This window comes from Oryctolagus cuniculus, chromosome 13 (genome assembly GCF_964237555.1).
Source record: "Oryctolagus cuniculus chromosome 13, mOryCun1.1, whole genome shotgun sequence".
Taxonomy (NCBI): domain Eukaryota; kingdom Metazoa; phylum Chordata; class Mammalia; order Lagomorpha; family Leporidae; genus Oryctolagus; species Oryctolagus cuniculus.
In genome coordinates this window covers 81,516,626-81,804,983 of record NC_091444.1, presented here as the reverse complement: position 1 = coordinate 81,804,983, position 288,358 = coordinate 81,516,626, and the positions used below count along the sequence as shown (strand labels likewise).

General features: G+C 41.6%; 1 pseudogene; it reads right to left on the bottom strand.

Moving 5' to 3' along the window:
- Positions 1-167,299: 167,299 nt before the first annotated feature.
- Positions 167,300-167,367, bottom strand: LOC127485176 (U6 spliceosomal RNA; annotated as a pseudogene).
- Positions 167,368-288,358: the final 120,991 nt, after the last annotated feature.

Here is a 288,358-nt window from a genome sequence, read left to right as displayed (position 1 = left end):
CGGGGAAGGTCTGCAAGAGCAATTCTCTAATGAGTTGTGCTCAGAGCAGTTCCCCTCCCAGCTCAGCAGTGAGCTCTTCAGATTGCAAACACAGGAATCTCAACTTACTTGATGAAAGCTTGCTACCTGCTTTTCTTGCCAATTGTGGCCTTCCCAGGAATGGTGGAGTTTTGCCATAGGTAGCTCAACCCAGTCTTCAATACTCTTATTCTTACAAAAAAAAAAAAAAAAAGACAATTAACTAAGTGGTCATCCTTGAATACACTACTGAGCCTGAATGCATTTTTACCAAATAAAGTTGCCCAATAGCTATAAACCAAAAGCCAACAACAGGCTTGCCCACCTAATATTACACTCAGCCCTGAAGTACTGAGCAGTTTCATCAGTTCCTCAGAATGTAACTACGCTGTGAGGACTACAGATAGGGATACCCAAATTTTAATTATCAATACACTGCACAGCTAATAAAGCAGATGCTGTCTCTTGCCCACAAAAGGAGACAGTTTCTCTGCAAGGTTAACCGCAATCGGGAGACATTTTGCACCTGATGGAACCCGCAGCGGGACTGCTTTGAGCCAGCTCCTCTCCTTCCCTTTCCACCTTCGGTCCAGGATGGGACAGAGACCATGCACAGGAGGTGCCACCAGTCACCTGTTTCCCCCTGTCCACCTGCAATGCTCCTGGGAGGCAGATGCCACAAAACAGTGATTTGTTCCATGATTGTCACTGTGTGAGATCAGCCCATCATGAGAAAATGACCATGGATTCCAATGAGATATGAACCGCAGAAGCACTGTCCCCAGCATCAGTACAGGAGGGTGGATGATGGAAGGCACAGCATGGCCAGGATCTCTAGGGACCCCGCAGGACTCTGCTGCCCTGGATGCCTACAGCAGGCAGCAGCACAAAGGCCCAGTGCACCTCCAGCACCCTTCTACCAAACCCTTCCCCCTGTCTGCCCATGCAGACCACACAGATGCTGTGTCAGTGAGTAAATCAGCACCACACACTTGGTTTTCCTGATGAGACTTGGCCTTCATTGCTTCCCCAAGTGCAGCACGTGCTGCAAGCCTCAGCCAGCAGGGCTGGCAGGAGAGGTGGGCAGTCGCACTCACCAGGTCTGTCTCTTCTTCTCCTGCCCCTCCTGACTCAGGGGCCACCGCCGGCATTTTAGCCCCAAGGCATGAAACGGGACGGCCAAGAACCTAACACCACCCATGTCATGCGCACACACTGCAAATACCAGCTGCCCACCAATGTCCACCAACTTTATAGCCAGCCTAGCATGGGGCGGGTCTGGCAGCACTGGTCCTGCCTCAGGGCAGCAACGATTGTCCTGTGGCCCCCTGCTGGACTGAGCCTGAACTGCCCTGCAGCAGATTCTGGAAGCAAGAGAGCTGCTGATGGCTGAGGCCCTGGCTCAGAGTACACTTAGAGAGACCCTATTCCTGGCAAGGGCACTGGGGCCCTGGACTTTCCCAGGCTGCAGTCCTAGGGTGGAGGCTGGCTTGGCCTTTCCTCCCCCAGCCCTGCCGCAGGTGGAGCGGGGTTCTCACGGGGGCATCTTCCTTCGAGGGAGAGCCGGTGAACCCCAAATGCCATGACTCCCAGGGCCGGGTGCTGGCCTGCAGCCTTCCGGGAGGGAGTAGGTGACAATGACTTTGTGGGGAGGTGACACTTAAGCTGGGCCTGTATTTTGGGTTAGTTCTGGATGCACATCCCAGTGCACCTGGACCTGCGGGTCTGCTGCAGGCCTCCTGGAGGCTCTGGGAGCTGGGCATCCTGGTGGCAAGGGCAGGAGGGTGGGAGTTCGAGGTGCTGAGCTCCCGCTGGGTGCACCAGACACTTTGGAGCTGTTCAGAGTAAGGAGTCGAGGTCACCTCCTGAACCACTCCTGGTCCCAAACTCCTGGTTTGGGATTTGCCAGAACCCTGAAGTAGGGGTGTGGTGGGGGTGGTAGTGGTTGGCTTCAATGCACTGTATTTGTGAATTCTTCAAACACAGCTTCTCCCTACTCCTGCAGGCTTTCAAGTGATTGACGAGGACAGAGTCCCTCAGCTGCAAAGTGACTGAAGTTTGGAAACTACGTCCAGAACTTCACAATGTGTATTCAGGTGGTCATCCTTGAGGCCTGCAGGTGGACACCAAGAGCCACAGTAAGATATTAATTACTGTAGATACTCTCCTTTCTTTCCGGTAGACCCACCAAAAGAGAATGGGAGATGAGTACTTGAACATTGGAACCAGTCAGCATGCTGGGTGAGCTGCCAGTACTTGGAGCTCAGGAGTGGACATGGAGAGCAAAACATGCATTGTTACTAAAGAGGACAGTTAGGCATTTTACTGTGAAAAGGGAAATCATTTAGATGTGAACAAGACACCTTAAGAAAAGGTCTGTATAGTTATTTTTGTTTATTTGCAAGGCAGAGAGAGCCCTTCCATTTACTGCTCATTCCTCAAATGTCTGTACCAACCAGAGCTGGGTCAGGCTGAAGCCAGGAACTCAATGTGGGTCTCCCACACAGGTGGCAGGGACTCAAGTACTTGAGCCATCAGCTGCTGCCTCCCAGGGTTCTGTTAGCAGGAAGCCAGAAGCAGAAGCAGGGCTAGGGCTTGAGGCCTGGGCATTCTGACTGGGATGTGGAAGGCTTTACCACTATGCCAAACACATGCTCCAGTAAGCTGTTTCAACACATTTGCAAAATGTAAGAATGTGGTTTTAAATATATGCTCTTCATCTTAAAAATTTGCATAATCTTATATTCAGTTTCATATGATTCAATACTTATTATTAAATACAAGTAACATTTAGACACATGCTTTCCTCACCAATACAAACCTCAGTAATTTTTTCACTTAGAACCTTGAATATTAGCATTCATTCAGACTGAAGTTCACTCATAGGCTGGGAATTCTGACAAAGAGACAGTAGGGAAAAAAATCTAGATGTGTATCTGATACCTAATAAGATTCTGAACCTGACTGATAGAATCTCAGTAACTGTTCAGAGAGTCACTTCATACCTCTCCCCTCTGTAATGAGAAGACTGTGTCCTTTGGCCACTTTCACATGATGTTATGTAAATCTAACCTGAAAAGCCTTTTATAAATTCTGAAGTACCATACAGAAGCATATTATGCATTTCCATATGTGTGAAAAAAGGCAATGTCAAAGGCATAGCTATTCCAGAGAGAAGTTAGGAGGATTAGCTCAGTTTGTAAATGTGTAAGTACCATTAAATATCTACATATTTGAAATAGATTTATAGAGTGTGGAGTTCAAGATAGATATTGAATAAATGCACTCTGGATAATAAGCAAATATCAGAAATAATGCCACACCCATCAGTGTTTAAACTCTTCAGACAGCTCCATGCCAGGGAAGTGCAGTGATCCCTGTAAATTAACAAAAATCAATCTGTGTATACCCATGGAAGCCACTGGTTTATATGCAGTCTATACTAGAGGTTTTTGTGCTTAGTAAAATTACTTGATTTTTTAATGAATGCTTTCAGACTGATACCTGATGCTGAGTGGCAGACAATTTTTTTCTGAAAAGTATGTGGTTGAGAAATATAAATATAAATCAGTTTATAATTTTTGTGTCTGAATATTTTTCTGCATTGAAACAAAACCTGCAATAATCAGAAGACTTTTCCTCAACAAGTTGCTATATTGATGCATCTTCATTTATGTATGTAATGTATGCTTAGGTAAAAGGAATAGAGAGAGAGATCTCTATCTTCCATCTGCTGGCTCACTTCCAGATGGCCACAAAAGCTGGGGCTGAGCCAGGCTGAAGCCAGGACCCTGGAACTCTGTCCCAGTCCCCCATGTGGGTGCAGGAACCCAAACTCTTGGGCAATCTTTGCTGCTTTCCCAAGCAAAGAGCTGGATGAGAAGTGAAGGTGGTGAGTCTCAAAGCAGTGCCATAAGGCGTGCTGCTGTTGCAGTTGGCAACTTACCTCTTTGTACCACAATGCTGTCCCTGGATTGATGACATATTGAAGTGCTGCCACTGGCTTTTGGCTAAATAGGATGACTTAACATGTTTTCCACTCTGTGGAAGAGGAACAAATAAGGCAGTTGGTTGTAAAAGTTGCCCATGGAAACCACAGCCTGAGAAAGATGAATCAACTCACCTTGCATTTTCCACCTTGCATCTACACCACCCTTTTCTGGACAAACATCTGATGGTATGCCCTTGTGATGGAGGTTCTCAGGGTGCTGGAACATTTTGTAATTTTTTAAAAATATAGATTAAGAAGAAGGCAAATAAACAAAAAATTACAAACTGCTGCCAATACCAAGAAGAGATTATTGAGAGTAAAAGGTCACCTGTTGGAGCCAGCACTGTGGCACATCAGGTTAAAGCCCTGGCCTGAAATACAGGCATCCCATATGAGTGCTGGTAGAGTTCCGGCTGCACCACTTCCAGTCCAGCCTTCTGCTAATGCACCTGGGAAAGCAGTAGAGGATGGCCCAAGTCCTTGAGACCTTTTGCACATGTGGGAGACCCAGAAGAAACTCCTGGCTCCTGGCTTCAGTTCAGCTCAGCTCTGTCCATTGTAGCCATTTGGGCAGTGAACCAGCAGATAGAAGATTCTCTCTCTCTCTCTCTCTCTCTCTCTCTCTCTCTCTCTCTCTCCCTATCTATATAACTTTTTCAAATAAATAAAATAATTTTTCTAAAAAAAGGTATCCTGCCATACTTCTTTCTTCCCTGTTAATTACTAGGAATTATAAATTGTTATGGGGCCAGCACTGTGGCAAAATGGGTTATACCAACAACTGCAGCACTAGCATCCTCTATGGGCACCAATTGCATGTTCTACTTCTGATCCAGCTCCCTGCTAACATACCTGGGAAAGCAGCAGAATATGGTACAAATCCTTGGGTCCTGCACCCAAGCTGGGACCTGGATGAAATTTCCCTGACTCCTGGCTTTTTTTTCAAAGATTTGTTTATTTATTTGAAAGAGTTACACACACAGAGAGAGAGAGAGAGAAAGAGAGAGAGAGGGAGGGAAGACTTCCATCTGATGGTTTACTCCCCAACTGGTTGTAATGGCTGGAGCTGCACTGATCTGAAGCCAGGAACGAGGAACTTCTTCCACGTCTCCCACTTAGGCTTGGGCCCAAGGACTTGGGCCTTCTCCTACTGCTTTCCCAGGCCATAAGCTGAAAGCTTGATCAGAAGTTGAGCAGCCCGGTCTTGAACCAGCGCCCTTATGGGATGCCAGTGCTTCAGGCCAGGGTGTTAATCTGCTGGGCCATAGCTCTGGCCTCCCATGCATGTGCATGGGCCCAAGCACTTGGGGCATTTTCTACTGCTTTACCAGGCCATAGCAAGTAGCTGGATCAGAAGTGGAGCAGCAAGGAGCAAGGACTCAAACCAGTTCCCAAATGGGATGCCCATAATGTTTTCTTTAATTGGAGAAATGTTCCTTTGATAGAATGAGCATATGACCCCACAATATTCTCTACTTACTCATAATAGGGTCTGAGATGTAAAAGTCATGATTAATTTCTTAGAAGAAAATTTACATACCCAGAAGCAAAGAGTGAAAATTAACCTTTTGTTTTTCTCATGATTGAATCAGAGTTTCAAAACTAATACTTAACTTGTATTTTAGAGGAGTTAATGACTTAACCATCTCTTCTATTAGAAATACTATGTTGTGGCCAGTGCTGTGGCACAGTAGGTTAAAGCACTGGCCTGAATGCCAGCATCCCATATGGGCTCCGGTTCTAGTCCCGGCTGCTCCTCTTCTGATCCAGCTCTCTGCTATGGCCTGGGAAAGCAGTAGAAGATGGCCCAAGTCTTTGGGCTGTTCTGAGGCTCTTAGCGTAGTGAAGATATCTTAGATTCTCATCAGTGAAATCTTTAGAAATGTCAGAAAGCATGTAACTTTCTTTAACGATCTGAAACAGAGATGAGATCCATAAGGGCAGAACTGCTCAGCAGCCACAATGCAGGAATATGTATCTTTCTGACGATATCTTCATCTGCTTCTTGCAGTTGCAGCCAATCTGTGAGCTTTGGTCTGTTTTCTGCCCTTGGGAGGACCTAGGGTGCTCTATATTATCTGTAAGGATTCAAAATTTGTTGTATATTAGTGTCTAATCATAAAATTTCCAAAGTGACAAGCTGCATGTAATAAAATATGCAGGACTACAAAAAAAATACACACATGGTGTACTCTCTATAAATTACAGCGGTAAATCTCTATTATAGAGATACACATCTCTACACAATTCTCTCTTTCTTTCCCTCTGAAAGTCTACATTCAGCTCTCGATGGTGTGATTACTTAGGAATAGATTTCATATACTTACTTTCATAATCAGTGAACTCGGAATTATTATTGTAGTATTGAGGATTGTACTGACTAAAACACTATGTTTATTCCATGTTAAATAACATCATCCTATCTTTGGATTCCATTTGTCCTGCTACTGATGTATTCACAGGAGAGGGGAGGTGGGAGGAAAACCCAAGATCCATCAGGGTAGAGGAGGAATGTCAGAGGCTGTGGTTCTATTGTACTGCAGCTTGGGTTCTGGAAGAACACATGAATGGACCCAGATGGTTTGAAGCTAACTGAGGGCCTATGTTCTGTACACTTGTCTGTGGTACTGCATTTTCATTTATGTAAAATTTATTTTCTTCAAGCAATATATTAATTTGGATGAAAATGAAGATGTTAAGGAATTTTCAGAATGGGTCTGTTTAACCCTCATTGGCTTTGTTTTTAGGCACTTAACTCAGAAAAGAAAAGATAGAAAAATACATTTTGGGTTCTCTTCATCTATACCACGGCACTCTTTGGTTAAGATTTATCATTTTGTCATATTTGATTCTCTAGACTCCCTGAAAAATCCCCTACTTCATTAGATGGCGTCCGTGTCTCACCATGGCAGTGAAAAGTTTAAAATGTTCCAGCTGTGCATTTAGCTAGGCCATGGACACCTGCCATGGCACTTGCCAGCCAATTGTGTCAGGGGCATCATCTGAATCAGAATTACTTGCATGAAAACAAGGAGTTGCAGATTCTTGCAGTGAAAGTGGAGAGGAGCAGGAGCTGCAGAACATTGCCAGGGGTGAGTGTGCCATGGGATGCCATGTGGTGGCTGGTGTCTGGGGTGCTGGTTCTGCAGAAGATAGGGCTTATGGGGGCTGGTGCTGTGGTGTAGCAGGTAAGTCTGCCGCCTGCAGTGCCAGCATCCCATATGGTCACTGGTTCAAGTCCCGCTGCTCCATTTCTGATCCAGCTCTACTATGGCCTGAGACAGCATTAGAAGATTGCCCACATCCTTGGACTCCTGAACCCACATGGGAGACCTGGAAGAAGCTCCTAACTCCTGGGTTTGGATCAGCTCAGCTCTGGCCATTGCATCCAATTGGGGAGTAAACCAGCAGATGGAAGATCCTCTCTCTCTCTCTCTCTCTCTCTCTCTCTCTGCCTCTCTTCTCTCTGTGTAACTCTGACTTTCAAATAAATAAATCTTTCTTTTTTTAAAAATAGCTTATGCTGATGGGTAGTGGTCATGGAAAATGTATGGGACATTTTGCAGCAAGATTTTGGATGAATTTTCCAACCCCTGAACCTCCTAGAGATTGGAATAGACTTCTAATGCGTAACTTCCTCTTATGCTTAATTAGGTTTTTGTTTTGAATTGTTTTTGATGAAACAGCAAGGAATTCTGAGTTATAGACTTCCTATTTCAGAGAGGAAAACACTGATGCCTGCATTATAATTAAATAATGCCTATCACCCTTTCTTAAGCAACAAATGATCACAGATTCTCTCTTTGCTGCTAAGTAATGAGCATGGTGATTCTTCCCTCCGTAACCACCTTCCCACCTACACTCCCTCCCCTCTTCCTCCTTCCTCTCCTATTGACATGGAATGCCTTACATTGCTAGGGTGAACATTTAACCCGCTGGCCCTAGGTGTTCATACACTTCAACTGTGTGTAATTATTCATATTCCCTTTTTATGACCAAGCTTATGTCAGAACGACAAATTATATATTCACCTAATACTGAGAGTCATCAAATTGATTTCTATTTTCTTCTCTCTTAGGCAGTTCTTGAGGGGCAGAAATATTTATTTTGTATATCATGTATTTATTCAACTAAAAGACTGACTGTCAAGATGCTGAGTTTTAGTGTCAAAGCAAATATGTTTCTAGACCCCATGAAGTTTACAGTCTGGCAAGAAAGAGCCATCTACCCAAAGAATATTGTTTAACATAGTAAATGCTGGTGTGAAGCCAGTGGATAAAGATTGAAGCATTCTTAATCTAGCACCAACTCTAATCCCATGATCTCTAATTGAGAGAAGTAATCAGAAACACAGAACTCCATGTTACCCAGTTATCTCTTTGAATTTCTGATTAAAAAATAAAACATATCCAACAACACACAAATACCCAGGAGTGCATAATATTTATATACTATCTTGATATTAAAAATAAGAAAAACTAACCATTAAATAATAGCAACTTTGAATCTCCTTTGTTTTCTAGACAAGTTATAATCCTATGTGGTTCTTTACAGTAAATTATTACAGTAAATTACAGTACATATTACAGTAAATTATTACAGTAAATAACTATAGTAAATTATTTTTGTAGGTACACTTCATCTCTCTCACATTTTTCCATTTGATAAATCAGATTATAAAAACTGAGACCCAAGAGAAAAGAAAGATTTTTAAGCTAGTGTTATATGTTGATTGGCTCTCTAAAAAAGATTTATTTATTTATTTGAAAGTCAGAGTTACACAGAGTAGAAGGCGAGAGAGAGATATCTTCCATCTTTTGGCTCACTCAGCAGTTGGTCACAATGGCTGGAGCTGTACTGCTGCAATGCCAGCAGCCAGGAGCTTCTTCTGGGTCTCCCACACAGGTGCAGCTTCCCAAGGACTTCGGCCATCTTCCACCACTTTCCCTGGCCATAGCAGAGAGTTGGATCAAAAGCAGAGTAGCCCGGACTCAACCTCCACCCATATGGAATGTCCATGCTGGCAGTAGCTTTACCTGCTATTTCATAGTGCTGGCCCCTTGATTAGACTTTATCTTAGACTTTTTAATGATATTAAAAAACACCATGCTTTTCTAAGCTCTTTCCATTCAGTTTCTACTTTGTAAATTCCAGATAATACTGTCCCCAGAATTAATCTAAGGTATAAATGCTATGATATGAGGCATTTAACCCCTTAACCTGTCTCCTTGAATACTCAGCTATGTTAGCTCTGTGTCCATTCTTCTGTCTCTGTACTAGATGAATAAAAAGACAGTGTAAAATGATTTGAAAAGAACTATAAGGGGTCAGCGCTGTGGTGCTGCTGCCAATTGGGGAGTGAACCAGCAGATGGAAAACACCTCTCTCTCTCTCTCTCTCTGTCTCTGCCTCTCCTTCTCTGTAACTCTGACTTCCAAATAAATCAATAAATCTTAAAAGAACTATAAACATCAATAAAACACAAATGAAATTGTATTCTCAAAACTGGATATTAAACCATGCCTTCTACACCTCTGTTAAAAGTTACATTCTATCATAGTCATTTATGATTTCTAGGGCCAAAGTAGTAAATAAGATTTTTCTGGAAGAGACAGAGGTTATGAGGGAGCCAGGGTTTGGGGTCAGTTAGCAGCAGTGAGTGTCACTCTTTCAGATTTGATTCAGGAAAGGAAGAACAGCAACTGATCCCTGAGATTTTGGGTTGGGAAGGAAAGGAAGGAGGGACTGAATAAAAGCAAAGGCCCTCTGGTTGTGGGCACCCACCCCCGACTGCAGCCTTTGGGGAGGCCCAGCTGGTGTCTCTAGGGATGCTGCGGACTGGACTCCATTTCCCAGAGTTCCCAGGAGCTCCAACATATTCTGCTTCCCGAATGCCTGTGCACATGTGTGTAAAACTGCCAGTCCCTGGGGCTCTGAGTTGGACCAGAGGGAGTTCATTCCCTGATCAGGGTCAGCCCTGGGGGCTGTGGTGCTCCTTCTCTCTCATTTACTGCATCACCTGCTCTGCACGTGCAATCCCAGGCAGTTTCCAAGTGCTCACCCGAGCCTGCCTCCTGCTGCTTCTTCCCTCTTCATTGTCCACCTGTGGGACCCAGTTACCAGGGACTCTGTTCCCCACACTCCCTGCTTTGCTCCCCGTGTTTCTGGAAGAAAGCGTACCTGCTCTGGGACTTTCTGCTGCAGGTTTGGCATGCAGGAAGGGGTGGGGACATGTGTGGGAGAAGGGTGGGTGCCAGGGCACCAGCGATCCTGGCAGTTTCCCCCGAGGTCAGGGCTGGGACCTGGGCTGTTCTGTCTCCCACCTCTGCTTCTCAGGCTCCCAGTGCCTGGACTCTCTCCTGCAGAACCTCACCCAAACTGTCCCTAATGTGCTTAATTTAGTGGTTACAGGAGAGAGAGGGCAGCGTTCTGGGAACCTGCACACGCAGAGAAGGAAGGCGGAAAGACTCCCACTCTCCACAGTTAAATAAGCTGGGTTCCCACTGTGGGTGGTCTCAGAATACAGTCGGGCTGGGCCTCTTGATGTTTCCTGGGCTCGTTTCTGCAGGGTGGGGCTGGATGGCCTTCAGCAGGGAGCCTGGGGCAGCAGAGGGGTGGGAAGAAGGATCTGACAAGGATCTGCCCCACTGCTCTCATCCTGCATCTCATCTTCCTGGTGGGGAGCAGTGTGAAGCGTGAATAGTTGCTTTGTGTGTTTATCCCTCTCATATTAATTATCAGATTTTTCCAATGTGGAATTTGAAGCTGTTCCAGAAACCTGGGGTGGGAAAACTCTCTTCTTTCAAACAGGCACAGAGACAGTGGAGGATCCAAGGAGTTTCTATTAATGGCCCTAGGCTCAGCTGGAATGATTTCCTGAGAACTGAGCATCAAATTCAAGTTTCTTAGCTGTTACAGCATTGGTGGGTTTAAATGGCAGCCTACATGACTTAGGACCACAATTTCCAATGGTCAGTGGGTCCAGTATGTTTGTAAAAGAGATGCTGGGGACAGATTTATTAGGACAGATTTATGACTGGAGTTTACAGAAGCAGAACTTAGGACATCTTCCCTCCCTAGATAAGATTTCAGTGGGCAGCTGTTTCACTCGTCAATTGTGAGCATCCACTTTTAAAGGTTTGTGTTGGATGAGGTCCACTTCTCTTTCTTTGATGATGTATTTGGCTGCTTTTCATTTTCTGTCTTCAGCTATCTCTTCTCCTGTTAGCAAGGCTGTCAACTGTTTTGACCTGCCACTGATCCCTTTGCAAAGTGAGAAGGGAACTAAAATTAATGCAAGTCTACTGTGTTGTCAATAACTGGAGCTACTATTTTAAAGATTTATTTATTCATTTGAAAGAGTTACACAGAGAGAGGAGAGAGACAGAGAGAGAGAGAGAGAGAGAGAGAGAGGGAGACATCTTCCATCCGATTGTTCCCTCCCCAATTGGTAGCAACAGCTGGAGCTGTGCCAGTCTGAAGCCTGTAGCCAGGAGCTTCTTCTGGGATGAAGCTGTTTTTTGAAATAATTATTTATTTATTTGAAAGGCAGAGTTACAGAGTTTCAGAAACAGAGATCAATGGCTGGAGCTGTTTGGATCCAAAACCAGAAGCCAGGAGCTTTGTCCAGGTCTCATAGGTGGGTGCAGGAGATGAGGGATTTGTGCCATCTTCTACTGTTTTCCCAGGCCACAGCAGAGAGCTGGATGGGAAGTGCAGCAGCCAGGATCATAACCGGCACCCATATAGGATGCTGACACTGCAGGCAGTAGCTTTACCCACTAAGCAACAGTGCTGCCCACTAACGGGAGCTCATTTAATCTGAGTATGCATAAAGTGGAGAATTACAGCATCATAAATACAGATAAGTTACAGTTTTTCTCTGCGCAGTACTTTACAGTTACCCAGTGATCCACTGAGAATCTTACTTTCCACACTGTGTAAATAAGAAGGTCAGTTACTTGTCTTATTTTGGGTTCTGTGTTTAAACCCATGACATTTTTGACATGGGAGGATATTAGTTCTACAATTTCATAGAGACTGGTCTGTGGAAGCATCGATAGAAGTTATAACTGTGAGAGTGGTAAGAAAGAAGAAGGGAAGAAATAAGTGCCCCTTACGCCACACAGAGGTGTCCACAAATGGAGTAGAAGACGTGCCCTTGAAAACTATGGCTGACTTTCTGGGACAAACTGTGTTTGAGTGCTTCACATGTTCTGATAGAAAGGTGTTGCCACCAGGTTTTTAGTATATTTATTTAGTTAGTTCTTAAAGATTTATTTATTTATTTGAAAATCAGAGCTACACAGAGAGAGAAGGAGAGGCAGAGAGAGAGAGAGAGAGAGAGAGGTCTTCCATCAGGTTCATTTCCCCAATGGCTTCATCATTGTGAACTTTGCTCAGTTCCTGACCTATACCTTTCCTTTAACCTAGTACTTTGCCATGTAGTAGCCCATGAAAACTGCAGACTGCATAAATGAATGAATACTTGGAGGGTTGTGATTTCTTAGAGGAACATCATGAGACAGAAGGAATAAAACAAAACAAAAGTATCCTCCGTATATAGAAGGTATACTGTTTTTGCAAGCCACAGCGAAGAGGAAGAAGCAGGAAAGTAGTGAGACTGGAAAGTTTGTGGCAAAGGTAATAGGCACTGGTCAAGAATTTAACAAGCCCATTAGGAAAACATTAAGGTTTCCTTACTTCCATGTAGACTCTGCCCTCTTATGGTGAACAGGGTCCTCTAAACCCACTTGTTGCACAAATGAAAACCCAAGCATTGTCTTCTCCCACAGATGGAGTCTGCTATTGGTTTTGATTTACATTTCCCTAATGGCTAGTGATATTGGGCATGTTCATCTATGTCTTGACCATTGAGATTTCTTCTTCTGAGAAACATCTATTCTGATCATTGCCCATTTCTTAGCTGTACATTTTGCTTCTTATTTGGAGATTTTCCAGTTCTATATATGTATGTTCTGGCTATCAATCTTTTGTCATAGTCAGAGTTTTCAATGTTTCCTGCCATTCTGTCCATTGTATCTTCACTCTGTTGAATACTTTGTTGTGAAGATGTATCTTAATTTGATATGCTCAAATTTGTATATTTTATTTTGTTACTTGTGCTTTTGGAATCTGACCCAAAACTGTTGTCTATGCTAATATTTTACAGTTTCTCATATGTTTACTTAGTTTTTGGTTTTATATTTAGACTTTTAATTCAACTTGAGTTGCTTTTATATAGTGTATAAGGTGTTGGGGTATCTTTTCAGGCTTCTACATATGGATAATCACTTTCCTTTAAACCATTTGCTAAAGGGATTCTTCTTTCTCCTGTTTGTTTTCTTTCCATTGTTAAATAGGAGTTACCTGTAGAAAAGTCGGTTTATTTCAGCTGCCTATTCTTTACCATTGAACTATGTGTCTGTTTTTGCAACAGGGCTAACACTGCTTCTATTTTTTTAAGATTTATTTATTTATTGGAAAGGCCAGATGCTTCTTCCAAGTCTCTCATGTGGGTGCCAGCACCGTAGAACACAGTCCATCTTCCACCAATTTCCCAGGTGCATTAGTAGGGAGCTGGAATGGAAGTGGAGCACCTGGTCTCCTAGCAGCAACATATGGGATGCATGCACAGCAGGTCAAGGCTTTAACCCACTACACCACAGCACCAAACCCTTCCTTATTTACTTCTGCTGTGATCTTTCATTATTCACTTTTTTCTACTGCCCTGCATCTTGACTCATTCCTGTTTCTTTCTGGGTCCTGGAGGATGGTAGTAGGTTGCTTCTGGGATATCTTTTTTGTGTTAGTAGATACTTGGTAATCTAAAATCACAGTTTTTAGTTTCTATATTTCTCTGCTATCACAAGGACCTTCTAGATGACAGCAGAAAATGCTGGCAGAAATGAGGATATATTAATTTGCTAAGAAAATACCACAGAGAATATGATGTAAATCATGGAATTTTACTTCTCAGAGTTGTAGAGGTTGAAAATGTGGATCAAGGGGCTTAAATAGGCTCGATTCTTCCAGAAGCCTTTCTCCGATGTGACAGACACATCTATCATTTTATCTACTTAAAAGCACTTTCTTCAGGTAGAGTCATGTTGGTGGTTAGCACTTCAGTGTTTGAGTTTTAGGGAGGCACATTTCAGTTCACAACAGCAAAAGGGTCCCTGTGGTCTACTTCAGTGACAGCCATCTCTGCGGAGGACAGAAAGTTTAAAATCAGCGTTAGGAATTCTCACAGTATTAATGTCTGCTATCTCCATCAAATGTGCATTCATGTACACACAAACAAAACTACCTGTACACATAAACACATTCAACAGTGGAAATGCCTGATGGTTGTGTACAGGTAACATCAATATAATAATCCATAAGATGGCCTATTAGCAGACATTAAAAAGAGAATTAGAAAGAATGACAACAAAATCTGCAGTTACCTATATTTATGTCTATATGTATGATATTCAGTATTTATAGTTGCTAAAAGATGAATACTGATGTGTGGGAATAAAAGCTAAACCTTACCTTGCAATATTGCAGCCTAGTCTATATGAAAGATGTCTTCCTAAAACCTTTCACTGGGCCCACTTTGTGGCATAGTAGATTAAGCATCCACCTGCAGCACCAGCATCCCACATGGGCACCAGTTTGAGTCCCTGCTCCTGCACTTCCAATCCAGCTCTTTGCTAATGGCCTAGGAAAACAGTGGAATATGCCCTGAGTGCTTGGGCCCCTGCACCCATGTGAGAGACCTGGAGGAAGCTGCTGACTCCTGGCTTCTGGCACCTGGCTTCAGATCAGCCCAGCTCCAGCCATTCTGGCCATTTAGGGGTGAACCAGTCGATAGAAGACCTCTTGTTCTCTTCCTCTCTATATCTGTAACTCTAACTCACAATAAAGAAATACATTTTTTAAAAACCTTTCACATTTTAAATTTCTTAATTGTTTTAAAGTTTCATTTATTTATTTATTTACAAGTCAAGTTACAGACAGAGAGGAGAGCCAGAGAGAAAGAGAGAGGTCTTCCATCTGATGTTCACTCCCTAATTGATTGCAACTGCCAGAGCTGTGCTGATCTGAAGCCAGGAGCCAGGAGCTAGTTCCAGGTCTCCCAGATGGGTACAGGGGCCCAAGGCCCAAGGCCATGTTCTACTACTTTGCCAGGCAATAGCAGAGAGCAGGATCAGAAGTGGAGCAGCTGAGTATTGAACCGGCCCCCATATGGGATGCTGGCACTTCAGTCCAGGGTGTTAACCTGCTCCACCACAGCACCAGTCCAACATTTTAAATTTCTGATACTCTAAAATAGCACAGGACTGCATTATATCTAGGAAAGATGCATTTAAAAATTATAAATCTAGTGCATTTTAGCAGAAGTTTTAACAAATACTTCTGATTTTCTCAGCATTATGTACTAAATAAATGACATAATGAGTCATTGTCAGATTTTTAGCTTTTGACAGCCACTTATAATATTTCACAGCTTTTTGGAATGTATTGCTAGTGTGTTTTTCTCAACACATGCACTGGATTTTACCTATAAGGTTGCCTCTTATAGGATTTGCATTTTAATGGGTTTTCATGGCACATGTAATCAACATCTGCAAAGCCTCTAAAACACATAAATAATAACATGAATCAGGCTTTTTTCTTAAAGATTTATTTATTTATTTGAAAGTGCTGCACAAATAGAGGAGAGGTAGAGAGAGAGACAGACAGACAGACAGCGACAGAGAGGTCTTCCATCTGCTGGTTTACTTCCAGTTAGCCGCAATGGCTGGTCTGTGTCAATCCTTAGCCAGGAGCTACTTCCGGATCTCTCATGTGTGCAAGACCCCAAGGACTTGGGCCACCTTCTACTGCTTTCCCAGGCCATAGCAGAGAGCTGGTTCAGAAGTGGAGCAGCCACAACTTGAACTGGCACCCATATGGCTTGCCAGCACTGCAGGCAGCAACTTTATCTGCTATGCCACAGCGCCTGCCCCACATTGCATCTCTTTAAGATGATATGGATTTAAGTTCATGAGAAATTATTAGCATCGTGGGAACTGATAGATATGGATGAAGCAGGATGGACTTGTTAGGAAGGGTGATGTTAATTTTCTTATAAAATAAATAAATAAGAAATTAAATATGGTCAGACATAAATGAAGACTAAATTTTATTAGTGGTGATCCAGAAAACACAGATCTCAGGTCTTTTTCTTCCAGTGTTAAGTTTACATTTTTAAATGCATATTAAGTGATCAAATTTCATGTAATTTATATATACAGTTTGAAGAGCAAACTGATAACATCCTATCCTATCTTCCCTTGGTCTCATATTTCCAACTTGCTCCTTCTCGTTTTATTTTCTTTTAATTTTGACAGCTGCATGCTTTGATTTTATTTTAGAATCACAAGCTTTAACCCTCTACAAAATAAAGAATTCAGCAAGTAGTAGAAGAAATATCAATGAGTATATGTTGTTTACTCTATCAAAGAGTACAGAAAAGTGCTATGAACAATACTCAAATCTCAAAATGTCATATTAACTCATGCTACTTTTCGTTGTCTATATATTAATTACCACCAGTCAGAGAAAACATATGGTATTTGTCTTTTGGGGGCTAGCTTTTTTCATGAAGCATACTTGTTTCCAGTTCATCCATTTAGTTACAAAAGATAGGATTTCATTCACAATTATGGCTGAATAGTATTTTACACTGTATTTATAGCTCATATTCTTTTTCCAGTCACCAGTTGATGGACTTCTGGGTTGATTCCATGTTAGCTATTGTGAATTGAGTTGTAATAAACATGAGGTACAGATAACTCATGCCTATGCATATTCTATTTCATTTCATGTGGATAAATTCCTAGGAGTCAGATGGCAGGATCATATGGTATGTTTGTTTTCAGATTTCTGAGGAACTTTGATACTGCCTTCCATAATGGCTGTACTAGCTTCATTCCCACCAACAGTGGGTTAGGGTACCTTTTTCTCTCCCTCTCCACCAGCCTTTATTGTTTGTTGACTTTTTCCAAAGAATTATTTATTTGAAAGGTGGAGTTAATTATAGGGAGAGGCAGTGGCAGAGAGACAGAAGTATTTTATCTGCCTGTTTATTCTCCATATGGCACAACAGGTGGTGCTGGTCCAATCGGAAGCCAGAGTTAGGAGCATCTCCCTTGTCACCCAAGTGGGTGCAGGGACCCAGGCACTTGGGCCATCCTCTACTGCCCTCCCAGTCCAGTGCATAAAGCTGGACTGGAAGAGGAGCAACCGGGACCAGAACTGGCACCCATATGGGATGCCGGCTCCATGGGTGGAGGATCAACCCAGTGTGCCACGGCACTGGCCCCCATCAGGGATATTTTTCTATAGTACTCTCTATCCACTGTATCTTTTTCTAGTTGAAGAATTAAGGTGATGCAGGATTAATCGAAGGAGTTTGAGAGGATTGTCTCTCTTTCAATTCTTTTGAATAGTTTGAGAAGTATTGGAATTAGTTCTTTAAAAGTCCTGTAGAATTCAATAGTGAGGCTGTCTGATCCTGGACTTTTCCTTGTTGGGAGGGTCTTTATTACTCATCCAATCTCTGTCTTGGTTTTGGTTTGTTTAGCTTTTCTATGTGTCTTCATGACTCAATTTTGATATATTGTGTATGTCCAGGAATCTGTTGATTTTTCCTCTAGGATTTCCAATTTGTTAGCCATCACAACCGATGCCCACATCCTATATTGCAGTGCTAATCTGAGTTTTGGGTACTCCACTTCCAAACCAATTTCATGTTAATACCCCTAGGAAGCAACGGATAATACCTCAAATTCTTTCCTTCTTGTCATCTAATTTGGAGAACTGTAACCTCAATGGGGACTTGAGAACCTGGTCTTGCACAGTTGTAGCCATATAGAAAGTGAACCAGCAGATGGGAGACCTCTCTGCTTCTCTTTCCTTCTCTCTTTGTCTCTGTGTCTCTCTGCCTTTTTTATCATATTAAAATATTTAATTACTTACTTGAAAGAGTTACAGAGAGAGGGAGAGACAGAAATCTTCCACCACCTAATTCATTTTTGAGATGACTTTAATAGCCAGAGTGTGGCCAGGTTGAAGCCAGGAGCTTTTCCTCCGATGTGTGTGGCAGCATCCCAGGCACTTGGGCCATCTTTCCCTGCTTTTTCAGTCCATTGGTAAGGAGCTGGATCAGAAATGGAATAGCTGGTACTTGAACTGGTGCACATACAGGATGGCAATGTAACAGATAGCAACTTTGTCCACTGCACCACAACCACCAGCTCCTCTTTCTGCCTTTCCAATAAATAAATCTTTTGAAAAAGAACTTAAGGTAGTAAAAGTCATCATGACTGAGCAATGGCAAATTTATTGAAGTGATCTATTTTCTTAAAGATCTATTTATGAATTTGAAAGGCAGCACTAGAAAGAGAGAGTGGGAGAGATGGATCTTCCTCCTGGTTTGTTCACTCCTCAAATGGCTGCAATGACTGTGGCTAGGCAAGACTGATATCAGGAGCCGGGGGCTTCTTCCAGGTCTCTCACATGGGTGCAGGAGCCCCAATATTTGAGTCACCCTGTGCTGCTTTTCCAGACACATTAGCAGGGAACTGGATCCATTTGGAGATTAATGTCTATGATACTCTCCTTGCAGTTGAAGGATTTAGAATCCGTTTCAATTATGGGTGGGCCAAGTACAACAGCTTCCAATTGTCCAAGGTTTGGATTAGATGGGATCTGAGAAATTTTGTTAAAATAGTTATTAATCATAAATCTGAGCTTAAGCATTTCTTACCAAATTTTCGTGTTTGCTGATGTTTATATCTATGGGAAAATTGGGTCTCTGGATTGCAACCAATGAAAGCATCCAGACTAACAGTAATAAGGTCAACAGTCAGCAGAATGATGTCCAGCTGAACTGAAATAGCTTTTCTTATTTGGTAGAGGGGTTACCTCCTGCATTATGCTGACATACTGACATAGACAGTAGATGTTGGAGCCTGTCCCTTCTGCCAAATGGAGAATACTACATTTTGGTCCATCATATATATATTTATATATTATAATATATATTATATTATATATTTCTATACATAATATAGAATTACATATAATTATTATAAATATATAATTATATATGAATTTATTATTTATATATAAATCTATAATTATTTCTGATCCAGCTCCTTACCAATGGATTGAAAAAGCCGTGAAAGATGGTTCAAGTGTCTGGGTTGCTGTGACAAAGAGCGGAGGAGAAGCTCCTGGTTTCAAACTGGCCACACGCTGGCTTTTGAAGTCATCTCAATAATATATATGTATATTATATATAATATTAATAATAAATTATATAATATCTGTTTATAATTATTATATATTATATAATATATTGTATGTTAAACTATAATATATTTTATATTGAATATATTTATATACATAAATATATAAATAAATGTATATATATAAATTATTTATTTATGTATTTGACAGGTGTACTTACAGACAGTGAGAGGAAGAGACAGAGAAAGGTCTTCCATATGCTCATTTACTCCCCTAATGACTGCTGGGAGCACAAGGACAGTGCCTAGAGTTTATTTTGATGGATTTTAGCCCCTTTCATTGGAGGGAGGCCCAATGAAGCTGGACTGATTTGTAAACCTCAGAAGTGTCTTTTCAAGGTGAAGGCAAACTGAGACTGAGGGGTTTTTGGAAAAACTTGGAACAAAATGCATTTGCCACACTTGGTTAAGACACATCATTTATTTATTGATTTCATCAGATCTGTTAACATTGAGTATAAGGTACAGGGGACATGGTGGATGGCATATAGCAATATGATTTTAGTAATATATCATGAGGTGCTTTTTCTTTTAATGGATTTAGCAGGTAAAATTGGGCTACCTAATGGGATATAGCTGGAATAATCACCTTTTTACTAAATAAATCTGAGGTAATAAATATTAGTATATGATGACATTGAGTTTTCTTTTATTGGGCCTTCTTGGTTATTTTAATCTGGGATTTGTGAATTCTCATTTTCTCTAGGCAAGTTTTAACTGAAAAATTTTATTTTATTCTTCATCATGTTGGACCAACTCTGCTGCTTCTGGGATTTTTTTTAGTACATCTGACAATTGGAAATTTAGACAATAGTATAGTTAAAAAGAGATGTACCAAGTAAAGTACTTATTTTTATTCAGATACATATTTTCTAAAATTCCTATTGAGTATCCTTGTTAAATTTAGTTGCATCCCAGGTTAAGACTTATTGGAGACAGGTGCCATGGCTCAATAGGCTAATCCTCCACCTGCGGCGCAGGCACACTGAGTTCTAGTCCTGCTGGGAGAGCCAGATTCTGTCCCAGTTGCTCCTCTTCCAGTCCAGCTCTCTGCTATGGCCCAGGAGTGCAGTGGAGGATGCACAAGTGCTTGGGCCCTGCACCTGCATGGGAGATCAGGAGGAAGCACCTGGCTCCTGCTTTTGGATCAGCGCAGTGTGCCAGCCGCAGCACACTGGCCGCAGCGGCCACTGGGGGTAAACCAACAGAAAAAGGAAGACCTTTCTCTCTGTCTCTCTCTCTCACTGTCCACTCTGCCTGTCAAAATAAAAAATAATTTTTATAAAAAAGACTTATTGGAGCCACTCTAGTGATTATACCCATGAAACTTTGTTAATTAATGCAAATAGAACCTGGGAAAATTGATGTATATCTTATGCTGTAGAGACTTAAGATTGAACATCTTTTTTTTAATCTTTTTTAATTATATAATTTAAAAACAAATTTTAGATTTTTTTTGACTTTACTAAGCCACAGCTCTGGCCCCATTAATATGTCTTAACAATGTTTTTTCCTCTCAGACTTATCTCTATTGGTTCAGTTAACTGCATGTCTTTTCTTTAGATTCAGATTCTCTCAGCTGTCAAAGCTTATTCATCTTAATTCTGTTGTTCCTATTTCCCTCCCTTTTATTCTGTCCCTAGGCTAATTGAGGTCATGATTCTCCATTCCTTCTGTGTGGTGTCACAGTAGGCTTGAAGTGTTCTTTTTCTCTTCTGATTTCTAAAGAAAGAAATCATGTATTCCCCCAGTTTAGATATTTTAATAATTCATTCTAAAACAAAGGTTAAATGTTCTTAATTTGACAAGAATTTTCAGGGCCAGTGGTGTGGCATAGTGGGTAGAGCCACCACTTGTAGTGCTGGCAGCTCATATGGATCCAGATCTCTGCTAAAGCCTGGGAAAGCAGTAGAAGATGGCCCAAGTCCTGGGCCCCTGCACCCATGTGGGAGACCTGGAAGAAGCTCCTTGCTCCTGGCTTTGGATTGGCACAACTCTGGCCATTGCAGCCAACTGGGGAGTGAACCAGTCGATGGAAGACCCCTCTCTCTTCTCTGCCTCTCTCTGTGTAACTCTGACTTTCAAATAAATAAATAAATCTTTAAAAAAAGAATTTTTTCTAATTTTAGAATTGTTCTCCTTCATTGTCACTTCAGGGTGTGTGTAAAGAGTGCATATCCAGTTTTTCTATTTTGGATTTTTGGGATTTTGTATTAGCTCTGCTGTGTATTCATTTTTCTCGAGCATTGGTGATATCTTCTCCTTAGTTGTATTAAGAGAGAGAGCAATAGCCCTCATGTCTTTTTAGGTAAGTAAGACATATTAAAAACAGAGCATTCAGTATACATTCATAGTAGTTTGACTTGTTCAATTGATTTTCCTGAACTCCCTTGGACATTCTTGGTCTCTGCTGTACAACTTTCTATACTCATTAATTCTTTGATATTCCCAAATCCAGAAAATGAATGACTCAACAGCTGTGTTCCTGTATTTGCTGGGACTCAGGGTAAGAAGCAAAGTGGAGGTGTTCAGGAATCTAAAGGTACATGCTACATAGCAAAGCACATCATTTCCTATACAAAGTGACTGGGAAATCCAGAATCTTTTGCACACATATTGGATCCTGAACTATTACTGGACTATTCAGTAAGATTTTAATGTATTTATTTTCTGTGTGTGTGTTTGTATTTCTAAATAAACTCTGCTGGGCTACTTAACATTAACATGTATTGCAGAATTCTTTCATCAGTTTTTACTTTTAAAAAATTTCTCTTTCAGTTTTATGGGAGAGGGTAGAAGCTTTCTGCTATGTAACTGAAAATTCATTGATTCATTAAAGTTAAAAATATTTGTTGGAAATGGGTGGAATACTATTAATTCTTGTGTGATTTTCATGAAACTAAATACATTCTCTATTTTGTTTTGCTTAAAATTTCTGCATGTGTGGACTTCTTTTTTCCTTCTTGCCCCAAATCCCTTTGTGTATTGGGATGGCAAATGGGTTTTACACTGGAGAAAACATGTTATTTTGGCAAAGAAGTACTTAGCCTTCCTGCTTCAAGTATTCAAATATTGCATTAGAAATCAGTATATTTGTTTACTGTACAAATGTCCTTCATACAATTTTGTAATCTTCTGGGATGGGAGAGGGAGCAGGAAATAGGAGGGTTATGGGTGGGTGGGGGAAGTTATGATTGTCAGTATAAATTATTGCCCTACACTTTTTATAGACACTCTTCAAAGCATATCCTCAAACTAATTCAATTAATTTAAAGGATTTATTAAATGATAGACTACATGAAATTTATCGATGTATTTTATCAAGCAATCATCCAATGTAAATGATTACCATATGTTTGCACTTCAGGGAATCATTCTATTGTGAATATTTTGGCATCAATATAATTTTGTTTAAAATTTCTTTATGAAAAAATATCTGGACTGGAATTCAATTGAATGCATTGCATGGTTTTGTTACCTAATGACAAATTGCCTTCACTGAGGTTTATAATTATTTATTCTTTCAACACTAATGTTATGTGTTTACCAAATACAGTAATATTAATATGCATTTGGGGTTGGCACTGTGGCATAGCGGGTAAAGCTGCAGCCTGGCAGTGCTAGCATCCCAAATGGATGCCGGTTTGAGTCCCGGCTGCTCCATTTCTAAGCCACCTCTCTGCTAAGGCCTGGGAAAGCAATGGAAGATGGTCTAAGTCCATGAGCCCCAGAACTCACATGGGGGACCCAGAAGATGCTCCTGGCTCCTGGCTTTGGGTCAGTGCAGCTCTAGTCATTGCAGCCAATTGGGGAGTGAACCAGCAGATGGAAGACCTATCTCTCTTCTTTCTGCCTCTTCTTCTCTCTCTGTGTAACTCTGGCTTTCAAATAAATAAGTAAATAGATAAATAATTTTTAAAAAGATACATTTGTTTGCAAACAATATGTGACATCAATACAACTACTTAAATTTTCTCATACAAGTAGTTTAATTTGGAGGCCTGAATTATGGCTGATTGGTTCTGTAGTCTAATGATATCTTTGAACCCAACTATTTTCCCCTTCTTTATGAATTTCAGTGTTGTATATTACTAGAATTCTGAAAAAAATTCACAGAAACTTTAGGCATCATCTAAACATCATAATCTCCAAAGAGCAAAAATCTTTGCAAACTATGATTTTCTAGAATTATTTCTTTGGATAATGCTACAATTTTATTGTAGCTTTAAATTGAGCACACACACACACACACACACACCCATGTACCATACATACATTCACAAATGTACATACACAATCAGCAAGTCTCCAATGCATTTACCAAAGTGCATCAATGTGCTAGTTTAAGATTACTGCCAAAGAATAGTCCCTTTCTTTAAATACCAATTTACTCTATTGATTTATTTTTGACCAAAAATGATGCAGTTTAGTTACTGTTTTGACAAAGAGGCAGGTATCATCGCAAAGCACAAATGAGTGAATAAGTTACATTATCCAGATAAGAAATGGCTCACTCATCAAATTAAAAGGAATTGAATCTAGTTTGAGTTACCATGTCAAGCAAAATATGAAGTTTTACAAAACTTGAATGTATATAATTTCAAATAAATTTTGAGTTGTATCTAAATGTGTACACTACAACATTAAGCATAAAGGCACAGATATTTAAATACCTTTATTTAGGAAAATGTGAATAGATAATAATAATAATTGCTAACATTTATTTTATACCAGGTGATGTTTCCTGAATTTTATGTTTCCAGAAAAATGGAGGTAGCTCCTGTTATTTTAACTTTAAAGAAAATGCAACTGAGGCATGAAGAGGTAAGTAACTGGTTTGCCCAAGGATATATAATCATGAAGTGGCAAAGCCTTAGACTTGGCATGATCTGAATGGCAGCCATTTTTTTTTCACAAATTCAATGTTTGATCTATTTCATATATTCACTAAAAGGATTTACTATCAAATGATACTTTCTGATAAAACCTATGAAAACTGCAGATGAGTATTGCTCCAAAGCAAATACTTGAGGCTAGCATTATGTGTAGCAGGTAAAGCCATTGTCTTTAAATTTAGCAAAGATATGCCTTGTTAGATGAGTGTACTTTGTGTAATTCTTCTTGTCAGTGTATACACTTTAGAAATTGATTACAGGGGCCAGTGCTGTGGCACAGCATGTTAAAACCCCAACCTAGGGTGCCAGCATCCCATATGGGTGCTGGTTTGAGTTCCAGTTGCTCCACTTCTGATCTGGCTCCTTGCTAATGCACCTGGGAAAGCATCAGAGGATGGCTCAAGTCCTTGGGCTCCTGCACCTGTGTGGGAGACCTGAGAAAAGCTCCTGGCTCCGGGCTTCAGATCAGCTCAGCTCCGGCTTTTGCAGCCAATTGGGAAGTGAACCAGCAGATTGAAGACTTTTCTCTCTGTCTCTACCTCTCTATATAACTCTGTCTTTCAAATAAATAAAAATAAATCTAGAAAAAAAGAAATTGATTACATCAGGCAACACATATGAACTTTTTTATAGAAAGATTGACCTTTAGAAAAATTTTAGACCTACAGAAAAAAAAATGTGGTACAAATGTGAACTTTTGAATAAAAATCTATTTTTCATGAAAGCATGGTGTTATAAAACAGAGCAATACCTCACTGAGAACCAAAAATAAATTGGACTATCTCATTCTGTGATTTGAAATCTAGGGACAAATGTCCTTTATTTTTCTTACAGAGAATGTAAATAGTGTTGTGATATCAAACTCATTCTAAGTTTAGGTACCCCATGGAAAGTTTGATCTAATGAAAACAAATCTGTTGGATCATTTACCTCATACATTCCACTACCATGAAAATAATATATCTGTCATGATACATCAAGAAGAAAACATATTTATGCCTAAAAATACAAATTCAACTATTACAAGCTGTTCAGCAAAATTTAAATTGTATGTTTTCAATATTCTAAAATGGAACATTTTTCTTTGCTTCTCAATAAAAATGTGATACACTTTAACATCTTCAGAATAAGAACTGAGAGTGTACAAGGCAAAATTTATTTATTTATTTATTTATTTTTTGCCAGGCAGAGTTAGACAGTGAGAGAGACAGAGAGAAAGGTCTTCCTTCCATTGGTTCACCCACCAAATGGCCACCATGGCCTCCCGATCTCCCATGTGGGTGCAGGGCCCAAGCACTTGGGCCATCCTCCATTGCTCTCCTGGGCCACAGCAGAGAGATGGACTGGAAGAGGAGCAACCGGGACTAGAACCTGGGGTGCCAGCACTGCAGGCGGAGGATTAGCCTTGTGAGCCACGTACCCGGTGAAATATAGTTTAAGGAGAGAATTTATAACGTTCATTTTTAAAGTAACAAAAACATTTTTCACTTCTTGGTTTGCATTTTAAATTTGTACATATATATATATATATATATATATATATATATTAGCCATCCTTACTGGTTATTGCAAATTACCACATCCCAAAATTAATTGCTTCTCAACATTTACAATTTGTTTCTTCACTTTAAAGAAAAATATTTGTGTCTCTTGAGTAAACAAGTAAATATAATGATTTGGCATCATTTTATAAAACTCAAATCTGTAAGAACTCAAAAACCACTGCAGAAATATTCTATAAGAATGTACTCATGCATATTGTTCTTACAATAGATTCACCCATGTCATAGGAGAGCAACTCCTTGCTCAACATTCAAAATGTTCACAGTCTTCGAAATATTCCTTTTAGCATAGTGACCACAGTTGGACACAAGAGAGTCTTTAAAATTAAAAGAAACAATTTGGGTATGCTGACTTTCCTAGTCTTCTTGTTTTCCTGGGACAGAGTATCTTTTTTGAATGTAGGCTGACAAGGATACAACCCCCACCACAAAGTAAAATGCCTAAACATTAGAGCACTGCTCCTGACCCCTGCTCACTTGTTCCTCTATGTGGGATTTATGAATGACTTGCAAGAATGGAGAGATGAAAGAGGCAATGAGCTACCAACCCCCCTTTTCTTTATTTAGCACTTTTCTAGGATGCCTATGAGAACATGGGTTCTTGTCTGCCCTTTTTTATACTGTAAATTTAGCAAAAAACCTGTGCTCTGTAAGTGACTAGGTAAGGATGCAATGTAATGTACTAGGGCAATGGAAAGGAATTTTTGTTGCTAAGCACCAAGACCAACAACTCTGTGGGCTAGAAAGCTTACATTTTGACTTCTTTCCATGTCCAGCTTGAACCATTCAGAATTCAGAGAAAGTAGGAATGTAAGTTATGAACACACTTCACTGCCACAAATGTTATGATACTCATCAGTTTGTAATCAGGAATGACTTAAAATTTAACCAAAAATACCACAGTAAACTATGGCAGATTCATCAACACCTACACTTATAACTAACATCCACATTTATAATTGTATCTTTCTATGAAGGATCTGACAGGAATTATTATCTGGGATGGATAATTAACAACTCCTTATACAATTTTTATAATGTACCAAAAAAGTGAACTTTGAATCCTTTGGGAATTGGATAAGCTAAATATATTTGTATTTGATGAATTCAGGCTGAGAACTTGTAAGTATAATACCAACCATAATACCTACGAAAAATTAAATACCTTGGAATAAATTTAAGAATTTGAAAGATCTTCACAATGAAAATTACAAAATATTAAAGGAAGAAATAGAAGAACACACACAAAAATGGAAAAATATTTCATGTTTGTGCACTGGAAAAAATAATATCATCAAAATGTTCATACTACCCAAAGCGATTTATAGATTCAATGAGACCCCAATCAAAACTCCAAGAACATTCTTCTCAGATCTAGAAAAAAAGAATGCTTAAATTTGTGTAGAAACACAAGAGACCCCCAAATAACTAAAGCAACATTAAACAAGAAAAAGTTGGAAGTATCAGAAGACCAGATTTCAAGACATACTACAGGGCAGTTACAAACAAAACAGCCTGGGACTGGAACAGAAAAAGACATGTATACCAATGAAACAAAATATAAACCAAAAAAATTAATCCATGCAGCTACAACCAACTAGTCTTTGACAAATGAGCTAAAATCAATCCCTGGAGAAAGGACAGTCTCTTCAACAAATAGTGTTGGGAAAATTGGATCTCAACATGCAGACATATGAAACAAAACCTATACTTACACCCATACAAAAATCAACTCACAACTGATCATGACTCTAAATCTATGGCCTGATATCAACAAATTACTAGAGGAAAATATTGGGAAAACTGCAAGACATTAGCATAGGAAAGACTTCTTGGTAAAGACCCCAGAAGCACAGGCAATGAAAGCAGAAAGAGACAAAAGGGATTACATCAAGCTTAGAAGATTTGTGCTGCAAAGGAAACACTAAGCAAAGTGAAGAGTGGTAGAAAATATTTGCAAACTATATAACTGATAAAGGGTTAATATCTTGAAGTAACACCTTGACAGTAGGGACTCCACACCATGAGACTCTGGTCTGAGACTATGATCTAAAACAGTTGAATAATAGCAGTCCACTACATCACACTTGGCAGAGCACAGAAACCCCATAGTATGATCGCTCAAGCTTGGAAGTGAATAGACTACACCTGGGTTAATGATAAAAATGTAATTTGTCTATGTCCTATGTATGATTAAAACCAATACCTGGATTAATGTCAACATTATAATTGGAATTGTTAAGATTGTAACTGGTATTGTCAATATTATAATTGATACTAGCTTATTGATACTAGCTTATTGATACTAGATTATAATTGATACTAGTTTCACACAGGTTTTAGGTCAGTAACCAGTAACCAGTAACCATGTATTCCCCCCTATTCCTAGCAACCATGAATTCCCCTCCCAATTTTGTGGTTTTTGCCTTTATAAACCCTGTTGCTTTCGGCTTCAGGGTCGAGAGTTCTTTAGGGCATGAGCACACTCTCCACCACCTGCAATAAAGGACCACCAAATTTTATCAATCTGTGGAGCTCTTTTGTTCGCACTCACTCAGGTACAAACAGCAATCTGATGTTTATAAAGATCTTAAGAGACTCAACTTCAACAAAATAATGCAGTTAAGAAATGGGCAAAGGACATGCACAGAAAATTTTCAAAGGATGCAATCAATACAAATGGCCTACAGACAAATGAAAACATACTCAGCATCACTAACCATCAGGGAAATGCAAAAACACCATAAAGTTTCATCTCATCCCAGTTAGAATGTCTATCATCCAAAAATGAAAAAAATAATAAATGCTGGTAAGGATGTTGGAGAAAAGGCACACTTATACGCTATTCATAGGAATGTAAAGTAGTACAACCATTATGGAAGACAGTAAGGATATTCCTCAGAAATCTGAAAATAGATCTACTATATGACCCAGCCATCCCACCCATGGGAATTTACCCAAACAAGATGAAATCAAGCTTTGAAAGAGTTACTTATAACCCCCATGTTTACTGCACCTCAATTGGCAATAATTAAGATAAGCAATCAAATCAGATTCCCATTAACTGATGTCTGGAAAAAGAAAATGAGTAGTATGGAATACTGCTCAGTCATAAAAAAGAATGAAACCCTGTCTTTGCAATACATGAATGCAACTGCAAACCATTATGCTTATTGAAATGAGCAATTCAAGAAAGATAAATGTCATTTCTTCCCTGATAAGTTCTGATTAATATAGGATACAAGAGTAGATAAGAATGAAATGGACTTATGATTTGATTATTGTTTTAAGCCCTTGTGGATACTCTAGTCAAACTGTGGTTTTGGATTTTTTTTATTTGTTGAATAGTATGGTTAGTGGTGCACTAAACCCAAGGTTCAAAAGAAAATTGTGAAATTATGTTTTTTTGAATTTATGTTTTTTGCAAAAATTATAGAGAAAAAGGAAAGGTGAATGGGGATTGATGGAGGGAGTGAGGGGACTATGGATATCTTCTTAGCATTGTATTTATAAAATACATGATATCTGTTCTCTTTATATTAATAAAAAAATTTTGGAGAGCCTAAAGGTAAACATCTCCTACAAGCTGATCTTCAACAGAAATGCTAAGAATATTCACTGCAGAAAGGACAGTCTTTTCAATGAATGGTGCTTTGAATATTGAATATTCACACATAGAAGATTTAAACTTTATCTCTCATCATATACAAAACTGAACTCAAAGGTGTTCATTTACCCTAGGCATTAAGATGTCAGTTAAGATGCTAGTGTCTCATATAAAAGTACCTAGTAGATACCCAGCTCTGACTCCTGACTCCAGTTTCCTGCTAATGCAGATACTGGGAGGGAGTAGGGATAACTCAAGTACTGGGTTCCTTCCACCATGCAGGAAAGCTGGGTTGAATTCCACACTATTGGCTTCTGTTTGGCCCAGTCCTGTCGTTTGTGGGCATTTGTGGAGTCAATCAACATGAGAGCTCTCTCTTTTTGTTTATCTGCTCTCAAATAAATAATTTTACACTCAATTCAAAATTATTTAAAGACTTAAATGTAAGACCTGAAACTACTGGAAAAAAAATGCTTCAGGACATTGGATTGAGTAAGTATTTGAAGGATACGACGACAAAGCACTAGAAGAAAAAAAGCAAAAATAGTCAAATGGACTTTTTTTATTTATTTAACAGGTAGAGTTATAGACAGTGAGAGACAGAGACAAAGAGAAAGGTCTCCCTTCCATTGGTTCACTCCAGAAATGGCCACTATGGCTGGCGCTGTGCCGATGCAAAGCCAGGAGCAAGGTGCTTCCTTGTGGTCTCCCATATGGGTGCAGGGCCCAAGCACTTGGGCCATCCTCCACTGCCATTCTGGGATGCAGCAGAGAGCTGGACTGGAAGAGGAGCCACTGGGACTAGAACCCAGCGCCCATATGGAATGCTGGCACTGCAGCAAGTGAGCCATGGCACTGGCCCTGGAATTTTACCAAATTAAAAAACTTCTGCAAAGAAACAAAATAATCAACATAACAAAGAGACAATATGAAATTGGAGAAAATACTTAGAAAATATACACCTACTAAGGTGTATACACCCTTTAAGACATTTTAAAAACTCAATGAAAAATGAACAGATTTTAAAATTGGCATTAGATCTAAATGCTCATTTTTTAAAGAAAGGCATACAAATGGCCAAGAAGTACATGAAAAATGTTCAGCATCACTAATTAACAGGGAAATACAAATACAAATCAAAACCACAATTAGACACCAAGTTACTCCAGTTAGAATGCTTATTATCAAAGACAAAACAGTGGCTGGCATTGTCACACAGCAGGTTAAGCCATGCTCTGTGACACTGGCATCCCATATGAGCACTAGTTCAACTCCACATCCCATCCAGCTCCCTGCTAATGTGTCTGGGGAAGCAGCAGAAGGTGACCCAAGTGCTTGGGCCCCTGTCATCCACATGGGAGACCCAGATGGAGTTCCAGGCTTCTGGCTTCAGTCTGGCACAGACCAGCCATTGTGGTCATTTGTAGAGTGAACCAGTGATGAAAAATCTGTCTCTGTCTCACTATGTGTCTCTCTCTTTGTAACTGTTCCTTTCAAATAAATAAATTAATCTTATAAAAAAGAAAAATACACACTAGAAGGAATTGTATGCAAATTTAACAAAAACTTGGAGAACTCAGTAACAGGAAAATAAATGCCTTCAAATTTAACTACTGCCAGAATACATAGAGACACACGTAAAATGCATAATAAAATAAACATATACGGGGCTGGCACCATGGCTCACTTGGTTAATCCTCCACTTGTAGTGCTGGCATCCCATATGGGCACAGGGTTCTAGTCCCAGTTGCTCCTCTTCCAGTCCAGCTCTCTGTTGTGGCCTGGGAGTGCAGTGGAGGATGGCCCAAGTGCTTGGGCTCTGCACCCACGTCAGAGACCAGGAGGAAGCACCTGGCTCCTGGCTTCGGATCAGCATAGTTCCAGCCATAGTGGCCATTGGGGGGTGCACCAATGGAAGGAAGACCTTTCTCTCTGTCCCTCTCTTTCTTTCTCATTGTCTAACTCTATCTGTCAAATAAATAAAAAAGCATATAAACCAATCTGAATATTAGAGAATTCTGAGAAAAAGAAATGTACTGTACATAAAGGAAGCGCACATTTAGACAGCAACAAGATGGATACACTGTGTATCAGGATGGTTACACTTAAAAACACACATTACAAATGCTTTCAGGATAGAGTAGCAGAACATCTCATTCATTCCTGGTGAGAATGCATCATGGGGCAGATGCTTTATCAGACATCTTGGCATGTTATTAGGAATCCAACACCGTGTCATACACCATACATGTTCTAATATATTTACAGAGCTGGTGTGAAAATGTATGGCTTGATAAAAACTGACATGAAAATATATATAGCAGCTTTATTCACAATGGCTAAAGCTCATAGAAAACCACATTGTTCCTCAACAGTTAACCACATAACCAAACCTTCAAAGTGCGTGGAGACCCTGGGAAGAGAACAGGAGATGAAGACACATGTGATGCTTAGGGTATAGGCATTTAGCATGGGGACACAAGAGAAAAGCCGAGGCTGAAGTCATAGGGGATCTAGAAGCCTAAGGAAGACAACAACTTCAAGCAAAGGGCAGAGAGGTATCTGAAGACTGCCATGAGCTGAAGTCACAGGCAATGAAGTCACTCTAGGGTAGCAGGATAATACTCCAGAGTAGAGATGCAGATAACTGATGGGAGATCACGGCTTCATGCAGTGGGGCTGGAGGACCTGACAGCTGGCTTGGGATGCAGGCACAGATGGACACTCAAGGAAAGATGTGATGGAGGGTCTGGCATTGTGGTGCAGTGGGTTACACCACTGCCTATAATGTTGGCATTCCATATGGGTGCTGGTTTGTATGCTGGCTGTTCCCGTTCAGATCCAGCTCCCTGCCAAAGACCTGGGAAAGCAGTGGAAGATGGCCTTACTGTTTTGTCCTCTGCCACCCACGTAGGAGACCCAGAAGAAGCTCCAAAGGCCTGGCTCCTGGCTTCAGATGGGCCCAACCCTGGCCATTGCAACCAATTGGGGAGTGAGCCAGAGGATGGAAGCTCTTTCTGTCTCTCTATGCCTCTGTCTCTCCCTCTATGTGATAAGGAAATAACTTGAGATATTAAATTTCATGGGTTTTTTTTTGGACAGAGTTAGGCAATGAGAGAGAGATAAAGATCTTCCTTCCATTGATTCACACCCCAAATGGTTACCATGGCCAGTGCATAGTGGCAATCCAAAGCCAGGAGCCAGGTGTTCCCTCCTGGTCTCCATGCGGGTGCAGGGTCCAAGTAGTTGAACCATCCTCCACTGCCTTCCCGGGCCACAGCAGAGAACTGGACTGGAAGAGGAGCAACCAGGACTAGAACCTAGTGTGCCAGTGCCACAGCCAGAGGATTAGCCTAGTGAGCCATGGCACTGGCCCTCTATATAATTTTCAAATAAATCTTTTTTAAAAAGAGGTGCTGGAGACACAGGGGATGGAGACTTATGAAGGCACATGGAATAAGACTGTGTCTAGGGAGGCCGTTCATGCATCAGAATTCTGCTTCTCCACTGTCTGTCATGATAAAGCCTCCATTGAGCAACCACCATTTAAAGATGCCACGTGACAGACTCCTTGTCTCTGAGGCTAATATGTGTCTGTAAAGCCTACTTTAGAAGTAAGAAGTACAGATAATCATAACAAAAATTTGTGACTGCCTCTGGAAGACTGAGGGACAAGGGGGTGTGGAAAAACACAAAATTGGGGCCAGTGCCGTGGCTCACTTGGTTAATCCTCCACATGTAGTGCCAGCATCCTATATGGGTACTGGGTTCTAGTCCTGGCTACTCCTCTTGCAGTCCAGCTCTCCGCTGTGGCCCAGGAAGGCAGTGGAAGATGGCCCAACTGCTTGGGCCCTGCACCCACATGGGAGGCCATGAGGAGGTACCTGGCAGCTGGATTTGGATCAGTGCTGCACACCGGCCGTAGCAGCCATTTGGGTGGTGAACCAATGGAAGGAAGATTTTTCTCTATATCTCTCTCTCACCGTCTAACTTTGCCAAAAAATAAAAATAAAAAACACAAAATTTAATATCTCAATTTATTTCCTATGAATTCTTTTTTTAAAAATTTTCACAGCAATGTCTTGCAATCACTTGGAAACAGGTAACAACATAGGGACCTAACATATAGACTGAAAGGATTGCAGACTCAAAACGCAAACCTGGTTATTCACATCGAATGCACCTTTGCTCTAGAGTGACACTGACTGCTGACTGTGAGTTTCCAGCAGTTCTTAGGATGCCAAGTCTTCTGAAAACACTTTGAAACCTGTCTTCCCAGACTGAGAACCCATGGATAACAGGACTGGAGAGAGCAGTGCTCTAAGACTAGCTCAGTATCTGCTTCCACCCTTGGCAGTGAAGTGTCAGGGTCACCCCACACTGAGGGGGAGTAGCTGCATTCTCTGTGCCCTCCAGCAGGCGTGTGTACCAGGGTTCACTCCCAGCCCTGGGGCCTCCAGAAACCCTGCAGCCAGCCTTCCTCCACAGCCATGTGGTGGGGTCGTGGGTGGGCTCCCACAGGGTGTACGGGGCACCTGGTGGCCCTTACCCCCCACCATTCCCTGACCTCTGGTCTGGTGCCCCCACCTCCGGGTTGGAAAAATCCCAGAATCAGTTGAGAGCCACAGATAAGAAGGGAGGATTGGCACAGCACTGGCTGGGAGAGACCCAGAGGGGCCCAGTGGCACCCACGGGGTTGGCCTCAAGGTCCCAGGGTGGCTGCAGCAGGGCCTGCACAGGTCACCCCTGCACTCTCCCCAGACCCAGCTATCTGGAGTTCACAAGTACAGAGATCCTGCATCCTTCAGTGCTGGGAGCACACTTCCTCAGGGTCTCCCACAGCCAGAAGTTCACAAAGGGCCACCACTTCCTCCTGTGCATCCATTTCCTCACTCCTGAGTCAGCACCATCCATTTATGCTGAGTCATCATGAAATTTCTGCTGACTCATCATTACCACCTACCTGGTCCCCACATGTTCTCTTTAGAGACCTGAGCCCTGTCAAGGGGTCCTGAGAGATAGGGTGGTCCCCAGCAACTCCATCCTGGTCTCTAGCAGGTATACATTGCCCCATCTGGGTCCCCAGGGCTCCATTCAGTCTCTAGGGCCTTCATACAGATCTGGTCTCCATCTGGGTCTCCAGGCCTCCAGCCAGGTCCCCAGGTCCTCCATCCAGGCACCGGCGCCTCCATCCAGGTCTCTAGGGCTCCATCCGGGTCTCTAGCAGGTGCACAGGGATCCATACAGTCTCTAGGAGCCTCATCTGGGTTTCCATGGCTCCATCTGGTTCTCCAGTGCTCCATCTGGGTCTCCAGAGCTCAATTTGGGTCCCCAGGGGCTCCATCCTGGTTTCCAGCAGGTGCATGGGGTCCTCAGGACCTCCATCCAGTCCCAGCAGGTGCAAGGGGCCCCTCCTTCCTTCCTTGCAACCTTGGGTTAGATTTAGGGGTAGAAGCATGACTCAGCTGGCCTGGTGCCATGACTCAGCAGGTTAGGTTTGATGTCAAGGTTAGGGTGGGGATGGGATTCAGGTTAGGGTTCATGTTTGAAGCATGACTCACCAAGTTTAGAAGCACGACTCAGGAGGTCTGGAAGCATGATTCGGCAATTTTAGAAGTGCGACTCACTGGCCTAAGAGTATGACTTGGCAGGTGTAGTTGTCTACCTTTGTGGGTAAGGATGCCTGGTAGGTAATGATGACTCAGCAGGTATAAAATGGTGACTCAGCAGAAGTTTCTCAATGACTCACCAGGTCTGGGATAATGAGGATTAAGTGGGTATGTATAATGATGGCTCACGAGGTGTGTGCTAGTGATGATTCAGCAGAATTTCCTGATGACTCAGCAGGAGTCTCAGCATGACTCATCCCTTCCTTCCTTCCCTCCCCTCTTTGCATTCATTTCTGGTCCACTTTCAATTTCCTAAACCCACTTCTGGTCATTCTAGACCCACTTCCAGTCCACTTCTGCATTCCCAGAGTCAATTCCAGTCAACTTCCCGATTCCTACAGTCACTAACTTCCAGCTAATTTATGTCACTTCGGGGTTCTCAGACTCACTTTAGTCTACTTCTGGGTTCCTAAGTCACTTCCGGTCCACTTCCGGCCATTGTATACCCATTTTCAGTCACTTTGGTTCTGTTTATACCCATTTTTGGGTACTTCTGGTGTACTTCCAGGTTCTTATAGTCACTTCCCAGAGGGTCTCTGTTGGTCCCTGGGGGTCTCTGTGGGTCCCAGTTGTCTCTCGGGTTCTCTCAGTGTCTTTCAGCATCTCTGGGGGTCTCTGAGGGTCTCTGGGGTCTCAGGTTTTCTGGGGGTTCTGGGGTTCTCTGACTATCTCTGGGGGTCCCAGGGCTCTTGGTGGGGACACCTGTCCATCACCCATCACCCTTGTCCTTCACTAAGATACCTGTCCATCACTCAGAATAGACTTGTCACTCAGGAAAACATTTTAATTCTCATACAAGTTTCTGTCAGGAAATTGGTCCTGGGTCCAAAAGACACCTTTTCTTACAGGGACTCCCTTGAGGTTTTGTCAGAGAAATTTTGTCAGGATCCAATATGGCTATAGCTCCTGTCAAAACAATTGCCAGAATCCAAGATGGCCACCACTGACATCAGAAAACACACTGCCAGACTCCAACATGGCTGCCACTCCTGTCAGAAAAATTTACCAGCCTCCAAGATGCCTGTCATTCCTGTCATAATGAGAATTTGCCAGGATCCAACATTCTGCTGCTGACATCAGAACGAGAATTTGCCAGACTCCAATATGGCTGCCATCAGAAAATCTAAAAATACATTTCTTAAAAATTTCATTTAAAAATTTATTAAAAATTCATTAAAATTAAAAATTAATCCCATCCCATATGGCCACTGTTTGTGTCTCAGCTGCTGTACTTCCCATCTAGCTCTCTGCCAATACATCTGAGAAAGCAGCAGACAACACAAGTTCTTGAGTCCTTGCTGTCGCTCCCCCTCTTCATGGAGGAACGACACTGAACCCTGCCTAGGCTTCATATCCGAGTCACGGCACCATTATGTCGCTCCCCCTCTTCGTGGAGGAACGACACTGAACCCTGCCTAGGCTTCATATCCGAGTCACGGCACCATTATGTCGCTCCCCCTCTTCGTGGAGGAACGACACAGGACCCTGCGCTGTTCTTTGGTCTGCTCAGCCCTCCCCGGGTTTGCTGCTGGTTCTTCCCAGGTTGGCTACTGTCCCTTCCACCTCCGTGGAAGGGCAGTTCCCCCTGCCACCTTCCCCACTTCCGTGGGGGAGCGGCACACCGCCGGCCGGCTCTCTCGGGGGCTGCACAGGTGTTCCCCTTAGATGTTCCCCTTAGATGTTCCTGGTGCATGCCGTCTCTCTCCTCCTTTATAGTCCTCCTCTGCCAATCCCAACTCGGCTGCCCACACGCCGAGTACGCTGCTCTCCTCCAATCAGGAGCAAGTCCTGCTGTTTATTGGTTGAACTGGAGGCAGCTGGGTAGAAGCTGTTTTCTCCTCTCCCAGCGCCTTATTGTGGGAGAGCAGATGCATAGAATAAGTCTTAATTCCAGTAACTTAGTCTAGTCCGAGCTGCTCCCCACACTTGCCACCCATGAGGGAGACTTGGGTGGAGTTCCAGATCCTGGCTTTGATCTGACCCAGACCCAGCCATTGTGAGCATTTGGTGGGTTGACCTGCAGATGGAAGATCTCTCCCTCCCCCTCCCTGTCTCTCCTTCTTTATAACTCTGCCTTCTAGATAAATAAATCCTTTTCCCATATTTATTTTTCAACAATTTTTCTACTTACTTGCTAGTATAGCTTTCTCCCTTGGTGCTGCTGCTCCCTGTGGACTTGTCCTCCTCAGCCTCTGACTAGAGCACAGCCACCTCTCCAATGCTGACATCCTCTGACACATATTTCACTCTTCTGTTCTCTCTAAACTGCAGACTCTTGGGAAACATAAGTAACTATCATGGATAAACGTGCATAGATACACACACCTGAGGACTCCAGAGTCTTGGATTTCAGGTTGTAATTAACTTTCCTTTTCAGAGGACTGGTGAAAAAACAAGTCTGGAAGCCAGGGTGTAGCCTTGTGGTTCAGATGCCTGTGTCCCACATGGGAGATTTTGGGTTTGGTTCCAGTCCCTGCCTCCAACTTCCTGATAATGCAGACCATGGAGCTAGTAACTGATGGCTCAGATGATTGGGTTCCCTACTCCTGGGACAGCCCTGACCACTGTGGATATTTCAGCAGTGAACTAGAGGGTGAATACCACTTCTCTGTCTCCTTGTTCATTTCTTTGCATCTCCAATTAAAAAACAAATCAAGTATGTTTGTATCATCCATTAAAATAACTTCCTCAGTGGAAAAAAGTAGTTTCATTGTTAAATTTGGGGAAAAATAATGCTTCTTGGTTGTAAATGATATATGAATAATGCATAACTGTACATCAGACTTCCATTGTGGACAAGGAAGAGAAAGATGGAAGCAATAATTTTTACTTCTGGCTTTGGTACTTGTCATGTAACCTTGAAAAATTCATTTAAACTCATGGGGCCTGAGTGTCCTTAAAATTACAGGCTCATCTAGTTGAGGCAGGTGGTGTAAGGGGAGGTGGCAGGAAGCTGAGAGCTTTCCTTGTTTCTGTGCTCACAGAGCTAAGTGACCATAGCAAGTCATTTGACCCCTCTGGATCTTCCTCCCTTGTGAGATAAGATTGTCTTTATAGTTAAAGGATTTATTCTACACAGTCCTATCTTATGGTAAGGTTCACATGACTGTGAAGTGTTTTATAAACTGGCAGTGCAATAATCAAGTTGGCACTGAAGATGAAATGCTAAACAGCATAGAACTTCTAAGGCTTGTAGTTCTATGAGGAGCTACACAGAAACATTCAAGTTCAGGGGCATTTTTAAATTTAAAAACAGAAACATTGAATCACTGTTCAGAATCAGTATAGTTGCTAAAATTCTTATTTATAATCACTGAGATTGGTAGTATAATTACTGATAGTATACTCCTAGTGTTGTATATTTTAGTTTATACAATACTTAGACTATATAAAATATAGGTAGCATGGGAAGTGCGATACACAGCAGTCTTGTAGAATGGCAGATGTCCTAAACAGAACTCTGGCCTCAGAATCAGCCCTTAAGGCCCTCAGATCTGGCTGAAGAGCCCATGAGAGTATTTTCGGTATGGAAAGCCACTCTGGCAAAAAAGAAAAAAAAAAGGACCTAAATAAAAGATCTCTGTAAGTGAGATCCCAGTAGAAAGAACGGGCCATCAAAGAAGGAGGTACCTTTCTCTGAAGGGAGGAGAGAACTTCCCCTTTGACTATGACCTTATCTAAGTAAGATCGAACTCAGTGAACTCAAGAGGCTTCCATAGCCTTGGCAACTCATGACTAGAGCCCAGGGATATTTCTGATGCCATAAACAAGAGTGTCAGATTGTTCAGTCAACAACAGGAATCACTGTGTGCTTACTCCTTATGTGGGATCTCTGTCCTTAATATGTTTTCCAATGTGAAGTAATGCTATAACTAGTACTCAAACAGTATTTTACACTTTATGTTCTGTGTGCTGCAAACTGATGAAATCTTTACTTAATATATACTAAATCAATCTTCTGTGTATAAAGATAATTGAAAATTAATCTTGATGTGAATGGAGTGGGAGAGGGAGTGGGAGATGGGAGGGGTGCTGGTGGGAGGGAAGTTAAGGGGGGAAGCCTTTGTAATCCATAAACTGTACTTTGGAAAATTATATTTACTAAATAAAAGTTTAAAAAAATTAAAACATAAAAAATAAATAATAATATAGGTAGTAATATTTAGTACTTCTCTTACTTTTACTGGATTGGATTATAGCATACATTAATAAACCTTTTTTAAAGATTTATTTATTTATTTGAAAGACAGAATTATAGAGAGAGACACATAAATAAACAGAGATGTTCTGTCTGCTGTTTTACTCCCCACGTGGCTGCAAGCAGCTGGAGTTGGGCTAATCCAAAGCCAGGTGCTTCTTCCAGGTCTCCCACATGGATTCAGGCACCCAAGTATTTGGGCCATCTCCTGCTGCTTTCCCAGGCACATTAGCAGGGAGTTAGATTAGAAGCAGTGCAGCTGGGACATGAACCAGTGCCCATAATGTTTGCCAGCACTACATGTGGTGGCTTTACCTTATATGCAACAGCACCAGCTACAGCCTATTCATTTTAAATTAATAACTAAAGATTATCTGCTGTTCAGCCTCAAGGCTTTGGCTTGGCCCAGCCTCTGCTGTTGTGGACATTTGGGGAGTGAACCAGAGGTTGAAAGATCTCTCTTCTTATGTCTCTCCCTCTCTAACCTTGCCTTTCAAATAAATAAATGTGTCTTTGCAATAAAAATACATACATACACAGACACACGCACAAACACGGTACCAACACAGTGGGTAAAGCCATGGCCTGCTGTGCCAGCATCCCATATGGGTGCTGATTCAAGTCCCAGCTGCTCCACTTCCAATCTAGCTCCCTGCTAATGTGCCTGGGAAAGCATCAGAAGGTGGCCCAAGTGCTTGAACCACTGCATTCATGTGGGAGGCCTGGAAGAAGCGCCTGGCTTTAGATTGGCTCAGCTGAGGCCAATTTGGGAAGTGAACCAGCAGATGCAAGATCTGTCTCTACCCCTTCTCTATAACTCTGCCTTTCAAATAAATAATAGATTTTTAAAATGGGGGAAAAGGGCAGTTTTGTTGCCTTCCCTTTACCTAGAGCAACATAATCAAAATCTGTTAGGCAAATGAATAAGGGAAATTCTGAGACCATGTATTGACCACAGCAGAGATTGTATTCCCTGTACATTTTCTGGAAGCCCATGCTAGTTGGAACCAAGGGTAGGATAACAAAAAAGGGGAGGCCTATATCCCTCTTATTTGTCTTCTTTGTTCATTGGAGCAGTGGAGAGTTGAGTAATGTAATATTGGTGTTTGTCTCCATACAGTTCACTTGTATTTAGCTGACTCTTTTTTTTTTTTGGCATTTCTTTTTTATTTATTTTAAGAGATTTATTTGAAAGGCATAGAGTCCTCCATCTGCTGGTTTGATCCCCCAATGTTTGGTGCATGTGCGGTTCCATTATGAGAGCAGCTGAGGCCCTGCGGGTGCCTGGGGGCCAACAGAAACACCTGCAGCCTTGGCCCACAGGTCCTGGGCATCTCCCATCTGCTTGTGCCCCGCCCGCATCCCAGCCCAGGCCCCAGTGGCACCTCTGGGATTTCTGCCTCGAACTGGTCACTTTAGGTCACTTTGTGATCCCTGACCTCTGCCCAAGGAAGGAAGCAGGAAGCGGTCTTTCCCTCTCTTTTTCTCTCTGTAACTCTGCCTTGCAAATAAATACAACTTCAAAAAGTTATTCTCCATCAAGCAATACACCATTTTCCAGGCAAGTGTAAAGCTGGGAGTCATGGCTTCTTGTATATTTTGGATAATAAGAGTTTTGGTTTGAAAGCATGTTCATCTGAAACAAAGATCACTCATTATCCTTTGTTAGAGAAGGGAGCTCTGCTCTTGGAAAGTGAAAATCAGAAGTGGTAATGTGTGATGAGCTCCACCTGCCAGGTCTGGGGAGACTTATTTGAAAGACAGGACACCAGGAGAGGAAGCTTTTCAGATTCCCTGGCCCTTGCTTTAGTCTTATGTCTTTACTTCTTTTGTTGCTTCTTGATGTCAAGAGTGTACACTTTATGCTGAAATGAGGAATTGTGTCTAACCTCTTTTGGGCCTTTTTCTAAGAAGAGTGCATATATTTATCTTGGATATAAGGATAGCTTCTGGGGTGGGTCGATTTTTTTTTTGGAAGTTTTCACAAGCCATCCAGTAGCCTGTATTTTCTTCTTCACAGAATTCAGTTTTTAGAAAAGCCTCCAATACAGCCAGAGCATCTGTAGGTAGGGAAGAGAAGGTAGAAAAATAAAAAGAAACATGAGGAATATGAGGAAGCTAATGATCAAATAATCCCTTGTGCTTTTCTAGTACTAGGATTAGCTATTCTCGTTTTTACTCAATCCTGTAATCCTGCGGATTTAGCTCTTTAAAGACAAAGATGCCTGTAGGCAAAATACTTAAGTTGGTTCCATACTACTAAAACAGAAACACTTCAGTTTGTTTTAATGCCAAAAATGTATTTACAGGAGAGGCATAAATCCTCAGGGAACTAAGTCTCTTGCAAACACTGCATGCAATGAAAAGCATCCTCAGCCTCAACCAAGAGCACTGCCATTACAGAGCTTAAGGCTGATTTATCTTCCCCACCTGGTGTGAATATGCTGAGAAATAAACAGAGATAAACAGACCTTCTAGGTTAAGTCAAATTCTCCTTGGTGAGCTGCTCATTTGAGGACACAGCCTTTCTGCACTCTTGTGATACTTGCAATGGATTCAATTCAAGCCTAATTCACAATTGCTGGCCAGCAGCTCCTGGAATGCTTCTGACCACAACAGTGCTTCCTTCGGGGAAGGTCTGCAAGAGCAGTTCTCTAATGAGTTGTGCTCAGAGCAGTTCCCCTCCCAGCTCAGCAGTGAGCTCTTCAGATTGCAAACACAGGAATCTCAACTTACTTGATGAAAGCTTGCTACCTGCTTTTCTTGCCAATTGTGGCCTTCCCAGGAATGGTGGAGTTTTGCCATAGGTAGCTCAACCCAGTCTTCAATACTCTTATTCTTACAAAAAAAAAAAAAAAAAAGACAATTCACTAAGTGGTCATCCTTGAATACACTACTGAGCCTGAATGCATTTTTACCAAATAAAGTTGCCCAATAGCTATAAACCAAAAGCCAACAACAGGCTTGCCCACCTAATATTACACTCAGCCCCGAAGTACTGAGCAGTTTCATCAGTTCCTCAGAATGTAACTATGCTGTGAGGACTATAGAGAGGGATGCCCAAATTTTAATTATCAATACACTGCACAGCTAATAAAGCAGATGCTGTCTCTTGCCCACAAAAGGAGACAGTTTCTCTGCAAGGTTAACTGCAATCGGGAGACATTTTGCACCTGATGGAACCCGCAGCGGGACTGCTTTGAGCCAGCTCCTCTCCTTCCCTTTCCACCTTCGGTCCAGGATGGGACAGAGACCATGCACAGGAGGTGCCACCAGTCACCCGTTTCCCCCTGTCCACCTGCAATGCTCCTGGGAGGCAGATGCCACAGAACAGTGATTTGTTCCATGATTGTCACTGTGTGAGATCAGCCCATCATGAGAAAATGACCATGGATTCCAATGAGATATGAACCGCAGAAGCACTGTCCCCAGCATCAGTGCAGGAGGGTGGATGATGGAGGCACAGCATGGCCAGGATCTCTAGGGACCCCGCAGGACTCTGCTGCCCTGGATGCCTACAGCAGGCAGCTGCATGAGGGCCCAGTGCATCTCCAGCACCCTCCTACCAAACCCTTCCTTCTGACTGCCAATGCAGACCACATAGATGCTGTGTCAGTGAGCAAATAAGCACTGTGCACTAGGTTGTCCTGCTGAGACTCGGCCTTCATTGCTTCCCCAATTGCAGCACGTGCTGCAAGCCTCAGCTGGCGCGAGAGGTGGAAGGTCGCACTCACCAGGTCTGTCTCTTCTTCTCCTGCCCCTCCTGACTCTCGGGCCATCACCTGCATTCTAGCCCCAAGGTACAAAATGGACAAGAACCTAACAGCACACACGTCAACCGCACACACTGCAACTACAAGCTGCCCACCAATGACCACCACCTTTATAATCAGCCCAGCGTTTGGTGTTCTGGCAGCGCTGGTCCTGCCCCAGGGAAGCGAGGATTGGCCCGAAGCCCTCCAATTGGCTGAGCCTGAGCTGCCCTGCAGCAGATTCTGGAAGCAAGGGAGCTGCTGACGGCTGAGGCCCTGGCTCAGAGCACACTTAGGGAGACTCCATGCTCGGCAAGGGTGCTGGGGCCCTGGACTTTCCCAGGCTGCAGTCCTAGGGTGGAGGCTGGCTCAGCCTTCTTCCCCAGCCCTGCTCACAGGTGGAGTGGGGTTCCCACAGGGGCACCTTCCTTCATGGGAGAGCAGGTTTACTGCAAATGCGGTGATTCCCAGTGCCAGGTGCTGGCCTGCTCCCTTCTGGGAGGGAGTAGGAGACAGAGACTTTGTGGGGAGGTGACACTTGAGCTGGGCCTGTATTTTGGGTTAGCTCTGGATGCACAACCCAGTGCGCCTGAACCTGCGGGTCTGCTGCAGGCCTCCTGGAGGCTCTGGGAGCTGGGCATCCTGGTGGCAAGGGCAGGAGGATGGGAGGTCAAGGCGCTGAGCTCCCGCTGGGTGCACCAGGCACTTTGGAGCTGTTCAGAGTAAGGAGTCGAGGTCACCTCCTGAACCACTCCTGGTCCCAAACTCCTGGTTTGGGATTTCCCAGAACCCTGAAGTAGGGGTGTGGTGGGGGTGGTAGTGGTTGGCTTCAATGCACTGTATTTGTGAATTCTTCAAACACAGCTTCTCCCTACTCCTGCAGGCTTTCAGGTGATTGACGAGGACAGAGTCCCTCCGCTGCAAAGTGACTGAAGTTTGGAAACTACGTCCAGAACATCACAGTGTGTATTCAGGTGGTCATCCTTGAGGCCTGCAGGTGGACAGCAAGAGCAACAGTAAGATATTAATTACTGTAGATACTCTCCTTTCTTTCCAGTAGACCCACCAAAAGAATATGGGAGATGAGTACTTGAACTTGGAACCAGTCAGTTTACTAGGGTGAGCTGCCAGTACTTGGAGCTCAGGAGTGAACATGGAGAGCAAAACATGCACTGTTACTAAAGAGGACAGTTAGGTATTTTACTGTGAAAAGGGAAATTATTTAGAAGTGAGCAAGACACCTTAAGAAAAGGTCTGTATAGTTATTTTTGTTTATTTGCAAGGCAGAGAGAGCCCTTCCATTTATTGCTCATTCCTCAAATGTCTGCACCAACCAGAGCTGGGTCAGGCTGAAGCCAGGAACTCAGCATGGGTCTCCACACAGGTGGCAGGGACTCAAGTACTTGAACCATCAGCTGCTGCCTCCCAGGGTTCTGTTAGCAGGAAGCCAGAAGCAGAAGCAGGGCTAGGGCTTGAGCCCTGGGCATTCTGACTGGGATGTGGAAGGCTTTACCACTATGCCAAACGCATGCTGCAGTAAGGTGTTTCAACACATTTGCAAAATGTAAGAATGCGGTTTTAAATATATGCTCTTCATCTTAAAAATTTGCATAATCTTATATTCAGTTTCATGTGATTCAATACTTATTATTAAATACAAGTAATGTTTAGACACATGCTTTCCTCACCAATACAAACCTCAGTAATTTTTTCACTTAGAACCTTGAATATTAGCATTCATTCAGACTGAAGTTCACTCATAGGCTGGGAATTCTGACAAAGAGACAGTAGGGAAAAAAATCTAGATGTGTATCTGATACCTAATAAGATTCTGAACCTGACTGACAGAATCTGAGTAACTGTTCAGAGAGTCACTTCATACCTCTCCCCTCTGTAATGAGAAGACTGTGTCCTTGGACACTTTCACATGATGCTATGTAAATCTTACCTGAAAAGCCTTTTATAAATTCTGAAGTACCACACAGAAGCATATTATGCATTTCCATATGTGTGAAAAAAGGCAATGTCAAAGGCATAGCTTTTCCAGAGAGAAGTTAGGAGGATTAGCTCAGTTAGTAAGTGTGTAAGTACCATAAATATCAACATATTTGAAATAGATTTATATAGAGAGTGTGGAGTTCATGATAGATATTTAATAAATGCACTCTGGATAATAAGCAAATATCAGAAATAATGCCACAACCATCAGTGTTTAAACTCTTCAGACAGCTCCATGCCAGGGAAGTGCAGTGATCCCTGTAAATTAACAAAAATCAATCTGTGTATACCCATGGAAGCCATTGGTTTATATGCAGTCTATACTAGAGGTTTTTGTGTTTAGTAAAATAACTTGATTTTTTAATGAATGCTTTCAGACTCATACCTGATGCTGAGTGGCAGACAATTTTTTCTGAAAAGTATGTGGTTGAGAAATATAAATATAAACCAGTTTATAATTTTTGTGTCTGAATATTTTTATACATTGAGACAATACCTGCAATAATTGGAAGACTTTTCCTCAACAAGTTGCTATATTGATGCATTTTCATTTATGTATGTAATGTATGTTTAGGTAAAAGGAAGAGAGAGAGAGAGAGAGAGAGAGAGAGAGAGATCTATCTTTCATCTGCTGGCTCACTTCCAGATGGCCACAATAGCTGGGGCTGAGCCAGGCTGAAGCCAGTCCCCCATGTGGGTGCAGGAACCCAAACTCTTGGGCAATCTTTGCTCCTTTCCCAAGCAAAGAGCTGGATGAGAAGTGAAGGTAGTGAGTCTCAAAGCAGTGCCATAAGGCATCCTGCTGTTGCAGTTGGCAACTTACTCCTTTGTGCCACAATGCTGGCCCTGGATTGATGACATATTTGAGTGCTGCCACTGACTTTTGGCTAAATAGGATGACTTAACATGTGTTCCACTCTGTGGAAGAGGAACAAATAAGGCAGTTGGTTGTAAAAGTTGCCCATGGAAACCACAGCCTGAGAAAGATGAATCAACTCACCTTGCATTTTCCACCTTGCATCTACACCACCCTTTTCTGGACAAACATCTGATTGTATGCCCTTGTGATGGAGGTTCTCAGGGTGCTGGAACATTTTGTAATTTTTTAAAAATATAGATTAAGAAGAAGGCAAATAAACAAAAAATTACAAACTGCTGCCAATACCAAGAAGAGATTATTGAGAGTAAAAGGTCACCTGTTGGAGCCAGCACTGTGGCACATCAGGTTAAAGCCCTGGCCTGAAATACAGGCATCCCATATGAGTGCTGGTAGAGTTCCAGCTGCTCCACCTCCAGTCCAGCCTCTTGCTAATGCACCTGGGAAAACAGTAGAGGATGGCCCAAGGACCATTTTGCTCATGTGGGAGACCCAGAAGAAGCTCCTGGCTCCTGGCTTCAGATCAGCTCAGCTCTGTCCATTGTAGCCATTTGGGCAGTGAACCAGCAGACAGAAGATTCTCTCTCTCTCTCTCTCTCTCTCTCTCTCTCTCTCTCTCCCTACCTCACTCTCTACCTCTCTATATAACTTTTTCAAATAAATAAAATAATTTTTTTTAAAAAAAAGGTATCCTGCCATACTTCTTTCTTTGCTGTTAATTCCTAGGAATTAAAAATTGTCAGGGCCAGCACTGTGGCAAAGTGGGTTATACCAACATCTGCAGCACTAGCATCCTCTATGGGAACCAATTGCATGTTCTACTTCTGATCCAGCTCCCTGCTAACATACCTGGGAAAGCAGCAGAATATGGTACAAATCCTTGGGTCCTGCACCCAAGCGAGAGAACTGGATGATACTTCCCTGACCCCTGGCTTTTTTTAAAAGATTTGTTTATTTATTTGAAAGAGTTACACACACACACACAGAGAGAGAGAGAGAGAGGGAGGTCTTCCATCTGACGGTCTACTCCCCAACTTGTTGCAATGGCAGGAGCTGTGCTGATCTGAGGCCAGGAACCAGGAGCTTCTTCCAGGTCTCCCACTTAGGTGCAGGGGTACAAGGACTTGGGCCATCTCCTACTGCTTTCCCAGTCCATAAGCTGAAAGCTTGATCAGCAGTGGAGCAGCCGGGACTTGAACCAGCGCCCTTATGGGATGCCAGTGCTTCAGGCCAGGGTGTTAATCTGCTGTGCATTGCACTGGTCCCTACTCCTTGCTTTACCCTGGCCCAGCCCCAGGTTTTCAGTAATTTGGGGAGTGAACCAGCAGATGGAAGAACTTTCTCATGTAAATGAACAAATCTTAAAAATATATAAATATATTTATGTAATAATCATGTTCATGGTTTAGAAATTTAGGGACCAAAATACATGCTTTTAAAAACCCACTCAGTATCATTCTTTGCTTTGCTGTTTTCTATCATGAAGATGTTTTAGATCTTGAATTTATCAGTCCTGTAAGCTTTTTTATTCTATACCTTTGACAGATTAAGTGGTTTTTATTTTTATTTTGTAAAGGAAGGTTGATGCATGTATTTGAAAATGTAGCAGAGTGGAAGAGACAGATTATCTATCTGCTGGTGTACTCCTCAGGTGGCTGCAGTGGCCTGGGCTGGGCCAGACTGAAGACAGGAACTTCATCTGGGTGTCCCATTGGGTGGCAGGGCCCCAGTTATCTTCTGTTGCTTTTCTGGGACCATTAGCAGGAAGCCGGATTGGAAGGGGAGCTGCTGGGACTCAGCTAGCACCCATATGGGATACCCACATTGCAGGCAGTGTCTTACCTCATGCTACAGCACTGGCACCAAGTGGTCACATTTTACCTAGGGAAAAGAAAAATTAAAACCTAGGAAATTAAATGCCATGGGCAAAGGATGTGGTGAGTGGAAAAACTGAAAACTTTTAGTACCTAGTTGTTGGTCATATGAAAGAAGTGGGACACTTACCTATATTATTTCCTTTAGTCCAGTTGGTGTTTCTTTAATTTTTTTTTACTTAATTTGGAGGCAGAGGGAGAGAGAATGAAAATGCACTCTGATTTACTTTATTCCCCAAAATGCCTGCAACAGCCAGAACTGGGTCAGGCTGAAGCCAGGAGTGTGAACTTAATTTTTTTTTAATTATTTGACAGGTAGAGATAAAGATAGTGAGAAAAACAGAAAGAAAGGTCTTCCATCTGCTGGTTCATTCCCCAAATGGCCACTACAGCTGGCACTATGCCAATTCAAAGCCCGGAGCCAGGTGCTTCTTCCTGGTCTCCCATGAAGTTGCAGGAGCCCAAGCACTTGGGCCATCCTCCACTGCCCTTCCGGGCCACAGCAGTGAGCTGGACTGGAAGAAGAATAACCAGGACTAGAACACGGCACCCAAATGGGATGCTGGTGCTACAGGCAGAGGATTAACCAAGTGAGCCATGGCACCAGCCCATGAACTCAATCTTAATCTTCCATGTGTGGGCAGAAACCTGAATACTTGAGCCATCAGTGCTGCCTTATAGGATCGGTATTTGCAGGAAGCTGGAGTTAGGAACCAGAGCTAGGCACTGAACCCCAGTACTCTGATGTAAGACTTGGACATCTTTTTTTTTTTTTTTTCAAAGATTTATTTATTTATTTGAAAGGCAGAGTTGCATAGAGAGAGAGAAGTCTTCCATCTGCTAGTTCACTTTCCAGTTGGCTGCAACAGCTGGAGCTGGGCTCATCCGAAGCCAAGAGCCAGGAGCTTCAAGGTCTCCCATGCATGTGCATGGGCCCAAGCACTTCGGCCATTTTCTACTGCTTTCCCAGGCCATAGCCAGGACCTAGATAAGAAGTGGAGCAGCAAGACTCAAACCAGTGCCCATATGGGATGCCCATAATGTTTTCTTTAATTGGAGAAATGTTCCTTTGATAGAATGAGCGTATGACCCCACAATATTCTCTACTTACTCATAATAGGGTCTGAGATGTAAAAGTCATGATTAATTTCTTAGAAGAAAATTTACATACCCACAAGCAAAGAGAGAAAATTTTGTTGTTCTAATGAATGAATCAGAGTTTCAAAACTAATACTTAACTTGTATTTTAGAGGAGTTAATGACTTAACCAACTCTTCTATTGGAAATACTATGTTGTGGCCAGTGCTGTGGCACAGTGGGTTAAAGCACTGGCCTGAAGTGCCAGCATCCCATATGGGTTCCGGTTCTAGTCCCAGCTGCTCCTCTTCTGATCCAGCTCTCTGCTATGGCCTGGGAAAGCAGTAGAAGATGGCCCAAGTCTTTGGGCTGCTCTGAGGCTCTTAGCATAGTGAAGATATCTTAGATACTCATTAGTGAAATCTTTAGAAGTGTCAGAAAGCATGTAACTTTCTTTAACGATCTGAAACAGAGATGAGATCCATAAGGGCAGAACTGCTCAGCAGCCACAATGCAGGAATATGTATCTTTCTGACGATATCTTCATCTGCTTCTTGCAGTTGCAACAATCTGTGAGCTCTTGGTCTGTTTTCTGCCCTTGGGAGGGCCTAGGGTGCTCTATATTGTCTGTAAGGATTCAAAATTTGTTGTATATTAGTGTCTAATCATAAAATTTCCAAAGTGAAAAGCTGGATGTAATAAACTATGCCAGACTGCAAAAAAAAAAAAATACAAACATGGTGTACTGTCTATAAAGTACAGCGGTAAATCTGTATTATAGAGATACACATCTCTACACAATTCTCTCTTTCTTTCACTCTGAAAGTCTACATTCAGCTCTCGATGGTGTGATTACTTAGGAATAGATTTTATATACTTACTTTCATAATCAGTGAACTCGGAATTATTATTGTAGTATTGAGGATTGTACTGACTAAAACACTATGTTTATTCCATGTTAAATAACATCATCCTATCTTTGGATTCCATTTGTCCTGCTACTGATGTATTCACAGGAGAGGGGAGGTGGGAGGAAAACCCAAGATCCATCAGGGTGGAGGAGGAATGTCAGAGGCTGTGGTTCTATTGTACTGCAGCTTGGGTTCTGGAAGAACACATTAATGGACCCAGATGGTTTGAAGCTAACTGATGGCCTATGTTCTGTACATTTGTCTGTGGTACTGCATTTTCATTTATGTAAAATTTATTTTCTTCAAGCAATATATTAATTTGGATGAAAATGAAGATGTTAAGGAATTTTCAGAATGGGTCTGTTTAACCCTCATTGGCTTTGTTTTTAGGCACTTAACTCAGAAAAGAAAAGATAGAAAAATACGAGCCGGCGCCGTGGCTCACTAGGCTAATCCTCCACCTTGCGGCGCCGGCACACCGGGTTCTAGTCCCGGTTGGGGCGCCGGATTCTGTCCCGGTTGCCCCTCTTCCAGGCCAGCTCTCTGCTATGGCCAGGGAGTGCAGTGGAGGATGGCCCAGGTGCTTGGGCCCTGCACCCCATGGGAGACCAGGAAAAGCACCTGGCTCCTGGCTCCTGCCAGGATCAGTGCGGTGCGCCGGCTGCAGCGGCGGCCATTGGAGGGTGAACCAACGGCAAAGGAAGACCTTTCTCTCTCTGTCTCTCTCTCTCACTGTCCACTCTGCCTGTCAAAAAAAAAAAAAAAAATACATTTTGGGTTCTCTTCATCTGTACCACGGCACTCTTTGGTTAAGATTTGTCATTTTGTCATATTTGATTCTCTGGACTCCCTGAAAAATCCCCTACTTTATTAGATGGAGTCCGTGTCTCACCATGGCAGTGAAAAGTTTAAAATGTCCCAGCTGTGCATTTAGCTAGGTCATGGACACATGCCATGGCACTTGCCAGCCAATTGTGTCAGGGGCATCATCTGAATCAGAATTACTTGCATGAAAACAAGGAGTTGCAGATTCTTGCAGTGAAAGTGGAGAGGAGCAGGAGCTGCAGAACATTGCCAGGGGTGAGTGTGCCATGGGATGCCATGTGGTGGCTGGTGTCTGGGGTGCTGGTTCTGCAGAAGATAGGGCTTATGGGGGCTGGTGCTGTGGTGTAGCAGGTAAGCTGCCTCCTGCAGTGCCAGCATCCCATATGGTCACCGGTTCGATTCCCGGCTGCTCCATTTCCGATCCAGCTGTGCTATGGCCTGAGAAAGCAGTAGAAGATGGCCCATATCCTTGAACCCCTGAAACCACATGGGAGACCTGGAAGAAGCTCCTAGCTCCTGGCTTTGGATCAGCTCACTCTGCCCATTGCATCCAATTGGGGAGTAAACCAGCAGATGGAAGATTCTCTCTCTCTCTCTCTCTCTCTCTGTGCCTCTCCTCTCTCTCTGTAACTCTGACTTTCAAATAAATAAATCTTTTTTTAAAGAGCTTATGCTGATGGGTAGTGGTCATGGAAAATGTATGGGACATTTTGCAGCAAGATTTTGGATGAATTTTCCAACCCCTGAACCTCCTAGAGATTAGAATAGACTTCTAATGCGTAACTTCCTCTTATGCTTAATTAGGTTTTTGTTTTGAATTGTTTTTGATGAAACAGCAAGGAATTCTGAGTTATAGACTTCCTATTTCAGAGATAGGAGAACACTGATGCCTGCATTATAATTAAATAATGCCTATCACCCTTTCTTAAACAACAAATGATCACAGATTCTCTCTTTGCTGCTAAGTAATGAGCATGGTGATTCTTCCCACCGTAACCACCTTCCCACCTACACTCCCTCCCCTCTTTCTCCTTCCTCTCCTATTGACATGGAATGCCTTACATAGCTAGGGTGAACATTTATCCCGCTTGGGCCTAGGTGTTCATACACTTCAACTCTGTGTAATTATTCATATGCCCTTTTTATGACCAAGCTTATGTCAGAATGACAAATTATATATTCACCTAATACTGAGAGTCATCAAATTGATTTCTATTTTCTTCTCTCTTAGGCAGTTCTTGAGGGGCAGAAATATTTATTTTGTGTATCATGTATTTATTCAACTAAAAGACTGACTGTCAAGATGCTGAGTTTTAGTGTCAAAGCAAATATGTTTCTAGACCCCATGAAGTTTACAGTCTGGCAAGAAAGAGCCATCTACCCCAAGAATATTGTTTAACATAGTAAATGCTGGTGTGAAGCCAGTGGATAAAGATTGAAGCATTCTTAATCTAGCACCACCTCTAATCCCATGATCTCTAATTGAGAGAAGTAATCAGAAACACAGAACTCCATGTTACTCAGTTATCTCTTTGAATTTCTGATTAAAAATAAAACATATCAAACAACACACAAATACCTAGGAGTGCATAATATTTATATACTATCTTGATATTAAAAATAAGAACAAATAACCATGAAAAATAAAAACTTTGAATCTCCTTTGTTTTCTAGACAAGTTATAATCCTATGTGGTTCTTTACAGTACATTATTACCGTAAATTACAGTACATCATTACAGTAAATTATTACAGTAAATAATTACAGTAAATTATTTTTGTAGGTACTCTTCATCTCTCTCACATTTTTCCATTTGATAAATCAGATTTTAAAAACTGAGACACAAGACAAAAGAAATATCTTTAAGCAGGTATTATATATTGATTGACATTCTAAAAAACAGTTATTTATTTATTTGAAAGTCACAGTTACACAGAGAGGAAGGGGAGAGAGAGAGAGAGAGAGAAACATCTTCCATCTTTTGGTTCACCCACCAATTGGTCACAATTGCTGGAGCTGTACAGCTCCAATGCCAGCAGCCAGGAGCTTCTTCTGGGTCTCCCACACAGATGCAGCTGCCCAAGGACTTGGGCCATCTTCCACCACTTTCCCTGGCCATAGCAGAGAGTTGAATTGAAAGCAGAGTAGCCAGGACTCAACCTCCACCCATATGGAATGTCAAAGCTGGTGGTACCTTTACCTGCTATGCCACAGTGCTGGCCCCTTTATTGGCCTTTAACTTAGACTTTTTAATGATATTAAAAAACACCATGCTTTTCTATGCTCTTTCCATTCTGTTTCTACTTTGTAAACTCCAGATAATACTGTCCCCAGAATTAATCTAAGGTATAAATGCTATGATATAAGGCATTTAACCCCTTAACCTGTCTCCTTGAATACTCAGCTATGTTAGCTCTGTGTCCATTCTTCTGTCTCTGTACTAGATGAATAAAAAGACAGTGTAAAATGATTTGAAAAGAACTATAAGGAGTCGGTGCCGTGGTGCTGCTGCCAATTGGGGACTGAACCATCAAATGGAAAACCTCTCTCTCTCTCTCTGTCTCTGCCTCTCCTTCTCTGTAACTCTGACTTCCAAATAAATCAATAAATCTTAAAAGAACTATAAACATCAATAAAACACAAATGAAAATTGTATTCTCAAAACTGGATATTAAACCATGCCTTCTACACCTCTGTTAAAAGTTACATTCTATCATAGTCATTTATGATTTCTAGGGCCAAAGTAGTAAATAAGATTTTTCTGGAAGAGACCGAGGTTATGAGGGAGCCAGGATTTGGGGTCAGTTAGCAGGAGTGAGTGTCACTCATTCAGATTTGATGCAGGAAAGGAACAGCAACTGATCCCTGAGATTTTGGTGTGAGAAGGAAAGGAAGGAGGGACTTAACAAAAGCAAATGCCCTCTGGTTGTGGGCACCCACCCCTGACTGCAGCCTTTGCGAGGGCCAGCTGGTGTCTCTAGGATTGCTGCGGCCTGGACTCCATTTCCCAAAGTTCCCAGGAGCTCTGACATATTCTGCCTTCCAAATGCCTGTGAGCATGCTCATGCCACTGCCAGTCCCTGGGGGTCTGAGTTGGACCAGAGGGAGTTCATTCCCTGATCAGGGTCAGCCCTGAGGGCTGTCCTGCTCCTACTCTGGCATTTACTGCATCTCCTGCTCTGCACGTGCAATCCCAGGCTCACCCTGAGCCTGCCTCCTGCTGCTTCTTCCCTCTTCATTGTCCTCCTGTGGGTCCCATGTGCCAGGGACTCTCTTCCCCGCACTCCCCGCTTCACTCACTGTGTGTCCGGAAGAATGGGTACCTATTCCAGGGACTTTCTGCTACAGGTTTGGCATGCAGGAAGGGGCAGGGACATGTGTGGGAGAAGGGTGAGTGCCAGGGCACCAGTGATCATGGCAGCTTCCCCTGAAGTCAGGACTGGGACCCGGTCTGTTCTGTCTCCCACCTCCGCTTCCCAGGCTCCCAGTGCCTGGACTCTCTCCTGCAGAACCTCACCCAAACTGTCCCTAATGTGCTTTATTTAGTGGTTACAGGAGAGAGGGGGCAGCGTTCTGGGAACATGCACACACAGGGAAAGAAGGCAGAAAGACCCCTGCTCTCCACAGTTAAATAAGCTGGGTTCCCACTGTGGGTGGTTTCAGAATGCAGTCTGGCCTGGTCTCTTGATGTTTTCTGGGCTGTTGGTTCCTGCAGGGTGGGGCTGTATGGCCTTCAGCAGGGAGCCTGTGGCAGCAGAGGGGTGGGAAGAAGGATCTGACAAGGATCTGCCCCACTGCTCTCATCCTGCACCTCATCTTCCTGGTGGGGAGCAGTGTGAAGCGTGAATAGCTGCTTTGCGCATTGATCCCTCTCAAGTATTAATTATCAGACTTTTACAATGCGGAATTTGAAGCTGTTCCAGAAACCTGGGGTGGGAAAACTCCCTTCTTTCAAACAGGCACAGAGACAGTGGAGGATCCAAGGAGTTTCTATTAATGGCCCTAGGCTCAGCTGGAATGATTTCCTGAGAACTGAGCATCAAATTCAAGTTTCTTAGCTGTTACAGCATTGGTGGGTTTAAATGGCAGCCTACATGACTTAGGGCCACTTTTCCAATGGTCAGTGGGTCCAGTATGTTTGTAAAAGAGATGCTGGGGACAGATTTATTAGGACAGATTTATGACAGGAGTTTACAGAAACAGAACTTAGGACATCTTCCCTCCCTAGATAAGATTTCAGTGGGCAGCTGTTTCACTCGTCAATTGTGAGCATCCACTTTTAAAGGTTTGTGTTGGATGAGGTCCACTTCTCTTTCTTTGATGATGTATTTGGCTGCTTTTCATTTTCTGTCTTCAGCTATTTCTTCTCCTGTTAGCAAGGCTCTCTAATGTTTTTAACTGCCACTGATCCCTTTGCAAAGTGAGAAGGGAACTAAAATTAATGCAAGTCTACTGTGTTGTCAATAACTGGAACTACTTTTTTAAAGATTTATTTATTCATTTGAAAGAGTTACACAGAGAGAGGAGAGAGAGAGAAAGAGAGAGACACCTTCCATCAGATGGTTCACTCCCCAAATGGTAGCAACAGGTGTAGCTGTGCCAGTCTGAAGCAAGTAGCCAGGAGCTTCTTCTGGGATGAAGCTGTTTTTTTAAATAATTATTTATTTATTTTAAAGGCAGAGTTACAGAGTGGCAGAAACAGAGATAGATGGCTGGAGCTGTTTGGATCCACAACCAGAAGCCAGGAGCTTTGTCCAGGTCTCATAGGTGGGTGCAGGAGATGAGGGATTTGGGCCATCTTCTACTGTTTTCCCAGGCCACAGCAGAGAGCTGGATGGGAAGTGCAGCAGCCAGGATCCCAACCGGCACCCATATAGGATGCTGACACTGCAGGCAGTAGCTTTACCCACTATGCAACAGTGCTGCCCACTAACTGGAGCTCTTTTAATCTGAGTTTGCATAAAGTGGAGAATTACAGCATCATAAATACAGATAAGTAACATCTTTTTCTCTGCCCAGTACTTTACAGTTACCCAGTGATCCACTGAGAATCTAACATTCCACACTGTGAAATTAAGAAGGCCAGTTACTTGTCTTATTTTGGGTTCTATGTTTAAACCCATGACATTTTTGAAATGGGAGGATATTAGCTCTACAATTTGATAGAGACTGGTCTGTGGAAGCATCGATAGAAGTTATAACTGTGAGAGTGGTAAGAAAGAAGAGGGGAAGAAATAAGTGCCCCTTACCCCACACAGAGATGTCCACAAATGGAGTAGATGTGCATTTGAAAACTATGGCTGACTTTCTGGGACAAACTGTGTTTGAGTGCTTCACATGTTCTGATAGAAAGGTGTTGCCACCAGGTTATTAGTATATTTATTTAGTTAGTTTTTAAAGATTTATTTATTTATTTGAAAATCAGAGCTACACAGAGAGAGAAGGAGAGGCAGAGAGAGAGAGAGAGAGAGAGAGAGAGAGAGAGAGGGAGGTCTTCCATCAGGTTCATTTCCCCAATGGCTTCATCATTGTGAACTTTGCTCAGTTCCTGACCTATACCTTTCCTTTAACCTAGTACTTTGCCATGTAGTAGCCCATGAAAACTGCAGACTGCATAAATAAATGAATACTTGGAGGGTTGTGACTCCTTAGAGGAACATCAGGAGACAGGAGGAATAAAACAAAACAAAAATATCCTCCGTGTATAGAAGGTACACTGTTTTTGAAAGCCACAGAGAAGAGGAAGAAGAAGGAAAGTAGTGAGACTGGAAAGTTTGTGGCAAAGGTAATAGGCACTAGTCAAGAATTCAACAAGCCCATTAGGAAAGTATTAAGGATTCTTTACTTCCATGTAGACTCTGCCCTCTTATGGTGAACAGGGTCCTCTAAACCCACTTGTTGCACAAATGAAAACCCAATCATTGTCTTCTCCCACAGATGGAGTCTGCTATTGGTTTTGATTTGCATTTCCCTAATGGCTAGTGATATTGGGCATGTTCATTTATGTCTTGACCATTGAGATTTCCTCTTCTGAGAAACCTCTATTCTGATCATTGCCCATTTCTTACGTGTACATTTTGCTTCTTGTTTGGAGTTTTTCCAGTTCTATATATGTATGTTCTGGCTATCAATCTTTAGTCATAGTCGGAGTTTTCAATGTTTCCTGCCATTCTGTCCATTGTATCTTCACTCTGTTGATTACTTTGTTGTGAAGATGTATCTTAATTTGATATGCTCAAATTTCTATATTTTATTTTTGTTACTTGTGCTTTTGTAATCTTACGCAAACTGTTGTCTCTGCTAATGTTTTACAGTTTCTCATATGTTTACTTAGTTTTTGGTTTTATATTTAGACTTTTAATTCACCTTGAGTTGCTTTTACATATTGTATGAGGTGTTGGGTATATTTTCAGGCTTATACATATGGATAATCACTTTCCTTTAAAACATTTGCGAAAGGGATTCTTCTTTCTCCTGTTTGTTTTCTTTCCTTTGTTAAATAGGAGTTGCCTGTAGAAAAGTCGGTAAATTTCAGCTGCCTATTCTTTTCCATTGAACTATGTGTCTGTTTTCCTACAGTGCTAACACTGCTTCTATTTTTTTAAGATTTATTTATTTATTTGCAAGGCCAGATGCTTCTTCCAAGTTTCTCATGTGGGTGCCAGCACCCTAGAACACGGTCCATCTTTCACCAATTTCCCAGGTGCATTAGTAGGGAGCTGGATTGGAAGTGGAGTACCTGGTCTTCTAGCAATAACATATGGGATGCATGCACAGCAGGTCAAGGCTTTAACCCACTACACCACAGAACCAAACCCTTCCTTATTTACTTCTGCTGTGATCTTTCATTATTCACTTTTTTCTACTGCCCTGTAACTTGAATCATTCCTGTTTTTTTCTGGGTTCTGGAGGATGCCAGTAGGTTGTTTCTGGGATATCTTTTTTGTGTTAGTAGATACTTGGTAATCTAAAATCACAGATTTGGTTTCTATATTTCTCTGCTAATCCTGAGGACCTTCTAGATGACAGCAGAAAATGCTGGCAGAAATGAGGATATATTAATTTGCTAAGAAAATACCACAGAGAATATGATGTAAATCATGGAATTTTACTTCTCATAGTTGTAGAGGTTGAAAATATCAGATCAAGGTCCTAATAGGCTTGATTTTTCCAGAAGCCCTTCTCTGATGTGACAGAATAATCTATCATTTGATCTACTTAAAACTACTTTCTTCAGGTAGAGTCATGTTGGTGGTTAGCACTTCAGTGTTTGAGTTTTAGGGAGGCACATTTCAGTCCACAACAGCAAAGGGGACCTGTGGTCTACTTCAAATACAGCCATCTCTGCGGAGGACAGAAAGTTTGAAATCAGCATTAGGAGTTCTCACAGTATTACTGTCAGTGCTATCTCCATCAAATGTGCATTCATGTACACACAAACAAAACTACCTGTACACATAAACACATTCAACAGTGGAAATGCCTGATGGTTGTGTACAGGTAACATCAATATAATAATCCATAAGATGGCCTATTAGCAGACATTAAAAAGAGAATTAGAAAGAATGACAACAAAATCTGCAGTTACCTATATTTATGTCTATATGTATGATATTCAGTATTTATAGTTGCTAAAAGATGAATACTGATGTGTGGGAATAAAAGCTAAACCTTACCTTGCAATATTGCAGCCTAGTCTATATGAAAGATGTCTTCCTAAAACCTTTCACTGGGCCCACTTTGTGGCATAGTAGATTAAGCATCCACCTGCAGCACCAGCATCCCACATGGGCACCAGTTTGAGTCCCTGCTCCTGCACTTCCAATCCAGCTCTTTGCTAATGGCCTAGGAAAACAGTGGAATATGCCCTGAGTGCTTGGGCCCCTGCACCCATGTGAGAGACCTGGAGGAAGCTGCTGACTCCTGGCTTCTGGCACCTGGCTTCAGATCAGCCCAGCTCCAGCCATTCTGGCCATTTAGGGGTGAACCAGTCGATAGAAGACCTCTCTTTCTCTTCCTCTCTATATCTGTAACTCTGCCTCACAATAAAGAAATACATTTTTTAAAAACCTTTCACATTTTAAATTTCTTAATTGTTTTAAAGATTTATTTATTTATTTATTTACAAGTCGAGTTACAGACAGAGAGGAGAGCCAGAGAGAAAGAGAGAGGTCTTCCATCTGATGTTCACTCCCTAATTGCAACTGCTAGAGCTGTGCTGATCTGAAGCCAGGAGCCAGGAGCCAGTTCCAGGTCTCCCAGATGGGTACAGGGGCCCAAGGGCTTGGGCCATCTTTTACTACTTTACCAGGTCATAGTGGAGAGCAGGATCAGAAGTGGAGCAGCTGAGTATTGAACTGGCCCCCATATGGGATGCTGGAGCTTCAGGCCAGGGTGTTAACCTGCTCCACCACAGCACCAGTCCAACATTTTAAATTTCTGATACTCTAAGGTAGCACAGGACTACATTACATCTAGGAAAGATGCATTTAAAAATTATAAATCTAGTGCATTTCAGCAGTTTTAACAAATACTTCTGATTTTCTCAGCATTATGTATAAATAAATGAGATAATGAGTCATTGTCAGATTTTTAGCTTTTGACAGCCACTTATAATATTTCACAGCTTTTTGAAATTTATTGCTAGTGTGTTTTTCTCAACACATGCACTGGATTTTACCAGTTTAGGGCACAGTGTGTTGCCTCTTATAGGATTTGTATTTTGATGGGTTTTCATGGCACATGTAATCAACATCTGCAAAGCCTCAAAAACACATAAATAATAACATGAATCAGGCTTTTTTCTTAAAGATTCATTTATTTATTTGAAAGAGTTGCACAAATAGAGGAGAGGTAGAGAAAGAGAGACAGACAGACAGAGAGGTCTTCCATCTGCTGGTTTACTCCCAGTTGGCTGCAATGGGTGGTCTGTGTTGATCAGAAGCTAGGAGCTTCTTCCGGTCTCTCACATGTGTGCAAGGCCCCAAGGACTTGGGCCACCTTCTACTGCTTTCTCAGGCCACAGCAGAGAGCTGGTTCAGAAGTGGAGCAGCCACGACTTGAACTGGCACCCATATGGCTTGCCAGCACTGCAGGCAGCAACTTTATCTGCTATGCCACAGCGCCTGCCCCACATTGCATCTCTTTAAGATGATATGGATTTAAGTTCATGAGAAATTATTAGCATCGTGGGAACTGATAGATATGGATGAAGCAGGATGGACTTGTTAGGAAGGGTGATGTTAATTTTCTTATAAAATAAATAAATAAGAAATTAAATATGGTCAGACATAAATGAAGACTAAATTTTATTAGTGGTGATCCAGAAAACACTGATCTCAGGTCTTTTTCTTCCAGTGTTAAGTTTATATTTTTAAAGGCATATAAAGTGAACAAATTTCATGTAATTTATATATACAGTTTGAAGAGCAAACTGATAACATCCTATCCTATCTTCCCTTGGTCTCATATTTCCAACTCGCTCCTTCTCATTTTATTTTCTTTTAATTTTGACAGCTGCATGCTTTGATTTTATTTTAGAATCACGAGCTTTAACCCTCTACAAAATAAAGAATTCAGCAAGTAGTAGTAGAAATATCAATGAGTATATGTTGTATACTCTATCAAAGAGTACAGAAAAGTGCTATGAACAATACTCAAATCTCAAAATGTCCATTTAACTCATATGCTGCTTTTCGTTGTCTATATATTAATTACCACCAGTCAGAGAAAACATATGGTATTTGTCTTTTGGGGGCTAGCTTTTTTCATGAAGCATACTTGTTTCCAGTTCATCCATTTAGTTACAGAAGATGGGATTTCATTCTTAAGTATGGCTGAATAGTATTTTACACTGTATATATAGCTCATATTTTTTTTCTAGTCACCAGTTGATGGATATCTGGGTTGATTCCATGTTATCTATTGTGAATTGAGCTGTAATAAACATAAGGGTACAGATAACTCATGCCTATGCATATTCTATTTCATTTAATGTGGATAAATTCTCAGGAGTCAGATGACAGGATCATATGGTATGTTTGTTTTCAGATTTCTGAGGAACTTTGATACTGCCTTCCATAATGGTTGTACTAGCTTCATTCCCACCAACAGTGGGTTAGGGTACCTTTTTCTCTCCCTCTCCACCAGCCTTTATTGTTTGTTGACATTTTCAAAAGAATTATTTTTTTGAAAGGTGGAGTTACAGAGAGGGAGAGACAGAGGCAGAGGCAGAGAGACATAAGTATTTTATCTGCTTGTTTATTCTCCATATGGCACAACAGGTGGTGCTGGTCCAATCGGAAGCCAGAGTTAGGAGCATCTCCCTTGTCACCCAAGTGGGTGCAGGGACCCAGGCACTTGGGCCATCCTCTACTGCCCTCCCAGTCCAGTGCATAAAGCTGGACTGGAAGAGGAGCAACTGGGACTGGAACTGGCACCCATATGGGATGCCGGCTCCATGGGTGGAGGATCAACCCAGTGTGCCACGGCACTGGCCCCCATCAGGGATATTTTTCTATAGTACTCTCTATCCACTGTATCTTTTTCTAGTTGAAGAATTAAGGTGATGCAGGATTAATCGAATGAGTTTGAGAGGATTGTCTCTCTTTCAATTCTTTTGAATAGTTTGAGAAGTATTGGAATTAGTTCTTTAAAAGTCCTGTAGAATTCAATAGTGAGGCTGTCTGATCCTGGACTTTTCCTTGTTGGGAGGGTCTTTATTACTCATCCAATCTCTGTCTTGGTTTTGGTTTGTTTAGCTTTTCTATGTGTCTTCATGACTCAATTTTGGTATATTGTGTATGTCCAGGAATCTGTTGATTTTTCCTCTAGGATTTCCAATTTGTTAGCCATCACAACCGATGCCCACATCCTATATTGCAGTGCTAATCTGAGTTTTGGGTACTCCACTTCCAAACCAATTTCATGTTAATACCCCTAGGAAGCAACGGATAATACCTCAAATTCTTTCCTTCTTGTCATCTAATTTGGAGAACTGTAACCTCAATGGGGACTTGAGAACCTGGTCTTGCACATTTGTAGCCATATAGAAAGTGAACCAGCAGATGGGAGACCTCTCTGCTTCTCTTTCCTTCTCTCTTTGTCTCTGTGTCTCTCTGCCTTTTTTATCATATTAAAATATTTAATTACTTACTTGAAAGAGTTACAGAGAGAGGGAGAGACAGAAATCTTCCACCACCTAATTCATTTTTGAGATGACTTTAATAGCCAGAGTGTGGCCAGGTTGAAGCCAGGAGCTTTTCCTCCGATGTGCGTGGCAGCATCCCAGCCACTTGGGCCATCTTTCCCTGCTTTTTCAGTCCATTGGTAAGGAGCTGGATCAGAAATGGAATAGCTGGTACTTGAACTGGTGCACATACAGGATGCCAATGTAACAGATAGCAGCTTTGTCCACTGCACTACAACCACCAGCTCTTCCATCTGCCTTTCCAATAAATAAATCTTTTGAAAAAGAACTGAAGGTAGTAAAAGTCATCATGACTGAGCAATGGCAAATTTATTGAAGTGATCTATTTTCTTAAAGATCTATTTATGAATTTGAAAGGCAGCACTAGAAAGAGAGAGTGGGAGAGATGGATCTTCCTCCTGGTTTGTTCACTCCTCAAATGGCTGCAATGACTGTGGCTAGGCCAGACTGATACCAGGAGCCAGGGGCTTCTTCCAGGTCTCTCACATGGGTGCAGGAGCCCCAATATTTGAGTCACCCTGTGCTGCTTTTCCAGACACATTAGCAGAGAACTGGATCCGTTTGGAGCATTAATGTCTATGATACTCTCCTTGCAGTTGAAGGATTTAGAATCCATTTCGATTATGGGTGGGCCAAGTACAACAGCTTCCAATTGTCCAAGGTTTGGATTAGATGGGTTCTGAGAAATTTTGTTAAAATAGTTATTAATCATAACTCTCAGTTTAAGCTTTTCTTACCAAATTTTCGTGTTTGCTGATGTTTATATCTATGGGAAAATTGGGTCTCTGGATTGCAACCAATGAAAGCATCCAGACTAACAGTAATAAGGTCAACAGTCAGCAGAATGATGTCCAGCTGAACTGAAATAGCTTTTCTTATTTGGTAGAGGGGTTACCTCCTGCATTATACTGACATACTGACATAGACAGTAGATATTGGAGCCTGTCCCTTCTGCCAAATTGAGAATACCATATTTTGGTTCATCATATATATATTTATATATTATAATATATTATATTATATATTTCTATACATAATATAGAATTACATATAATTATTATAAATATATAATTATATAATTATTATATATGAATTTATTATTTATATAAAATATATAATTATTTCTGATCCAGCTCCTTACCAATGGATTGAAAAAGCAGTGAAAGATGCACCAAGTACCTGGGTTGCTGGGACACACATCAGAGGAGAAGCTCCTGGCTTCAACCTGGACACACTCTGGCTATTGAAGTCATCTCAATAATATATATATATATATATAATATATAATACAATAAATTACATAATATTATCTGTTTATAATTATTATATTTATATACATAAATATATAAATAAATGTAAATATATATATAAAGAATTTATTTATGTAGTTGACAGGTTTACTTACAGAGAGTGAGAAGAAGAGACACAGAAAGGTCTTCCATATGCTCATTTACTCCCCTAATGACTGCAATGTCTGCAGCTGGGCCAATCTGAGCTAGGAGCTTCCAGGTCTCCCACATTTTGGCAGGGACAGAAGCACTTGGAACAGCTTCTACTGCTTTCCCAGGCTATTGCAGAGAGCTGGATGGGAAAAGGAGAAATGGGGACCAGAACTGGTACTCATATGGGGTGCCAGCACTGCAGGTAAAGGATTACACCACTGCACCACAGTGCTGGCCCCAGTCTATCCTTTATTAAGGAGATCTCAGTAATCATGTTCAGGTATTGCTGTCCTATATTCATGGCCAAAGTCCTAGCAGACAACATGGTTTGGAGAATCGTAAGCACAAGGTGTGTAGCAGAATTCATTTCTCATACAGCACAGTTAATAACAAGGTTCCAAGAGGGGAAATTACTTGCATCTTAGTCTTTGAGAACTATTGGACATCACAGGTGATCTAAAGAATTTAGAAGGTTTGTGAGCCCCTAGAGTGAAAAAGTCACTGGGAGCACAAGGACAGTGCCTAGAGTTTATTTTGATGGATTTTAGCCCCTTTCATTGGAGGGAGGCCTGAAGAAGCTGGACTGATTTGTAAACCTCAGAAGTGTCTTTTCAAGGTGAAGGCAAACTTATACTGAGGGGTTTTTGGAAAAACTGAACAAAATGCATTAGCCACACTTGGTTAAGATACATCATTTATCTATTGATTTTCATCAGATCAGTTAGCATTAGGTATAAGGTACAGTGGACATGGTGGTTGGCATATAACAATATGATTTTAGTAATATATCATGAGGTGCTTTTATTTTTAGTGGATTTAGCAGGTAAAATTGGGCTACCTAATGGGATATAGCTGGAATAATCACCTTTTTGTTAAATAAATCTGAGGTAACAAATGTTAGTTAATTAAGACATTGAGTTTTCTTTTATTGGGCCTTCTTGGTTATTTTAATCTGGGATCTGCGAATTCTCATTTTCTCTAGGCAATTTGCAACTGAAAAATTTTATTTTATTCCTCATCATTTCAGACCAACTCTGCTGCTTCTGGGATTTTTAGTACATCTGACAATTGGAAATTTAGACAATAGTATAGTTAAAAAGAGATGTACCAATTAAGTATTTATATTTATTCTGATACATATTTTGGAATTCTTCTAAAATTCCTATTGAGTATCCTTGTTAAATTTAGTTGCATCCCAGGTTAAGACTTATTGGAGGCAGGCGCCATGGCTCAATAGGCTAATCCTCCACCAGCGGTGCAGGCACACCGAGTTCTAGTCCTGCTGAGAGAGCCAGATTCTGTCCCAGTTGCTCCTCTTCCAGTCCAGCTCTCTGCTATGGTCCAGGAGTGCAGTGGAGGATGGCCCAAGTGCTTGGGCCCTGCACCTCCATGGGAGACCTGGAGGAAGAACCTGGCTCCTGCTTTGGATCAGCGCAGTGTACCGGCCGAAGCACACTGGCCACAGCAGCCACTGGGGGGTAAACCAATAGAAAAAGGAAGACTTTTCTGTCTGTCTCTCTCTCTCACTGTCCACTCTGCCTGTCAAAATAAAAAATAATTTTTATAAAAAGACTTATTGGAGCCACTCTAGTGATTATACCCATGAAACTTTGTTAATAAATGCAAATAGCACCTGGGAAAATTGATGTATATCTTATGCTGTAGAGACTTAAGATTGAACATCTTTTTTTTAATCTTTTTTAATTATATAATTTAAAAACAAATTTTAGATTTTTTTTCACTTTACTAAGCCACAGCTCTGGCCCCATTAATATGTCTTAACAATGTTTTTTCCTCTCAGACTCATCTCTATTGGTTCAGTTAACTGCATGTCTTTTCTTTACATTCAGATTCTCTCAGCTGTCAAAGCTTATTCATCTTAATTCTGTTGTTCCTATTTCCCTCCATTTTATTCTGTCCCTAGGCTAATTGAGGTCATGATTCTCCATTCCTTCTGTGTGGTGTCACAGTAGGCTTGAAGTGTTCTTTTTCTCTTCTGATTTCTAAAGAAAGAAATTATGTATTCCCCCAGTTTAGATATTTTAATAATTCATTCTAAAACAAAGGTTAAATGTTCTTAATTTGACAAGAATTTTCAGGGCCAGTGGTGTAGCATAGTGGGTAGAGCCACCACTTGCAGTGCTGGCAGCTCATATGGATCCAGATCTCTGCTAAAGCCTGAGAAAGCAGTAGAAGATGGCCCAAGTCCTGGGCCCCTGCACCCATGTGGGAGACCTGGAAGAAGCTCCTTGCTCCTGGCTTTGGATTGGCACAACTCTGGCCATTGCAGCCAACTGGGGAGTGAACCAGTGGATGGAAGACCCCTCTCTCTTCTCTGCCTCTCTCTGTGTAACTCTGACTTTCAAATAAATAAATCTTTAAAAAAAGAATTTTTTCTAATTTTAGAATTGTTCTCCTTCATTGTCACTTCAGGGTGTGTGTAAAGAGTGCATATCCAGTTTTTCTATTTTGGAATTTTGGGATTTTGTATTAGCTCTGCTGTGTATTCATTTTTCTCGAGCATTGGTGATATCTTCTCCTTAGTTGTATTAAGAGAGAGAGCAATAGCCCTCATGTCTTTTTAGGTAAGTAAGACATATTAAAAACAGAGCATTCAGTATACATTCATAGTAGTTTGACTTGTTCAATTGATTTTCCTGAACTCCCTTGGACATTCTTGGTCTCTGCTGTACAACTTTCTATACTCATTAATTCTTTGATATTCCCAAATCCAGAAAATGAATGACTCAACAGCTGTGTTCCTGTATTTGCTGGGACTCAGGGTAAGAAGCAAAGTGGAGGTGTTCAGGAATCTAAAGGTACATGCTACATAGCAAAGCACATCATTTCCTATACAAAGTGACTGGGAAATCCAGAATCTTTTGCACACATATTGGATCCTGAACTATTACTGGACTATTCAGTAAGATTTTAATGTATTTATTTTCTGTGTGTGTGTTTGTATTTCTAAATAAACTCTGCTGCGCTACTTAACATTAACATGTATTGCAGAATTCTTTCATCAGTTTTTACTTTTAAAAAATTTCTCTTTCAGTTTTATGGGAGAGGGTAGAAGTTTTCTGCTATGTAACTGAAAATTCATTCATTCATTAAACTTAAAATATTTGTTTGAAATGGGTGGAATACTATTAATTCTTGTGTGATTTACATGAAACTAAATACATTCTCTATTTTGTTTTGCTTAAAATTTCTGCATGTGTGGACTTCTTTTTTCCTTCTTGCCCCAAATCCCTTTGTGTATTGGGATGGCAAATGGGTTTTACACTGGAGAAAACATGTTATTTTGGCTAAGAAGTACTTAGCCTTCTGGCTTCAAGTATTCAAATATTACATGAGAAATCAGTAAATTTGTTTACTGTACAAATGTCCTTCATACAATTTTGTAATATTCTGGAATGTGAGAGGAAGCAGGAAATAGGAGTTTTATGGGTGGGAAGGAAGTTTGGGGGGAGAGGAAACCACTGTAATCCAAAAGCTGTACTTTGGAAATTTATAGTTATTAAATAAAAGTTAAACAATTTTGTAATCTCCATCTTCCTTTTTATTTTTTCCTTTTTTAAAAAAGATTCATTTATTTTTCTTTAAAGTCAGAGTTACATGCACAGAGAAGGAGAGAGAGAGAGGGAGAGCAGTCTTCCAACCACTGGTTCACTCCCCATTTGGCCACAATGGCTGGAGCTCTGCCAATACAAAGCCAGGAGCCAGCAGCTTCTTTTGGGTCTCCTATGCAGGTGCAGGAGCCCAAGGGCTGGGCCATCCTCTACTGCTGGATACTTGCCTAAAAAGCTGGATAATAATTTGAGTAGCCAGGACTTGAACTGGCACCCTTGTGGAAAGTCAGCACTGCAAGCCACAGCTCTACTTGCTACTCCACAGCATCAGCCCCCTAAATACTTATGACTATTGCTACGCTATTGGAATTTATAATTGATAATGCTGAACAATTGAAACTGTCTTATTTACAATTGTAGGACTGGATATGGCAGTTTTACTTGAAGTACAGTATGTAGCCTGCTTATTGTATGATTTTTGGAAAAGCATGTATTTATATACAACAGCAGACCTGTAATCATTTAAAAGTGAATTATCATGATTACCCAGATGTAAAGAATGCAATATGTGCTAATGAGTTAGCAGTCACAGACATTTAGAATTAGAGGGATTTTGGAACCTTTTCAATACTGCAGTTTTTATGAAAAACTAATAATTTTTTTATTTGACAGGCAGAGTTATAGACAGTGAGAAAGACAGAAAGGTCTTCCTTCCATTGGTTCACTCCCCAAATGGCTGCCACAGTTGGAGCTGTGCCCATCCAAAGCCAGGAGTCAGGTGCTTTCTCCTGGTCTCCCATCCGGGTGCAGGGCCCAAGCATTTGGGCCATCCTCAACTGCCTTCCCGGGCCATTGCAGAGAGCTGGACTGAAAGAGGTGTAACCAGGACTAGAACCCTTTGACCTTATGGGATACCAGCACCACAGGTGGAGAATTAACCAAGTGAGCCATGGCGCTGGCCCCCAATAAATTTACTCTTAACAAAATATCAAAATATCTTATTCAGTATAAAGTTAGTAGTGAAAAAGAGACTACCTTGTTGAACACAGAAATTTGAGATTATATTTCTTGGTATTAATTTGCATCTTAAGGCTTATTGCCTAGTTTATTTCAACATTTCAATCTAATATTACTAATAATATCTTGTACTTAGTGGTTCACTGTGTGCCAGACAATATTCTTTTGATTTTTAAAAAGATTTATTTATTTATTTATTTATTTGGAAGTCAGAGTTACACAGATAGTGAACAAGAGGAAGAGAGAGAGAGAGAGAGAGGTCCTCCATCTGCTGGTTCACTCCCCAGATGGCCTAAAAGGTCAGAGATATGCCAATCTGAAGCCAGGAGCCAGGACCTCTTCAGGGTCTCCCATGCAGATTCAGGGGCCCAAGGACTTGGGCCAACTTCCTACTGCTCTCCCAGGCTATAGCAGAGAGCTGGATGGAAAGTGGAGAAGCCGGGACTTGAACTGGTCTCCATATGGGATGCCCACACTGCATGCAGTGGCTTTACTGGCTACACCACAGCACTGGCCTCAAGACAATGCTCTAAAATGATGCATTAATTATTCCCAAATATTGAAAAGTGGCATGGTACACATTTGAATGTGTTGTTTTGTACTAGTTGTAGAAACAGTTTAAAATATATTTGTATTTAAAAATGTAAGCTATGATCTAAAGGTTTACTTTCCCCTAAGGTGCCTGTTTGGTAACTGAGAGATCGTTGAAGTCTCAAGTTAGAGTACAACTGATATTATCCAAGCCTCCTTTATCACATGAGGATGCTAAATGCCAAGGCCCAGAGAAGTAAAGTGAATTGTTCGAGGTCACATAGGTAAGTTGTAGCAGGGATAATTCTGTATTAGCATTAGGTATCCTGATACATAGGCCACTATTCTGTCAATTTTGTACTCCTTCTGGAGTTAAAGATTCTAAGTTGTGGAAAATTAAGTTTGGAAATTTAGTGGTTGCTATGTTGTTATGGTGAGAAATTTCTGTGTATAGCTATGAGTTGCTTAAATTTTATTCAATATATTTTTCTAGTATGTTTGCAATTTATTTGAAATGTATAACAAATAGCTTCATCTATTTGCCAAAAGAATTTTTTGAAGATTTATTTATATTATTTGAAAGTCAGAATTACACAGAGAGAGAAGGAGAGGCAGAGAGAGTGGTCTTCCATTCACTGGTTCACTCCACAGTTGGCCTCCATGGCTGGAGCTGTGCCGACTGGAAGGCAGGAGCCAGGAGCCTCTTCCTGGTCTCCTATGCAGGTGCAGGGGCCCAAGGATTTGGACCATTTTATAGTGCTTACCCAGGCCGTAGCAGAGAGCTGGATAGGAAGTGGAGCAGCCAGGTCTTGAACTGATGCCCCTATGAAGAAGAAGTGTTAGCACTGACATAATAACAGACACATAGTTCAATGGAAAAGACTAGGTAGCATAGAAATAAACCCAAATTTCTACCAGCAACTCATATTTAACAAAGGAACTAAAATGAACTGGAGAAAGAAGAATCTCTTTCACAAGTGGTGCAGAGGAACTTGATTATCCATATGTAGAAGCCTGAAAAGAGATTCCAACATCTCTTACACTATCTGAAACTGAACTCACAGTGAATTAAACATCTAATCATAAGACCCAAACCCAAGTAAACATAGGGAAACTCTAAATATTGTCAACACACAATAGCTTTTGGGTAAGATTCCAATAGCAATAGTCACAAAAATAAAAACAGAGACATTTGAGTATATCCAACTAAGATACTTCTTCACAACAAAGTAAACATCAGAGTGTAGATACAATGAACAGATGGCAGGAAAAATTAAAACACTGAATGTTTACAGATTTCCAGAACATTTACATGAATTGGAAAAACTCCAAAAAATACAGCGAAGAAACAGGCAAGGATATGAATAGACATTTCTCAGAAGAAATGTAAATGGTCAAAACATGTGAATATGCCCGATGTCACTAGCCATTATGTAAATATAAATCAGAACACCATATCAGTCTCCAACACCTGTGGGAGAATACAACACTCAGGTGTGTGTTTGTGCAGCAAGTGGGTTTAGAGGACCCTGTTCACCTCTGGAGAGCAGAGTCTACAGGGAGACAAAGAAACCTTACTGCTTTCCTAATGGGCTTATTAAGTTCTTGACCAGTGCCTGTTAGTCTTGCCACAAACTTTCTAGTCTCACTACTTTCCTTCTTCTTCCTCTTCTCTGTGACTTGTAAAATAGTATACATTCTGTATGCTGTGGATACTTTAGATTTATTTTATTCCTTCAGTCTCCTATGAAGTTCCTCCACAAAAGCACAGCCCTTAAGATATTCATTCATTTATGCAGTCTGCAGATTTCATGAGCTACTAAATTCCAAATAGTATGTTAAAGGCAAGATCTAGGCCTAAGAGAAAAGTGGTCTGAATTCTGTGCCTAGAAGAGGATTTGGGACATAGTAGAACTTCAGTGAAGTGCTATGTGAATGACATGCACTCATTAAATGAGTAATCTAAAGCATACACTGCATTTAAGCAACACAGCAGCCCTACTCACCTCAGGTAGAGCAACTGAGAGGAATAATGTGAAGAAAAATAAGACATCAATAAGTTGAATAATAACAGAGAAAAAAACAAAATGAGATAGATGCCAACATTACTGACCTATTTTTGAGGAATTAAATTGATAGAGGGGCTGGCATTGTGGCTAAGTGGGGTAAGCTGCAATCTGTGAGGCCAGCATATCATGTGAGTTCCACTTTGAGCTTAGGAATCTCCACTTCCAATTTAGCTCACTGCTAAACACCTGGGAAACCAGCAGAAGATGGACGAAGGACTTGGGTCCTTGCCACTGATGTGGGAGACTTGGATGAAGCTCCTGACTTCAGCATGTCCCAGGCTCAACTGTTGAAACTCTCTGGGGTGTGAGCCAGCAGATGAAAGCTATCTCTGTCTTTCCCTCTCTCTCTAAATCCACCTTTCAAATAAAGATTTAATAAAGAAATTAACTGATTTCAAAATACACAAAAACATGAACAATACTATATCATCTTTATGCCAAAATGATCAAAAATAACAAATGCTAGAGAGCATATGGGAAAAGAAAACCGTCATATATGGTGGGTGAAAACACAAATTAGTACAGATGTTATGCAGAACAGTATGGTCATTCCTTAAAAAGGATAAAAATTGGGGCCGGCGCTGTTGTGCAATGAGTTAAAGCCCTGGCCTGAAGGGCCAGCATCCCATTTGGGTGCCAGTTCTAGTTCCAGCTGCTCTTCTTCCAATACAGCTCTCTGCTATCTCCTGGGATAGCAGTAGATGGCCCAAGTCCTTGGGCCCATGCACCCATGTGGGAGACCCAGAGGAAGCTCCTGTCTCCAGGTTTCAGAATGGCATAACTCTGGCCTTTGTAGTTATCTGTAGAGTGAACCAGCTAATGGAGGACCTCTCTGTGTCTCTACCTCTATTGTAACTCTTTCAAATAAATAACAAAAATTTCAAATAAGATAAAAATTGACCTACCATGTGAGAGTTATCTTGCTCTTGGCTATATATAATAAGGAAATTTTATTAGAAGGAAAGGAGAAGAGCATATCAAAGATACATCAATTTTACCATAGCATAGTTCACTGCAGCCAGGATTTGAAACCAATCTAGCTGTCCATCAATGAAAAAAATAGACAGGGGAACTTCATTTAGATACAAAAAAGAACAAAATATTATTAAATTAATTGAAATAAGCCAGAAGCAGGAACACAAATGTCACCTGGTCCTTGTCACATGTGGAAGTGAGAGAAAATAATGGATCTGAACACAGAACTGTGATTACTAGAGGCTGAGAAGGGAAGCAGCTAGGGATAGAGGGGGATTGGATAATAGGTAACAAAATACAAAGAGGCAGAAAGAACTTCTGGTGTCCCATAATATAATGAGATGACTACATTCAACCATATTAGGTTCTGTGTAAAGAACTGAAAGAGAGGAGCTGGTAGTCTCAAATCATGGAGAAGAATTAGAAACTGTACTTGCTTGGGGGCCAGCATTATGGCACAGTGGGCTAACGCCCTGGCCTGAAGCACCAGCATCCCATGTGGGTACCAGTTCTAGTCCTGGCTGCCCCTCTTCTGATCCAACTCTCTGCCATGGCCTGGGAAAGCAGTAGAAGATGGCCCAAGTTTGGGTCCTGGCACCCAAGTGGGAGATCTGGAAGAAGCTCCTGGTTCCTGGCATCAGATTGGGAGAGCTCCGGCCATTGCGGCCATCTGGGGAGTGAACCAGCAGAGGAAGACCTCTCTCTCTCTCTGCTGCTACTTCTCTCTGTAACTCTGTCTTTCAAATAAATAACTCTTTAAAAATTTAATAAAACTGTAGTTGCTTAGCTTGATCACTTTTTACTGCATAAATGTGTGCAAATATTGCACTACACCCTGTAATAATGCATGACTAGGACACATTAATCACAAATTATTTCAATGAAATTTTAAAAATTAGAAGCATTTCTTTATATTAACAATGAACTATTTGAAAATGAAATTAGAGAAACATTTCCATGCATAGCAGCATAAGAACCAGGAACCAATGTCTTCAGTGTTATCAGTGATGAATCAGATTCACAGCCCTCAGCACTGTTTTTACCATAGACCTTACCATGGCAATTGTGGGCATATAGTAGTAAATCAATGGACAGGAATCCTTTGTCTCTATATCTGTTAAATAAATAAACAAGGAATTCATTAAAGAAAAAGAGATATCAATTTGGATGCCAGGTCACAAAAACACATGCACTTGAGCTATCCTCCAGTTTGTGATGCCAACAAATCTTTCCGACATGTTACATTTTCAGAGACTTTTCTGTAATCTTGCTAAGCTTTCTGGAAATCTGCCTTATAGCAAAGCGATTCCCAATTCCATTACACTCATGATTTTTCTTTTGTGTGAGTTATTAGTTTACCATCTAGAGATAATTCATGGTACAAAACTTTTCTATGCATGCATGTTTTCTCATTTGTGAGTCTATTCATGGGAATTGAAGACTGATTTATAGCAGAAATACATTTTCCAAATTCATTGCATAGACTTTTGTTCCTTATGAATTCTCTGAAGTCTGTTGATGTCTAATTTCTGGCTAAAGGTTTTATCGTATTTACAGCATGCAAAGAGTACCACCTTTTGTGAATTCTGTATCTATACAAGCCTGAAACAAAGAAAATGTTTTTATACAATCAGTATACTCCTAAGAAACCACCTGTGTCAATTCTCTGATGTACCATTGACTTCTGACAAACAACCTTTTCACACTAATAATATTTATAAGCTTTCTCCTTTACATGAGTCTCTGTTGGATAGGATGTGATTTCCAGCAAAAGGTTTTGTCACAATACTTACATGAATTTTGGAGAAAAGCTCTTCCACATTCATTATATTGTTAAGGTCTCTCCCTTGTTCAAATTCCATGATGGATTATGAGGCATTACCTATGTGAAATGACTTTCTCACATTTATTTCATTCATTAGATATATATGTTGTGCATTCTGATATAAGGAGAGATTTGGGCAGAGCTTTCCAACACTCATTACACCCATAAGGTTTCTCTCCCACATGAATTCCCTGTTGTCGTATGAGGTATGGCTTCTAATTAAAGGGATTTTACTTTCAAAGGAGTTTTTCCCTATATGAATTTGATGATGTACAATGAGGGCTGAATTATGGTAAAAGGCTCTGAGTCATTACATTCATAAAATTGCTCCCCATGAGAATTCTTTTATGTTTGATGAGGTCTGATTTGCACCACAAAGGCTATTCACATGTATTACATTCATGCATTTCTCCCCTTGGTGAATTCTCTAATATTTCATGAGATATAACTTGCACAAAAAGGTCAAGTAGAAAATTCCCTGTGTGGATTCTCTGATATCTTATGAGTTATGAAGTACAGCAAAGAGGCTTTCCACCATCCTTCCATCCATAAAACCTACCTAAATTGAGCAACAAAGATATAGAAAACCTAAACACACACATAACCAGATGGAAATGATACCAGTAATAAAGACCATCACTAGCAAGAAAACCCCAAAACTGGAAGGCTTCACTGCTGAATTCTAACAGACATTTAAAGCACTAACTGCAATTCTTCTCAAGTTATTCAAAACAATTGAGAGAGAAGCGATTCTCCCAAATTCTTTCTATGAAGCCAACATCACCTTCATTCCTAAACCTGAAAAAAGTGCAACAAAGAAAGTAATTATAGACCAATTTCCCTGATGAACATACATGCAAAGATCTGCAACAGAATTCTGGCCAATTGAATCCAACAATGCATCAGAAAGATCATCCACCCAGACCAAGTGGGATTTATCCTTGGTATGCAAGGATGGGACCAAAGGCTTTTCCACAGTCATTTCATTTATAAGCTTTCTCCATGGTGTGAAGGCTCTGATACTTTCTGAGGTTTGACTTCTCAGCAAAGGTTTTTCCACAGTCATTGCACTCATAAGGTTTCCCCCCAGTACAAATTGTCTGATGCTTTGTGAGTTTTGACTTCTCAGCAAAGGCTTTTCCACAATGATTGCATTCATAAGGTTTCTCCCCTGTGTGACTTCTCTGATGCATTTTGAGTTGTGATTTCTGGCCAAAGCTTTTTCCGCAGGCATTGCATTCATAATGCTTGTCTTCTGTGTGAATTCTCTGATGCTTTCTGAGGTTTGAATTCTGGCCTAAGGTTTTTCCACAGTAATTGCATTCATAAGCTTTCTCCCCTGTGTGAATTCTCTGATTATTTATGAGGTTTGCTTCTGGCCAAAGGCTTTTCCACAGTCATTGCATTCATAAGGCATATCCCCTGTGTGAATTATCTGATGATTTATGAGGTGTGGCTTCTGGCCAAAGAGTTTTACATAGTCATTGCACTCATAAACGCTTATCCCCTGTGTGACTTCTCTGATGATTTATGAGGTTTGACTTCTGGCCCAAGGTTTTTCCACAGTCATTGCATTCATAAGGTTTCTCCCCTGTGTGACTTCTCTGATGATTTGTGAGTGTTGATTTCTGGCCAAAAGCTTTTCCACAATGATTACACTCATAAGGTTTCTCCCCTGTGTGAATTCTCTGATGATTTAGGAGGTTTGCCTTCTGGCCAAAGGATTTTCCACAGTCATTACATTCATAAGGTTTCTCACCTGTGTGAATTCTCTGATGATTTATGAGGTGTTTCTTCTGGCCAAAGAACTTCCCACAGTCATTACATTTATAAGATTTCAACCCTGTGTGAATTCTCTGATGTCTAATGAGATCTGACTTCTGGTGAGTGGTTTCTCCACAATCATTACACACATGAGGGTTTTCCACTTATATGAGTGCTGTGATGGAGGGTATGGCAGAATTTAATACTGAATGACTTCCCACAAGGTTTACATGCATAGGATTTCTTCCTTATATTTGGTCTATGATTCAGTCTAACATGTGATTGGTAAATAACAGGTTCCACAGGCCCAATATACTTATAAACGTTCTCTCTTTTGGGACTTTGTTGATGTATACTGAGGTTAGAATTCTTATGGAAATCTTGTACTATTTGAGTTGTCTTGCCAATAGTGGCAATTGACTTATTACAGGTTTCTACCATAAAAAGCTTCTCAGATTCACAGAATATATTCTTGCTTTTGAAGACTTTCCCTTGTCCAATTTGTTCAAGTGCCTGCTCCATGGTCTGAATATTGTGCTGTTGATTAAGAGGTTCACAGAACTGGAGAGTGTTCCCAGGTACCTTAGTAGCACAAAATTTCTCTCCAGCTTGTAGTTGATCAGGCCCACAATGGGGACACATATTGTGACATATACTGCATTCTTCAGGTTTTATTCCTGAATAGTTTCTCTTTTTGATGCTCAGTTTTGGAATATGGCTTATACTTAAATTAAGTGTTTTTCTGAATTCAACTCCCTTGGGAGATAATGTCTTATTATTTGTCATAACATCCTGATTCAGATTTTTCTCCAGACTGTTCTGGTTGGTCTTAATCAGTTCATCCAGTTTCATGGCAACTGAAGTGAGGAAAAAAATGATGTCACTACATCAAATATAATTGTTTCTTCTAGCATACTCGTGTAAAAGGAATGAAGTTACTTGTATTTAAGAGGGATAAGATGTTAGGAAAAGTTCTGCATTTGTGCCTCCTCACACAGGGCACCAAAATGTTAGGAAAAGAGTTGTAGAATAGAGGAGAAAGTGTATGAATTTACAGCCAGACAGAATTTATTCAGAGAAAATTAATCTACAGAGGTGGGTGACCAACTGCCTGTCTGTACAAGATGGAGCATGAAGGCCCCAATTCCCAGGGGCCAGACCTTTTTAAGGAGGGCTAAGGCTGGGCACGAGGGTAGGGGGCAGCAGTGGAGGGGAATTCCAGGAACTGGGTGGGGGCCTTAGGAACCTGGAAAATAATGCAGGGTGGGGTATGAAGGCAATAGGCTGTGAGACCCAATTGAGTTTCAAGGGCAAGGAATACATTCCAAAGTTTATCTACTTTGGGCAATGAGGGAGAATGGCTCAGGCTTATATCCTCATTCCATCATAAGATTTTCAAAAAATGATTAGAAGATACATATTTATGAATATACAGGTTTTCTCCATTATACATTAATATATTAAATTGTATCCATAGATTTTCCAATGTTCATCCATGATCCTGTTTACTACCAGAATTTTTTCCAAGTATGATTGAATGGTTTTTGTGGTAAGATGTCTTAAGTCACTGCTTGGGATGCCTGTATCTCAAAACAGTGCCAGTTTAAGCCGAGGCTACTCTGCTTCCAATACAGCTCTGAGATAATAGATACTGGAAAGCAGCAGATAATGGTTCATGTGCTTGGGACCCTGTGATAGAGATGAGTAGGTGAAATTCCAGGCTTCTGGCTTCAGATTAGTCATAACTGTTGATAGTATTTGGGGAGAGAGTTAATAGAAAATCTATTCCTCACTGTTTCTCTCTCACTTTCTACTTTCACTAAAATGAATAAGACTTCACAGAATGGACTAATATTTGATAAATATATTCACCTGTAATCTAGAAACCAATTTTTCCCTGTCCATTTTTTCAGTTCATTTTTAATGTATTTTTATTTCTTTATTTGTGAGAGTTAGACTGTGAGAGACAGAGACAAAGATCTTCCTTCCATTGGCTCACCCCTCAAATGGCAAATATGCTTGGAACTATGCCAATCCAAATCCAGGAGCCAGGTGCTTCCTCCTTATCTCCATTGTAGGTGCAGGGGCCCAAGCATTTGGGCCATCCTCCACTGCCCTCCTGGGCCACAGCAGAGAGCTAGACTGGAAGAGGAGCAACCAGGACTAGAACCCGGGGCCCATATGGGATGCTGGCGCTGCAGGGGAAGGATTAACCAAGTGAGCCATGGCGCCAGCCCCTTTTTCAATTCATTTTTAGAAAAATTGTGGGTTTTGTACTTCTGTGATATTTCAACCATAAATATGGGGAAGTTTTACTAGATCATTTCCTTGAAGGTAAAGAGTGAAATGTGTCTATACTCTAAGCAGGATCACATTCATGGGACAAGATTTGAATATGTGGTTGTCTTGTGTTCTGTCTTCCCAGGCAAACAGCATTTGTGGGATTTTTTGATGAAAATCTCTGTTTTATCTGCACTCTTACAGTTTCCCCATATTTCTAAGGAAACCTGACATCCTAATCTTCTTAGAACTACAACAGTTACAGAAAGTCCCAATATACCACCTTGGCTATGCATTCTCACCAGTTGAAATAATTTGTTTCTGCAACCCAGAGTCTGCTCAATTATTGAAAATTGATTCCTAACTCATTGTGAAGACGTCATCCCTGGTTACCTCCTCTTGTTTCTTTCTATAAACACTCCTCTGTGATAATTTGAGTTTCTGGAGGTTTTTGATCAGTTGTTGATTTTCACAGAAAACTTCATTTCCTTTGCCTTTACCAGAGATACTGATCTCCATAGATACTGTAGAATGTCTGTGTCTGAATCACAGGACCAGCTGTCTTCAGGAGTAAGACTTGGGAAAAACTCATGGAAAGAACACCAGTCAATATCTGTTGCACTGCTTCTACTTTGGCCTCCCTGCCCGTTATGTACACACTGACCTGGTAGGCATTATTTCCCCATCCAGGGCTCTGCTCCTTGCTCCAACTTGAAGATCAAGTCAGGTTTGGTCCTGCAGTGCCCTACTAATGGAAACAATATAGACTTTGTGAAATCACTATCTTGGGTTAATGAAAGGAGTACAGCTTGGTCCAGGAGCTATGCAACAAATGTTCCAATGTGAAATCCTTCCCAGGTGGTAGATATTCAGATTCTTCATGGACTCAAATTCTATACCTGTCCCTCATTCAACTTTATGAATAGTGCTCACTTAGTTGTCAAATAGCAAGAAAATGTTACCATTGGGCATGCGATGAGTGTCACTCACCCAGGGAGAACAGGCTGCTGTAGGTCTCCAGCATCACATCCCTGTACAGGATTTTCTGAGCTTGGTTCATGTTCTGCCATTCCTCCCAGGTAAAGTACACAGCCAGGTCTTCAAATGCTATCATCACCTGTGACAGAACACTCCTGGTCAACATGTCAACTCTGTCACCTAACAAACAATGGCAGTTGTATATCTTCTACATGGGTATGGATGAAGAAGCAAGAATGCCATTTCATTTCAGATTTGTGAGCATTTGGGCAGCCACACAGAAGCATTCAACAGGGGATCAAACCTGTGGTATAAAGGCTGTGAAAATTGCCCAAGCTGGAGGGAAACAGGAATTTCTGTTCACAAAGGCCAGACTATGTCAAGGGCAATTGCACAGTAGGCTGAAAGGGGGACAAGAGTCACTCTGGAATGAGCAATGTTCAGAAGAATGTAGAAGTATTCAGGGAAAAAGACAAGAAACCATCTGGGAAGTTATGCAGGGATTTGCAATTATGGCAGAAAAAAAAATTTTTTAAAAGAGACAGTAGGCATTTAACTTAGTGTTTATGATGCCAGCTCAGATACTCTCTCTCTGCATCAAATTTCCAAAGTTGGATTTCAGTGCCAGCTCCAGTTTCCAGCTCCCAGCTAATGCAGACCAGAGGAAGCAATGGTGATGCCAACCAAGAGGGAGGCCTAGATTCCATTCCTGACTCTTGGCTTCAGTTGTGCCCCACCTCTGCTTGATATTTTTATTTAGGCAGTGAAGAAGTGCATGGGAGCTTTCTAGCTTTCTCTCACTCCATCAATTTCTTTCTCTATCAGGCTCATAAATATTTTAAGTAAGGGAGGAGATTCAAGAAAGAATAGAAAGTAGCTTTTGCTTTTTCTATAATTATTCTACTCATAAACATTTAAAGAACTGAAATAACATGATAACAAATTAAAGTAAAAGCTATGGAGTTATTTACCCAAGAACAGAACCTGAGAAATTCTGTACTGTAATCTGCATTTGTGACTGAGGGAAATACAGAGAGCTTTGTTTGAGAACCTGCAGTAGGCACCAGCATTGTGGTACAGCAGGTAAGTCTCCACCTGCAATTCAGGCATCCCATGTGGACAGACAATTTGAGTCCTTAGTGCTCCACTTCCAATTGAGTTCCCTGCTAAAGTGGCTGAAAGAGCAGTGAAAGATGGCCTGAGTATTTGGGCCAATTCCACAAATATGGGAGACCCAGATAGAGTTCCAGACTCCTGGCTTTGGCCTGGCCAACCATTGTGGCCATTTGTTGAATGAACCAGCAGATGGAAGATATCTCTTTCTCACTACCCATCTCTCCCTATCTCTATTACTCTGCCTTTCAAATAAGTTAATAAATAAACCTTGGGGCTGGCACTGTGGCACAGCAGGCTAATGCCCTGGCCTAAAGCACCAGCATCCCATATGGGCACCGTTTCAAGACCCAGCTGCTCTACTTTTGATCCAGCTCTCTGCTATGACCTGGGAAAGCAGTAGAAGAAGGCCCATGGATTTGGGCCTTTGTAGCTGTGTGGGAGACCCAGAAAAACCTCCTGGCTCCTGGCTTTAGATGGGTGCAGCCCGGCCAGTGCAGCCAATTGGAGAGTGAAATGTTGAATGAAAGATCTCTCCTCTCTCTCTTTCTCTCTGCCTCTCCTCTCTCTGTGTAACTCTTTCAAATAAATAAATTGTTAAATACAATCGTAAAACGTGAAAGAACATGCAGTAGATTATTTTCCCCACAGTGTTCTTACTCTAGCTGGGAATCAAGTTCATCTCCTCAAACTATTAAGGACTGCATTACTCTAACAATTAAAAAAATAAATGCGGCTGGCCCCACGGCTCACTAGGCTAATCCTCCGCCTTGTGGTGCTGGCACACTTGGTTCTAGTCCCAGTCAGGGTGCCAGATTCTGTCCCAGTTGCCCCTCTTCCAGGCCAGCTCTCTGCTGTGACCAGGGAGTGCAGTGGAGGATGGCCCAAGTCCTTGGGCCGTGCACCCCATGGGAGACCAGGATAAGTACCTGGTTCCTGCCATCAGATCAGCACAGTGTGCCAGCTGCAGTGCACCAGCCATGGTGGCCATTGGAGGGTGAACCAACGGCAAAGGAAGACCTTTCTCTCTGTCTCTCTCTCTCACTGTCCACTCTGCCTGTCAAAAAAAATAATAAATGTCACTGATTTGTGGTTTAGCCCTAGGTAAGTAATTCTCTTGCAGAATGCTAAGTGTTTATTTCCAGGGTGGAACTAAAACACTGCCCACTACATCATCTGTATAACACTAAAGAATGTGTTGGACATTATGACCCCAAAATTTAGAATATTGTCCTTGACTTCAATTGAAATCATATAACAAATATATATTTTGCTATGGCAACAGAAAATGAGAGATGACATTGCCTTTTCTTGGATAAATGCAATGATTGATAGTCATGACAAATTCATCATACATCTTGTTTCTATATATTCCCTGAGAATAAAATTTACCTTCCTACATCCATTTTCATTAATAAATTATTATAAATCTAAAAACAAAACAGACAGAAAGCTGGGAATAATTAAGAAAACCACTTACAGGGGCCAGTGCTATCGCACAGTGGGTTAAAGCCCCAGCCCGCAGAACCAGCACCAGATATTAATTCCCACCAAATCAGGTGTGAGTGCGATTTTCAGGTGAATTCAATCAGAATTCCACAGCCATTCAGCTGGGAGGGGTGGATGAATCCAGAAACAGCCAGTTTACATGGAACTAAATCAAGCCTAATATCACAAAGGACTTTTGCATTTCTTTGGTTTTTTTCACATTTGTCTTATTTATCATGATTTGTAATAAATTTTCTGATGTGAGTTTTAGTTTTGAGACTGGAATATGGAGTTCAGGGCCCCGGAGGAATGGTCTCTTTCAATCAGGGCACAGATGTTGGCTTGCTCCAATTCTGGCTTGCTGTCATTGTTTTGGGTGCCTCAGCCGATTTGTGGTTTTGAGCAGCAATTTTCTAAATATTTTCTTGGTCTGAGTTTCTTTTGCCTTCTTCCATCCCAAATTTTGTATTCTGACGCAGTACAAACAAGAAGTTAGACAGAGGATCCATTATGAAATAAAAAAACACAATAAATTGGCCTTTCAGGCTTAGAAATCTACAGGCAGGATGACCAAGATGAATTTTTGTGTTTTGGAAAATGAAATGGAACCAATTTGCTGTGGGGACAGATATTAATTCCCTCCAAATCGACTTTGACTGCGATTTTCAGGTTAATTCCATCAGAATTCCACAGCCAGTCAGCTGGGAGGGGTGGATGTATCCAGAAACAGCTGGTTTCCTTGTGACTAAATCAAGCCCAATATCACCAAGGACTCTTGGATTTCTTTGGCTTTTTTCACAGTTTTCTTATTTATCATGATTTGTAATGAATTTTCTGATGTGAGCTTTGGTTTGGAGGCTGGAATAAGGAGTTCAGGGTACAGCAGGAATCGTCTTTTTGAATCAGGGCACAGCTGTTGGCTTGCTCCAATTCTGGCTTTCTGTCACTGTTTTGTGTGCCTCTGCTAATTTTGGTTTCTTATGCAGCAATTTTCTAAATGTTTTCTGGGTCTGATTTGGTTTTGCCTTCTTCCTCCCCAGATTTTGTATTCTGATGCAATACAAACAAAAGTTCAGACAGAGTAGCTAGTAAGAAATAAAAAAAAAAAAAAAAAACCAAATTGGTGTTTCATGCTTAGAAATTTACAGGCAACGCAACCAACATGAGTTTTTGTGGTTTGGAAAAAGAAATGGAACCCTTTTACTGAGGGGACAGATATTAATTCCCTCCAAATCAAGTGGGAGTGGGATTTTCAGGTGAATTCAATCAGAATTCCACAGCCAGTCAGCTGGGAGGGGTGGATGAATCCAGAAACAGCCGGTTTCCTTGTGACTAAATCAAGCTGCTGCTCCCTGTGGACTTGTCCTCCTCAGCCTCTGACTAGAGCACACCCACCTCTCCAATGCTGACATCCTCTGACACATGTTTCACTCTTATGTTCTCTCTAAACTGCAGGCTCTTGGGCAACATAAGTAAATCTAATGCATCAACTTGCATAGACACACACACCGGAGGACTCCAGAGTCTTGGATTTCAGGTTGTAATTAACTTTCCTTTTCAGAGGACTTGTGAAAAAACAAGTCTGGAAGCCAGGGTGTAGCCTTGTGGTTCAAATTCCTATGTCCCACTTTGGAGTTTCTTGGTTTGATTCCTGGTTCCAGTACTTGCCTCCAAATTCCTGATAATATAGACCCTGGGAGCTAGCAAGTAATGGCTCAGATGATTGGGTTCCCTACTCCTGGGACAGCCCTGGCCACTGGGGACATTTCAGCAGTGAACTAGAGGTGAATACCACTTCTCTATCTACTTGTTCATTTCTTTGCATCTCAAATTAAAAAACAAATCAAGTATGTTTGTATCATCCATTAAAATAACTTCCTCAATGGAAAAAAAAGAGTTTCATTGTTAAATTTGGGGAAAATAATGCTTCTTGGTTGTGATATTAGAATAATGCATAACTGTACATCGGACTTCCATTGTGGACAAGGAAGAGAAAGATGGAAGCAATAATTTTTGCTTCTGGTTTTGGTACTTGTCATGTAACCTTGAAAAATTCATTTAAACTCATGGGGCCTGAGCGTCCTTAAAATTACAGGCTCATCTAGTTGAGGCAGGTGGTGTAAGGGGAGGTGGCAGGAAGCTGAGAGCTTTCCTTGTTTCTGTGCTCACAGAGCTAAGTGACCATAGCAAGTCATTTGACCCCTCTGGATCTTCCTCCCTTGTGAGATAAGATTGTCTTTATAGTTAAAGGATTTATTCTACACAGTCCTATCTTATGGTAAGGTTCACATGACTGTGAAGTGTTTTATAAACTGGCAGTGCAATAATCAAGTTGGCACTGAAGATGAAATGCTAAACAGCATAGAACTTCTAAGGCTTGTAGTTCTATGAGGAGCTACACAGAAACATTCAAGTTCATGGGCATTTTTAAATTTAAAAACAGAATCATTGAATCACTGTTCAGAATCAGTATAGTTGCTAAAATTCTTATTTATAATCACTGAGATTGGCAGTGTAATTACTGATAGCATACTCCTAGTGTTGTATATTTTAGTTTATACAATACTTAGACTATATAAAATATAGGTAGCATGGGAAGTGCGATACACAGCAGTCTTGTAGAATGGCAGATGTCCTAAACAGCACTCTGGCCTCAGAATCAGCCCTTAAGGCACTCAGATCTAGCTGAAGAGCCCATGAGAGTATTTTAGGTATGGAAAGCCACTCTGGCAAAAAAGAAAAAAAAGGACCTAAATAAAAGATCTCTGTGAGTGAGATCCCAGTAGAAAGAACGGGCCATCAAAGAAGGAGGTACCTTTCTCTGAAGGGAGGAGAGAACTTCCACTTTGACTATGACCTTGTCTAAATAAGATGGAAGTCAGTGAACTCAAGAGGCTTCCATAGCCTTGGCAACTCATGACTAGAGCCCAGGGAGATTTCTGATGCCATAAACAAGAGTGTCAGATTGTTCAGTCAACAACAGGAATCACTGTGTGCTTACTCCTTTTGTGGGATCTCTGTCCTTAATGTGTTGTCCAATGTGAAGTAATGCTATAACTAGTACTCAAACAGTATTTTACACTTAATGTTCTGTGTGCTGCAAACTGATGAAAACTTAATATAAACTAAATCGATCTTCTTTGTATAAAGATGATTGAAAAAGAATCTTGATGTAAATGGAATGGGAGAGGGAGTGGGAGATGGGCGGGGTGCTGGTGGGAGGGGAGTTATGGGGGGAAGCCTTTGTAATCCATACACTGTACTTTGGAAAATTATATTCACTAAATAAAAGTTTAAAAATATTAAAAAATAAAAATATAGGTAGCAATATTTAATGCTTCTCTTACTGTTCCTGGATTGGATTATAGCATACATTAATAAACCTTTTTTAAAGATTTATTTATTTATTTATTTGAAAGACAGCATTATTGAGAGTGACACATAAATAGAGATGATCTGTCTGCTGTTTTAATCCCCACGTGGCTGCAAGCAGCTGCAGCTGGGCTAATCCAAAGCCCGGTGCTTCTTCCAGGTCTCCCACATGGATTCAGGGGCCCAACTATTTGGGCCACCTCCTGCTGCTTTCCCAGGCACATTAGCAGGGAGCTAGATTAGAAGCAGAGCAGCTGGGACATGAACCAGTGCCCATAGGGGATGCCAGCACTGCAGGTGGTGGCTTTACCTTATATGCAACAGCACCAGCTACAGCCTATTCATTTTAAATTAACAACTAAAGATTATCTGCTGTTCAGCCTCCAGGCTTTGGCTTGGCCCAGCCTCTGCTGTTGTGGACATTTGGGGAGTGAACCAGAGGTTGAAAGATCTCTCTTCTTATGTCTCTCCCTCTCTAACCTTGCCTTTCAAATAAATAAATGAGTCTTTGAAATAAAAATACATGCATACATACACAGACACAGACACACACACACACACACAGTACCAACATGGTGGGTAAAGCCATGGCCTGCTGTGCCAGCATCCCATATGGGTGCTGATTCAAGTCCCAGCTGCTCCACTTCCAATCTAGCTCCCTGCTAATGTGCCTGGGAAAGCATCAGAAGGTGGCCCAAGTGCTTGAACCACTGCATTCATGTGGGAGGCCTGGCAGAAGCACCTGGCTTTAGATTGGCTCAGCTGAGGCCAATTTGGGAAGTGAACCAGCAGATGCAAGATCTGTCTCTACCCCTTCTCTATAACTCTGCCTTTCAAATAAATAATAGATTTTTAAAATGGGGGAAAAGGGCAGTTTTGTTGCCTTCCCTTTACCTAGAGTAACATAATCAAAATCTGTTAGGCAAATGAATAAGGGAAATTCTGAGATCATGTATTGACCACAGAAGAGAATGGATTCCTTGTGCATTTTCTGCAAGACCATGCTAGTTGGAACCAAGGGAAGCATAACAAAAAAGGGGAGGCCTATATCCCTCTTATTTGTCTTCTTTGTTCATTGGAGCAGTGGAGAGTTGAGTAATGTAATATTGGTGTTTGTCTCCATACAGTTCATGTCTATTTAGCTGGTTCTTTTTATTTGCATTTCTTTTTTATTTATTTTAAGAGATTTATTTGAAAGGCATAGAGACAGGGGTCTTCCATCTGCTGGTTTGATTCCCCAATGTTTGGGTGAGGCTGAAGGCCCATGAGCCCCCTCCCATCTCCCATGTCCTGTGGGGTCCAACCACCTGTCCATCACCACTGCACTCGTTGGCTGGAGTGGGAGAGGAAGTAGGGCATCATGGAATGGAACTGGTGCCCATGATGCGGGCCCTGCAGGCTGTGGTTGCACCTCCATGCCACGGTGCCGTCCTCGATAAACCTTTCTTTAAAGTGGAATTAGGGGTAAAAATGGTCTGAGGTGAATGTGCGTTTCTGTTGTGAGAGAGGCTGAGGCCCCGTGGGTGCCTGGGGGCCAACAGGAACACCTGAAGCCTTGGCCCCCAGGTCCCGGTGTCTCCCCTCTGCTTCTGCCCTGCCTGCAGGCCCGGCCCAGGCTCCAGTGGTGCCTCAGGGATTTCAGTACCAAACTGGTCACTTTAGGTCACTTTGTGATGCCTGACTTCTGCCCAAAGAAGGAAGCAAGAAGGGGCCCAGCAGGCTTCCCCCGACCTCTGGAGCCCCGAGCTATGGTGCCGGCCCACGACCCAGGGAGCCCGTGATGATTCTGGACCAGCCATTGGGACCCACGACCCCTGACCCCAGGCTCCAACCCCTTCGAGGTCACCACCGCAGCCTCCTATTTAGCTGGTTCTTAATCCTCAAGAAGGGTTTTAGGTCAATGTTCTATTCTCATTAAAGACCTTTATGTTTAATTAAAGATTCTGTTAGTAATTTTAACCCTGGGTCATTCTAAAGATGTTCTGTGACTTAGGTTTAGAAAAGAGCATCTTCCTTGCCACCCTCATCTCAGCTCTGGGGGCTGTCAGTTCTCCCTGCACAGATTCAGTAATGCATGCTTCTTCTCTACTACAAAGATCTTATGTTGGTCATATTTCCAGTTACCAAAATCAAATCAACTCACACCTGGACTCTGAGTATTCAATGACATTAGTTATCAAAATAAATGTATTCAAATATTCAAAGACCACTTCAAAGCTTAACTGCCTTCAAGAGTGTTTGGCACTTGGAACAGCCACTGTGGTTTTCTACACATGAGTACTCACTATTTTATATACCACTTAACAATTCAAACATCACTTCAGCTTCAGCAATACACAACAATAGAATGGATGATTCTACATAATAAACATGTTACATTAGTTTGGACTTAAAAACTAGAACTAAAACCATGCGGCAACATGGATGGATTTAAGGAAAGATGTAGAGCTAGGTAGCTAAGGCTACAGAATCCCAGACCTATTGATTTTAAGTGAGTCTGGAACAACAGCATTCCATTGCATTATCTTCCATCTCAGAGTCCTGCTTTTCCAGTGAGACCCACCCCACTCAGACCACGTATTTCCTGCCTGTGTCTTCACCGTGGTGGAAGCTGTTCTCATACAGGCATCTCCTGGACAGTCACCAGCTTCCTGATTTACTACCTGAACTGGAATCCCCAGTTGCGAGGTATATTTCCCAAACACCCAGGCTGAACTGAATGTTCGTCTCTGGCAGTCAAAAACTTCTGCCTTAGGAAACAGAACATGTCCTCTACTCTGGGGCTCCTTTTTCTTCTCATGGGGTTCTGTGGTGATCTCTGGTTTTCAACACAAGTCCTGGGAGCATTCTGACTCAAAAGAAAGACCAGGGATAAGAGTTCTTTCTGGGGGCTGGTGTTGTGGCATAGCAAGTTACACTGCTGCCTGCAGCACTAACATCCCACATGAATGCTGGTTTGACTCCCAGCTGCTCTTCTTCTTCCACAACTCCTTGCTGGGTGAAGCAGCAGAGAATGGCCCAAGCACTTGGTCCTCTGCCCCCACATGGGAGACCTGGAGGAAGCTGCTGGCTTCAGCCTGGCCCAGCCCTGGCCATTGTGGCCATTTAGGGAGTGAGCCAGCAGATGGACCGCTGTCTTTCCCTCTCTTTTTCTCTCTGTAACTCTGCCTTGCAAAAAAATACAACTTCAGAAAGTTATTCTCCATCAAGCAATACACCCTTTTCCAGGCAGTTGTAAAGCTGGGAGTCATAGCTTCTTGTATATTTTGGATAATAAGAGTTTTGGTTTGAAAGCATGTTCATCTGAAACAAAGATCACTCATTATCCTTTGTTAGAGAAGGGGGCTCTGCTCTTTGAAAGTGAAAATCAGAAGCTGTAATGTGTGATGAGCTCCACCTGCCAGGTCTGGGGAGACTTATTTGAAAGACAGGACACCAGGAGAGGAAGCTTTTCAGATTCCCTGGCCCTTGCTTTAGTCTTATGTCTTTACTTCTTTTGTTGCTTCTTGATGTCAAAAGTGTACACTTTATGCTGAAATGCGGAATTGTGTCTAACCTCTTTTGGGCCTTTTTCTAAGCAGAATGTATATATTTTTCTTGAATATAAGGATAGCTTCTGGGGTGGGTGGATTTTTTTGGAAGTTTTCACAAGCTAGCCAGTAGCCTATATTTGCTTCACAGAATTCAGTTTTTAAAAAAGCCTCCAATACAGCCAGACCATCTGTAGGTAGGGAAGAGCAGGCAGAAAAATAAAAAGAAACATGAGGAATATGAGGAAGCTAATGATCAAATAATCCCTTGTGCTTTTCTAGTACTAGGATTAGCTATTCTCGTTTTTACTCAATCCTGTAATCCTGCGGATTTAGCTCTTTAAAGACAAAGATGCCTGTAGGCAAAATACTTCATTGGTTCCATACTACTAAAACAGAAATACTTCAGTTTGTTTTAGTGCCAAAAATGTATTTACAGGAGAGGCATAAATCCTCAGGGAACTAAGTCTCTTGCAAACACTGCATGCAATGAAAAGCATCCTCAGCCTCAACCAAGAGCACTGCCATTGCAGAGCTGAAGGCTGATTTATCTTCCCCACCTGGTATGAATATGCTGCGAAATAAGCGGAGATAAACAGACCTTCTAGGTTAAGTCGAATTCTCCTTGGTGAGCTGCTGATTTGAGGACACAGCCTTTCTGCACTCTTGTGATACTTGCAATGGATTCAATTCAAGCCTAATTCACAATTGCTGGCCAGCAGCTCCTGGAATGCTTCTGACCACAACAGTGCCTCCTTCAGGGAAGGTCTGCAAGAGCAGTTCTCTAATGAGTTGTGCTCAGAGCAGTTCCCCTCCCAGCTCAGCAGTGAGCTCTTCAGATTGCAAACACAGGAATCTCAACTTACTTGATGAAAGCTTGCTACCTGCTTTTCTTGCCAATTGTGGCCTTCCCAGGAATGGTGGAGTTTTGCCATAGGTAGCTCAACCCAGTCTTCAATACTCTTATTCTTACAAAAAAAAAAAAAGACAATTCACTAAGTGGTCATCCTTGAATACACTACTGAGCCTGAATGCATTTTTACCAAATAAAGTTGCCCAATAGCTATAAACCAAAAGCCAACAACAGGCTTGCCCACCTAATATTACACTCAGCCCCGAAGTACTGAGCAGTTTCATCAGTTCCTCAGAATGTAACTACGCTGTGAGGACTACAGATAGGGATACCCAAATTTTAATTATCAATACACTGCACAGCTAATAAAGCAGATGCTGTCTCTGGCCCACAAAAGGAGACAGTTTCCCTGCAAGGTTAACCGCAATCGGGAGACATTTTGCACCTGATGGAACCCACAGCGGGACTGCTTTGAGCCAGCTCCTCTCCTTCCCTTTCCACTTTCGGTCCAGGATGGGACAGAGACCATGCACAGGAGGTGCCACCAGTCACCCATTTCCCCCTGTCCACCTGCAATGCTCCTGGGAGGCAGATGCCACAGAACAGTGATTTGTTCCATGATTGTCACGGTGTGAGATCAGCCCACCATGAGAAAATGACCATGGACTCCAATGAGATATCAACCACAGAAGCACTGCCTCCAACAGCAGTGCAGGAGGGTGGATGATGGAAGGCACAGCATGGCCAGGATCTCTAGGGACCCCGCAGGACTCTGCTGCCCTGGATGCCTACAGCAGGCAGCTGCATGAGGGCCCAGTGCACCTCCAGCACCCTTCTACCAAACCCTTCCCCCGTCTGCCCATGCAGACCACACAGATGCTGTGTCAGTGAGTAAATTAGCGCTGTGCACTAGGTTGTCCTGCTGAGACTTGGCCTTCATTACTTCCCCATGTGCAGCACGTGCTGCAAGCCTCAGCCAGCAGGGCTGGCGGGAGAGGTGAGCAGTCGCACTCACCAGGTCTGTCTCTTCTTCTCCTGCCCCTCCTGACTCAGGGGCCACCGATGGCATTTAAGCCCCAAGGCACGAAACGGGACGGCCAAGAACCTAACACCACCCATGTCACGCGCACACACTGCAACTACCAGCTGCCCACCAATGACCACCGATTTTATAGCCAGCCTGGCATGGGGCGGGTCTTGCAGCACTGGTCCTGCCTCAGGGCAGAAAAGATTGTCCTGAGGCCCCCTGCTGGACTGAGCCTGAACTGCCCTGCAGCAGATTCTGGAAGCAAGAGAGCTGCTGATGGCTGAGGCCCTGGCTCAGAGTACACTTAGAGAGACCCTATGCCTGGCAAGGGCACCGGGGCCCTGGACTTTCCCAGGCTGCAGTCCTAGGGTGGAGGATGGCTCGGCCTTTCCTTCCTCAGCCCTGCCTGCAGGTGGAGCAGGGTTCCCACGGGGGCATCTTCCTTCGTGGGAGAGCGGGTAAACCCCAAATGCCATGACTCCCGGTGCCGGGTGCTGGCCTGCAGCCTTCCGGGAAGGAGTAGGTGACAGTGACTTTGTGGGGAGGTGACACTTGAGCTGGGCCTGTATTTTTGGGTTAGTTCTAGATGCATATCCCAGTCACCTGGACCTGCGGGTCTGCTGCAGGCCTCCTGGAGGCTCTGGGAGCTGGGCATCCTGGTGGCAAGGGCAGGAGGGTGGGAGGTTGAGGCGCTGAGCTCCCACTGGGTGCACCAGGCACTTTGGAGCTGTTCAGAGTAAGGAGTCGAGGTCACCTCCTGAACCACTCCTGGTCCCAAACTCCTGGTTTGGGATTTGCCAGAACCCTGAAGTAGGGGTGTGGTGGGGGTGGTAGTGGTTGGCTTCAATGCACTGTATTTGTGAATTCTTCAAACACAGCTTCTCCCTACTCCTGCAGGCTTTCAAGTGATTGACGAGGACAGAGTCCCTCCACTGCAAAGTGACTGAAGTTTGGAAACTACGTCCAGAACTTCACAGTGTGTATTCAGGTGGTCATCCTTGAGGCCTGTAGGTGGACAGCAAGAGCAACAGTAAGATATTAACTACTGTAGATACTCTCCTTTCTTTCCGGTAGACCCACCAAAAGAGAATGGGCGATGAGTACTTGAACATTGGAACCAGTCAGCATGTTAGGGTGAGCTGCCAGTACTTGGAGCTCAGGAGTGGACATGGAGAGCAAAACATGCATTGTTACTAAAGAGGACAGTTAGGCATTTTACTGTGAAAAGGGAAATCATTTAGATGTGAGCAAGACACCTTAAGTAAATGTCTGTATATTTATTTTTGTTTATTTGCAAGGCAGAGAGAGCCCTTCCATTTACTGCTCATTCCTCAAATGTCTGCACCAACCAGAGCTGGGTCAGGCTGAAGCCAGGAACTCAGTGTGGGTCCCCTACACAGGTGGCAGGGACTCAAGTACTTGAGCCATCAGCTGCTGCCTCCCAGGGTTCTGTTAGCAGGAAGCCAGAAGCAGAAGCAGGGCTAGGGCTTGAGGCCTGGGCATTCTGACTGGGATGTGGAAGGCTTTACCACTATGCCAAACACATGCTCCAGTAAGCTGTTTCAACACGTTTGAAAAATGTAAGACTGTGGTTTTAAATATATGCTCTTCATCTTAAAAATTTGCATAATCTTATATTCAGTTTCATATGATTCAATACTTATTATTAAATACAAGTAACATTTAGACACATGCTTTCCTCACCAATACAAACCTCAGTAATTTTTTCACTTAGAACCTTGAATATTAGCATTCATTCAGACTGAAGTTCACTCATAGGCTGGGAATTCTGACAAAGAGACAGTAGGGAAACAAATCTAGATGTGTATCTGATACCTAATAAGATTCTGAACCTGACTGACAGAATCTCAGTAACTGTTCAGAGAGTGACTTCATACCTCTCCCCTCTGTAATGAGAAGACTGTGTCCTTTGGCCACTTTCACATGATGTTATGTAAATCTAACCTGAAAAGCCTTTTATAAATTCTGAAGTATCATACAGAAGCATATTATGCATTTCCATATGTGTGAAAAAAGGCAATGTCAAAGGCATAGCTATTCCAGAGAGAAGTTAGGAGGATTAGCTCAGTTTGTAAATGTGTAAGTACCATTAAATATCTACATATTTGAAATAGACTTATAGAGTGTGGAGTTCATGATAGATATTGAATAAATGCACTCTGGATAATAAGCAAATATCAGAAATAATGCCACACCCATCAGTGTTTAAACTCTTCAGACAGCTCCGTGCCAGGGAAGTGCAGTGATCCCTGTAAATTAACAAAAATCAATCTGTGTATACCCATGGAAGCCACTGGTTTATATGCAGTCTATACTAGAGGTTTTTGTGCTTAGTAAAATTACTTGATTTTTTAATGAATGCTTTCAGACTGATACCTGATGCTGAGTGGCAGACAATTTTTTCTGAAAAGTATGTGGTTGAGAAATATAAATATAAATCAGTTTATAATTTTTGTGTCTGAATATTTTTATGCATTGAGACAATACCTGCAATAATCAGAAGACTTTTCCTCAAAAAGTTGCTACATTGATGCATCTTCATTTATGTATGTAATGTATGTTTAGGTAAAAGGAAGAGAGAGAGAGAGATCTTTATCTTTCATCTGCTGGCTCAGTTCCAGATGGCCACAAAAGCTGGGGCTGAGCCAGGCTTAAGCCAGGACCCTGGAACTCTGTCCCAGTCCCCCATGTGGGTGCAGGAACCCAAACACTTGGGTAATCTTTGCTGCTTTCCCAAGCAAAGAGCTGGACGAGAAGTGAAGCAGGTGAGTCTCAAACAGTGCCATAAGGCATGCTGCTGTTGCAGTTGGCAACTTACCTCTTTGTACCGCAATGCTGGCCCTGGATTGATGACATGTTTAAGTGCTGCCACTGGCTTTTGGCTAAATAGGATGACTTAACATGTGTTCCACTCTGTGGAAGAGGAACAAATAAGGCAGTTGGTTGTAAAAGTTGCCCATGGAAACCACAGCCTGAGAAAGATGAATCAACTCACCTTGCATTTTCCACCTTGCATCTACACCACCCTTTTCTGGACAAACATCTGATTGTATGCCCTTGTGATGGAGGTTCTCAGGGTGCTGGAACATTTTGTAATTTTTTAAAAATATAGATTAAGAAGAAGGCAAATAAACAAAAATTACAAACTGCTGCCAATACCAAGAAGAGATTATTGAGAGTAAAAGGTCACCTGTTGGAGCCAGCACTGTGGCACATCAGGTTAAAGCCCTGGCCTGAAATACAGGCATCCCATATGAGTGCTGGTAGAGTTCCAGCTGCTCCACCTCCAGTCCAGCCTCTTGCTAATGCACCTGGGAAAACAGTAGAGGATGGCCCAAGGACCATTTTGCTCATGTGGGAGACCCAGAAGAAGCTCCTGGCTCCTGGCTTCAGATCAGCTCAGCTCTGTCCATTGTAGCCATTTGGGCAGTGAACCAGCAGACAGAAGATTCTCTCTCTCTCTCTCTCTCTCTCTCTCTCTCTCTCTCTCTCTCCCTACCTCACTCTCTACCTCTCTATATAACTTTTTCAAATAAATAAAATAAATTTTTTTAAAAAAAAAGGTATCCTGCCATACTTCTTTCTTTGCTGTTAATTCCTAGGAATTAAAAATTGTCAGGGCCAGCACTGTGGCAAAATGGGTTATACCAACATCTGCAGTACTAGCATTCTCTATGGGCACCAATTACATGTTCTACTTCTGATCCAGCTCCCTGCTAACATACCTGGGAAAGCAGCAGAATATGGTACAAATCCTTGGGTCCTGCACCCAAGCTGGGACCTGGATGAAATTTCCCTGACTCCTGGCTTTTTTTTAAATATTTGCTTATTTCTTTGAAAGAGTTACACACACACACACACACACACACACACACAGAGAGAGAGAGAGAGAGAGAGAGAGAGAGGGAGAAAGGGAAGTCTTCCATCTGATGGTTTACTCCCCAACTGGTTGTAATGGCTGGAGCTGCACTGATCTGAAGCCAGGAACGAGGAGCTTCTTCCACGTCTCCCACTTAGGCAGGGGCCCGAGGACTTGGGCCATCTCCTACTGCTTTCCCAGGCCATAAGCTGAAAGCTTGATCACAAGTGGAGCAGCCCGGTCTTGAACCAGCACCCTTATGGGATGCCAGTGCTTCAGGCTAGGTTGTAAATCTGCTGGGCCATAGCTCTGGCCTCCCATGCATGTGCATGGGCCCAAGCACTTGGGACATTTTCTACTGCTTTCCCAGGCCATAGCAAGTAGCTGGATCAGAAGTGGAGCAGTAAGGACTCAAACCAGTGCCCATATGGGATGCCCATAATGTTTTCTTTAATTGGAGAAATGTTCCTTTGATAAAATGAGTGTATAACCCCACAATATTCTCTACTTACTCATAATAGGGTCTGAGATGTAAAAGTCATGATTAATTTCTTAGAAGAAAATTTACATACCCAGAAGCAAAGAGAAAAAATTAACCTTTTGTTTTTCTCATGATTGAATCAGAGTTTCAAAACTAATACTTAACTTGTATTTTAGAGGAGTTAATGACTTAACCATCTCTTCTATTAGAAATACTATGTTGTGGCCAGTGCTGTGGCACAGTAGGTTAAAGAACTGGCCTGAAGTGCCAGCATCCCATATGGGCTCCGGTTCTAGTCCCAGCTGCTCCTCTTCTGATCCAGCTCTCTGCTATGGCCTGGGAAAGCAGTAGAAGATGGCCCAAGTCTTTGGGCTGTTCTGAGGCTCTTAAGGTAGTGAAGATATCTTAGATTCTCATTAGTGAAATCTTTAGAAATGTCAGAAAGCATATAACTTTCTTTAACGATCTGAAACAGAGATGAGATAAATAAGGGCAGAACTGCTCAGCAGCCACAATGCAGGAATATGTATCTTTCTGACGATATCTTCATCTGCTTCTTGCAGTTGCAGCCAATCTGTGAGCTCTTGGTCTGTTTTCTGCCCTTGGGAGGGCCTAGGGTGCTCTATATTGTCTGTAAGGATTCAAAATTTGTTGTATATTAGTGTCTAATCATAAAATTTCCAAAGTGAAAAGCTGGATGTAATAAACTATGCCAGACTGCAAAAAAAAAAAAAATACAAACATGGTGTACTGTCTATAAAGTACAGCGGTAAATCTGTATTATAGAGATACACATCTCTACACAATTCTCTCTTTCTTTCCCTCTGAAAGTCTACATTCAGCTCTCGATGGTGTGATTACTTAGGAATAGATTTCATATACTTACTTTCATAATCAGTGAACTCGGAATTATTATTGTAGTATTGAGGATTGTACTGACTAAAACACTATGTTTATTCCATGTTAAATAACATCATCCTATCTTTGGATTCCATTTGTCCTGCTACTGATGTATTCACAGGAGAGGGGAGGTGGGAGGAAAACCCAAGATCCATCAGGGTGGAGGAGGAATGTCAGAGGCTGTGGTTCTATTGTACTGCAGCTTGGGTTCTGGAAGAACACATTAATGGACCCAGATGGTTTGAAGCTAACTGATGGCCTATGTTCTGTACATTTGTCTGTGGTACTGCATTTTCATTTATGTAAAATTTATTTTCTTCAAGCAATATATTAATTTGGATGAAAATGAAGATGTTAAGGAATTTTCAGAATGGGTCTGTTTAACCCTCATTGGCTTTGTTTTTAAGCACTTAACTCAGAAAAGAAAAGATAGAAAAATACATTTTGGGTTCTCTTCATCTGTACCACGGCACTCTTTGGTTAAGATTTGTCATTTTGTCATATTTGATTCTCTAGACTCCCTGAAAAATCCCCTACTTCATTAGATGGAGTCCGTGTCTCACCATGGCAGTGAAAAGTTTAAAATGTTCCAGCTTTGCATTTAGCTAGGCCGTGGACACATGCCATGACACTTGCCAGCCAATTGTGTCAGGGGCATCATCTGAATCAGAATTACTTGCATGAAAACAAGGAGTTGCAGATTCTTCCAGTGAAAGTGGAGAGGAGCAGGAGCTGCAGAACATTGCCAGGGTTGAGTGTGCCATGGGATGCCATGTGGTGGCTGGTGTCTGGGGTGCTGGTTCTGCAGAAGATAGGGCTTATGGGGGCTGGTGCTGTGGTGTAGAAGGTAAGTCTGCCGCCTGCAGTGCCAGCATCCCATATGGTCACTGGTTCAAGTCCTGCTGCTCCATTTCTGATCCAGCTGTACTATGGCCTGAGACAGCATTAGAAGATTGCCCACATCCTTGGACTCCTGAACCCACATGGGAGACCTGGAAGAAGCTCCTAACTCCTGGCTTTGGATCAGCTCAGCTCTGGCCATTGCATCCAATTGGGGAGTAAACCAGCAGATGGAAGATCCTCTCTCTCTCTCTCTCTCTCTCTCTCTCTCTCTCTCTGCCTCTCCTCTCTCTCTGTAACTCTGACTTTCAAATAAATAAATCTTTCTTTTTTTTAAAAGAGCTTATGCTGATGGATAGTGGTCATGGAAAATGTATGGGACATTTTTCAGCAAGATTTTGAATGAATTTTCCAACCCCTGTACCTCCTAGAGATTGGAATAGACTTCTAATGCGTAACTTCCTCTTATGCTTAATTAGGTTTTTGTTTTGAATTGTTTTTGATGAAACAGCAAGGAATTCTGAGTTATAGACTTCCTATTTCAGAGACAGAAGAACACTGATGCCTGCATTATAATTAAATAATGCCTATCACCCTTTCTTAAGCAACAAATGATCACAGATTCTCTCTTTGCTGCTAAGTAATGAGCATGGTGATTCTTCCCACCATAACCATCTTCCCACCTACACTCCCTCCCCTCTTCCTCCTTCCTCTCCTATTGACATGGAATGCCTTACATAGCTAGGGTGAACATTTAACCCGCTGGCCCTAGGTGTTCATACACTTCAACTCTGTGTGATTATTCATATGCCCTTTTTATGACCAAGCTTATGTCAGAACGACAAATTATATATTCACCTAATACTGAGAGTCATCAAATTGATTTCTATTTTCTTCTCTCTTAGGCAGTTCTTGAGGGGCAGAAATATTTATTTTGTATATCATGTATTTATTCAACTAAAAGACTGACTGTCAAGATGCTGAGTTTTAGTGTCAAAGCAAATATGTTTCTAGACCCCATGAAGTTTACAGTCTGACAAGAAAGAGCAATCTACCCAAAGAATATTGTTTAACGTAGTAAATTCTGGTGTGAAGCCAGTGGATAAAGATTGAAGCATTCTTAATCTAGCACCAACTCTAATCCCATGATCTCTAATTGAGAGAAGTAATCAGAAACACAGAACTCCATGTTACCCAGTTATCTCTTTGAATTTCTGATTAAAAAATAAAACATATCAAACAACACACAAATACCTAGGAGTGCATAATATTTATATACTATCTTTTTTTTTTATTTTTTTATTTTTTTTTATTTTTTTTTTTTATTTTTGACAGGCAGAGTGGACAGTGAGAGAGACAGAGAGAGAAAGGTCTTCCTTTGCCGTTGGTTCACCCTCCAATGGCCGCCGCTGCAGCCGGCGCACCGTGCTGATCCGATGGCAGGAGCCAGGATCCAAGTGCTTTTCCTGGTCTCCCATGGGGTGCAGGGCCCAAGCACATGGGCCATCCTCCACTGCACTCCCTGGCCATAGCAGAGAGCTGGCCTGGAAGAGGGGCAACCGGGACAGAATCCGGCGCCCCGACCGGGACTAGAACCCGGTGTGCCGGCGCCGCAAGGTGGAGGATTAGCCTATTGAGCTACGGCGCCGGCTATATACTATCTTGATATTAAAAATAAGAACAAATAACCATGAAAAATAGCAACTTTGAATCTCCTTTGTTTTCTAGACAAGTTATAATCCTATGTGGTTCTATACAGTAAATTATTACAGTAAATTACAGTACATCATTACAGTAAATTATTACAGTAAGTAACTATAGTAAATTACCTTTGTAGGTAAACTTCATCTCTCTCACATTTTTCCATTTGATAAATCAGATTTTAAAAACTGAGACCCAAGAGAAAAGAAAGATTTTTAAGCTAGTGTTATATGTTGATTGGCTCTCTAAAAATGATTTATTTATTTATTTGAAAGTCAGAGTTACACAGAGTAGAAGGCGAGAGAGAGAGAGAGACATCTTCCATCTTTTGGTTCACTCACCAATTGGTCACAATGGCTGGAGCTGTACTGCTCCAATGCCAGCATCCAGGAACTTCTTCTGGGTCTCCCACACAGGTGCAGCTGCCCAAGGACTTGGGCCATCTTCCACCACTTTCCCTGGCCATAGCAGAGAGTTGGGTCAAATGAAGAGTAGCCGGGACTCAACCTCCACCCATATGGAATGTCCATGCTGGCAGTAGCTTTACCTGCTATGCCACAGTGCTGGACCCTTGATTAGCCTTTATCTTAGACTTTTTAATGATATTATAAAACACCGTATTTTTCTAAGCTCTTTCCATTCAGTTTCTACTTTGTAAATTCCAGATAATACTGTCCCCAGAATTAATCTAAGGTATAAATGATATGATATAAGGCATTTAACCCCTTAACCTGTCTCCTTGAATACTCAGCTATGTTAGCTCTGTGTCCATTCTTCTGTCTCTGTACTAGATAAATAAAAAGAAAGTGTAAAATGATTTGAAAAGAACTATAAGGGGTCAGTACTGTGGTACTGCTGCCAATTGGGGAGTGAACCAGCAGATGGAAAACACCTCTCTCTCTCTCTCTCTCTGCCTCTCCTTCTCTGTAACTCTGACTTCCAAATAAATCAATAAATCTTAAAAGAACTATAAACATCAATAAAACACAAATGAAAATTGTATTCTCAAAACTGGATATTAAACCATGCCTTCTACACCTCTGTTAAAAGTTACATTCTATCATAGTCATTTATGATTTCTAGGGCCAAAGTAGTAAATAAGATTTTTCTGGAAGAGACAGAGGTTATGAGGGAGCCAGGATTTGGGGTCAGTTAGCAGCAGTCAGTGTCACTCTTTCAGATTTGATTCAGGAAAGGAAGAACAGCAACTGATCCCTGAGATTTTGGGTTGGGAAGGAAAGGAAGGAGGGACTGAATAAAAGCAAAGGCCCTCTGGTTGTGGGCACCCAACCCTGACTGCAGCCTTTGGGGAGGGCCAGCTGGTGTCTCTATGGATGTTGCGGCCTGGACTCAGTTTCCCTGAGTTCCCAGGAGCTCCAACATATTCTGCCTTCTGAATGGCTGTGCCCATTCGCCTGCTACAGCCAGTCGCTGGGGCTCTAAGTTGGACCAGAGGGAGTTCATTCCCTGATCAGGGTCAGCCCTGGGGGCTGTGCTGTCCTTCTCTGGCATTTACTGCATCTCCTGCTCTGCACGTGCAATCCCAGGCAGTTTCTGAGTGCTCACCCCGAGCCTGCCTCCTGCTGCTTCTTCCCTCTTCATTGTCCACCTGTGGGTCCCAGTTACCAGGGACTCTGTTCCCCACACTCCCTGCTTTGCTCCCCGTGTTTCTGGAAGAAAGTGTACCTGCTCTGGGACTTTCTGCTGCAGGTTTGGAATGCAGGAAGGGGCGGCAACATGTGTGGGAGAAGGGTGGGTGCCAGGGCACCAGAGATCTTGGCAGTTTCCCCCGAGGTCAGGGCTGGGACCTGGGCTGTTCTGTCTCCCACCTCTGCTTCCCAGGCTCCCAGTGCCTGGACTCTCTCCTGCAGAACCTTACCCAAACTGTCCCTAATGTGCTTTATTTAGTGGTTACAGGAGAGAGAGGGCAGCGTTCTGGGAACCTGCACATGCAGAGAAGGAAGGCGGAAAGACTCCCACTCTCCACAGTTAAATAAGCTGGGTTCCCACTGTGGGTGGTCTCAGAATGCAGTTGGGCTGGGCCTCTTGATGTTTTCTGGGCTGTTGGTTCCTGCAGGATGGGGCTGTATGGCCTTCAGCAGGGAGCCTGTGGCAGCAGAGGGGTGGGAAGAAGGATCTGACAAGGATCTGCCCCACTGCTCTCATCCTGCACCTCATCTTCCTGGTGGGGAGCAGTGTGAAGCGTGGATTGCTGCTTTGTGCATTGATCCCTCTCAAGTATTAATTATCAGACTTTTCCAATGTGGAATTTGAAGCTGTTCCAGAAACCTGGGGTGGGAAAACTCCCTTCTTTCAAACAGGCACAGAGACAGGGGAGGATCCAAGGAGTCTCTATTAATGGCCCTAGGCTCAGCTGGAATGATTTCCTGAGAACTGAGCATCAAATTCAAGTTTCTTAGCTGTTACAGCATTGGTGGGTTTAGATGGCAGCCTACATGACTTAGGACTGTTAGAGTTGGATTGCTCTTGCCACCCCCAAAATGCTCCAAGAGACCTTCTCTCGTGCAATTAACAAAGGGTAAGGTTTATTGATGAGCTGACATGTCGGGACCCCCGTCCCAGTACAGGCGAGCGGCCCCAAATAGTCTTGGGTTAGGGTTTTTATACATGTTTAAACAAAGAAAATCAATCATTGCATAGATCAGACAGAGGTATAGAGTAAACAATTGATACAAGTTAAGTGATTTTACAACCAGTTGATTTATGAATACAGGGAGTACAGGATATCGAGTAAGGGCCCGATTAGACCTCAGAGAACCATATGGCCTATACAGGGAGTATCAAAAAGCCTCCTATTGCCAAAAGGGAGGGCCACACAACAAACATAACAAGGTTGCAGGAACTGCCTTGATGATACCTAGGAATGCAGCTGAATGGCGATAAGGGACACATGGTGGGGTCAGGGGTCCAGGAGGCAAAGAGATATATGGTGACTTCTTCTATCTTACTTAGGTGAAACTAAGGTTACGCTCACATTGGGGTAATTTACTGACTAATTAACTTTATAGAGAATGGCTATGCAGAGCAAGTCTAAGGAGGTCAGGAAAGTTCACCAGAGGAGGTTGGTGGGGGGAGCGGCTTTTAACTTTTTAACCCTTCAGGACCACATTTCCAATGGTCAGTGGGTCCAGTATGTTTGTAGAAGAGATGCCGGGGACAGATTTATTAGGACAGATTTATGACTGGAGTTTACAGAAGCAGAACTTAGGACATCTTCCCTCCCTAGATAAGATTTCAGTGGGCAGCTGTTTCACTCATTAATTGTGAGCATCCACTTTTGAAGGTTTGTGTTGGATGAGGTCCACTTCTCTTTCTTTGATGATGTATTTGGCTGCTTTTCATTTTCTGTCTTCAGCTATTTCTTCTCCTGTTAGCAAGGCTCTCAACTGTTTTTACCTGACGCTGATCCCTTTGCAAAGTGAGAAGGGAACTAAAATTAATGCAAGTCTACTGTGTTGTCAATAACTGGAGCTACTTTTTTAAAGATTTATTTATTCATTTGAAAGAGTTACACAGAGAGAGGAGAGAGAGAGAGAGAGAGAGAGAGAGAGAGAGAGAGAGAAAGAGAGAGACACCTTCCATCCGATTGTTCCCTCCCCAATTGGTAGCAACAGTTGGAGCTGTGCCAGTCTGAAGCCAGTAGCCAGGAGCTTCTTCTGGGATGAAGCTGTTTTTTTAAATAATTATTTATTTATTTGAAAGGCATAGTTACAGAGTGGCAGAAACAGAGATCAATGGCTGGAGCTGTTTGGATCCAAAACCAGAAGCCAGGAGCTTTGTCCAGGTCTCATAGGTGGGTGCAGGAGATGAGGGATTTGGGCCATCTTCTACTGTTTTCCCAGGCCACAGCAGAGAGCTGGATGGGAAGTGCAGCAGCCAGGATCCCAACCGGCACCCATATAGGATGCTGACACTGCAGGCAGTAGCTTTACCCACTATGCAACAGTGCTGCCCACTAACGGGAGCTCTTTTAATCTGAGTATGCATAAAGTGGAGAATTACAGCATCATAAATACATATAAGTAACAGTTTTTCTCTGCGCAGTACTTTACAGTTCCCAGTGATCCACTGAGAATCTCACTTTCCACACTGTGTAATTAAGAAGGTCAGTTAATTGTCTTATTTTGGGTTCTGTGTTTAAACCCATGACATTTTTGAAATGGGAGGATATTAGTTCTACAATTTCATAGAGACTGGTCTGTGGAAGCATCGATGGAAGTTATAACTGTGAGAGTGGTAAGAAAGAAGAATGGAAGAAATAAGTACCCCTTACGCCACACAGAGGTGTCCACAAATGGAATAGAAGATGTGCCCTTGAAAACTATGGCTGACTTTCTGGGACAAACTGTGTTTGAGTGCTTCACATGTTCTTATAGAAAGGTGTTGCCACCAGGTTATTAGTATATTTAGTTTTTAAAGATTTATTTATGTATTTGAAAATCAAAGTTTCACAGAGAGAGAAGGAGAGACAGAGAGAGAGAGAGAGAGAGGTCTTCCATCAGGTTCATTTCCCCAATGGCTTCATCATTGTGAACTTTGCTCAGTTCCTGACCTATACCTTTCCTTTAACCTAGTACTTTGCCATGTAGTAGCCCATGAAAACTGCAGACTGCACAAATGAATGAATACTTGGAGGGTTGTGATTTCTTAGAGGAACATCATGAGACAGAAGGAATAAAACAAAACAAAAGTATCCTCCGTGTATAGAAGGTATACTGTTTTTACAAGCCACAGAGAAGAGGAAGAAGAAGGAAAGTAGTGAGACTGGGAAGTTTGCGGCAAAGGAAATAGGCACTGGTCAAGAATTTAACAAGCCCATTAGGAAATATTAAGGTTTCCTTACTTCCATGTAGACTCTGCACTATAATGTTAAAAGGCGTCCTCTAAACCCACTTGTTGCACAAATGAAAACCCAAGCATTGTCTTCTCCCACAGATGGAGTCTGCTATTGGTTTTGATTTACATTTCCCTAATGGCTAGTGATATTGGGCATGTTCATCTATGTCTTGACCATTGAGATTTCCTCTTCTGAGAAACATCTATTCAGATCATTCTCCATTTCTGAACTGTACATTTTGCTTCTTGTTTGGAGTTTTTCCAGTTCTATATAAGTATGTTTTGGCTATCAATCTTTTGTCATAGTCAGAGTTTTCAATGTTTCCTGCCATTGCGTCCATTGTATGTTCACTCTGTTGATTACTTTGTTGTGAAGGTGTATCTTAATTTGATATGCTCAAATTTGTATATTTTATTTTGTTACTTGTGCTTTTGGAATCTGACCCAAAATTGTTGTCTATGTTAATGTTTTACAGTTTCTCATATGTTTACTTAGTTTTTGGTTTTATATTTAGACTTTTAATTCACCTTGAGTTGCTTTTACATAGTGTATGAGGTGTTGGGGTATCTTTTCAGGCTTCTACATATGGATAATCACTTTCCTTTAAACCATTTGCTAAAGGGATTTTTCTTTTTCCTGTTTGTTTTCTTTCCTTTGTTAAATAGGAGTTGCCTGTAGAAAAGTCGGTTTATTTCAGATGCCTATTCTTTTCCATTGAACTATGTGTCTTTTTTTCCAACAGTGCTAACACTGCTTCTATTCTTTTTAAGATTTATTTATTTATTTGCAAGGCCAGATGCTTCTTCCAAGTCTCTCATGTGGGTGCCAAAACCGTAGAACACAGTCCATCTACCACCAATTTCCCAGGTGCATTAGTAGGGAGCTGGATTGGAAGTGGAGCACCTGGTCTCCTAGCAGCAACATATGGGATGCATGCACAGCAGGTCAAGGCTTTAACCCACTACACCACAGCACCAAACCTTTCCTTATTTACTTCTGCTGTGATCTTTCATTATTCACTTTTTTCTACTGCCCTGCATCTTGACTCATTCCTGTTTTTTTCTGGGTTCTGGAGGATGCCAGTAGGTTGCTTCTGGGATATCTTTTTTGTGTTAGTAGATACTTGGTAATCTAAAATCACAGTTTTTAGTTTCTATATTTCTCTGCTATCACAAGGACCTTCTAGATGACAGCAGAAAATGCTGGCAGAAATGAGGATATATTAATTTGCTAAGAAAATACCACAGAGAATATGATGTAAATCATGGAATTTTACTTCTCAGAGTTGTAGAGCTTGAAAATATCAGATCAAGGTGCTTAAATAGGCTCGATTTTTCCAGAAGTGTTTCTCCGATGTGACAGACACATCTATCATTTGATCTACTTAAAAGTACTTTCTTCAGGTAGAGTCATGTTGGTGGTTAGCACTTCAGTGTTTGAGTTTTAGGGAGGCACATTTCAGTCCACAACAGCAAAAGGGTCCCTGTGGTCTACTTCAATGACAGCCATCTCTGCGGAGGACAGAAAGTTTGAAATCAGCATTAGGAGTTCTCACAGTATTACTGTCTGCTATCTCCATCAAATGTGCATTCATGTACACACAAACAAAACTACCTGTACACATAAACACATTCAACAGTGGAAATGCCTGATGGTTGTGTACAGGTAACATCAATATAATAATCCATAAGATGGCCTATTAGCAGACATTAAAAAGAGAATTAGAAAGAATGACAACAAAATCTGCAGTTACCTATATTTATGTCTATATGTATGATATTCAGTATTTATAGTTGCTAAAAGATGAATACTGATGTGTGGAAATAAGAGCTAAACCTTACCTTGCAATATTGCAGCCTAGTCTACATGAAAGATGTTTTCCTAAAACCTTTCCCTGGGCCCACTCTGTGGCATAGTAGATTAAGCATCCACCTGCAGCACCAGCATCCCACATGGGCACCAGTTTGAGTCCCTGCTCCTGCATTTCCAATTCAGCTCTTTGCTAATGGCCTAGGAAAGCTGTGGAATATGCCCTGAGTGCTTGGGCCCCTGCACCCATGTGAGAGACCTGGAGGAAGCTGCTGACTCCTGGCCTCTGGCACCTGGCTTCAGATCAGCCCAGCTCCAGCCATTCTGGCCAGTTAGGGGTGAACCAGTCGATAGAAGACCTCTCTTTCTCTTCCTCTCTATATCTGTCACTCTGCCTCACAATAAATAAATGCATTTTTTAAAAACCTTTCACATTTTAAATTTCTTAATTGTTTTAAAGATTCATTTATTTATTTATTTACAAGTCGAGTTACAGACAGAGAGGAGAGCCAGAGAGAAAGAGAGAGGTCTTCCATCTGATGTTCACTCCCTAATTGATTGCAACTGCCAGAGCTGTGCTGATCTGAAGCCAGGAGCCAGGAGCTAGTTCCAGGTCTCCCAGATGGGTACAGGGACCCAAAGACTTGGGCCATCTTGTACTACTTTGCCAGGCCATAGCAGAGAGCAGGATCAGAAGTGGAGCAGCTGAGTATTGAACCGGCCCTATATGGGATGCTGGCACTTCAGTCCAGGGTGTTAACCTGCTCCACCACAGCACCAGTCCAACATTTTAAATTTCTGATACTCTAAAGTAGCACAGGACTGCATTATATCTAGGAAAGATGCATTTAAAAATTATAAATCTAGTGCATTTTAGCAGAAGTGTTAACAAATACTTCTGATTTTCTCAGCATTATGTATAAATAAATGACATAATGAGTCATTGTCAGATTTTTAGCTTTTGACAGCCACTTATAATATTTCACAGCTTTTTGAAATGTATTGCTAGTGTGTTTTTCTCAACACATGCACTGGATTTTACCAGTTTAGTGCACAGTGTGTTGCCTCTTATAGGATTTGCATTTTAATTGGTTTTCATGGCACATGTAATCAACATCTGCAAAGCCTCTAAAACACATAAATAATAACATGAATCAGGCTTTTTTCTTAAATATTAATTTATTTATTTGAAAGAGTTGCACAAATAGAGGAGAGGTAGAGAGAGAGAGACAGACAGACAGAGACAGAGAGGTCTTCCATCTGCTGGTTTACTCCCAGTTGGCCGCAATGGGTGGTCTGTGTCAATCCGAAGTCAGGAGCTACTTCTGGATCTCTCATGTGTGCAAGGCCCCAAGGACTTGGGCCACCTTCTACTGCTTTCCCAGGCCATAGCAGAGAGCTGGTTCAGAAGTGGAGCAGCCACAACTTGAACTGGCACCCATATGGCTTGCCAGCACTGCAGGCAGCAACTTTATCTGCTATGCCACAGCACCAGCTCCACATTGCATCTCTTTAAGATGATTTGGATTTAAGTTCATGAGAAATTATTAGCATTGTGGGAACTGATAGATATGGATGAAGCAGGATGGACTTGTTAGGAATGGTGATGTTAATTTTCTTATAAAATAAATAAATAAGAAATTAAATATGGTCAGACATAAATGAAGACTAAATTTTATTAGTGGTAATCCAGAAAACACTGATCTCAGGTCTTTTTCTTCCAGTGTTAAGTTTATATTTTTAAATGCATATAAAGTGAACAAATTTCATGTAATTTACATATACAGTTTGAAGAGCAAACTGATAACATCCTATCCTGTCTTCCCTTGGTCTCATATTTCCAACTCGCTCCTTCTCATTTTATTTTCTTTTAATTTTGACAGCTGCATGCTTTGATTTTATTTTAGAATCACAAGCTTTAACCCTCTACAAAATAAAGAATTCAGCAAGTAGTAGAAGAAATATCAATGAGTATATGTTGTTTACTCTATCAAAGAGTACAGAAAAGTGCTATGAACAATACTCAAATCTCAAAATGTCATATTAACTCATATGCTACTTTTCGTTATCTATATATTAATTACCACCAGTCAGAGAAAACATATGGTATTTGTCTTTTGGGGACTGGCTTCTTTCATGAAGCATACTTCTTTCCAGTTCATCCATTTAGTTACAAAAGATAGGATTTCATTCTCAATTATGGCTGAATAGTATTTTACACTGTATTTATAGCTCATATTCTTTTTCCAGTCACCAGTTGATGGACTTCTGGGTTGATTCCATGTTAGCTATTGTGAATTGAGTTGTAATAAACATGAGGTACAGATAACTCATGCCTATGCATATTCTATTTCATTTCATGTGGATAAATTCCTAGGAGTCAGATGGCAGGATCATATGGTATGTTTGTTTTCAGATTTCTGAGGAACTTTGATACTGCCTTCCATAATGGCTGTACTAGCTTCATTCCCACCAACAGTGGGTTAGGGTACCTTTTTCTCTCCCTCTCCACCAGCCTTTATTGTTTGTTGACTTTTTCCAAAGAATTATTTATTTGAAAGGTAGAGTTACTTATAGGGAGAGGCAGAGGCAGAGGCAGAGGCAGAGAGACATAAGTATTTTATCTGCTTGTTTATTCTCCATATGGCACAACAGGTGGTGCTGGTCCAATCGGAAGCCAGAGTTAGGAGCATCTCCCTGGTCACCCAAGTGGGTGCAGGGACCCAGGCACTTGGGCCATCCTCCACTGCCCTCCCAGTCCAGTGCATAAAGCTGGACTGGAAGAGGAGCAACCGGGACCAGAACTGGCACCCATAGGGGATGCCAGCTCAATGGGTGGAGGATCAACCCAGTGTGCCACAGCACTGGCCCCCATCAGGGATATTTTTCTATAGTACTCTCTCTCCACTGTATCTTTTTCTAGTTGAAGAATTAAGGTGATGCAGGATTAATCGAAGGAGTTTGAGAGGATTGTCTCTCTTTCAATTGAGTTGAATAGTTTCAGAAATACTGGAATTAGTTCTTTAAAAGTCCTGTAGAATTCAATAGTGAGGCTGTCTGATCCTGGACTTTTCCTTGTTGGGAGGGTCTTTATTACTCATCCAATCTCTGTCTTGGTTTTTGATTTGTTTAGCTTTTCTATGTGTCTTCATGACTTAATTTTGGTATATTGTGTATGTCCAGGAATCTGTTGATTTTTCCTCTAGGATTTCCAATTTGTTAGCCATCACAACAAATACCCACATCCTATATTGCAGTGCTAATCTGAGTTTTGGGTACTCCACTTCCAAACCAATTTCATGTTAATACCCCTAGGAAGCAATGGATAATAGCTCAAATTCTTTCCTTCTTGTCATCTAATTTGGAGAACTGTAACCTCAATGGGGACTTGAGAACCTGGTCTTGCACAGTTGTAGCCATATAGAAAGTGAACCAGCAGATGGGAGACCTCTCTGCTTCTCTTTCCTTCTCTCTTTGTCTCTGTGTCTCTCTGCCTTTTTTATCATATTAAAATATTTAATTACTTATTTGAAAGAGTTACAGAGAGAGGGAGAGACAGAAATCTTCCACCACCTAATTCATTTTTGAGATGACTTTAATAGCCAGAGTGTGGCCAGGTTGAAGCCAGGAGCTTTTCCTCCGATGTGCGTGGCAGCATCCCAGCACTTGGGCCATCTTTCCCTGCTTTTTCAGTCCATTGGTAAGGAGCTGGATCAGAAATGGAATAGCTGGTACTTGAACTGGTGCACATACAGGATGCCAATGTAACAGATAGCAACTTTGTCCACTGCACCACAACCACCAGCTCCTCTTTCTGCCTTTCCAATAAATAAATCTTTTGAAAAAGAACTTAAGGTAGTAAAAGTCATCATGACTGAGCAATGGCAAATTTATTGAAGTGATCGACTTTCTTAAAGATCTATTTATGAATTTGAAAGGCAGCACTAGAAAGAGAGAGTGGGAGAGATGGATCTTCCTCCTGGTTTGTTCACTCCTCAAATGGCTGCAATGGCTGCGGCTAGGCCAGACTGATACCAGGAGCCAGGGGCTTCTTCCAGGTCTCTCACATGGGTGCAGGAGCCCCAATATTTGAGTCACCCTGTGCTGCTTTTCCAGACACATTAGCAGGGAACTGGATCCATTTGGAGCATTAATGTCTATGATACTCTCCTTGCAGTTGAAGGATTTAGAATCCATTTCGATTATGGGTGGGCCAAGTACAACAGCTTCCAATTGTCCAAGGTTTGGATTAGATGGGTTCTGAGAAATTTTGTTAAAATAGTTATTAATCATAACTCTGAGCTTAAGCTTTTCTTACCAAATTTTCATATTTGCTGATGTTTATATCTATGGGAAAATTGGGTCTCTGGATTGCAACCAATGAAAGCATCCAGACTAACAGTAATAAGGTCAACAGTCAGCAGAATGATGTCCAGCTGAACTGAAATAGCTTTTCTTATTTGGTAGAGGGGTTACCTCTTGCATTATGCTGACATACTGACATAGACAGTAGATGTTGGAGCCTGTCCCTTCTGCCAAATGGAGAATACTACATTTTGGTCCATCATATATATATTTATATATTATAATATATATTATATTATATATTTCTATACATAATATAGAATTACATATAATTATTATAAATATATAATTATATATGAATTTATTATTTATATAAAATATATAATTATTTCTGATCCAGCTCCTTACCAATGGATTGAAAAAGCCATGAAAGATGGTCCAAGTGCCTGGGTTACTGTGACACAGAGCGGAGGAGAAGCTCCTGGTTTCAAACTGGCCACACGCTGGCTTTTGAAGTCTTCTCAATAATATATATGTATATTATATATAATATTAATAATAAATTATATAATATCTGTTTATAATTATTATATATTATATAATATATTGTATGTTAAATTATAATATATTTTATATTGAATATATTTATATACATAAATATATAAATAAATGTATATATATATAAATTATTTATTTATGTATTTGACAGGTGTACTTACAGACAGTGAGAGGAAGAGACAGAGAAAGGTCTTCCATATGCTTATTTACTCCCCTAATGACTGCTGGGAGCACAAGGACAGTGCCTAGAGTTTATTTTGATGGATTTTAGCCCCTTTCATTGGAGGGAAGCCCAATGAAGCTGGACTGATTTGTAAACCTCACAAGTGTCTTTTCAAGGTGAAGGCAAACTGAGACTGAGGGGTTTCTGGAAAAACTTGGAACAAAATGCATTTGCCACACTTGCTTAAGACACATCATTTATCTATTGATTTCATCAGATCTGTTAACATTAAGTATAAGGTACAGGGGACATGGTGGATGGCATATAGCAATATGATTTTAGTAATATATCATGAGGTGCTTTTATTTTTGGTGGATTTAGCAGGTAAAATTGGGCTACCTAATGGGATGTAGCTGGAATAATCACCTTTTTGTTAAATAAATCTGAGGTAATAAATGTTAGTGTATGAAGACATTGAGTTTTCTGTTATTGGGCCTTCTTGGTTATTTTAATCTGGGATCTGCGAATTCTCATTTTCTTTATTTTATTCCTCATCATGTCGGACCAACTCTGCTGCTTTGGGGATTTTTTTAGTACATCTGACATTTGGAAATTTAGACAATAGTATAGTTAAAATGAGATGTACCAAGTAAAGTATTTATTTTTATTCTGATACATATTTTGGAATTCTTCTAAAATTCCTATTGAGTATCCTTGTTAAATTTAGTTGCATCCCAGGTTAAGACTTATTGGAGACAGGTGCCATGGCTCAATAGGCTAATCCTCCACCAGCGGTGCAGGCACACCGAGTTCTAGTCCTGCTGAGAGAGCCAGATTCTGTCCCAGTTGCTCCTCTTCCAGTCCAGCTCTCTGCAATGGCCCAGGAGTGCAGTGGAGGATGGCCCAAGTGCTTGGGCCCTGCACCTGCATGGGAGATCAGGAGGAAGCACCTGGCTCCTGCTTTTGTATCAGCACAGTGTGCCGGCCGCAGCACACTGGCCACAGCGGCCACTGGGGGGTAAACCAACAGAAAAAGGAAGACCTTTCTCTCTGTCTCTCTCTCTCACTGTCCACTCTGCCTGTCAAAATAAAAAATAATTTTTATAAAAAAGACTTATTGGAGCCACTCTAGTGATTATACCCATGAAACTTTGTTAATTAATGCAAATAGAACCTGGGAAAATTGATGTATATCTTATGCTGTAGAGACTTAAGATTGAACATCTTTTTTATCTTTTTTAATTATATAATTTAAAAACAAATTTTAGATTTTTTTTGACTTTACTAAGCCACAGCTCTGGCCCCATTAATATGTCTTAACAATGTCTTTTCCTCTCAGACTTATCTCTATTGGTTCAGTTAACTGCATGTCTTTTCTTTAGATTCAGATTCTCTCAGCTGTCAAAGCTTATTCATCTTAATTCTGTTGTTCCTATTTCCCTCCGTTTTATTCTGTCCCTAGGCTAATTGAGGTCATGATTCTCCATTCCTTCTGTGTGGTGTCACAGTAGGCTTGAAGTGTTCTTTTTCTCTTCTGATTTCTAAAGAAAGAAATTATGTATTCCCCCAGTTTAGATATTTTAATAATGCACTCTAAAACAAAGGTTAAATGTTCTTAATTTGACAAGAATTTTCAGGGCCAGTGGTGTGGCATAGTGGGTAGAGCCACCACTTGCAGTGCTGGCAGCTCATATGGATCCAGATCTCTGCTAAAGCCTGAGAAAGCAGTAGAAGATGGCACAAGTCCTGGGCCCCTGCACCCATGTGGGAGACCTGGAAGAAGCTCCTTGCTCCTGGCTTTGGATTGGCACAACTCTGGCCATTGCAGCCAACTGGGGAGTGAACCAGTGGATGGAAGACCCCTCTCTCTTCTCTGCCTCTCTCTGTGTAATTCTGACTTTAAAATAAATAAATCTTTAAAAAAAGATTTTTTTCTAATTTTAGAATTGTTCTCCTTCATTGTCACTTCAGGGTGTGTGTAAAGAGTGCATATCCAGTTTTTCTATTTTGGAATTTTGGGATTTTGTATTAGCTCTGCTGTGTATTCATTTTTCTCGAGCATTGGTGATATCTTCTCCTTAGTTGTATTAAGAGAGAGAGCAATAGCCCTCATGTCTTTTTAGGTAAGTAAGACATATTAAACACAGAGCATTCAGTATACATTCATAGTAGTTTGACTTGTTCAATTGATTTACGTGACCTCCCTTGGACATTCTTGGTCTCTGCTGTACAACTTTCTGTACTCATTAATTCTTTGATATTCCCAAATCCAGAAAATGAATGATTCAACAGCGGTGTTCCTGTATTTGCTGGGACTCAGGGTAAGAAGCAAAGTGGAGGTGTTCAGGAATCTAAAGGTACATGCTACATAGCAAAGCACATCATTTCCTATACAAAGTGACTGGGAAATCCAGAATCTTTTGCATACTATATTGGATCCTGAACTATTACTGACCTATTCAGTAAGATTTTATTGTATTTATTTTCTGTGTTTGTGTTTGTATTTCTAAATAAACTCTGCTGGGCTACTTAACATTAACATGTATTGCAGAATTCTTTCATCAGTTTTCACTTTTAAAAAATTTCTCTTTCAGTTTTATGGGAGAGGGTAGAAGCTTTCTGCTATGTAACTGAAAATTCATTCATTCATTAAAGTAAAAATATTTGTTGGAAATGGGTGGAATACTATTAATTCTTGTGTGATTTTCATGAAACTAAATACATTCTCTATTTTGTTTTGCTTAAAATTTCTGCATGTGTGGACTTCTTTTTTCCTTCTTGCCCCAGATCTCTTTGTGTATTGGGATGGTAAATGGGTTTTACACTGGAGAAAACATGTTATTTTGGCAAAGAAGTACTTAGCCTTCCTGCTTCAAGTATTCAAATATTGCATTAGAAATCAGTATATTTGTTTACTGTACAAATGTCCTTCATACAATTTTGTAATATTCCGGGATGTGAGAGGGAGCAGGAAATAGGAGGGTTATGGGTGGGGGGGAAGTTATGATTGTCAGCATAAATTATTGCCCTACACTTTTTATAGACACTCTTCAAAGCATATCCTCAAACTAATTCAATTAATTTAAAGGATTTATTAAATGATAGACTACATGAAATTTATCGATGTATTTTATCAAGCAATCATCCAATGTAAATGATTACCATATGTTTGCACTTCAGGGAATCATTCTATTGTGAATATTTTGGCATCAATATAATTTTGTTTAAAATTTCTTTATGAAAAAATATCTAGACTAGAAATCAATTGAATGCGTTGCATGGTTTTGTTACCTAATGACAAATTGCCTTCACTGAGGTTTATAATTATTTATTCTTTCAACACTAATGTTATGTATTTACCAAATACAGTAATGTTAATATACATTTGGGGTTGGCACTGTGGCATAGCGGGTAAAGCTGCAGCCTGGCAGTGCTAGCATCCCAAATGGATGCCAGTTTGAGTCCCAGCTGCTCCATTTCTGGGCCACCTCTCTGCTAAGGCCTGGGAAAGCACTGGAAGATGGTCCAAGTCCATGAGCCCCAGAACTCGCATGGGGGACCCAGAAGATGCTTCTGGCTTCTGGCTTTGGGTCGGTGCAGCTCTAGTCATTGCAGCCAATTGGGGAGTGAACCAGCAGATGGAAGACCTCCCTCTCTCCTTTCTGCCTCTTCTCTCTCTGAGTAACTCTGGCTTTCAAATAAATAAGTAAATAGATAAGTAATTTTTAAAAAGATACATTTGTTTGCAAACAATATGTGACATCAATACAACTACTTAAATTTTCTCATACAAGTAGTTTAATTTGGAGGCCTGAATTATGGCTGATTGGTTCTGTAGTCTAATGATATCTTTGAACCCAACTATTTTCCCCTTCTTTATGAATTTCAGTGTTGTATATTACTAGAATTCTGAAAAAAATTCACAGAAACTTTAGGCATCATCTAAACATCATAATCTCCAAAGAGCAAAAATCATTGCAAACTATGATTTTCTAGAATTATTTCTTTGGATAATGCTACAATTTTATTGTAGCTTTAAATTGAGCACACACACACACACACACACACCCATGTACCATACATACATTCACAAATGTACATACACAATCAGCAAGTCTCCAATGCATTTACCAAAGTGCATCAATGTGCTAGTTTAAGATTACTGCCAAAGAATGGTCCCTTTCTTTAAATACCAATTTACTCTATTGATTTATTTTTGACCAAAAATGATGCAGTTTAGTTATTGTTTTGACAAAGAGGCAGGTATCATCACAAAGCACAAATGAGTGAATAAGTTACATTATCCAGGGAATTAGATAAGAAATGGCTCACTCATCAAATTAAAAGGAATTGAATCTAGTTTGAGTTACCATGTCAAGCAAAATATGAAGTTTTACAAAACTTGAATGTATATAATTTCAAATAAATTTTGAGTTGTATCTAAATGTGTACACTACAACATTAAGCATAAAGGCACAGATATTTAAATACCTTTATTTAGGAAAATGTGAATAGATAATAATAATAATTGCTAACATTTATTTTATACCAGGTGATGTTTCCTGAATTTTATGTTTCCAGAAAAATGGAGGTAGCTCCTGTTATTTTAACTTTAAAGAAAATGCAACTGAGGCATGAAGAGGTAAGTAACTGGTTTGCCCAAGGATATATAATCATGAAGTGGCAAAGCCTTAGACTTGGCATGATCTGAATGGCAGCCATTTTTTTTTTCACAAATTCAATGTTTGATCTATTTCATATATTCACTAAAAGGATTTACTATCAAATGATACTTTCTGATAAAACCTATGAAAACTGCAGAGGAGTATTGCTCCAAAGCAAATACTTGAGGCTAGCATTATGTGTAGCAGGTAAAGCCATTGTCTTTAAATTTAGCAAAGATATGCCTTGTTAGATGAGTGTACTTTGTGTAATTCTTCTTGTCAGTGTATACACTTTAGAAATTGATTACAGGGCACAGCATGTTAAAACCCCAACCTAGGGTGCCAGCATCCCATATGGGTGCTGGTTTGAGTTCCAGTTGCTCCACTTCTGATCTGGCTCCTTGCTAATGCACCTGGGAAAGCATCAGAGGATGGCTCAAGTCCTTGGGCCCCTGCACCTGTGTGGGAGACCTGAGAAAAGCTCCTGGCTCCGGGCTTCAGATCAGCTCAGCTCCGGCTTTTGCAGCCAATTGGGAAGAGAACCAGCAGATTGAAGACTTTTCTCTCTGTCTCTACCTCTCTATATAACTCTGTCTTTCAAATAAATAAAAATAAATCTAGAAAAAAAGAAATTGATTACATCAGGCAACACATATGAACTTTTTTATAGAAAGATTGACCTTTAGAAAAATTTTAGACCTACAGAAAAAAAATGTGGTACAAATGTGAACTTTTGAATAAAAATCTATTTTTCATGAAAGCATGGTGTTATAAAACAGAGCAATACCTCACTGAGAACCAAAAATAAATTGGACTATCTCATTCTGTGATTTGAAATCTAGGGACAAATGTCCTTTATTTTTCTTACAGAGAATGTAAATAGTGTTGTGATATCAAACTCATTCTAAGTTTAGGTACCCGATGGAAAGTTTGATCTAATGAAAGCAAATCTGTTGGATCATTTACCTCATACATTCCACTACCATGAAAATAATATATCTGTCATGATACATCAAGAAGAAAACATATTTATGCCTAAAAATACAAATTCAACTATTACAAGCTGTTCAGCAAAATTTAAATTGTATGTTTTTAATATTCTAAAATGGAACATTTTTCTTTGCTTCTCAATAAAAATGTGATACACTTTAACATCTTCAGAATAAGAACTGAGAGTGTACAAGGCAAAATTTATTTATTTATTTATTTATTTTTTGCCAGGCAGAGTTAGACAGTGAGAGAGACAGAGAGAAAGGTCTTCCTTCCATTGGTTCACCCACCAAATGGCCACCATGGCCTCCCGATCTCCCATGTGGGTGCAGGGCCCAAGCACTTGGGCCATCCTCCATTGCTCTCCTGGGCCACAGCAGAGAGATGGACTGGAAGAGGAGCAACCGGGACTAGAACCTGGGGTGCCAGCACTGCAGGCGGAGGATTAGCCTTGTGAGCCACGTACCCGGTGAAATATAGTTTAAAGAGAGAATTTATAACGTTCATTTTTAAAGTAACAAAAACATTTTTCACTTCTTGGTTTGCATTTTAAATTTGTACATATATATATATATATATATATATATATATATATTAGCCATCCTTACTGGTTATTGCAAATTACCACATCCCAAAATTAATTGCTTCTCAACATTTACAATTTGTTTCTTCACTTTAAAGAAAAATATTTGTGTCTCTTGAGTAAACAAGTAAATATAATGATTTGGCATCATTTTATAAAACTCAAATCTGTAAGAACTCAAAAACCACTGCAGAAATATTCTATAAGAATGTACTCATGCATATTGTTCTTACAATAGATTCACCCATGTCATAGGAGAGCAACTCCTTGCTCAACATTCAAAATGTTCACAGTCTTCGAAATATTCCTTTTAGCATAGTGACCACAGTTGGACACAAGAGAGTCTTTAAAATTAAAAGAAACAATTTGGGTATGCTGACTTTCCTAGTCTTCTTGTTTTCCTGGGACAGAGTATCTTTTTTGAATGCAGGCTGACAAGGATACAACCCCCACCACAAAGTAAAATGCCTAAACATTAGAGCACTGCTCCTGACCCCTGCTCACTTGTTCCTCTATGTGGGATTTATGAATGACTTGCATGAATGGAGAGATGAAAGAGGCAATGAGCTACCACCCCCCTTTTTCTTTATTTAGCACTTTTCTAGGATGCCTATGAGAACATGGGTTCTTGTCTGCCCTTTTTTATACTGTAAATTTAGCAAAAAACCTGTGCTCTGTAAGTGACTAGGTAAGGATGCAATGTAATGTACTAGGGCAATGGAAAGGAATTTTTGTTGCTAAGCACCAAGACCAACAACTCTGTGGGCTAGAAAGCTTACATTTTGACTTCTTTCCATGTCCAGCTTGAACCATTCAGAATTCAGAGAAAGTAGGAATGTAAGTTATGAGCACACTTCACTGCCACAAATGTTATGATACTCATCAGTTTGTAATCAGGAATGACTTAAAATTTAACCAAAAATACCACAGTAAACTATGGCAGATTCATCAACACCTACACTTATAACTAACATCCACATTTATAATTGTATCTTTCTATGAAGGATCTGACAGGAATTATTATCTGGGATGGATAATTAACAACTCCTTATACAATTTTTATAATGTACCAAAAAAGTGAACTTTGAATCCTTTGGGAATTGGATAAGCTAAATATATTTGTATTTGATGAATTCAGGCTGAGAACTTGTAAGTATAATACCAACCATAATACCTACTAAAAAATTAAATACCTTGGAATAAATTTAACTAAGAATTTGAAAGATCTTCACAATGAAAATTACAAAATATTAAAGGAAGAAATAGAAGAACACACACAAAAATGGAAAAATATTTCATGTTTGTGCACTGGAAAAAATAATATCATCAAAATGTTCATACTACCCAAAGCGATTTATAGATTCAATGAGACCCCAATCAAAACTCCAAGAACATTCTTCTAAGATCTAGAAAAAAAGAATGCTTAAATTTGTGTAGAAACACAAGAGACCCCCAAATAACTAAAGCAACATTAAACAAGAAAAAGTTGGAAGTATCAGAAGACCAGATTTCAAGACATACTACAGGGCAGTTACAAACAAAACAGCCTGGGACTGGAACAGAAAAAGACATGTATACCAATGAAACAAAATATAAACCAAAAAAATTAATCCATGCAGCTACAACCAACTAGTCTTTGACAAATGAGCTAAAATCAATCCCTGGAGAAAGGACAGTCTCTTCAACAAATAGTGTTGGGAAAATTGGATCTCAACATGCAGACATATGAAACAAAACCTATACTTACACCCATACAAAAATCAACTCACAACTGATCATGACTCTAAATCTATGGCCTGATATCAACAAATTACTAGAGGAAAATATTGGGAAAACTGCAAGACATTAGCATAGGAAAGACTTCTTGGTAAAGACCCCAGAAGCACAGGCAATGAAAGCAGAAAGAGACAAAAGGGATTACATCAAGCTTAGAAGATTTGTGCTGCAAAGGAAACACTAAGCAAAGTGAAGAGTGGTAGAAAATATTTGCAAACTATATAACTGATAAAGGGTTAATATCTTGAAGTAACACCTTGACAGTAGGGACTCCATTTTGGAGCACTTGAGACTCCATTCTGGGAAGGTGCCCCCCCACACCATGAGACTCTGGTCTGAGACTATGATCTAAAACAGTTGAATAATAGCAGTCTACTACATCTCACTTGGCAGAGCACAGAAACCCCCTAGCATGATCGCTCAAGCTTGGAAGTGGATAGACTACACCTGGGTTAATGATAAAAAATGTAATTTGTCTAAGTCCTACGTATGATTAAAACCAATACCTGGATTAATGTCAAGATTATAATTGGAATTGTTAAGATTGTAACTGGTATTGTCAATATTATAATTGATACTAGCTTATTGATACTAGCTTATTGATAGTAGATTATAATTGATACTAGTTTCACATAGGTTTTAGGTCAGTAACCAGTAACCAGTAACCATGTATTCCCCCCTATTCCTAGCAACCATGAATTCCCCTCCCGATTTTGTGGTTTTTGCCTTTGTAAACCCTGTTGCTTTGGGCTTCAGGGTCGAGAGTTCTTTAGGGCATGAGCCCACTCTCCACCACCCGCAATAAAGGACCACCAAATTTTATCAATCTGTGGAGCTCTTTTGTTTGCACTCACTCAGGTACAACAATCTGATGTTCATAAAGATCTTAAGAGACTCAACTTCAATAAAATAATGCAGTTAAGAAATGGGCAAAGGACATGCACAGAAAATTTTCAAAGGATGCAATCAATACAAATGGCCTACAGACACATGAAAAGATACTCAACATCACTAACCATCAGGGAAATGCAAAAACACCATAAAGTTTCATCTCATCCCAGGTAGAATGTCTATCATCCAAAAATGAAAAAAATAATAAATGCTGGTAAGGATGTTGGAGAAAAGGCACACTTATACGCTGTTCATAGGAATGTAAAGTAGTACAACCATTATGGAAGACAGTAAGGATATTCCTCAGAAATCTGAAAATAGATCTACTATATGACCCAGCAATCCCACCCATGGGAATTTACCCAAACAAGATGAAATCAGGCTTTGGAAGAGTTATTTATAACCCCCATGTTTACTGCACCTCAATTGGCAATAATTAAGATAAGCAATCAAATCAGATTCCCATTAACTGATGTCTGGAAAAAGAAAATGAGTAGTATGGAATACTGCTCAGTCATAAAAAAGAATGAAACCCTGTCTTTGCAATACATGAATGCAACTGCAAACCATTATGCTTATTGAAATGAGCAATTCAAGAAAGATAAATGTCATTTCTTCCCTGATAAGTTCTGATTAATATAGGATACAAGAATAAATAAGAATGAAATGGATTTATGATTTGATTATTGTTTTAAGCCCTTGTGGATACTCTAGTCAAACTGTGGTTTTGGATTTTTTTTTATTTGTTGAATAGTATGGTTAGTGGTGCACTAAACCCAAGGTTCAAAAGAAAATTGTGAAATCATGTTTTTTTGAATTTATGTTTTTGCAAAACTTATAGAGAAAAAGGAAAGGTGAGTGGGGATTGATGGAGGGAGTGAGGGGACTATGGATATCTTCTTAGCATTGTATTTATAAAATACATGATATCTGTTCTCTTTATATTAATAAAAAATTTTGGAGTGCCTAAAGGTAAACATCTCCTACGAGCTGATCTTCAGCAGAAATGCTAAGAATATTCACTGCAGAAAGGACAGTCTTTTCAACGAATGGTGCTTTGAATATTGAATATTCACACATAGAAGATTTAAACTTTATCTCTCATCATATACAAAACTGAACTCAAAGGTGTTCATTTACCCTAGGCATTAAGATGTCAGTTAAGATGCTAGTGTCTCATATCAAAGTACCTAGTAGATACCCAGCTCTGACTCCTGACTCCAGTTTCCTGCTAATGCAGATACTGGGAGGGAGTAGGGATAACTCAAGTACATGCAGGAAAGCTGGGTTGAATTCCACACTATTGGCTTCTGTTTGGCCCAGTCCTGTCGTTTGTGGGCATTTGTGGAGTCAATCAATATGAGAGCTCTCTCTTTTTGTTTATCTGCTCTCAAATAAATAATTTTACACTCAATTCAAAATTATTTAAAGACTTAAATGTAAGATCTGAAAGTACTAGGAAAAAAATGCTTCAGGACATTGGATTGAGTAAGTATTTGAAGGATACGACAACAAAGCACTAGAAGAAAAAAGCAAAAATAGTCAAATGGACTTTTTTATTTATTTAACAGGTAGAGTTATAGACAGTGAGAGACAGAGACAAAGAGAAAGGTCTTCCTTCCATTGGTTCACTCCCCAAATGGCCACTATGGCTGGCGCCGTGCCAGGAGCAAAGCCAGGAGCAAGGTGCTTCCTTGTGGTCTCCCATATGGGTGCAGGGCCCAAACACTTGGGCCATCCTCCACTGCCATTCTGGGATGCAGCAGAGAGCTGGACTGGAAGAGGAGCAACTGGGACTAGAACCCAGTGCCCATATGGAATGCCGGCACTGCAGCAAGTGAGCCACGGCACTGGCCCTGGAATTTTACCAAATTAAAAAACTTCCGCAAAGCAAACAAAATAATCAACATAACAAAGAGAGAATATGAAATTGGAGAAAATATTTAGAAAATATACACCTATTAAGGTGTATACACCCTTTAAGACATTTTAAAAACTCAATGAAAAATGAACAGATTTTAAAATTGGCATTAGATCTAAATGCTCATTTGTCAAAGAAAGGCATACAAATGGCCAAGAAGTACATGAAAAATGTTCAGCATCACTAATTAACAGGGAAATACAAATACAAATCAAAACCTCAATTAGACACCAAGTTACTCCAGTTAGAATGCCTATTATCAAAGGCAAAACAGTGGCTGGTATTGTCACACAGCAGGTTAAGCCATGCTCTGTGACACTGGCATCCCATATGAGCACTAGTTCAACTCCACATCCCATCCAGCTCCCTGCTAATGTGTCTGGGGAAGCAGCATAAGGTGACCCAAGTGCTTGGGCCCCTGTCATCCACATGGGAGACCCAGATGGAGTTCCAGGCTTCTGGCTTCAGTCTGGCACAGACCAGCCATTGTGGTCATTTGTAGAGTGAACCAGTGATGAAAGATCTGTCTCTCTGTCTCACTATGTGTCTCCCTCTTTGTAACTGTTCCTTTCAAATAAATAAATTAATCGTATAAAAAAGAAAAATACACACTTGAAGGAATTGTATGCAAATTTAACAAAAACTTGGAGAACTCAGTAACAGGAAAATAAATGCCTTCAAATTTAACTACTGCCAGAATACATAGAGACACACGTAAAATGCATAATAAAATAAACATATACGGGGCTGGCACCATGGCTCATTTGGTTAATCCTCCACTTGTAGTGCTGGCATCCCATATGGGCACAGGGTTCTAGTCCCAGTTGCTCCTCTTCCAGTCCAGCTCTCTGTTGTGGCCTGGGAGTGCAGTGGAGGATGCCCCAAGTGCTTGGGCTCTGCACCCACATCAGAGACCAGGAGGAAGCACCTGGCTCCTGGCTTCGGATCAGCATAGTTCCAGCCATATTGGCCATTGGAGGATGCACCAATGGAAGGAAGACCTTTCTCACTGTCTCTCTCTTTCTTTCTCACTGTCTAACTCTATCTGTCAAATAAATAAAAAAGCATATAAACCAATCTGAATATTAGAGAATTCTGAGAAAAAGAAGTGTACTGTACATAAAGGAAGAGCACATTTAGACAGCAACAAGATGGATACACTGTGTATCAGGATGGTTACACTTAAAAACACACATTAAAAATGCTTTCAAAGATAGAGTAGCAGGACATCTCATTCATTCCTGGTGAGAATGCATCATGGGCTAGATGCTTTATCAGACATCTTGGCATGTTATTAGGAATCCAACACCGTGTCATACACCATACATGTTCTAATATATTTACAGAGCTGGTGTGAAAACGTATGCCTTGATAAAAGCTGACATGAAAATATATATAGCAGCTTTATTCACAATGGCTAAAGCTCATAGAAAACCACATTGTTCCTCAACAGTTAACCACATAACCAAACCTTCAAAGTGCATGGAGACCCTGGGAAGAGAACAGGAGATGAAGACACATGAGATGTTTAGGGTGCAGGCATTTAGCATGGGGACACAAGAAAAAAGCCGAGGCTGAAGTCATAGGGGATCTAGAAGCCCAAGGAAGACAATGACTTCAAGCAAAGGGCAGAGAGGTATCTGAAGGCTGCCATGAGCTGAAGGCTCAGGCTATGAAGTCACTCCAGGGTAGCAGGATAATACTCCGGAGTAGAGATGCAGATAACTGATGGGCGATCACGGCTTCATGCAGAGGGGCTGGAGGACCTGACAGCTGGCTTGGGATGCAGGCACAGATGGACACTCAAGGAAAGATGTGATGGAGGGTCTGGCATTGTGGTGCAGTGGGTTACACCACTACCTATAATGTTGGCATTCCATATGGGTGCTGGTTTGTATGCTGGCTGTTCCCGTTCAGATCCAGCTCCCTGCCAAAGACCTGGGAAAGCAGTGGAAGATGGCCTTACTGTTTTGTCCTCTGCCACCCACGTAGGAGACCCAGAAGAAGCTCCAAAGGCCTGACTCCTGGCTTCAGATGGGCCCAACCCTGGCCATTGCAACCAATTGGGGAGTGAGCCAGAGGATGGAAGCCCTTTCTGTCTCTCTATGTCTCTGTCTCTCCCTCTATGTGATAAGGAAATAACTTGAGATATTAAATTTCATGGGGTTTTTTTGGACAGAGTTAGGCAGCGACAGAGAGATAAAGATCTTCCTTCCATTGATTCACACCCCAAATGGTTGCCACGGCCAGTGCATAGTGGCAATCCAAAGCCAGGAGCCAGGTGTTCCCTCCTGGTCTCCATGCGGGTGCAGGGTCCAAGTAAGTTGAGCCATCCTCCACTGCCTTCCCGGGCCACAGCAGAGAAATGGACTGGAAGTGGAGCAACCAGGACTAGAACCTAGAGTGCCAGTGCCACAGCCAGAGGATTAGCCTAGTGAGCCATGGCACTGGCCCTCTATGTAATTTTCAAATAAATCTTTTTTTAAAAAGAGGTGCTGGAGACACAGGGGATGGAGACTTATGAAGGCACATGGAATAAGACTGTGTCTAGGGAGGCCGTTCAGGCATCAGAATTCTACTTCTCCACTGTCTGTTTGTCATGATAAAGCCTCCCTTTGAGCAACCACCATTTAAAGATGCCACGTGACAGACTCCTTGTCTCTGAGGCTAATATGTGTCCGTAAAGCCTACTTTAGAAGTAAGAAGTACAGATAATCATAACAAAATCTGTGACTGCCTCTGGAAGACTGAGGGACCAGGGGGTGTGGAAAAACACAAAATTGGGGCCAGTGCCGTGGCTCACTTGGTTAATCCTCCACATGTAGTGCCAGCATCTTATATGGGCACCGGGTTCTAGTCCTGGCTGCTCCTCTTGCAGTCCAGCTCTCTGCTGTGGCCTGGGAAGGCAGTGGAAGATGGCCGAACTGCCTGGGCCCTGCACCCATATGAGAGACCATGAGGAGGTATCTGGCAGCTGGATTTGGATCAGTGCTGCACACTGGCTGTAGCAGCCATTTGGGGGGTGAACCAATGGAAGGAAGATTTTTCTGTCTCTCTCTCACTGTCTAACTTTGCCAAAAAATAAAAATAAAAAACACAAAATTTAATATCTCAATTTATTTCCTATCACTTCTTTTTTTTTTTAATTTTCACAGCAATGTCTTGCAATCACTTGGAAACAGGTAACAACATAGGGACCTAACATATAGACTGAAAGGATTGCAGACTCAAAACACAAACCTGGTTATTCACATCGAATGCACCTTTGCTCGAGAATGACACTGACTGCTGACTGTGAGTTTCCAGCAGTTCTTAGGATGCCAAGTCTTCTGAAAACACTTTGAAACCTGTCTTCCCAGACTGAGAACCCATGGATAACAGGACTGGAGAGAGCAGTGCTCTAAGACTAGCTCAGCATCTGCTTCCACCCTTGGTAGGCACACTGAGGGGGAGTAGCTGCATTCTCTGTGCCCTCCAGCAGGCGTGTGTACTAGGGTTCACTCCCAGCCCTGGGGCCTCCAGAAACCCTGCAGCCAGCCTTCCTCCACAGCCATGTGGTGGGGTCATGGGTTGGCTCCCACAGGGTGCACGGGGCACCTGGTGGCCCTCACCCCCCACCATTCCCTGACCTCTGGTCTGGTGCCCCCACCTCCGGGTTGGAAAAATCCCAGAATCAGTTGAGAGCCACAGATAAGAAGGGAGGATTGGCACAGCACTGGCTGGGAGAGACCCTGAGGGGCCCTGTGGCACCCATGGGTTGGCCTCAAGGTCCCAGGGTGGCTGCAGCAGGGCCTGCACAGGTCACCCCTGCACTCTCCCCAGACCCAGCTATCTGGAGTTCGCAAGTACAGAGATCCTGCATCCTTCAGTGCTGGGAGCACACTTCCTCAGGGTCTCCCACAGCCAGAAGTTCACAAAGGGCCACCACTTCCTCCTGTGCATCCATTTCCTCACTCCTGAGTCAGCACCATCCATTTATGCTGAGTCATCATGAAATTTCTGCTGGGTCATCATTACCATACCTTCTGAGTCATCATGAAATTTCTGCTGACTCATCATTACCACCTACCTGGTCCCCACATGTTCTCTTTAGAGACCTGAGCCCTGTCAAGGGGTCCTGAGAGATAGGGTGGTCCCCAGCAACTCCATCCTGGTCTCTAGCAGGTATACATTGCCCCATCTGGGTCTCCAGGCCTCCAGCCAGGTCCCCAGGTCCTCCATCCAGGCACCGGTGCCTCCATCCAGGTCTCTAGGGCTCCATCTGGTTCTCTAGCAGGTGCACAGGGATCCATACAGTCTCTAGGAGCCTCATCTGGGTTTCCATGGCTCCATCTGGTTCTCCAGTGCTCCATCTGGGTCTCCAGAGCTCAATTTGGGTCCCCAGGGGCTCCATCCTGGTTTCCAGCAGGTGCATGGGGTCCTCAGGACCTCCATCCAGTCCCAGCAGGTGCAAGGGGCCCCTCCTTCCTTCCTTGCAACCTTGGGTTAGATTTAGGGGTAGAAGCATGACTCAGCTGGCCTGGTGCCATGACTCAGCAGGTTAGGTTTGATGTCAAGGTTAGGGTGGGGATGGGATTCAGGTTAGGGTTCATGTTTGAAGCATGACTCACCAAGTTTAGAAGCACGACTCAGGAGGTCTGGAAGCATGATTCGGCAATTTTAGAAGTGCGACTCACTGGCCTAAGAGTATGACTTGGCAGGTGTAGTTGTCTACCTTTGTGGGTAAGGATGCCTGGTAGGTAATGATGACTCAGCAGGTATAAAATGGTGACTCAGCAGAAGTTTCTCAATGACTCACCAGGTCTGGGATAATGAGGATTAAGTGGGTATGTATAATGATGGCTCACGAGGTGTGTGCTAGTGATGATTCAGCAGAATTTCCTGATGACTCAGCAGGAGTCTCAGCATGACTCATCCCTTCCTTCCTTCCCTCCCCTCTTTGCATTCATTTCTGGTCCACTTTCAATTTCCTAAACCCACTTCTGGTCATTCTAGACCCACTTCCAGTCCACTTCTGCATTCCCAGAGTCAATTCCAGTCAACTTCCCGATTCCTACAGTCACTAACTTCCAGCTAATTTATGTCACTTCGGGGTTCTCAGACTCACTTTAGTCTACTTCTGGGTTCCTAAGTCACTTCCGGTCCACTTCCGGCCATTGTATACCCATTTTCAGTCACTTTGGTTCTGTTTATACCCATTTTTGGGTACTTCTGGTGTACTTCCAGGTTCTTATAGTCACTTCCCAGAGGGTCTCTGTTGGTCCCTGGGGGTCTCTGTGGGTCCCAGTTGTCTCTCGGGTTCTCTCAGTGTCTTTCAGCATCTCTGGGGGTCTCTGAGGGTCTCTGGGGGTCCCAGGGCTCTTGGCGGGGACACCTGTCCATCACCCAATCACCCTTGTCCATCACTCAGAAACCTGTCCATCACTCAGAATAGACCTGTCACTCAGGAAAAACATTTTAATTCTCATACAAGTTTCTGTCAGGAAATTGGTCCTGGGTCTGAAAGACACCTTTTCTTACAGGGACTCCCTTGAGTTTTTGTCAGAGAAAATTTGTCAGGATCCAATATGGCTATAGCTCCTGTCAAAACAATTGCCAGAATCCAAGATGGCCACCACTGACATCAGAAAACACACTGCCACACTCCAACATGGCTGCCACTCCTGTCAGAAAAATTTGCCAGCCTCCAAGATGCCTGTCATTCCTGTCATAATGAGAATTTGCCAGGATCCAACATTCTGCCGCTGATGTCAGAACGAGAATTTGCCAGACTCCAATATGGCTGTCATCAGAAAATCTAAAAATACATTTCTTAAAAATTTCATTTAAAAATTCATTAAAAATTAAAAATTAAGTAAAAATTAAAAATGTAAAAAGACATTCAAATTCCATTTAAAAATTCATTAAAATTGGCCGGCGCCGCGGCACACTAGGCTGATCCTCCGCCTTTCAGCACCAGCACACCGGGTTCTAGTCCCAGTCGGGGCACCGGATTCTGTCCCAGTTGCCCCTCTTCCAGTCCATCTCTCTGCTGTGGCCCAGGAGTGCAGTGGAGGATGGCCCAAGTGCTTGGGCCCTGCACCCCATGGGAGACCAGGAGAAGTACCTGGCACCTGCCATCGGATCAGCGTGGTGCGCCGGCCGCAGCGCGCTGGCGGCAGCAGCCATTGGAGGGTGAACCAATGGCAAAGGAAGACCTTTCTCTCTGTCTCGCTCTCTCACTGCCCACTCTGCCTGTCAAAAAATTAAAAAAAAAATTCATTAAAATTCTTTTAAAATTAATTTAAAAAATAATTAAATAATTAGTGTGCATGAGTGGGATTGCCTAGCAACTTGCTTAAGCCAGAGGCCCTGAACGCACCTTTGAGGGATTGCCTAGCAACTGGGTTAAGCCCCGCAGCCCCGGGCAAGCCTGCACGGGGTTGCCTAGCAACGAGAGAAAGCCAGAGGCGTGGAGGATGCCTTCATGGAGTTGCCTAGCCATGTTCCCACAGTCTCTGCATTTTCCACGGTTCTGGCCCAGGGGCCTTGGGGGTCCCCAGCTTTGGGGGAAGGGTTCCAGCTGGACTGGAAATGGAGCTCCTGGGGGCCCTGGGCACCTGCTGGGGACCTGGATGAAGCCCTGGGGACCCAGATGGAGGCCCGGTGCACTTGCTAGAGACCTGGATGCAACCCCTGGAGACCCAATGGAGCCCTGGAGACCTGTATGGAGCCCCTAGATACCCAGATGGAGCCCCTGGAGACCTGGATGGAGCCCTAAAGACCTGGAAGGAGCTCCTGGGAGGCCCCGGCACCTGCTAGAGACCCAGATGGAGCCTCTAGAGACCCAGATGGAGCCCCTAGAGATATGGGTAGAGCCTTGGGGACCCAGATGGAGCCTTAGAGACCTGGATGAATCCCTGGAGACCCAGATGGAGCTCCTGCAGACTCGGATGGAGCCTTAAAGACCTGGATGGAGCTCCTGGGAGCCCCAGGCACTTGCTAGAGACCCAGATGGAGCCCTAGAGACCTGGATGGAGCTCCTTGGGGCCCAATGCACCTGTTAGAGATCTGGATGGAGCCCCTAGAGACCCAGATTGAGCCCCTAGAGATATGGGTAGAGCCTTGGGGACCCAGATGGAGCCTTAGAGACCTGGATGGATCCCTGGAGACCCAGATGGAGCCCCTAGAGACTCAGATGGAGCCCCTGTGCACTTGTTAGAGACCCAGATGCAGCCCCTGGAGACCCAGATGGAGCCCTAAAGACCCAGATGGGGCTCCTGGGAGCCCCAGGCACCTGCTAGAGACTCAGATGGAGCCTCTAGAGATATGGATGGAGCCATGGGGACCCGGATGGAACCCTGTGCACCTGTTAGAGAACTGGTTGTAGCCCCCGAGACCCAGATGGAGCCCTAGAGACCTGGATGGAGCTCCTGGTGGGCCCATGCACCTGCTAGAGACCTGGATGGAGCCTTAGAGATCTGGATGGAGCCCCTGGAGATATGGATGGAGCCATGGGGACTTGGATAGAGCTCTGGAGACCCGGATGAAGCCCTAGAGACCCGTATGGAGCCCCTGGGGACCCATATGGAGCCTTTGAGACCCAGATGGAGACCTTATGGAGCTTTAGAGACACCAATGCAGCCCCTGGTGCAGGCTTGGGGCCTGGAAATGGGCAGGGCTATGGTGATTGATAGTCCTGATCCCCAACCCCATGTTCCCACAAGGTGTGGGTGGTGGGGAAGATGGCTCTGGAGTAGGGGACCTAGGGGTTTCTGGGAGCCAGAAGTGAGGGCGTGGCTTCTCCCAGGGGATTCTGAGCCAGACATGGGGGCCCCAAGGGCCTCTGGGAGCCAGATGTGGGAGCATTCCAGAGAGACCACAGAATCCACAGTCGTGTGCAATCAGTTTATGACATCAATGAGAAAGAGAAACTGAGAGCGAGCTGGGGACAGAGGCTTATGGGACATTCCAGAACATTCTGGAACATTCTGAAAACATCCCAGAACATTCCAGAAGCTTCCAGCAGAGATTGCAAGTGAGGGGCAGGGAGACGTTGGCTTTTTACCTGTTGGGGATGAGAAAAAAAAATGTGGAGCATTCTGGAAATGTCGCAGAATGCTCTGGAATGTTCCAGAATATTCCTGTTGCCTGAACATCTAGAACATTCTGGGATATTTCGGAAACACTCTAGAATGTTCCCCTGGGAAGGTGTGAGGACTGGCTGGCACCACACTGCTCACCTGGGCGTCAGCATCATCACTGGGGACAGGTGTCTGTCAGGGAGGAGAAATTGGCTGAGTCAGCACAGGATGGCCTGGTGGCTCCATGGAACGTTCTAGAGTTTTCTAGATTTTTCTGGAACCCCCTGGAATGTTCCACCCAGGCCACACCCACCAGTTCATTCCCCTCCACCCAGACCACACCTGATTCTCATCCATGTCAGCCATGCCCCCAGCTCACAGCCATGCCTCCACCCTGGCCACACCCCTGGCTCACTCATGACAGCCATGCCCATCCTGGCCATGAACCCTCCACACTGGCCACACCCCCAGCTCACCCATGCTGGCCACACACTCCATGTTCTCCCGGGGATCCCGTTCTCCTTCATTAACACCAAGAACTGTGCCAGGTGCTCATCGCTCAGCTCCTGGTCCTGGGCTGTGGGTGGCGCCAGCTGTATACACTTGCCCTGTCTAGTGGGCGCTGACTGTATACAGCCAGCCAGATGCACCTCAGGCAGCATGGGCTCCGTGCTGTGTACACCGAGGGTGCCTCTGTCTAGAGGGTGCCCACTAACTACCACTGGGTCTGCACCAACTGTATACAGTCACAGTCAGGATGGCTCCTTCTAGTGTGTGCTGACTGTATACAGTCAACCAAAATCACCCAGGATAGGATGGGGCTGGGATGGTTCTGTTCAGTAAGCACTGACTGTATACATTCAGCAAAACCTGCCCCAGATATCTAGTAGGTGCTGACTGTATGTGCTTGCCCCATCTAGTGGGTGCTGACTGTATACAGTCAGCCAAGCCCACCCCGGACAGGATGGGATCTACTTAGTATGCACTGACTGTATACAGCTGGCCGAGTCCCCCTCTAGGGTGTGCTGGGGTTGAGGATCTTGTATTTAGTAGGTGCTGCCTGAACACAGCCAGGGTCAGGCTCTCTCTCTAGTGTGTGCCACCAGTATACAGCTGGCCAAGCCCCTCTAGGATGCACCAGGGTCAAAGTTATTCTGCATAGTAGGCACTGACTGTATATGGTCACGGTCAGAATGTATCTCTCTCTAGTGGGTGCTAACTGTATACAGCAGGGTCAGGCTTTCAGGTTGCAATGTGTGTCTCTAGTAGGAGCCGACTGTATACACTCAGGATCCATGTATACAGTCAGGGTCAAGCTCTGGACTGGCTGCATACACTCAGGGTCTATGTATACAGTCAGGGTCAGACTCTCTTTCTAGCAGGTGCTGGCTGTATCCACATGTGTGTGCAGGGGGCTCACCAGCAGTAAGGGTGACGCAGGTGGCAGTGCCATCGGTGCCCACATTCTGATTGAGAAAGAAGATGTGGCCATTCTCTTGCACCAGGAACTTGAAGTAGTTCTGGCCTTCAACTTCAGGGGGAGAGGTGGGCATTCAGGGTGTGCCAGGGCATGCTGGAACATGTGGAATGTTTCAGGGCATTGTGGAGCATGCTGGGACATCCTGGGGCATGCTGGGAAGTTCCAGAAGCATTTTCTAGAACATTCTGGAACATTCTAGAACATTATGGAATTTTTCTGGAACACTCTGGATGCTTCCCTAGGGCCTGCTAGAGTCTACTGGGACTGTCTGTAACATTCCGGAATGTTCTGTAATATTCTGGGGGAGAGATTCTAGAACATTCCAGAACATCCTAGAATTGTTAGAAACAAAATTGGATAGATTCTGGAACATTCTAGAACATTGTGGAATTGTCTGGATGTGTTCTAGAACATCCTGGAATATTCTGGAACATTCCAGTTGCTCCCGTAGGGCCTGCTAGAGAGTCTATTGCAATCATCTGGAACATTCTGGAACATTCTAGGACATTATGGAACATTGCACAAATGATGCGAGTGATTGATACCTGGGCACAGGCCACGCCCACCACAAGGGCAAGAATGAGAGCCTTCATCATCGTCTTTTCGTCGTCTGGAACCGGCTGCTACCAGGCATCTCTTTATAGCCAGGCCTTGGGAGAAGTGGGCAGGGCTGAGGTTGTGCAAACATCCAGGTTGGCACTGGGATGGGATGAGGTCCCGGGGCATTCCAGAATGTTCCAGGAGCTTCCAGGAGCTTCCATTATGGATTCTCTGGGGCTAGGGATTTTCCAGAATTTTCTAGAATGTTTCAAGGACACTAGGCGAGTGTTTCTCAGGTCTTAGAATATTCTAGAATTTTATGGAGTTTTTTTAGAACTTTCTAGAATGTTCTTAGAACTTTTTCTAGAATACCTGCTGAGTGTCTTCAGGGGTCATAGAATTTACTAAAACGTTCTAGAATACACTCAGAATTTTCAAGAATGCTCTCAGAAATTTTTCCAGAATGTTTCCAGAATGTTCTTGGAATTTTTCCTGAACACCAGGTAGGCATCATTGGGGTTTTAGAAATGTTCTAGAAACAATGGTGAATATTCTCAGAATTTTCTAGAATGTTCCCAGAACATGCAGTGAAAGTCTTTGGGGGTCCTGGAATTTTTTAGAATGTTCTCAGTATTTCTAGATTTTTGTAGAATGTCCTAGAACATTCCAGATTGCCCGGTGACCATCTTGGGGGGCCGAGGACCTCTTCTGATGGGCTGGAAATTACTACGGCCCCCAGAGATCAGCACAGGATGTCCTGGAGTGGCCACACCCCATTGACTCTCCTCCCATGTGTGCAGGTGCTTAGGCTATGTGTGCTGTGTAAATGTCAGCTGGGCTGGGCACAGCACCAGGACACCCGCCGCACCTGGCTGGGGAATTTCCACTCAGACCTGCATCCCAGAATAACCCTAGGATCACTAGGTGGCATTTTGGAACATTCTGGAACATCCTACAAAATCTCTAGGACATTCTGGGAAAATTCTAGAATATTCTAGAATGCTCCAGAAGATTCCAGAATCTGGATTTTTTTTTTCCAACTTTTTCCCTGCCAGGTGTCCAGGCATGGTCTTGTGAGCTCCGGGGAGGTCATTCTGGGTCTCTGTCTCTCAGTGAAAAAACTGGCTTGGAGCAGTTTTTCAGCATGAAATCCTTTAATCCCATTTCCTACTCCAATGACCCCAGGGTTCTGGCTGGCTCCAGCCAAAACAAACTGCCCAGGGGAACCACAGGAGTTTGTGGGGGCCCCCCTGAGAACAGGCAGTGCCGAATCTGGAAGATGCTATGGTGTTCTGGCTTGTACTCTCTTGTACAAAAGTGGTTAAAAGACATCCTCATACTTAAGAATGAGGTATGCCTCCTAAGTAGTGGTTTACCCTGCTGCACCACAATGCTCATCCTTGGCATTTTATCTGATGTTTCCCTGGCATTTGGACTTGATTACCTAAGTTCATTTGTTGGAGCCAGTGTTGTGATGCATTAGGATAATCTGTTGCCACTGATGCTGGCATCCCATATGGCCACTGTTTGTGTCTCAGCTGCTGTACTTCCCATCCAGCTCTCTGCCAATGCATCTGAGAAAGCAGCAGACAACCCAAGTTCTTGAGTCCCTGCCACCCATGAGGGAGACTTGGGTGGAGTTCCAGATCCTGGCTTTGATCTGACCCAGTCCCAGCCATTGTGAGTATTTGGTGGGTTGACCTGCAGATGGAAGATCTCTCTCTCCCCCTCCCTGTCTCTCCTTCTTTATAACTCCGTCTTCCAGATAAATAAATCCTTTTCACATATTTGTTTTTCAACATTTTTTCTCCTTACTTGCTAGTATAGCATTCTCCCTTGGTGCTGCTGCTCTCTGTGGACTTGTCCTCCTCAGCCTCTGACTAGAGCACAGCCACCTCTCCAATGCTGACATCCTCTGACACATGTTTCACTCTTCTGTTCTCTCTAAACTGCAGACTCTTGGGCAACCTAAGTAACTCTCATGCATAAACTTGCATAGACACACACACTTGAGGACTACTTAGTCTTGGATTTCAGGTTGTAATTAACTTTAATTTTCAGAGGACTGGTGAAAAAACAAGTCTGGAAGCCAGGGTGCAGCCTTATGGTTCAGATGTCTGTGTCCCACATTGGAGTTTTTGGGTTTGATTCCCTGACTCCAACTTTCAGATAATGTAGACCCTGGTAGCTAGCAAGTGATGGTTCAGATTATTAGGTTCCCTGCTCCTGGGCCAGCCCTGACTGCTGTGGACATTTCAGCAGTTAACTAGAGGGTGAATACCACTTCTCTGTCTCCTTGTTCATTTCTTTGCATCTCCAATTAAAAAACAAAACAAGTATGTTTGCATGATCCATTAAAATAACTTCCTCAATGGAAAAAGTAGTGTCATTGTTATTTTTGGGGAAAAATAATGCTTCTTGGTTGTAAATGATATTTGAATAATGCATAAGTGTACATCAAACTTCCATTGTGGACAAGGAAGAGAAAGATGGAAGCAATAATTTTTACTTCTGGCTTTGGTACTTGTCATGTAACCTTGAAAAATTCATTTAAACTCATGGGGCCTGAGCGTCCTTAAAATTACAGGCTCATCTAGTTGAGGCAGGTGGTGTAAGGGGAGGTGGCAGGAAGCTGAGATCTTTCCTTGTTTCTGTGTCAACAGAGCTAAGTGACATTAGCAAGTCATTTGACCCCTCTGGATCTTCCTCCCTTGTGAGATAAGATTGTCTTTGTAGTTAAAGGATTTATTCTACACAGTCCTATCTTATGGTAAGGTTCACATGACTGTGAAGTGTTTTATAAACTGGCAGTGTAAAAATCAAGTTGGCACCGAAGATGAAATGTTAAACAGCATAGAACTTCTAAGGCTTGTAGTTCTATGAGGAGCTACACAGAAACATTCAAGTTCAGGGGCATTTTTAAATTTAAAAACAGAAACATTGAATCACTGTTCAGAATCAGTATAGTTGCTAAAATTCTTATTTATAATCACTGAGATTGGTAGTGTAATTACTGATAGCATACTCCTAGTGTTGTATATTTTAGTTTATACAATACTTAGACTATATAAAATATAGGTAGCATGGGAAGTGCGATACACAGCAGTCTTGTAGAATGGCAGATGTCCTAAACAGCACTCTGGCCTCAGAATCAGCCCTTAAGGCCCTCAGATCTGGCTGAAGAGCACATGAGAGTATTTTAGGTATGGAAAGCTGTGGGGAGCAACTCGGACTATACTGTTACTGGAATTAAGACTTATTCTATGCATCTGCTCTCCCACAATGTGGTGCTGGGAGAGGAGCGTACAGCTTCTACCCAGCTGCCCCTTACCAACTTGATAAGCTGCAATAGCCGCTCCTGATTGGAGGAGAGCGGCGCGCTCGGCGTGTGAGTAGCAGAGCACGGATTGGTGGAGAGGACTATATAGGAGGAGAGAGACGGCATGGTGGTGTGGGTTGGTTGGAGAGTGCGTTGGAGAGTTCACAGGGAAGTTCGTTACTTCATTCTTTCTCACTTCTCTCTACTCATTCTTGCTTTGGGAGTTTGCTGTTTACTTATTCTTACTTTACTATAGAAAGGACTTGTAAAAAAAGGGAACAACAAGCGTCCAGTCCGGTGCGGCTCCTCCGTGTGCGGAGGAGCAGCAAATGGTGCCGTGACTCAGATAGGAAACCTAGGAGGGAAAAAACGGGAAGAAGTGGGAAATTACCAGAGAGAGAGACTAGCAAAGAGCCTAGGGGAAGGCCGGACGGAAAGAGTGCCGGTGAAAAGCTAGTTAGAACCCAGGAAAAAAGCCATGGGGGAAGAAAATTAGAAGCTAGGAAAGAGGTATTAACTGGGAACGTCTGGGAGACTCAGTCTTCCATTACGCCCACCGCTCCAACATGTCACAGACGGTACAGACAATGGAGTTCTTTGGCTACTCTTTGCCCACTGGCTACCTCTTCCTCCTGCTAGGCACCATTCTCTATTTCTCCCTAAAGATCATCCATTGTGGGCTGAATGTGGTTTCTCTCTCTTCCTACTCCCCACCTCCTCGCAGCTTTTCTTCTAAGCGAGGGAAACGAGGGGGCAGGAAAATTCATGCATTCGTAAGGGCAGTCGTGGAGACGTCCCCCTGGTTTCTACAGCAGTGGAGGCAGGTGGGACGGAAATTACGTGAGGCTGGGGAATCGATAGAAGTGCTGAAGCTGTGGCAACTCGTTGATCAGGTGCTTCAGGACCCCACGGAAGGGATCGAGTTGTTGCTTAATGAGGGGAGTGAATTGCAGGAAGAATTATGGCAGGGCAGCCAGGCGAGTAGCTATTGTAACAAACAGGTGAGAAGAAAATCAAAGAAGGATTTAGAGAGCCAGGAAGCTTACGTGGGGGAGAAGGAAGCTGAAGAGGGAACCTTGCCCCCGAGAGAGATGCCAAGAATATATCCTGGCCCTACAAGGCTGGCAAATTCAACCATAAAGGATGAATCACCACCCCGGTATCGCCCATTAGTACTACCAAAGTTTCCTCCTGTAAAGAAAAGCCCCTTTTTTCCACATGAGATTGAAGAAGAGTGGGAGGAGGAAAAAGGAGTGATGGAGGGAGTAGGTATGCAGGAGGAGATAGAAAGGCCGAGAACCGAAAGCAAGCAAAGGGGAGCTGTTTATAGAAAACCTGCTTGGGAGCAGTACCAGGAACCAGGCCAGGTGTTTCCTGTAATTCAGGATCAACAGGGAAACAGGGGTTGGACGCCTCTTGACCATAAATTACTTAAAGAGTTGCAACAATCAGTACAATTGTATGGGCCCCATGCAAGTTACACTCAGGCAATCCCTGATAACATTGGGCAGCAAGGCCTAATACCCGAGGATTGGAGAAACTTAGTAAAGGCGGTGTTGGGCGGGGGTGACTTCCTCTTATGGTTAGCTGCTTATAAAGAATTCACGCGAGAATATTCAAAGCAGAACTATCAAGCAGGGAATCAAGCATGGGATGAGGAAATGTTAAATGGAGAAGGGCGATTTGCCAATCCCGATGAGCAGGCCCGATTACCAACAGCTGTCCTCTTACAAGTGAGAGAGATAGCAAGAAGAGCCTGGAAGGTGATACCCAGAAAAGGAGAAATAAGACACAGCCTAACTAAGATAGTACAGGGCCCTACTGAACCTTATGCGACTTCGTGAACAGATTAATGGAAGCAGCAGGAAACATTTTTGAAACTGTGGAAGAAGCAATGCCCTTAGTCAGAAGATTGGCGTATGAACAGGCCAATAAAACATGTCGTGAAGCTCTTAGAAAATGGCAGCATAAAGACATCCCTACCTTTTTGAAAATCTGTAGGGATGTCATGGATGATGTAGCTTCTGGATCACATGCTGCAGTAGCTGTAACCCGACAATTTAGACAGAAAATGAGGGGACGAAAATGCTTTAGATGTGGTCGAGAAGGGCATCTAATGAGGGAATGTAGGGCGAAATTTCCAGCCCGAGATCGGCAGGGCATAGAGAACTCGAGAAGACCAGGCCTTTGCCCACGCTGTAGAAGAGGGAATCATTGGGTCAGTGAATGTTACTTTAAAATGAATAGCGCAGGCAATCCCCTGAAGATGCCAAATGAGCCGGGCCCCATAAGAAGATCAGGTGTATATGGACAACAGCAAAAAAACGGAATGTGGGCCCCTGCACCCTGGGGCCAAAACAATCGGTGGGTGCCACGGTCCCAACAATACAAAAACCAAATATTTACTGCGCAGAGTTACGAGCCACCGAATATTCAGTACTAACACCTCAAATGGGGCCACAAGCCATAGAGGTGAGGGCAGAAACAATTTCAGCGGAGCATAAGGGACTTGGAATAATCATAGGAAAAGAAACAAATGCTTTAAGAGGCCTAATGGTCATTACCGGAGTCATTCAATTACCTTTTGATAAGTTAAAAGTGCTAATACAATCTACAAAGGGTATTATTCAAATCAAGCCAGAAGAACCTGTGGCTCAAATGCTGATCATGATTGGAGCACAGGATGTTCATGGACCCCAAGGGGAGAAATTTGCAGCCTTGTCCCTATCTTTAGCAGATCGACCTCTGTGGACCTTAACCATTAGAGGAAAGTCGATTCAGGGCCTGCTAGATACAGGTGCAGATGTAAGTATAATTTCAGAAAATGATTGGCCGAAGTCATGGCCCCTTCAGCCAGGAGATAATACTTTAGTAGGCCTAGGTGCGGCCATGACACCATCAAGAAGTGCTCAGGTGCTTCATTGGCAGGATCAAGAAGGGAACAAGGGAAATGTGCAACCTTATGTTAGTGCACTCCCCATCACATTATGGGGAAGAGACATTTTAGAACAATTGGGACTGACATTAACAAATGAGGACCAATTGGAGAGTTCTACAGGACGGCGTATTATGTATAAAAAGGGATATCAGGAGAGAGGATTAGGCTCCAGAGAAGGCAGAAGGGACCTAGCCCAGCCCAAAGGCGATTTTAAAAGACAGGACACGGGTTTTTCGTGGGGGCCACTGAGATGCAGCCGCTGCCATTGTCATGGCTGGACAACAAGCCAAAGTGGATACCACAGTGGCCTCTTACCCAGGAAAAGTTGGCTGCGGTAAATGATATAGTGTTACAACAATTAGAGGCAGGCCATTTGCAACCATCAACCTCCCCATGGAATACGCCAATATTCGTGATAAAGAAAAAATCGGGGAAATACCGGTTGTTGCATGATTTACAGGCTGTTAATCAGCAGATGCAACCCATGGGGGCATTACAACCCGGACTCCCGGTTCCTACTATGATCCCAAAGCATTGGCCATTAATAGTACTCGATCTGAAGGACTGCTTTTTTAGCATACCTCTACATGAACAAGACATTCAGAGGTTTGCTTTCACCGTACCTTCCATTAATCATCAAGGTCCCGACAAAAGATATGAATGGAAGGTGCTTCCCCAAGGAATGACTAACAGTCCTGCCATATGCCAGCTATATGTTGACCAGGCAGTAGAGCCGGTTCGACAACAGTGCCCAAAAGTACAAATTTTACACTACATGGATGATTTGTTAATAACGGCTGAAAGTGAAAGTCACCTTATGGAAGCATATAAGCTGCTGCTATTATATTTGGAAAAAGTTGGGTTACAAGTAGCGCCAGAGAAGATACAAAAAGGGGAAGTAGTACAGTACTTAGGGCTTTAAGTAACTTCTGAAAAGGTGACCCCATTAGAATTTGAAATTGCAATAGATGGGTTGCAGACCCTTAATGACTTCCAAAAATTATGTGGCAATTTAAATTGGTTGAGGCCCTATTGTAAATTAACCACCGAAGATATGATGCCATTATTCAATATTTTAGAAGGAGATGCCCAGCTTGATTCCCCTCGTAGATTGACAAAAGAAGCCCGCTTGGCGTTACAGAAAATCGAAAAACAAATTAAAGCAATGCAGATTGAAAGATGTGATCCACAACAAGCCCTAGAAATATTAATTTTTATGGAACAGCTGTATCCCTTCGCAGTCATTTGGCAAGGAGGACCCTTGTTGTTTGTATACCCACATTCACATGCACCGCGTGTACTATACACCCAAGGCATAGCGGTGGCTGATTTGATATTAACAGCAATAAAAAAGGTGACAGAAATGGTGGGGAAGACTCCAAAGCGATGTGTAGTTCCCTTTGCTCAAGAGGCAGTAGAAGCCTTTACAAGGGAATGCTGGCAATGGGCATACATAGTTCTCATTCTACAAATAGAGATTGACAATCACTACCCTCGCCATCCATTTGTTAACTTCTGCACACAGGTTTCAATAAAACGGGCGCAGAAGGTGCGAAGGGATCCAATTCAAGGGGCAGTTACCATATTTACGGATGGAGCTAAAGGCGGAACAGGAGCAGCTATATTTAACAATCAACGATATTTTGTCTTAACAGCATCCCCTTCTCCACAACATGCAGAATTAGCTATTATCGCAACAGTATTACGCAGAGAGAGCGCACCCATGAATATTTTGTCTGATAGTGCATATGTGGTGAATGCAGTTCAGATGCTTGCTACACAGTGCCTTATTCTTAAATCCTCCTCAGTCTATTCTTATTTAAGTGAAAATCAGGGGTTATTAAATCAAAGAGAGCATGCTATTTACATAGGCCACATAAGAGCTCATTCTAATTTACCTGGCCCACTTACTCAAGGAAACATGATGGCAGATCATTATTCAAGATTCTTGCTTGCATGCACCGCTTTGGAACAAGCTAAAGAATATCACTCTAAATGGCATGTTAACACCCACACTTTAAGTTTTAAATTTAATATTCCCCGCAAGCAAGCAGAAGATATTATTAGATCCTGTGAAAAGTGCGTTGTTACCATAGTTCCAAAGATTCCTGCGGGAGTCAATCCCCGTGGCCTTAAACCAGGACATATCTGGCAGATGGACGTTACACATATCCCCTCTTTTGGGCGACAAAGCTGTGTTCACGTCACTGTAGATACATATTCAGGTGTAGTTATGGCCACAGCCATGAATAAAGAAGGAGTACACAAGTAATCCAACACTGCTTGCAGGCTTTTGCAGCCTGGGGAGTTCCTCATGTGATCAAAATGGATAACGGACCAGCATATACATCAACTCGTTTTGCTGCATTTTTGAAAGAATTCGGAATCTCCCATATTACCGGTATTCCATACAATCCACAAGGGCAAGCTGTGGTAGAACGCACTCACTTATATTTAAAAAATTTAATAATTAAACAAAAAGGGGGAATAGGGGAAATGGCCACATCCAACAAGGATGCCTTGGCCCTAGCTCTTTATACAATTAATTTTTTGAACAAGAAAAAGAACGGTAAAACACCTGCAGAAATGCATGCTCAATCAGCTGATAAGGAATCAATACAGTGGGTAATGTGGAAGGATTTACAGGACAACCAATGGAAAGGCCCATTCCCCTTACTCAGAAGAATACGAGGCGCCGTTTGTTTTTTTCCACAGGTGCGGCACAACCAATATGGACCCCTGAGAGAAGAATTCGGTTGGTAAACCTACCAGCAGAAGAGCTAGAAGAAAAAAACTCTATTTGAGGAAGAAAAACAATGAATAACCAATCCCTGGGATCTTGAATATGGGACATTTTTCAACGAACTCTGAAGTAGCACGACAAACAAGACAGTCAATAGCATGAAGATCACGCTGAACTTTACACAGGCGCGTATCAACGCCAAAAAAATAAAAAGAAAGGGGGATCTGTGGGGAGCAACTCAGACTATACTGTTACTGGAATTAAGACTTATTCAATGCATCTGCTCTCCCACAATGTGGTGCTGGGAGAGGAGCGTACAGCTTCTACCCAGCTGCCCCTTACCAACTTGATAAGCTGCAATAGTCGCTCCTGATTGGAGGAGAGCGGCGCGCTTGGCGTGTGGGTAGCAGAGCACGGATTGGTGGAGAGGACTATATAGGAGGAGAGAGACAGCATGGTGGTGTGGGTTGGTTGGAGAGTGCGTTGGAGAGTCGTGGGGAAGTTCGTTACTTTGTTCTTTCTCACTTCTCTCTACTCATTCTTGCTTTGGGAGTTTGCTGTTTACTTATTCTTACTTTACTATAGAAAGGACTTGTAAAAAAAGGGAACAACAAGCATCCGGTCCAGTGTGGCTCCTCCGCGTGCGGAGGAGCAGCAGAAAGCCACTCTGGCAAAAAAGAAAAAAAAAGGACCTAAATAAAAGATCTCTGTGAGTGAGATCCCAGTAGAAAGAACAGGCCATCAAAGAAGGAGGTACCTTTCTCTGAAGGGAGGAGAGAACTTCCACTTTGACTATGACCTTGTCTAAGTAAGATCGAACTCAGTGAACTCAACAGGCTTCCATAGCCTTGGCAACTCATGACTAGAGCCCAGGGAGATTTCTGATGCCATAAACAAGAGTGTCAGATTGTTAAGTCAACAACAGGAATAACTGTGTGCTTACTCCTTATGTGGGATCTCTGTCCTTAATGTGTTGTCCAATGTGAAGTAATGCTATAACTAGTACTCAAACAGTATTTTACACTTTATGTTCTGTGTGCTGCAAACTGATGAAATCTTAACTTAATATAAACTAAATCGATCTTCTGTGTATAAAGATAATTGAAAATTAATCTTGATATGAATGGAATGGGAGAGGGAGTGGGAAATGGGAGGGGTGCTGGTGGGAGGGAAGTTATGGGGGGGAAGCCTTTGTAATCCATAAACTGTACTTTGGAAAATTATATTTACTAAATAAAAGTTTAAAAAATTAAAAAAATAAAAAATAAATAAAAATATAGGTAGCAATATTTAATGCTTCTCTTACTGTTCCTGGATTGGATTATAGTATATGTTAATAAACCCTTTTTAAAGATTTATTTATTAATTTGAAAGACAGAATTATAGAGAGAGACACAGAAATAGACAGAGATGTTCTGTCTGCTGTTTTACTCCCCACATGGCTGCAAGCAGCTGGAGCTGGGCTAATCCAAAGCCAGGTGCTTCTTCCAGTTCTCCCACATGGATTCAGGGGCCCAAGTATTTGGGCCATCTCCTGCTGCTTTCCCCGGCACATTAGCAGGGAGCTAGATTAGAAGCAGAGCAGCTGGGACATGAACCAGTGCCCATAGGGGATGCCAGCACTGCAGGTGGTGGCTTCACCTTATATGCCACAGCACCAGCTACAGCCTATTCATTTTAAATTAATAACTAAAGATTATCTGCTGTTCAGCCTCCAGGCTTTGGCTTGGCCCAGCCTCTGCTGTTGTGGACATTTGGGGAGTGAACCAGAGGTTGAAAGATCTCACTTCTTATGTCTCTCCCTCTCTAACCTTGCCTTTCAAATAAATAAATGAGTCTTTGAAATAAAAATACATACACACACACACACACACACACACAGTACCAACACAGTGGGTAAAGCCATGGCCTGCTGTGCCAGCATCCCATATGGGTGCTGATTCAAGTCCCAGCTGCTCCACTTCCAATCTAGCTCCCTGCTAATGTGCCTGGGAAAGCATCAGAAGGTGGCCCAAGTGCTTGAACTACTGCATTCATGTGGGAGGCCTGGAAGAAGCACCTGGCTTTAGATTGGCTCAGCTGAGGCCAATTTGGGAAGTGAACCAGCAGATGGAAGATCTGTCTCTACCACTTCTCTGTAACTCTGCATTTCAAATAAATAATAGATTTTTAAAATGGGGGAAAAGGGCAGTTTTGTTGCCTTCCCTTTCCTTAGAGTAACATAATCAAAATCTGTTAGGCAAATGAATAAGGGAAATTCTGAGATCATGTATTGACCACAGAAGAGAATGGATTCCTTGTGCATTTTCTGGAAGCCCATGCTAGTTAGAACCAAGGGAAGCATAACAAAAAAGGGGAGGCCTATATCCCTCTTATTTGTCTTCTTTGTTCATTGGAGCAGTGGAGAGTTGAGTAATGTAATATTGGTGTTTGTCTCCATACAGTTCACTTCTATTTAGCTGGTTCTTTTTATTTTTGCATTTCTTTTTTATTTATTTTAAGAGATTTATTTGAAAGGCATAGAGACAGGGGTCTTCCATCTGCTGGTTTGATCCCCCAATGTTTGGGTGAGGTTGAAGGCCGATGAGCCCCCTCCCATCTCCCATGTGGTGTGGGGTCCAAGCACCTGTCCATCACCACTGCACCTGTTGGCTGCAGTGGGACAGGAATTTGGGCGGCAAGGACTTCAATCAGCAACTGTGATGCAGGCCCTGCAGTTCTGGTTGCACCCCCAAACCATGGTGCCAGCCTTGATAAACTTTTCTTTAAAGTGGAATTAGGGGTAAAAACGATCTGAGGTGCATGTGCGGTTCCATTGTGAGAGGGGCTGAGGCCCCACGGGTGACCAGGGGCCAATAGGAACACCTGCAGCCTTGGCCCACAGGTCCCAGGCATCTCCCCTCTCCTTCTGCCCCACTGACAGCAGAGCAGCCCAGGCCCAGTCGTGCCTTAGGGATTTCCACCCCAAACTGGTCAATTCAGGTCACTTTGTGATCCCTGAACAGATTCAGTAATGCATGCTTCTTCTCTACTACAAAGATCTTATGTTGGTCATATTTCCAGTTACCAAAATCAAATCAACTCACACCTGGACTCTGAGTATTCAATGACATTAGTTATCAAAATAAATGTATTCAAATATTCAAAGACCACTTCAAAGCTTAACTGCCTTCAAGAGTTTTTGGCACTGGAACAGCCACTGTGGTTTTCTACACATGAGCACTCACTATTTTATATACCATTTAACAATTCAAACATCACTTCAGCTTCAGCAATACACAACAATAGAATGGATGATTCTACATAATAAACATGTTACATTAGTTTGGACTTAAAACCTAGAATTAAAACCATGTGGTAATGTGGATGGATTTAAGGAAAGATGTAGAGCTAGGTAGCTAAGGCCACAGAATCCCAGACCTATTGATTTTAAGTGAGTCTAGAACAACAGCATTCCATTGCATTATCTTCCATCTCAGAGTCCTGCTTTTCCAGTGAGACCCACCCCAAATAGACCACGTATTTCCTGCCTATGTCTTCACGGTGGTGGAAGCTGTTCTGATACAGGCATCTCCTGGACAGTCACCAGCTTCCTGATTTACTACCTGAACTGGAATCAACAGTTGTGAGGGATGTTTCCCAAACACCCAGGCTGAACTGAATGTTTGTCTCTGGCAGTCAAAAACTTCTGCCTTAGGAAACAGAACATGTCCTCTACTCTGGGGCTCCTTTTTCTTCTCATGGGGTTCTGTGGTGATCTCTGGTTTTCAACACAAGTCCTGGGAGCATTCTGACTCAAAAGAAAGACCAGGGATAAGAGTTCTTTCTGGGGGCTGGTGTTGTGGCATAGCAAGTTACACTGCTGCCTGCAGCACTAACATCCCACATGAATGCTGGTTTGACTCCCAGCTGCTCTTCTTCTTCCACAACTCCTTGCTGGGTGAAGCAGCAGAGAATGGCCCAAGCACTTGGTCCTCTGCCCCCACATGGGAGACCTGGAGGAAGCTGCTGGCTTCAGCCTGGCCCAGCCCTGGCCATTGTGGCCATTTAGGGAGTGAGTCAGCAGATGGACCTCTGTCTTTCCCTCTCTTTTTCTCTCTGTAACTATGCCTTGCAAATAAATACAACTTCAGAAAGTTATTCTCCATCAAGCAATACACCCTTTTCCAGGCAGTTGTAAAGCTGGGAGTCATAGCTTCTCTTATATTTTGGATAATAAGAGTTTTGGTTTGAAAGCATGTTCATCTGAGACAAAGATCACTCATTATCCTTTGTTAGAGAAGGGGGCTCTGCTCTTTGAAAGTGAAAATTAGAAGCGGTAATGTGTGATGAGCTCCACCTGCCAGGTCTGGGGAGACTTATTTGAAAGACAGGACACCAGGAGAGGAAGCTTTTCAGATTCCCTGGCCCTTGCTTTAGTCTTATGTCTTTACTTCTTTTGCTGCATGTTGATGTCAAGAGTGTACTCTTTATGCTGAAATGAGGAATTGTGTCTTACCTCTTTTGGGCCTTTTTCTAAGAAGAGTGTATATATTTTTCTTGCATATAAGGATGGTTCTGGGGTGGGTGGATCATTTTTGGAAGTTTTCACAAGCCAGCCAATAGCCTATATTTTCTTCACAGAATTCAGTTTTTAGAAAAGCCTCCAATACAGCCAGACCATCTGTAGGTAGGGAAGAGAAGGTAGAAAAATAAAAAGAAACATGAGGAATATGAGGAAGCTAATGATCAAATAATCCCTTGTGCTTTTCTAGTACTAGGATTAGCTATTCTCTAGTTTTTACTCAACCCTGTAATCCTGCGGATTTAGCTCTTTAAAGACAAAGATGCCTGTAGGTAAAATACTACAGTTGGTTCCATAGTACTAAAACAGAAATACTTCAGTTTGTTTTAATGCCAAAAATGTATTTACAGGAGAGGCATAAATCCTCAGGGAACTAAGTCTCTTGCAAACACTGCATGCAATGAAAAGCATCCTCAGCCTCAACCAAGAGCACTGCCATTGCAGAGCTGAAGGCTGATTTATCTTCCCCACCTGGTGTGAATATGCTGCAAAATAAATGGAGATAAACAGACCTTCTAGGTTAAGTCAAATTCTCCCTGGTGAGCTGCTGATTTGAGGACACAGCCTTTCTGCACTCTTGTGATACTTGCAATGGATTCAATTCAAGCCTAATTCACAATTGCTGGCCAGCAGCTCCTGGAATGCTTCTGACCACAACAGTGCTTCCTTCGGGGAAGGTCTGCAAGAGCAGTTCTCTAATGAGTTGTGCTCAGAGCAGTTCCCCTCCCAGCTCAGCAGTGAGCTCTTCAGATTGCAAACACAGGAATCTCAACTTACTTGATGAAAGCTTGCTACCTGCTTTTCTTGCCAATTGTGGCCTTCCCAGGAATGGTGGAGTTTTGCCATAGGTAGCTCAACCTGGTCTTCAATACTCTTATTCTTAAAAAAAAGACAATTCACTAAGTGGTTATCCTTGAATACACTACTGAGCCTGAATGTATTTTTACCAAATAAAGTTGCCCAGTAGCTATAAACCAAAAGCCAACAACAGGCTTGCCCATCTAATATTACACTCAGCCCCGAAGTACTGAGCAGTTTCTTCAGTTCCTCAGAATGTAACTACGCTCTGAGGACTAAAGATAGGACTGCCCAAATTTTAATTATCAATACACTGCACAGCTAATAAAGCAGATGCTGTCTCTGGCCCACAAAAGGAGACAATTTCCCTGCAAGGTTAACCGCAATCGGGAGACAATTTGCACCTGATGGAACCCACAGCAGAACTGCCTTGAGCCGGCTCCTCTCCTTTCCTTTCCACCTTCGGTCCTGGATGGGCCAGAGACCATGCACAGGAGGTGCCATTGGTCACCCGTTGCCCCCTGTCTACCTGCAATGCTCCTGGTAGGAAGATGCTGCAGAACAGTGATTTGTCCCATGATTGTCACTGTGTGAGATCAGCCCATCATGAGAAAATGACCATGGATTCCAATGAGATATGAACCGCAGAAGCACTTCCCCCAGCATCAGTGCAGGAGGGTGGATGATGGAAGGCACAGCATGGCCAGGACTCTAGGGACCCTGCAGGACTCTGCTGCCCTGGATGCCTATAGCAGGCAGCTGCATGCGGCCCAGTGTGCCAACAGCGCCCTCCTACGAAACCTTTCCCCCTGTCTGCCCATGCAGACCACACAGATGCTGTGTCAGTGAGTAAATCAGCACCGCACACTTGGTTTTCCTGATGAGACTTGGCCTTCATTACTTCCCCAAGTGCAGCACGTGCTGCAAGCCTCAGCCAGCAGGGCCGGTGGGAGAGGTGGGCGGTCGCACTCACCAGGTCTGTCTCTTCTTCTTCTGACCCTCCTGACTCTGGGGCCTCCACCTGCATTCTAGCCCCAAGGTACAAAACAGCCAAGAAGTTAAACGACCCACATCACCGGCCTACACCGCAACTACCAGCTGCCCAACAATGACCACCGCCTTTATAGCCAGCCTACATGGGGCGGGTCTGGCAGCACTGGTCCTGCCCCAGGGCAGGAAGGATTGGCCTGAGGTTCCCCCGCTGGGCAGAGCCTGAGCTGTCCTGCAGCAGATTCTGGAAGCAAGAGAGCTGCTGATGGCTGAGGCCCTGGCTCAGAGCACACTTAGTGAGACCCCATGCCCGGCAAGGGCACTGGGGCCCTGGACTTTCCCAGGCTGCAGTCCTAGGGTGGAGGCTGACTCGGCCTTTCCTTCCTCAGCCCTGCCCACAGGTGGAGCGGGGTTCCCATGGGGCATCTTCCTTCATGGGAGCATGAGTGAACCCCAAATGCCGCGACTCCCAGTTCTGAGTGCTGGCCCGCAGCCTTCCGGAAGGGAGTAGGATACAGAGACTTTGTGGGGAGGTGACACTTGAGCTGGGCCTGTATTTTGGGTTTGCTCTGGATGCACAACCCAGTGCGCCTGGACCTGCAGGTCTGCTGCAGGCCTCCTGGAGGCTCTGGGAGCTGGGCGTCCTGGTGGCAAGGGCAGGAGGGCGGGAGGTCGAGGTGCTGAGCTCCCGCTGGGTGCACCAGGCACTTTGGAGCTGTTCAGAGTAAGGAGTTGAGGTCACCTCCTGAACCACTGCTGGTCCCAAACTCCTGGTTTGGGATTTGCCAGAACCCTGAAGTAGGGGTGTGGTGGGGGTGGTAGTGGTTGGCTTCAATGCACTGTATTTGTGAATTCTTCAAACACAGCTTCTCCCTACTCCTGCAGGCTATCAGGTGATTGACGAGGACAGAGTCCCTCCGCTGCAAAGTGACTGAAGTTTGGAAACTACGTCCAGAACATCACAGTGTGTATTCAGCTGATCATCCTTCAGGCCTGCAGGTGGACAGCAAGAGCAACAGTAAGATATTAACTACTGTAGATACTCTCCTTTCTTTCCGGTAGACCCACCAAAAGAGAATGGGAGATGAGTACTTGAACATTGGAACCAGTCAGCATGCTAGGGCGAGCTGCCAGTACTTGGAGCTCAGGAGTGGACATGGAGAGCAAAACATGCATTGTTACTAAAGAGGACAGTTAGGCATTTTACTGTGAAAAGGGAAATCATTTAGATGTGAACAAGACACCTTAAGTAAATGTCTGTATATTTATTTTTGTTTATTTGCAAGGCAGAGAGAGCCCTTCCATTTACTGCTCATTCCTCAAATGTCTGCACCAACCAGAGCTGGGTCAGGCTGAAGCCAGGAACTCAGTGTGGGTCTCCCACACAGGTGGCAGGGACTCAAGTACTTGAGCCATCAGCTGCTGCCTCCCAGGGTTCTGTTAGCAGGAAGCCAGAAGCAGAAGCAGGGCTAGGGCTTGAGGCCTGGGCATTCTGACTGGGATGTGGAAGGCTTTACCACTATGCCAAACACATGCTCCAGTAAGGTGATTCAACATGTTTGCAAAATGTAAGAATGTGGTTTTAAATATATGCTCTTCATCTTAAAAATTTGCATAATCTTATATTCAGTTTCATGATTCAATACTTATTATTAAATCAAGTAACATTTAGATACATGCTTTACTCACCAATACAAACCTCAGTAACTTTTTCACTTAGAACTTTGAATAATAGCATTCATTCAGACTGAAGTTCACTCATAAGCTGGGAATTCTGACAAAGAGACAGTAGGGAAAAAAATCTAGATGTGTATCTGATACCTAAGAAGGTTCTGAACCTGATTGACAGAATCTGAATAACTGTTCGGAGAGTCACTTCATACCTCTCCCCTCTGTAATGAGAAGACTGTGTCCTTTGGCCACTTTCACATGATGTTATGTAAATCTAACCTGAAAAGCCTTTTATAAATTCTGAAGTACCATACAGAAGCATATTATGCATTTCCATATGTGTGAAAAAAGGCAATGTCAAAGGCATAGCTATTCCAGAGAGAAGTTAGGAGGATTAGCTCAGTTTTTAAGTGTGTAAGTACCATTAAATATCAACATATTTAAAATAGATTTATATATAGAGTGTGGAGTTCATGATAGATATTGAATAAATGCACTCTGGATAATAAGCAAATATCAGAAATAATGCCACACCCATCAGTGTTTAAACTCTTCAGACAGCTCCATGCCAGGGAAGTGCAGTGATCCCTGTAAATTAACAAAAATCAATCTGTGTATACCCATGGAAGCCACTGGTTTATATGCAGCCTATACTAGAGGTTTTTGTGTTTAGTTAAATTACTTGATTTTTTAATGAATGCTTTCAGACTGATACCTGATGCTGAGTGGCAGACAATTTTTTCTGAAAAGTATGTGGTTGAGAAATATAAATATAAATCAGTTTATAATTTTTGTGTCTGAATATTTTTATGCATTGAGACAGTACCTGCAATAATCAGAAGACTTTTCCTCAAAAGGTTGCTACATTTATGCATCTTCATTTATGTATGTAATGTATGTTTAGGTAAAAGGAAGAGAGAGAGAGAGAGAGAGAGAGAGAGAGAGAGATCTATCTTTCATCTGATGGCTCACTTCCAGATGGCCACAATAGCTGGGGTGAGCCAGGCCAAAGCCAGGACCCTGGAACTCTGTCCCAGTCCCCCATGTGGGTGCAGGAACCCAAACTCTTGGGCAATCTTTGCTGCTTTCCCAAGCAAAGAGCTGGATGAGAAGTGAAGGAGGTGAGTCTCAAAGCAGTGCCATAAGGCATCCTGCTGTTGCAGTTGGCAACTTACTCCTTTGTGCCACAATGCTGGCCCTGGATTGATGACGTATTGAAGTGCTGCCACTGGCTTTTGGCTAAATAGGATGACTTAACATGTTTTCCACTCTGTGGAAGAGGAACAAATAAGGCAGTTGGTTGTAAAAGTTGCCCATGGAAACCACAGCCTGAGAAAGATGAATCAACTCACCTTGCATTTTCCACCTTGCATCTACACCACCCTTTTCTGGACAAACATCTGATTGTATGCCCTTGTGATGGAGGTTCTCAGGGTGCTGGAACTTTTTGTAATTTTTTTAAAAATATAGATTAAGAAGAAGGCAAATAAACAAAAAATTACAAACTGCTGCCAATACCAAGAAGAGATTATTGAGAGTAAAAGGTCACCTGTTGGAGCCAGCACTGTGGCACATCAGGTTAAAGCCCTGGCCTGAAATACAGGCATCCCATATGAGTGCTGGTAGAGTCCCAGCTGCTCCACTTCCAGTCCAGCCTCCTGCTAATGCACCTGGGAAAACAGTAGAGGATGGCCCAAGTCCTTGGGCCCTTTTGCTCATGTGGGTGACCCAGAAAAAGCTCCTGGCTCCTGGCTTCTGATCAGCTCACTCTCTACCTCTCCATATAACTTTTTCAAATGAATAAAATATTTTTTTAAAAAAGGTATCCTGCCATACTTCTTTCTTCCCTGTTAATTCCTAGGAATTAAAAATTGTTACGGGGCAAGCACTGTGGCAAAATGGGTTATAGCAACACCTGCAGCACTGGCATCCTCTATGGGCCCCATTGCATGTTCTACTTCTGATGCAGGTCTCTGAAAACATACTGAGAAAGCAGTAGAATATGGTAGAAATCCTTGAGTCTTGCACCCAAGTGAGAGAACTGGATGAAATTTCCCTGACCCCTGGCTTTTTTTTTAAAGATTTGTTTACTTATTTGAAAGAGTTACAAACACCCACCCACAGAGAGAGAGAGAGAGAGAGAGAGAGAGAGAGGTCTTCCATCTGATGGTTTACTCCCCAGCTGGTTGCAATGGCTGGAGCTGCCCTGATCTGAAGCCAGGAGCTAAGAGCTTCAAGTTCTCCCATGCATGTGCATGGGCCCAAGCACTTGGGCCATTTTCTACTGCTTTCCCAGGACATAGCCAGGAGCTAGATCAGAAGTGGAGCAGCAAGGACTCCAACCAGTGCCCATATGGGATGCCCATAATGTTTTCTTTAATTGGAGAAATGTTCCTTTGATAGAATGAGCGTATGACCCCACAATATTCTCTACTTACTCATAATAGGGTCTGAGATGTAAAAGTCATGATTAATTTCTTAGAAGAAAATTTACATACCCAGAAGCAAAGAGTGAAAATTAACCTTTTGTTTTTCTCATGAATGAATCAGAGTTTCAAAACTAATACTTAACTTGTATTTTAGAGGAGTTAATGACTTAACCATCTCTTCTATTAGAAATACTACGTTGTGGCCAGTGCTGTGGCACAGCAGGTTAAAGCACTGGCCTGAAGTGCCAGCATCCCATATGGGCTCCGGTTCTAGTCCCAGCTGCTCCTCTTCTGATCCAGCTCTCTGCTATGGCCTGGGAAAGCAATAGATGGCACACATCTTTGGGCTGTTCTGAAGCTCTTAGCATAGTGAACATATATTAGATTCTCATTATTGAAATCTTTAGAAATGTCAGAAAGCATGTAACTTTCTTTAATGATCTGAAACAGAGATGAGATCCATAAGGGCAGAACTGCTCAGCAGCCACACTGCAGGAATATGTATCTTTCTGACGATATCTTCATCTGCTTCTTGCAGTTGCAGATAGTCTATGAGCTCTTGGTCTGTTTTCTGCCCTTGGGAGGGCCTAGGGTGCTCTATATTGTCTGTAAGGATTCAAAATTTGTTGTATATTAGTGTCTAATCATAAAATTTCCAAAGTGAAAAGCTGGATGTAATAAACTATTCCAGACTGCAAAAACAAAAAAAACAACAAAAAAAAAACAAGAAAATACAAACATAGTGTACTGTCTATAAAGTACAGCGGTAAATCTCTATTATAGAGATACACATGTCTACACAATTCTCTCTTTCTTTCACTCTGAAAGTCTACATTCAGCTCTCGATAGTACGATTACTTAGGAATAGATTTCATATACTTACTTTCATAATCAGTGAACTCGGAATTATTATTGTAGTATTGAGGATTGTACTGACTAAAACACTATGTTTATTCCATGTTAAATAACATCATCGTATCTTTGGATTCCATTTATCCTGCTACTGATGTATTCACAGGAGAGGGGAGGTGGGAGGAAAACCCAAGATCCATCAGGGTGGAGGAGGAATGTCAGAGGCTGTGGTTCTATTGTACTGCAGCTTGGGTTCTGGAAGAACACATTAATGGACCCAGATGGTGTGAAGCTAACTGAAGGGCTATGTTCTGTACAATTGTCTGTGGTACTGCATTTTCATTTATGTAAAATTTATTTCCTTCAAGTAATATATTAATTTGGATGAAAATGAAGTTGTTAAGGAATTTTCAGAATGGGTCTGTTTAACCCTCATTGGCTTTGTTTTTAGGCACTTAACTCAGAAAAGAAAAGATAGAAAAATACATTTTGGGTTCTCTTCATCTGTACCATGGCACTCTTTGGTTAAGATTTGTCATTTTGTCATATTTGATTCTCTAGACTCCCTGAAAAATCCCCTACTTCATTAGATGGAGTCCGTGTCTCACCATGGCAGTGAAAAGTTTAAAATGTTCCAGCTTTGCATTTAGCTAGGCCGTGGACACATGCCATGGCACTTGCCAGCCAATTGTGTCAGGGGCATCATCTGAATCAGAATTACTTGCATGAAAACAAGGAGTTGCAGATTCTTCCAGTGAAAGTGGAGAGGAGCAAGAGCTGCAGAACATTGCCAGGGTTGAGTGTGCCATGGGATGCCATGTGGTGGCTGGTGTCTGGGGTGCTGGTTCTGCAGAAGATAGGGCTTATGGGGGCTGGTGCTGTGGTGTAGCAGGTAAGTCTGCCGCCTGCAGTGCCAGCATCCCATATGGTCACTGGTTCAAGTCCCGCTGCTCCATTTCTGATCCAGCTCTACTATGGCCTGAGACAGCATTAGAAGATTGCCCACATCCTTGGACTCCTGAACCCACATGGGAGACCTGGAAGAAGCTCCTAGCTCCTGGCTTTGGATCAGCTCAGCTCTGGCCATTGCATCCAATTGGGGAGTAAACCAGCAGATGGAAGATTCTCTCTCTCTCTCTCTCTCTCTCTCTCTCTCTCTGCCTCTCCTCTCTCTGTAATTCTGACTTTCAAATAAATAAATCTTTTTTTTAAAAAAGCTTATGCTTAAGGGTAGTGTTCATGGAAAATGTGTGGGACATTTGGCAGCAAGATTTTAGATGAATTTTCCAACCCCTGAACCTCCTAGAGATTAGAATAGACTTCTAATGCACAACTTCCACTTATGCTTAATTAGGTTTTTGTTTTGAATTGTTTTTGATGAAACAGCAAGGAATTCTGAGTTATAGACTTCCTATTTCAGAGACAGGAGAACAGTGATGCCTGCATTTTAATTAAATAATGCCTATCACCCTTTCTTAAGCAACAAATGATCACAGATTCTCTCTTTGCTGCTAAGTAATGAGCATGGTGATTCTTCCCACCATAACCACCTTCCCACCTACACTCTCTCCCCTCTTCCTCCTTCCTCTCCTATTGACATGGAATGCCTTACATAGCTAGGCTGAACTTTTAATCCACTTGGCCCTAGGTGTTCATACACTTCAACTCTGTGTGATTATTCATATGCCCTTTTTATGACAAGGCTTATGTCAGAATGACAAATTATATATTCACCTAATACTGAGAGTCATCAAATTGATTTCTATTTTCTTCTCTCTTAGGCAGTTCTTGAGGGGCAGAAATATTTATTTTGTATATCATGTATTTATTCAACTAAAAGACTGACTGTCAAGATGCTGAGTTTTAGTGTCAAAGCAAATATGTTTCTAGACCCCATGAAGTTTACAGTCTGGCAAGAAAGAGCCATCTACCCAAAGAATATTGTTTAACATAGTAAATGCTGGTGTGAAGTCAGTGGATAAAGATTGAAGCATTGTTAATCTAGCACTAACTCTAATCCCATGATCTCTAATTGAGAGAAGTAATCAGAAACACAGAACTCCATGTTACCCAGTTATCTCTTTGAATTTCTGATTAAAAAATAAAACATATCAAACAACACACAAATACCTAGGAGTGCATAATATTTATATACTATCTTGATATTAAAAATAAGAAAAAATAACCATGAAATAATAGCAACTTTGAATCTCCTTTGTTTTCTAGACAAGTTATAATCCTATGTGGTTCTTTATAGTAAAATATTACAGTAAATTACAGTACATCATTACAGTAAATTATTACAGTAAATAATTACAGTAAATTATTTTTGTAGGTACTCTTCATCTCACTCACATTTTTTCCTTTTGATAAATCAGATTTTAAAAACTGAGACCCAAGAGAAAAGATTTTTAAGCTAGTGTTATATGTTGATTGGCTCTCTAAAAAAGATTTATTTATTTATTTTAAAGTCAGAGTTACACAGAGTAGAAGGCGAGAGAGAGACAGAGAGACATCTTCCATCTTTTGGTTCACCCACCAATTGGTCACAATGGCTCGAGCTGTACTGATCTGATGCCAGCAGCCAGGAGCTTCTTCTGGGTCTCCCACACAGATGCAGCTGCCCAAGGAATTGGGCCATCTTCCACCACTTTCCCTGGCCATAGCAGAGAGTTGGATCGAAAGCAGAGTAGCCGGGTTCAACCTCCACCCATATGGAATGTCAATGCTTTACATGCTATGCCACAGTGCTGGCCCCTTGATTGGCCCTTAACTTAGACTTTTTTATGATATTAAAAAACACCATGCTTTTCTAAGCTCTTTCCATTCAGTTTCTATTTTGTAAACTCCAGATAATACTGTCCCCAGAATTAATCTAAGGTATAAATGCTATGATATAAGGCATTTAACCCCTTAACCTGTCTCCTTGAATACTCAGCTATGTTAGCTCTGTGTCCATTCTTCTGTCTCTGTACTAGATGAATAAAAAGACAGTTTAAAATGATTTGAAAAGAACTATAAGGGGTCGGTGCTGTGCTGCTGCTGCCAATTGGGGAGTGAACCAGCAGATGGTAAACCTCTCTCTCTCTCTCTCTGTCTCTGCCTCTCCTTCTCTGTAACTCTGACTTCCAAATAAATAAATAAATCTTAAAAGAACTATAAACATCAATAAAACACAAATGAAAATTGTATTCTCAAAACTGGATATTAAACCATGCCTTCTACACCTCTGTTAAAAGCTACATTCTATCATAGTCATTTATGATTTCTAGGGCCAAAGTAGTAAATAAGATTTTTCTGGAAGAGACAGAGGTTATGAGGGAGCCAGGATTTGGGGTCAGTTAGCAGCAGTGAGTGTCACTCTTTCAGATTTGATTCAGGAAAGGAAGAAAGCAACTGATCCCTGAGATTTTGGTGGGGGGAAGGAAAGGAAGGAGGGACTGAATAAAAGCAAAGGCCCTCTGGTTGTGGGCACCCAGCCCTGACTACAGCCTTTGGGAGGGTCAGCTGGTGTCTCTAGGGATGCTGCGGCCTGTACTCCATTTCCCAGAGTTCCCAGGAGCTCGGATGTATTATGCCTTCTGAATGCCTGTGCACATGCGCGTGCTGCTGCCATTCCCTGGGGCCTGAGTTGGAACAGAGGGAGTTCATTCCCTGATCAGGGTCAGCCCTGGGGGCTGTGCTTCTCCTTCTCTGGCATTTACTCCATTTCCTGCTTCCATGTTCAGAGCAAAAGAGAAAGAAGGCAGATGGTGGTCTTTTAGGAGCATTAGGATCCTTTTTCTTTCCCTTCTTATCACCCTTGGGAGGAACGTAATTTTTCATCTCCCTGTCATAACGAGCTTTATCACTTTTTGCCATATTTTCAAACTTGGACTTTTCCTTTGCAGACATGGTCTTCCATCTCTCCGAGCATTTCTTAGAGAATTCTGTGAAACTGACCGAATAGTCAGGGTGTTTCTTCTTGTGCTCTTCCCGGCACGTCTGCACAAAGAAGGCATAGGAGGACATTTTGTCCCTCGGCTTGTTGGGGTCTCCTTTACCCATGACAACGGAACGGCGGCCACCTGGTGCGAGTTGTTCCTCAGACTCCCGCAGAGCGGCCAGATCTGACAGCATTGCTTCCTTCCCTCAGCTCCGGCATGAACTCAGGATGTGAGGGCGATCTGGCTGCGACATCTGTCACCCCATTGATCGCCAGGGTTGCTTCGGCTGATCTGGCTGGCTAGGCGGGTGTCCCCTTCCTCCCTCACCAATCCACGTGCGTCCCTCCCAAAGCTGTGTGCTCGGTCGAAGAGGACGACCTTCCCCGCTAGAGGAGGACCGGTCTTCGGTCAAGGGTATACGAGTAGCTGCGCTCCCCTGCTAGAACCTCAAAACAAGCTCTCAAGGTTTTGGTTTTATATTTAGACTTTTAATTTACCTTGAGTTGCTTTTACATAGTGTATGAGGTGTTGGGGTATCTTTTCAGGCTTCTACATATGGATAATCACTTTCCTTTAAACCATTTGCTAAAGGGATTCTTCTTTCTCCTGTTTGTTTTATTTCCTTTATTAAATAGGGGTTGGCTGTAGAAAAGTCAGTTTATTTCAGCTGCCTATTTTTTCCATTGAACTATGTGTCTGTTTTTCCAACAGTGCTAACACTGCTTCTATTTTTTTAAGATTTCTTTATTTGAAAGGCCAGATGCTTCTTCCAAGTCTCTCATGTGGGTGCCAGCACCCAAGAACATGGTCCATCTTCCACCAATTTCCCAGGTGCATTAGTAGGGAGCTGGATTGGAAGTGGAGAACCTGGTCTTCTAGCAACAACATATGGGATGCATGCACAGCAGGACAAGGCATTAACCTACTACACCACAGCATCAAACCCTTCCTTATTTACTTCTGCTGTGATCTTTCATTATTCACTTTTCTACTGCCCCACAACTTGACTCATTCCTGTTTTTTTTTTTTTTGTTTTTTTTTTTTTTTTTGTTTTGTTTTTTTTTTTTTTTTCTGGGTCCTGGAGGATGGTAGTAGGTGGCTTCTGGGATATCTTTTTTGTGTTAGTAGATACTTGGTAATCTAAAATCATAGTTTTTACTTTCTATATTTCTCTGCTGATCACAAGGACCTTCTAGATGACAGCAGAAAATGCTAGCAGAAATGAGGATATATTAATTTGCTAAGAAAATACCACAGAGAATATGATTTAAATCATGGAATTTTACTTCTCAGAGTTGTAGAGTTTGAAAATATCAGATCAAGATGCTAATAGGCTCTATTTTTCCAGAAGCCCTTCTCTGATGTGACAGACACATCTATCATTTGATCTGCTTAAAAGCACTTTCTTCAGGTAGAGTTATGTTGGTGGTTAGCACTTCAGTGTTTGAGTTTTAGGGAGGCACATTTCAGTCCACAACAGCAAAGGGGCCCTGTGGTCTACTTCAATGACAGCCATCTCTGCGGAGGACAGAAAGTTTGAAATCAGCATTAGGAGTTCTCACAGTATTACTGTCAGTGCTATCTCCATCAAATGTGCATTCATGTACACACAAACAAAACTACCTGTACACATAAACACATTCAACAGTGGAAATGCCTGATGGTTGTGTACAGGTAACATCAATATAATAATCCATAAGATGGCCTATTAGCAGACATTAAAAAGAGAATTAGAAAGAATGACAACAAAATCTGCAGTTACCTATATTTATGTTTATATGTATGATATTCAGTATTTATAGTTGCTAAAAGATGAATACTGATGTGTGGAAATAAAAGCTAAACCTTACCTTGCAATATTGCAGCCTAGTCTACATGAAAGATGTCTTCCTAAAACCTTTCCCTGGGCCCACTCTGTGGCATAGTAGATTAAGCATCCACCTGCAGCACCAGCATCCCACATGGGCACCAGTTTGAGTCCCTGCTCCTGCATTTCCAATTCAGCTCTTTGCTAATGGCCTAGGAATGCAGTGGAATATGCCCTGAGTGCTTGGGCCCCTGCACCCATGTGAGAGACCTGGAGGAAGCTGCTGACTCCTGGCTTCTGGCACCTGGCTTCAGATCGGCCCAGCTCCAGCCATTCTGGCCATTTAGGGGTGAACCAGTGGATAGCAGACCTCTCTTTCTCTTCCTCTCTATATCTGTCACTCTGCCTCACAATAAAGAAATACATTTTTTAAAAACCTTTCACATTTTAAATTTCTTAATTGTTTTAAAGATTTATTTATTTATTTATTTACAAGTCGAGTTACAGACAGAGAGGAGAGCCAGAGAGAAAGAGAGAGGTCTTCCATCTGATGTTCACTCCCTAATTGATTGCAACTGCCAGAGCTGTGCTGATCCGAAGCCAGGAGCCAGGAGCTAGTTCCAGGTCTCCCAGATCGGTACAGGGGCCCAAGGACTTGGGCCATCTTCTACTACTTTGCCAGGCCATAGCAGAGAGCAGGATCAGAAGTGGAGCAGCTGAGTATTGAACTGGACCCCATATGGGATGCTGGAGCTTCAGGCCAGGGTGTTAACCTGCTCCACCACAGCACCAGTCCAACATTTTAAATTTCTGATACTCTAAAGTAGCAAAGGACTGCATTACATCTAGGAAAGATGTATTTAAAAATTATAAATCTAGTGCATTTTAGCAGAAGTCCTAACAAATACTTCTGATTTTCTCAACATTATGTATAAATAAATGATAGAATCAGTCATTGTCAGATTAATAGAAGGAGTTTGAGAGGATTGTCTCTCTTTCAATTGTGTTGAATAGTTTGAGAAGCATTAGTTCTTTAAAAGACTTGTAGAATTCAATAGTGAGGCTGTCTGATCCTGGACTTTTCTTTCTTGGGAGGGTCTTTATTACTCATCCAATCTCTGTCTTGGTTTTTGATTTGTTTAGCTTTTCTATGTGTCTTCATGACTCAATTTTGGTATATTGTGTATGTCCAGGAATCTGTTGATTTTTCCTCTAGGTTTTCCAATTTGTTAGCCATCACAACAGGTGCCCGCATCATATATTGCAGTGCTAATCTGAGTTTTGGGTACTCCACTTCCAAATCAGTTTCATGTTAATATCCCTGGGAAGAAATGGATAATAGCTCAAATTCTTTCCTTCTTGTCATCTAATTTGGAGAACTGTAACCTCAATGGGGACTTGAAACCTGGTCTTGCACAGTTGTAGCCATATAGAAAGTGAACCAGCAGATGGGAGATCTCTCTGCTTCTCTTTCCTTCTCTCTTTGTCTCTGTGTCTCTCTGCCATTTTTTATCATATTAAAATATTTAATTACTTATTTGAAAGAGTTACAGAGAGAGGGAGAGACAGAAATCTTCCACCACCTAATTCATTTTTGAGATGACTTTAATAGCCAGAGTGTGGCCAGGTTGAAGCCAGGAGCTTTTCCTCCGATGTGCGTGGCAGCATCCCAGCACTTGGGCCATCTTTCCCTGCTTTTTCAGTCCATTGGTAAGGAGCTGGATCAGAAATGGAATAGCTGGTACTTGAACTGGTGCACATACAGGATGCCAATGTAACAGATAGCAACTTTGTCCACTGCACCACAACCACCAGCTCCTCTTTCTGGCTTTCCAATAAATAAATCTTTTGAAAAAGAATTTAAGGTAGTAAAAGTCATCATGACTGAGCAATGGCAAATTTATTGAAGTGATCGACTTTCTTAAAGGTCTATTTATGAATTTGAAAGGCAGCACTAGAAAGAGAGAGTGGGAGAGATGGATCTTCCTCCTGGTTTGTTCACTCCTCAAATGGCTGCAATGACTGTGGCTAGGACAGACTGATATCAGGAGCCAGGGGCTTCTTCCAGGTCTCTCACATGGGTGCAGGAGCCCCAATATTTGAGTCACCCTGTGCTGCTTTTCCAGACACATTAGCAGGGAACTGGATCCGTTTGGAGCATTAATGTCTATGATACTCTCCTTGCAGTTGAAGGATTTAGAATCCATTTTGATTATGGGTGGGCTAAGTACAACAGCTCCCAATTGTCCAAGGTTTGGATTAGATGGGTTCTGAGAAATTTTGTTAAAATAGTTATTAATCATAACTCTCAGTTTAAGCTTTTCTTACCAAATTTTCATGTTTGCTGATGTTTATATCTATGGGAAAATTGGGTCTCTGGATTGCAACCAATGAAAGCATCCAGACTAACAGTAATAAGGTCAACAGTCAGCAGAATGATGTCCAGCTGAACTGAAATAGCTTTTCTTATTTGGTATAGGGGTTACCTCCTGCATTATACTGACATACTGACATAGACAGTAGATATTGGAGCCTGTCTCTTCTGCCAAATGGAGAATGCCGCATTTTGATCCATCGTATATATATTTATATATTATAATATATATTATATATTTCTATACATAATATGGAATTACATATAATTATCATAAATATATAATATATAATTATATATAAATATTATATATGAATTTATTTATATATAAAGATATAATTATTTCTGATCCAGCTCCATACCAATGGATTGAAAAAGCAGTGAAAGATGGTCCAAGTGCCTGGGTTGCTGCCACACACATTGGAGGAGGAGCTCCTGGCTTCAACCTGGCCACACTCTGGCTATTGAAGTCATCTCAATAATATATATATATATATAATATATATAATAGTTATAGTAAATTATATAATATTATCTGTTTATAATTATTATATATTATATAATATATTATATGATAAAGCATAATATATTTTATATATGAATATATTTATATACATAAATATATATAAATAAATGTAAATATATATATATAGAATTTATTTACGTATTTGACAGGTGTACTTACAGACAGTGAGAGGAAGAGACAGAGAGAAAGGTCTTCCATATGCTCATTTACTCCCCTAATGACTGCAATGTCTGCAGCTGGGCCAATCTGAGCTAGGAGCTTCCAGGTCTCCCACATTTTGGCAGGGACCAAAGCACTTGGAACAGCTTCTACTGCTTTCCCAGGCTATTGCAGAGAGCTGGATGGGAAAAGGAGAAATGGGGACTAGAACTGGTGCTCATATGGGGTGCCAGCACTGCAGGTAAAGGATTACACCACTGCACCACAGTGCTGGTCCCAGTCTATCCTTTATTAAGGAGATCTCAGTAATCATGTTCATGTATTGCTGTCCTATATTCATGGACAAAGTCCTAGCAGGCAACATGGTTTGGAGAATCGTAAGCACAAGGTGTGTAGGAGACTTCATTTCTCATACAGCACAGTTAATAACAAGGTTCCAAGAGGGGAAATTACTTGCATCATAGTCTTTGAGAACTAATGGACATCACAGGTGATCTAAAGAATTTAGAAGGTTTGTGAGCCCCTAGAGTGAAAAAGTCACTGGGAGCACAAGGACAGTGCCTAGAGTTTATTTTGATGGATTTTAGCCCCTTTCATTGGAGGGAGGCCCGAAGAAGCTGGACTGATTAGTAAACCTCAGAAGTGTCTTTTCAATGTGAAGGCAAACTGAGACTGAGGGGTTTTTGGAAAAACGTTGAACAAAAGACATTTCCCACACTTGGTTAAAACACATCATTTATCTACTGATTTTCATCAAATCTGTTAACATTAGGTATAAGGTACAGTGGACATGGTGGATGGCATATAGCAATATGATTTTAGTAATATATCATGAGGTGCTTTTTTTAAATGGATTTAGCAGGTAAAATTGGGCTACCTAATGGGATGTAGCTGGAATAATCACCTTTTTGTTAAATAAATCTGAGGTAATAAATGTTAGTGTATGAAGACATTGAGTTTTCTGTTATTGGGCCTTCTTGGTTATTTTAATCTGGGATCTGCGAATTCTCATTTTCTTTATTTTATTCCTCATCATGTCGGACCAACTCTGCTGCTTTGGGGATTTTTTTAGTACATCTGACATTTGGAAATTTAGACAATAGTATAGTTAAAATGAGATGTACCAAGTAAAGTATTTTTATTCTGATACATATTTTGGAATTCTTCTAAAATTCCTATTGAGTATCCTTGTTAAATTTAGTTGCATCCCAGGTTAAGACTTATTGGAGGCAGGCGCCATGGCTCAATAAGCTAATCCTCCACCTGCGGTGCAGGCACACCAAGTTCTAGTCCTGCTGGGAGAGCCAGATTCTGTCCCAGTTGCTCCTCTTCCAGTCCAGCTCTCTGCTATGGCCCAGGAGTGCAATGGAGGATGGCCAAAGTGCTTGGGCCCCGTACCTGCATGGGAGACCAGAAGGAAGCACTTGGCTCCTGGCTTTGGATCAGCGTCATGTGCCAGCCGCAGCACACTGGCGGCAGCGGTCACTAGGGGGTAAACCAACAGAAAAAGGAAGACCTTTCTCTCTGTCTCTCTCACTGTCCACTCTGCCTGTCAAAATAAAAAATAATTTTTATAAAAAGACTTATTGGAGCCACTTTAGTGATTATACCCATGAAACTTTGTTAATAAATGCAAATAGAACCTGGGAAAATTGATGTATATCTTATGCTGTAGAGACTTAAGATTGAACATCTTTTTTAATCTTTTTTAATTATATAATTTAAAAACAAATTTGAGATTTTTTTTTACTTTACTAAGTCACAGCTCTGGCCCCATTAATATGACTTAACAATGTTTTTTCCTCTCAGACTTATCTCTATTGTTTCAGTTAACTGCATGCCTTTTCTTTACATTCAGATTCCCTCAGCTCTGAAAGCTTATTCATCTTAATTCTGTTGTTCCTATTTCCCTCCGTTTTATTCTGTCCCTAGGCTAATTGAGGTCATGATTCTCCATTCCTTCTGTGTGGTGTCACAGTAGGCTTGAAGTGTTCTTTTTCTCTTCTGATTTCTAAAGAAAGAAATTATGTATTCCCCCAGTTTAGATATTTTAATAATGCACTCTAAAACAAAGGTTAAATGTTCTTAATTTGACAAGAATTTTCAGGGCCAGTGGTGTGGCATAGTGGGTAGAGCCACCACTTGCAGTGCTGGCAGCTCATATGGATCCAGATCTCTGCTAAAGCCTGGGAAAGCAGTAGAAGATGGCCCAAGTCCTGGGCCCCTGCACCCATGTGGGAGACCTGGAAGAAGCTCCTTGCTCCTGGCTTTGGATTGGCACAACTCTGGCCATTGCAGCCAACTGGGGAGAGAACCAGTGGATGGAAGACCCCTCTCTCTTCTCTGCCTCTCTCTGTGCAACTCTGACTTTAAAATAAATAAATAAATCTTTAAAAAAAGAATTTTTTCTAATTTTAGATTTGTTCTACTTCATTGTCACTTCAGGGTGTGTGTAAGGAGTGCATATCCAGTTTTTCTATTTTGGAATTTTGGGATTTTGTATTAGCTCTGCTGTGTATTCATTTTTCTTGAGCATTGGTGATATCTTCTCCTTAGTTGTATTAAGAGAGAGAGCAATAGCCCTCATGTCTTTTTAGGTAAGTAAGACATATTAAAAACAGAGCATTCAGTATACATTCATAGTAGTTTGACTTGTTCAATTGATTTTCCTGAACTCCCTTGGACATTCTTGGTCTCTGCTGTACAACTTTCTATACTCATTAATTCTTTGATATTCCCAAATCCAGAAAATGAATGACTCAACAGCTGTGTTCCTGTATTTGCTGGGACTCAGGGTAAGAAGCAAAGTGGAGGTGTTCAGGAATCTAAAGGTACATGCTACATAGCAAAGCACATCATTTCCTATACAAAGTGACTGGGAAATCCAGAATCTTTTGCACACATATTGGATCCTGAACTATTACTGGACTATTCAGTAAGATTTTAATGTATTTATTTTCTGTGTGTGTGTTTGTATTTCTAAATAAACTCTGCTGGGCTACTTAACATTAACATGTATTGCAGAATTCTTTCATCAGTTTTCACTTTTAAAAAGTTTCTTTTTCAGTTTTATGGGAGAGGGTAGAAGTTTTCTGCTATGTAACTGAAAATTTATTCATTCATTAAAGTTAAAAATATTTGTTGCAAATGGGTGGAATACTATTAATTCTTGTGTGATTTTCATGAAACTAAATACATTCTCTATTTTGTTTTGCTTAAAATTTCTGCATGTGTGGACTTCTTTTTTCCTTATTGCCCCAAATCCCTTTGTGTATTGGGATGGCAAATGGGTTTTACACTGGACAAAACATGTTATTTTGGCAAAGAAGTACTTAGCGTTCCTGCTTCAAGTATTCAAATATTGCATTTGAAATCAGTATATTTGTTTACTGTACAAATGTCCTTCATACAATTTTGTAATCTTCTGGGATGGGAGAGGAAGCAGAAAATAGGAGGATTATGGGTGGGAGGGATGTTTTGGGGAGGGGAAGCCACTGTAATCCAAAAGCTGTACTTTGGAAATTTATATTTATTAAAAAAATTAAACAATTTTGTAATCTTCATCTTCCTTTTTATTTCATCCTTTTTAAAAAAAGATTCCTTTATTTTACTTGAAAGTCAGAGTTACACAGAGAAGGAGAGAGAGAGAGGGAGAGCAGTCTTCCAACCACTGGTTCACTCCCCATTTGGCCACAATGGCTGGAGCTCTGCCAATACAAAGCCAGGAGCCAGCAGCTTCTTTTGGGTCTCCTATGCAGGTGCAGGAGCCCAAGGGCCTGGGCCATCCTCTACTGCTGGATAGTAAGTCTTACTTGCCTAAAAAGATGGATAGTAATTTGAGTAGCCAGGACTTGAACTGGCACCCAATTGGAATGTCAGCACTGCAAGCCACAGCTCTACTTGCTACTCCACAGCATCGGCCCCCTAAATTCTTATGAGTATTGCTACACGATTGGAATTTATAATTGATAATGCTGAACAATTGAAACTGTCTTATTTACAATTGTAGGACTGGATATGGCAGTTTTACTTGAAGTACAGTATGTAGCCTGCTTATTGTATGATTTTCGGAAAAGCATGTATTTATATATAACAGCAGATCTATTAATCATTTAAAAGTGAATTGTCATGATTACCCAGATGTAAAGAATGCAATATGTGCTAATGAGTTAGCAGTCACAGACATTTAGAATTAGAGGGATTTTAGAACTTTTTCAATACTGCAGTTTTTATGAAAAACTAATAATTTTTTTATTTGACAGGTAGAGTTATATACAGTGAGAAATCAGAAAGGTCTTCCTTCCATTGGTTCAGTCCCCAAATGGCTGCCACAGTTGGAGCTGTGCCCATCCAAAGCCAGGAGTCAGGTGCTTTCTCCTGGTCTCCCATCCGGGTGCAGGGCCCAAGCACTTGGGCCATCCTCCACTGCCTTCCTGGGCCATAGCAGAAAGCTGGACTGAAAGAGGAGCAACCAGGACTAGAACACTTTGCCCATAAGGGATACCAGCACCACAGGTGGAGAACTAACCAAGTGAGCCACGGCGCTGGCCCCTGATAAATTTACTCTTAACAAAATATCAAAATATCTTATTTAGTATAAAGTTAGTAGTGAAAAGAGACTACCTTGTTGAACACAGAAATTTGAGATTATATTTCTTGGTATTAATTTGCATCTTAAGGCTTATTGCCTACTTTATTTCAACATTTCAATCTAATATTACTAATAATATCTTGTACTTAGTGGTTCACTGTGTGCCAGACAATATTCTTTTGATTTTTTAAAAGATTTATTTATTTATTTATTTGGAAGTCAGAGTTACACAGATATTGAACAAGAGGAAGAGAGAGAGAGAGAGAGGTCCTCCATCTGCTGGTTCACTCCCCAGATGGCCTAAAAGGTCAGAGATATGCCAATCTGAAGCCAGGAGCCAGGACCTCTTCAGGGTCTCCCATGCAGATTCAGGGGCCCAAGGACTTGGGCCAACTTCCTACTGCTCTCCCAGGCTATAGCAGACAGCTGAATGGAAAGTGGAGCAGCCTGGACTTGAACCGGCCTCCATATGGGATGCCCCCACTGCATGCAGTGGCTTTACTAGGTACACCACAGCACTGGCCTCAAGACAATGCTCTAAAATGATGCATTAATTATTCCCAAATATTGAAAAGTGGCATGGTACACATTTGAATGTGTTGTTTTGTACTAGTTGTAGAGACAGTTTAAAATATATTTATATTTAAAAATGTAAGCTTTGATCTAAAGGTTTACTTTCCCTTAAGGTGCCTGTTTGGAAACTGAGAGATCATTGAAGTCTCAAGATAGAGTACAACTGATCTTATCCAAGCCTCCTTTATCACATGAGGATGCTAAATGCCAAGCCCAGAGAAGTTAAGTGAACTATTCAAGGTCACATAGGTAAGTTGTGGCAGGGATAATTCTGTATTAGCATTAGGTATCCTGATACATAGGCCACTGTTCTGTCAATTTTGTAGTCCATCTGGAGTTAAAGATTCTAAGTTGTGGAAAATTGAATTTGGAAATTTAGTGGTTGCTATGTTGTTATGGTGAGAAATTTCTGTGTATAGCTATGAGTTGCTTAAATTTTATTCAATATATTTTTCTAGTATGTTTGCTATTTATTTGAAATGTATAACAAGTAGCTTCATCTATTTGCCAAAAGAATTTTTTGAAGATTTATTCATATTATTTGAAAGTCAGAATTACACAGAGAGAGAAGGACAGGCAGAGAGAGTGGTCTTCCATTCACTGGTTCACTCCACAGTTGGCCTCCATGGCTGGAGCTGTGCTGACTGGAAGGCAGGAGCCAGGAGCCTCTTCCTGGTCTCCTATGCAGGTGCAGGGGCCCAAGCACTTGGACCATTTTATAATGCTTTCCCAGGCCATAGGAGAGAGCTGGATAGGAAGTGGAGCATCCAGGTCTTGAACTGATGCCCCTATGGAATACCAGCACTGCAGGTGGCAGCCTCACCCACTATGCCACAGTGCCAGCCCTTGCCAAAAGAATTTATAGAAGCTATTCCATATATACACTTAACAATTATTTAGTTACTTGACACGAACTATCCCTGCATATTTGAAAATTTTGAATGGTATCACTTGGGTTTTAAGAATGTTATATTTTAGGTCTCTTAATATTTTTAGTGATGATGTTTTAAAGGCCCTTTCTGTTTTATGAAAAATGATAAGGATTTTGTTTTACAATGGCCATAGTATTACTACTTAAAGCAATAGATTAAATAACACTTTTAAACAAAGTCATTTAATACTGAATTCTAACACACTGGTATATTTTAAAGTGAGAAACTGGATTTCTTTCAGATATTCTAAAGAAGAATGATAATCAAAATTGAAGACATCTACAGTTTTTAATCACTTGTTTTAAATATTGGTCATAATGGTCCAATTTTGAGTTTAATTTTAATTAGCTTTTAAATGATTCAATATGTTTTATAGAAAAAATTCGGAGAACATAATTATATACTCAACCTCCCTCCCTTCTTTTTCCTTCTTTGTCATTTTTTTTAGCTTATGAAATGACATTTTCAGTTTACATTACATTAAAAAGGGTTGTTGAGTCAAGGGACAAGTTTAACAGGCAAAAAGCAAAAAGATCCTAATTTAGAGGGAATACAGACAATGGCTCTAAACAATATTTGAATATCACATCTAAACAATATTTGAATAAATTGATAAATATTTTAATTTCTCCTACTAAAATGCTCAAAGTCTTTAATGATTTATCAAATATTAGTGCAAAATTATGGATTTAAATGATCCCAAAAAGTGATGAATTTTTGTGTAATAAAGTCCAATTTTTGTCAAGGCTTTTTGACAGTCTCACAGAAAACTTATGTTTGTGAATGGGAAGAATAATACCAAAATATCCATACTACCAAAAGCAATTTGCAAATTCAATGCAATCCCAATCAACATACCAACGATGTTCTCAGAGCTAGAAAAAATGATGCTAAAATTCACATAGAAACATGAGAGATGCTTAACATCTAAAGCAATATTATAAAGCAAAAAAAAAAGCTGGAGACATCACACCATATTTTAAGACATATTACAGGGGTCAGCACTATGACAAAGCAGGTAAAGTCACTGTCTGCAGTGCCGGCATCTCATATGGGTGCCAGTATGTTTCCCAGCTGCTCCACTTCTTATACCCCTCTCTGGTATAGCCTGAGAAAAAAGTAGAAAATGGCCAAAGTCTTTGGGCCCCTGCACCTGCATAGAGACCTGGAAGAAGCTCCTGACACTTGGATTCAGATCAACAGAGCTCCGGCCATTGTGGCCATTTGGGGAGTAAACCAGTGGATGGAAGACCTCTCTCTCTCTCTGCCTCTACCTCTCTGTAACTCTGCCTTTCAAATAAATAAACTGCAAAAAAAAAAAAGAAGAAGTGTTAGCACTGATATAATAACAGACACATAGTTCAATGGAAAAGACTTGGTAGCATAGAAATAAACCCAAATTTCTACCAGCAACTCATATTTAACAAAGGAACTAAAATGAACTGGAGAAAGAAGAATCTCTTTCACAAGTGGTGCAGAGGAACTTGATTATCCATATGTAGAAGCCTGAAAAGAGACTCCAACATCTCTTACACTATGTGAAAGTGAACTCATAGTGAATTAAAATGTAATCATAAGACCCAAACCCAAGTAAACATAGGGGAACTCTAAATATTGTCAACACACAATAGCTTTTGGGTAAGATTCCAATAGCAATAGTCACAAAAATAAAAACAGAGACATTTGAGTATATCCAACTAAGATACTTCTTCACAACAAAGTAAACATCAGAGTGTAGATACAATGAACAGATGGCAGGAAAAATTAAAACTCTGAATGTTTACAGATTTCCAGAACATTTACATGAATTGGAAAAACTCCAAAAAATACAGTGAAGAAACATCTGAATAGACATTTCTCAGAAGAAATGTAAATGGTCAAAACATGTGAATATGCCCGATGTCACTAGCCATTATGTAAATATAAATCAGAGCACCATATCAGTCTCCAACACCTGTGGGAGAATACAACACTCAGGTGTGTGTTTGTGCAGCAAGTGGGTTTAGAGGACCCTGTTCACCTCTGGAGAGCAGAGTCTACAGGGAGGTAAAGAAACCTTACTGCGCAGGGGCATGCTAATCTTCTCTGTATCGTTCCAATTTTAGTATATGTGCTGCCGAAGCAAGCACATGTGCTGCCGAAGCGAGAAAGAGATGAAAAGAATTTATCTCAGCTAGCCAGTAATATTCAAGAAACAAGGTCTTCAGGAAAGCCAACTCAACTGACATTTTCATGTCATTGTTAAATAAAGGAAAAATTATCTAGGTTCAGCAATACGTAGTTTATAAGAGAAAGACTACAGAGTAATTTCCTTGGCATAGAAATAACTTTGTCTTTTTTTTTTTTTATCTATGAGGGCTTGCTATCACCACCACACACCCACATCCCATATACAAATGCCTGGCTTGAGTGGTAGCTTCTCTGCTTTGAGGCAAGTTTCTGCTAGTGTGCACCCTGGGAGGAGACAGAGGATGGCAGAAGTGCTTGGGCCCCTGCACCCAAATGGGACATCCAGAATGAATTCCCAGTTCCTGGTTTTGGCTTGGTCAAGCTTTGGCTATTGCAAGTGTCTGGGGAGTGAAACAGTGGTTCCCTCTTCCTGTCACTCTGCCTTTCAAATCAATAACTGTTGTTGGTAATGACTAATAATGATATTCACTGATTGTCAAATTTTGAATCTATTAATTATAGACAATTTCTCTTTGTAATTTTAAACTTTCATAATGTTCTGTTGCCAATTTCATCACTAGAAATAAAAACTTTTCCTCAAAAAAAAAGAAACCTTACTGCTTTCCTAATGTGCTTATTAAGTTCTTGACCAGCGCCTGTTAGTCTTGCTACAAACTTTCTAGTCTTACTACTTTCCTTCTTCTTCCTCTTCTCTGTGACTTGTAAAATAGTATACATTCTATATACTGTGGATACTTTTGATTTATTTTATTCCTTCAGTCTCCTATGAAGTTCCTCCACAAAAGCACAGCCCTTAAGATATTCATTCATTTATGCAGTCTGCAGATTTCATGAGCTACTAAATTCCAAGTAGTATGTTAAAGGCAAGATCTGGGCCTAAGAGAAAAGTGGTCTAAATTCTGTGCCTAGAAGAGGATTTGGGACATAGTAGAACTTCAGTGAAGTGCTATGTGAATGACATGCACTCATTAAATGAGTAATCTAAAGCATACACTTCATTTAAGCAACACAGCAGCCCTACTCACCTCAGGTAGAGCAATTGAGAGGAATAATGTGAACAAAAATAAGACATCAATAAGTTGAATAATAACAGAGAAAAAACAAAATGAGATAGATGCCAACATTACTGAGCTATTTTTGAGGAATTAAATTGATAGAGGGGCTGGCATTGTGGCCAAGTGGGGAAAGCTGCAATCTGTGAGGCCAGCATATCATGTGAGTTCCACTTTGAGTTTAGGAATCTCCACTTCCAATTTAGCTCACTGCTAAACACCTGGGAAACCAGCAGAAGATGGACGAAGGACTTGGGTCCTTGCCACTGATGTGGGAGACTTGGATGAAGCTCCTGACTCCAGCATGCCCCAGGCTCAACTGTTGAAACTCTCTGGGGTGTGAGCCAGCAGATGAAAGCTATCTATGTCTTTCCCTCTCTCTCTAAATCCACCTTTCAAATAATAAAGATTTAATAAAGAAATTAACTGATTTCAAAATACACAAAAACGTGAACAATACTATATCATTTTTATGCCAAACTGATAAAAAATAACAAATGCTAGAGAGCACATGGGAAAAGAAAACCGTCATATATGGTGGGTGAAAACACAAGTTAGTACAGATGTTATGCAGAACAGTATGGTCATTCCTTAAAAAGGATAAAAATTGGGCCGGCGCTGTTGTGCAGTGAGTTAAAGCCCTGGCCTGAAGGGCCAGCATCCCATTTGGGTGCCAGTTCTAGTTCCAGCTGCTCTTCTTCCAATACAGCTCTCTGCTATCTCCTGGGATAGCAGTAGAAGATGGCCCAAGTCCTTGGGCCCATGCACCCATGTGGGAGACCCAGAGGAAGCTCCTGTCTCCAGGTTTCAGAATGGCATAACTCTGGCCTTTGTAGTCATCTGTAGAGTGAACCAGCTGATGGAGGACCTCTCTGTGTCTCTACCTCTATTGTAACTCTTTCAAATAAATAACAAAAATTTCAAATAAGATAAAAATTGACCTACCATGTGAGAGTTATCTTGCTCTTGGCTATATATAATAAGGAAATTTTATTAGAAGGAAAGGAGGAGAGCATATAAAAGATACAGCAATTTTCCCATAACACAGCCACTATAACACAGTTCACTGCAGCCAGGATTTGAAACCAATCTAGCTGTCCATCAGTGAAAAACAATGGACAGGGCAACCTCTTTTAGATACAAAAAAAGAACAAAATATTATTAAATTAATTGAAATAAGCCAGAAGCAGGAACACAAATGTCACCTGGTCCTTGTCACATGTGGAAGTGAAAGAAAATAATGGATCTGAACACAGAACTGTGATTACTAGAGGCTGAGAAGGGAAGCAGCTAGGGATAGAGGGGGATTGGATAATAGGTATCAAAAATCAAAGAGGCAGAAAGAACTTCTGGTGTCCCATAATATAATGAGATGACTACATTCAACCATATTAGGTTCTGTGTAAAGAACTGAAGGAGAGGAGCTGGTAGTCTCAAATCATGGAGAAGAATTAGAAACTGTAGTTGCTTGGGGGCCAGCATTGTGGCACAGTGGGCTAACACCCTGGCCTGAAGCACCAGCATCCCATGTGGGTACCAGTTCTAGTCCTGGCTGCTCCTCTTCTGATCCAACTCTCTGCTATGGCCTGGGAAAGCAGTAGAAGATGGCCCAAGTCCTTGGGTCCCTGCACCCAAGTGGGAGATCTGGAAGAAGCTCCTGGTTCCTGGCATCAGATTGGCAGAGCTCCGGCCATTGCGGCCATCTGGGGAGTGAACCAGCAGAGGAAGACCTCTCTCTCTCTCTGCTGCTACTTCTCTCTGTAACTCTGTCTTTCAAATAAATAACTCTTTAAAAACTTAATAAAACTGTAGTTGCTTAGCTTGATCACTTTTTACTGCATAAATGTGTGCAAATATTGCACTACACCCTGTAATAATGCATGACTAGGACACATTCATCACAAATTATTTCAATGAAATTTTAAAAATTAGAAGCATTTCTTTATATTAACAATGAACTATTTGAAAATGAAATTAGAGAAACATTTCCATGCATAGCAGCATAAGAACCAGGAACCAATGTCTTCAATGTTATCAGTGATGAATCAGATTCACAGACCCCAGCACTCAGTTTTTGCCATAGACCTTACCATGGCAATTGTGGGCATATAGTAGTAAATCAATGGACAGGAATCCTTTGTCTCTAAATCTGCTAAATAAATAAACATGGAATTCATCAAAGAAAAAGAGATATCAATTTGGATGCCAGGCACAAAAACACATGCACTTGAGCTATCCTCCAGTTTTTGATGCCAACAAATCTTTCAGACATGTTACATTTTCAGAGACTTTTCTGTAATCTTGCTAAGCTTTCTGGAAATCTGCCTTATAGCAAAGGGTTTCCCAATTCCATTACACTCATGATTTTTCTTTTGTGTGATATATTAGTTTACCATCTAGAGATAATTTATGGTACAAAACTTTTCTATGCATGCATGTTTTCTCATTTGTGAGTCTATTCATGGGAATTGAAGACTGATATATAACAGAAATACATTTTCCAAATTCATTGCATAGACTTTTGTTCCTTATGAATTCTCTGAAGTCTGTTGATGTCTAATTTCTGGCTAAAGGTTTTATTGTATTTACAGCATGCAAAGACTATCACCTTTTGTGAATTCTGTATCTATACAAGCCTGAAATAAAGAAAATGTTTTTGCACAATCAGTATACGCCTAAGAAACCACCTGTGTCAATTCTCTGATGTACCATTGACTTCTGACTCTAATAATATTTATAAGCTTTCTCCTTTACATGAGTCTCTGTTGGATAGGATGTGATTTCCAGCAAAAGGTTTTGTCACAATACTTACATGAATTTTGGAGAAAAGCTCTTCCACATTCATTATATTGTTAAGGTCTCTCCCTTGTTCAAATTCCATGATGGATTATGAGGCATTACCTATGTGAAATGACTTTCTCACATTTATTTCATTCATTAGATATATATGTTGTGCATTCTGATATAAGGAGAGATTTGGGCAGAGCTTTCCAACACTCATTACACCCATAAGGTTTCTCTCCCACGTGAATTCCCTGTTGTCGTATGAGGTATGGCTTCTAATTAAAGGGATTTTACTTTCAAAGGAGTTTTTCCCTATATGAATTTGATGATGTACAATGAGGGCTGAATTATGGTAAAAGGCTCTGAGTCATTACATTCATAAAATTGCTCCCCATGAGAATTCTTTTATGTTTGATGAGGTCTGATTTGCACCACAAAGGCTATTCACATGTATTACATTCATGCATTTCTCCCCTTGGTGAATTCTCTAATATTTCATGAGATATAACTTGCACAAAAAGGTCAAGTAGAAAATTCCCTGTGTGGATTCTCTGATATCTTATGAGTTATGAAGTACAGCAAAGAGGCTTTCCACCATCCTTCCATCCATAAAACCTACCTAAATTGAGCAACAAAGATATAGAAAACGTAAACACACACATAACCGGATGGAAATGATATCAGTAATAAAGACCCTCGCCGCCAAGAAAACCCCAGGACTGGATGGCTTCACTGCTGAATTCTAACAGACATTTAAAGCACTAACTGCAATTCTTCTCAAGTTATTCAAAACAATTGAGAGAGAGGCGATTCTCCCAAATTCTTTCTATGAAGCCAGCATCACCTTCATTCCTAAACTTGAAAAAAGTGCAACAAAGAAAGTAATTATAGACCAATTTCCCTGATGAACATACATGCAAAGATCTGCAACAGAATTCTGGCCAATTGAATCCAACAATGCATCAGAAAGATCATCCACCCAGACCAAGTGGGATTTATCCTTGGTATGCAAGGATGGAACCAAAGGCTTTTCCACAGTCATTTCATTTATAAGCTTTCTCCATGGTGTGAAGGCTCTGATACTTTCTGAGGTTTGACTTCTCAGCAAAGGTTTTTCCACAGTCATTGCAATCATAAGGTTTCCCCCAGTACAAATTGTCTGATGCTTTGTGAGCTTTGATTTCTCAGCAAAGGCTTTTCCACAATGATTGCATTCATAAGGTTTCTCCCCTCTGTGAATTCTCTGATGATTTATGAGGTTTGCCTTCTGGCCAAAGGATTTTCCATAGTCATTGCATTCATAAGGTTTCTCACCTGTGTGAATTCTCTGATGATTTATGAGGTGTTTCTTCTGGCCAAAGAACTTCCCACAGTCATTACATTTGTAAGATTTCAACCCTGTGTCAATTCTCTGATGTCTAATGAGATCTGACTTCTGGTGAGTGGTTTCCACACAATCATTACACACATGATGGTTTTCCACAATATGAGTGCTGTGATGGAGGGTATGGCAGAATTTAATACTGAATGACTTCCCACAAGGTTTACATGCATAGGATTTCTTCCCTATATTTGGTCTATGATTCAGTCTAACATGTGATTGGTAAATGACAGGTTCCACAGTCCCAATATACTTATAAATGTTCTCTCTTTTCAGGTGAATACAATCAGAATTCCACAGTCAGTCAGCTGGGAGGGGTGGATGAATCCGGAAACAGCTGGTTTCCTTGTACTAAAACAAGCGCCATATCACAAAGGACTCTTACATTTCTTTTTCTTTTTTGCATTTTTCACATTTTCTTATTTATCATGGTTTGTAATAAATTTTCTGATGTGGGTTGTGGTTTTGAGGCTGGCTTAAGGAGTTCAGGGAACCAGAGGAATGGTCTTTTTCAATTAGGGCACAGCTGTTGGCTCTCTCCAATTCTGGCTTTCTGTCATTGCTTTGGGTGCCTCAGCCAATTTTTCGTTTTGAGCAACTTTTTCCTAAATGTTTTGTTGGTGTGAGTTGGTTTTGCCTTTTTGCTTTTCAAATTGTGTATTCTGATGCAATACAAACAAGGGTTTAGAACGAGGATCCATTATGAAATTGAAAAACAGAACATACTGGGTTTTGATGATTAGAAACCATAGGCAACATGACCAAGATGAGTTTTTGGGTTTTGGAAAATGACATAGAACCCTTCCACTGAGGGGCAGATATTAATTTCCTCCAAATCAAGAGTGAGTGCGATTTTCAGGTGAATTCAATCAGAATTCCACAGCCAGTCAGCTAGGAGGGGTGGATGAATCCGGAAACAGCTGGTTTCCTTGTGTCTAAATCCAGCCAAATATCACAAAGGACTCTTGCATTTCTTTGGCTTTTTTCTCATTTTTCTTTTTTTCATGGTTTGTAATGAATTTTCTGATGTGAGCTTTGGTTTTGAGGCTGCAATATAGAGTTCAGGGCACCGGAGGAATGGTCTTTTTGAAACACGGCACAGCTGTTGGCGTACTCCAATTCTGGCTTTTGTCATTGTTTTGGGTGCCTCAGCTAACTTTTGGTTTCTTGAGTGGCAATTTCCTAAATGATTTCTGGGTCTCAGTCGGTTTTGCCTTCTTATTCCCAAATTTTGTATTCTGATGCAATACAAGCAAGATTTTGGACAGAGTAGCCATTATGAAAGAAAAAAAAAAAACACAGCAAATTGCCCTTTCAGGATTAGAAATCTATAGGCAACACGATCAAGATGAGTATCTGTGTTTTGGAAAATGGCATGGAAAGCTTCTGCTGAGGGGACAGATTCTAATTCCCTCCAAATTGAGTGTGAGAGCGATTTTGAGGTGAATTCAATCAGAATTCCAAAGTCAGTCTGTGGAAGGGGGGGGATGAATCTGGTAACAGCCAGTTTCCTTGTGTCTAAATCCAGCCAAATATCAAAAAGGACTCTTGCATTTTTTTGGCTTTTTCACATTTCCCTTATTTATCATGCTTTGTAATGAATTTTATGATGTTAGGTTTGGTTTTGTGGCTGCAATATGCAGTTCAGGGCACTGGAGGAATGGTCTTTTTCAAACAGGGCACAGCTGTTGGCTTGCTCCACTTGTGGCTTGCTGTCATTGTTTTGGGTGCCTCAGCTGAAATTTGGTTTCTTGAGTTTCACTGCGATTTTCAGGTTAATTCAGTCAGATTTCCACAAGCAGTCAGCTGGAGGGGTGGATGAATCTGGGAACAGCCAGTTTCCTTGTGACTAAATCAAGCCCAATATCATTATGGATTCTTGCATTTCTTTGGCTTTTTCTCTTTTTTCTTATTTATCATGGTTTGTAATGAATTTTCTGATGTGAGCTTTGGTTTTGAGGCTGCAATATGGAGTTCAGGGTACAAGAGGAAGGTTCTTTTTCAATCAGGGCACAGCTGTTGGCTTGCTCCAATTCTGGCTTGCTGTCATTGTTTTGGGTGCCTCAGCTGATTTGTGGTTTCTTGTGTGGCAATTTCCCAAATGTTTTCTGGGTCTGAGTTGGTTTTGCCTTCTTCCTTCCCAATTTTGTATTCTGATGCAATGCTAAGAATAGTTTGGACAGAGTAGCCATTATGAAATAAAAAACAGAGCAAATAGGCATTTGAAGCTTATAAATCTATAGGTAACATGACCAAGGTGAGTTTTTGTGTTTTGGAAAATACAGTGGAACACTTTGACTGAGGTGACAGATATTAATTGCCTCCAAACTGAGTTTCACTGCGATTTTCAGGTTAATTCAGTCAGAATTCCACAGGCAGTCAGCTGGAGGGGTGGATGAATCCGGGAACAGCTGGTTTCCTTGCGAATAAATGAATCCCAATATCATTATGGATTCTTCTTTTTTTTGGCTTTTTTCACTTTTTTCTTATTTATCATGCTTTGTAATGAATTTTCTGATGTGAGCTTTGGTTTTGAGGCTGGCATATTGAGTTCAGGGCACAAGAGGAAGGTTCTTTTTCAATCAGGGCACAGCTGTTGGCGTGCTCAAATTCTGGCTTGCTGTCATTGTTTTGGGTGCCTCATCTGATTTGTAGTTTCTTGAGCGTCAATTTCCTAAATGTTTTCTGAGTCTGAGTCGGTTTTGCTTCTTATTCCCAAATTTTGTATTCTGATGCAATACAAGCAAGACTTTGGACAGAGTAGCCATTATGAAAGAAAAAAAAAAAACACAGCAAATTGCCCTTTCAGGATTAGAAATCTATAGGCAACACAACCAAGATGATTTTCTGTGTTTTTAAAAACAACATGGAACGCTTCTGCTGAGGTGACAGATTCTAATTCTCTCCATATTGAGTGTGAGTGCGATTTTGAGGTGAATTCAATCAGAATTCCAAAGTCAGTCTGTGGAAGGGGGGGATGAATCTGGAAACAGCCAGTTTCCTTGTGTCTAAATCCTGCCAAATATCACAAAGGAGTCTTGCATTTCTTTGGCTTTTTCACATTTCCCTTATTTATCATGGTTTGTAATGAATTTTCTGATGTGAGCTTTGGTTTTGAGGCTGCAATATGGAGTTCAGGGCACTGGAGGAATGGTCTTTTTCAAACAGGGTACAGCTGTTGGCTTGCTCCAACAATTCTGGCTTGCTGTCATTCTTTTGGGTGCCTCAGCTGATTTGTGGTTTCTTGTGTGGCAATTTCCTAAATGTGTTCTGGGCTGGGTTGGCTTTGCCTTCTTCCTTCCCAAATTTTGTATTCTGACGCAATACAAACAAGAGTTTTGACTGAGTAGCCATTATGAAATAAAAAACACAACAAATAAGCGTTTGAAGCTTACAAATCTACAGGTAACATGACCAAGGTGAGATTTTGTGTTTTGGAAAATAAAATGCAATACTTTGGCTGAGGTGACAGATATTAATTGCCTCCAAACTGAGTTTCACTGCGATTTTCAGGTTAATTCAGTTAATTCAGTTAGGATTCCACAGGCTTGCATTTCTTTGGCTTTTTCACATTTCCCTTATTTATCATGGTTTGTAATGAATTTTCTGATGTGAGCTTTGGTTTTGAGGCTGCAATATGGAGTTCAGGGCACCGGAGGAATGGTGTTTTTCAAACAGGGCACAGCTGTTGGCTTGCTCCAATTCTGGCTTGCTGTCATTGTTTTGGGTGCCTCAGCTGAAATTTGGTTTCTTGAGTTTCACTGCGATTGTCAGGTTAATTCAGTCAGAAATCCACAGGCAGTCAGCTTTAGTGGTGGATGAATCTGGGAACAGCCAGTTACCTTGCAACTAAATGAAGCCCAATATCATTATGGATTCTTGCATTTCTTTGGCTTTTTTCTCTTTTTTCTTTTTTTCATGCTTTGTTATGAATTTTCTGATGTCAGCTTTGGTTTTGAGGCTGGCATATTGGGTTCAGGGCACAAGGGGATGGTTCTTTTTCAATCAGGGTACAGCTGTTGGCTTGCTCCACTTCTGGCTTGCTGTCATTGTTTTGGGTGCCTCAGCTGATTTGTGGTTTCTTGTGTGGCAATTTCCCAAATGTTTTCTGGGTCTGAGTTGGTTTTGCCTTCTTCCTTCCCAATTTTGTATTCTGATGCAATGCTAAGAATAGTTTGGACAGAGTAGCCATTATGAAATAAAAAACAGAGCAAATAGGCATTTGAAGCTTATAAATCTATAGGTAACATGACCAAGGTGAGTTTTTGTGTTTTGGAAAATGCAATGGAACACTTTGGCTGAGGTGACAGATATTAATTGCCTCCAAACTGAGTTTCACTGCGATTTTCAGGTTAATTCAGTCAGAATTCCACAGGCAGTCAGCTGGAGGGGTGGATGAATCCGGGAACAGCTGGTTTCCTTGTGAATAAATCAAGCCCAATATCATTATGGATTCTTGAAATTTTTTGGCTTTTTTCACTTTTTCTTATTTATCATGTTTTGTAATGAATTTTCTGATGTGAGCTTTGGTTTTGAGGCTGCAATATGGAGTTCAGGGTACAAGAGGAAGGTTCTTTTTCAATCAGGGCACAGCTGTTGGCTTGCTCCAATTCTGGCTTGCTGTCATTGTTTTGGGTGTTTCAGCTGACTTTTGGTTTCTTGAGCAGGAATTTCCAAAATGTTTTCTGGGTCTGAGTCGGTTTTGCCTTCTTATTTCCAAATTTTGTATTCTGATGCAATACAAGCAAGATTTTGGACAGAGTAGCCATTATGAAAGAAAAAAAAAAAAAGACAGCGCATTGCCCTTTCAGGATTAGAAATCCATAGGCAACACAACCAAGATGAGATTCTGTGTTTTGGAAAATGACATGGAACGCTTCTGCTGAGGTGACAGATTCTAATTCCCTCCAAATGGAGTGTGAGAGTGATTTTGAGGTGAATACAATCAGAATTCCAAAGTCAGTCTGTGGAAGGGGGGGGATGAATCTGGAAACAGCCAGTTTCTTTGTGTCTAAATCCTTTCAAATATCACAAAGGACTCTTGCATTTCTTTGGCTTTTTCACATTTCCCTTATTTATCATGGTTTGTAATGAATTTTCTGATGTGAGCTTTGGTTTTGAGGCTGGCATATTGAGTTCAGGGCACAAGAGGATGGTTCTTTCTCAATCAGGGCACAGCTGTTGGCTTGCTCCACTTCTGGCTTGCTGTCATTGTTTTGAGTGCCTCAGCTGATTTGTGGTTTCTTGTGTGGCAATTTCCCAAATGTTTTCTGGGTCTGAGTTGGCTTTGCCTTCTTCCTTCCCAAATTTTGTATTCTGATGCAATGCAAAGAAGAGTTTGTACAGAATAGCCATTATGAAATAAAAAACACAACAAATAGGCGTTTGAAGCTTAGAAATCTACAGGTAACATGACCAAGGTGAGTTTTTGTGTTTTGGAAAATACAGTGGAACACTTTGACTGAGGTGACAGATATTAATTGCCTCCAAACTGAGTTTCACTGCGATTTTCAGGTTAATTCAGTCAGAATTCCACAGGCAGTCAGCTGGAGGGGTGGATAATCCGGGAACAGCTGGTTTCCTAGCGACTAAATCAAGCCCTACATCATTATGGATTCTTGCATTTTTTTGGCTTTTTTTCTCTTTTTTCTTATTTATCATGGTTTGTAATGAATTTTCTGATGTGAGCTTTGGTTTTGTGGCTGCAATATGGAGTTCAGTGCACAAGAGGAAGGTTCTTTTTCAATCAGGGTACAGCTGTTGGCGTGCTCAAATTCTGGCTTGCTGTCATTGTTTTGGGTGCCTCACCTGATTTGTAGTTTCTTGTGTGGCCATTTCCTAAATGTTTTCTGGTTCTGAGTTGGTTTTGCCTTCTTCCTTCCCAAATTTTGTATTCTGATGCAATACAAGCAAGATTTTGGACAGAGTAGCCATTATGAAAGAAAAAAAAAAGAAACACAGCGCATTGCCCTTTCAGGATTAGAAATCCATGGGCAACACAACCAAGATGAGATTCTGTGTTTTGGAAAATGACATGGAACGCTTCTGCTGAGGTGACAGATTCTATTTCCCAACAAATGGAGTGTGAGAGCGATTTTGAGGTGAATTCAATCAGAATTCCAAAGTCAGTCTTTGGAAGGGGGGTATGAATCTGGAAACAGCCAGTTTCTTCGTGTCTAAATCCTTTCAAATATCAGAAAGGTCTCTTGCATTTCTTTGGTTTTTTCACATTTCCCTTATTTATCATGGTTTGTAATGAATTTTCTGATGTGAGCTTTGGTTTTTTGGCTGCAATATGGAGTTCAGGGTACTGGAGGAATGGTCTTTTTCAAAGAGGGTACAGTTGTTGGCTTGCTGCAATTCTGGCTTGCTGTCATTGTTTTGGGTGCCTCAGCCGATTTTTGGTTTCTTGTGTGGCAATTTCCTAAATGTTCTCTGGTTCTGAGTCGGCTTTGCCTTCTTTCTTCCCAAATTTTGTATTCTGATGCAATACAAGCAAGATTTTGGACAGAGTAGCCATTATGAAATAAAAAACACAACAAATAGGCGTTTGAAGCTTAGAAATCTACAGGTAACATGACCAAGGTGAGTTTTTGTGTTTTGGAAAATAAAATGGAACACTTTGGCTGAGGTGACAGATATTAATTGCCTCCAAACTGAGTTTCACTGCGATTTTCAGGTTAATTCAGTTAATTCAGTTAGGATTCCACAGGCTTGCATTTCTTTGGCTTTTTCACATTTCCCTTATTTATCATGGTTTGTAATGAATTTTCTGATGTGAGCTTTGGTTTTGAGGCTGGAATATGGAGTTCAAGACACGGAAGGAATGGTCTTTTTCAATCAGGGCACAGCTGTTGGCTTGCTCCTATTCTGGCTTTCTGTCATGGTTTTGGGTGCCTCAGCCGAGTTTTGGTTTCTTGACCGGCAATTTCCTAAATGATTTCGGGGTCTGAGTTGGTTTTGCATTCTTCCTTCCCAAATTTTGTATTCTCACGCAATACAAACCAGAGTTTAGACAGCAGATCCATTATGAAATAAAAAACAAAACAAATAAGCCAGTCAGCTGGGAGGGGTGGATGAATCCGGAAACAGCCTGTTTCCTTGTGACTAAATCAAGCCCACTATCAAAAAGGACTCTTCCATTTATTGGCTCTTTTCACATTTTTCTTCTTTATCATGGTTTGTAATGAATTTTCTGATGTGAGCTTTGATTTTGAGGCTGGAATATGGAGTTCAAGACACGGAAGGAATGGCCCTTTTCAATCAGGGCACAGCTGTTGGCTTGCTCCACTTGTGGCTTTCTGTCATTGTTTTGGGTGCCTCAGCCAAGTTTTGGTTTCTTGAGCGGCAATTTCCTAAAGGATTTCTGGGTCTGAGTTGGTTTTGCCTTCTTCCTTCCCAAATTTTGTATTCTCACGCAATACAAACCAGAGTTTAGACAGCAGATCCATTATGAAATAAAAAACAAAACAAATAAGCCAGTCAGGTGGGAGGGGTGGATGAATCCGGAAACAGCCTGTTTCCTTGTGACTAAATCAAGCCCACTATCAAAAAGGACTCTTCCATTTCTTTGGCTCTTTTCACATTTTTCTTCTTTATCATGGTTTGTAATGAATTTTCTGATGTGAGCTTTGATTTTGAGGCTGGAATATGGAGTTCAAGACACGGAAAGAATGGCCCTTTTCTATCAGGGCACAGCTGTTGGCTTGCTCCAATTCTGGCTTTCTGTCATGGTTTTGGGTGCCTCAGCTGATTTGTGGTTTCTTGTGTGGCAATTTCCTAAATGTTTTCTGGTTCTGAGTTGGTTTTGCCTTCTTCCTTCCCAAATTTTGTATTGTGATGCAATACAAGCAAGATTTTGGACAGAGTAGCCATTATGAAAGAAAAAAAAAAGAAACACAGCGCATTGCCCTTTCAGGATTAGAAATCCATGGGCAACACAACCAAGATGAGATTCTGTGTTTTGGAAAATGACATGGAACGCTTCTGCTGAGGTGACAGATTCTATTTCCCAACAAATGGAGTGTGAGAGCGATTTTGAGGTGAATTCAATCAGAATTCCAAAGTCAGTCTTTGGAAGGGGGGTATGAATCTGGAAACAGCCAGTTTCTTCGTGTCTAAATCCTTTCAAATATCACAAAGGTCTCTTGCATTTCTTTGGTTTTTTCACATTTCCCTTATTTATCATGGTTTGTAATGAATTTTCTGATGTGAGCTTTGGTTTTTTGGCTGCAATATGGAGTTCAGGGTACTGGAGGAATGGTCTTTTTCAAAGAGGGTACAGTTGTTGGCTTGCTGCAATTCTGGCTTGCTGTCATTGTTTTGGGTGCCTCAGCCGATTTTTGGTTTCTTGTGTGGCAATTTCCTAAATGTTCTCTGGTTCTGAGTCGGCTTTGCCTTCTTTCTTCCCAAATTTTGTATTCTGATGCAATACAAGCAAGATTTTGGACAGAGTAGCCATTATGAAATAAAAAACACAACAAATAGGCGTTTGAAGCTTAGAAATCTACAGGTAACATGACCAAGGTGAGTTTTTGTGTTTTGGAAAATAAAATGGAACACTTTGGCTGAGGTGACAGATATTAATTGCCTCCAAACTGAGTTTCACTGCGATTTTCAGGTTAATTCAGTTAATTCAGTTAGGATTCCACAGGCTTGCATTTCTTTGGCTTTTTCACATTTCCCTTATTTATCATGGTTTGTAATGAATTTTCTGATGTGAGCTTTGGTTTTGAGGCTGGAATATGGAGTTCAAGACACGGAAGGAATGGTCTTTTTCAATCAGGGCACAGCTGTTGGCTTGCTCCTATTCTGGCTTTCTGTCATGGTTTTGGGTGCCTCAGCCGAGTTTTGGTTTCTTGACCGGCAATTTCCTAAATGATTTCGGGGTCTGAGTTGGTTTTGCATTCTTCCTTCCCAAATTTTGTATTCTCACGCAATACAAACCAGAGTTTAGACAGCAGATCCATTATGAAATAAAAAACAAAACAAATAAGCCAGTCAGCTGGGAGGGGTGGATGAATCCGGAAACAGCCTGTTTCCTTGTGACTAAATCAAGCCCACTATCAAAAAGGACTCTTCCATTTATTGGCTCTTTTCACATTTTTCTTCTTTATCATGGTTTGTAATGAATTTTCTGATGTGAGCTTTGATTTTGAGGCTGGAATATGGAGTTCAAGACACGGAAGGAATGGCCCTTTTCAATCAGGGCACAGCTGTTGGCTTGCTCCACTTGTGGCTTTCTGTCATTGTTTTGGGTGCCTCAGCCAAGTTTTGGTTTCTTGAGCGGCAATTTCCTAAAGGATTTCTGGGTCTGAGTTGGTTTTGCCTTCTTCCTTCCCAAATTTTGTATTCTCACGCAATACAAACCAGAGTTTAGACAGCAGATCCATTATGAAATAAAAAACAAAACAAATAAGCCAGTCAGCTGGGAGGGTTGGATGAATCCGGAAACAGCCTGTTTCCTTGTGACTAAATCAAGCCCACTATCAAAAAGGACTCTTCCATTTCTTTGGCTCTTTTCACATTTTTCTTCTTTATCATGGTTTGTAATGAATTTTCTGATGTGAGCTTTGATTTTGAGGCTGGAATATGGAGTTCAAGACACGGAAAGAATGGCCCTTTTCTATCAGGGCACAGCTGTTGGCTTGCTCCAATTCTGGCTTTCTGTCATGGTTTTGGGTGCCTCAGCTGATTTGTGGTTTCTTGTGTGGCAATTTCCTAAATGATTTCTGTGTCTGAGCTGGTTTTGCCTTCTTCCTTCCCAAATTTTGTATTCTGATGCAATACAAGCAAGATTTTGGACAGAGTAGCCATTATGAAAGAAAAAAAAAAACACAGCAAATTGCCCTTTCAGGATTAGAAACCCATAGGTAACACAACCAAGATGGGATTCTGTGTTTTGGAAAATGACATGGAACGCTTCTGCTGAGGTGACAGATTCTAATTCCCTCCAAATGGAGTGTGAGAGTGATTTTGAGGTGAATTCAATCAGAATTCCAAAGTCATTCTGTGGAACGGGAGTATGAATGTGGAAACAGCCAATTTCTTTGTGTCTAAATCCTTTCAAATATCACAAAGGACTCTTCCATTTCTTTGGCTGTTTCACATTTCCCTTATTTATCATGGTTTGTAATGAATTTTCTGATGTGAGCTTTGATTTTGAGGCTGGAATACGGAGTTCAAGACACGGAAGGAATGGTCTTTTTCAATCAGGGCACAGCTGTTGGCTTGCTCCAATTCTGGCTTGCTGTCATTGTTTTGGGTGCCTCAGCTGAAATTTGGTTTCTTGATTTTCACTGCGATTGTCAGGTTAATTCAGTCAGAATTCCACAGGCAGTCAGCTTTAGTGGTGGATGAATCTGGCAACAGCTGGTTTCCTTGCAGCTAAATCAAACACAATATCATTATGGATTCTTGCATTTCTTTGGCTTTTTTCTCTTTTTTCTTATTTATCATGGTTTGTAATGAATTTTCTGATGTGAGCTTTGGTTTTGAGGCTGCAATATGGAGTTCAGGGCACAAGAGGAAGGTTCTTTTTCAATCAGGGCACAGCTGTTGGCTTGCTCCAATTCTGGCTTGCTGTCATTGTTTTGGGTGCCTCAGCTGATTTGTGGTTTCTTGTGTGGCAATTTCCTAAATATTTTCTGGGTCTGAGTTGGTTTTGCCTTCTTATTCCCAAATTTTGTATTCTGATGCAATACAAGCAAGATTTTGGACAGAGTAGCCATTATGAAAGAAAAAAAAAAAAAAAGACAGCGCATTGCCCTTTCAGGATTAGAAATCCATAGGCAACACAACCAAGATGAGATTCTGTGTTTTGGAAAATGACATGGAACGCTTCTGCTGAGGTTGACAGATTCTAATTCCCTCCAAATGGAGTGTGAGAGCGATTTTGAGGTGAATTCAATCAGAATTCCAAAGTCAGTCTGTGGAAGGGGGGTATGAATCTGGAAACAGCCAGTTTCTTTGTGTCTAAATCCTTTCAAATATCACAAAGGACTCTTGCATTTCTTTGGCTTTTTCAAATTTCCCTTATTTATCATGGTTTGTAATGAATTTTCTGATGTGAGCTTTGGTTTTGTGGCTGCAATATGGAGTTCAGGGTACTGGAGGAACGGTCTTTTTCAAAGAGGGTACAGTTGTTGGCTTGCTGCAATTCTGGCTTGCTGTCATGGTTTTGGGTGCCTCAGCCGATTTGTGGTTTCTTGTGTGGCAATTTCCTAAATGTTCTCTGGTTCTGAGTCGGCATTGCCTTCTTCCTTCCCAAATTTTGTATTCTGATGCAATACAAGCAAGATTTTGGACAGAGTAGCCATTATGAAAAAAAAAAAAACACAGCAAATTGCCCTTTCAGGATTAGAAACCCATAGGTACCACAACCAAGATGGGATTCTGTGTTTTGGAAAATGACATGGAACGCTTCTGCTGAGGTGACAGATTCTAATTCCCTCCAAATGCAGTGTGAGAGCGATTTTGAGGTGAATTCAATCAGAATTCCAAAGTCAGTCTGTGGAAGGGGTTATGAATCTAGAAACAGCCAGTTTCTTTGTGTCTAAATCCTTTCAAATATCACAAAGGACTCTTGCATTTCTCTGTTTTTTTTCACATTTCCCTTATTTATCATGGTTTGTAATGAATTTTCTGATGTGAACTTTGATTTTGAGGCTGGAATATGGAGTTCAAGACATGGAAGGAATGGTCTTTTACAAACAGGGTACAGCTGTAGGCTTGCTCCAATTCTGGCTTTCTGTCATGGTTTTGGGTGCCTCAGCCGAGTTTTGGTTTCTTGACCGGCAATTTCCTAAATGATTTCTGGGTCTGAGTTGGTTTTGCCTTCTTCCTTCCCAAATTTTGTATTCTCACGCAATACAAACCAGAGTTTAGACAGCAGATCCATTATGAAATAAAAAACAAAACAAATAAGCCAGTCAGCTGGGAGGGTTGGATGAATCCGGAAACAGCCTGTTTCCTTGTGACTAAATCAAGCCCACTCTCAAAAAGGACTCTTCCATTTCTTTGGCTCTTTTCACATTTTTCTTCTTTATCATGGTTTGTAATGACTTTTCTGATGTGAGCTTTGATTTTGAGCCTGGAATATGGAGTTCAAGACCCAGAAGGAATGGCCCTTTTCAATCAGGACACAGCTGTTGGCTTGCTCTACTTGTGGCTTGCTGTCATTGTTTTGGGTGCCTCAGCTGATTTGTGGTTTCTTGTGTGGCCATTTCCTAAATGTTTTCTGGGTCTGAGTTGGTTTTGCCTTCTTCCTTCCCAAATTTTGTATTCTGATGCAATACAAGCAAGATTTTGGACAGAGTAGCCATTATGAAAGAAAAAAAAAAAAACACAGCGCATTGCCCTTTCAGGATTAGAAATCCATAGGCAACACAACCAAGATGAGATTCTGTGTTTTGGAAAATGACATGGAACGCTCTGCTGAGGTTGACAGATTCTAATTCCCTCCAAATGGAGTGTGAGAGCGATTTTGAGGTGAATTCAATCAGAATTCCAAAGTCAGTCTGTGGAAGGGTGGTATGAATCTGGAAACAGCCAGTTTCTTTGTGTCTAAATCCTTTCAAATATCACAAAGGACTCTTGCATTTCTTTGGCTTTTTCACATTTCCTTATTTATCATGGTTTGTAATGAATTTTCTGATGTGAGCTTTGGTTTTGAGGCTGCAATATGGAGTTCAGGGCACCGGAGGAATGGTCTTTTTCAAACAGGGCACAGCTGTTGGCTTGCTCCAATTCTGGCTATTGTCTTTGTTTTGGGTGCCTCAGCTGAAATTTGGTTTTTTCAGTTTCAGTGCGATTGTCAGGTTAATTCAGTCAGAATTCCACAGGCAGTCAGCTTTAGTGGTGGATGAATCTGGGAACAGCCGGTTTCCTTGCAACTAAATCAAACCCAATATCATTATGGATTCTTGCATTTCTTTGGCTTTTTTCTCATTTTTCTTATTTATCATGGTTTGTAATGAATTTTCTGATGTGAGCTTTGGTTTTGAGGCTGGCATATTGAGTTCAGGGCACTGGAGGAATGGTCTTTTTCAATCAGGGCACAGCTGTTGGCTTGCTCCACTTCTGGCTTGCTGTCATTGTTTTGAGTGCCTCAGCCGATTTGTGGTTTCTTGTGTGGCAATTTCCCAAATGTTTTCTGGGTCTGAGTTGGCTTTGCCTTCTTCCTTCCCAAATTTTGTATTCTGATGCAATGCAAAGAAGAGTTTGTACAGAATAGCCATTATGAAATAAAAAACACAACAAATAGGGGTATGAAGCTTAGAAATCTACAGGTAACGTGACCAAGGTGAGTTTTTTTGTTTATGAAAATAAAATGGAACACTTTGGCTGAGGTGACAGATATTAATTGCCTCCAAACTGAGTTTCACTGCGATTTTCAGGTTAATTCAGTCAGAATTCCACAGGCAGTCAGCTGGAGGGGTGGATGAATCCGGGAACAGCCGGTTTCCTAGCGACTAAATCAAGCCCTACATCATTATGGATTCTTGCATTTTTTTGGCTTTTTTCTCTTTTTTCTTATTTATCATGGTTTGTAATGAATTTTCTGATATGAGCTTTGGTTTTGAGGCTGCAATATGGAGTTCAGGGCACAAGAGGAAGGTTCTTTTTCAATCAGGGCACAGCTGTTGGCTTGCTCAAATTCTGGCTTGCTGTCATTGTTTTGGGTGCCTCACCTGATTTGTGGTTTCTTGAGCGGCAATTTCCTAAATGTTTTCTGGGTCTGAGTTGGTTTTGCCTTCTTATTCCCAAATTTTGTATTCTGATGCAATACAAGCAAGATTTTGGACAGAGTAGCCATTATGAAAGAAAAAAAAAAAAAAACATAGCGCATTGCCCTTTCAGGATTAGAAATCCATAGGCAACACAACCAAGATGAGATTCTGTGTTTTGGAAAATGACATGGAACGCTTCTGCTGAGGTGACAGATTCTAATTCCCTCCAAATGCAGTGTGAGAGCAATTTTGAGGTGAATTCAATCAGAATTCCAAAGTCAGTCTATGGAAGGGGGGGATGAATCTGGAAACAGCCAGTTTCTTTGTGTCTAAATCCTTTCAAATATCACAAAGGACTCTTGCATTTCTTTGGCTTTTTCACATTTCCTAATTTATCATGGTTTGTAATGAATTTTCTGATGTGAGCTTTGGTTTTGTGGCTGCAATATGGAGTTCAGGGTACTGGAGGAACGGTCTTTTTCAAAGAGGGTACAGTTGTTGGCTTGCTGCAATTCTGGCTTGCTGTCATTGTTTTGGGTTCCTCAGCCGATTTTTGGTTTCTTGTGTGGCAATTTCCTAAGTGTTCTCTGGTTCTGAGTCGGCTTTGCCTTCTTCCTTCCCAAATTTTGATTTCTGATGCAATACAAGCAAGATTTTGGACAGAGTAGCCATTATGAAATAAAAAACACAACAAATAGGTGTTTGAAGCTTACAAATCTACAGGTAACATGACCAAGGTGAGTTTTGTGTTTATGAAAATAAAATGGAACACTTTGGCTGAGGTGACAGATATTAATTGCCTCCAAACTGAGTTTCACTGCGATTTTCAGGTTAATTCAGTTAATTCAGTTAGGATTCCACAGGCTTGCATTTCTTTGGCTTTTTCACATTTCCCTTATTTATCATGGTTTGTAATGAATTTTCTGATGTGAGCTTTGGTTTTGAGGCTGCAATATGGAGTTCAGGGTACTGGAGGAATGGTCTTTTTCAAACAGGGCACAGCTGTTGGCTTGCTCCAATTCTGGCTTGCTGTCATTGTTTTGGGTGCCTCAGCTGAAATTTGGTTTCTTGAGTTTCACTACGATTGTCAGGTTAATTCAGTCAGAAGTCCACAGGCAGTCAGCTTTAGTGGTGGATGAATCTGGGAACAGCCAGTTTCCTTGCAACTAAATCAAGCCCAATATCATTATGGATTCTTGCATTTCTTTGGCTTTTTTCTCTTTTTTCTTTTTTTCATGGTTTGTTATGAATTTTCTGATGTGAGCTTTGGTTTTGAGGCTGGCATATTGAGTTCAGGGCACAAGAGGATGGTTCTTTTTCAATCAGGGTACAGCTGTTGGCTTGCTCCAACAATTCTGGCTTGCTGTCATTGTTTTGGGTGCCTCAGCCGATTTGTGGTTTCCTGTGTGGCAATTTCCTAAATGTTTTCTGGGTCTGAGTTGGCTTTTCCTTCTTCCTTCCCAAATTTTGTATTCTGATGCAATGCTAAGAAGAGTTTGGACAGAGTAGCCATTATGAAATAAAAAACAGAGCAAATAGGAATTTGAAGCTTATAAATCTATAGGTAACATGACCAAGGTGAGTTTTTGTGTTTTGGAAAATACAGTGGAACACTTTGACTGAGGTGACAGATATTAATTGCCTCCAAACTGAGTTTCACTGCGATTTTCAGGTTAATTCAGTCAGAATTCCACAGGCAGTCAGCTGGAGGGGTGGATGAATCCGGGAACAGCTGGTTTCCTTGCGAATAAATCAAGCCCAATATCATTATGGATTCTTGAAATTTTTTGGCTTTTTTCTCTTTTTTCTTATTTATCATGGTTTGTAATGAATTTTCTGATGTGAGCTTTGGTTTTGAGGCTGCAATATGGAGTTCAGGGCACAAGAGGAAGGTTCTTTTTCAATCAGGGCACAGCTGTTGGCGTTCTCAAATTCTGGCTTGCTGTCATTGTTTTGGGTGCCTCAGCTGATTTGTGGTTTCTTGAGCTGCAATTTCCAAAATGTTTTCTGGGTCTGAGTCGGTTTTGCCTTCTTATTCCCAAATTTTGTATTCTGATGCAATACAAGCAAGATTTTGGACAGAGTAGCCATTATGAAAGAAAAAAAAAAAACAGTGCATTGCCCATTTTGGATTAGAAATCCATAGGCAACACAACCAAGATGAGATTCTGTGTTTTGGAAAATGACATGGAACGCTTCTGCTGAGGTTGACAGATTCTAATTCCCTCCAAATGGAGTGTGAGAGCGATTTTGAGGTGAATACAATCAGAATTCCAAAGTCAGTCTGTGGAAGGGGGGTATGAATCTGGAAACAGCCAGTTTCTTTGTGTCTAAATCCTTTCAAATATCACAAAGGACTCTTGCATTTCTTTGGCTTTTTCACATTTCCCTTATTTATCATGGTTTGTAATGAATTTTCTGATGTGAGCTTTGGTTTTGAGGCTGGCATATTGAGTTCAGGGCACAAGAGGATGGTTCTTTTTCAATCAGGGCACAGCTGTTGGCTTGCTCCACTTCTGGCTTGCTGTCATTGTTTTGAGTGCCTCAGCCGATTTGTGGTTTCTTGTGTGGCAATTTCCCAAATGTTTTCAGGGTCTGAGTTGGCTTTTCCTTCTTCCTTCCCAAATTTTGTATTCTGATGCAATGCAAAGAAGAGTTTGTACAGAATAGCCATTATGAAATAAAAAACACAACAAATAGGCGTATGAAACTTAGAAATCTACAGGTAACATGACCAAGGTGAGTTTTTGTGTTTATGAAAATGAAATGGAACACTTTGGCTGAGGTGACAGATATTAATTGCCTCCAAACTGAGTTTCACTGCGATTTTCAGTTTAATTCCGTTAATTCAGTCAGAATTCCACAGGCAGTCAGCTGGAGGGGTGGATGAATCCGGGAACAGCCGGTTTCCTAGCGACTAAATCAAGCCCAATATCATTATGGATTCTTGCATTTTTTTGGCTTTTTTCTCTTTTTTCTTATTTATCATGGTTTGTAATGAATTTTCTGATGTGAGCTTTGGTTTTGAGGTTGGCATATTGAGTTCAGGGCACAAGAGGAAGGTTCTTTTTCAATCAGGGCACAGCTGTTGGCTTGCTCAAATTCTGGCTTTCTGTCATGGTTTTGGGTGCCTCAGCTGATTTGTGGTTTCTTGAGCTGCAATTTCCAAAATGTTTTCTGGGTCTGAGTTGGTTTTGCCTTCTTCCTTCCCAAATTTTGTATTCTGATGCAATACAAGCAAGATTTTGGACAGAGTAGCCATTATGAAAGAAAAAAAAAAAACACAGCTCATTGCCCTTTCAGTATTAGAAATCCATAGGCAACACAACCAAGATGAGATTCTGTGTTTTGGAAAATGACATGGAATGCTTCTGCTGAGGTGACAGATTCTAATTCCCTCCAAATGGAGTGTGAGAGCGATTTTGAGGTGAATTCAATCAGAATTCCAAAGTCAGTCTGTGGAAGGGGGTATGAATCTGGAAACAGCCGGTTTCTTTGTGTCTAAATCCTTTCAAATATCACAAAGGTCTCTTGCATTTCTTTGGCTTTTTTACATTTCCCTTATTTAACATGGTCTGTAATGAATTTTCTGATGTGAGCTTTGATTTTGAGGCTGGAATACGGAGTTCAAGACACGGAAGGAATGGTCTTTTTCAATCAGGGCACAGCTGTTGGCTTGCTCCAATTCTGGCTTTCTGTCATGGTTTTGGGTGCCTCAGCCGAGTTTTGGTTTCTTGAGCAGCAATTTCCTAAATGATTTCTGGGTCTGAGTTGGTTTTGCCTTCTTCCTTCCCAAATTTTGTATTCTGACGCAATACAAACACGAGTTTAGACAGCAGATCCATTATGAAAGAAAAAAAAAACAAAACCAATTAGCGTGTCATGCTTAGAATTCTAGAGGCAGCACAACCAACATGAGGTTTTGTGTTTGGGAAAAAGGAATGGAAGCCTTTTGCAGAGGGGAACGATAATTAATTCCCCAAATCAGTTTGCCAGCGTTTTTCAGGTGAATTGAATGAGTTTTCCAAAGCCAGTCAGCTGGCAGGGGTGGATGAATCCGGAAACAGCCTGTTTCCTTGTGACTAAATCAAGCCCACTATCAAAAAGGACTCTTCCATTTCTTTGGCTCTTTTCACATTTTTCTTTTTTTTTAAAACTTTTATTTAATGCATATAATTTAACAAAGTACGACTTATGGATTACAATGGCTTCCCCCCGATACCGTCCCTCCCACCCACAATCCTCCCCTTTCCCACTCCCTCTCCCCTTCCATTCACATCAAGATTCATTTTCAATTATCTTAATATACAGAAGATCAGTTTAGTATACATTAAGTATGGATTTCAACAGTTTGCTCCCACACGGAAACATAAAGTGAAAAATAATAGATGATTTTTTTTAAATGATGATGAAATCAGAGCAGACCTATTGTCATGTTTAATCCCAGTGAGAGTCAAGTTGGGAATTGATAATTTCTTTTTATTTTTTTTTACAGAGGATCAGTTTAGTATGCATTAAGTAAGGATTTCAACAATTTGCACCCCAATAGAAACACAAAGTGAAATATATTGTTTGAGTACTCATTATAGCATTAAATCTCAATGTACAGCACATTAAGGATAGAGATCCTACATGAGGAGTAAGTGCACAGTGACTCCTGTTGTTGACTTTACCAATTGACACTCCTGTCTATGGCATCAGTAATCTCCCTATGCTCCAGTCATGAGTTTCCAAGGCTATGGAAGCCCTCTGAGTTCTCCGACTCTTATCTTGTTTAGACAAGGTCATAGTCAAAGTGGAGGTTCTCTCCTCCCTTCAGAGAAAGGTACCGCCTTCTTTGATGACCTGGTCTTTCCACTGGGATCTCACTCACAGAGATCTTTTGCCAGAGTGTCTTGGCTTTCCATGCCTGAAATACTCTCATGAGCTTTTCAGACAGCTCCGAATGCCTTTAGGGCTGATTCTGAGGCCAGAGTGCTATTTAGGACATCTGCCATTCTATGAGTCTGCTGAGTATCTCACTTCCCATGTTGGATCACTCTCCCCTTTCTTTACTCCATCAGTTAGCGTTAGCAGGTACTAGACTTGTCTATGTGCTCCCTTTGACTCCCAGTCCCTTCACCATGACCAACTGTGAACTGAAACTGATCACCTGGAACAGTGAGATGGCATTGGTACATGCCACCTCGATGACATTGAATTGGAATCCCCTGGTATGCTTCCAAATCCACCACTTGGGGCAAGTCAGCCTGAGCATGTCCCAAATTATACATCTCTTCCCTCTCCCATTCCCACCACCATGTTCAACAGGGATCATATTTCAGTTAATTTTCAACACTTAAGAATAACTGTGCATCAATTACAGATCTAAACCAGTCATATTAAGTAGAACAGATAAAAAAACTACTAAGAGGAAGCCGGCGCCGTGGCTCAATAGGCTAATCCTCCACCTTGCGGCGCCGGCACACCGGGTTCTAGTCCCGGTTGGGGCGCCGGATTCTGTCCCGGTTGCCCCTCTTCCAGGCCAGCTCTCTGCTATGGCCAGGGAGTGCAGTGGAGGATGGCCCAGGTGCTTGGGCCCTGCACCCCATGGGAGACCAGGAAAAGCACCTGGCTCCTGGCTCCTGCCAGGATCAGCGGGGTGCGCCGGCTGCAGCGGCGGCCATTGGAGGGTGAACCAACGGCAAAGGAAGACCTTTCTCTCTCTGTCTCTCTCTCTCACTGTCCACTCTGCCTGTAAAAAAAAAAAAAAAAACTACTAAGAGGGATAATGTATTAAGTTGTTCATTAACAGTCAGGGCTATGCTGATCAAGTCACCATGGTTTGTAATGAATTTTCTGATGTGAGCTTTGATTTTGAGGCTGGAATATGGAGTTCAAGACACGGAAGGAATGGCCTTTTTCAATCAGGGCACAGCTGTTGGCTTGCTCCAATTCTGGCTTTCTGTCATGGTTTTGGGTGCCTCAGCCGAGTTTTGGTTTCTTGAGCGGCAATTTCCTAAAGGATTTCTGGGTCTGAGTTGGTTTTGCCTTCTTCCTTCCCAAATTTTGTATTCTGACGCAATACAAACACGAGTTTAGACAGCAGATCCATTATGAAATAAAAAAACAAAACCAATTAGCGTGTCATGCTTAGAATTCTAGAGGCAGCACGACCAACATGAGTTTTTGTGTTTTGGACAAAGAAATGGAACCCTTTTGCAGAGGGGAATGATAATAAATTCCCCAAATCAGTTTGCCAGCGATTTTCAGGTGAATTGAATGAGTTTTCCAAAGCCAGTCAGCTGGGAGGGGTGGATGAATCCGGAAACAGCCTGTTTCCTTGGGACTAAATCAAGCCCACTATCAAAAAGGACTCTTATATTTCTTTAGCTCTTTTCACATTTTTCTTCTTTATCATGGTTTGCTATGAATTTTCTGATGTGAGCTTTGATTTTGAGGCTGGAATATGGAGTTCAAGACACGGAAGGAATGGTCTTTTTCAATCAGGGCACAGCTGTTGGCTTGCTCCAATTCTGGCTTTCTGTCATGGTTTTGGGTGCCTCAGCCGAGTTTTGGTTTCCGAGCGGAAATTTCCTAAATGATTTCTGGGTCTGAGTTGGTTTTGCCTTCTTCCTTCCCAAATTTTGTATTCTGACGCAATACACACACGAGTTTAGACAGCAGATCCATTATGAAAGAAAAAACAAAACCAATTAGCGTGTCATGCTTAGAATCCTAGAGGCAGCACGACCAACATGAGTTTTTGTGTTTTGGACAAAGAAATGGAACCCTTTTGCAGAGGGGAACGATAATTCATTCCCCAAATCAGTTTGCCAGCGATTTTCAGGTGAATTGAATGAGTTTTCCAAAGCCAGTCAGCTGGGAGGGGTGGATGAATCCGGAAACAGCCTGTTTCCTTGGGACTAAATCAAGCCCACTATCAAAAAGGACTCTTCCATTTCTTTGGCTCTTTTCACATTTTTCTTCTTTATCATGGTTTGTAATGAATTTTCTGATGTGAGCTTTGATTTTGAGGCTGGAATATGGAGTTCAAGACACGGAAGGAATGGTCTTTTTCAATCAGGGCACAGCTGTTGGCTTGCTCCAATTCTGGCTTTCTGTCATGGTTTTGGGTGCCTCAGCCGAGTTTTGGTTTCCTGAGCGGCAATTTCCTAAATGATTTCTTAGTCTGAGTTGGTTTTGCCTTCTTCCTTCCCAAATTTTGTATTCTGACGCAATACAAACACGAGTTTAGGCAGCAGATCCATTATGAAATAAAAACCAAAACCAATGAGCGTGTCATGCTTAGAATTCTAGAGGCAGCACGACCAACATGAGTTTTTGTGTTTTGGACAAAGTAATGGAACCCTTTTGCAGAGGGGAACGATAATAAATTCCCCAAATCAGTTTGCCAGCGATTTTCAGGTGAATTGAATGAGTTTTCCAAAGCCAGTCAGCTGGGAGGGGTGGATGAATCCGGAAACAGCCTGTTTCCTTGGGACTAAATCAAGCCCACTATCAAAAAGGACTCTTCCATTTCTTTGGCTCTTTTCACATTTTTCTTCTTTATCATGGTTTGTTATGAATTTTCTGATGTGAGCTTTGATTTTGAGGCTGGAATATGGAGTTCAAGACACGGAAGGAATGGTCTTTTTCAATCAGGGCACAGCTGTTGGCTTGCTCCAATTCTGGCTTTCTGTCATGGTTTTGGGTGCCTCAGCCGAGTTTTGGTTTCCGAGCGGAAATTTCCTAAATGATTTCTGGGTCTGAGTTGGTTTTGCCTTCTTCCTTCCCAAATTTTGTATTCTGACGCAATACACACACGAGTTTAGACAGCAGATCCATTATGAAAGAAAAAACAAAACCAATTAGCGTGTCATGCTTAGAATCCTAGAGGCAGCACGACCAACATGAGTTTTTGTGTTTTGGAAAAAGAAATGGAACGCTTTTGCAGAGGGGAATGATAATTAATTCCCCAAATCAGTTTGCCAGCGTTTTTCAGGTGAATTGAATGAGTTTTCCAAAGCCAGTCATCTGGCAGGGGTGGATGAATCCGGAAACAGCCTGTTTCCTTGTGACTAAATCAAGCCCACTATCAAAAAGGACTCTTCCATTTCTTTGGCTCTTTTCACATTTTTCTTCTTTATCATGGTTTGTAATGAATTTTCTGATGTGAGCTTTGATTTTGAGGCTGGAATATGGAGTTCAAGACACGGAAGGAATGGTCTTTTTCCATCAGGGCACAGCTGTTGGCTTGCTCCAATTCTGGCTTTCTGTCATGGTTTTGGGTGCCTCAGCCGAGTTTTGGTTTCCTGAGCGGCAATTTCCTAAATGATTTCTGAGTCTGAGTTGGTTTTGCCTTCTTCCTTCCCAAATTTTGTATTCTGACGCAATACAAACACGAGTTTAGACAGCAGATCCATTATGAAATAAAAACCAAAACCAATGAGCGTGTCATGCTTAGAATTCTAGAGGCAGCACGACGAACATGAGTTTTTGTGCTTTGGAAAAAGAAATGGATCCCTTTTGCAGAGGGGAACGAAAATTAATTCCCCAAATCAGTGTGCCAGCGATTTTCAGGTGAATTGAATGAGTTTTCCAAAGCCAGTCAGCTGGGAGGGGTGGATGAATCTGGAAACAGCCTGTTTCATTGTGACTAAATCAAGCACACTATCAAAAAGGACTCATCCAAATCTTTGGCTCTTTTCACATTTTTCTTCTTTATCATGGTTTGTTATGAATTTTCTGATGTGAGCTTTGATTTTGAGGCTGGAATATGGAGTTCAAGACACGGAAGGAATGGTCTTTTTCAATCAGGGCACAGCTGTTGGCTTGCTCCAATTCTGGCTTTCTGTCATGGTTTTGGGTGCCTCAGCCGAGTTTTGGTTTCCTGAGAGGCAATTTCCTAAATGATTTCAGGGTCTGAGTTGCTTTTGCCTTCTTCCTTCCCAAATTTTGTATTCTGACGCAATACACACACGAGTTTAGACAGCAGATCCATTATGAAAGAAAAAACAAAACCAATTAGCGTGTCATGCTTAGAATCCTAGAGGCAGCACGACCAACATGAGTTTTTGTGTTTTGGAAAAAGAAATGGAACGCTTTTGCAGAGGGGAACGATAATTAATTCCCCAAATCAGTTTGCCAGCGATTTTCAGGTGAATTGAATGAGTTTTCCAAAGCCAGTCAGCTGGGAGGGGTGGATGAATCCGGAAACAGCCTGTTTCCTTGTGACTAAATCAAGCCCACTATCAAAAAGGACTCTTGCATTTCTTTGGCTCTTTTCATATTTTTCTTCTTTATCATGGTTTGTAATGAATTTTCTGATGTGAGCTTTGATTTTGAGGCTGGAATATGGAGTTCAAGACTGGAAGGAATGGTCTTTTTCAATCAGGGCACAGCTGTTGGCTTGCTCCAATTCTGGCTTTCTGTCATGGTTTTGGGTTCCTCAGCAGAGTTTTGGTTTCCTGAGTGGCAATTTCCTAAAGGATTTCTGGGTGTGAGTTGGTTTTGCCTTCTTCCTTCCCAAATTTTGTATTCTGACGCAATACAAACACGAGTTTAGACAGCAGATCCATTATGAAATAAAACCAAAACCAATGAACGTGTCATGCTTAGAATTCTAGAGGCAGCACGGCCAACATGAGTTTTTGTGCTTTGGAAAAAGAAATGGAACCCTTTTGCAGAGGGGAACGATAATTAATTCCCCAAATCAGTGTGCCAGCGATTTTCAGGTGAATTGAATGAGTTTTCCAAAGCCAGTCAGCTGGGAGGGGTGGATGAATCTAGAAACAGCCTGTTTCCTGGTGACTAAATCAAGCCCACTATCAAAAAGGACTCTTCCATTTCTTTGGCTCTTTTCATATTTTTCTTCTTTATCATGGTTTGTAATGAATTTTCTGATGTGAGCTTTGATTTTGAGGCTGGAATATGGAGTTCAAGACCGGAAGGAATGGTCTTTTTCAATCAGGGCACAGCTGTTGGCTTGCTCCAATTCTGGCTTTCTGTCATGGTTTTGGGTGCCTCAGCCGAGTTTTGGTTTCCTGAGCGGCAATTTCCTAAATGATTTCTGAGTCTGAGTTGGTTTTGCCTTCTTCCTTCCCAAATGATGTATTCTGACGCAATACAAACACGAGTTTAGGCAGCAGATCCATTATGAAATAAAAACCAAAACCAATGAGCGTGTCATGCTTAGAATTCTAGAGGCAGCACGACCAACATGAGTTTTTGTGTTTTGGAGAAAGTAATGGAACCCTTTTGCAGAGGGGAACGATAATAAATTCCCCAAATCAGTGTGCCAGCGATTTTCAGGTGAATTGAATGAGTTTTCCAAAGCCAGTCAGCTGGGAGGGGTGGATGAATCCGGAAACAGCCTGTTTCCTTGGGACTAAATCAAGCCCACTATCAAAAAGGACTCTTGCATTTCTTTGGCTCTTTTCACATTTTTCTTCTTTATCATGGTTTGTAATGAATTTTCTGATGTGAGCTTTGATTTTGAGGCTGGAATATGGAGTTCAAGACACGGAAGGAATGGTCTTTTTCAATCAGGGCACAGCTGTTGGCTTGCTCCAATTCTGGCTTTCTGTCATGGTTTTGGGTGCCTCAGCCGAGTTTTGGTTTCCTCAGCGGCAATTTCCTAAAGGATTTCTGGGTCTGAGTTGCTTTTGCCTTCTTCCTTCCCAAATTTTGTATTCTGACGCAATACAAACACGAGTTTAGACAGCAGATGCATTATGAAATAAAAAACAAAACCAATTAGCGTGTCATGCTTAGAATTCTAGAGGCAGCACGACCAACATGAGTTTTTGTGTTTTGGACAAAGAAATGGAACCCTTTTGCAGAGGGTAAAGATAATTAATTCCCCCAAATCAGTTTGCCAGCGATTTTCAGGTGAATTGAATGAGTTTTCCAAAGCCAGTCAGCTGGGAGGGGTGGATGAATCCGGAAACAGCCTGTTTCCTTGGGACTAAATCAAGCCCACTATCAAAAAGGACTCTTCCATTTCTTTGGCTCTTTTCACATTTTTCTTCTTTATCATGGTTTGTAATGAATTTTCTGATGTGAGCTTTGATTTTGAGGCTGGAATATGGAGTTCAAGACACGGAAGGAATGGTCTTTTTCAATCAGGGCACAGCTGTTGGCTTGCTCCAATTCTGGCTTTCTGTCATGGTTTTGGGTGCCTCAGCCGAGTTTTGGTTTCCTCAGCGGCAATTTCCTAAAGGATTTCTGGGTCTGAGTTGCTTTTGCCTTCTTCCTTCCCAAATTTTGTATTCTGACGCAATACAAACACGAGTTTAGACAGCAGATGCATTATGAAATAAAAAACAAAACCAATTAGCGTGTCATGCTTAGAATTCTAGAGGCAGCACGACCAACATGAGTTTTTGTGTTTTGGACAAAGAAATGGAACCCTTTTGCAGAGGGTAAAGATAATTAATTCCCCCAAATCAGTTTGCCAGCGATTTTCAGGTGAATTGAATGAGTTTTCCAAAGCCAGTCAGCTGGGAGGGGTGGATGAATCCGGAAACAGCCTGTTTCCTTGGGACTAAATCAAGCCCACTATCAAAAAGGACTCTTCCATTTCTTTGGCTCTTTTCACATTTTTCTTCTTTATCATGGTTTGTAATGAATTTTCTGATGTGAGCTTTGATTTTGAGGCTGGAATATGGAGTTCAAGACACGGAAGGAATGGTCTTTTTCAATCAGGGCACAGCTGTTGGCTTGCTCCAATTCTGGCTTTCTGTCATGGTTTTGGGTGCCTCAGCTGAGTTTTGGTTTCCTGAGCGGCAATTTCCTAAAGGATTTCTGGGTCTGAGTTGGTTTTGCCTTCTTCCTTCCCAAATTTTGTATTCTGACGCAATACAAACACGAGTTTAGACAGCAGATCCATTATGAAAGAAAAAACAAAACCAATGAGAGTGTCATGCTTAGAATTCTAGAGGCAGCACGACCAACATGAGTTTTTGTGTTTTGGAAAAAGAAATGGAAGCCTTTTGCAGAGGGGAACGATAATTAATTCCCCAAATCAGTGTGCCAGCGATTTTCAGGTGAATTGAATGAGTTTTCCAAAGCCAGTCAGCTGGGAGGGGTGGATGAATCCAGAAACAGCCTGTTTCCTTGTGACTAAATCAAGCCCACTCTCAAAAAGGACTCTTGCATTTTTTTGGCTCTTTTCACATTTTTCTTCTTTATCATGGTGTGTAATGAATTTTTTTTTAAACTTTTATTTAATGAATATAAATTTCCAAAGTACAGCTTATGGATTACAATGGCTTGCCCCCCATAACGTCCCTCCCACCCGCAACCCTCCCCTTTCCCACTCCCTTTCCCCTTCCATTCACATCAAGATTCATTTTCGATTCTCTTTATATACAGAAGATCAGTTTAGCATACATTAAGTAAAGATTTCAACAGTTTGCTCCTACACAGAAACATAAAGTGAAAAATACTATTTGAGTACTAGTTATAGCATTAAATCTCAATGTACAGCCCACTAAGGACAAAGATCCTACATGAGGAGTAAGTACACAGTGACTCCTGTTGTTGACTTAACAAATTGACACTCTTGTTTGTGGCATCAGTAATCACCCTAGGCTCTTGTCATGAGTTTCCAAGGCTATGGAAGCCCCCTGAGTTCACTGACTCTGATAATATTTAGACAAGGCCATGGTCAAAGTGGAAGTTCTCTCCTCCCTTCAGAGAAAGGTACCTCCTTCTTTGATGACCCGTTCTTTCCACTGGGATCTCACTCGTGGAGATCTTTCATTTTTTTTTTTTCCCCAGAGTGTCTTGGCTTTCCATGCCTGAAATACTCTCATGGGCTTTTCAGCTGGATCTGCATGCCTTAAGGGCTGATTCTGAGGCCAGAGTGCTGTTTAGGACATCTGCCATTCTATGGGTCTGCTGTGTATCTCACTTCCCATGTTGGATCATTCTCTCCCTTTTTGATTCTATCAGCTAGTATTTGCAGACACTATTCTTGTTTATGTGATCCCTTTGGTTCTTAGTCCTATCATTATGATCAATTGTGCACAGAAATTGATCACTGGGACTAGTGAGATGGCATTGGTACATGCCACCTTGATGGGATTGAATTGGAATCCCCTGGTATGTTTCTAACTCTACCGTTTGAGGTAAGTCAGCTTGAGCATGTCCCGAATTGCACATCTCTTCTAATGAAGAACTGGATTAAGGATTCCTCTGGGTTGCCTTTAGAAATCTCTCTTTTTTTTAAATAATAGGTAAAATCCAACAATTTTATGTAGTACAAGCAAGTGGTATTTATCCCACGTAAGCAAGGCTGTCAGCATTTTAAAAAATCAATAAATTGGACATACTACACAAACTGCAAAAATGTTAAATGGTTACATCAACTTTTGTAAAAGATATTTGGCATAAAAAAACTGAGCAAACAAGAAACAGAAGAGAAATTCCTCATCTAGATAAAGAATATCTACCAAAACCAACTTTAATAGTGAAATTGGACAGTTTTCCCTTAAGTTGGGGAAAGGGGGAAGTGTCTTTTTCTCACCACTACTTTTCAATATTATGGTGGAATTACTAGACAGTGCAGTAACACAAAGAAAGGATACAAAATGCATACATATTGGGAAGGAAGACATAAAACTGCTAGCAAATGTCATTATTGCATGTATAGAAAATTCAAAAGTACATCATAAGTACCCCTGGAACAATGTTAGTGTAGCAAAGTGGCGAATTACATGTACAATTTAATTGTTGTTCCATGTATGGGTAAGAGCTAGGATTTGAAATTTAAAAACAAAATTAAGCATCATTTAAAATTGCATCAGGTTAAAAAGCAAATCCCAATCGGTGTCTTTTAACTGGACAGTTCAGGCCATTCACGTTCAATGTGACTAATGAAAAGTGGTAACTTTGCCCTGCCATTTGCCAAAGATAAGTTCTAATATATGCTTTGAATTCCCTGTGATCTTTTGCTGTGAGGTTTCCTTCCTTTATCTTCTTTCATACTGATGACCGTGTTTCTGTGTTTCTGTGTGTTACACATCTTTAAGCATCTGTTGCAGGGCTGGACGAGTGGCGACAAATTCTTTCAATTTCTGTTTGTTATGAAACGTCTTTATTTCACCTTCATTCACAAATGATAGCTTTGCAGGATATAATATTCTGGGCTGGCAGTTTTTCTCTCTTAGTACCTGGGCTATATCTCGCCATTCCCTTCTAGCTTGTAGAGTTTCTGATGAGAAGTCAGCAGTGAGTCTGATTGGCGATCCTCTGAAAGTAATCTGACGTTTCTCTCTTGCACATTTTAGGATCTTTTCTTTATGTTTCACTGTGGAGAGTTTAATTACAACGTGTCGTGGTGAGGATCTCTTTTGGTCGTGTTTATTAGGGGTTCTGTGAGCTTCCTGTACTAGGATTTCTCTGTCCTTCTCCAAACCTGGGAAATTTTCTGCTAATATCTCACTAAAAAGGCCTTCTAATCCTTTCTCCCTCTCCATGCCTTCAGGAACTCCTAGAACCCGAATGTTGGTTTTTTTAATAGTATCCTGAAGATTCCTGACAATATGTTTTAGATTTCTAATTTCCTCTTCTTTTCTTTGATCTGACTGTATCCTTTCCTGTTCTCTCTCTTCTAAGTCCGATATTCTCTCTTCTGCTTCACCCATTCTGTTTGTAAGGCTCTCTATTGTGTTTTTCATTTGGTCTATTGAATTCTTCACTTCAGTCACTATCACAGTTTCCTGTTGTACTAATTGTTTCGTTTCATTTTGATTCCTCCTTAATATTTCATTTTCACGAGAGAGATTTTCTATCTTGTCCATTAAGGCTTTATGTAGTTCAAGAATTTGTTTTTGAGAACTTCTTAATGTTCTTATCAATTTTTTGAGATCTGCTTCTTGCATTTCTTCTATGTCATCATCTTCATAATCTTGAATTGGGGTGTCTTTTTCATTTGAGGGCGTCATGGTGACTTCCTTGTTTTTATTACCTCGGTTTTTGCATTTGTTATTTGGCATATTGGAGATATTTGGTTTCTTCACTGTGGTGCTTTTTCTTGTTATACTATGACTCTAGATTAAGTGGACTATCTGTTTTTGATGGAGCCTTAGGGCTTGAGATGGGTGTGGCCTGGGAGCTCTGTTTGGTGTCCCAAAGGTGACACTCCCAGGTTAGGAGTGGTAAATCTCTCTTTCTCTCTCTTTCTTTTTTTGATTCAAAAGGGAAGTAATTCCGCACAGCTGAACGAAGTTGGAGGTAGTTAGCAGGCAAATGATATACCCACAGGAGCCAGAGATCGGAAGCTCTTTCCCAAGGACCACACAGGGAATCTGTTTGGCCCTCAGAGTGGGTTCAAATTCTCCTTCAGTCTCCCACTGGGTTGCCAAAGTTACGGAATTGTAGCGTCTCTGGAGAGTACTCAGGTGCATTCCGTGAGTTCTCTCCCCCACTGTCTCTTTTTTCACAGTCTCAGTTCAGTAGCACCACAAATTTACTAGGTCCTAATCTCCTGTTAATTCGCCCCGCCCAGAGTCAGGGTTTTCTGCTAGGCTCAGGGCCGGTGCAGACCTGAGGTCGCTCTGCTTATGACGTATGTCCAAGATGGCGCCTGCTCTTTGTCTTGCTCGCCCTTGAGAGGTGAGCAGAGAGAGAGAAACCCGTGTCCGTACCAGTCACCTTTTTTTTTTTTTCTCTCTCTCTCTCTCTTCCAGTTAGCCTGGTGAACTTTTCCCCGCCGGGGGTCGTTCCCTCTAGTCTCCTCTCTCTGCTTGCCTGCCGGTGTCTCGGGCTATTGAGGTTCGGCTCACCTTGCGTTCCAGCGCTGGTGTGTTGAGTCTGCCGCTGGTGTCCCGAACTGTGGGCTCCCACGCTCTCCACACAGGTCCGCTGTGAATCACGCGTTCTGGAAGAGTTTCTTCTGCTGTTTCCTCCCCTACTCTTCCTTGAACCTGCAGTATCTCCACTTTTATTAAACTATCTCTCCCCGGACTATCAGTGTGCTCCCTTCCTATTCCGCCATCTTGCCTCTCCTCCCCTGTAATGAATTTTTTGATGTGAGCTTTGATTTTGAGGCTGGAATATGGAGTTCAAGACCGGAAGGAATGGTCTTTTTCAATCAGGGCAAAGCTGTTGGCTTGCTCCACTTCTGGCTTGCTGTCATGGTTTTGGGTGCCTCAGCCGAGTTTTGGTTTCCTGAGTGGCAATTTCCTAAATGATTTCCGGGTCTGAGTTGGTTTTGCCTTCTTCCTTCCCAAATTTTGTATTCTGACGCAATACAAACACGAGTTTAGACAGCAGATCCATTATGAAATAAAAACCAAAACCAATTAGCGTGTCATGCTTAGAATTCTAGAGGCAGCACGACCAACATGAGTTTTTGTGCTTTGGAAAAAGAAATGGAACCCTTTTGCAGAGGGGAACGATAATTAATTCCCCAAATCAGTGTGCCAGCGATTTTCAGGTGAATTGAATGAGTTTTCCAAAGCCAGTCAGCTGGGAGGGGTGGATGAATCCAGAAACAGCCTGTTTCCTTGTGACTAAATCAAGCCCACTATCAAAAAGGACTCTTGCATTTTTTTGGCTCTTTTCACATTTTTCTTCTTTATCATGGTGTGTAATGAATTTTTTTTTTAAACTTTTATTTAATGAATATAAATTTCCAAAGTACAGCTTATGGATTACAATGGCTTGCCCCCCATAACGTCCCTCCCACCCGCAACCCTCCCCTTTCCCACTCCCTTTCCCCTTCCATTCACATCAAGATTCATTTTCGATTCTCTTTATATACAGAAGATCAGTTTAGCATACATTAAGTAAAGATTTCAACAGTTTGCTCCTACACAGAAACATAAAGTGAAAAATACTATTTGAGTACTAGTTATAGCATTAAATCTCAATGTACAGCCCACTAAGGACAAAGATCCTACATGAGGAGTAAGTACACAGTGACTCCTGTTGTTGACTTAACAAATTGACACTCTTGTTTATGGCATCAGTAATCACCCTAGGCTCTTGTCATGAGTTTCCAAGGCTATGGAAGCCCCCTGAGTTCACTGACTCTGATAATATTTAGACAAGGCCATGGTCAAAGTGGAAGTTCTCTCCTCCCTTCAGAGAAAGGTACCTCCTTCTTTGATGACCCGTTCTTTCCACTGGGATCTCACTCGTGGAGATCTTTCATTTTTTTTTTTCCCCAGAGTGTCTTGGCTTTCCATGCCTGAAATACTCTCATGGGCTTTTCAGCTGGATCTGCATGCCTTAAGGGCTGATTCTGAGGCCAGAGTGCTGTTTAGGACATCTGCCATTCTATGGGTCTGCTGTGTATCTCACTTCCCATGTTGGATCATTCTCTCCCTTTTTGATTCTATCAGCTAGTATTTGCAGACACTATTCTTGTTTATGTGATCCCTTTGGTTCTTAGTCCTATCATTATGATCAATTGTGCACAGAAATTGATCACTGGGACTAGTGAGATGGCATTGGTACATGCCACCTTGATGGGATTGAATTGGAATCCCCTGGTATGTTTCTAACTCTACCGTTTGAGGTAAGTCAGCTTGAGCATGTCCCGAATTGCACATCTCTTCTAATGAAGAACTGGATTAAGGATTCCTCTGGGTTGCCTTTAGAAATCTCTCTTTTTTTTAAATAATAGGTAAAATCCAACAATTTTATGTAGTACAAGCAAGTGGTATTTATCCCACGTAAGCAAGGCTGTCAGCATTTTAAAAAATCAATAAATTGGACATACTACACAAACTGCAAAAATGTTAAATGGTTACATCAACTTTTGTAAAAGATATTTGGCATAAAAAAACTGAGCAAACAAGAAACAGAAGAGAAATTCCTCATCTAGATAAAGAATATCTACCAAAACCAACTTTAATAGTGAAATTGGACAGTTTTCCCTTAAGTTGGGGAAAGGGGGAAGTGTCTTTTTCTCACCACTACTTTTCAATATTATGGTGGAATTACTAGACAGTGCAGTAACACAAAGAAAGGATACAAAATGCATACATATTGGGAAGGAAGACATAAAACTGCTAGCAAATGTCATTATTGCATGTATAGAAAATTCAAAAGTACATCATAAGTACCCCTGGAACAATGTTAGTGTAGCAAAGTGGCGAATTACATGTACAATTTAATTGTTGTTCCATGTATGGGTAAGAGCTAGGATTTGAAATTTAAAAACAAAATTAAGCATCATTTAAAATTGCATCAGGTTAAAAAGCAAATCCCAATCGGTGTCTTTTAACTGGACAGTTCAGGCCATTCACGTTCAATGTGACTAATGAAAAGTGGTAACTTTGCCCTGCCATTTGCCAAAGATAAGTTCTAATATATGCTTTGAATTCCCTGTGATCTTTTGCTGTGAGGTTTCCTTCCTTTATCTTCTTTCATACTGATGACCGTGTTTCTGTGTTTCTGTGTGTTACACATCTTTAAGCATCTGTTGCAGGGCTGGACGAGTGGCGACAAATTCTTTCAATTTCTGTTTGTTATGAAACGTCTTTATTTCACCTTCATTCACAAATGATAGCTTTGCAGGATATAATATTCTGGGCTGGCAGTTTTTCTCTCTTAGTACCTGGGCTATATCTCGCCATTCCCTTCTAGCTTGTAGAGTTTCTGATGAGAAGTCAGCAGTGAGTCTGATTGGCGATCCTCTGAAAGTAATCTGACGTTTCTCTCTTGCACATTTTAGGATCTTTTCTTTATGTTTCACTGTGGAGAGTTTAATTACAACGTGTCGTGGTGAGGATCTCTTTTGGTCGTGTTTATTAGGGGTTCTGTGAGCTTCCTGTACTAGGATTTCTCTGTCCTTCTCCAAACCTGGGAAATTTTCTGCTAATATCTCACTAAAAAGGCCTTCTAATCCTTTCTCCCTCTCCATGCCTTCAGGAACTCCTAGAACCCGAATGTTGGTTTTTTTAATAGTATCCTGAAGATTCCTGACAATATGTTTTAGATTTCTAATTTCCTCTTCTTTTCTTTGATCTGACTGTATCCTTTCCTGTTCTCTCTCTTCTAAGTCCGATATTCTCTCTTCTGCTTCACCCATTCTGTTTGTAAGGCTCTCTATTGTGTTTTTCATTTGGTCTATTGAATTCTTCACTTCAGTCACTATCACAGTTTCCTGTTGTACTAATTGTTTCGTTTCATTTTGATTCCTCCTTAATATTTCATTTTCACGAGAGAGATTTTCTATCTTGTCCATTAAGGCTTTATGTAGTTCAAGAATTTGTTTTTGAGAACTTCTTAATGTTCTTATCAATTTTTTGAGATCTGCTTCTTGCATTTCTTCTATGTCATCATCTTCATAATCTTGAATTGGGGTGTCTTTTTCATTTGAGGGCGTCATGGTGACTTCCTTGTTTTTATTACCTCGGTTTTTGCATTTGTTATTTGGCATATTGGAGATATTTGGTTTCTTCACTGTGGTGCTTTTTCTTGTTATACTATGACTCTAGATTAAGTGGACTATCTGTTTTTGATGGAGCCTTAGGGCTTGAGATGGGTGTGGCCTGGGAGCTCTGTTTGGTGTCCCAAAGGTGACACTCCCAGGTTAGGAGTGGTAAATCTCTCTTTCTCTCTCTTTCTTTTTTTGATTCAAAAGGGAAGTAATTCCGCACAGCTGAACGAAGTTGGAGGTAGTTAGCAGGCAAATGATATACCCACAGGAGCCAGAGATCGGAAGCTCTTTCCCAAGGACCACACAGGGAATCTGTTTGGCCCTCAGAGTGGGTTCAAATTCTCCTTCAGTCTCCCACTGGGTTGCCAAAGTTACGGAATTGTAGCGTCTCTGGAGAGTACTCAGGTGCATTCCGTGAGTTCTCTCCCCCACTGTCTCTTTTTTCACAGTCTCAGTTCAGTAGCACCACAAATTTACTAGGTCCTAATCTCCTGTTAATTCGCCCCGCCCAGAGTCAGGGTTTTCTGCTAGGCTCAGGGCCGGTGCAGACCTGAGGTCGCTCTGCTTATGACGTATGTCCAAGATGGCGCCTGCTCTTTGTCTTGCTCGCCCTTGAGAGGTGAGCAGAGAGAGAGAAACCCGTGTCCGTACCAGTCACCTTTTTTTTTTTTCTCTCTCTCTCTCTCTTCCAGTTAGCCTGGTGAACTTTTCCCCGCCGGGGGTCGTTCCCTCTAGTCTCCTCTCTCTGCTTGCCTGCCGGTGTCTCGGGCTATTGAGGTTCGGCTCACCTTGCGTTCCAGCGCTGGTGTGTTGAGTCTGCCGCTGGTGTCCCGAACTGTGGGCTCCCACGCTCTCCACACAGGTCCGCTGTGAATCACGCGTTCTGGAAGAGTTTCTTCTGCTGTTTCCTCCCCTACTCTTCCTTGAACCTGCAGTATCTCCACTTTTATTAAACTATCTCTCCCCGGACTATCAGTGTGCTCCCTTCCTATTCCGCCATCTTGCCTCTCCTCCCCTGTAATGAATTTTTTGATGTGAGCTTTGATTTTGAGGCTGGAATATGGAGTTCAAGACCGGAAGGAATGGTCTTTTTCAATCAGGGCAAAGCTGTTGGCTTGCTCCAATTCTGGCTTTCTGTCATGGTTTTGGGTGCCTCAGCCGAGTTTTGGTTTCCTGAGTGGCAATTTCCTAAATGATTTCCGGGTCTGAGTTGGTTTTGCCTTCTTCCTTCCCAAATTTTGTATTCTGACGCAATACAAACACGAGTTTAGACAGCAGATCCATTATGAAATAAAAACCAAAACCAATTAGCGTGTCATGCTTAGAATTCTAGAGGCAGCACGACCAACATGAGTTTTTGTGCTTTGGAAAAAGAAATGGAACCCTTTTGCAGAGGGGAATGATAATTAATTCCCCAAATCAGTGTGCCAGCGATTTTCAGGTGAATTGAATGAGTTTTCCAAAGCCAGTCAGCTGGCAGGGGTGGATGAATCCGGAAACAGCCTGTTTCCTTGTGACTAAATCAGGCCCACTATCAAAAAGGACTCTTCCATTTCTTTGGCTCTTTTCACATTTTTCTTATTTCTCATGGTTTGTAATGAATTTTCTGATGTGAGCTTTGATTTTGAGGCTGGAATATGGAGTTCAAGACACGGAAGGAATGGTCTTTTTCAATCAGGGCACAGCTGTTGGCTTGCTCCAATTCTGGCTTTCTGTCATGGTTTTGGGTGCCTCAGCCGAGTTTTGGTTTCCTGAGCGGCAATTTCCTAAATGATTTCTGGGTCTGAGTTGCTTTTGCCTTCTTCCTTCCCAAATTTTGTATTCTGACGCAATACAAACACGAGTTTAGACAGCAGATCCATTATGAAAGAAAAAACAAAACCAATGAGCGTGTCATGCTTAGAATTCTAGAGGCAGCACGACCAACATGAGTTTTTGTGCTTTGGAAAAAGAAATGGAACCCTTTTGCAGAGGGCAACGATAATTAATTCCCCAAATCAGTTTTCCAGCGATTTTCAGGTGAATTGAATGAGTTTTCCAAAGCCAGTCATCTGGGAGGGGTGGATGAATCCGGAAACAGCATGTTTCCTTGTGACTAAATCAAGCCCACTATCAAAAAGGACTCTTCCATTTCTTCAGCTCTTTTCATATTTTTCTTCTTTATCATGGTTTGTAATGAAATTTCTGATGTGAGCTTTGATTTTGAGGCTGGAATATGGAGTTCAAGACACGGAAGGAATGGTCTTTTTCAATCAGGGCAGAGCTGTTGGCTTGCTCCAATTCTGGCTTTCTGTCATGGTTTTGGGTTCCTCAGCCGAGTTTTGGTTTCCTGAGTGGCAATTTCCTAAATGATTTCCGGGTCTGAGTTGGTTTTGCCTTCTTCCTTCCCAAATTTTGTATTCTGACGCAATACAAACACGAGTTTAGACAGCAGATCCATTATGAATGAAAAAACAAAACCAATTAGCGTGTCATGCTTAGAATTCTAGAGGCAGCACGACCAACATGAGTTTTTGTGTTTTGGAAAAAGAAATGGAACCCTTTTGCAGAGGGGAACGATAATTAATTCCCCAAATCAGTGTGCCAGCGATTTTCAGGTGAATTGAATGAGTTTTCCAAAGCCAGTCAGCTGGGAGGGGTGGATGAATCCGGAAACAGCCTGTATCCTTGTGACTAAATCAAGCCCACTATCAAAAAGGACTCTTCCATTTCTTCGGCTCTTTTCATATTTTTCTTCTTTATCATGGTTTGTAATGAATTTTCTGATGTGAGCTTTGATTTTGAGGCTGGAATATGGAGTTCAAGACCGGAAGGAATGGTCTTTTTCAATCAGGGCACAGCTGTTGGCTTGCTCCAATTCTGGCTTTCTGTCATGGTTTTGGGTTCCTCAGCAGAGTTTTGGTTTCCTGAGTGGCAATTTCCTAAATGATTTCCGGGTCTGAGTTGGTTTTGCCTTCTTCCTTCCCAAATTTTGTATTCTGACGCAATACAAACACGAGTTTAGACAGCAGATCCATTAGGAAAGAAAAAACAAAACCAATTAGCGTGTCATGCTTAGAATTCTAGAGGCAGCACGACCAACATGAGTTTTTGTGCTTTGGAAAAATAAATGGAACGCTTTTGCAGAGGGGAACGATAATTAATTCCCCAAATCAGTGTGCCAGCGATTTTCAGGTGAATTGAATGAGTTTTCCAAAGCCAGTCAGCTGGGAGGGGTGGATGAATCCGGAAACAGCCTGTTTCATTGTGACTACATCAAGCACACTATCAAAAAGGACTCATCCATTTCTTTGGCTCTTTTCACATTTTTCTTCTTTATCATGGTTTGTTATGAATTTTCTGATGTAAGCTTTGATTTTGAGGCTGGAATATGGAGTTCAAGACACAGAAGGAATGGTCTTTTTCAATCAGGGCACAGCTGTTGGCTTGCTCCAATTCTGGCTTGCTGTCATGGTTTTGGGTGCCTCAGCCAAGATTTGGTTTCCTGAGTGGCAATTTCCTAAATGATTTCTGGGTCTGAGTTGGTTTTGCCTTCTTCCTTCCCAAATTTTGTATTCTGACGCAATACAAACACGAGTTTAGACAGCAGATCCATTATGAAAGAAAAAACAAAACCAATTAGCGTGTCATGCTTAGAATTCTAGAGGCAGCACGACCAAAATGAGTTTTTGTGTTTTGGAAAAAGAAATGGAACCCTTTTGCAGAGGGGAACGATAATTAATTCCCCAAATCAGTTTGCCAGCGATTTTCAGGTGAATTGAATGAGTTTTCCAAAGCCAGTCAGCTGGGAGGGGTGGATGAATGCGGAAACAGCCTGTTTCCTGGAGACTAAATCAAGCCCACTATCAAAAAGGACTCTTCCATTTCTTCGGCTCTTTTCACATTTTTCTTCTTTATCATGGTTTGTAATGAATTTTCTGATGTGAGCTTTGATTTTGAGGCTGGAATATGGAGTTAAAGACCGGAAGGAATGGTCTTTTTCATTCAGGGCACAGCTGTTGGCTTGCTCCAATTCTGGCTTTCTGTCATGGTTTTGGGTTCCTCAGCCGAGTTTTGGTTTCTTGAGCGCCAATTTCCTAAAGGATTTCTCGGTCTGAGTTGGTTTTGCCTTCTTCCTTCCCAAATTTTGTATTCTGACGCAATACAAACACGAGTTTAGACAGCAGATCCATTATGAAAGAAAAAACAAAACCAAGTAGCGTGTCATGCTTAGAATTCTAGAGGCAGCACGACCAACATGAATTTTTGTGCTTTGGAAAAAGAAATGGAACCCTTTTGCAGAGGGGAACGATAATTAATTCCCCAAATCAGTTTGCCAGCGATTTTCAGGTGAATTGAATGAGTTTTCCAAAGCCAGTCAGCTGGGAGGGGTGGATGAATCCGGAAACAGCCTGTTTCCTTGGGACTAAATCAAGCCCACTATCAAAAAGGACTCTTCCATTTCTTTGGCTCTTTTCACATTTTTCTCCTTTATCATGGTTTGTAATGAATTTTCTGATGTGAGCTTTGATTTTGAGGCTGGAATATGGAGTTCAAGACCGGAAGGAATGGTCTTTTCAATCAGGGCACAGCTGTTGGCTTCCTCCAATTCTGGCTTTCTGTCATGGTTTTGGGTGCCTCAGCCGAGTTTTGGTTTCTTGAGCGGCAATTTCCTAAAAGATTTCTGGGTCTGAGTTGGTTTTGCCTTCTTCCTTCCCAAATTTTGTATTCTGACGCAATACAAACACGAGTTTAGACAGCAGATCCATTATGAAAGAAAAAACAAAACCAATTAGCGTGTCATGCTTAGAATTCTAGCGGCAGCACGACCAACATGAGTTTTTGTGCTTTGGAAAAAGAAATGGAACCCTTTTGCAGAGGGGAACGATAATTAATTCCCCAAATCAGTTTGCCAGCGATTTTCAGGTGAATTGAATGAGTTTCCAAAGCCAGTCAGCTGGGAGGGGTGGATGAATCCGGAAACAGCCTGTTTCCTTGTGACTAAATCAAGCCCACTATCAAAAAGGACTCTTCCATTTCTTTGGCTCTTCTCACTTTTTTCTTCTTTATCATGGTTTGTAATGAAATTTCTGATGTGAGCTTTGATTTTGAGGCTGGAATATGGAGTTCAAGACTGGAAGGAATGGTCTTTTTCAATCAGGGCACAGCTGTTGGCTTGCTCCAATTCTGGCTTTCTGTCATGGTTTTGGGTTCCTCAGCAGAGTTTTGGTTTCCTGAGTGGCAATTTCCTAAATGATTTCCGGGTCTGAGTTGGTTTTGCCTTCTTCCTTCCCAAATTTTGTATTCTGACGCAATACAAACACGAGTTTAGACAGCAGATCCATTTAGAAAGAAAAAACAAAACCAATTAGCGTGTCATGCTTAGAATTCTAGAGGCAGCACGACCAACATGAGTTTTTGTGTTTTGGAAAAAGAAATGGAACCCTTTTGCAGAGGGGAACGATAATTAATTCCCCAAATCAGTGTGCCAGCGATTTTCAGGTGAATTGAATGAGTTTTCCAAAGCCAGTCAGCTGGGAGGGGTGGATGAATCTGGAAACAGCCTGTTTCCTGGTGACTAAATCAAGCCAACTATCAAAAAGGACTCTTCCATTGCTTTGGCTCTTTTCACATTTTTCTCCTTTATCATGGTTTGTAATGAATTTTCTGATGTGAGCTTTGATTTTGAGGCTGGAATATGGATTTCAAGACACGGAAGGAATGGTCTTTTTCAATCAGGGCACAGCTGTTGGCTTGCTCCAATTCTGGCTTTCTGTCATGGTTTTGGGTGCCTCAGCCGAGTTTTGGTTTCATGAGTGGAAATTTCCTAAATGATTTCCGGGTCTGAGTTGGTTTTGCCTTCTTCCTTCCCAAATTTGTATTCTGACGCAATACAAACACGAGTTTAGACAGCAGATCCATTATGAAAGAAAAAACAAAACCAAGTAGCGTGTCATGCTTAGAATTCTAGAGGCAGCATGACCAATATGAGTTTTTCTGCTTTGGAAAAAGAAATGGAACCCTTTTGCAGAGGGGAACGATAATTAATTCCCCAAATCAGTTTGCCAGCGATTTTCAGGTGAATTGAATGAGTTTTCCAAAGCCAGTCAGCTGGGAGGGGTGGATGAATCTGGAAACAGCCTGTTTCCTTGTGACTAAATCAAGCCCACTATCAAAAAGGACTCATCCATTGCTTTGGCTCTTTTCACATTTTTCTCCTTTATCATGGTTTGTAATGAATTTTCTGATGTGAGCTTTGATTTTGAGGCTGGCATATGGAGTTCAAGACACGGAAGGAATGGTCTTTTTCAATCAGGGCACAGCTGTTGGCTTGCTCCAATTCTGGCTTTCTGTCATGGTTTTGGGTGCCTCAGCCGAGTTTTGGTTTCATGAGTGGAAATTTCCTAAATGATTTCCGGGTCTGAGTTGGTTTTGCCTTCTTCCTTCCCAAATTTGTATTCTGACGCAATACAAACACGAGATTAGACAGCAGATCCATTATGAAAGAAAAAACAAAACCAAGTAGCGTGTCATGCTTAGAATTCTAGAGGCAGCATGACCAATATGAGTTTTTCTGCTTTGGAAAAAGAAATGGAACCCTTTTGCAGAGGGGAACGATAATTAATTCCCCAAATCAGTTTGCCAGCGATTTTCAGGTGAATTGAATGAGTTTTCCAAAGCCAGTCAGCTGGGAGGGGTGGATGAATCTGGAAACAGCCTGTTTCCTTGTGACTAAATCAAGCCCACTATCAAAAAGGACTCTTCCATTGCTTTGGCTCTTTTCACATTTTTCTCCTTTATCATGGTTTGTAATGAATTTTCTGATGTGAGCTTTGATTTTGAGGCTGGAATATGGAGTTCAAGACACGGAAGGAATGGTCTTTTTCAATCAGGGCACAGCTGTTGGCTTGCTCCAATTCTGGCTTTCTGTCATGGTTTTGGGTGCCTCAGCTGAGTTTTGGTTTCTTGAGCGGCAATTTCCTAAAAGATTTCTGGGTCTGAGTTGGTTTTGCCTTCTTCCTTCCCAAATTTTGTATTCTGACGCAATACAAACACGAGTTTAGACAGCAGATCCATTAGGAAAGAAAAAACAAAACCAATTAGCGTGTCATGCTTAGAATTCTAGAGGCAGCACGACCAACATGAGTTTTTGTGCTTTGGAAAAATAAATGGAACGCTTTTGCAGAGGGGAACGATAATTAATTCCCCAAATCAGTGTGCCAGCGATTTTCAGGTGAATTGAATGAGTTTTCCAAAGCCAGTCAGCTGGGAGGGGTGGATGAATCTGGAAACAGCCTGTTTCCTTGTGACTAAATCAAGCCCACTATCAAAAAGGACTCTTCCATTGCTTTGGCTCTTTTCACATTTTTCTCCTTTATCATGGTTTGTAATGAATTTTCTGATGTGAGCTTTGATTTTGAGGCTGGAATATGGAGTTCAAGACACGGAAGGAATGGTCTTTTTCAATCAGGGCACAGCTGTTGGCTTGCTCCAATTCTGGCTTTCTGTCATGGTTTTGGGTGCCTCAGCTGAGTTTTGGTTTCTTGAGCGGCAATTTCCTAAAAGATTTCTGGGTCTGAGTTGGTTTTGCCTTCTTCCTTCCCAAATTTTGTATTCTGACGCAATACAAACACGAGTTTAGACAGCAGATCCATTAGGAAAGAAAAAACAAAACCAATTAGCGTGTCATGCTTAGAATTCTAGAGGCAGCACGACCAACATGAGTTTTTGTGCTTTGGAAAAATAAATGGAACGCTTTTGCAGAGGGGAACGATAATTAATTCCCCAAATCAGTGTGCCAGCGATTTTCAGGTGAATTGAATGAGTTTTCCAAAGCCAGTCAGCTGGGAGGGGTGGATGAATCCGGAAACAGCCTGTTTCCTTGTGACTAAATCAAGCCCACTATCAAAAAGGACTCTTCCATTTCTTTGGCTCTTTTCACATTATTCTTTTTTATCATGGTTTGTAATGAATTTTCTGATGTGAGCTTTGATTTTGAGGCTGGAATATGGATTTCAAGACCGGAAGGAATGGTCTTTTTCAATCAGGGCACCGCTGTTGGCTTGCTCCAATTCTGGCTTTCTGTCATGGTTTTGGGTTCCTCAGCCGAGTTTTGGTTTCCTGAGTGGCAATTTCCTAAATGATTTCCGGGTCTGAGTTGGTTTTGCCTTCTTCCTTCCCAAATTTTGTATTCTGACGCAATACAAACACGAGTTTAGACAGCAGATCCATTAGGAAAGAAAAAACAAAACCAATTAGCGTGTCATGCTTAGAATTCTGGAGGCACCATGAGCAATATGAGTTTTTGTACTTTGGATAAAGAAATGGAACCCTTTTGCAGAGGTGAATGATGATTAATTCCCCAAATCAGTGTGCCAGCGATTTTCAGGTGAATTGAATGAGTTTTCCAAAGCCAGTCAGCTGGGAGGGGTGGATGAATCCGGAAACAGCCTGTTTCATTGTGACTAAATCAAGCACACTATCAAAAAGGACTCATCCATTTCTTTGGCTCTTTTCACATTTTTCTTCTTTATCATGGTTTGTTATGAATTTTCTGATGTAAGCTTTGATTTTGAGGCTGGAATATGGAGTTCAAGACACAGAAGGAATGGTCTTTTTCAATCAGGGCACAGCTGTTGGCTTGCTCCAATTCTGGCTTGCTGTCATGGTTTTGGGTGCCTCAGCCAAGATTTGGTTTCCTGAGTGGCAATTTCCTAAATGATTTCTGGGTCTGAGTTGGTTTTGCCTTCTTCCTTCCCAAATTTTGTATTCTGACGCAATACAAACACGAGTTTAGACAGCAGATCCATTATGAAAGAAAAAACAAAACCAATTAGCGTGTCATGCTTAGAATTCTAGAGGCAGCACGACCAAAATGAGTTTTTGTGTTTTGGAAAAAGAAATGGAACCCTTTTGCAGAGGGGAACGATAATTAATTCCCCAAATCAGTTTGCCAGCGATTTTCAGGTGAATTGAATGAGTTTTCCAAAGCCAGTCAGCTGGGAGGGGTGGATGAATGCGGAAACAGCCTGTTTCCTGGAGACTAAATCAAGCCCACTATCAAAAAGGACTCTTCCATTTCTTCGGCTCTTTTCACATTTTTCTTCTTTATCATGGTTTGTAATGAATTTTCTGATGTGAGCTTTGATTTTGAGGCTGGAATATGGAGTTAAAGACCGGAAGGAATGGTCTTTTTCATTCAGGGCACAGCTGTTGGCTTGCTCCAATTCTGGCTTTCTGTCATGGTTTTGGGTTCCTCAGCCGAGTTTTGGTTTCTTGAGCGCCAATTTCCTAAAGGATTTCTCGGTCTGAGTTGGTTTTGCCTTCTTCCTTCCCAAATTTTGTATTCTGACGCAATACAAACACGAGTTTAGACAGCAGATCCATTATGAAAGAAAAAACAAAACCAAGTAGCGTGTCATGCTTAGAATTCTAGAGGCAGCACGACCAACATGAATTTTTGTGCTTTGGAAAAAGAAATGGAACCCTTTTGCAGAGGGGAACGATAATTAATTCCCCAAATCAGTTTGCCAGCGATTTTCAGGTGAATTGAATGAGTTTTCCAAAGCCAGTCAGCTGGGAGGGGTGGATGAATCCGGAAACAGCCTGTTTCCTTGGGACTAAATCAAGCCCACTATCAAAAAGGACTCTTCCATTGCTTTGGCTCTTTTCACATTTTTCTCCTTTATCATGGTTTGTAATGAATTTTCTGATGTGAGCTTTGATTTTGAGGCTGGAATATGGAGTTCAAGACCGGAAGGAATGGTCTTTTTCAATCAGGGCACAGCTGTTGGCTTCCTCCAATTCTGGCTTTCTGTCATGGTTTTGGGTGCCTCAGCCGAGTTTTGGTTTCTTGAGCGGCAATTTCCTAAAAGATTTCTGGGTCTGAGTTGCTTTTGCCTTCTTCCTTCCCAAATTTTGTATTCTGACGCAATACAAACACGAGTTTAGACAGCAGATCCATTATGAAAGAAAAAACAAAACCAATTAGCGTGTCATGCTTAGAATTCTAGCGGCAGCATGACCAACATGAGTTTTTGTGCTTTGGAAAAAGAAATGGAACCCTTTTGCAGAGGGCAACGATAATTAATTCCCCAAATCAGTTTGCCAGCGATTTTCAGGTGAATTGAATGAGTTTCCAAAGCCAGTCAGCTGGGAGGGGTGGATGAATCCGGAAACAGCCTGTTTCCTTGTGACTAAATCAAGCCCACTATCAAAAAGGACTCTTCCATTTCTTTGGCTCTTCTCACTTTTTTCTTCTTTATCATGGTTTGTAATGAAATTTCTGATGTGAGCTTTGATTTTGAGGCTGGAATATGGAGTTCAAGACTGGAAGGAATGGTCTTTTTCAATCAGGGCACAGCTGTTGGCTTGCTCCAATTCTGGCTTTCTGTCATGGTTTTGGGTTCCTCAGCAGAGTTTTGGTTTCCTGAGTGGCAATTTCCTAAATGATTTCCGGGTCTGAGTTGGTTTTGCCTTCTTCCTTCCCAAATTTTGTATTCTGACGCAATACAAACACGAGTTTAGACAGCAGATCCATTTAGAAAGAAAAAACAAAACCAATTAGCGTGTCATGCTTAGAATTCTAGAGGCAGCACGACCAACATGAGTTTTTGTGTTTTGGAAAAAGAAATGGAACCCTTTTGCAGAGGGGAACGATAATTAATTCCCCAAATCAGTGTGCCAGCGATTTTCAGGTGAATTGAATGAGTTTTCCAAAGCCAGTCAGCTGGGAGGGGTGGATGAATCTGGAAACAGCCTGTTTCCTGGTGACTAAATCAAGCCAACTATCAAAAAGGACTCTTCCATTTCTTTGGCTCTTTTCACATTTTTCTCCTTTATCATGGTTTGTAATGAATTTTCTGATGTGAGCTTTGATTTTGAGGCTGGAATATGGATTTCAAGACCGGAAGGAATGGTCTTTTTCAATCAGGGCACAGCTGTTGGCTTGCTCCAATTCTGGCTTTCTGTCATGGTTTTGGGTGCCTCAGCCGAGTTTTGGTTTCATGAGTGGAAATTTCCTAAATGATTTCCGGGTCTGAGTTGGTTTTGCCTTCTTCCTTCCCAAATTTGTATTCTGACGCAATACAAACACGAGTTTAGACAGCAGATCCATTATGAAAGAAAAAACAAAACCAAGTAGCGTGTCATGCTTAGAATTCTAGAGGCAGCATGACCAATATGAGTTTTTCTGCTTTGGAAAAAGAAATGGAACCCTTTTGCAGAGGGGAACGATAATTAATTCCCCAAATCAGTTTGCCAGCGATTTTCAGGTGAATTGAATGAGTTTTCCAAAGCCAGTCAGCTGGGAGGGGTGGATGAATCTGGAAACAGCCTGTTTCCTTGTGACTAAATCAAGCCCACTATCAAAAAGGACTCATCCATTGCTTTGGCTCTTTTCACATTTTTCTCCTTTATCATGGTTTGTAATGAATTTTCTGATGTGAGCTTTGATTTTGAGGCTGGAATATGGAGTTCAAGACACGGAAGGAATGGTCTTTTTCAATCAGGGCACAGCTGTTGGCTTGCTCCAATTCTGGCTTTCTGTCATGGTTTTGGGTGCCTCAGCCGAGTTTTGGTTTCATGAGTGGAAATTTCCTAAATGATTTCCGGGTCTGAGTTGGTTTTGCCTTCTTCCTTCCCAAATTTGTATTCTGACGCAATACAAACACGAGTTTAGACAGCAGATCCATTATGAAAGAAAAAACAAAACCAAGTAGCGTGTCATGCTTAGAATTCTAGAGGCAGCATGACCAATATGAGTTTTTCTGCTTTGGAAAAAGAAATGGAACCCTTTTGCAGAGGGGAACGATAATTAATTCCCCAAATCAGTTTGCCAGCGATTTTCAGGTGAATTGAATGAGTTTTCCAAAGCCAGTCAGCTGGGAGGGGTGGATGAATCTGGAAACAGCCTGTTTCCTTGTGACTAAATCAAGCCCACTATCAAAAAGGACTCTTCCATTGCTTTGGCTCTTTTCACATTTTTCTCCTTTATCATGGTTTGTAATGAATTTTCTGATGTGAGCTTTGATTTTGAGGCTGGAATATGGAGTTCAAGACACGGAAGGAATGGTCTTTTTCAATCAGGGCACAGCTGTTGGCTTGCTCCAATTCTGGCTTTCTGTCATGGTTTTGGGTGCCTCAGCTGAGTTTTGGTTTCTTGAGCGGCAATTTCCTAAAAGATTTCTGGGTCTGAGTTGGTTTTGCCTTCTTCCTTCCCAAATTTTGTATTCTGACGCAATACAAACACGAGTTTAGACAGCAGATCCATTATGAAAGAAAAAACAAAACCAATTAGCGTGTCATGCTTAGAATTCTAGCGGCAGCACGACCAACATGAGTTTTTGTGTTTTGGAAAAAGAAATGGAAGCCTTTTGCAGAGGGCAACGATAATTAATTCCCCAAATCAGTTTGCCAGCGATTTTCAGGTGAATTGAATGAGTTTTCCAAAGCCAGTCAGCTGGGAGGGGTGGATGAATCTGGAAACAGCCTGTTTCCTTGTGACTAAATCAAGCCCACTATCAAAAAGAACTCTTCCATTTCTTTGGCTCTTTTCACATTTTTCTTCTTTATCATGGTTTGTAATGAATTTTCTGATGTGAGCTTTGATTTTGAGGCTGGAATATGGAGTTCAAGACACGGAAGGAATGGTCTTTTTCAATCAGGGCACAGCTGTTGGCTTGCTCCAATTCTGGCTTTCTGTCATGGTTTTGGGTGCCTCAGCAGAGTTTTGGTTTACTGAGTAGAAATTTCCTAAATGATTTCCGGGTCTGAGTTGGTTTTGCCTTCTTCCTTCCCAAATTTTGTATTCTGACGCAATACAATCATGAGTTTAGACAGCAGATCCATTATGAAATAAAATACAAAACCAATTAGCGTGTCATTCTTAGAATTCTAGAGGCAGCACGACCAACATGAGTTTTTGTGCTTTAGACAAAGAAATGGAAGCCTTTTGCAGAGGGGAACGATAATTCATTCCCCAAATCAGTTTTCCAGCGATTTTCAGGTGAATTGAATGAGTTTTCCAAAGCCAGTCAGCTGGGAGGGGTGGATGAATCTGGAAACAGCCTGTTTCCTGGAGACTAAATCAAGCCCACTATCAAAAAGGACTCTTCCATTTCTTTGGCTCTTTTCACATTTTTCTTCTTTATCATGGTTTGTAATGAATTTTCTGATGTGAGCTTTGATTTTGTGGCTGGAATATGGAGTTCAAGACACGGAAGGAATGGTCTTTTTCAATCAGGGCACAGCTGTTGGCTTGCTCCAATTCTGGCTTTCTGTCATGGTTTTGGGTTCCTCAGCAGAGTTTTGGTTTCCTGAGTGGCAATTTCCTAAAGGATTTCCGGGTCTGAGTTGGTTTTGCCTTCTTCCTTCCCAAATTTTGTATTCTGACGCAATACAAACACGAGTTTAGACAGCAGATCCATTAGGATAGAAAAAACAAAACCAATTAGCGTGTCATGCTTAGAATTCTAGAGGCAGCACGACCAACATGAGTTTTTGTGTTTTGGAAAAAGAAATGGAACCCTTTTGCAGAGGGGAACGATAATTAATTCCCCAAATCAGTTTTCCAGCGATTTTCAGGTGAATTGAATGAGTTTTCCAAAGCCAGTCAGCTGGGAGGGGTGGATGAATCCGGAAACAGCCTGTTTCATTGTGACTAAATCAAGCACACTATCAAAAAGGACTCATCCATTTCTTTGCCTCTTTTCACATTTTTCTTCTTTATCATGGTTTGTTATGAATTTTCTGATGTGAGCTTTGATTTTGAGGCTGGAATATGGAGTTAAAGACACAGAAGGAATGGTCTTTTTCAATCAGGGCACAGCTGTTGGCTTGCTCCAATTCTGGCTTTCTGTCATGGTTTTGGGTGCCTCAGCCGAGTTTTGGTTTCCTGAGCGGCAATTTCCTAAATGATTTCTGGGTCTGAGTTGGTTTTGCCTTCCTCCTTCCCAAATGTTGTATTCTGACGCAATACAAACACGAGTTTAGACAGCAGATCCATTAGGAAAGAAAAAACAAAACCAATTAGCGTGTCATGCTTAGAATTCTAGAGGCAGCACGACCAACATGAGTTTTTGTGTTTTGGAAAAAGAAATGGAACCCTTTTGCAGAGGGGAATGATAATTAATTCCCCAAATCAGTTTGCCAGCGATTTTCAGGTGAATTGAATGAGTTTTCCAAAGCCAGTCAGCTGGGAGGGGTGGATGAATGCGGAAACAGCCTGTTTCCTTGTGACTAAATCAAGCCCACTATCAAAAAGGACTCTTCCATTTCTTTGGCTCTTTTCACATTTTTCTTCTTTATCATGGTTTGTAATGAATTTTCTGATGTGAGCTTTGATTTTGAGGCTGGAATATGGAGTTCCAGACACGGAAGGAATGGTCTTTTTCAATCAGGGCACAGCTGTTGGCTTGCTCCAATTCTGGCTTTCTGTCATGCTTTTGGGTGCCTCAGCCGAGTTTTGGTTTCCTCAGCGGCAATTTCCTAAAGGATTTCTGGGTCTGAGTTGCTTTTGCCTTCTTCCTTCCCAAATTTTGTATTCTGACGCAATACAAACACGAGTTTAGACAGCAGATCCACTATGAAATAAAAAAAAAAACCAAAACCAATTAGCGTGTCATGCTTAGAATTCTAGAGGCAGCACGACCAACATGAGTTTTTGTGCTTTGGAAAAAGAAATGGAACCCTTTTGCACAGGGGTTCGATAATTAATTCCCCCAAATCAGTTTGCCAGTGATTTTCACTTGAATTGAAAGAGTTTTCCAAAGCCAGTCAGCTGGGAGGGGTGGATGAATCCGGAAACAGCCTGTTTCCTTGTGACTAAATCAAGCCCACTATCAAAAAGGATTCTTCCATTTCTTTGGCTCTTTTCACATTTTTCTTCTTTATCATGGTTTGTAATGAATTTTCTGATGTGAGCTTTGATTTTGAGGCTGGAATATGGAGTTCAAGACACGGAAGGAATGGTCTTTTTCAATCAGGGCACAGCTGTTGGCTTGCTCCAATTCTGGCTTTCTGTCATGGTTTTGGGTGCCTCAGCCGAGTTTTGGTTTCTTGAGCGGCAATTTCCTAAAGGATTTCTGGGTCTGAGTTGGTTTTGCCTTCTTCCTTCCCAAATTTTGTATTCTGACACAATACAAACACGAGTTTACACAGCAGATCCATTATGAAATAAAAAACAAAATGAATTAGCGTGTCATGCTTAGAATTCTAGAGGCAGCACGACCAACATGAGGTTTTGTGTTTTGGACAAAGAAATGGAACCCTTTTGCAGAGGGGAACGATAATTAATTCCCCAAATCAGTTTGCCAGCGATTTTCAGGTGAATTGAATGAGTTTTCCAAAGCCAGTCAGCTGGGAGGGGTGGATGAATCCGGAAACAGCCTGTTTCCTTGTGACTAAATCTAGCCCACTCTCAAAAAGGACTCTTCCATTTCTTTGGCTCTTTTCACATTTTTCTTCTTTATCATGGTTTGTAATGAATTTTCTGATGTGAGCTTTGATTTTGAGGCTGGAATATGGAGTTCAAGACACGGAAGGAATGGTCTTTTTCAATCAGGACACAGCTGTTGTCTTGCTCCAATTCTGGCTTTCTGTCATGGTTTTGGGTGCCTCAGCCGAGTTTTGGTTTCTTGAGCGGCAATTTCCTGAATGATTTCTGGGTCTGAGTTGCTTTTGCCTTCTTCCTTCCCAAATTTTGTATTCTGACGCAATACAAACACGAGTTTAGACAGCAGATCCATTATGAAATAAAAAAAAACCAAAACCAATTAGCGTGTCATGCTTAGAATTCTAGAGGCAGCACGACCAACATGAGTTTTTGTGTTTTGGAAAAAGAAATGGAACCCTTTTGCAGAGGGGAACAATAATTAATTCCCCAAATCAGTTTGCCAGCGATTTTCAGGTGAATTGAATGAGTTTTCCAAAGCCAGTCAGCTGGGAGGGGTGGATGAATCCGGAAACAGCCTGTTTCCTTGTGACTAAATCAAGCCCACTCTCAAAAAGGACTCTTGCATTTCTTTGGCTCTTTTCACATTTTTCTTCTTTATCATGGTTTGTAATGAATTTTCTGATGTGAGCTTTGATTTTGAGGCTGGAATATGGAGTTCAAGACCGGAAGGAATGGTCTTTTTCAATCAGGGCACAGCTGTTGCATTGCTCCAATTCTGGCTTTCTGTCATGCTTTTGGGTGCCTCAGCCGAATTTTGGTTTCTTGAGCGGCAATTTCCTAAAGGATTTCTGGGTCTGAGTTGGTTTTGCCTTCTTCCTTCCCAAATTTTGTATTCTGACGCAATACAAACATGAGTTTAGACAGCAGATCCACTATGAAATGAAAAAAAAAACATGCCTGAAATACTCTCATGAGCTTTTCAGCCAGCTCCGAATGCCTTTAGGGCTGATTCTGAGGCCAGAGTGCTATTTAGGACATCTGCCATTCTATGAGTCTGCTGAGTATCTCACTTCCCATGTTGGATCACTCTCCCCTTTCTTTACTCCATCAGTTAGCGTTAGCAGGTACTAGACTTGTCTATGTGCTCCCTTTGACTCCCAGTCCCTTCACCATGACCAACTGTGAACTGAAACTGATCACCTGGAACAGTGAGATGGCATTGGTACATGCCACCTCGATGACATTGAATTGGAATCCCCTGGTATGCTTCCAACTCCACCACTTGGGGAAAGTCAGCCTGAGCATGTCCCAAATTATACATCTCTTCCCTCTCCCATTCCCACCACCATGTTCAACAGGGATCACATTTCAGTTAATTTTCAACACTTAAGAATAACTGTGCATCAATTACAGATCTAAACCAGTCATATTAAGTAGAACAGATAAAAAAAAAACTACTAAGAGGGATAATGTATTTAGTTGTTCATTAACAGTCAGGGCTATGCTGATCAAGCCACCATTTCCCACACTCTGGCAAAAGATCTCTGTGAGTGAGATCCCAGTGGAAAGAACAGGCCATCAAAGAAGGAGGTACCTTTCTCTGAAGGGAGGAGAGAACCTCCACTTTGACTATGATCTTGTCTAAACAAGATAAGAGTCGGAGAACTCAGAGGGCTTCCATAGCCTTGGAAACTCATGACTGCAGCATAGGGAGATTACTGATGCCATAGACAGGAGTGTCAATTGGTAAAGTCAACAACAGGAGTCACTGTGCACTTACTCCTCATGTAGGATCTCTGTCCTTAATGTGCTGTACATTGAGATTTAATGCTATAACGAGTACTCAAACAATATATTTCACTTTGTGTTTCTATGGGGGTGCAAACTGTTGAAATCCTTACTTAATGCATACTAAACTGATCCTCTGTAAAAAAAAATAAAAAAATAAAAAGAAAGAAATTATCAATTCCAAACTTGACTCTCACTGGGATTAAACATGACAATAGGTCTGCTCTGATTTCATCATCATTTAAAAAAATCATTTATTATTTTTCACTTTATGTTTCTGAGTGGGAGCAAAGTGTTGAAATCCATACTTAATGTATACTAAGCTGATCTTCTGTATATTAAGATAATCGAAAATGAATCTTGATGTGAATGGAAGGGGAGAGGGAGTGGGAAAGGGGAGGGTTGTGGGTGGGAAGGACGGTATGGGGGGAAAGCCATTGTAATCCATAAGTCGTACTTTGGAAATTTATATGCATTAAATAAAAGTTAAAAAAAAAAACAAAACCAATTAGCGTGTCATGCTTAGAATTCTAGAGGCAGCACGACCAACATGAGTTTTTGTGTTTTGGAAAAAGAAATGGAACCCTTTTGCAGAGGGGAACGATAATTCATTCCCCAAATCAGTTTGCCAGCGATTTTCAGGTGAATTGAATGAGTTTTCCAAAGCCAGTCAGCTGGCAGGGGTGGATGAATCCGGAAACAGCCTGTTTCCTTGTGACTAAATCAAGCCCACTATCAAAAAGGACTCTTCCATTTCTTTGGCTCTTTTCACATTTTTCTTCTTTATCATGGTTTGTAATGAATTTTCTGATGTGAGCTTTGATTTTGAGGCTGGAATATGGAGTTCAAGACACGGAAGGAATGGTCTTTTTCAATCAGGGCACAGCTGTTGGCTTGCTCCAATTCTGGCTTTCTGTCATGCTTTTGGGTGCCTCAGCCGAGTTTTGGTTTCTTGAGCGGCAATTTCCTAAATGATTTCTGGGTCTGAGTTGGTTTTGCCTTCTTCCTTCCCAAATTTTGTATTCTGACGCAATACAAACACGAGTTTAGACAGCAGATACATTATGAAATAAAAAACAAAACGAATTAGCGTGTCATGCTTAGAATTCTAGAGGCAGCACGACCAACATGAGTTTTTGTGTTTTGGAAAAAGAAATGGAACCCTTTTGCAGAGGGGAACGATAATTAATTCCCCAAATCAGTTTGCCAGCGATTTTCAGGTGAATTGAATGAGTTTTCCAAAGCCAGTCAGCTGGGAGGGGTGGATGAATCCGGAAACAGCCATTTCCTTGTGACTAAATCAAGCCCACTATCAAAAAGGACTCTTGCATTTCTTTGGCTCTTTTCACATTTTTCTTCTTTATCATGGTTTGTAATGAATTTTCTGATGTGAGCTTTGATTTTGAGGCTGGAATATGGAGTTCCAGACACGGAAGGAATGGTCTTTTTCAATTAGGGCACAGCTGTTGGCTTGCTCCAATTCTGGCTTTCTGTCATGGTTTTGGGTGCCTCAGCCGAGTTTTGGTTTCTTGAGCGGCAATTTCCTAAAGGATTTCTGGGTCTGAGTTGGTTTTGCCTTCTTCCTTTCCCAAATTTTGTATTCTGACGCAATACAAACACGAGTTTAGACAGCAGATCCATTATGAAAGAAAAAACAAAACCAATTAGCGTGTCATGCTTAGAATTCTAGAGGCAGCACAACCAACATGAGTTTTTGTGTTTTGGAAAAAGAAATGGAACCCTTTTGCAGAGGGGAATGATAATTAATTCCCCAAATCAGTTTGCCAGCGATTTTCAGGTGAATTGAATGAGTTTTCCAAAGCCAGTCAGCTGGGAGGGGTGGATGAATCCGGAAACAGCCTGTTTCCTTGTGACTAAATCAAGCCCACTCTCAAAAAGGACTCTTCCATTTCTTTGGCTCTTCTCACTTTTTTCTTCTTTATCATGGTTTGTAATGAATTTTCTGATGTGAGCTTTGATTTTGAGGCTGGAATATGGAGTTCAAGACACGGAAGGAATGGTCTTTTTCAATCAGGGCACAGCTGTTGGCTTGCTCCAATTCTGGCTTTCTGTCATGGTTTTGGGTGCCTCAGCCGAGTTTTGGTTTCTTGAGCGGCAATTTCCTAAATGATTTCTGGGTCTGAGTTGGTTTTGCCTTCTTCCTTTCCCAAATTTTGTATTCTGACGCAATGCAAACATGAGTTTAGACAGCAGATCCATTATGAAAAAAAAAAAAAAAAAACAAAAGCAATTCGCGTGTCATGCTTAGAATTCTAGAGGCAGCACGACCAACATGAGTTTTTGTGTTTTGGAAAAAGAAATGGAACCCTTTTGCAGAGAGGAACGATAATTCATTCCCCAAATCAGTTTGCCAGCGATTTTCAGGGGAATTGAATGAGTTTTCCAAAGCCAGTCAGCTGGGAGGGGTGGATGAATGCGGAAACAGCCTGTTTCCTTGTGACTAAATCAAGCCCACTCTCAAAAGGGACTCTTCCATTTCTTTGGCTCTTTTCACATTTTTCTTCTTTATCATGGTTTGTAATGAATTTTCTGATGTGAGCTTTGATTTTGAGGCTGGAATATGGAGTTCAAGACCCGGAAGGAATGGTCTTTTTCAATCAGGGCACAGCTGTTGGCTTGCTCCAATTCTGGCTTTCTGTCATGGTTTTGGGTGCCTCAGCCGAGTTTTGGTTTCTTGAGCGGCAATTTCCTAAATGCATTCCGGGTCTGAGTTGGTTTTGCCTTCTTCCTTCCCAAATTTTGTATTCTGACACAATACAAACACGAGTTTAGACAGCAGATCCACTATGAAATGAAAAAAACCAAAACCAATTGGCGTGTCATGCTTAGAATTCTAGAGGCAGCACGACCAACATGAGTTTTTGTGTTTTGGAAAAAGAAATGGAACCCTTTTGCAGAGGGGAACGATAATTAATTCCCCAAATCAGTTTGCCAGCGATTTTCAGGTGAATTGAATGAGTTTTCCAAAGCCAGTCAGCTGGGAGGGGTGGATGAATCTGGAAACAGCCTGTCTCCTTGTGACTAAATCAAGCCCACTATCAAAAAGGACTCTTGCATTTCTTTGGCTCTTTTCACATTTTTCTTCTTTATCATGGTTTGTAATGAATTTTCTGATGTGAGCTTTGATTTTGAGGCTGGAATATGGAGTTCAAGACACGGAAGGAATGGTCTTTTTCAATCAGGGCACAGCTGTTGGCTTGCTCCAATTCTGGCTTTCTGTCATGGTTTTGGGTGCCTCAGCCGAGTTTTGGTTTCTTGATCGCCAATTTCCTAAAGGATTTCTCGGTCTGAGTTGGTTTTGCCTTCTTCCTTCCCAAATTTTGTATTCTGACGCAATACAAACACGAGTTTAGACAGCAGATCCATTATGAAATAAAAATAAAACCAATTAGCGTGTCATGCTTAGAATTCTAAAGGCAGCACGACCAACATGAGTTTTTGTGTTTTGGACAAAGAAATGGAACCCTTTTGCAGAGGGGAACGATAATTAATTCCCCAAATCAGTTTGCCAGCGATTTTCAGGTGAATTGAATGAGTTTTCCAAAGCCAGTCAGCTGGGAGGGGTGGATGAATCCGGAAACAGCCTGTTTCCTTGGGACTCAATCAAGCCCACTATCAACAAGGACTCTTCCATTTCTTTGGCTCTTTTCACATTTTTCTTCTTTATCATGGTTTGTAATGAATTTTCTGATGTGAGCTTTGATTTTGAGGCTGGAATATGGAGTTCAAGACACGGAAGGAATGGTCTTTTTCAATCAGGGCACAGCTGTTGGCTTGCTCCGATTCTGGCTTTCTGTCATGGTTTTGGGTGCCTCAGCCGAGTTTTGGTTTCTTGAGCGGCAATTTCCTAAAGGATTTCTGGGTCTGAGTTGATTTTGCCTTCTTCCTTCCCAAATTTTATATTCTGACACAATACAAACACGAGTTTAGACAGCAGATCCATTATGAAATAAAAAAAATAATGAAAACCAATTAGCGTGTCATGGTTAGAATTCTAGAGGCAGCACGACCAACATGAGTTTTTGTGTTTTGGACAAAGAAATGGAACCCTTTTGCAGAGGGCAACGATAATTAATTCCCCAAATGAGTTTGCCAGGGATTTTCAGGTGAATTGAATGAGTTTTCCAAAGCCAGTCAGCTGGGAGGGGTGGATGAATCCGGAAACAGCCTGTTTCCTTGGGACTAAATCAAGCACACTCTCAAAAGGGACTCTTCCATTTCTTTGGCTCTTTTCACATTTTTCTTCTTTATCATGGTTTGTAATGAATTTTCTGATGTGAGCTTTGATTTTGAGGCTGGAATATGGAGTTCAAGACACGGAAGGAATGGTCTTTTTCAATCAGGGCACAGCTGTTGGCTTGCTCCAATTCTGGCTTTCTGTCATGGTTTTGGGTGCCTCAGCCGAGTTTTGGTTTCTTGAGCGGCAATTTCCTAAAGGATTTCTCGGTCTGAGTTGGTTTTGCCTTCTTCCTTCCCAAATTTTGTATTCTGACGCAATACAAACACGAGTTTAGACAGCAGATCCATTATGAAATAAAAAAAATAATGAAAACCAATTAGCGTGTCATGCTTAGAATTCTAGAGGCAGCACGACCAACATGAGTTTTTGTGTTTTGGACAAAGAAATGGAACCCTTTTGCAGAGGGGAACGATAATTCATTCCCCAAATCAGTTTGCCAGCGATTTTCAGGGGAATTGAATGAGTTTTCCAAAGCCAGTCAGCTGGGAGGGGTGGATGAATCCGGAAACAGCCTGTTTCCTTGTGACTAAATCAAGCACACTCTCAAAAGGGACTCTTCCATTTCTTTGGCTCTTTTCACATTTTTCTTCTTTATCATGGTTTGTAATGAATTTTCTGATGTGAGCTTTGATTTTGAGGCTGGAATACGGAGTTCAAGACACGGAAGGAATGGTCTTTTTCAATCAGGGCACAGCTGTTGGCTTGCTCCAATTCTGGCTTTCTGTCATGGTTTTGGGTGCCTCAGCCGAGTTTTGGTTTCTTGAGCGCCAATTTCCTAAAGGATTTCTCGGTCTGAGTTGGTTTTGCCTTCTTCGTTCCCAAATTTTGTATTCTGACACAATACAAACACGAGTTTAGACAGCAGATCCACTATGAAATGAAAAAAACCAAAACCAATTGGCGTGTCATGCTTAGAATTCTAGAGGCAGCACGACCAACATGAGTTTTTGTGTTTTGGAAAAAGAAATGGAACCCTTTTGCAGAGGGGAACGATAATTAATTCCCCAAATCAGTTTGCCAGCGATTTTCAGGTGAATTGAATGAGTTTTCCAAAGCCAGTCAGCTGGGAGGGGTGGATGAATCTGGAAACAGCCTGTCTCCTTGTGACTAAATCAAGCCCACTATCAAAAAGGACTCTTGCATTTCTTTGGCTCTTTTCACATTTTTCTTCTTTATCATGGTTTGTAATGAATTTTCTGATGTGAGCTTTGATTTTGAGGCTGGAATATGGAGTTCAAGACACGGAAGGAATGGTCTTTTTCAATCAGGGCACAGCTGTTGGCTTGCTCCAATTCTGGCTTTCTGTCATGGTTTTGGGTGCCTCAGCCGAGTTTTGGTTTCTTGATCGCCAATTTCCTAAAGGATTTCTCGGTCTGAGTTGGTTTTGCCTTCTTCCTTCCCAAATTTTGTATTCTGACGCAATACAAACACGAGTTTAGACAGCAGATCCATTATGAAATAAAAATAAAACCAATTAGCGTGTCATGCTTAGAATTCTAAAGGCAGCACGACCAACATGAGTTTTTGTGTTTTGGACAAAGAAATGGAACCCTTTTGCAGAGGGGAACGATAATTAATTCCCCAAATCAGTTTGCCAGCGATTTTCAGGTGAATTGAATGAGTTTTCCAAAGCCAGTCAGCTGGGAGGGGTGGATGAATCCGGAAACAGCCTGTTTCCTTGGGACTCAATCAAGCCCACTATCAACAAGGACTCTTCCATTTCTTTGGCTCTTTTCACATTTTTCTTCTTTATCATGGTTTGTAATGAATTTTCTGATGTGAGCTTTGATTTTGAGGCTGGAATATGGAGTTCAAGACACGGAAGGAATGGTCTTTTTCAATCAGGGCACAGCTGTTGGCTTGCTCCGATTCTGGCTTTCTGTCATGGTTTTGGGTGCCTCAGCCGAGTTTTGGTTTCTTGAGCGGCAATTTCCTAAAGGATTTCTGGGTCTGAGTTGATTTTGCCTTCTTCCTTCCCAAATTTTATATTCTGACACAATACAAACACGAGTTTAGACAGCAGATCCATTATGAAATAAAAAAAATAATGAAAACCAATTAGCGTGTCATGGTTAGAATTCTAGAGGCAGCACGACCAACATGAGTTTTTGTGTTTTGGACAAAGAAATGGAACCCTTTTGCAGAGGGCAACGATAATTAATTCCCCAAATGAGTTTGCCAGGGATTTTCAGGTGAATTGAATGAGTTTTCCAAAGCCAGTCAGCTGGGAGGGGTGGATGAATCCGGAAACAGCCTGTTTCCTTGGGACTAAATCAAGCACACTCTCAAAAGGGACTCTTCCATTTCTTTGGCTCTTTTCACATTTTTCTTCTTTATCATGGTTTGTAATGAATTTTCTGATGTGAGCTTTGATTTTGAGGCTGGAATATGGAGTTCAAGACACGGAAGGAATGGTCTTTTTCAATCAGGGCACAGCTGTTGGCTTGCTCCAATTCTGGCTTTCTGTCATGGTTTTGGGTGCCTCAGCCGAGTTTTGGTTTCTTGAGCGGCAATTTCCTAAAGGATTTCTCGGTCTGAGTTGGTTTTGCCTTCTTCCTTCCCAAATTTTGTATTCTGACGCAATACAAACACGAGTTTAGACAGCAGATCCATTATGAAATAAAAAAAATAATGAAAACCAATTAGCGTGTCATGCTTAGAATTCTAGAGGCAGCACGACCAACATGAGTTTTTGTGTTTTGGACAAAGAAATGGAACCCTTTTGCAGAGGGGAACGATAATTCATTCCCCAAATCAGTTTGCCAGCGATTTTCAGGGGAATTGAATGAGTTTTCCAAAGCCAGTCAGCTGGGAGGGGTGGATGAATCCGGAAACAGCCTGTTTCCTTGTGACTAAATCAAGCACACTCTCAAAAGGGACTCTTCCATTTCTTTGGCTCTTTTCACATTTTTCTTCTTTATCATGGTTTGTAATGAATTTTCTGATGTGAGCTTTGATTTTGAGGCTGGAATACAGAGTTCAAGACACGGAAGGAATGGTCTTTTTCAATCAGGGCACAGCTGTTGGCTTGCTCCAATTCTGGCTTTCTGTCATGGTTTTGGGTGCCTCAGCCGAGTTTTGGTTTCTTGAGCGCCAATTTCCTAAAGGATTTCTCGGTCTGAGTTGGTTTTGCCTTCTTCGTTCCCAAATTTTGTATTCTGACGCAATACAAACACGAGTTTAGACAGCAGATCCATTATGAAATAAAAAAAAAACAAAACCAATTATCGTGTCATGCTTAGAATTCTAGAGGCAGCACGACCAACATGAGTTTTTGTGTTTTGGACAAAGAAATGGACCCTTTTGCAGAGGGGAACGATAATTAATTCCCCAAATCAGTTTGCCAGCGATTTTCAGGGGAATTGAATGAGTTTTCCAAAGCCAGTCAGCTGGCAGGGGTGGATGAATCCGGAAACAGCCTGTTTCCTTGTGACTAAATCAAGCCCACTCTCAAAAAGGACTCTTCCATTTCTTTGGCTATTTTCACATTTTTCTTCTTTATCATGGTTTGTAATGAATTTTCTGATGTGAGCTTTGATTTTGAGGCTGGAATATGGAGTTCAAGACACGGAAGGAATGGTCTTTTTCAATCAGGGCACAGCTGTGGCATTGCTCCAATTCTGGCTTTCTGTCATGGTTTTGGGTGCCTCAGCCGAGTTTTGGTTTCTTGAGCGCCAATTTCCTAAAGGATTTCTGGGTCTGAGTTGGTTTTGCCTTCTTCCTTCCCAAATTTTGTATTCTGACGCAATACAAACACGAGTTTAGACAGCAGCTCCATTATGAAATAAAAAAAAAAAACCAATTAGCGTGTCATGCTTAGAATTCTAGAGGCAGCACGACCAACATGAGTTTTTGTGTTTTGGACAAAGAAATGGAACCCTTTTGCAGAGGGGAACGATAATTCATTCCCCAAATCAGTTTGCCAGCGATTTTCAGGTGAATTGAATGAGTTTTCCAAAGCCAGTCAGCTGGCAGGGGTGGATGAATCTGGAAACAGCCTGTTTCCTTGGGACTAAATCAAGCCCACTCTCAAAAGGGACTCTTCCATTTCTTTGGCTCTTTTCACATTTTTCTTCTTTATCATGGTTTGTAATGAATTTTCTGATGTGAGCTTTGATTTTGAGGCTGGAATATGGAGTTCAAGACACGGAAGGAATGGTCTTTTTCAATCAGGGCACAGCTGTTGGCTTGCTCCAATTCTGGCTTTCTGTCATGCTTTTGGGTGCCTCAGCCGAGTTTTGGTTTCTTGAGCGCCAATTTCCTAAAGGATTTCTCGGTCTGAGTTGGTTTTGCCTTCTTCCTTCCCAAATTTTGTATTCTGACGCAATACAAACACGAGTTTAGACAGCAGATCCATTATGAAATAAAAAAAAAAACCAATTAGCGTGTCATGCTTAGAATTCTAGAGGCAGCACGACCAACATGAGTTTTTGTGTTTTGGAAAAAGTAATGGAACCCTTTTGCATAGGGGAACGATAATTCATTCCCCAAATCAGTTTGCCAGCGATTTCCAGGTGAATTGAATGAGTTTTCCAAAGCCAGTCAGCTGGGAGGGGTGGATGAATCCGGAAACAGCCTGTTTCCTTGGGACTAAATCAAGCCCACTCTCAAAAGGGACTCTTCCATTTCTTTGGCTCTTTTCACATTTTTCTTCTTTATCATGGTTTGTAATGAATTTTCTGATGTGAGCTTTGATTTTGAAGCTGGAATATGGAGATCAAGAGACGGAAGGAATGGTCTTTTTCAATCAGGGCACAGCTGTTGGCTTGCTCCAATTCTGGCTTTCTGTCATGGTTTTGGGTGCCTCAGCCGAGTTTTGGTTTCTTGATCGCCAATTTCCTAAAGGATTTCTCGGTCTGAGTTGGTTTTGCCTTCTTCCTTCCCAAATTTTGTATTCTGACGCAATACAAACACGAGTTTAGACAGCAGATCCATTATGAAATAAAAAAAATAATGAAAACCAATTAGCGTGTCATGCTTAGAATTCTAGAGGCAGCACGACCAACATGAGTTTTTGTGTTTTGGACAAAGAAATGGAACCCTTTTGCAGAGGGGAACGATAATTCATTCCCCAAATCAGTTTGCCAGCGATTTTCAGGGGAATTGAATGAGTTTTCCAAAGCCAGTCAGCTGGGAGGGGTGGATGAATCCGGAAACAGCCTGTTTCCTTGGGACTAAATCAAGCCGACTCTCAAAAGGGACTCTTCCATTTCTTTGGCTCTTTTCACATTTTTCTTCTTTATCATGGTTTGTAATGAATTTTCTGATGTGAGCTTTGATTTTGAGGCTGGAATATGGAGTTCAAGACACGGAAGGAATGGTCTTTTTCAATCAGGGCACAGCTGTTGGCTTGCTCCAATTCTGGCTTTCTGTCATGGTTTTGGGTGCCTCAGCCGAGTTTTGGTTTCTTGAGCGCCAATTTCCTAAAGGATTTCTCGGTCTGAGTTGGTTTTGCCTTCTTCCTTCCCAAATTTTGTATTCTGACGCAATACAAACACGAGTTTAGACAGCAGATCCATTATGAAAGAAAAAAGCAATACCAATAAGCGTGTCATGCTTAGAATTCTAGAGGCAGCACGACCAACATGAGTTTTTGTGTTTTGGAAAAAGAAATGGAACCCTTTTGTAGAGGGGAACGATAATTCATTCCCCAAATCAGTTTGCCAGCGATTTTCAGGGGAATTGAATGAGTTTTCCAAAGCCATTCAGCTGGGATGGGTGGAAGAATCCGGAAACAGCCTGTTTCCTTGGGACTAAATCAAGCACACTCTCAAAAAGGACTCTTCCAGTTCTTTGGCTCTTTTCACATTTTTCTTCTTTATCATGGTTTGTAATGAATTTTCTGATGTGAGCTTTGATTTTGAGGCTGGAATATGGAGTTCAAGACACGGAAGGAATGGTCTTTTTCAATCAGGGCACAGCTGTTGCATTGCTCCAATTCTGGCTTTCTGTCATGGTTTTGGGTGCCTCAGCCGAGTTTTGGTTTCTTGAGCGCCAATTTCCTAAAGGATTTCTGGGTCTGAGTTGGTTTTGCCTTCTTCCTTCCCAAATTTTGTATTCTGACGCAATGCAAACACGAGTTTAGACAGCAGCTCCATTATGAAATAAAAAAAAAAAAAAACAATTAGCGCGTCATGCTTAGAATTCTAGAGGCAGCACGACCAACATGAGTTTTTGTGTTTTGGACAAAGAAATGGAACCCTTTTGCAGAGGGAAACGATAATTCATTCCCCAAATCAGTTTGCCAGCGATTTTCAGGGGAATTGAATGAGTTTTCCAAAGCCAGTCAGCTGGCAGGGGTGGATGAATCCGGAAACAGCCTGTTTCCTTGGGACTAAATCAAGCCCACTCTCAAAAGGGACTCTTCCATTTCTTTGGCTCTTTTCACGTTTTTCTTCTTTATTATGGTTTGTAATGATTTTTCTGATGTGAGCTTTGATTTTGAGGCTGGAATATGGAGTTCAAGACACGGAAGGAATGGTCTTTTTCAATCAGGGCACAGCTGTTGGCCTGCTCCAATTCTGGCTTTCTGTCATGCTTTTGGGTGCCTCAGCCGAGTTTTGGTTTCTTGAGCGCCAATTTCCTAAAGGATTTCTCGGTCTGAGTTGGTTTTGCCTTCTTCCTTCCCAAATTTTGTATTCTGACGCAATACAAACACGAGTTTAGACAGCAGATCCATTATGAAATACAAAAAACAAAACCAATTATCGTGTCATGCTTAGAATTCTAGAGGCAGCACGACCAACATGAGTTTTTGTGTTTTGGACAAAGAAATGGAACCCTTTTGCAGAGGGACACGATAATTAATTCCCCAAATCAGTTTGCCAGCGATTTTCAGGTGAATTGAATGAGTTTTCCAAAGCCAGTCAGCTGGGAGGGGTGGATGAATCCGGAAACAGCCTGTTTCCTTGTGACTAAATCAAGCCCACTCTCAAAAAGGACTCTTGCATTTCTTTGGCTCTTTTCACATTTTTCTTCTTTATCATGGTTTGTAATGAATTTTCTGATGTGAGCTTTGATTTTGAGGCTGGAATATGGAGTTCAAGACACGGAAGGAATGGTCTTTTTCAATCAGGGCACAGCTGTTGCATTGCTCCAATTCTGGCTTTCTGTCATGGTTTTGGGTGCCTCAGCCGAGTTTTCGTTTCTTGAGCGGCAATTTCCTAAAGGATTTCTGGGTCTGAGTTGGTTTTGCCTTCTTCCTTTCCCAAATTTTGTATTCTGACGCAATACAAACACGAGTTTAGACAGCAGATACATTATGAAATAAAAAAAAAAAATCAAAACCAATTAGCGTGTCATGCTTAGAATTCTAGAGGCAGCACGACCAACATGAGTTTTTGTGTTTTGGAAAAAGAAATGGAACCCTTTTGCAGAGGGGAACGATAATTCATTCCCCAAATCAGTTTGCCAGCGATTTTCAGGGGAATTGAATGAGTTTTCCAAAGCCAGTCAGCTGGGAGGGGTGGATGAATCCGGAAACAGCCTGTTTCCTGGTGACTAAATCAAGCCCACTATCAACAAGGACTCTTCCATTTCTTTGGCTCTTTTCATATTTTTCTTCTTTATCATGGTTTGTAATGAATTTTCTGACGTGAGCTTTGATTTTGAGGCTGGAATATGGAGTTCAAGACACGGAAGGAATGGTCTTTTTCAATCAGGGCACAGCTGTTGGCTTGCTCCAATTCTGGCTTTCTGTCATGGTTTTGGGTGCCTCAGCCGAGTTTTGGTTTCTTGAGCGGCAATTTCCTAAAGGATTTCTGGGTCTGAGTTGGTTTTGCCTTCTTCCTTCCCAAATTTTGTATTCTGACACAATGCAAACACGAGTTTAGACAGCACCTCCATTATGAAATAAAAAAAAAAAAAACCAATTAGCGTGTCATGCTTAGAATTCTAGAGGCAGCACGACCAACATGAGTTTTTGTGTTTTGGACAAAGAAATGGAACCCTTTTGCAGAGGGGAACGATAATTCATTCCCCAAATCAGTTTGCCAGCGATTTTCAGGTGAATTGAATGAGTTTTCCAAAGCCAGTCAGCTGGCAGGGGTGGATGAATCCGGAAACAGCCTGTTTCCTTGTGACTAAATCAAGCCCACTCTCAAAAGGGACTCTTCCATTTCTTTGGCTCTTTTCACATTTTTCTTCTTTATCATGGTTTGTAATGAATTTTCTGATGTGAGCTTTGATTTTGAGGCTCGAATATGGAGTTCAAGACACGGAAGGAATGGTCTTTTTCAATCAGGGCACAGCTGTTGGCTTGCTCCAATTCTGGCTTTCTGTCATGGTTTTGGGTGCCTCAGCCGAGTTTTGGTTTCTTGAGCGGCAATTTCCTAAAGGATTTCTGGGTCTGAGTTGGTTTTGCCTTCTTCCTTCCCAAATTTTGTATTCTGACGCAATACAAACACGAGTTTAGACAGCAGATCCATTATGAAAGAAAAAAAACAATACCAATTAGCGTGTCATGCTTAGAATTCTAGAGGCAGCACGACCAACATGAGTTTTTGTGTTTTGGAAAAAGAAATGGAACCCTTTTGCAGAGGGGAACGATAATTCATTCCCCAAATCAGTTTGCCAGCGATTTTCAGGGGAATTGAATGAGTTTTCCAAAGCCAGTCAGCTGGGATGGGTGGAAGAATCCGGAAACAGCCTGTTTCCTTGGGACTAAATCAAGCCCACTCTCAAAAAGGACTCTTCCATTTCTTTGGCTCTTTTCACATTTTTCTTCTTTATCATGGTTTGTAATGAATTTTCTGATGTGAGCTTTGATTTTGAGGCTGGAATATGGAGTTCAAGACACGGAAGGAATGGTCTTTTTCAATCAGGGCACAGCTGTTGGCTTGCTCCAATTCTGGCTTTCTGTCATGCTTTTGGGTGCCTCAGCCGAGTTTTGGTTTCTTGAGCGCCAATTTCCCAAAGGATTTCTGGGTCTGAGTTGGTTTTGCCTTCTTCCTTCCCAAATTTTGTATTCTGACGCAATACAAACACGAGTTTAGACAGCAGATCCATTATGAAATAAAAAACAAAACCAATTAGCGTGTCATGCTTAGAATTCTAGAGGCAGCATGACCAACATGAGATTTTGTGTTTTGGACAAAGAAATGGAACCCTTTTGCAGAAGGGAACGATAATTAATTCCCCCAAATCAGTTTGCCAGCGATTTTCAGGTGAATTGAATGAGTTTTCCAAAGCCAGTCAGCTGGCAGGGGTGGATGAATGCGGAAACAGCCTGTTTCCTTGTGACTAAATCAAGCCCACTATCAAAAAGGACTCTTCCATTACTTTGGCTCTTTTCACATTTTTCTTCTTTATCATGGTTTGTAATGAATTTTCTGATGTGAGCTTTGATTGTGAGGCTGGAATATGGAGTTCAAGACACGGAAGGAATGGTCTTTTTCAATCAGGGCACAGCTGTTGGCTTGCTCCGATTCTGGATTTCTGTCATGGTTTTGGGTGCCTCAGCCGAGTTTTGGTTTCTTGAGCGGCAATTTCCTAAAGGATTTCTGGGTCTGAGTTGGTTTTGCCTTCTTCCTTCCCAAATTTTGTATTCTGACGCAATACAAACACGAGTTTAGACAGCAGATCCATTATAAAATAAAAATAAAACCAATTAGCGTGTCATGCTTAGAATTCTAGAGGCAGCACGACCAACATGAGTTTTTGTGTTTTGGACAAAGAAATGGAACCCTTTTGCAGAGGGGAACGATAATTAATTCCCCAAATCAGTTTGCCAGCGATTTTCAGGCGAATTGAATGAGTTTTCCAAAGCCAGTCAGCTGGGAGGGGTGGATGAATCCGGAAACAGCCTGTTTCCTTGTGACTAAATCAAGCCCACTCTCAAAAAGGACTCTTCCATTTCTTTGGCTCTTTTCACATTTTTCTTCTTTATCATGGTTTGTAATGAATTTTCTGATGTGAGCTTTGATTTTGAGGCTGGAATATGGAGTTCAAGACCCGGAAGGAATGGTCTTTTTCAATCAGGGCACAGCTGTTGGCTTGCTCCGATTCTGGCTTTCTGTCATGGTTTTGGGTGCCTCAGCCGAGTTTTGGTTTCTTGAGCGGCAATTTCCTAAAGGATTTCTGGGTCTGAGTTGGTTTTGCCTTCTTCCTTCCCAAATTTTGTATTCTGACGCAATACAAACATGAGTTTAGACAGCAGATCCATTATGAAATAAAAAAAATAATGAAAACCAATTAGCGTGTCATGGTTAGAATTCTAGAGGCAGCACGACCAACATGAGTTTTTGTGTTTTGGACAAAGAAATGGAACCCTTTTGCAGAGGGCAACGATAATTAATTCCCCAAATGAGTTTGCCAGGGATTTTCAGGTGAATTGAATGAGTTTTCCAAAGCCAGTCAGCTGGGAGGGGTGGATGAATCCGGAAACAGCCTGTTTCCTTGTGACTCAATCAAGCCCACTATCAACAAGGACTCTTCCATTTCTTTGGCTCTTTTCACATTTTTCTTCTTTATCATGGTTTGTAATGAATTTTCTGATGTGAGCTTTGATTTTGAGGCTGGAATATGGAGTTCAAGACACGGAAGGAATGGTCTTTTTCAATCAGGGCACAGCTGTTGGCTTGCTCCAATTCTGGCTTTCTGTCATGGTTTTGGGTGCCTCAGCCGAGTTTTGGTTTCTTGAGCGGCAATTTCCTAAAGGATTTCTGGGTCTGAGTTGGTTTTGCCTTCTTCATTCCCAAATTTTGTATTCTGACGCAATGCAAACACGAGTTTAGACAGCACCTCCATTATGAAATAAAAAAAAAAAAAACCAATTAGCGTGTCATGCTTAGAATTCTAGAGGCAGCACGACCAACATGAGTTTTTGTGTTTTGGACAAAGAAATGGAACCCTTTTGCAGAGGGGAACGATAATTCATTCCCCAAATCAGTTTGCCAGCGATTTTCAGGTGAATTGAATGAGTTTTCCAAAGCCAGTCAGCTGGGAGGGGTGGATGAATCCGGAAACAGCCTGTTTCCTTGGGACTAAATCAAGCACACTCTCAAAAGGGACTCTTCCATTTCTTTGGCTCTTTTCACATTTTTCTTCTTTATCATGGTTTGTAATGAATTTTCTGATGTGAGCTTTGATTTTGAGGCTGGAATATGGAGTTCAAGACACGGAAGGAATGGTCTTTTTCAATCAGGGCACAGCTGTTGGCTTGCTCCAATTCTGGCTTTCTGTCATGCTTTTGGGTGCCTCAGCCGAGTTTTGGTTTCTTGAGCGCCAATTTCCTATAGGATTTCTCGGTCTGAGTTGGTTTTGCCTTCTTCCTTCCCAAATTTTGTATTCTGACGCAATACAAACACGAGTTTAGACAGCAGATCCATTATGAAATAAAAAAAACAAAACCAATTAGCGTGTCATGCTTAGAATTCTAGAGGCAGCACGACCAACATGAGTTTTTGTGTTTTGGACAAAGAAATGGAACCCTTTTGCAGAGGGGAACGATAATTCATTCCCCAAATCAGTTTGCCAGCGATTTTCAGGTGAATTGAATGAGTTTTCCAAAGCCAGTCAGCTGGGAGGGGTGGATGAATCTGGAAACAGCCTGTTTCCTTGTGACTCAATCAAGCCCACTCTCAAAAAGGACTCTTCCATTTCTTTGGCTCTTTTCACATTTTTCTTCTTTATCATGGTTTGTAATGAATTTTCTGATGTGAGCTTTGATTTTGAGGCTGGAATATGGAGTTCAAGACACGGAAGGAATGGTCTTTTTCAATCAGGGCACAGCTGTTGGCTTGCTCCAATACTGGCTTTCTGTCATGGTTTTGGGTGCCTCAGCCGAGTTTTGGTTTCTTGAGCGCCAATTTCCTAAAGGATTTCTCGGTCTGAGTTGGTTTTGCCTTCTTCCTTCCCAAATTTTGTATTCTGACACAATACAAACACGAGTTTAGACAGCAGATCCATTATGAAATAAAAAAAAAAAAAAAACAATTAGCGTGTCATGCTTAGAATTCTAAGGCAGCACGACCAACATGAGTTTTTGTGTTTTGGAAAAAGAAATGGAACCCGTTTGCATAGGGGAACGATAATTCATTCCCCAAATCAGTTTGCCAGCGATTTTCAGGTGAATTGAATGAGTTTTCCAAAGCCAGTCAGCTGGGAGGGGTGGATGAATCCGGAAACAGCCTGTTTCCTTGTGACTAAATCAAGCCCACTCTCAAAAGGGACTCTTCCATTTCTTTGGCTCTTTTCACATTTTTCTTCTTTATCATGGTTTGTAATGAATTTTCTGATGTGAGCTTTGATTTTGAGGCTGGAATATGGAGTTCAAGACACGGAAGGAATGGTCTTTTTCAATCAGGGCACAGCTGTTGCATTGCTCCGATTCTGGCTTTCTGTCATGGTTTTGGGTGCCTCAGCCGAGTTTTGGTTTCTTGAGGGCCAAATTCCTAAAGGATTTCTGGGTCTGAGTTGGTTTTGCCTTCTTCCTTCCCAAATTTTGTATTCTGACGCAATGCAAACACGAGTTTAGACAGCACCTCCATTATGAAATAAAAAAAAAAAACCAATTAGCGTGTCATGCTTAGAATTCTAGAGGCAGCACGACCAACATGAGTTTTTGTGTTTTGGACAAAGAAATGGAACCCTTTTGCAGAGGGGAACGATAATTCATTCCCCAAATCAGTTTGCCAGCGATTTCCAGGGGAATTGAATGAGTTTTCCAAAGCCAGTCAGCTGGGAGGGGTGGATGAATCCGGAAACAGCCTGTTTCCTTGGGACTAAATCAAGCCCACTCTCAAAAGGGACTCTTCCATTTCTTTGGCTCTTTTCACATTTTTCTTCTTTATCATGGTTTGTAATGAATTTTCTGATGTGAGCTTTGATTTTGAGGCTGGAATATGGAGTTCAAGACACGGAAGGAATGGTCTTTTTCAATCAGGGCACAGCTGTTGGCTTGCTCCAATTCTGGCTTTCTGTCATGGTTTTGGGTGCCTCAGCCGAGTTTTGGTTTCTTGAGGGCCAAATTCCTAAAGGATTTCTCGGTCTGAGTTGCTTTTGCCTTCTTCCTTCCCAAATTTTGTATTCTGACGCAATACAAACACGAGTTTAGACAGCAGATCCATTATGAAATAAAAAAAAACAAAACCAATTAGCGTGTCATGCTTAGAATTCTAGAGGCAGCACGACCAACATGAGTTTTTGTGTTTTGGACAAAGAAATGGAACCCTTTTGCAGAGGGGAACGATAATTCATTCCCCAAATCAGTTTGCCAGCGATTTTCAGGGGAATTGAATGAGTTTTCCAAAGCCAGTCAGCTGGCAGGGGTGGATGAATCCGGAAACAGCCTGTTTCCTTGGGACTAAATCAAGCCCACTATCAAAAGGGACTCTTCCATTTCTTTGGCTCTTTTCACATTTTTCTTCTTTATCATGGTTTGTAATGAATTTTCTGATGTGAGCTTTGATTTTGAGGCTGGAATATGGAGTTCAAGACACGGAAGGAATGGTCTTTTTCAATCAGGGCACAGCTGTTTGCTTGCTCCAATTCTGGCTTTCTGTCATGGTTTTGGGTGCCTCAGCCGAGTTTTGGTTTCTTGAGCGGCAATTTCCTAAAGGATTTCTGGGTCTGAGTTGGTTTTGCCTTCTTCCTTCCCAAATTTTGTATTCTGACGCAATGCAAACACGAGTTTAGACAGCAGATCCATTATGAAATACAAAAAACAAAACCAATTAGCGTGTCATGCTTAGAATTCTAGAGGCAGCACGACCAACATGAGTTTTTGTGTTTTGGACAAAGAAATGGAACCCTTTTGCAGAGGGACACGATAATTAATTCCCCAAATCAGTTTGCCAGCGATTTTCAGGTGAATTGAATGAGTTTTCCAAAGCCAGTCAGCTGGGAGGGGTGGATGAATCCGGAAACAGCCTGTTTCCTTGTGACTAAATCAAGCCCACTCTCAAAAAGGACTCTTGCATTTCTTTGGCTCTTTTCACATTTTTCTTCTTTATCATGGTTTGTAATGAATTTTCTGATGTGAGCTTTGATTTTGAGCCTGGAATATGGAGTTCAAGACACGGAAGGAATGGTCTTTTTCAATCAGGGCACAGCTGTTGCATTGCTCCGATTCTGGCTTTCTGTCATGGTTTTGGGTGCCTCAGCCGAGTTTTCGTTTCTTGAGCGGCAATTTCCTAAAGGATTTCTGGGTCTGAGTTGGTTTTGCCTTCTTCCTTCCCAAATTTTGTATTCTGACGCAATACAAACACGAGTTTAGACAGCAGATCCATTATGAAAGAAAAAACAAAACCAATTAGCGTGTCATGCTTAGAATTCTAGAGGCAGCACGACCAACATGAGTTTTTGTGTTTTGGAAAAAGAAATGGAACCCTTTTGCAGAGGGGAACGATAATTAATTCCCCAAATCAGTTTGCCAGCGATTTTCAGGTGAATTGAATGAGTTTTCCAAAGCCAGTCAGCTGGGAGGGGTGGATGAATCCAGAAACAGCCATTTCCTTGTGACTAAATCAAGCCCACTATCAAAAAGGACTCTTCCATTTCTTTGGCTCTTTTCACATTTTTCTTCTTTATCATGGTTTGTAATGAATTTTCTGATGTGAGCTTTGATTTTGAGGCTGGAATATGGAGTTCAAGACACGGAAGGAATGGTCTTTTTCAATCAGGGCACAGCTGTTGGCTTGCTCCAATTCTGGCTTTCTGTCATGGTTTTGGGTGCCTCAGCCGAGTTTTGATTTCTTGAGCGGCAATTTCCTAAATGATTTCTGGGTCTGAGTTGGTTTTGCCTTCTTTCTTCCCAAATTTTGTATTCTGACGCAATACAAACACGAGTTTAGACAGCAGATACATTATGAAATAAAAAACAAAACGAATTAGCGTGTCATGCTTAGAATTCTAGAGGCAGCACGACCAACATGAGTTTTTGTGTTTTGGACAAAGAAATGGAACCCTTTTGCAGAGGGGAACGATCATTAATTCCCCAAATCAGTGTGCCAGCGATTTTCAGGTGAATTGAATGAGTTTTCCAAAGCCAGTCAGCTGGGAGGGGTGGATGAATCCGGAAACAGCCATTTCCTTGTGACTAAATCAAGCCCACTATCAAAAAGGACTCTTCCATTTCTTTGGCTCTTTTCACATTTTTCTTCTTTATCATGGTTTGTAATGAATTTTCTGATGTGAGCTTTGATTTTGAGGCTGGAATATGGAGTTCAAGACACGGAAGGAATGGTCTTTTTCAATCAGGGCACAGCTCTTGGCTTGCTCCAATTCTGGCTTTCTGTCATGGTTTTGGGTGCCTCAGCCGAGTTTTGGTTTCTTGAGCGGCAATTTCCTAAAGGATTTCTGGGTCTGAGTTGGTTTTGCCTTCTTCCTTCCCAAATTTTGTATTCTGACGCAATACAAACACGAGTTTAGACAGCAGATCCATTATGAAAGAAAAAACAAAACCAATTAGCGTGTCATGCTTAGAAATCTAGAGGCAGCACAACCAACATGAGTTTTTGTGTTTTGGAAAAAGAAATGGAACCCTTTTGCAGAGGGGAATGATAATTAATTCCCCAAATCAGTTTGCCAGCGATTTTCAGGTGAATTGAATGAGTTTTCCAAAGCCAGTCAGCTGGGAGGGGTGGATGAATCCGGAAACAGCCTGTTTCCTTGTGACTAAATCAAGCCCACTATCAAAAAGGACTCTTCCATTTCTTTGGCTCTTCTCACTTTTTTCTTCTTTATCATGGTTTGTAATGAATTTTCTGATGTGAGCTTTGATTTTGAGGCTGGAATATGGAGTTCAAGACACGGAAGGAATGGTCTTTTTCAATCAGGGCACAGCTGTTGGCTTGCTCCAATTCTGGCTTTCTGTCATGGTTTTGGGTGCCTCAGCCGAGTTTTGGTTTCTTGAGCGGCAATTTCCTAAATGATTTCTGGGTCTGAGTAGGTTTTGCCTTCTTCCTTTCCCAAATTTTGTATTCTGACGCAATGCAAACACGAGTTTAGACAGCAGATCCATTATGAAAAAAAAAAAAAAAACCAAAAACAAAAGCAATTCGCGTGTCATGCTTAGAATTCTAGAGGCAGCACGACCAACATGAGTTTTTGTGTTTTGGAAAAAGAAATGGAACCCTTTTGCAGAGGGGAACGATAATTCATTCCCCAAATCAGTTTGCCAGCGATTTTCAGGTGAATTGAATGAGTTTTCCAAAGCCAGTCAGCTGGGAGGGGTGGATGAATCTGGAAACAGCCTGTCTCCTTGTGACTAAATCAAGCCCACTATCAAAAAGGACTCTTGCATTTCTTTGGCTCTTTTCACATTTTTCTTCTTTATCATGGTTTGTAATGAATTTTCTGATGTGAGCTTTGATTTTGAGGCTGGAATATGGAGTTCAAGACACGGAAGGAATGGTCTTTTTCAATCAGGGCACAGCTGTTGGCTTGCTCCAATTCTGGCTTTCTGTCATGGTTTTGGGTGCCTCAGCCGAGTTTTGGTTTCTTGATCGCCAATTTCCTAAAGGATTTCTCGGTCTGAGTTGGTTTTGCCTTCTTCCTTCCCAAATTTTGTATTCTGACGCAATACAAACACGAGTTTAGACAGCAGATCCATTATGAAATAAAAATAAAACCAATTAGCGTGTCATGCTTAGAATTCTAGAGGCAGCACGACCAACATGAGTTTTTGTGTTTTGGAAAAAGACATGGAACCCTTTTGCAGAGGGGCACGATAATGAATTCCCCAAATCAGTTTGCCAGCGATTTTCAGGTGAATTGAATGAGTTTTCCAAAGCCAGTCAGCTGGCAGGGGTGGATGAATCCGGAAACAGCCTGTTTCCTTGTGACTAAATCAAGCCCACTCTCAAAAAGGACTCTTCCATTTCTTTGGCTCTTTTCACATTTTTCTTCTTTATCATGGTTTGTAATGAATTTTCTGATGTGAGCTTTGATTTTGAGGCTGGAATATGGAGTTCAAGACACGGAAGGAATGGTCTTTTTCAATCAGGGCACAGCTGTGGCATTGCTCCAATTCTGGCTTTCTGTCATGGTTTTGGGTGCCTCAGCCGAGTTTTGGTTTCTTGAGCGCCAATTTCCTAAAGGATTTCTGGGTCTGAGTTGGTTTTGCCTTCTTCCTTCCCAAATTTTGTATTCTGACGCAATACAAACACGAGTTTAGACAGCAGCTCCATTATGAAATAAAAAAAAAAATCAAAACCAATTAGCGTGTCATGCTTAGAATTCTAGAGGCAGCACGACCAACATGAGTTTTTGTGTTTTGGACAAAGAAATGGAACCCTTTTGCATAGGGGAACGATAATTCATTCCCCAAATCAGTTTGCCAGCGATTTTCAGGTGAATTGAATGAGTTTTCCAAAGCCAGTCAGCTGGCAGGGGTGGATGAATCCGGAAACAGCCTGTTTCCTTGGGACTAAATCAAGCTGACTCTCAAAAGGGACTCTTCCATTTCTTTGGCTCTTTTCACATTTTTCTTCTTTATCATGGTTTGTAATGAATTTTCTGATGTGAGCTTTGATTTTGAGGCTGGAATATGGAGTTCAAGACACGGAAGGAATGGTCTTTTTCAATCAGGGCACAGCTGTTGGCTTGCTCCAATTCTGGCTTTCTGTCATGGTTTTGGGTGCCTCAGCCGAGTTTTGGTTTCTTGAGCGCCAATTTCCTAAAGGATTTCTGGGTCTGAGTTGGTTTTGCCTTCTTCCTTCCCAAATTTTGTATTCTGACGCAATGCAAACACGAGTTTAGACAGCAGCTCCATTATGAAATAAAAAAAAAAACCAATTAGCGTGTCATGCTTAGAATTCTAGAGGCAGCACGACCAACATGAGTTTTTGTGTTTTGGACAAAGAAATGGAACCCTTTTGCAGAGGGGAACGATAATTAATTCCCCCAAATCAGTTTGCCAGCGATTTTCAGGTGAATTGAATGAGTTTTCCAAAGCCAGTCAGCTGGGAGGGGTGGATGAATGCGGAAACAGCCTGTTTCCTTGGGACTAAATCAAGCCCACTCTCAAAAGGGACTCTTCCATTTCTTTGGCTCTTTTCACATTTTTCTTCTTTATCATGGTTTGTAATGAATTTTCTGATGTGAGCTTTGATTTTGAGGCTGGAATATGGAGTTCAAGACACGGAAGGAATGGTCTTTTTCAATCAGGGCACAGCTGTTGGCTTGCTCCAATTCTGGCTTTCTGTCATGGTTTTGGGTGCCTCAGCCGAGTTTTGGTTTCTTGAGCGCCAATTTCCTAAAGGATTTCTCGGTCTGAGTTGGTTTTGCCTTCTTCCTTCCCAAATTTTGTATTCTGACGCAATACAAACACGAGTTTAGACAGCAGATCCATTATGAAATAAAAAAAAAAAACCAATTAGCGTGTCATGCTTAGAATTCTAGAGGCAGCACGACCAACATGAGTTTTTGTGTTTTGGAAAAAGTAATGGAACCCTTTTGCATAGGGGAACGATAATTCATTCCCCAAATCAGTTTGCCAGCGATTTCCAGGTGAATTGAATGAGTTTTCCAAAGCCAGTCAGCTGGGAGGGGTGGATGAATCCGGAAACAGCCTGTTTCCTTGTGACTCAATCAAGCCAATATCAACAAGGACTCTTCCATTTCTTTGGCTCTTTTCACATTTTTCTTCTTTATCATGGTTTGTAATGAATTTTCTGATGTGAGCTTTGATTTTGAGGCTGGAATATGGAGTTCAAGACACGGAAGGAATGGTCTTTTTCAATCAGGGCACAGCTGTTGGCTTGCTCCAATTCTGGCTTTCTGTCATGGTTTTGGGTGCCTCAGCCGAGTTTTGGTTTCTTGAGCGGCAATTTCCTAAAGGATTTCTCGGTCTGAGTTGGTTTTGCCTTCTTCCTTCCCAAATTTTGTATTCTGACGCAATACAAACACGAGTTTAGACAGCAGATCCATTATGAAAAAAAAAATAATGAAAACCAATTAGCGTGTCATGCTTAGAATTCTAGAGGCAGCACGACCAACATGAGTTTTTGTGTTTTGGACAAAGAAATGGAACCCTTTTGCAGAGGGGAACGATAATTCATTCCCCAAATCAGTTTGCCAGCGATTTTCAGGGGAATTGAATGAGTTTTCCAAAGCCAGTCAGCTGGGAGGGGTGGATGAATCCGGAAACAGCCTGTTTCCTTGGGACTAAATCAAGCCGACTCTCAAAAGGGACTCTTCCATTTCTTTGGCTCTTTTCACATTTTTCTTCTTTATCATGGTTTGTAATGAATTTTCTGATGTGAGCTTTGATTTTGAGGCTGGAATATGGAGTTCAAGACACGGAAGGAATGGTCTTTTTCAATCAGGGCACAGCTGTTGGCTTGCTCCAATTCTGGCTTTCTGTCATGGTTTTGGGTGCCTCAGCCGAGTTTTGGTTTCTTGAGCGCCAATTTCCTAAAGGATTTCTCGGTCTGAGTTGGTTTTGCCTTCTTCCTTCCCAAATTTTGTATTCTGACACAATACAAACACGAGTTTAGACAGCAGATCCATTATGAAAGAAAAAAACAATACCAATAAGCGTGTCATGCTTAGAATTCTAGAGGCAGCACGACCAACATGAGTTTTTGTGTTTTGGAAAAAGAAATGGAACCCTTTTGTAGAGGGGAACGATAATTCATTCCCCAAATCAGTTTGCCAGCGATTTTCAGGGGAATTGAATGAGTTTTCCAAAGCCAGTCAGCTGGGATGGGTGGAAGAATCCGGAAACAGCCTGTTTCCTTGGGACTAAATCAAGCACACTATCAAAAAGGACTCTTCCAGTTCTTTGGCTCTTTTCACATTTTTCTTCTTTATCATGGTTTGTAATGAATTTTCTGATGTGAGCTTTGATTTTGAGGCTGGAATATGGAGTTCAAGACACGGAAGGAATGGTCTTTTTCAATCAGGGCACAGCTGTTGCATTGCTCCAATTCTGGCTTTCTGTCATGGTTTTGGGTGCCTCAGCCGAGTTTTGGTTTCTTGAGCGCCAATTTCCTAAAGGATTTCTGGGTCTGAGTTGGTTTTGCCTTCTTCCTTCCCAAATTTTGTATTCTGACGCAATGCAAACACGAGTTTAGACAGCAGTTCCATTATGAAATAAAAAAAAAAAAAACAATTAGCGCGTCATGCTTAGAATTCTAGAGGCAGCACGACCAACATGAGTTTTTGTGTTTTGGACAAAGAAATGGAACCCTTTTGCAGAGGGAAACGATAATTCATTCCCCAAATCAGTTTGCCAGCGATTTTCAGGTGAATTGAATGAGTTTTCCAAAGCCAGTCAGCTGGGAGGGGTGGATGAATCCGGAAACAGCCTGTTTCCTTGGGACTAAATCAAGCCCACTCTCAAAAGGGACTCTTCCATTTCTTTGGCTCTTTTCACATTTTTCTTCTTTATCATGGTTTGTAATGAATTTTCTGATGTGAGCTTTGATTTTGAGGCTGGAATATGGAGTTCAAGACACGGAAGGAATGGTCTTTTTCAATCAGGGCACAGCTGTTGGCTTGCTCCAATTCTGGCTTTCTGTCATGGTTTTGGGTGCCTCAGCCGAGTTTTGGTTTCTTGAGCGCCAATTTCCTAAAGGATTTCTCGGTCTGAGTTGGTTTTGCCTTCTTCCTTCCCAAATTTTGTATTCTGACGCAATACAAACACGAGTTTAGACAGCAGATCCATTATGAAAGAAAAAAAACAATACCAATTAGCGTGTCATGCTTAGAATTCTAGAGGCAGCACGACCAACATGAGTTTTTGTGTTTTGGACAAAGAAATGGAACCCTTTTGCAGAGGGGAACGATAATTCATTCCCCAAATCAGTTTGCCAGCGATTTTCAGGGGAATTGAATGAGTTTTCCAAAGCCAGTCAGCTGGGATGGGTGGAAGAATCCGGAAACAGCCTGTTTCCTTGGGACTAAATCAAGCCCACTATCAAAAAGGACTCTTCCAGTTCTTTGGCTCTTTTCACATTTTTCTTCTTTATCATGGTTTGTAATGAATTTTCTGATGTGAGCTTTGATTTTGAGGCTGGAATATGGAGTTCAAGACCCGGAAGGAATGGTCTTTTTCAATCAGGGCACAGCTGTTGGCTTGCTCCAATTCTGGCTTTCTGTCATGCTTTTGGGTGCCTCAGCCGAGTTTTGGTTTCTTGAGCGCCAATTTCCCAAAGGATTTCTGGGTCTGAGTTGGTTTTGCCTTCTTCCTTCCCAAATTTTGTATTCTGACGCAATACAAACACGAGTTTAGACAGCAGATCCATTATGAAATAAAAAACAAAACCAATTAGCGTGTCATGCTTAGAATTCTAGAGGCAGCATGACCAACATGAGATTTTGTGTTTTGGACAAAGAAATGGAACCCTTTTGCAGAAGGGAACGATAATTAATTCCCCCAAATCAGTTTCCCAGCGATTTTCAGGTGAATTGAATGAGTTTTCCAAAGCCAGTCAGCTGGGAGGGGTGGATGAATGCGGAAACAGCCTGTTTCCTTGTGACTAAATCAAGCCCACTATCAAAAAGGACTCTTCCATTACTTTGGCTCTTTTCACATTTTTCTTCTTTATCATGGTTTGTAATGAATTTTCTGATGTGAGCTTTGATTGTGAGGCTGGAATATGGAGTTCAAGACACGGAAGGAATGGTCTTTTTCAATCAGGGCACAGCTGTTGGCTTGCTCCGATTCTGGATTTCTGTCATGGTTTTGGGTGCCTCAGCCGAGTTTTGGTTTCTTGAGCGGCAATTTCCTAAAGGATTTCTGGGTCTGAGTTGGTTTTGCCTTCTTCCTTCCCAAATTTTGTATTCTGACGCAATACAAACACGAGTTTAGACAGCAGATCCATTATAAAATAAAAATAAAACCAATTAGCGTGTCATGCTTAGAATTCTAGAGGCAGCACGACCAACATGAGTTTTTGTGTTTTGGACAAAGAAATGGAACCCTTTTGCAGAGGGGAACGATAATTAATTCCCCAAATCAGTTTGCCAGCGATTTTCAGGTGAATTGAATGAGTTTTCCAAAGCCAGTCAGCTGGGAGGGGTGGATGAATCCGGAAACAGCCTGTTTCCTTGTGACTCAATCAAGCCCACTCTCAAAAAGGACTCTTCCATTTCTTTGGCTCTTTTCACATTTTTCTTCTTTATCATGGTTTGTAATGAATTTTCTGATGTGAGCTTTGATTTTGAGGCTGGAATATGGAGTTCAAGACCCGGAAGGAATGGTCTTTTTCAATCAGGGCACAGCTGTTGGCTTGCTCCGATTCTGGCTTTCTGTCATGGTTTTGGGTGCCTCAGCCGAGTTTTGGTTTCTTGAGCGGCAATTACCTAAAGGATTTCTGGGTCTGAGTTGGTTTTGCCTTCTTCCTTCCCAAATTTTGTATTCTGACGCAATACAAACACGAGTTTAGACAGCAGATCCATTATGAAATAAAAAAAATAATGAAAACCAATTAGCGTGTCATGGTTAGAATTCTAGAGGCAGCACGACCAACATGAGTTTTTGTGTTTTGGACAAAGAAATGGAACCCTTTTGCAGAGGGCAACGATAATTAATTCCCCAAATGAGTTTGCCAGGGATTTTCAGGTGAATTGAATGAGTTTTCCAAAGCCAGTCAGCTGGGAGGGGTGGATGAATGCGGAAACAGCCTGTTTCCTTGTGACTCAATCAAGCCCACTATCAACAAGGACTCTTCCATTTCTTTGGCTCTTTTCACATTTTTCTTCTTTATCATGGTTTGTAATGAATTTTCTGATGTGAGGTTTGATTTTGAGGCTGGAATATGGAGTTCAAGACACGGAAGGAATGGTCTTTTTCAATCAGGGCACAGCTGTTGGCTTGCTCCAATTCTGGCTTTCTGTCATGGTTTTGGGTGCCTCAGCCGAGTTTTGGTTTCTTGAGCGGCAATTTCCTAAAGGATTTCTGGGTCTGAGTTGGTTTTGCCTTCTTCCTTCCCAAATTTTGTATTCTGACGCAATGCAAACACGAGTTTAGACAGCACCTCCATTATGAAATAAAAAAAAAAAAAACCCAATTAGCGTGTCATGCTTAGAATTCTAGAGGCAGCACGACCAACATGAGTTTTTGTGTTTTGGAAAAAGAAATGGAACCCTTTTGCAGAGGGGAACGATAATTCATTCCCCAAATCAGTTTGCCAGCGATTTTCAGGGGAATTGAATGAGTTTTCCAAAGCCAGTCAGCTGGGAGGGGTGGATGAATCCGGAAACAGCCTGTTTCCTGGTGACTAAATCAAGCCCACTATCAACAAGGACTCTTCCATTTCTTTGGCTCTTTTCATATTTTTCTTCTTTATCATGGTTTGTAATGAATTTTCTGACGTGAGCTTTGATTTTGAGGCTGGAATATGGAGTTCAAGACACGGAAGGAATGGTCTTTTTCAATCAGGGCACAGCTGTTGGCTTGCTCCAATTCTGGCTTTCTGTCATGGTTTTGGGTGCCTCAGCCGAGTTTTGGTTTCTTGAGCGGCAATTTCCTAAAGGATTTCTGGGTCTGAGTTGGTTTTGCCTTCTTCCTTCCCAAATTTTGTATTCTGACGCAATGCAAACACGAGTTTAGACAGCACCTCCATTATGAAATAAAAAAAAAAAACCAATTAGCGTGTCATGCTTAGAATTCTAGAGGCAGCACGACCAACATGAGTTTTTGTGTTTTGGACAAAGAAATGGAACCCTTTTGCAGAGGGGAACGATAATTCATTCCCCAAATCAGTTTGCCAGCGATTTTCAGGTGAATTGAATGAGTTTTCCAAAGCCAGTCAGCTGGCAGGGGTGGATGAATCCGGAAACAGCCTGTTTCCTTGGGACTAAATCAAGCCCACTCTCAAAAGGGACTCTTCCATTTCTTTGGCTCTTTTCACATTTTTCTTCTTTATCATGGTTTGTAATGAATTTTCTGATGTGAGCTTTGATTTTGAGGCTGGAATATGGAGTTCAAGACACGGAAGGAATGGTCTTTTTCAATCAGGGCACAGCTGTTGGCTTGCTCCAATTCTGGCTTTCTGTCATGCTTTTGGGTGCCTCAGCCGAGTTTTGGTTTCTTGAGCGCCAATTTCCCAAAGGATTTCTGGGTCTGAGTTGGTTTTGCCTTCTTCCTTCCCAAATTTTGTATTCTGACGCAATACAAACACGAGTTTAGACAGCAGATCCATTATGAAATAAAAAACAAAACCAATTAGCGTGTCATGCTTAGAATTCTAGAGGCAGCATGACCAACATGAGATTTTGTGTTTTGGACAAAGAAATGGAACCCTTTTGCAGAAGGGAACGATAATTAATTCCCCCAAATCAGTTTCCCAGCGATTTTCAGGTGAATTGAATGAGTTTTCCAAAGCCAGTCAGCTTGGAGGGGTGGATGAATGCGTAAACAGCCTGTTTCCTTGTGACTAAATCAAGCCCACTATCAAAAAGGACTCTTCCATTACTTTGGCTCTTTTCACATTTTTCTTCTTTATCATGGTTTGTAATGAATTTTCTGATGTGAGCTTTGATTGTGAGGCTGGAATATGGAGTTCAAGACACGGAAGGAATGGTCTTTTTCAATCAGGGCACAGCTGTTGGCTTGCTCCGATTCTGGCTTTCAGTCATGGTTTTGGGTGCCTCAGCCGAGTTTTGGTTTCTTGAGCGGCAATTTCCTAAAGGATTTCTGGGTCTGAGTTGGTTTTGCCTTCTTCCTTCCCAAATTTTGTATTCTGACGCAATACAAACACGAGTTTAGACAGCAGATCCATTATGAAATAAAAAAAATAATGAAAACCAATTAGCGTGTCATGCTTAGAATTCTAGAGGCAGCACGACCAACATGAGTTTTTGTGTTTTGGACAAAGAAATGGAACCCTTTTGCAGAGGGCAACGATAATTAATTCCCCAAATGAGTTTGCCAGGGATTTTCAGGTGAATTGAATGAGTTTTCCAAAGCCAGTCAGCTGGGAGGGGTGGATGAATCCGGAAACAGCCTGTTTCCTTGTGACTCAATCAAGCCCACTATCAACAAGGACTCTTCCATTTCTTTGGCTCTTTTCACATTTTTCTTCTTTATCATGGTTTGTAATGAATTTTCTGATGTGAGGTTTGATTTTGAGGCTGGAATATGGAGTTCAAGACACGGAAGGAATGGTCTTTTTCAATCAGGGCACAGCTGTTGGCTTGCTCCAATTCTGGCTTTCTGTCATGGTTTTGGGTGCCTCAGCCGAGTTTTGGTTTCTTGAGCGGCAATTTCCTAAAGGATTTCTGGGTCTGAGTTGGTTTTGCCTTCTTCCTTCCCAAATATTGTATTCTGACGCAATGCAAACACGAGTTTAGACAGCACCTCCATTATGAAATAAAAAAAAAAACAAACCAATTAGCGTGTCATGCTTAGAATTCTAGAGGCAGCACGACCAACATGAGTTTTTGTGTTTTGGACAAAGAAATGGAACCCTTTTGCAGAGGGGAACGATAATTCATTCCCCAAATCAGTTTGCCAGCGATTTTCAGGTGAATTGAATGAGTTTTCCAAAGCCAGTCAGCTGGGAGGGGTGGATGAATCCGGAAACAGCCTGTTTCCTTGGGACTAAATCAAGCCCACTCTCAAAAGGGACTCTTCCATTTCTTTGGCTCTTTTCATATTTTTCTTCTTTATCATGGTTTGTAATGAATTTTCTGATGTGAGCTTTGATTTTGAGGCTGGAATATGGAGTTCAAGACACGGAAGGAATGGTCTTTTTCAATCAGGGCACAGCTGTTGGCTTGCTCCAATTCTGGCTTTCTGTCATGGTTTTGGGTGCCTCAGCCGAGTTTTGGTTTCTTGAGGGCCAATTTCCTATAGGATTTCTCGGTCTGAGTTGGTTTTGCCTTCTTCCTTCCCAAATTTTGTATTCTGACGCAATACAAACACGAGTTTAGACAGCAGATCCATTATGAAATAAAAAAAACAAAACCAATTAGCGTGTCATGCTTAGAATTCTAGAGGCAGCACGACCAACATGAGTTTTTGTGTTTTGGACAAAGAAATGGAACCCTTTTGCAGAGGGGAACGATAATTCATTCCCCAAATCAGTTTGCCAGCGATTTTCAGGTGAATTGAATGAGTTTTCCAAAGCCAGTCAGCTGGCAGGGGTGGATGAATCTGGAAACAGCCTGTTTCCTTGTGACTCAATCAAGCCCACTCTCAAAAAGGACTCTTCCATTTCTTTGGCTCTTTTCACATTTTTCTTCTTTATCATGGTTTGTAATGAATTTTCTGATGTGAGGTTTGATTTTGAGGCTGGAATATGGAGTTCAAGACACGGAAGGAATGGTCTTTTTCAATCAGGGCACAGCTGTTGGCTTGCTCCAATACTGGCTTTCTGTCATGGTTTTGGGTGCCTCAGCCGAGTTTTGGTTTCTTGAGCGCCAATTTCCTAAAGGATTTCTCGGTCTGAGTTGGTTTTGCCTTCTTCCTTCCCAAATTTTGTATTCTGACACAATACAAACACGAGTTTAGACAGCAGATCCATTATGAAATAAAAAAAAAAAACAATTAGCGTGTCATGCTTAGAATTCTAGAGGCAGCACGACCAACATGAGTTTTTGTGTTTTGGAAAAAGAAATGGAACCCGTTTGCATAGGGGAACGATAATTCATTCCCCAAATCAGTTTGCCAGCGATTTTCAGGTGAATTGAATGAGTTTTCCAAAGCCAGTCAGCTGGGAGGGGTGGATGAATCCGGAAACAGCCTGTTTCCTTGGGACTAAATCAAGCCCACTCTCAAAAGGGACTCTTCCATTTCTTTGGCTCTTTTCACATTTTTCTTCTTTATCATGGTTTGTAATGAATTTTCTGATGTGAGCTTTGATTTTGAGGCTGGAATATGGAGTTCAAGACACGGAAGGAATGGTCTTTTTCAATCAGGGCACAGCTGTTGGCTTGCTCCAATTCTGGCTTTCTGTCATGGTTTTGGGTGCCTCAGCCGAGTTTTGGTTTCTTGAGCGCCAATTTCCTAAAGGATTTCTGGGTCTGAGTTGGTTTTGCCTTCTTCCTTCCCAAATTTTGTATTCTGACGCAATACAAACACGAGTTTAGACAGCAGATCCATTATGAAATACAAAAAACAAAACCAATTAGCGTGTCATGCTTAGAATTCTAGAGGCAGCACGACCAACATGAGTTTTTGTGTTTTGGACAAAGAAATGGAACCCTTTTGCAGAGGGACACGATAATTAATTCCCCAAATCAGTTTGCCAGCGATTTTCAGGTGAATTGAATGAGTTTTCCAAAGCCAGTCAGCTGGGAGGGGTGGATGAATCCGGAAACAGCCTGTTTCCTTGTGACTAAATCAAGCCCACTCTCAAAAAGGACTCTTGCATTTCTTTGGCTCTTTTCACATTTTTCTTCTTTATCATGGTTTGTAATGAATTTTCTGATGTGAGGTTTGATTTTGAGCCTGGAATATGGAGTTCAAGACACGGAAGGAATGGTCTTTTTCAATCAGGGCACAGCTGTTGCATTGCTCCGATTCTGGTTTCTGTCATGGTTTTGGGTGCCTCAGCCGAGTTTTCGATTCTTGAGCGGCAATTTCCTAAAGGATTTCTGGGTCTGAGTTGGTTTTGCCTTCTTCCTTTCCCAAATTTTGTATTCTGACGCAATACAAACACGAGTTTAGACAGCAGATCCATTATGAAATAAAAAAAAAAAATCAAAACCAATTAGCGTGTCATACTTAGAATTCTAGAGGCAGCACGACCAACATGAGTTTTTGTGTTTTGGACAAAGAAATGGAACCCTTTTGCAGAGGGGAACGATAATTCATTCCCCAAATCAGTTTGCCAGCGATTTTCAGGGGAATTGAATGAGTTTTCCAAAGCCAGTCAGCTGGGAGGGGTGGATGAATCTGGCAACATCCTGTTTCCTGGTGACTAAATCAAGCCCACTATCAAAAAGGATTCTTCCATTTCTTTGGCTCTTTTCATATTTTTCTTCTTTATCATGGTTTGTAATGAATTTTCTGACGTGAGCTTTGATTTTGAGGCTGGAATATGGAGTTCAAGACACGGAAGGAATGGTCTTTTTCAATGAGGGCACAGCTGTTGGCTTGCTCCGATTCTGGCTTTCTGTCATGGTTTTGGGTGCCTCAGCCGAGTTTTGGTTTCTTGAGCGGCAATTTCCTAAAGGATTTCTGGGTCTGAGTTGGTTTTGCCTTCTTCATTCCCAAATTTTGTATTCTGACGCAATGCAAACACGAGTTTAGACAGCAGCTCCATTATGAAATAAAAAAAAAAAAAACCAATTAGCGTGTCATGCTTAGAATTCTAGAGGCAGCACGACCAACATGAGTTTTTGTGTTTTGGACAAAGAAATGGAACCCTTTGCAGAGGGGAACGATAATTCATTCCCCAAATCAGTTTGCCAGCGATTTTCAGGGGAATTGAATGAGTTTTCCAAAGCCAGTCAGCTGGCAGGGGTGGATGAATCCGGAAACAGCCTGTTTCCTTGGGACTAAATCAAGCCCACTCTCAAAAGGGACTCTTCCATTTCTTTGGCTCTTTTCACATTTTTCTTCTTTATCATGGTTTGTAATGAATTTTCTGATGTGAGCTTTGATTTTGAGGCTGGAATATGGAGTTCAAGACACGGAAGGAATGGTCTTTTTCAATCAGGGCACAGCTGTTGGCTTGCTCCAATTCTGGCTTTCTGTCATGGTTTTGGGTGCCTCAGCCGAGTTTTGGTTTCTTGAGCGGCAATTTCCTAAAGGATTTCTGGGTCTGAGTTGGTTTTGCCTTCTTCCTTCCCAAATTTTGTATTCTGACACAATGCAAACACGAGTTTAGAGAGCAGCTCCATTATGAAATAAAAAAAAAAAAACAAAACCAATTAGCGTGTCATGCTTAGAATTCTAGAGGCAGCACGACCAACATGAGTTTTTGTGTTTTGGACAAAGAAATGGAACCCTTTTGCAGAGGGGAACGATAATTAATTCCCCAAATCAGTTTGCCAGCGATTTTCAGGTGAATTGAATGAGTTTTCCAAAGCCAGTCAGCTGGGAGGGGTGGATGAATCCGGAAACAGCCTGTTTCCTTGGGACTAAATCAAGCCCACTATCAAAAAGGACTCTTGCATTTCTTTGGCTCTTTTCACATTTTTCTTCTTTATCATGGTTTGTAATGAATTTTCTGACGTGAGCTTTGATTTTGAGGCTGGAATATGGAGTTCAAGACACGGAAGGAATGGTCTTTTTCAATCAGGGCACAGCTGTTGGCTTGCTCCAATTCTGGCTTTCTGTCATGGTTTTGGGTGCCTCAGCTGAGTTTTGGTTTCTTGAGCGGCAATTTCCTAAAGGATTTCTGGGTCTGAGTTGGTTTTGCCTTCTTCCTTCCCAAATTTTGTATTCTGACGCAATGCAAACACCAGTTTAGACAGAAGCTCCATTATGAAATAAAAAACAAAACCAATTAGCGTGTCATGCTTAGAATTCTAGAGGCAGCACGACCAACATGAGTTTTTGTGTTTTGGACAAAGAAATGGAACCCTTTTGCAGAGGGGAACGATAATTAATTCCCCAAATCAGTTTGCCAGCGATTTTCAGGTGAATTGAATGAGTTTTCCAAAGCCAGTCAGCTGGCAGGGGTGGATGAATCCGGAAACAGCCTGTTTCCTTGTGACTCAATCAAGCCCACTATCAACAAGGACTCTTCCATTTCTTTGGCTCTTTTCAAATTTTTCTTCTTTATCATGGTTTGCAATATATTTTCTGATGTGAGCTTTGATTTTGAGGCTGGAATATGGAGTTCAAGACCCGGAAGGAATGGTCTTTTTCAATCAGGGCACAGCTGTTGGCTTGCTCCGATTCTGGCTTTCTGTCATGGTTTTGGGTGCCTCAGCCGAGTTTTGGTTTCTTGAGCGGCAATTTCCTAAAGGATTTCTGGGTCTGAGTTGGTTTTGCCTTCTTCCTTCCCAAATTTTGTATTCTGACGCAATGCAAACACCAGTTTACACAGAAGCTCCATTATGGAATAAAAAAAAACAAAACCAATTAGCGTGTCATGCTTAGAATTCTAGAGGCAGCACGACCAACATGAGTTTTTGTGTTTTGGACAAAGAAATGGAACCCTTTTGCAGAGGGGAACGATAATTCATTCCCCAAATCAGTTTGCCAGCGATTTTCAGGGGAATTGAATGAGTTTTCCAAAGCCAGTCAGCTGGCAGGGGTGGATGAATCCGGAAACAGCCTGTTTCCTTGGGACTAAATCAAGCCCACTCTCAAAAGGGACTCTTCCATTTCTTTGGCTCTTTTCACATTTTTCTTCTTTATCATGGTTTGTAATGAATTTTCTGATGTGAGCTTTGATTTTGAGGCTGGAATATGGAGTTCAAGACACGGAAGGAATGGTCTTTTTCAATCAGGGCACAGCTGTTGGCTTGCTCCAATTCTGGCTTTCTGTCATGGTTTTGGGTGCCTCAGCCGAGTTTTGGTTTCTTGAGCGGCAATTTCCTAAAGGATTTCTGGGTCTGAGTTGGTTTTGCCTTCTTCCTTCCCAAATTTTGTATTCTGACGCAATACAAACACGAGTTTAGACAGCAGATCCATTATGAAATACAAAAAACAAAACCAATTCGCGTGTCATGCTTAGAATTCTAGAGGCAGCACGACCAACATGAGTTTTTGTGTTTTGGACAAAGAAATGGAACCCTTTTGCAGAGGGACACGATAATTAATTCCCCAAATCAGTTTGCCAGCGATTTTCAGGTGAATTGAATGAGTTTTCCAAAGCCAGTCAGCTGGGAGGGGTGGATGAATCCGGAAACAGCCTGTTTCCTTGTGACTAAATCAAGCCCACTCTCAAAAAGGACTCTTGCATTTCTTTGGCTCTTTTCACATTTTTCTTCTTTATCATGGTTTGTAATGAATTTTCTGATGTGAGCTTTGATTTTGAGGCTGGAATATGGAGTTCAAGACACGGAAGGAATGGTCTTTTTCAATCAGGGCACAGCTGTTGCATTGCTCCGATTCTGGCTTTCTGTCATGGTTTTGGGTGCCTCAGCCGAGTTTTGGTTTCTTGAGCGGCAATTTCCTAAAGGATTTCTGGCTCTGAGTTGGTTTTGCCTTCTTCCTTTCCCAAATTTTGTATTCTGACGCAATACAAACACGAGTTTAGACAGCAGCTCCATTATGAAATAAAAAAAAAAAAATCAAAAGAATTAGCGTGTCATGCTTAGAATTCTAGAGGCAGCACGACCAACATGAGTTTTTGTGTTTTGGACAAAGAAATGGAACCCGTTTGCATAGGGGAACGATAATTCATTCCCCAAATCAGTTTGCCAGCGATTTCCAGGGGAATTGAATGAGTTTTCCAAAGCCAGTCAGCTGGGAGGGGTGGATGAATCCGGAAACAGCCTGTTTCCTTGGGACTAAATCAAGCCCACTCTCAAAAGGGACTCTTCCATTTCTTTGGCTCTTTTCACATTTTTCTTCTTTATCATGGTTTGTAATGAATTTTCTGATGTGAGCTTTGATTTTGGGGCTGGAATATGGAGTTCAAGACACGGAAGGAATGGTCTTTTTCAATCAGGGCACAGCTGTTGGCTTGCTCCAATTCTGGCTTTCTGTCATGGTTTTGGGTGCCTCAGCCGAGTTTTGGTTTCTTGAGGGCCAAATTCCTAAAGGATTTCTCGGTCTGAGTTGGTTTTGCCTTCTTCCTTCCCAAATTTTGTATTCTGACGCAATACAAACACGAGTTTAGACAGCAGATCCATTATGAAATAAAAAAAAAACAAAACCAATTAGCGTGTCATGCTTAGAATTCTAGAGGCAGCACGACCAACATGAGTTTTTGTGTTTTGGACAAAGAAATGGAACCCTTTTGCAGAGGGGAACGATAATTCATTCCCCAAATCAGTTTGCCAGCGATTTTCAGGGGAATTGAATGAGTTTTCCAAAGCCAGTCAGCTGGCAGGGGTGGATGAATCCGGAAACAGCCTGTTTCCTTGGGACTAAATCAAGCCCACTATCAAAAGGGACTCTTCCATTTCTTTGGCTCTTTTCACATTTTTCTTCTTTATCATGGTTTGTAATGAATTTTCTGACGTGAGCTTTGATTTTGAGGCTGGAATATGGAGTTCAAGACACGGAAGGAATGGTCTTTTTCAATCAGGGCACAGCTGTTGGCTTGCTCCAATTCTGGCTTTCTGTCATGGTTTTGGGTGCCTCAGCCGAGTTTTGGTTTCTTGAGCGGCAATTTCCTAAAGGATTTCTGGGTCTGAGTTGGTTTTGCCTTCTTCCTTCCCAAATTTTGTATTCTGACACAATGCAAACACGAGTTTAGAGAGCAGCTCCATTATGAAATAAAAAAAAAAAAAACAAAACCAATTAGCGTGTCATGCTTAGAATTCTAGAGGCAGCACGACCAACATGAGTTTTTGTGTTTTGGACAAAGAAATGGAACCCTTTTGCAGAGGGGAACGATAATTCATTCCCCAAATCAGTTTGCCAGCGATTTTCAGGTGAATTGAATGAGTTTTCCAAAGCCAGTCAGCTGGGAGGGGTGGATGAATCCGGAAACAGCCTGTTTCCTTGGGACTAAATCAAGCCCACTATCAAAAAGGACTCTTGCATTTCTTTGGCTCTTTTCACATTTTTCTTCTTTATCATGGTTTGTAATGAATTTTCTGACGTGAGCTTTGATTTTGAGGCTGGAATATGGAGTTCAAGACACGGAAGGAATGGTCTTTTTCAATCAGGGCACAGCTGTTGGCTTGCTCCAATTCTGGCTTTCTGTCATGGTTTTGGGTGCCTCAGCTGAGTTTTGGTTTCTTGAGCGGCAATTTCCTAAAGGATTTCTGGGTCTGAGTTGGTTTTGCCTTCTTCCTTCCCAAATTTTGTATTCTGACGCAATGCAAACACCAGTTTAGACAGAAGCTCCATTATGAAATAAAAAACAAAACCAATTAGCGTGTCATGCTTAGAATTCTAGAGGCAGCACGACCAACATGAGTTTTTGTGTTTTGGAAAAAGAAATGGAACCCTTTTGCAGAGGGGAACGATAATTAATTCCCCAAATCAGTTTGCCAGCGATTTTCAGGTGAATTGAATGAGTTTTCCAAAGCCAGTCAGCTGGCAGGGGTGGATGAATCCGGAAACAGCCTGTTTCCTTGTGACTCAATCAAGCCCACTATCAACAAGGACTCTTCCATTTCTTTGGCTCTTTTCAAATTTTTCTTCTTTATCATGGTTTGCAATATATTTTCTGATGTGAGCTTTGATTTTGAGGCTGGAATATGGAGTTCAAGACACGGAAGGAATGGTCTTTTTCAATCAGGGCACAGCTGTTGGCTTGCTCCGATTCTGGCTTTCTGTCATGGTTTTGGGTGCCTCAGCCGAGTTTTGGTTTCTTGAGGGCCAATTTCCTAAAGGATTTCTCGGTCTGAGTTGGTTTTGCCTTCTTCCTTCCCAAATTTTGTATTCTGACGCAATACAAACACGAGTTTAGACAGCAGATCCATTATGAAATAAAAAAAAACAAAACCAATTAGCGTGTCATGCTTAGAATTCTAGAGGCAGCACGACCAACATGAGTTTTTGTGTTTTGGAAAAAGAAATGGAACGCTTTTGCAGAGGGAACGATAATTCATTCCCCAAATCAGTTTGCCAGCGATTTTCAGGTGAATTGAATGAGTTTTCCACAGCCAGTCAGCTGGGAGGGGTGGATGAATCCGGAAACAGCCTGTTTCCTTGTGACTAAATCAAGCCCACTCTCAAAAAGGACTCTTCCATTTCTTTGGCTCTTTTCACATTTTTCTTCTTTATCATGGTTTGTAATGAATTTTCTGATGTGAGCTTTGATTTTGAGGCTGGAATATGGAGTTCAAGACACGGAAGGAATGGTCTTTTTCAATCAGGGCACAGCTGTTGGCTTGCTCCAATTCTGGCTTTCTGTCATGGTTTTAGGTGCCTCAGCCGAGTTTTGGTTTCTTGAGCGGCAATTTCCTAAAGGATTTCTGGGTCTGAGTTGGTTTTGCCTTCTTCCTTCCCAAATTTTGTATTCTGACGCAATGCAAACACCAGTTTACACAGAAGCTCCATTATGAAATAAAAAAAAACAAAACCAATTAGCGTGTCATGCTTAGAATTCTAGAGGCAGCACGACCAACATGAGTTTTTGTGTTTTGGACAAAGAAATGGAACCCTTTTGCAGAGGGGAACGATAATTCATTCCCCAAATCAGTTTGCCAGCGATTTTCAGGGGAATTGAATGAGTTTTCCAAAGCCAGTCAGCTGGCAGGGGTGGATGAATCCGGAAACAGCCTGTTTCCTTGGGACTAAATCAAGCCCACTCTCAAAAGGGACTCTTCCATTTCTTTGGCTCTTTTCACATTTTTCTTCTTTATCATGGTTTGTAATGAATTTTCTGATGTGAGCTTTGATTTTGAGGCTGGAATATGGAGTTCAAGACACGGAAGGAATGGTCTTTTTCAATCAGGGCACAGCTGTTGGCTTGCTCCAATTCTGGCTTTCTGTCATGGTTTTGGGTGCCTCAGCCGAGTTTTGGTTTCTTGAGCGGCAATTTCCTAAAGGATTTCTGGGTCTGAGTTGGTTTTGCCTTCTTCCTTCCCAAATTTTGTATTCTGACGCAATACAAACACGAGTTTAGACAGCAGATCCATTATGAAATACAAAAAACAAAACCAATTCGCGTGTCATGCTTAGAATTCTAGAGGCAGCACGACCAACATGAGTTTTTGTGTTTTGGACAAAGAAATGGAACCCTTTTGCAGAGGGACACGATAATTAATTCCCCAAATCAGTTTGCCAGCGATTTTCAGGTGAATTGAATGAGTTTTCCAAAGCCAGTCAGCTGGGAGGGGTGGATGAATCCGGAAACAGCCTGTTTCCTTGTGACTAAATCAAGCCCACTCTCAAAAAGGACTCTTGCATTTCTTTGGCTCTTTTCACATTTTTCTTCTTTATCATGGTTTGTAATGAATTTTCTGATGTGAGCTTTGATTTTGAGGCTGGAATATGGAGTTCAAGACACGGAAGGAATGGTCTTTTTCAATCAGGGCACAGCTGTTGCATTGCTCCGATTCTGGCTTTCTGTCATGGTTTTGGGTGCCTCAGCCGAGTTTTGGTTTCTTGAGCGGCAATTTCCTAAAGGATTTCTGGCTCTGAGTTGGTTTTGCCTTCTTCCTTTCCCAAATTTTGTATTCTGACGCAATACAAACACGAGTTTAGACAGCAGCTCCATTATGAAATAAAAAAAAAAAAATCAAAACCAATTAGCGTGTCATGCTTAGAATTCTAGAGGCAGCACGACCAACATGAGTTTTTGTGTTTTGGACAAAGAAATGGAACCCTTTTGCAGAGGGGAACGATAATTCATTCCCCAAATCAGTTTGCCAGCGATTTTCAGGGGAATTGAATGAGTTTTCCAAAGCCAGTCAGCTGGGAGGGGTGGATGAATCTGGCAACATCCTGTTTCCTGGTGACTAAATCAAGCCCACTATCAAAAAGGACTCTTGCATTTCTTTGGCTCTTTTCATATTTTTCTTCTTTATCATGGTTTGTAATGAATTTTCTGACGTGAGCTTTGATTTTGAGGCTGGAATATGGAGTTCAAGACACGGAAGGAATGGTCTTTTTCAATCAGGGCACAGCTGTTGGCTTGCTCTGATTCTGGCTTTCAGTCATGGTTTTGGGTGCCTCAGCCGAGTTTTGGTTTCTTGAGCGGCAATTTCCTAAAGGATTTCTGGGTCTGAGTTGGTTTTGCCTTCTTCCTTCCCAAATTTTGTATTCTGACGCAATACAAACACGAGTTTAGACAGCAGATCCATTATGAAATAAAAAACAAAACCAATGAGCGTGTCATGCTTAGAACTCTAGAGGCAGCATGACCAACATGAGTTTTTGTGTTTTGGAAAAAGAAATGGAACCCTTTTGCAGAGGGCAACGATAATTAATTCCCCCAAATCAGTTTGCCAGCGATTTTCAGGTGAATTGAATGAGTTTTCCAAAGCCAGTCATCTGGGAGGGGTGGATGAATCCGGAAACAGCCTGTTTCCTTGTGACTAAATCAAGCCCACTCTCAAAAAGGACTCTTCCATTTCTTTGGCTCTTTTCACATTTTTCTTCTTTATCATGGTTTGTAATGAATTTTCTGATGTGAGCTTTGATTTTGAGGCTGGAATATGGAGTTCAAGACACGGAAGGAATGGTCTTTTTCAATCAGGGCACAGCTGTTGCATTGCTCCGATTCTGGCTTTCTGTCATGGTTTTGGGTGCCTCAGCCGAGTTTTCGTTTCTTGAGCGGCAATTTCCTAAAGGATTTCTGGGTCTGAGTTGGTTTTGCCTTCTTCCTTTCCCAAATTTTGTATTCTGACGCAATACAAACACGAGTTTAGACAGCAGATCCATTATGAAATAAAAAAAAAAAAAATCAAAACCAATTAGCGTGTCATGCTTAGAATTCTAGAGGCAGCACGACCAACATGAGTTTTTGTGTTTTGGACAAAGAAATGGAACCCTTTTGCAGAGGGGAACGATAATTCATTCCCCAAATCAGTTTGCCAGCGATTTTCAGGGGAATTGAATGAGTTTTCCAAAGCCAGTCAGCTGGGAGGGGTGGATGAATCTGGCAACATCCTGTTTCCTGGTGACTAAATCAAGCCCACTATCAAAAAGGACTCTTGCATTTCTTTGGCTCTTTTCATATTTTTCTTCTTTATCATGGTTTGTAATGAATTTTCTGACGTGAGCTTTGATTTTGAGGCTGGAATATGGAGTTCAAGACACGGAAGGAATGGTCTTTTTCAATCAGGGCACAGCTGTTGGCTTGCTCCAATTCTGGCTTTCTGTCATGGTTTTGGGTGCCTCAGCCGAGTTTTGGTTTCTTGAGCGGCAATTTCCTAAAGGATTTCTGGGTCTGAGTTGGTTTTGCCTTCTTCATTCCCAAATTTTGTATTCTGACGCAATGCAAACACCTGTTTAGACAGCAGCTCCATTATGAAATAGAAAAAAAAACCAATTAGCGTGTCATGCTTAGAATTCTAGAGGCAGCACGACCAACATGAGTTTTTGTGTTTTGGACAAAGAAATGGAACCCTTTGCAGAGGGGAACGATAATTCATTCCCCAAATCAGTTTGCCAGCGATTTTCAGGTGAATTGAATGAGTTTTCCAAAGCCAGTCAGCTGGCAGGGGTGGATGAATCCGGAAACAGCCTGTTTCCTTGGGACTAAATCAAGCCCACTCTCAAAAGGGACTCTTCCATTTCTTTGGCTCTTTTCACATTTTTCTTCTTTATCATGGTTTGTAATGAATTTTCTGATGTGAGCTTTGATTTTGAGGCTGGAATATGGAGTTCAAGACACGGAAGGAATGGTCTTTTTCAATCAGGGCACAGCTGTTGGCTTGCTCCAATTCTGGCTTTCTGTCATGGTTTTGGGTGCCTCAGCCGAGTTTTGGTTTCTTGAGCGGCAATTTCCTAAAGGATTTCTGGGTCTGAGTTGGTTTTGCCTTCTTCCTTCCCAAATTTTGTATTCTGACACAATGCAAACACGAGTTTAGACAGCAGCTCCATTATGAAATAAAAAAAAAAAAACAAAACCAATTAGCGTGTCATGCTTAGAATTCTAGAGGCAGCACGACCAACATCAGTTTTTGTGTTTTGGACAAAGAAATGGAACCCTTTTGCAGAGGGGAACGATAATTCATTCCCCAAATCAGTTTGCCAGCGATTTTCAGGGGAATTGAATGAGTTTTCCAAAGCCAGTCAGCTGGGAGGGGTGGATGAATCTGGCAACATCCTGTTTCCTGGTGACTAAATCAAGCCCACTATCAAAAAGGACTCTTGCATTTCTTTGGCTCTTTTCACATTTTTCTTCTTTATCATGGTTTGTAATGAATTTTCTGACGTGAGCTTTGATTTTGAGGCTGGAATATGGAGTTCAAGACACGGAAGGAATGGTCTTTTTCAATCAGGGCACAGCTGTTGGGTTGCTCCAATTCTGGCTTTCTGTCATGGTTTTGGGTGCCTCAGCCGAGTTTTGGTTTCTTGAGCGGCAATTTCCTAAAGGAATTCTGGGTCTGAGTTGGTTTTGCCTTCTTCCTTCCCAAATTTTGTATTCTGACGCAATGCAAACACCAGTTTAGACAGAAGCTCCATTATGAAATAAAAAACAAAACCAATTAGCGTGTCATGCTTAGAATTCTAGAGGCAGCACGACCAACATGAGTTTTTGTGTTTTGGACAAAGAAATGGAACCCTTTTGCAGAGGGGAACGATAATTCATTCCCCAAATCAGTTTGCCAGCGATTTTCAGGTGAATTGAATGAGTTTTCCAAAGCCAGTCAGCTGGGAGGGGTGGATGAATCCGGAAACAGCCTGTTTCCTTGTGACTAAATCAAGCCCACTATCAACAAGGACTCTTCCATTTCTTTGGCTCTTTTCACATTTTTCTTCTTTATCATGGTTTGTAATATATTTTCTGATGTGAGCTTTGATTTTGAGGCTGGAATATGGAGTTCAAGACACGGAAGGAATGGTCTTTTTCAATGAGTGCAGAGCTGTTGGCTTGCTCCGATTCTGGCTTTCTGTCATGGTTTTGGGTGCCTCAGCCGAGTTTTTGTTTCTTGAGCGGCAATTTCCTAAAGGATTTCTGGGTCTGAGTTGGTTTTGCCTTCTTCCTTCCCAAATTTTGTATTCTGACGCAATACAAACACGAGTTTAGACAGCAGATCCATTTTGAAATAAAAAAAAAAAAAAACAAAACCAATTAGCGTGTCATGCTTAGAATTCTAGAGGCAGCATGACCAACATGAGTTTTTGTGTTTTGGACAAAGAAATGGAACCCTTTTGCAGAGGGGAACGATAATTCATTCCCCAAATCAGTTTGCCAGCGATTTTCAGGGGAATTGAATGAGTTTTCCAAAGCCAGTCAGCTGGGAGGGGTGGAAGAATGCGGAAACAGCCTGTCTCCTGGTGACTAAATCAAGCCCACTATCAACAAGGACTCTTCCATTTCTTTGGCTCTTTTCACATTTTTCTTCTTTATCATGGTTTGTAATGAATTTTCTGATGTGAGCTTTGATTTTGAGGCTGGAATATGGAGTTCAAGACACGGAAGGAATGGTCTTTTTCAATCAGGGCACAGCTGTTGGCTTGCTCCGATTTTGGCTTTCAGTCATGGTTTTGGGTGCCTCAGCCGAGTTTTGGTTTCTTTAGCGGCAATTTCCTAAAGGATTTCTGGGTCTGAGTTGGTTTTGCCTTCTTCCTTCCCAAATTTTGTATTCTGACGCAATACAAACACGAGTTTAGACAGCAGATCCATTATGAAATAAAAAACAAAACCAATGAGCGTGTCATGCTTAGAACTCTAGAGGCAGCATGACCAACATGAGTTTTTGTGTTTTGGAAAAAGAAATGGAACCCTTTTGCAGAGGGCAACGATAATTAATTCCCCCAAATCAGTTTGCCAGCGATTTTCAGGTGAATTGAATGAGTTTTCCAAAGCCAGTCATCTGGGAGGGGTGGATGAATCCGGAAACAGCCTGTTTCCTTGTGACTAAATCAAGCCCACTCTCAAAAAGGACTCTTCCATTTCTTTGGCTCTTTTCACATTTTTCTTCTTTATCATGGTTTGTAATATATTTTCTGATGTGAGCTTTGATTTTGAGGCTGGAATATGGAGTTCAAGACACGGAAGGAATGGTCTTTTTCAATGAGGGCACAGCTGTTGGCTTGCTCCGATTCTGGCTTTCTGTCATGGTTTTGGGTGCCTCAGCCGAGTTTTGGTTTCTTGAGCGGCAATTTCCTAAAGGATTTCTGGGTCTGAGTTGGTTTTGCCTTCTTCCTTCCCAAATTTTGTATTCTGACGCAATACAAACACGAGTTTAGACAGCAGATCCATTTGAAATAAAAAAAAAAAAAAAACCAATTAGCGTGTCATGCTTAGAATTCTAGAGGCAGCATGACCAACATGAGTTTTTGTGTTTTGGAAAAAGAAATGGAACCCTTTTGCAGAGGGTAACGATAATTCATTCCCCAAATCAGTTTGCCAGCGATTTTCAGGTGAATTGAATGAGTTTTCCAAAGCCAGTCAGCTGGGAGGGGTGGAAGAATGCGGAAACAGCCTGTCTCCTGGTGACTAAATCAAGCCCACTATCAACAAGGACTCTTCCATTTCTTTGGCTCTTTTCACATTTTTCTTCTTTATCATGGTTTGTAATGAATTTTCTGATGTGAGCTTTGATTGTGAGGCTGGAATATGGAGTTCAAGACACGGAATGAGGTCTTTTTCCATCAGGGCACAGCTGTTGGCTTGCTCCGATTCTGGCTTTCTGTCATGGTTTTGGGTGCCTCAGCAGACTTTTGGTTTCTTGAGCGGCAATTTCCTAAAGGATTTCTGGGTCTGAGTTGGTTTTGCCTTCTTCCTTCCCAAATTTTGTATTCTGATGCAATACAAACACGAGTTTAGACAGCAGATCCATTATGAAATAAAAAACAAAACCAATTAGCGTGTCATGCTTAGAATTCTAGAGGCCGCACGACCAACATGAGTTTTTGTGTTTTGGACAAAGAAATGGAACCCTTTTGCAGTGGGGAACGATAATTAATTCCCCCAAATCAGTTTTCCAGCGTTTTTAGGTGAACTGAATGAGTTTTCCAAAGCCAGTCATCTGGGAGGGGTGGATGAATCCGGAAACAGCCTGTTTCCTTGTGACTCAATCAAGCCCACTCTCAAAAAGGACTCTTCCATTTCTTTGGCTCTTTTCACATTTTTCTTCTTTATCATGGTTTGTAATGAATTTTCTGATGTGAGCTTTGATTTTGAGGCTGGAATATGGAGTTCAAGACACGGAAGGAATGGTCTTTTTCAATCAGGGCACAGCTGTTGGCTTGCTCCGATTTTGGCTTTCAGTCATGGTTTTGGGTGCCTCAGCCGAGTTTTGGTTTCTTGAGCGGCAATTTCCTAAAGGATTTCTGGGTCTGAGTTGGTTTTGCCTTCTTCCTTCCCAAATTTTGTATTCTGATGCAATACAAACACGAGTTTAGACAGCCGATCCATTATGAAATAAAAAACAAAACCAATTAGCGTGTCATGCTTAGAATTCTAGAGGCAGCACGACCAACATGAGTTTTTGTGTTTTGGAAAAAGAAATGGAACCCGTTTGCATAGGGGAACGATAATTCATTCCCCAAATCAGTTTGCCAGCGATTTCCAGGGGAATTGAATGAGTTTTCCAAAGCCAGTCAGCTGGGAGGGGTGGATGAATCCGGAAACAGCCTGTTTCCTTGTGACTCAATCAAGCCCACTCTCAACAAGGACTCTTCCATTTCTTTGGCTCTTTTCACATTTTTCTTCTTTATCATGGTTTGTAATGAATTTTCTGATGTGAGCTTTGATTTTGAGGCTGGAATATGGAGTTCAAGACACGGAAGGAATGGTCTTTTTCAATCAGGGCACAGCTCTTGGCTTGCTCCGATTCTGGCTTTCTGTCATGGTTTTGGGTGCCTCAGCCGAGTTTTGGTTTCTTGAGCGGCAATTTCCTAAAGGATTTCTGGGTCTGAGTTGGTTTTGCCTTCTTCCTTCCCAAATTTTGTATTCTGACGCAATACAAACACGAGTTTAGACAGCAGATCAATTTTGAAATAAAAAAAAAAAACAAAACCAATTAGCGTGTCATGCTTAGAATTCTAGAGGCAACATGACCAACATGAGTTTTTCTGTTTTGGAAAAAGAAATGGAACCCTTTTGCAGAGGGTAACGATAATTCATTCCCCAAATCAGTTTGCCAGCGATTTTCAGGTGAATTGAATGAGTTTTCCAAAGCCAGTCAGCTGGGAGGGGTGGAAGAATGCGGAAACAGCCTGTCTCCTGGTGACTAAATCAAGCCCACTATCAACAAGGACTCTTCCATTTCTTTGGCTCTTTTCACATTTTTCTTCTTTATCATGGTTTGTAATGAATTTTCTGATGTGAGCTTTGATTTTGAGGCTGGAATATGGAGTTCAAGACACGGAAGGAATGGTCTTTTTCAATCAGGGCACAGCTGTTGGCTTGCTCCGATTCTGGCTTTCAGTCATGGTTTTGGGTGCCTCAGCCGAGTTTTGGTTTCTTGAGCGGCAATTTCCTAAAGGATTTCTGGGTCTGAGTTGGTTTTGCCTTCTTCCTTCCCAAATTTTGTATTCTGACGCAATACAAACACGAGTTTAGACAGCAGATCCATTATGAAATAAAAAACAAAACCAATGAGCGTGTCATTTTTAGAACTCTAGAGGCAGCATGACCAACATGAGTTTTTGTGTTTTGGAAAAAGAAATGGAACCCTTTTGCAGAGGGGAACGATAATTAATTCCCCCAAATCAGTTTGCCAGCGATTTTCAGGTGAATTGAATGAGTTTTCCAAAGCCAGTCATCTGGGAGGGGTGGATGAATCCGGAAACAGCCTGTTTCCTTGTGACTAAATCAAGCCCACTCTCAAAAAGGACTCTTCCATTTCTTTGGCTCTTTTCACATTTTTCTTCTTTATCATGGTTTGTAATGAATTTTCTGATGTGAGCTTTGATTGTGAGGCTGGAATATGGAGTTCAATACACGGAATGAGGTCTTTTTCAATCAGGGCACAGCTGTTGGCTTGCTCCGATTGTGGCTTTCTGTCATGGTTTTGGGTGCCTCAGCCGAGTTTTGGTTTCTTGAGCGGCAATTTCCTAAAGGATTTCTGGGTCTGAGTTGGTTTTGCCTTCTTCCTTCCCAAATTTTGTATTCTGACGCAATACAAACACGAGTTTAGACAGCAGTTCCATTTTGAAATAAAAAAAAAAATCAAAACCAATTAGCGTGTCATGCTTAGAATTCTAGAGGCAGCATGACCAACATGAGTTTTTGTGTTTTGGACAAAGAAATGGAACCCTTTTGCAGAGGGGAACGATAATTCATTCCCCAAATCAGTGTGCCAGCGATTTTCAGGTGAATTGAATGAGTTTTCCAAAGCCAGTCAGCTGGGAGGGGTGGATGAATCCGGAAACAGCCTGTTTCCTTGTGACTCAATCAAGCCCACTATCAACAAGGACTCTTGCATTTCTTTGGCTCTTTTCACATTTTTCTTCTTTATCATGGTTTGTAATGAATTTTCTGACGTGAGCTTTGATTTTGAGGCTGGAATATGGAGTTCAAGACACGGAAGGAATGGTCTTTTTCAATCAGGGCACAGCTGTTGGCTTGCTCCAATTCTGGCTTTCTGTCATGGTTTTGGGTGCCTCAGCCGAGTTTTGGTTTCTTGAGCGGCAATTTCCTAAAGGATTTCTGGGTCTGAGTTGGTTTTGCCTTCTTCCTTCCCAAATTTTGTATTCTGACGCAATACAAACACGAGTTTAGACAGCAGATCCATTATGAAATAAAAAACAAAACCAATGAGCGTGTCATTTTTAGAACTCTAGAGGCAGCATGACCAACATGAGTTTTTGTGTTTTGGAAAAAGAAATGGAACCCTTTTGCAGAGGGGAACGATAATTAATTCCCCCAAATCAGTTTGCCAGCGATTTTCAGGTGAATTGAATGAGTTTTCCAAAGCCAGTCATCTGGGAGGGGTGGATGAATCCGGAAACAGCCTGTTTCCTTGTGACTAAATCAAGCCCACTCTCAAAAAGGACTCTTCCATTTCTTTGGCTCTTTTCACATTTTTCTTCTTTATCATGGTTTGTAATGAATTTTCTGATGTGAGCTTTGATTGTGAGGCTGGAATATGGAGTTCAATACACGGAATGAGGTCTTTTTCAATCAGGGCACAGCTGTTGGCTTGCTCCGATTGTGGCTTTCTGTCATGGTTTTGGGTGCCTCAGCCGAGTTTTGGTTTCTTGAGCGGCAATTTCCTAAAGGATTTCTGGGTCTGAGTTGGTTTTGCCTTCTTCCTTCCCAAATTTTGTATTCTGACGCAATACAAACACGAGTTTAGACAGCAGTTCCATTTTGAAATAAAAAAAAAAATCAAAACCAATTAGCGTGTCATGCTTAGAATTCTAGAGGCAGCATGACCAACATGAGTTTTTGTGTTTTGGACAAAGAAATGGAACCCTTTTGCAGAGGGGAACGATAATTCATTCCCCAAATCAGTGTGCCAGCGATTTTCAGGTGAATTGAATGAGTTTTCCAAAGCCAGTCAGCTGGGAGGGGTGGATGAATCCGGAAACAGCCTGTTTCCTTGTGACTCAATCAAGCCCACTATCAACAAGGACTCTTGCATTTCTTTGGCTCTTTTCACATTTTTCTTCTTTATCATGGTTTGTAATGAATTTTCTGACGTGAGCTTTGATTTTGAGGCTGGAATATGGAGTTCAAGACACGGAAGGAATGGTCTTTTTCAATCAGGGCACAGCTGTTGGCTTGCTCCAATTCTGGCTTTCTGTCATGGTTTTGGGTGCCTCAGCCGAGTTTTGGTTTCTTGAGCGGCAATTTCCTAAAGGATTTCTGGGTCTGAGTTGGTTTTGCCTTCTTCCTTCCCAAATTTTGTATTCTGACGCAATACAAACACGAGTTTAGACAGCAGATCCATTTTGAAATAAAAAAAAAAAAAAACAAAACCAATGAGTGTGTCATGCTTAGAATTCTAGAGGCAGCACAACCCACATGAGTTTTTGTGTTTTGGACAAAGAAATGGAACCCTTTTGCAGAGGGGAACGATAATTCATTCCCCAAGTCAGTTTGCCAGCGATTTTCAGGGGAATTGAATGAGTTTTCCAAAGCCAGTTAGCTGGGAGGGGTGGAAGAATGCGGAAACAGCCTGTCTCCTGGGGACTAAATCAAGCCCACTATCAACAAGGACTCTTCCATTTCTTTGGCTCTTTTCACATTTTTCTTCTTTATCATGGTTTCTAATGAATTTTCTGATGTGAGCTTTGATTTTGAGGCTGGAATATGGAGTTCAAGACACGGAAGGAATGGTCTTTTTCAAACAGGGCACAGCTGTTGGCTTGCTCCGATTCTGGCTTTCAGTCATGGTTTTGGGTGCCTCAGCCGAGTTTTGGTTTCTTGAGCGGCAATTTCCTAAAGGATTTCTGGGTCTGAGTTGGTTTTGCCTTCTTCCTTCCCAAATTTTGTATTCTGACGCAATACAAACACGAGTTTAGACAGCAGATCCATTATGAAATAAAAAACAAAACCAATGAGCGTGTCATTTTTAGAACTCTAGAGGCAGCATGACCAACATGAGTTTTTGTGTTTTGGAAAAAGAAATGGAACCCTTTTGCAGAGGGCAACGATAATTAATTCCCCCAAATCAGTTTGCCAGCGATTTTCAGGTGAATTGAATGAGTTTTCCAAAGCCAGTCATCTGGGAGGGGTGGATGAATCCGGAAACAGCCTGTTTCCTTGTGACTATATCAAGCCAACTCTCAAAAAGGACTCTTCCATTTCTTTGGCTCTTTTCACATTTTTCTTCTTTATCATGGTTTGTAATGAATTTTCTGATGTGAGCTTTGATTGTGAGGCTGGAATATGGAGTTCAAGACACGGAATGAGGTCTTTTTCAATCAGGGCACAGCTGTTGGCTTGCTCCGATTGTGGCTTTCTGTCATGGTTTTGGGTGCCTCAGCCGAGTTTTGGTTTCTTGAGCGGCAATTTCCTAAAGGATTTCTGGGTCTGAGTTGGTTTTGCCTTCTTCCTTCCCAAATTTTGTATTCTGTCGCAATACAAACACGAGTTTAGACAGCAGTTCCATTTTGAAATAAAAAAAAAAATCAAAACCAATTAGCGTGTCATGCTTAGAATTCTAGAGGCAGCATGACCAACATGAGTTTTTGTGTTTTGGACAAAGAAATGGAACCCTTTTGCAGAGGGGAACGATAATTCATTCCCCAAATCAGTGTGCCAGCGATTTTCAGGTGAATTGAATGAGTTTTCCAAAGCCAGTCATCTGGGAGGGGTGGATGAATCCGGAAACAGCCTGTTTCCTTGTGACTAAATCAAGCCCACTATCAACAAGGACTCTTCCATTTCTTTGGCTCTTTTCACATTTTTCTTCTTTATCATGGTTTGTAATGAATTTTCTGATGTGAGCTTTGATTCTGAGGCTGGAATATGGAGTTCAAGACACGGAAGGAGTGGTCTTTTTCAATCAGGGCACAGCTGTTGGCTTGCTCCGATTCTGGCTTTCTGTCATGGTTTTGGGTGCCTCAGCCGAGTTTTGGTTTCTTGAGCGGCAATTTCCTAAAGGATTTCTGGGTCTGAGTTGGTTTTGCCTTCTTCCTTCCCAAATTTTGTATTCTGACGCAATACAAACACGAGTTTAGACAGCAGATCCATTTTGAAATAAAAAAAAAAAAAACAAAACCAATTAGCGTGTCATGCTTAGAATTCTAGAGGCAGCATGACCAACATGAGTTTTTGTGTTTTGGACAAAGAAATGGAACCCTTTTGCAGAGGGGAACGATAATTCATTCCCCAAGTCAGTTTGCCAGCGATTTTCAGGTGAATTGAATGAGTTTTCCAAAGCCAGTCAGCTGGGAGTGGTGGAAGAATGCGGAAACAGCCTGTTTCCTGGAGACTAAATCAAGCCCACTCTCAAAAAGGACTCTTCCATTTCTTTGGCTCTTTTCACATTTTTCTTCTTTATCATGGTTTGTAATGAATTTTCTGATGTGAGCTTTGATTTTGAGGCTGGAATATGGAGTTCAAGACACGGAAGGAATGGTCTTTTTCAATCAGGGCACAGCTGTTGCATTGCTCCGATTCTGGCTTTCAGTCATGGTTTTGGGTGCCTCAGCCGAGTTTTGGTTTCTTGAGCGGCAATTTCCTAAAGGATTTCTGGATCTGAGTTGGTTTTGCCTTCTTCCTTCCCAAATTTTGTATTCTGACGCAATACAAACACGAGTTTAGACAGCAGTTCCATTTTGAATTAAAAAAAAATCAAAACCAATTAGCGTGTCATGCTTAGAATTCTAGAGGCAGCATGACCAACATGAGTTTTTCTGTTTTGGAAAAAGAAATGGAACCCTTTTGCAGAGGGGAACGATAATTAATTCCCCAAATCAGTTTGCCAGCGATTTTCAGGGGAATTGAATGAGTTTTCCAAAGCCAGTCAGCTGGGAGGGGTGGAAGAATGCGGAAACAGCCTGTCTCCTGGTGACTAAATCAAGCCCACTATCAACAAGGACTCTTGCATTTCTTTGGCTCTTTTCACATTTTTCTTCTTTATCATGGTTTGTAATGAATTTTCTGATGTGAGCTTTGATTCTGAGGCTGGAATATGGAGTTCAAGACACGGAAGGAATGGTCTTTTTCAATCAGGGCACCGCTGTTGGCTTGCTCCGATTCTGGCTTTCTGTCATGGTTTTGGGTGCCTTAGCAGAGTTTTGGTTTCTTGAGCGGCAATTTCCTAAAGGATTTCTGGGTCTGAGTTGGTTTTGCCTTCTTCCTTCCCAAATTTTGTATTCTGACGCAATACAAACATGAGTTTAGACAGCAGTTCCATTTTGAATTAAAAAAAAAAAATCAAAACCAATTAGCGTGTCATGCTTAGAATTCTAGAGGCAGCATGACCAACATGAGTTTTTGTGTTTTGGACAAAGAAATGGAACCCTTTTGCAGAGGGGAACGATAATTAATTCCCCAAATCAGTTTGCCAGCGATTTTCAGGTGAATTGAATGAGTTTTCCAAAGCCAGTCAGCTGGGAGGGGTGGATGAATCCGGAAACAGCCTGTTTCCTTGTGACTCAATCAAGCCAATATCAACAAGGACTCTTCCATTTCTTTGGCTCTTTTCACATTTTTCTTCTTTATCATGGTTTGTAATGAATTTTCTGATGTGAGCTTTGATTTTGAGGCTGGAATATGGAGTTCAAGACACGGAAGGAATGGTCTTTTTCAATCAGGGCACAGCTGTTGGCTTGCTCCGATTCTGGCTTTCTGTCATGGTTTTGGGTGCCTCAGCAGAGTTTTGGTTTCTTGAGCGGCAATTTCCTAAAGGATTTCTGGGTCTGAGTTGGTTTTGCCTTCTTCCTTCCCAAATTTTGTATTCTGACGCAATACAAACACGAGTTTAGACAGCAGATCCATTATGAAAGAAAAAACAAAACCAATGAGCGTGTCATGCTTAGAATTCTAGAGGCAGCACGACCAACATGAGTTTTTGTGTTTTGGACAAAGAAATGGAACCCTTTTGCAGAGGGGAACGATAATTAATTCCCCAAATCAGTTTGCCAGCGATTTTCAGGTGAATTGAATGAGTTTTCCAAAGCCAGTCAGCTGGGAGGGGTGGATGAATGCGGAAACAGCCTGTTTCCTTGTGACTAAATCAAGCCCACTATCAACAAGGACTCTTGCATTTCTTTGGCTCTTTTCACATTTTTCTTCTTTATCATGGTTTGTAATGAATTTTCTGATGTGAGCTTTGATATTGAGGCTGGAATATGGAGTTCAAGACACGGAAGGAATGGTCTTTTTCAATCAGGGCACAGCTGTTGCATTGCTCCGATTCTGGCTTTCTGTCATGGTTTTGGGTGCCTCAGCCGAGTTTTGGTTTCTTGAGCGCCAATTTCCTAAAGGATTTCTGGGTCTGAGTTGGTTTTGCCTTCTTCCTTCCCAAATTTTGTATTCTGACGCAATACAAACACGAGTTTAGACAGCAGTTCCATTTTGAATTAAAAAAAAATCAAAACCAATTAGCGTGTCATGCTTAGAATTCTAGAGGCAGCATGACCAACATGAGTTTTTGTGTTTTGGACAAAGAAATGGAACCCTTTTGCAGAGGGGAACGATAATTAATTCCCCAAATCAGTTTGCCAGCGATTTTCAGGTGAATTGAATGAGTTTTCCAAAGCCAGTCAGCTGGGAGGGGTGAATGAATCCAGAAATAGCCTGTTTCCTTGTGACTCAATCAAGCCCACTCTCAAAAAGGACTCTTCCATTTCTTTGGCTCTTTTCACATTTTTCTTCTTTATCATGGTTTGTAATGAATTTTCTGATGTGAGCTTTGATTTTGAGGCTGGAATATGGAGTTCAAGACACGGACGGAATGGTCTTTTTCAATCAGGGCACAGCTGTTGGCTTGCTCCGATTCTGGCTTTCTGTCATGGTTTTGGGTGCCTCAGCCGAGTTTTGGTTTCTTGAGCGGCAATTTCCTAAAGGATTTCTGGGTCTGAGTTGGTTTTGCCTTCTTCCTTCCCAAATTTTGTATTCTGACGCAATACAAACACGAGTTTAGACAGCAGATCCATTATGAAAGAAAAAACAAAACCAATTAGCGTGTCATGCTTAGAACTCTAGAGGCAGCACGACCAACATGAGTTTTTCTGTTTTGGACAAAGAAATGGAACCCTTTTGCAGAGGGCAACGATAATTAATTCCCCCAAATCAGTTTGCCAGCGATTTTCAGGTGAATTGAATGAGGTTTCCAAAGCCAGTCAGCTGGGAGGGGTGGATGAATCCGGAAACAGCCGGTTTCCTTGTGATTAAATCAAGCCCACCCTCAAAAAGGACTCTTCCATTTCTTTGGCTCTTTTCACATTTTTCTTCTTTATCATGGTTTGTAATGAATTTTCTGATGTGAGCTTTGATTTTGAGGCTGGAATATGGAGTTCAAGACACGGAAGGAATGGTCTTTTTCAATCAGGGCACAGCTGTTGGCTTGCTCCAATTCTGGCTTTCTGTCATGGTTTTGGGTGCCTCAGCCGAGTTTTGGTTTCTTGAGCGGCAATTTCCTAAAGGATTTCTGGGTCTGAGTTGGTTTTGCCTTCTTCCTTCCCAAATTTTGTATTCTGACGCAATACAAACACGAGTTTAGACAGCAGATCCATTTTGAAATAAAAAAAAAAAAAAACAATTAGCGTGTCATGCTTAGAATTCTAGAGGCAGCATGACCAACATGAGTTTTTGTGCTTTGGACAAAGAAATGGAACCCTTTTGCAGAGGGGAACGATAATTCATTCCCCAAATCAGTTTGCCAGCGATTTTCAGGTGAATTGAATGAGTTTTCCAAAGCCAGTCATCTGGGAGGGGTGGATGAATCCGGAAACAGCCTGTTTCCTTGTGATTAAATCAAGCCCACTCTCAAAAAGGACTCTTCCATTTCTTTGGCTCTTTTCACATTTTTCTTATTTATCATAGTTTGTAATGAATTTTCTGACGTGAGCTTTGATTTTGAGGCTGGAATATGGAGTTCAAGACACGGACGGAATGGTCTTTTTCAATCAGGGCACAGCTGTTGGCTTGCTCCGATTCTGGCTTTCTGTCATGGTTTTGGGTGCCTCAGCCGAGTTTTGGTTTCTTGAGCGGCAATTTCCTAAAGGATTTCTGGGTCTGAGTTGGTTTTGCCTTCTTCCTTCCCAAATTTTGTATTCTGACGCAATACAAACACGAGTTTAGACAGCAGATCCATTATGAAAGAAAACACAAAACCAATTAGCGTGTCATGCTTAGAACTCTAGAGGCAGCACGACCAACATGAGTTTTTGTGTTTTGGACAAAGAAATGGAACCCTTTTGCAGAGGGCAACGATAATTAATTCCCCCAAATCAGTTTGCCAGCGATTTTCAGGTGAATTGAATGAGGTTTCCAAAGCCAGTCAGCTGGGAGGGGTGGATGAATCCGGAAACAGCCTGTTTCCTTGTGATTAAATCAAGCCCACCCTCAAAAAGGACTCTTCCATTTCTTTGGCTCTTTTCACATTTTTCTTCTTTATCATGGTTTGTAATGAATTTTCTGATGTGAGCTTTGATTTTGAGGCTGGAATATGGAGTTCAAGACACGGAAGGAATGGTCTTTTTCAATCAGGGCACAGCTGTTGGCTTGCTCCAATTCTGGCTTTCTGTCATGGTTTTGGGTGCCTCAGCCGAGTTTTGGTTTCTTGAGCGGCAATTTCCTAAAGGATTTCTGGGTCTGAGTTGGTTTTGCCTTCTTCCTTCCCAAATTTTGTATTCTGACGCAATACAAACACGAGTTTAGACAGCAGATCCATTATGAAATAAAAAACAAAACCAATAAGCGTGTCATGCTTAGAATTCTAGAGGCAGCATGACCAACATGAGTTTTTCTGTTTTGGAAAAAGAAATGGAACCCTTTTGCAGAGGGGAACGATAATTAATTCCCCAAATCAGTTTGCCAGCGATTTTCAGGGGAATTGAATGAGTTTTCCAAAGCCAGTCAGCTGGGAGGGGTGGAAGAATGCGGAAACAGCCTGTCTCCTGGTGACTAAATCAAGCCCACTATCAACAAGGACTCTTGCATTTCTTTGGCTCTTTTCACATTTTTCTTCTTTATCATGGTTTGTAATGAATTTTCTGATGTGAGCTTTGATTCTGAGGCTGGAATATGGAGTTCAAGACACGGAAGGAATGGTCTTTTTCAATCAGGGCACCGCTGTTGGCTTGCTCCGATTCTGGCTTTCTGTCATGGTTTTGGGTGCCTTAGCAGAGTTTTGGTTTCTTGAGCGGCAATTTCCTAAAGGATTTCTGGGTCTGAGTTGGTTTTGCCTTCTTCCTTCCCAAATTTTGTATTCTGACGCAATACAAACATGAGTTTAGACAGCAGTTCCATTTTGAATTAAAAAAAAAAAATCAAAACCAATTAGCGTGTCATGCTTAGAATTCTAGAGGCAGCATGACCAACATGAGTTTTTGTGTTTTGGACAAAGAAATGGAACCCTTTTGCAGAGGGGAACGATAATTAATTCCCCAAATCAGTTTGCCAGCGATTTTCAGGTGAATTGAATGAGTTTTCCAAAGCCAGTCAGCTGGGAGGGGTGGATGAATCCGGAAACAGCCTGTTTCCTTGTGACTCAATCAAGCCAATATCAACAAGGACTCTTCCATTTCTTTGGCTCTTTTCACATTTTTCTTCTTTATCATGGTTTGTAATGAATTTTCTGATGTGAGCTTTGATTTTGAGGCTGGAATATGGAGTTCAAGACACGGAAGGAATGGTCTTTTTCAATCAGGGCACAGCTCTTGGCTTGCTCCGATTCTGGCTTTCTGTCATGGTTTTGGGTGCCTCAGCAGAGTTTTGGTTTCTTGAGCGGCAATTTCCTAAAGGATTTCTGGGTCTGAGTTGGTTTTGCCTTCTTCCTTCCCAAATTTTGTATTCTGACGCAATACAAACACGAGTTTAGACAGCAGATCCATTATGAAAGAAAAAACAAAACCAATGAGCGTGTCATGCTTAGAATTCTAGAGGCAGCACGACCAACATGAGTTTTTGTGTTTTGGACAAAGAAATGGAACCCTTTTGCAGAGGGGAACGATAATTAATTCCCCAAATCAGTTTGCCAGCGATTTTCAGGTGAATTGAATGAGTTTTCCAAAGCCAGTCAGCTGGGAGGGGTGGATGAATGCGGAAACAGCCTGTTTCCTTGTGACTAAATCAAGCCCACTATCAACAAGGACTCTTGCATTTCTTTGGCTCTTTTCACATTTTTCTTCTTTATCATGGTTTGTAATGAATTTTCTGATGTGAGCTTTGATATTGAGGCTGGAATATGGAGTTCAAGACACGGAAGGAATGGTCTTTTTCAATCAGGGCACAGCTGTTGCATTGCTCCGATTCTGGCTTTCTGTCATGGTTTTGGGTGCCTCAGCCGAGTTTTGGTTTCTTGAGCGCCAATTTCCTAAAGGATTTCTGGGTCTGAGTTGGTTTTGCCTTCTTCCTTCCCAAATTTTGTATTCTGACGCAATACAAACACGAGTTTAGACAGCAGTTCCATTTTGAATTAAAAAAAAATCAAAACCAATTAGCGTGTCATGCTTAGAATTCTAGAGGCAGCATGACCAACATGAGTTTTTGTGTTTTGGACAAAGAAATGGAACCCTTTTGCAGAGGGGAACGATAATTAATTCCCCAAATCAGTTTGCCAGCGATTTTCAGGTGAATTGAATGAGTTTTCCAAAGCCAGTCAGCTGGGAGGGGTGGATGAATCCAGAAATAGCCTGTTTCCTTGTGACTCAATCAAGCCCACTCTCAAAAAGGACTCTTCCATTTCTTTGGCTCTTTTCACATTTTTCTTCTTTATCATGGTTTGTAATGAATTTTCTGATGTGAGCTTTGATTTTGAGGCTGGAATATGGAGTTCAAGACACGGACGGAATGGTCTTTTTCAATCAGGGCACAGCTGTTGGCTTGCTCCGATTCTGGCTTTCTGTCATGGTTTTGGGTGCCTCAGCCGAGTTTTGGTTTCTTGAGCGGCAATTTCCTAAAGGATTTCTGGGTCTGAGTTGGTTTTGCCTTCTTCCTTCCCAAATTTTGTATTCTGACGCAATACAAACACGAGTTTAGACAGCAGATCCATTATGAAAGAAAAAACAAAACCAATTAGCGTGTCATGCTTAGAACTCTAGAGGCAGCACGACCAACATGAGTTTTTCTGTTTTGGACAAAGAAATGGAACCCTTTTGCAGAGGGCAACGATAATTAATTCCCCCAAATCAGTTTGCCAGCGATTTTCAGGTGAATTGAATGAGGTTTCCAAAGCCAGTCAGCTGGGAGGGGTGGATGAATCCGGAAACAGCCGGTTTCCTTGTGATTAAATCAAGCCCACCCTCAAAAAGGACTCTTCCATTTCTTTGGCTCTTTTCACATTTTTCTTCTTTATCATGGTTTGTAATGAATTTTCTGATGTGAGCTTTGATTTTGAGGCTGGAATATGGAGTTCAAGACACGGAAGGAATGGTCTTTTTCAATCAGGGCACAGCTGTTGGCTTGCTCCAATTCTGGCTTTCTGTCATGGTTTTGGGTGCCTCAGCCGAGTTTTGGTTTCTTGAGCGGCAATTTCCTAAAGGATTTCTGGGTCTGAGTTGGTTTTGCCTTCTTCCTTCCCAAATTTTGTATTCTGACGCAATACAAACACGAGTTTAGACAGCAGATCCATTTTGAAATAAAAAAAAAAAAAAACAATTAGCGTGTCATGCTTAGAATTCTAGAGGCAGCATGACCAACATGAGTTTTTGTGCTTTGGACAAAGAAATGGAACCCTTTTGCAGAGGGGAACGATAATTCATTCCCCAAATCAGTTTGCCAGCGATTTTCAGGTGAATTGAATGAGTTTTCCAAAGCCAGTCATCTGGGAGGGGTGGATGAATCCGGAAACAGCCTGTTTCCTTGTGATTAAATCAAGCCCACTCTCAAAAAGGACTCTTCCATTTCTTTGGCTCTTTTCACATTTTTCTTATTTATCATAGTTTGTAATGAATTTTCTGACGTGAGCTTTGATTTTGAGGCTGGAATATGGAGTTCAAGACACGGACGGAATGGTCTTTTTCAATCAGGGCACAGCTGTTGGCTTGCTCCGATTCTGGCTTTCTGTCATGGTTTTGGGTGCCTCAGCCGAGTTTTGGTTTCTTGAGCGGCAATTTCCTAAAGGATTTCTGGGTCTGAGTTGGTTTTGCCTTCTTCCTTCCCAAATTTTGTATTCTGACGCAATACAAACACGAGTTTAGACAGCAGATCCATTATGAAAGAAAACACAAAACCAATTAGCGTGTCATGCTTAGAACTCTAGAGGCAGCACGACCAACATGAGTTTTTGTGTTTTGGACAAAGAAATGGAACCCTTTTGCAGAGGGCAACGATAATTAATTCCCCCAAATCAGTTTGCCAGCGATTTTCAGGTGAATTGAATGAGGTTTCCAAAGCCAGTCAGCTGGGAGGGGTGGATGAATCCGGAAACAGCCTGTTTCCTTGTGATTAAATCAAGCCCACCCTCAAAAAGGACTCTTCCATTTCTTTGGCTCTTTTCACATTTTTCTTCTTTATCATGGTTTGTAATGAATTTTCTGATGTGAGCTTTGATTTTGAGGCTGGAATATGGAGTTCAAGACACGGAAGGAATGGTCTTTTTCAATCAGGGCACAGCTGTTGGCTTGCTCCAATTCTGGCTTTCTGTCATGGTTTTGGGTGCCTCAGCCGAGTTTTGGTTTCTTGAGCGGCAATTTCCTAAAGGATTTCTGGGTCTGAGTTGGTTTTGCCTTCTTCCTTCCCAAATTTTGTATTCTGACGCAATACAAACACGAGTTTAGACAGCAGATCCATTATGAAATAAAAAACAAAACCAATAAGCGTGTCATGCTTAGAATTCTAGAGGCAGCACGACCAACATGAGTTTTTCTGTTTTGGAAAAAGAAATGGAACCCTTTTGCAGAGGGGAACGAATATTCATTCCCCAAATCAGTTTGCCAGCGATTTTCAGGTGAATTGAATGAGTTTTCCAAAGCCAGTCAGCTGGGAGGGGTGGATGAATCCGGAAACAGCCTGTTTCCTTGTGATTAAATCAAGCCCACTCTCAACAAGGACTCTTCCATTTCTTTGGCTCTTTTCACATTTTTCTTATTTATCATAGTTTGTAATGAATTTTCTGACGTGAGCTTTGATTTTGAGGCTGGAATATGGAATTCAAGACACGGAAGGAATGGTCTTTTTCAATCAGGGCACAGCTGTTGGCTTGCTCCGATTCTGGCTTTCAGTCATGGTTTTGGGTGCCTCAGCCGAGTTTTGGTTTCTTGAGCGGCAATTTCCTAAAGGATTTCTGGGTCTGAGTTGGTTTTGCCTTCTTCCTTCCCAAATTTTGTATTCTGACGCAATACAAACATGAGTTTAGACAGCAGTTCCATTTTGAATTAAAAAAAAAAAAATCAAAACCAATTAGCGTGTCATGCTTAGAATTCTAGAGGCAGCATGACCAACATGAGTTTTTGTGTTTTGGACAAAGAAATGGAACCCTTTTGCAGAGGGGAACGATAATTAATTCCCCAAATCAGTTTGCCAGCGATTTTCAGGTGAATTGAATGAGTTTTCCAAAGCCAGTCAGCTGGGAGGGGTGGATGAATCCGGAAACAGCCTGTTTCCTTGTGACTCAATCAAGCCAATATCAACAAGGACTCTTCCATTTCTTTGGCTCTTTTCACATTTTTCTTCTTTATCATGGTTTGTAATGAATTTTCTGATGTGAGCTTTGATTTTGAGGCTGGAATATGGAGTTCAAGACACGGAAGGAATGGTCTTTTTCAATCAGGGCACAGCTCTTGGCTTGCTCCGATTCTGGCTTTCTGTCATGGTTTTGGGTGCCTCAGCAGAGTTTTGGTTTCTTGAGCGGCAATTTCCTAAAGGATTTCTGGGTCTGAGTTGGTTTTGCCTTCTTCCTTCCCAAATTTTGTATTCTGACGCAATACAAACACGAGTTTAGACAGCAGATCCATTATGAAAGAAAAAACAAAACCAATGAGCGTGTCATGCTTAGAATTCTAGAGGCAGCACGACCAACATGAGTTTTTGTGTTTTGGACAAAGAAATGGAACCCTTTTGCAGAGGGGAACGATAATTAATTCCCCAAATCAGTTTGCCAGCGATTTTCAGGTGAATTGAATGAGTTTTCCAAAGCCAGTCAGCTGGGAGGGGTGGATGAATGCGGAAACAGCCTGTTTCCTTGTGACTAAATCAAGCCCACTATCAACAAGGACTCTTGCATTTCTTTGGCTCTTTTCACATTTTTCTTCTTTATCATGGTTTGTAATGAATTTTCTGATGTGAGCTTTGATATTGAGGCTGGAATATGGAGTTCAAGACACGGAAGGAATGGTCTTTTTCAATCAGGGCACAGCTGTTGCATTGCTCCGATTCTGGCTTTCTGTCATGGTTTTGGGTGCCTCAGCCGAGTTTTGGTTTCTTGAGCGCCAATTTCCTAAAGGATTTCTGGGTCTGAGTTGGTTTTGCCTTCTTCCTTCCCAAATTTTGTATTCTGACGCAATACAAACACGAGTTTAGACAGCAGTTCCATTTTGAATTAAAAAAAAATCAAAACCAATTAGCGTGTCATGCTTAGAATTCTAGAGGCAGCATGACCAACATGAGTTTTTGTGTTTTGGACAAAGAAATGTAACCCTTTTGCAGAGGGGAACGATAATTAATTCCCCAAATCAGTTTGCCAGCGATTTTCAGGTGAATTGAATGAGTTTTCCAAAGCCAGTCAGCTGGGAGGGGTGGATGAATCCAGAAATAGCCTGTTTCCTTGTGACTCAATCAAGCCCACTCTCAAAAAGGACTCTTCCATTTCTTTGGCTCTTTTCACATTTTTCTTCTTTATCATGGTTTGTAATGAATTTTCTGATGTGAGCTTTGATTTTGAGGCTGGAATATGGAGTTCAAGACACGGACGGAATGGTCTTTTTCAATCAGGGCACAGCTGTTGGCTTGCTCCGATTCTGGCTTTCTGTCATGGTTTTGGGTGCCTCAGCCGAGTTTTGGTTTCTTGAGCGGCAATTTCCTAAAGGATTTCTGGGTCTGAGTTGGTTTTGCCTTCTTCCTTCCCAAATTTTGTATTCTGACGCAATACAAACACGAGTTTAGACAGCAGATCCATTATGAAAGAAAAAACAAAACCAATTAGCGTGTCATGCTTAGAACTCTAGAGGCAGCACGACCAACATGAGTTTTTCTGTTTTGGACAAAGAAATGGAACCCTTTTGCAGAGGGCAACGATAATTAATTCCCCCAAATCAGTTTGCCAGCGATTTTCAGGTGAATTGAATGAGGTTTCCAAAGCCAGTCAGCTGGGAGGGGTGGATGAATCCGGAAACAGCCGGTTTCCTTGTGATTAAATCAAGCCCACCCTCAAAAAGGACTCTTCCATTTCTTTGGCTCTTTTCACATTTTTCTTCTTTATCATGGTTTGTAATGAATTTTCTGATGTGAGCTTTGATTTTGAGGCTGGAATATGGAGTTCAAGACACGGAAGGAATGGTCTTTTTCAATCAGGGCACAGCTGTTGGCTTGCTCCAATTCTGGCTTTCTGTCATGGTTTTGGGTGCCTCAGCCGAGTTTTGGTTTCTTGAGCGGCAATTTCCTAAAGGATTTCTGGGTCTGAGTTGGTTTTGCCTTCTTCCTTCCCAAATTTTGTATTCTGACGCAATACAAACACGAGTTTAGACAGCAGATCCATTTTGAAATAAAAAAAAAAAAAAACAATTAGCGTGTCATGCTTAGAATTCTAGAGGCAGCATGACCAACATGAGTTTTTGTGCTTTGGACAAAGAAATGGAACCCTTTTGCAGAGGGGAACGATAATTCATTCCCCAAATCAGTTTGCCAGCGATTTTCAGGTGAATTGAATGAGTTTTCCAAAGCCAGTCATCTGGGAGGGGTGGATGAATCCGGAAACAGCCTGTTTCCTTGTGATTAAATCAAGCCCACTCTCAAAAAGGACTCTTCCATTTCTTTGGCTCTTTTCACATTTTTCTTATTTATCATAGTTTGTAATGAATTTTCTGACGTGAGCTTTGATTTTGAGGCTGGAATATGGAGTTCAAGACACGGACGGAATGGTCTTTTTCAATCAGGGCACAGCTGTTGGCTTGCTCCGATTCTGGCTTTCTGTCATGGTTTTGGGTGCCTCAGCCGAGTTTTGGTTTCTTGAGCGGCAATTTCCTAAAGGATTTCTGGGTCTGAGTTGGTTTTGCCTTCTTCCTTCCCAAATTTTGTATTCTGACGCAATACAAACACGAGTTTAGACAGCAGATCCATTATGAAAGAAAACACAAAACCAATTAGCGTGTCATGCTTAGAACTCTAGAGGCAGCACGACCAACATGAGTTTTTGTGTTTTGGACAAAGAAATGGAACCCTTTTGCAGAGGGCAACGATAATTAATTCCCCCAAATCAGTTTGCCAGCGATTTTCAGGTGAATTGAATGAGGTTTCCAAAGCCAGTCAGCTGGGAGGGGTGGATGAATCCGGAAACAGCCTGTTTCCTTGTGATTAAATCAAGCCCACCCTCAAAAAGGACTCTTCCATTTCTTTGGCTCTTTTCACATTTTTCTTCTTTATCATGGTTTGTAATGAATTTTCTGATGTGAGCTTTGATTTTGAGGCTGGAATATGGAGTTCAAGACACGGAAGGAATGGTCTTTTTCAATCAGGGCACAGCTGTTGGCTTGCTCCAATTCTGGCTTTCTGTCATGGTTTTGGGTGCCTCAGCCGAGTTTTGGTTTCTTGAGCGGCAATTTCCTAAAGGATTTCTGGGTCTGAGTTGGTTTTGCCTTCTTCCTTCCCAAATTTTGTATTCTGACGCAATACAAACACGAGTTTAGACAGCAGATCCATTATGAAATAAAAAACAAAACCAATAAGCGTGTCTTGCTTAGAATTCTAGAGGCAGCACGACCAACATGAGTTTTTCTGTTTTGGAAAAAGAAATGGAACCCTTTTGCAGAGGGGAACGAATATTCATTCCCCAAATCAGTTTGCCAGCGATTTTCAGGTGAATTGAATGAGTTTTCCAAAGCCAGTCAGCTGGGAGGGGTGGATGAATCCGGAAACAGCCTGTTTCCTTGTGATTAAATCAAGCCCACTCTCAACAAGGACTCTTCCATTTCTTTGGCTCTTTTCACATTTTTCTTATTTATCATAGTTTGTAATGAATTTTCTGACGTGAGCTTTGATTTTGAGGCTGGAATATGGAATTCAAGACACGGAAGGAATGGTCTTTTTCAATCAGGGCACAGCTGTTGGCTTGCTCCGATTCTGGCTTTCTGTCATGGTTTTGGGTGCCTCAGCCGAGTTTTGGTTTCTTGAGCGGCAATTTCCTAAAGGATTTCTGGGTCTGAGTTGGTTTTGCCTTCTTCCTTCCCAAATTTTGTATTCTGACGCAATACAAACACGAGTTTAGACAGCAGATCCATTATGAAAGAAAAAACAAAACCAATTAGCGTGTCATGCTTAGAACTCTAGAGGCAGCACGACCAACATGAGTTTTTGTGTTTTGGACAAAGAAATGGAACCCTTTTGCAGAGGGGAACGATAATTCATTCCCCAAATCAGTTTGCCAGCGATTTTCAGGTGAATTGAATGAGTTTTCCAAAGCCAGTCAGCTGGCAGGGGTGGATGAATGCGGAAACAGCCTGTTTCCTTGTGACTAAATCAAGCCCACTATCAACAAGGACTCTTGCATTTCTTTGGCTCTTTTCACATTTTTCTTCTTTATCATGGTTTGTAATGAATTTTCTGATGTGAGCTTTGATTTTGAGGCTGGAATATGGAGTTCAAGACACGGAAGGAATGGTCTTTTTCAATCAGGGCACAGCTGTTGGCTTGCTCCGATTCTGGCTTTCTGTCATGGTTTTGGGTGCCTCAGCCGAGTTTTGGTTTCTTGAGCGGCAATTTCCTAAAGGATTTCTGGGTCTGAGTTGGTTTTGCCTTCTTCCTTCCCAAATTTTGTATTCTGACGCAATACAAACACGAGTTTAGACAGCAGATCCATTATGAAAGAAAAAACAAAACCAATTAGCGTGTCATGCTTAGAACTCTAGAGGCAGCACGACCAACATGAGTTTTTGTGTTTTGGAAAAAGAAATGGAACCCTTTTGCAGAGGGGAACGATAATTAATTCCCCCAAATCAGTTTGCCAGCGATTTTCAGGGGAATTGAATGAGTTTTCCAAAGCCAGTCAGCTGGGAGGGGTGGATGAATCCGGAAACAGCCTGTTTCCTTGTGACTCAATCAAGCCCACTCTCAAAAAGGACTCTTCCATTTCTTTGGCTCTTTTCACATTTTTCTTCTTTATCATGGTTTGTAATGAATTTTCTGATGTGAGCTTTGATTTTGAGGCTGGAATATGGAGTTCAAGACACGGACGGAATGGTCTTTTTCAATCAGGGCACAGCTCTTGGCTTGCTCCGATTCTGGCTTTCTGTCATGGTTTTGGGTGCCTCAGCCGAGTTTTGGTTTCTTGAGCGCCAATTTCCTAAAGGATTTCTCGGTCTGAGTTGGTTTTGCCTTCTTCCTTCCCAAATTTTGTATTCTGACGCAATACAAACACGAGTTTAGACAGCAGATCCATTATGAAATAAAAAACAAAACCAATGAGCGTGTCATGCTTAGACCTCTAGAGGCAGCACGACCAACATGAGTTTTTGTGTTTTGGACAAAGAAATGGAACCCTTTTGCAGAGGGGAACGATAATTCATTCCCCAAATCAGTTTGCCAGGATTTTCAGGTGAATTGAATGAGTTTTCCAAAGCCAGTCAGCTGGGAGGGGTGGATGAATCCGGAAACAGCCTGTTTCCTTGTGACTCAATCAAGCCAATATCAAAAAGGACTCTTCCATTTCTTTGGCTCTTTTCACATTTTTCTTCTTTATCATGGTTTGTAATGAATTTTCTGATGTGAGCTTTGATTTTGAGGCTGGAATATGGAGTTCAAGACACGGACGGAATGGTCTTTTTCAATCAGGGCACAGCTGTTGGCTTGCTCCGATTCTGGCTTTCTGTCATGGTTTTGGGTGCCTCAGCCGAGTTTTGGTTTCTTGAGCGGCAATTTCCTAA